This window comes from Scleropages formosus, chromosome 2, assembly GCF_900964775.1.
Source record: "Scleropages formosus chromosome 2, fSclFor1.1, whole genome shotgun sequence".
Classification (NCBI taxonomy): domain Eukaryota; kingdom Metazoa; phylum Chordata; class Actinopteri; order Osteoglossiformes; family Osteoglossidae; genus Scleropages; species Scleropages formosus.
The window spans coordinates 32,865,316-33,071,094 of NC_041807.1; the positions used below are offsets into that span (position 1 = coordinate 32,865,316).

At 44.9% G+C, this 205,779-nt stretch overlaps 7 protein-coding genes and 1 long non-coding RNA gene across 12 annotated transcripts; 5 read left to right on the top strand and 3 right to left on the bottom strand.

Moving 5' to 3' along the window:
• The first annotated feature begins 6,461 nt into the window (after positions 1–6,461).
• ccm2l (CCM2 like scaffold protein) lies at positions 6,462–14,377 on the top strand. Its single transcript, XM_018737627.2, has 10 exons — positions 6,462–6,588; positions 8,186–8,353; positions 8,786–8,869; positions 9,206–9,389; positions 9,555–10,165; positions 10,484–10,613; positions 11,287–11,350; positions 11,778–11,937; positions 12,527–12,665; positions 13,811–14,377. The coding sequence occupies exons 1-10, from the start codon at positions 6,559–6,561 to the stop codon at positions 14,089–14,091; spliced, it is 1,851 nt and encodes a 616-aa protein (XP_018593143.1). The 5' UTR covers positions 6,462–6,558; the 3' UTR covers positions 14,092–14,377.
• A 2,678-nt stretch (positions 14,378–17,055) lies between these two features.
• On the top strand, positions 17,056–37,760 carry cables2b (Cdk5 and Abl enzyme substrate 2b). Its single transcript, XM_029249646.1, has 9 exons — positions 17,056–17,588; positions 23,584–23,676; positions 27,295–27,372; positions 30,157–30,256; positions 30,675–30,828; positions 31,638–31,735; positions 34,052–34,158; positions 34,365–34,569; positions 34,802–37,760. The coding sequence occupies exons 1-9, from the start codon at positions 17,056–17,058 to the stop codon at positions 34,940–34,942; spliced, it is 1,509 nt and encodes a 502-aa protein (XP_029105479.1). The 3' UTR covers positions 34,943–37,760.
• Positions 37,761–38,399: 639 nt separating this feature from the next.
• rps21 (ribosomal protein S21) lies at positions 38,400–40,418 on the top strand. The gene is made up of 5 exons (XM_018737659.1): positions 38,400–38,437; positions 38,903–38,965; positions 39,438–39,501; positions 39,772–39,843; positions 40,359–40,418. The coding sequence occupies exons 2-5, from the start codon at positions 38,916–38,918 to the stop codon at positions 40,416–40,418; spliced, it is 246 nt and encodes an 81-aa protein (XP_018593175.1). The 5' UTR covers positions 38,400–38,437; positions 38,903–38,915.
• Positions 40,419–52,270: 11,852 nt separating this feature from the next.
• Positions 52,271–128,896, top strand: lama5 (laminin, alpha 5). Of its 2 annotated transcripts, none has more exons than XM_018737711.2 (80): positions 52,271–52,914; positions 56,839–56,991; positions 75,028–75,145; positions 78,443–78,561; positions 79,390–79,560; positions 80,479–80,576; positions 83,503–83,618; positions 85,563–85,681; positions 86,491–86,581; positions 86,774–86,908; positions 87,006–87,062; positions 87,579–87,719; positions 87,908–88,045; positions 88,213–88,347; positions 89,170–89,304; positions 89,525–89,662; positions 89,910–89,962; positions 90,238–90,337; positions 90,920–90,972; positions 91,511–91,616; positions 91,747–91,846; positions 92,498–92,654; positions 93,159–93,297; positions 94,247–94,389; positions 95,768–95,871; positions 96,097–96,250; positions 96,542–96,705; positions 97,055–97,163; positions 97,562–97,659; positions 97,988–98,192; positions 98,409–98,535; positions 98,635–98,774; positions 99,062–99,177; positions 99,261–99,472; positions 99,565–99,766; positions 101,775–101,919; positions 102,508–102,648; positions 103,421–103,582; positions 104,236–104,349; positions 104,638–104,721; positions 105,343–105,573; positions 105,833–105,946; positions 106,775–106,905; positions 107,150–107,230; positions 107,429–107,643; positions 107,885–107,985; positions 108,134–108,317; positions 108,471–108,614; positions 108,874–109,025; positions 109,461–109,571; positions 109,925–110,036; positions 110,722–110,892; positions 111,195–111,391; positions 111,573–111,689; positions 112,532–112,686; positions 113,061–113,202; positions 113,475–113,577; positions 113,775–113,888; positions 114,053–114,238; positions 114,845–114,987; positions 115,416–115,595; positions 116,488–116,627; positions 116,800–116,953; positions 117,377–117,510; positions 118,057–118,213; positions 118,565–118,699; positions 118,972–119,129; positions 119,233–119,365; positions 120,079–120,222; positions 120,782–120,912; positions 121,406–121,570; positions 121,847–121,979; positions 122,153–122,310; positions 124,520–124,706; positions 124,792–124,953; positions 125,057–125,216; positions 125,562–125,692; positions 126,818–126,911; positions 127,051–127,170; positions 127,813–128,896. In XM_018737711.2, the coding sequence occupies exons 1-80, from the start codon at positions 52,579–52,581 to the stop codon at positions 127,959–127,961; spliced, it is 11,157 nt and encodes a 3,718-aa protein (XP_018593227.2). In that variant the 5' UTR covers positions 52,271–52,578; the 3' UTR covers positions 127,962–128,896. The 2 variants fall into 2 exon arrangements, with proteins under 2 accessions (XP_018593227.2, XP_018593228.2); XM_018737712.2 differs by lacking the exon at positions 93,159–93,297 and adding an exon at positions 93,631–93,760.
• Positions 128,897–129,088: 192 nt separating this feature from the next.
• Positions 129,089–134,166, bottom strand: adrm1 (ADRM1 26S proteasome ubiquitin receptor). Its single transcript, XM_018737713.1, has 10 exons — positions 134,099–134,166; positions 133,182–133,403; positions 132,120–132,236; positions 131,736–131,859; positions 131,124–131,210; positions 130,897–130,978; positions 130,329–130,591; positions 129,740–129,897; positions 129,522–129,624; positions 129,089–129,335 (listed from the first exon to the last, which is right to left on the bottom strand). Exons 2-10 carry the CDS (start codon positions 133,389–133,391, stop codon positions 129,226–129,228), a joined length of 1,254 nt encoding a protein of 417 aa, XP_018593229.1. The 5' UTR covers positions 133,392–133,403; positions 134,099–134,166; the 3' UTR covers positions 129,089–129,225.
• Positions 134,167–137,699: 3,533 nt separating this feature from the next.
• Positions 137,700–153,263, bottom strand: osbpl2b (oxysterol binding protein-like 2b). Its single transcript, XM_018737775.2, has 14 exons — positions 153,165–153,263; positions 147,013–147,098; positions 145,413–145,536; positions 145,154–145,229; positions 144,515–144,649; positions 143,951–144,048; positions 143,495–143,677; positions 142,840–142,947; positions 142,304–142,393; positions 141,738–141,864; positions 140,893–141,018; positions 139,108–139,231; positions 138,419–138,509; positions 137,700–138,288 (listed from the first exon to the last, which is right to left on the bottom strand). The coding sequence occupies exons 2-14, from the start codon at positions 147,047–147,049 to the stop codon at positions 138,186–138,188; spliced, it is 1,422 nt and encodes a 473-aa protein (XP_018593291.1). The 5' UTR covers positions 147,050–147,098; positions 153,165–153,263; the 3' UTR covers positions 137,700–138,185.
• A 4,655-nt stretch (positions 153,264–157,918) lies between these two features.
• On the top strand, positions 157,919–195,822 carry mtcl2 (microtubule crosslinking factor 2). 4 transcript variants are annotated; one of them, XM_018737741.2, is made up of 13 exons: positions 157,919–159,306; positions 161,988–162,212; positions 167,277–167,435; positions 180,041–180,103; positions 181,108–182,406; positions 183,694–183,837; positions 185,248–185,385; positions 185,679–185,909; positions 186,204–186,347; positions 187,042–187,209; positions 189,113–189,370; positions 190,844–192,325; positions 192,472–195,822. In XM_018737741.2, exons 1-13 carry the CDS (start codon positions 158,371–158,373, stop codon positions 192,616–192,618), a joined length of 5,394 nt encoding a protein of 1,797 aa, XP_018593257.2. In that variant the 5' UTR covers positions 157,919–158,370; the 3' UTR covers positions 192,619–195,822. The 4 variants fall into 4 exon arrangements, with proteins under 4 accessions (XP_018593257.2, XP_018593258.2, XP_018593261.2 ...); XM_018737742.2 differs by having other exon boundaries at positions 192,475–195,822; XM_018737745.2 differs by having other exon boundaries at positions 185,251–185,385.
• On the bottom strand, positions 185,004–202,322 carry LOC108925632 (uncharacterized). The gene is made up of 3 exons (XR_001965419.2): positions 202,255–202,322; positions 185,599–185,879; positions 185,004–185,449 (listed from the first exon to the last, which is right to left on the bottom strand). It is a non-coding gene; the product is annotated as an uncharacterized LOC108925632 (long non-coding RNA).
• Positions 202,323–205,779: the final 3,457 nt, after the last annotated feature.

A 205,779-nucleotide genomic window follows, 5' to 3' on the forward strand; every position in this document is an offset into this window, starting at 1 on the left:
AAAGACGGAAGGTCTGAGAAACAACGAACGAATCATGTCATCGGAAAGAGTGTTCGTCCGACAGCCGGACAGTTTGCGGAACTCACACGAAGATCTGTACAAAAGTTATAAAGAGCTCCCTGTGTAATGATGGATAACAGCGGTTAACACAGGCGGTCGGTAAAGCGAGCTTTTCAAGACTCTAAAATTTAGATCGAGATAGTTCCGGACTCTTCACGCCTTGGATGTGGTGGCGTTTCGCCGTACGAACGACAAACAGCGTAGAAAATCATGTGTCCAAAAAAAAAAAAAGAAATTGCGGCGCCCTCATATTTTGACTTCGCTGTCAGTGGACAAATTCCGCTCCGTTCCTTTCTTATTAAAATGTAATGAATGTTCATAAATGAAAAAGTAGTAAATGAGTAACGTAACAGAAATATACGGGGATGAACATTTCTTTAAAAACGTGACATAAAACGTCACACATTTCTGATATAGCAGTTACTGCTACTTCGTGTAAATGTGTAGTACTGATAATATATGTCCAACCTGTCATGGATGTTTTACACACAGGAATATTTATTATTTACCAGTTTTTTTAATTTATTTTATTTCTAATCCTGGCACCCACGTTGCTAATAAATAAATATGTGTTCTCGTTGCAGCTTTCTTCTCGCAGTGTTCAAGATAGATCCAGTTCTCAAAATGTGAGCAAGTCCATGTCAGTATGTAGCGCACAGTGAATTATTTTCACACGCGGTAAATTCGTTTCCGTTGAAATTTACAGGATTAGCCATAGGAGTCTTTTTAGAGTTAAATCTAGCTCTCTCTTCAGCAGGAAACACACTTTTCTACACACTAACACCTACAACGAGATGATTGTACTCTTATTTTCTACCTTTGTAGTGTAAAACCAGTGACCGTGGCCGTGTCTTTACTCCTGAACAACAGGGATAAATAAATACTTAGCGAAGGTAACGATTGTAGTAACAATGTTCCTAGTCGTCATCATCATCATCATCATCATCATCAATGATCGTGATCATCGTCGTCAAATCCTCGAATTCGAATAATAGGGTGCGGAGATAAATTTAAGTTAGAGCTCACAAGAGATGAGATACCGCGGTATGTGACGGATGAGCCGACTACGGTGCTGTCTGTGTCTCTCAGATCACTCGCATCTGATCTAAGCAGGATCAATAAGCCTTACTTCTCTTACCCTCTGTGGGATTCCCCCCCTCAGCCATGTGACAACACCCCGTCCTCCCTTCTTCCTGCACGTGTACTGTGGTACAAACGTCGTATTCCGTACCGGTGCTCCGCCCCCGATTGGGCCAAAACATCTCACGCGCTGAGTCTCGCTCGTCTTCTTTGGTTTCTAAGCGTTCGGCGTCGACCGCAGTAAAATGTAGTGAGGGGGGGGTAACAGCAAACAAAATGCTTAAATGTCTTTCAAGTACAAAGGAGAAAAATATGGACGCAGTGCTGTGAAAATGTATCGGCGCCCTTTGTAATTATCCTTCGTGTTCTTGCAGTTTTTGACCTTAAATTCGATCGGGCCTTTTCGTCAGTTCCGGAGGCATGATGTGAACAAAGGCCGAGCGAGGAACGAGAACGAAACACGCAGCCGTAGGTGTAAAAAACGAATTGCCCGTTCGCCATCATCACCACCGACCGATGGCGTCACCTTTAGCTGCAACGACTGCAACTCATCATCTTCTATAGCTGTTGACATGGGATGGGTCTCCCATCGCTGTACATAGCATCACGCATATCGCCGTTTTTATACCCAAAGGGCCAGTTGAGTGCGACTAACGCCGGCAGTGAGTTTCCCGCAGTGCTTTGCCACCGTGTTGTGTTGCAGACCCCCTACATGCGTGTGTCTTTACTGGCCGGCTTTTCCAGGATCGAGGGGGTTCAGGTTTTTCGCTTTTGTTAAGAAGAGATCGGATCGAAGATGTCCGCGTTTTTAATCCAAAGCAGCTTTTTAGTTTCTCGCTCAGTCCGTCAACATATTAAACACAGTTTCCAGCAGTCTGGTTAGCTACGAGTCTCCACCCGTCCGTTTAAGGACAGAGACCCATGTGAGAAATTTCCTGTGGTTTATTCCCGAGGTCCTTTAAGGACTTCTTTTTGATATTTGAGAGGCTGGCTGTAGAAAAGAGGGAAAAAAAAGACATGGGGGGGGGGGGGGGGGTAATTGTCACTGACATGTTTCTTGTTGTTTTGGGAATGTATGGTGTACCGCCAGGGCCCTGTGCTCTGCGCGTCGGTCGCCGAGCTGCAAAAATCCACGTTTCCTCCATGCCTGTGAGCTCACCTGGCACATTCGGGGTCTCCCTTTGCAACCGCTAGCAACGACAGGACAGGACGTGATTTAGGGAAAGCCGCCCTCCGGGGTCCCACGGAAGGAAAGCGGCCCCGTCGCAGGTGGAATTGTGGGTTTGTGAACATTTCGATGCACCTCGAGTCCATCGGGCCGGTTTGGAGCGCTGGCACGGCTACCTGTGCTTAGTGGGATGTTAGTAGAGTAGAAGTGCACGCTTACTGTTATGCTATGAGCTATTATTTATTTATTTATTCATCATTATGATGAGGACTCTGGTAGGGTCAAGATGTTCATCAATATATGGTTTTCTGATAAGCGTTTTTTTTTTTTTTTTTCCCCCCTCGCTGTCTCTGTTTCTGTTGTATGACTGATTAAATGAAGGCCTAATAATTTTCTGGACCTCTTTGTGTGACTGTTTGGTCTTTGATGTATCATATTTAATTTTCCGCATCCAATAAACTTGGTTCTTCAGGAATTGATTTATTTTATTAAAGAAAAAAAAAAAAAAAAAAACTGGCATGATTTTCGTTCTTTGGACGGACCGACTTGTCTTACTATGCAAGGAAACAAAAAACAAATGTTGCGCAAAATAAATATTTGTCAAAGACACCCAAACAGCCTGGCACTCTACTACAAGACATGAACAACATTCACAGAAAGGTCTGGTAAGGAAGTATCAAAGACATGTCATTTAATGATGTATAACAGCGAACAATAGGTGGAGAACAGCTGCAGATCCCACTTAGAAATGCTCACCTTTGTTGTATGTATATGTGTGCGTTCACGTACATATAAATTCACATTTACATTTATTCATTTAGCAGACGCTATTCTCCAAAGCGACTTCCAGTGAACGCCACGTGGTAATATCACACCACGCCTTATTCACCCAAGGTGAACTCTCGCACCACCCAGGCACTGCGAGACAGAGAACAACGTTGCTCGGATTACTCCAATTTTACTTTTAAAGAAGACAGCAGGCGACTGAAGAAGGACATCAGCACTTGAAAAAACTTCATATTTTAATTCCAGTATTGCGACATCACTGGTCGCCATGGTAAACATATTAGCCGTAATACAATAACCGCTCTCATATGGTTCCTGTGGAGGAGCGCAACCCTCTTGGGCCACCATTGTGATTCATTGAACTTGTTTGGCCCAGAGTACCGCAGTAAAGCCAACAGCGGTACAATAGCCTGGCATTACCGGGCACCGGCTCTACATGTACTCAGATTTTGTTTCCACGACACGCTGAGGTCGCTGACACTAAGCAGACTCATGGCACATGGGGACAATTACTCGTGACCAAACTGCATGTGAAATGACTGTTTCAAGTTGCCGATGGCGACTTAGACATATTAACGTATGGTGAACATGCACCGCCTTGACCAGCGCTGAAGTGTAACATGTAGTACAGCTGTGTTTTTGCTGCTGTCACCTTTTGTTTGCATAAATGGCATGTTTCTCTTTCTTTGTGTCAGTGCGCGGTTCTTCGAGAAGAAATTACCTCTGTTCTATTCACATAACAAGCTCATTCATTCATTTGGCACTTCTCTCCGAAGCAGCTTTTTTGTACTGAGTCACTTGCAGTGATTTACCCATTCGTATGTATCAATTCAGAGTCGGTGCCTTGATCAAGGGCCCGAGAGCCGGAGGTGAGGTACAAGGAGGTGCTTAAAATCCAAGGTAACCGCTGCACCACTTGCCTTCTTGACATCTGCAACCCACCACACTGCCAGAGAGACACTCACACTGACAGAAACTGCTTGTCTTAAGTGGGGTCGGAGCAAACCGGAGCCTAACCCAGCAACACAGGGGGCGGGGCTGGAGGGGACACACCCAGGACGGGACTCCAGTCCAACACAAGGCACTCCAAGCGGGACTCGAACCGCAGACCCACCAGAAAGCAAGCACAGGCCAAGCCCGTCATGCCACCGTGCTCCCCGGGGAGACGCTTGCAAAAAATTATTTCGAATCAGAAAAGGTGTTCTGACGTATATACCTTCCTTTTCACCCTTGCGTACGTCTTCTGATTGTGCACTTTCTCCACCACGTTTACACATCAGTACAGTGCAGGTTAAGGCTGATGAAATGTAAGCACAGGAATATCTAAGGACATGAAGTGTGATGAAGATCGGCGCGCAAAGGCAGCGAAAGACAAAACGCCGCTGTAATATTCGGGTTGCGGTGTTAGGGTGCAGCCCAGACATGCGGCCACACCTACGTCAGACCGAAGGCCCGGTCACACATCCCCACCATGAGGACAAGGTGGAGAACTGCACGCCCTCCCTCCGGCTGCGGCCTGCCGATTCCGAACGCCCACGCGGCGAACTGCGAGTAAGCGTCCGAACGTGGGGGAGACGGGTGTAATCTTACCTGCGCCGCTACGCTAATTTGTTACGCTACACAAATTAGCGCTGAGCCGACGATCGAGACAAACAGTGTCGCTGCTGTTTTTCAGGAGCTCAGACTTTGCTCTGACCTTCACGGTCACGCTGTCCCCCGGTTTGGAGCCACTTCGGAGCTCGCAAGGTGTGACGCATGATATTATCGAACAGAGAGCTACGACACATTCAAATTTGCCTCTTTTCCATGTCTGCAAACCTCAGCTATATATATATGATACACAGTACTGTGCAAAAGTTTTAGGCACTTGGTGAAAAAAGCTGTAAAGTGAGAAAGCTTCTAAAAATAATGCTCTTAATTAAAAAAGTTGCTACAAAGCTTAGTAACCATCCATCGTCAACAACCGCTTGTCCCGAGCGGGGTTACGGCGAGCTTGGCCGGGTCCTGCTCGCTGGCGGGTCTGGGGGTCGAGTCCCGTTTGGGGTGCCGTCCTGGGTGTGTCCCCTCCCCCTTCAACCCTGCGCCCTGCGCACTGTGTTGCCGGGTTAGGCTCCCGTTCACCGCGACCCCGCTTTGGATAAGTGGTTTCAGACTCTGTGTGTGTGTGTGTGTGTGTGTGTGTGTGTGTGTGTGTTCTTTCTTTCTTTAATGACATACAAAATCTTTACTGTAATACTGTAACTTTTTGCAAAAGGAATGCTTGGAAATCTAAATAGGCTCTTTCCCATTGACCCTAATGCAGAAGACTTTAAATAACCATCTAAAACTAATATTTTCGTGAATCATCTAAGTGCCTAAGACTTTTGCACAGTACTGTATATATATATATATATACACATACATACACACACATGCGAACACACACCTGGAAATGCTGGAAGAACCATAGTCCCAGTCCAGCAGGGTTCCAGGGCGTATTGTAGGCTTATGGGTATAGCAGCCTGGGGCTCATAATGACTCAAGATCTGCCCAAAACACAGGCTGTCATGAGCAATGGCAGATAGATAGATAGATAGATAGATAGATAGATAGATTCATTTCTGTAGGCCTCCCATGTGTGTATATGTTCAGCCAGCTCTTCTCCAAGCCTAATTTGGTTTGTTATAAAGGACACACGTGTGGTTGAGTCAGTCAGTCGTTCGTTCATCCTGCATCGTGACTTTTCGAACCGCCTGTCACTCGAAGTTTTGTCACACTGCTGTACCTCACCCGACTTTGAAAAGTGGGATTCAAACCTACGTCCACCCCGTATTCCTGTGGGATAAATATTTAGAAAGGGAAGCACAACACTGCCCTCCCTGGGCTCTTCTGATAGCTCTAGCCATGCCGATGACGGTAAATAGACAGAGAGCGGAGATGATGAAGGATTTGTCCAACAGCCACAACATATGGGAGAGAGAGTGTAAGAACCGTGTTTCCTCCGCTCCCGTCTGGCGCGCCGCGGAGATGCGGTGCCACGTTCTGCCTGTTGAAACTCCGGCCTGCGCTCAGAAACAGAAGTATTTATCCTGCTCAAACATGATTACATAAATTCCTCCAGCTGAAGTGTCCTTTAACCTGCGCGCTATGGTTCGCCTCGATCGTCTAACGCTCTGTTTAGTTTGGGAGGAAATTGCATAGGAAACACAACTCTGTGTGTGTGTGTGCGTGCGTGTGTGTGCGCGAGAGGCTGCGTACACCTCGCTGCAAGGCCGTTATCAGTGCCGGGAGCGAAGGCTGCTGGGAGTTTATGTCAGGATTTCTGGTGGAGTTTCCTTTGAGACAGGAAAAGTTGGCCTTCCTTTGTTCATCGGGGCCCGACGCCCTGCGGCACTCGGGACGCAGCCGCAGTCTGCAGCCCGGAGCCAGACTGGAACTCCTCGACCGTGGCGTTGACCGGCGGCCTGCGACCGCAGACCGGAGGGATGGAGTACGAGCCCAAGAAAGCGAAGAAGGTACGCGTCGCCCGTACCCCCCGGGTCGGCCTAAGGTCCCCTGCGCGGTGAGAGAACTTTGCGTGGAGCGCAGGGTGATGAGAGCCATGGCTTGGCTGCTCGCCGAGGGCCTCGCTGGAGCACCGTGACTCTCGCTGAGCACCTTGCCCTTCTTCTTTATGGTTGCCATAAAGAGAGCTCTTGTGTTAAATATTGAGAAAACATATTTTCAGAAATTATGCTCTTCTTTAAAAAAAACCAATGACATTGCCTGCTTTCAGTTCTTGTACTTGTTGATATTATTTAATAATAAGTGCGAAGATATTGCTACGAAAAGCCTTGCTTTATCTTTTATTTGATGGATGCCTGTAACGTGGTTTATGTTGGAATTTGCTTAATAGCTTGAGTGAAAACAGAAAGAACAATGAAAGTGCTGTCAGAAATGTGACATTTTCCCCGAGAGAAACCGCAATGACCAAATATTTGTCAATAATTTATCAAAATCTGGATAAAATTTCAAATCAAGGTAAAATACTGAAGCTTAGGCTTTCTGCTACTCAGTAGTCTATAATGCATTAATATATGTATCATATTGTTTTATCCTGCCACATTCTAACATATTAATTTAAATGAGTTTTTTTAGCCTGAAGTCTAATACATAATTTCTTAAAAGCCATATGACTTTAAAAGGAAAATTATTTCTACATTTTTCTGCTGCTTTTCTAATTAACTGTATTTTACATTTTGCATTTCATAACTATAAGCGATGATTATAATAAAAGTGAAATAATATGAGCATTAAATAACAGTAATTGTTTGATGTGGCCGTAACCTGTAAGGAAAAGTAGATCATCTCATAAAATAATAACAATTGCAAAGTTTGAGACAGACTTTGTACACCTTAATTTTCCAGGTGGACATCAGATTTATTTGATGTATTTATGGAATTTAGGTGTGTAGCATGTTACATAGCCGTTAATATCGCAGTGATGCGGCCTGAAGGTTGCTGGTTCAAGTCAAGCTCTCAGTTACTGCTGTTTGATAGGGGCACTAACCCCGAACTGCTTCAGTAAAATACGCCGCTGTATAAATTGGTCGACACTTTGCATAATTGAAAGGAATTAATTTGCTTATCAGATACATCTGAATAGTTAAAAAATAAAGGAACACAATAAGCCTAACTGAATAACCTGGGGAATAAGTGAGTCATTTCTGATGGGAACTTTCTACTCTCTTCCATGAGGACAGAATATCACATCACATCCTTAATATTTCACACACACACACACACACACACACATCATCTGAAACTGCTTATCCTTTGCGGGGTCACGGGGAGCTGGAGCCTAACCTAGCAACACAGGGCATAAGGCTGGAGGGCGTAAGGCTGGAGGGGGAGGGGACACACCCAGGACGGGGCAGCAGTCTGTCGCAAGGCACCCCAAGCGGGACTCGAACCCCAGACCCACCGGAAAGCAGGACCCGGTCCAACCCACTGCACCACCGTGCCCCCCTTAATATTTCCAGAAAGTTTAAATATTGCTCTGAATTTCGTATGACTTCTAAAACTGAGCATGCCAGAATGCTATGGTCTGACAGCCCCTCCCCTTCCCTCCAGGGCTTCGTGTCCCCTATCAAACGCCTGGTCTTCCCGAAATCGGGACGTAGGCAGGTCGATAAGGGCAGCTTATACAGAAGACCCCTCCACACTGTCCCGCTGTACCCACCAGATTACCTCATTCACCCTGAGAGGCTCATCTTCGATTACGTGGAGAAAGAGGTGAAGGTAAGGAATCCTAAGGTTGAGGACTCATCTCACAAGTTCACGCAGGACTGTTTGTGTCTGAGAATCCAAACTCCGCACTATAGGCATCGGCATCACTGTGCTCAACCATCATCAGTCATCATAGGGCCATAGCACACATTCATTCACACACTAGGGGCATTTCAGCGTCTCCAGTCTTATTGAAACACATGTTGTCGGACTGTGGGGAGAAACCAGAGCACTTGGAGGAAACACATAAGACAAAGTGCAAACTCCACACAGAGGGAGCCAGATTTGAACCCATAGCTCAAGAGCTGGGAGGCACCAGCTGCCACCCCTGTACCGAAGCACACCTGAATTTCTTGACGGCACTTTATCTTTTCGACCGTGGTGTTGGCACTGTGATGCGTTGACCTTGCCTTACTGGTATGTTCACTTCAGTCACGTCTCCAGTTTCTAGGTCATCTGACTTGGGTGTCATGTTCCTTGAACCCATCCAGCCGTGACGAGCTGCTGCAGCTATTGGACACGGCCAGGGTAAGCGGAGCTGCACGCGTGCTGCGTGCCCAAGGAGCTCCCCAAACACCACTGCCTTACTACGGTATGCGCAACATCCAACTTAGATACATTTAACAGGCTAGCCGGAGCACCGTGTAGCCACGGTCAGCAGGGGGCATCGTGGTTAGAGCTGCCGCCTTGCACCTGAAAGGCTCTGGTTTGAATCCCCCCTCCTTTTGTAGTACCCTTGAGCAAATTCATTAACCTGAACAGTAAAATTTAGCCTACTGTATAAATAAGTAAATCATCGCAAGTGGCTTCATAGATGAGCATGAATGCAGATTGCATGCATTCAGAGATCTCCCTCCTCTGTAGACTTTAAAGGTGCTCTCCTTTAAGCTGAGCCCCGAGCAGGACTGCATCCTAAGCCTGTCGGCTCGCTGCCTGCTGCTCACCTGGCGGGACAACGAGAAGCTGCTGCTGCGCATTCCCACACATGAGATCGCCGCTGCCTCGTACCTGCGAGACGACGCGCTGCACCTCCTAGTGCTCAAGACGGGTAATGCACAGCCAAGGAGGCCGAGACACAATTACGACACCGGCGAAACTTTCTTTCCCGGCCGTTTCGAGTCGTTCAGAAGCATCATCGATGACGGCTGTGTGCGACTGCTTATTATGGCACAATGAGGCTTGTAGGTTGTGCATGACTGTCGTCCCCATATAGGGCTGAACGTGGACACGGTCGTCGCGGACTGCTGTTTGGACAATAAGCCTGGAGGTATTGAGGGGCGACGGCAGACTATGAGCAACAGTGACCCGCGACCAGCAGGGGGAACCATGGAGCGCCGGCACACCATCTGCGGCCTGGACTGGAAGCCTTCCTCGCGACACGAGCCCAAACAGACAGGAGGTGTTGGGGTCCAGGCTGGGGTGCAAGGAGCAGGCGGTGGTGGGGCTGGAGATGAGGGAAGCCTAGAGCACAAGCGGGTGGGAGGGAGCTGGGAGCGCCGGCAGACCCGCAAAGCAGGAGGGAGCTGGGAGAAGAGGCCCATGAGCGGGAGCTGGGACCGGAGGCCCGTTGGGGGAAGCTGGGAGAGACGCAACACCGGCGGCATGGGCGGCAGCTGGGAGAAGAGGCATGCGGGCAAGCCAGGGGGCAGCTGGGAGAGAAAGCAGACCCAGGGGGGTAGCTGGGAGCGGCGGCAGGCCTGCACGGGCAGCTGGGAGAGGGGCAAGTCGTACGGGAGCTGGGAGAGACGCAACCACAATCCCCTGGAGCCGACGCCCTGTCCGGATGCGTACTGCAACCTGGTGATCCTGGCGGTGGAGAACAGGGTAAGATACCCCTGTGTTTACCATTAGACAGCAGTGGGGACTAGGTGTGAAGAGCTAAATGCCGTTCTCTCGATGTAGACGAGCGTCGCCGGCGCGCAGTGAGACATACTGCGTCTGTTGGAATCAGAAGGGCTGACACCCTAGTGGGGAATCACTGTGACATAATGCAGCTGCTTATGTAATATGTGCACGAGCCGCCCCAAATGAGGCCACCTGCTGCCGGGGTCCGACCCTGGCGTTTGCCACTTGCCCCGGGGCTGTGGGACGAGGAGCGGAAGGAGGTGTCTTTCCGCAAACCGCTGCGATTCGCCCTGGCAGGACGCCGCCGAGGAGTACTGCGCTTTGATTTGCCAGATGTTCCAGATCATATACGGTCACGAGAGCATCGAGTGCGTGGACCGGGCCGGCTATCACTACGCCACCCCCGGGCGCTACTGGCTGCAGCGCAGTGAGTCAGAGCTGCAGTCGAGCGACACCTGGCACACAGCTTACAATTGCAGACGAGTCTTTACACACACACGCACACACACAGGTTCGCAGTGAGACTCACACTGACACACGTGAACGGGCGTTCCCACATTCATCAACAAACAGGAAAACACACTCAAGGCACAAACAAGTATACTAGCACACATACACACAAATGAAACACTTTAGGAGATATTCATGTGCAGTCAAGCAGTCCCAGTGCTCGCTTTATTATTCATTTAGTTGACGCATTTGTCCAAGGCGCCTTAAAATGTTCGTACGCTAAGCTTCTTGCAATGATTTTACCCATGTAGACAGCAGGGTAATTTTTACCGCATCAGTTCGGGGTAAGTACCTTGCTCAAAGGCACCGTAGCCAGAAGATTTATTCTAACCTGGCTCCTTCCATTCCGAGGCAATGGCTCTAACCACTGCGCCATCTGCTGCCCCTGCAAATGCACAGAGACATTTACTAACACAAACAAATGCATATTCCTATAGTACGTACAAACTTATGTCAGTTACGTGTTTAATCCAGGCAGTCCAGCAAAACACACACACACACACACACACACACAGATATGCTGACGGGTACCTGCATGTCCCATTTGCGGCTTTTATCACAGTTACGCAGTGTTAGCTTTGTTTTCTCAGGTGACAGCTGTCTCACAGATATGACATATGGCTACGATGCGGATTTCAGCTGCTGCAGCTCTTTGTGAGTCTTTTTTTTTTTTTATACGATCAAAAGACAACTGCTGACCAAAGGCACTCTGCCCTGGCAGCAGCGTCCTCCGGCATGCCAGCGCATTTCATTTCGCATCATCCATCATCTGCCACTTGCTTCCCATTCAGATGTGTAAACATCGAGAAATAGACGGAAATATGGAAATGGATGGAAATATTTTGAGAACACATCAAGCGGAAGGTTGTACCGTAGTAAAGACCGTGATCTTATAACCTAGAGATTGCAAGTTTAAGTCCAAGTGCCTGCTGTTGTACTGTAGAATGAGGTACCTAATCTGAACTACTCCATAAGCAGCAAACTAAGAAAAACATTTGCAAAGAAGAGTGAAGGTATGCGATTTACCTTTCGCTGGACCTCTCTTGGCATCCTGATGCCATTGTGCGCTCCTTCTCTGCAGTGACGGCTCACAAGAGGTCTTCGACCCCTACTATGGCGAGAATTACAGCGAGGGATCGTCCCTCTCCCTGCAGGACTCCTGCCGCAGCCAGGCCTCTCTGCACAGCGACCACGAGCCCAGCAGCGAAGGCTTGCAGCTCATGCAGGAGTACATGATCACGGTGAGACCGGGGTATTCTGCATACTGGATACATGCTTCGCAATTATTAATAGGACCTAACTGCTTCGCTAGAACATCCCTGGAGTGGGGAAGGTAAGGGACATTGGGTCAAATAGCAAACACTCACATGGTTTTCTTGGTAAGGGAGGGTTCGCAAGTGGTTTGGCTTTGCCGTATTCCACACATGACTTTGTGTTGGGAACATGAGGAAAATACGCCAGCTTCTTGGACCTGGAGCAGGAGTTGATCTTAAGCACAGCGGAGCGGCTGTGAAGTCGCGAGACCCCGGATATTAACCCCTTGCCACCACGTTGCTTAAATGATCACAAAAAGGTACGTTTGTCGGGGTCCAGTCCGCTGTGTACATGGTCCTTCATGCTGTTCTTACTGGGACTGGCTCCAGATCACCACAGCCTGAGCTGGAACAGCATCTCAGAACAGAAGGATGGGTGAATCAGTAAACTGAAAGTCTGGGATCTACAGCATGAACATATCGTAATGCCAGTGTGAGCAAGAGGCAACCCTCTAAGAGTAGGACAGCACGCAGTCTTTGGGTTTCAGGCCTGAAGAGTTTCCCCCATCCTCCGCAGCTGAGAAGCAAGCTGAATCCCCTAGAGATCCAGCAGTTTGCCCTTCTCCTGCGAGAGTACCGGGTGGGCGCCCCCATCGAGGAGTTCTGCTCGGGCCTCCTGCAGCTGTACGGGGACACCAGGAAGTTCCTGCTGTTGGGTGAGGCTCCATCTGCCACGGGGAAGCATCTCGTCAGCTCAAAAGAAGTGGCGGGAAACCCATAAATATGCACAAGTCGTCCATCGTGGAACATATTTTAAACTTCAAGCGAGAGGCTGCTCTTGTTGGTTTGAATTGCAAACCGCACGAGCTCACTGGTCTCGTCGCTAATCAATATTCATTAGCACCTGGCCTTCCCCGAGCTCTCCTGACAGGGACAGGAGTGATGTAAAAACAAGATCGCTGTATCTTGACACCAAGCTGAGTGTTCTTGTTTACGCTCTTAGTACCCGCCGCCTGTTCATGCATTAACCAGGACCTGCGGCGCTCTGCAGCCCAGTGGGCCTCGTTTTCGGCTCAGGGACTTACAACTCGCACATTTAACTGCCCTCAGCAGCACTGGGAAGAGGCATTCTGTCATGTTCCCAGGGGCTGGAAAGGCTGCATACGAGAAGAGAATGCATATGTTTGCGTTCATGATTCACTAACAAATGGTTCGTTTTTCCAGCTCTGTGAGTTGATGCAAACTGATGGGCCTTTGTTAAATTTGCATTAAGTTTTCTCACACTGAAAAAAGGTCTGAGATTAAAAAAAGAAAAAAAACACTGAGAGGCAGGTTGGGTGGCAATGCAGTGGCTGTGCTTTAGGGTTCTGGGTATGGATCTGACCCCCAATCTGTCTGGTAACCCTAAAGTGCTCTGTGTGACTTTTTGAGTGAATAAATCTGATACGGAACTTGGGGAAGGCCAGGAAAGGAAAGGCCCTGCATCTTTATTCACGTAATTCCATAAGTGGTTATGAAAACAAAGAGTGGTGGGTTGTTCTTCAGTGTTGTCATTTATTGTAGTAGTTGTAGGTTAGAGCTAGGTGTCTCAGCCCTAACTCATGTCTTTCCTCTGAAGAGACTGACAGGTAGTGAACCTAACCCTAAACCCTAACCCTAACCCAAACCCTTAACCTAACCCTAGCCCCTAACCCTAACTCTCATCTCCCAACACATGCCTTTCTTTTGGGAAGGCTGGCAGGTAGTGAACCTAACCCTTAACCCTAACCCTTAACCGTAACCCCTTACAATAACCTGAAAGCATCCACCTGACCTAAGTCTCAGTCTTCTGAATCCTAAATTTTACTATCGTTGATCCAAGGCATGAGGCCCTTCATTCCAGACAAGGACGTGGGTATCTTTGAGAGCTTCCTGGAAGGCATCGGCATCCGAGAGGGAGGGATTCTGACGGACAGCTTCGGCCGCATCAAGCGCAGCATGAGCAGCACCTCCGCTACAGCCGTGCGGGGCTACGACAGCTGGTCCCTGCCATCCGGCTCTCAGGACTTCAACAGGAAGATCACCGATATCACACACGACATCGAGGCTCTGGGCTTCGAGGAGGGGCACGGTGACATCGAGGAAGAAGATTACTACCTTTGAAAAAAGATTCAATTTCTAAGGCCTCGTACAAACATTTCCTATATTTCAAGTATGTCCTTTTTCACTATATAATATAGCTGGAAGAGGCATCGTAGCACTAAAAATTTCAGCTCTGTTGCGGAGCTTTGTGACAGTGAAACTGATTAAAAATCTTATGAATTTAAAGTGTATGCAAATGCTAGTGAATACTATCATCAAGGCCAAAATATTTAACAGAAACTAATTACCATGAATACAATATTGTATTTTTTTCTGTTCTCTGCAAAAACTGTAGAAACTTGGCAGAGAGCCAAAATAGCTCAGTTACATCACACGTCTGAGGTCTTTTACTGTCTATTTTTAGCCTGTGATGTTAGTAAGGGGGGGGTATGGTGGCGTGGTGGCGTGGTGGGTTCAGCCAGTGTCTGCTGTGTGGTGGGTCTGGGGTTTGAGCCCTGCTTGGGGTGCCTTGTGACAGAATGGCGTCTCATCCTGGGTGTGTCCTCTCTGTGCTTGACACTGCCCCTGGGCTCCGGGTTGCCACAACCCCACTTGGGACAAGCACTTATTGATGGTGAATGGATGGTTTTCAGGGAGGTTCGCCTTAATAAAACAGATGAGATCCAAAGAAGGTAATGATTCATACATGGCTTCATAAAGACCAAGACTTAAACAGGAGAGATAACAAAGTTGCATTTATACAACCCATTTTGCATTGAATGTAAATATTTATTCAATGATTCAAGCCCCCGGTTACATCGTCACATGATTTGCTTATATATGCCATGTTCAGCATGAGGAAGCAGGCTAATAAGAAACACAGTGAGAGAGAGAAAGAGAGAGACTGGATGAGTAGCTGGACATGCAGTGTACTGCACACGGCGAGAGCACATCTGGAACAGGCTGCATGGTGGGCTCAGACAGGCACAAATCCCTCCCCAGGGGGGCAGATGATTATGAAATTATTGCACCACCAGTCGACGTCCAGTGGAACCGTGATCTTCCAGTCCTGATCTGAACCACCGGACCTTATGTGTGTTCTGCAGCCGGCCTTGTTCTTCCGTTATGCAATTAGACATTGTGTTACTGTAAACCCAGTCAATACTGCTGCAAAGGATTAGAAAAAAAGAATCATTTGTTTTACCACTCTTTTGTTTACAAGGGATTTGTTTGAAACCAAGAATATTCAGAGTTAATTAAGAGTCATATGATCAGGTATCGTGGCGGTGCTGTGGGGAGCAGTAGTGCCTCGCACCTCTCGGGCTTCTGGGTTTGGACGTGGGTTCAAATTGGGCTCGGTCTGTGAGGAGTTTGCATGCTCTCCCCATGTTTGAATGGGTTTCCACCAGGCGCTCTGGTTACCTCCCACAGTCCAAAATCCACATTTAGGTCAGCTGGGGACTCTGCATTACCCTCATTGCGTGAATGTTTGTATGATTGCCCTGTGACTGACTGGCATCCTGTACAGGGTATACCCTACCTGGCCATGCACCTATGCTTCTGGGATAGGTTCTGGACCACCATGATCTCAAATTGGACAAGCATTTATGGATAATGGATGATATGATTGCTCTAAGGATGATGTAGCTGGTCTCGGCAGCAGCACAGAATCATTTCTGACTGCACTGCATGCACAACACATGCCCTAAAAGAGCCAGTGACTGATCTCATGGAATCGCCCCCTCCCCCGTCGCACTCGCATCTGCATACTGGCCCTCGGCACTCCTCTCAGCGTTCTAGTCATGGAGATAAAGAGAGGCTCATTCTCTCTCACTCCTGCCAGCTATAAGCCCTTTCCTTTGCATCCCTCCTGTCTGTTCTTGTTTCTGTTTTACACTCTCCCTGTTGCCTCCCATTTAAAGTGCACTCCATACCATGCGGGCCAACACCACAAATTCTTAGATGAGTCCGACATCCGCCTCCTATCCTTCGCAGAAGGCTGTGACGGCCGCTCGGCACTCTGTTTCAGCTTCTCGCCAACTCACCCGCGCAACCCAGGCTCCTGCCCACCCCTGCACTTTTTTAACTCCTCCATCTCACCTTCCTGTCTGACGAGCTTGGCAAGGAGACAAAATGCTCACGCCAAGATCTCACCGTCTCGCCAGAATGATCAGTCGACACAGTCAACCCGTGAGAAGATTTCTGTCCCTCACCCTGCTGTCCACAGAATAACGCTCTCAATTCAGACAATGGACAGGTGCCAAACGGGCCTTGCATGTCTTATATCCGTACACATCTGTGTCTGGTACCCTGGCCCACGAGTACCAGCTACATCAGATGTGTCCAGGTGAACAAGAATTCTCCTTAACCTGTTTTGTTTCCTACAATATGTCACGGATCACAAATTATTTCCGACAACAGCTCTAAACCTAGTCGGGTGTGAAGGAACTACTGGTTATTGAGCTCCTTTAGTTTGACGGACAGCTGTCACCATAACGCAAGGCACGTGACACAGTTGAGTTACATCGCCATTGATTTTACAATGATATCGCCATTTATATAGCTGGATGATTTTTTTTTCTCTTTTTTTCCTTTTTTTTATAAAGCTGGTTGATGGACGTGTTTACAGTAAGTACCTCGATCAAGGCAACTACAGTAAGAGGGGGATTTGAACCAGGAAGCTTTGGTTCCGTGTGCTGACTGATAAGGATACTGGTTAAGGACTGATAACAGTGACTGAAACAATCACGTGGTTTCGGTAACGTTGATCCGCCTAAGCGCTCGACCGCACGAGCTCCCCGATACCCGTTCATGAAGCCGACAGTGCTGTATCACAGAGTAAAAACAAAGATCAGCCAATCATTTCCCCCTGAACGCCTGCGCGTTTTAATCCTAACAGCCAATCGTGTCGCTTCGATACGCGGCTGTTTTACATAATCATCAGAGCGCAGCCCAATCAGCGCTAAGCGGGGCGGGGCGCTCCCTCCCGCCACCGCGGTGCGGAGGGGAAATGCCTTCACTTGGGTTTATTTTCGTCAGTAGAGAATGGCTGCCGCCGCGTGCAGGGCGCACGGAGCGCTCGGGAGCGAACCGGCGAAGCCGCACAAAGAGCCCACGCGGAGGGGCAGGGACTCGCGCCGCAGGCAGGCGGCTCTCCTCTTCCTCAGCAACATCTCCCTGGATGGGCGGCCCACCCTGCAGCTCTCCGACGGACACGGTGGCGCCAGCCGGAGGGACGCGGCGGCAGCGGCGGCGGGCTTCCAGTCTAGCCTGGAGGTCCCTGCGGCGGGAAGCGGACTGTCCGCTGCCGGCAGCTACGGCACCTTCGGCGGCGGCGTGTGCAGTAGCAGCAGCGGCGGCAGCAGCGTGCCCCGGATCGGGCTCGTGAGCGCGCCGCCCATCCTGGTGCTGCCCACGGACTCCGGCTCCGCGGCGCTGCAGGAGCGCGCGAGGGGCTCCTTCTCATCCCAGGGGAACCTGCTGTCCCCCGGCGGACAGACGCCGTGCGGACCGCGGAAGTCGCCCACGCTGCTGTCGGTGCAGAGCTGCAACTCCGTGAGCATCGACTGCCAGCAAAGGTGAGCGGCGGCGTTTCGGTTTACTCTCGTCTATTTGCACCACGCGCGCCGCGCGGGCCACGTGCGAGCTGTCATCGCGCCGGCCGTGCGCTGTTTGTAAACGCCAGCACGTGTCCTCCGCGCCGCACCGACCGCCTTTTTGTGGTCCACGAGGCTCGAACACGGTGCTGAATGAGGGACAGCAGGTGGCGCAGACCGATAGCGCTCACAGCTGTAGCCTCTGCACCAGGCGGGTCCCGGGTTCGAATCCCACCTCTCTTGCAGTGACCCTGCTGTGCGAGGTACTCACTGCCCCTGGACTGAAAAATGTTTAATCAAAAATTACCCAGCTGTGTGAAAAATAATTGCAGGTGGCTTTGGAGGAAAGGCCTCTTTTAAAGGAATAGATCAGATGCACAAGAGTCGACACACAGGTGTGTCGACTCTTGTGCATCTGATCTATTCCTTTACAAGATTGTGAGGTGTGGCGGAGGCCGGAGGGCCCTTCAGCTCAACGATGGGCCGTCGATCTTATTTTCATATGCTGTTCTTTACTGTGGCCAACGGAAGGAAACTGTCACCACTGAAGCACTAACTCTACATACCATGACCATGTGTGCCACTGTGTATCTTTATTAAAATTAGTACTACCACCAGGTACTGTTTTAACCCATCTTCCGTTTTCTGTGGCTATCTGTCTGAAAAATCTCACGCGTGTCCTTAAATGTAAATTTAATCCAAGCACGAAGGGTTTGGTTACTTGTCACCCCTTTGGAAAAACAGTTAATTCTGTATCGTTTGTAGAGTCCATTGATTCTGGATGCATTTACCATGGTTGTTGAACAGTATATCTTTTACACTGCTAGTGGTACCTAACCATGATTGCACTCATATGTGTGGTATGGTTTGCTCTGGGTTGTCAGTATCTTTATCCAAATTTACATTTATTCCTTTAGGTGACACTTTTCTTCAGTGCAACTTACCACGTTAAGGTTGCAATCATATACCCATTCATACAGGTGGGTACTTTTACTGGAACAAATTACAGTAAGTACTTTGCTCAGGGGTTCTACAGCTGGAGGTTGGATCAAACCTGCGACTTTTGGATCCGAAGGCAATAGCTCTAACCACTACGCTACCAGCTGTCCTCATGGCTTATTATGTGACCCATTTGTAGGGTATTTTACCTGGAGTAATTAGGGTAAATATGTTGATCAGCAGCACTGCAGTAACAGGGAGAGTGGGAATCGAACCGACAACACTCGAGTCAGGTTCCGTACCTGCTCCACTAACCCATTGGGTGTTGATGTTCTTCCCGAAGGTGTATGAGGTCCAGAATGAAAGCTCCCTAATCTCATTGAGAGCATGTCATTGTTTCGCTACTATTTACATAAGAGGTGTGTATACACACACACACACACACACACACACACACACACACACACACACACGTAAAAACAACACAAAGGCGTGTGCTAAATGTCACGTTAAGCACCGTATTAGTGTGAGAGAACCAGCACTGGAGTACAGTATCATGCTTGACAGCAGCGATGATATACATGAGACCCATATAAAGTACATTATAATACAGGCAGTGATCAGTGGAAATTATTAATACTACAAACTTGCTTTATTGTCCGATTGTGGGGGGGGGGGTTCAGGGAAAAAGCAACTTTTTTCTTTTTTTTTCTTCTTTTCAACCTGTCATTTTTAAAGCTTTGCAAACTTTTCCCCCCAACAAGGAAGGAAGGAAGGAAGATTAAATGAGTGTCGCTTATGAATTTAGCCACAATCCAATTATACTCTGTGTGTGTGTGTTGACGTATTGGGTTCGTTTCGCCATAAACCGTGTCCAGTTGTGCAGTCGCGAAAGGCCCTGTGTTGAATACGCACTTGGAAGAAGCGGCGAGGAGCGAGCAATGGAAGCGGGTGACGGGCCGACGTCGGGTCGAACGCTGCGTTTTTTGTTTGCAGAAACGCCTCTGGAGTCCGCGTGACATCGGGGTGCGATCCCACCCGTGTCGAAACAAGGGCCATCTGGCGAACGTTTGCAGGTTAATGGTTGGAAACACTTTCACGCTCAGAGGCGACACGCCTCATCGCTTGAGTTCGCTTTCTGAAGCAGCCGCCCCCCCCTTCCCACCCTGGCACTGGTACTGGTACACACTTTAAGCCTGATTAATGTTGTTTTTCTTGGAATTCCCAAGCAGATCTTTTCTTCTGCGTGTTTTCAGGCGTGTCTCGACGGCGCCGCACACCGCACGTCACGCACACCTTTAGTACATTTACCGGCTGTGCGCTTCAGCCCCGTTCACACACACACCTGGGCTCATGTACACAGGTAGCGGCAAGGCCGCGCGCAGCCGCTCTTCTGCGGACTCCTCGCTGCCGGAAACGTGTCCCTCGCCGATCTCTTCCTGACCTCCTGTGTTCCTCGGTTGTAGTCGGATGCCGAACCCTCGGACCGGAGACGCGTGTCGCTTTGGAGAAAAGTGTCTGCTAAATGGATGAATGTAGATGTAACGCATCCCTGCCGAAAGGGCGTGTGTTTTTTGCGCTGGAAGGACGCGGACCCTCCCCGTGGCGCCGCGGTAGTAAATTTTACCCAAAGTTTCAGTTTTCAAGAGCTTTAGGAACCGAGCCGAAACGCACGTCTCGTTTCCTGCTCGTGGACACGGCTGTTACGAGAGAGAAACGCGTGTGAAGCCAGCGATACATCATGTACACACCTGCCTCGGGAAGAGGGATGAGGGGTGACTGCGCGCGCACACACACGCACACAAGCAAGCACATGCTGTTCTTGTTAATAGTTGATGTATTAGTTTGCTTGCTTTCTATTATCTGTTCATTGAGTAAAACTTCAGTTTTTTTTTTTTTTTTTGCTACAAAATATATAAAATATTGTATAACATTTAGCACACTTTAAAAGTACTATATTTCAGCAGCAGGCTTCTCTTAAATAATACGCAACATGACAAAAACTAAATCGGGGTTCCACATTTTTCTGCTTTCAGTGAAGGTAACTGTATCGTGCACATCTTGCCCAGAGTGCTTTGCGTCTTATTACCATGGCAACGGACCATATGCTGGGATGGAGTCACTGCCCTTATGCGTTGCAGTCAGTGTAACACTGATTCACCATAGTGTAGAGGTCAGGATTAAGAGGCCGTATTTAAAAGCCAGTGACGTATTTCTGCGCTGTTTACAGATTTATTATCAAGATTAAGAATTGACTCAGAATTGGGCAACATGACGTATGGATGCTGACTTCTTAAAAAAAAAAAAAAAGCTGCTTCAAGGTCATGTTCATGCTTGTCTTATTTTGTCAATGTTTTTTATGCATTTACTTTGAGCCCTCCCAAAAAAACTCTAAATGGCTTTTTAAACTTGAACTAATTTAATAATTTTTTTTTTGTACATAAAACACCTGCCGCCATGTTTTGTTTGCTTAAAAATAATCCTTATTTGTGACAGGTCTCAGAAACGTCAGAGGAAAGCCGAGCCGTACCGACGGCGCCCTTTTGACTCTGCGTTCGGGAGATGGAGAAATCTGGACCGAATTATGTTAATCTGTCCACGTCCGAGCTGCAAAACGCAGCACCGCTCGTCTGCGTGCTCACCCAAAAATCCGGAGCAGATGGAGAGAGCTTGGGGGACCTGCTGGGGAGCGGGGAGCGGCGGATGAGGGCTCGAGGGCAAGGACGGTTACGTAACGCCGCTGAGCCCGATCGTGTTGACGCGCGAGGCTACGGCCCCTCCCGGGCGGGGACGCGGCCTCTTACGCAACGCTGGCAATGGCGACGTCTCCCTGCCACGGCAATGAGCGATGCTGCTGCTGCGCCGAGGGCACCTTGGAGAGGCCGTCCCCGTGCCGTCTTTGCGCGCAGCGTCGAATCGGCTCCAATTTCCCACGGCTTATATCTCTGCTGGACACGTCAGGTTGTCGCCAAAAGTGTGCGACCCCCCCCCCCCCCCCCCCCACGAATGATGCTTCACCGGGGTCTGGTGTTCAGCTACTGGTAGAGCAGAGAAGTACAGTCCAAGTGTGTGTGTGTGTGTGTGTGTGTGTGTGTGTGTGTGTGGGGCCTGTTTTGCTTGTCTCAAAGACACCCCCTGTCCATGCGGTGCGGGAGCTCGAACCCTGCTCTCCTGTGCGTCCTGCCTCCAGTCAGTATCCCCTAGAAGTGTGTGTGCTGAAACCGTCCTCATGCAATCGTGTTACCGGCATAATTGCACTGTTTGGTGGGGGAGGGGGGCGGGGCTAAATATGTTTATCCTTGATTTTGTTTAAATTTGCCTGGCGAGGATAGAGTTAGGGTTAGGGTTTGCTAGTTTACAGTTCATAACCTTGAGATTTCCTCTTTGCTTCTTTTGTTGAGCGAAGATTAAGTGAAAGTAGCTGTGCTGTGTTTACCCTCTGGCTCCAAATTTGATTGGAAAAGTCAAAAACAATGATTTGTAATCAGTTGCAATAAACGTGGCTTAGCAGCGAGAGGGGCCCCGCTGGGTCGACGCCGGTACGGATCGCGGGCAGGTTTTCGTCCGAGTCCAGATGTTTCCCTTGAGCTGGGATCTCTGTTCCTCATGTGGCCTCGTGCGTGGAGCGGGTGGACCTTCGCTGTGCACGCTAATGTGGAAACAGCAGCTTGTGGCTCCGTCAAGAGCTGTAAATGCAAATGGCATTTAAATTCACCTGTCCTTTTACTTCATCCATCCATCCATCCATTGCAAGAACCACTTGTCCCGGGCAGGGTCGCGGTGAGCCGGAGCCTAACCCGGCAACACAGGGCGCAAGGCTGGAGGGGGAGGGGACACAACCAGGGCGGGACGCCAGTCTATTGCAAAGCAGAACTCGAACCCCAGACCCACCATACAGCGGGCACCAGCTTATAGTTAATTTTGTTAATGCAATCCATCGTTAGTCCAAGTCTCATAGAGCACCGGTCCAGTTTCCAGATATGAAATATAATTTCTACCTTACTTTTTCATGCTCATGTTCATCTTTCTCTGCCTTTGCTCTTCTTCAGCCGTCCAGAAGACTTTTTGATGCGGCTCATGGACGTGTACGGTGTAAAGTCAGCAAGATCGCTGTCTACATCTTTCACTTTGTAACGTTGATAACAAACGTCTAACTTATATAATACCAAGGGGACAGCTGGTAGGTTAGAGCTACTGGCTTTGGATGCGAAGGTCACAGGTTCGGTTCTCACGTCCGTCTGCAGTACCCTTGAGCGAAGTTCTTATCTTAAATTGCTCCAGTAAAATTACCCAGCTGTATGAATGGGAAAATCATTGTAAAACAGCTTAACATTGTAAGTCGCTTTGGAGAAAAGCATCAGATGATTGAATAAATGTAACTTCCATGGAGAGATTAAGGCTTTATTTGCAGTTATTGTTTCCGGGGTGATGTAACGTAAAGGTTGATGTGCTACATTTTGCCAGAAAATAGCCAGATTGACACCGCTGAGGGATCGAAACCACAGACGTGTGTCTTTGTCCTGAAGCATGTGATGCGAGCGGCGGTTCCGCCGCACAGAATAAAATGATCACGTATGTCGTGTTCTGCGTCGTACCAGTACGGTAACACTCTTCCTGCACCTTTGGCACAGGAGGGTAGAAGGGGGTTGAAGGAGAGGAAAAATGCAGAGTCACGGTGCTTAGCGTCAAGTGTGGACTATAAGGACCCACTTTTTTTCCTTTGGACTGTAGGCACAACAGCGTAACGGGCGGAAATGCTGTTGTACAGAATAATAAGGCCTTAGTATGAAAAAGGTTCTTTTTTTTTGTTCGACGGGACTGATTATACGAGGGCCGAGCGTCATCTGTGGCACGGATTGAGTTCGACTTGCGCCGTTCACCGTCCGCACCAAGATTCTGTCCTTCCGTGAAGTCCTGAAGGATCGCTTGGCCTGCTTGTCGATGCGCCGTTTCCCTTCCCGCGGGTCGGGCCGGGTCCGGGTTCCGCCGCTTTCCGAGTGCCATTTAAGTCACGCTTCTCTCTCCTCTGTTGACCCAGGTCGCGCACGCCCTCAGGATCCCCGCGGTCGAGGGCGGTCAAGAAGGTGCACTTCATCAAGAACATGAGGCAGTACGACACGCGCGGGAGCAGGTAAGAGCCCTGGGACACCGTCGCGCACGTTCTGGCTCGTGTCGCAGGCCCCCCGCTGAGCTGCCATCCTTTGCTCTCTTCTCCTGTCCTCCCTCAAGCCCATCTGTGCCGTGCTTTAAGCGCGTTCTCCGGCTCTTACGAATTCGGTTCCCCAGACCCGTTGACAGCGTCCGCATACCTGCCAGAGCGGAGCGCGTGTCTCGCCGGCCGGCGAAATGTGATGTGACTCGTGTGGAGTGCGCGGCATCGCTCAGGCCTGTTGCAGCGCGTCAGACGGGCCCCGGCGCCGCTCTCGCTCGAACCTTTGCTGTCAGGAGTGCGCCACGTACTGCTCGGAAACCACCGACCGGTGCCACGTGCGCAGGTAGTGGAGCGGTTAGAGCTACTGCCGTTGGACGCAAAAGGTTGCTGGTTCAATTCCCACCTCTGGCTGTGGTGCCCTTGAGCAGTGCACTTACCCTAAATTGTTCCGGTAAAATTACCCTGCTGTATTAAGGGATAAATAAGTGTAAGTACCTTAGCATTGTAAGATGCTTTGGAAAAAGCATCGGCTAAATGAATCAGTGTAAATGTAACTGCAAAAGTGGACATTTGTCTACATTAGGAATAATTCGAGTTAACAGTCAAAGCTAATATTTCATTTGGAATTGCAGACAATGCATCACTATGGGTGTGTTTTATTTACTTATTTATTTATTTTTTTAATACTGCTCCTTTGGGGTCACTTTCATGCTGGTCACATGTTCTGTTAGTATATAAAAATCCATATGCTTTGAGTTTTCTTTTAAAATTGTATGTGGTATTTTAAATTTATCACATAAATTGAAATTGCCACGTACAGTATAAATTTAATTTTTTAATTATATTAAATAAATTCCTCATTTTCACATGTGTACAAAGGAAGCACCTGCTGGCTTTATTTACTTTTTTATTTATAATGGACACTTTTGTGTGCTGCGCTGACCATCTCCGTCGCACACAGTGCCACTTTTAGAGGCACCCACATGTTGAAGCGGCCGTCCGCCATCGTGACTCACTTTGAGAACCCGAGCTCATTCCATTTTGTCTTTATCATGAGGCAAGTTAATTTAGTTCTATAAGAACGTACTCAGGTGCTATATTTGATGTAGAGGACTAAGTGACTTTTAATGGTTTTGGGTATGTTTCTTTGCATAGACTCCAGATCATATTGTATATTGTCTAGTGCAGGGCACACGCACACACACGGGTCAATTCAGAGTCACCAGTATGCCCAAAACACTCATCTATGGAATGAGGTTAGGAAACCAGAGCACCTGGAGGAAACGCAGGTGAACGTGGGGAGAACGTGCGAACTCCACGCAGACCGAGCTGGGGTCGAACCCGCGTCCGAACCCACGGCCCAGGTGCGAGGCGCCGGTACTACTTCCTGTGCTACCTGGAAGGGGGAACGGAGGTTAAGAGTGTCAGGTATACAGTTGCGGTCAAAAGTTTGGACACACCTGCCGACAGAAGGGTTTTTCTAATAAGACGTACGGAATTGTGCAGCGGCTGAAACGGGGTTCAATCTCGTAAGTGAAATGTTATGATTTAGATTCTTCAAAGTAGCCACCCTTCCCTGTCAGCTTTGGATGCTCTCGCCATTCTCTCCACCACCTTCACGAGGAGCTGCTCCGGGTGCTTTTCCAGCAGCCCTGAAGGAGTTGCCACATATGCCGAGCACTTGCTGGCTGTTTTTCCCTCTCGCCCTGGACCAACTCAACGCAAACCGTTTCTGCTCCGTTCAGGTCAGGGGACGTCTTTCCCATCTAAATTTCCCCTAAATTTGTTAATGAAAATCCTTTTGCTTGGAGTGGTCACTGAAATATTTTTCAATATTTTGTAAAGAAATTCCTAAATAGGCGTCAACTCCACTCGTCTCCAAAACAGAAGCCTTTAGATCGCCGTGCCTGTAGGGCTGTGAACGACACATTCGGTCGGTGAAGCGTGTCCAAACTTTTGACTCGTACCGTACGGCCAGGGCTCGCAACTTCTTCGTTTGGTTTTCCTCTGCGTGCCCGAGCTCTTCGTTAAAACCGTTTACCGTTACGGTCTGGGCTCTGGATGACTGGACCTTCACGCTCTGTAATTTAGCAGCCTTGCGACACCAGTTTCTCGATCATTATCTTCTTCAGCCTGTAATTTGTTCCGTGGGGGTTTTCATCCTGTTTACTCCATCCCTTCAGCCTCAACCCCCCACTCCCACGTGCGCTTAACGAAGGAGCCCTCCGAGCTCGAACCCCGGCTCCCGAGCAGGTCGAGCGTCTTCGCATCCGAGGACGACGTGACCGACGGCTCTTCCCGGAGAAGGACCGGTGACACGCGGCGGCGGACGTGCACCGCTGCGGGGTTGCGTCACGCGGCCACGATGGCGTTAAACCCGTGGTTCTCTTTTTCGGTCACGTTTCTCACGAACGGCCTTCGGCGAGAAGTCGAGCGGAAAACGGGCCAGGAAGGTCGCGTGACCGCCGGGGAAAAGCGCAACGACTTGGACGACGTCGTCAAATGTTTTCGTTAGGCCTCTTTTTAAAAAGTCACCGTGAAGAAGCGTGGGGGGGGGGGGGTATCTCCTTTCTCGGTGCCGTACCAACGTGTGGGGTCCTGCCACCCGGCACACCGTGCACTCGCCAATATACCGAGCTACCGTTTGTAATTCTCCTCCGGTAAAGAGGATATTTTCACCACTCTGGTCAGTTGCTCTCAGCCGGGTCTACGCTTTATAAATAATCTCATAATATATAGCACGTCTCCTTAAAAACGCGAACGGGACCGATTTAGTTCCCGAGAGCTGTTTGGGCTCAGTGGAAAAACTTGAGTCATGGGTTCGCGGGGGCAGTCGTAAACACGCAACCATTTTCTCACTGTTATTGTTTTTATTTCCCATTCAGCGTTTCCCAGGCTTTTTTATTTTTTTTTAAATTTATTTTAATATATATATATTTCCTTTTTCCTCTGTTTCCTTAGCTGTGGTTTTTTTTTGGCTGGAGCCAGCTGGGCTGAAAGATTTTCTTCCTGTTTGCATATTCACTAGTAATATTTTTGAAAAGAAAATTGACAGTGGGGGAGAAATGAATAAACGTTCCAATTTATGATGGAGAAGCTGTTGGAAGGCAATAATTTCCGCCATTAGGTGGCGCGGCGTTTAGAGCCGTCACCTTGTATTCAGAACATCCTGGGTTTAAATCCCTTCTATTGCAGTACCTAGAGGAAGACGCTTACCCTGAGTTGCTAGAGTAAACAAATAAAATTTACCCCGCTCTAGAAACGGGTAAATTATTAGAAGTATCTTGACGTACAGCCTTTCCTTTGCAATCCGCTTTTCGCAAAAGTGCCGTAAATGAATAAATGTTTCCAGGGCTCGCCCATGATCATGCATGACAGTAAGGAAGAGAACACTAGTCTTCATCCCATAGTCTTACTGTGCCTTTTATTATGAGCCTTTTCCGCCGTTTCCCTTTGTTACCGGAGCCTCGAGCTGCAGGGCGAAGGGTTCGATGGCTCTGCGTTCTCTTTAATCTCATGCTCGTTTGCATGTTTCCGCGTGTGCGTTCTGCGGCTCGTGGACTCACGTCCGTCCCGTGTTCTCTGTTTGTGTTGCAGGATTGTGCTCATATGTGCCAAACGGTCTCTGTGTGCCGCCTTCTCGGTGCTGCCATATGGAGAGAGCTTCCACATCAGGTACGTGGTCCAGACCTCCTCCTGCACGACACCGCGCGGCGTACGCTGCAGAGTCTGCTCCGCAACGGTAAAACGGACCGCAAACGGGGTTTAAGAGCATTAAACGGGGACCCTCCGCTGCTTTCACGCTTTAGGTGTACATCTGTCCGTCATTAGCGGTCGTTTGTCCCGTGTTGGGTCACGGTGCTCCGGAGGCTATCCCGGAAACACGGGGCGAGGTATTGTACGCCCTGGTTGGCACGCTCGTTGGCACAGGGTGATCGCACGCATCACATACGCACGGCACGCGCACTTTAGACCCGAAACGACTGTCTTTGGGCGAGAGAGGAAAGTTCAGCAGCTGAAGGAAACCGACACGAACCCCTCAGACTGAGCCGGATTCAAGCCCGCATCCGAACCTGCAGCCCGGGGTACGGCGTGGGCGTATTGTTAAATTTGAGTGTTTCCGGGCCCCTGAGGGTTGAAAAACGGACAAGAAGTAGTTTTCTTTTTTCCCCGTTCTCACGACAGACTCGTTTGGAGTCGATGCCTGGTTGTTTCTCCAAAACACGTTGACAAGTGAGCAAAACATTATTTTTAAAAAAATTTTCAGAAACGAGCCAATAGGAAGTGGCGCGATGGCGCTCCGGGCTTGGCCGAGTCCTGCTGTCCGGCTGGTCTAGGGTTCGAGTTCCGCTTGGGGTGCCTTGCGACGGACCGGCATCCTGTCCTGGGTGTGCCCCCCTCCCCCTCCGGCCTTGCGCCCTGTGTTGCCGGGTTAGGGACCCCCGCTTGGGACGAGCGGTTTCAGAGTGTGTGTGTGTGTGTGTGTGTGTGTGTGTGTGTGTGTGTAAACAAGCCAAAACCCGAGAGGCTCAGGGCCGAAATGGCAATCCTTGTTTTGCCCCCCTCCCCGAGGTGTAACTGGAAGTGGACGATCAGTGATGAGACATTCTAACGAAATGCGTCATCTCTCACGATCGCTCCCGTTTGCCCGTTGCTGTGCGCCGTAGCGCCAACGTCCCGCGTGTGCCCCCTCTTCCTCGTCATTTTTCCGTTTCACGCCGGGGTCACATTCCTCCCATCCCTTGGGTGCTAGCGATTCCCAGACGCTGGCTGTCCCAGAAGCCCCCGTAAGCTCCTTCTCTGCACTGCTAATTAGTTTTTCCTGCGACAAAAATAACCTCCCGACTCGGAGCCTAAAAATGCACCGCGTACGTGCTCCGATAGCATCGCCGCGCTCGGCCTGGTCGGCCGGGGCCGAGGCGGCGGGAGACTTTCCCACGCGTGTCGCGCGGCGCCCCTCGATGGACGGACGGATGGACGGAGCTTCTCTCCCCCATCCTTTGTGCCTTTGCGCCCCCGCTCTGAGCCAAGCGAAGGAATTAGTTCCCCCTTCCCCCCCGATCTGAACAGGAAATTGGCAGACATGCAGATAAGAGGGACATTTGTCTTGCTCTGCATTCACCACCCAGGGAGCAGGGGACTGTAGGGAGGAATGGGGAGGGGATGGTGGGCCCAACGCAGCCAGAACCTCAAACCGGGTCATTTTCACATCCATCCGGCCACATTACAAACATCTTCCACCCTACAAAAGTAATGTGTCCCTGAAAAACCCTCTGTAAGGTTAATGCTCATAACTCAATGACATAACTGAGTTTCAATAGTAAAAATTTGTGTTCATGAGCCCCAAAACTGACACCCATTTATGCTTAATATATCATCATTTCCTATTAAAATGGACACAATGGCTTCAGTACTTAACACTAGTTATCATAATATAAAAAGGTACCTTCCCTTCATGAATTACTCCATTATACTGTATGTCTATCTAGCTGGACTTATTCAGCTCTTTTGTAAATATTACAATCTGTACATTAAAACAATGGGTTTCTTCCAGGGGCCCTGACATCCTCTCACAGTCCAAAGATATGATTTTTAGTTTCATTGGTGATCCTAAATTGTCAGATGTGTATAAATGTGTGTGTGTTACACTGCTCTAATGCTGATACCACATGCAAAATTGTGTTTATCCCTGTCAGCACATAACCATTACGGGATCTGGTACAATAAACACGAGCTCGTGCAGCTGAGCGAATGATTTTAGGGAGTATATCTAACTCTCTAACTCACCGTGGGTGAAGTCGTTGGTTGAAAACTAGTTAATAATCACTGTAAGTCGCTTTGTACAGTGAGTGTAAATGTATTGTGCTGTGCAGGAGTTGGGAGGTGAATAAAATCCAAAGTCAGTCTTCGTAAAGGCAAAGAGATTCCTCTTAAGTTGATGGGGGCTATTAAATGGGGCGGCTGGTAACGTAGCGGTTAGAGCCACTGCCCTTAGTCCTAAAGGTTGCAGGTTCGAGTCTCACCTCGAGCAAGGTACTTATCCTAGATTGCTCTGGCAAAATTACCCAGCTGCATAAATGGGAAAAATAATTGCGAGTAGATTCACGTTGGAAGTCGCTTTTGGAGAAAAGGATCGGCCGGATGAATTAATGTGAACGAAACTCCTCGAACGAACCTGTCGAGTTCTCGTCGCTCGGATGGGTGTATCTCGGGTTTGTAAAAGGATTTCGCCACACCTGGGCTTCGAGATGGGAGCGATTTCTTCTTTCGCTCCCAGAATTGAAGCTGGATTGAGCTGTGGAATTTGAAACCGAGTGACGAGGTGATCCCGGTAACGATGAGCGGAGCGGAACGAATCGCGGTAATCGCGTCCGCGTGCTGCTACGCTTTCGGTCGGGGCGGGCCGCGCGCGTGACGAGGGCGTCGCGTGACCCTTTCCCGCTCTGTCTGCCCGCATAGTGACCCGCGGCTGGACGTGCCCAGACACAGACACTCCTCGACCACCACGCTGGAGATGCTCCCGGGGCTGGAGGGCGTGGAGGTCGGGGCCTACGGCAAGGTGAGCCACAGGGAGGGGGCTCCTGTCCTCCAGCTTCACGACGCTGCTCTCGTCTTTGAGGAGACCTTCCATAGAGTTGTGAGCAGCGGGGGGCGTAGCGGTTAGAGCTGCCACCTCTGGACTCGGTCGTCTCCTGTCGAATCATCTCCCGCCTTCGCTTTTTTTGGATTAGTTTCTTTGTCGAAACAGTGGTTGGAGCTGCTGCTTGGGAATCGCAGGTAGCAGCTTTGAATCCTGCCTCCAACTGTAGTACCCTTGAGCAAGGTACTTACCCTCAGTTGCTCTAGTAAAATCCCTCAGCTGTATAAATGGGTGCAACATTGGAAGTAGCTATGGAGAAAATCATCAACTACATGAAAAAATGTAAATATGACCGTGGTGGTTCACTGTTCGCCGTCGGTGGTGTTGTTTCCTCCAGACTGTGTCCTACGCCAGGTTCCTCTACCCAACCAACGCCTTGGTTAGACAGAGATCTGCGCCAGTTGACATCACCATACAGATGCCCCTCTCCAGAACCAGCCAGAAGAGCTACCCTCCGTCTAGGATCAACAGTACAGTCGGCTTGGATTTAGGTACGTCTCACCCCCCCCCAGTGGAACGTGGGAGTGGATTTCTGCTTTGTGTCCGTTCTGCTTCGCAGTTGGGTTTTGTACTTGTTGCTCATGACTAAATTGATGAAGGGTGCTGGTGCCTCACTCTCCTGGGCTGCGAGTTCGGACATGGGTTCCTGTCCATCTCAGTCTATGTGGAGTTTGCATGTTCTCCCCAAGTTCACTCGGGTTTCCTCCCACACTCCAAAGACATGTGTCTGAGGTGAACTGGGAACTCTTAAGTTATCCGTTACGTGTGTGTGTGTGTGTGTGTGTGTGTGTGTGTGTGTGTGTGTGATGGACTGGCTTCTCGTCCACAGTCTACCCTACCTCACACCCTGTGCTCCCAGGACAGGCTTCAGACCACTTGGACCATGCAGACGGCTATAATGGATGGATGGCTGGGTGCAGTATTTCACCATGTGATCTTTCTGAGAGCTGCTCCTTATTCATTTCTCCATCTCGCCACCTGAAGGGAATAACTTGTGGTTCTCGCGCGTCGTTGGCTTTCTGCTGTACGAAGAGAAGCACGTTGTAATATTGTATTACAATGTTTTAGAAGGTACATGTCCTGCTGTGCTTCAGCATCTCGACCCTCGAGCCTCTCGGTGAATGAGCGCTTGAGCCCGTTGCTTCAGCCACTTGCTCACTCGCACTGCTGAGGGTTCAAGTAGGGATGCGTCAACAGCACCGGCGGCGATACTCCTGTTGGCCGAGCGCTGAAAGAGGGACGCGCGTTCACGCCACTGTGTCGTCGGTGGGGGGTGACGGAGCTGTGCGTTTACCCCCAGGTGTGGACGACGCGGCCGACTACGACCCCAACCTGCTGAGTGACCCCCAGTGGCCCTGCGGGAAGCACAAGAGGGTCCTTATCTTCGCCTCTTACATGGTGAGAGAGACACACCGCCCTTTTACATGGGTTTATAAATCTCATCAGTCAATTCCAGAACACATTTACTCGCTGTATTTGTGTTCATCCTCTGCGATTCTTCTAGCATTTGACTCATAATGTTAATTTTGAGCTATTTACTGCAGCGGGGAATCCTTACTGTATCAGCTCTGGGTTACCTCCTCGATCAGCATCAATAGGTGGGATTTGAACCCAGGCTCTTTGATCGCAACATGACCGCTTTAACTGCTACGCCACCTGCTGCCCTGCTGAAAAATACGACTGTCTAGAATACTGCACTGATCTGCTGCGGCGATGAGGCTAACTCTTGATACGCTTCTGTTTCTTAAATATATTTCTACATGAGTATTTAATATGGAGGGGGTACGATGGTGCAGCGGGTTTGGCCGGGTCCTGCTCTCTGGCAGGTCTGGGGTTCGAGTCCCGCTTGGGGTGCCTTGTGACGGACTGGCATCCTGTCCCGGATGTGTCGCCTCGCACTCCAGCCTTACGCCCTGTGTTGCCGGGTTGGGCTCCGGTTTGCCGCGACCCTGCTTGGGACAAGCGGCTTCTGTGTGTGTGTGTGTGTGTGTGTGTGTGTGTGTGTGTGTGTGTGTGTGTGTGTGTGTGTGTGTGTGTGTGTGTGTATTTAATATGGTGACACTGCTGTGGGAACACCAAGGTCCTAAAAAATACCCAACAATTGTTTAGTTTGAAAATGGAGCAGTACGTTCCCTTGTCTGGCTGGTCAAGTGCTGCCTCCGTGTCGGCCCCGCACCCCTGGAGATGCGTTAAGACGATTGCCCCATTTCGTTAGCGCATCGTTCTCCCGGCGTCCTGCCGACGGGACCGAAACAGAAGCCCTTTTACATTCGCCTGCTTTCGAGAGCCTCGGCTGCTTTGTCATTGAGATGCTGCCAACCTGGCAAAGAGGCTCAGTCACAAAGCACCTCTAATTCCGCATCGCACTAAATATACACCCGGGGCCCGGTGACCTTCTAGCCCCACCCCGCCCCGCCCACTACCCACGCCGGGCTTAGGGAGCTGATTATAGAAGCGCGCGCTTCGTACCGAGCTGTTTAATCACACTGCTTACTCTTCTTTTTGACTGTTGGCTCCTCGGTATAATTAACATGTTCTATTTCTGAGTGTTGAGATAACATTTTAATCGCACCCTGTGGACCGGATTGCCTGCACAATAACGCTGTGTGTGAGTGCAACTGGCAGGTGACCTAGAAACAGCTTCGCAGGCCCTATTTAAATTTGTTTATTCTCGTCTTAAAGGCTTCACCTACACTGTCACAAGTAGGAGACCAAAAAAAAAATCTTTGTTCCTGTTATAAAAGCTCTTCGGTGGACTGATGCACCTTAAAAATGCCATGCCGACTGTAAGGAGTCCTGATTTGCTCTCTTGAAGATTGACAAGGCTGTAATAACTTTGAGGCTTATAAAAAATATTCTCTATTTATAATTTACAAAACCCGGATTAAAATTCCCACTGTCCAAACATTGGTTTATTTTTATTTGATACTTTTCTCCAAAGAAACTTACACTGTTAATCTACATACAATTACTTACCATTTATACAGCTGGGTCTTTTTTTTTTTTTTTTTTTTTTTTTTTTTAAACTGGAGTGGGACAAAGGGTTAGTACCTTACTCAAGGGTACTACAGCCATAGGTGAGATTCAAACCTGCAACCTTTGGGTCCAAAGGTAGCTGTTCTAACCACCACGCAACAAGTTGAATAAACTGCAGTTATGTAAAAAATAAATAAATAAATAAATAACTAAAATCATCAAAGGATGGAAAGTATTTTTGCTTATAAATGCTATAAAACAGTGATCTTTTATAATGTTACTATACTAGCTCCTCGTGATACGAGTGTCAAATTTTTAAAGGCTTAAATATTTTCCAGTTTGTTTATTTTTCAAAGAGGTGCGGTGGTGTGGTGGGTTTGACTAGGTTTGACTGGGTCCTGCTCTCTGGTGGGTCTGGGGTTCGAGTCTTACTTGGGGTGCCTTGTGATGGACTGGTGTCCCATCCTGGGTGTGTCCCCTCCCCTTCCAGCCTTATGCCCTGTGTTGCTGGGTTAGGCTCTGGCTCACTGCAACCCACTCAGGACAAGTAGCTTCAGACAGTGTGTGTTTCCTTTAACATTCTTATTTTTTTAAAAAAAAAAACTCCGTCTGCTGCAGAGCAAAAGCGACATGCGTGTGTGTCCAGCAGCAGCCGGCAGTAAAGTGTACTCAGGCAGAGCAGGAAAACATCGAGAGTTCAAAGAAGAGATTATATTTACATGAGTCATTTTCCCCCAGACAACCGTTATCGAGTACGTGAAGCCGTCGGATCTGAAGAAGGACATGAACGAGACCTTCAAGGAGAAGTTCCCGCACATCAAGCTGACCTTGAGCAAGATAAGAAGGTAAGAGTTTGGTTGCAAACTCAAGCAACTAAAAGCAACTCGTGGCGAAAAGTGCTCGTGTGGGGTCGAGCAACACACATCCGAACACATGAAGGTACTAGAAGGTGGGGCACCTGTCTTGGCCATACGCTGCACCTTTGACTTGTTTGGGTGTGTGTGTGCATGTGCATTAGTGCTGATTGCCTGCGTTACTTCCTGCCGTTCAGCCTGAAGCGAGAGATGCGCTCAGTCAGCGAGGAGTGCGGTCTGCAGCCGGTTACCGTGGCGATGGCCTTTGTCTACTTTGAGAAGCTGGTGCTCCAGGGGCGACTCAACAAACAAAACCGCAAGCTGGTGTCGGCCGCTTGCGTGCTGCTGGCCGCCAAGATCAGCAGCGACCTCAAGAAGCAGGAGGTGAAGCAGCTCATTGATGTACGTATCACCATTAGCACAGTCGTTCACATTTATTTCTTTAACTGACACTTTTCTCCAAAGTAATGTGAAAAAAAGCATCTGCCAGATTCATGGGTAAATTCAAGGTAAATCTGTGTGACTGATGTCGGATTCGCTACGGGTTTCTTCTAGGAGAACAAGAATGTTCCATTTCTGTTGAGCACCTCTAAGGATGCTTTGTTGTTGTTTTTGCCCCCCCCCCCCGGATCAGAAACTAGAGGAGCGTTTTCGCATCAACCGGCGGGAGCTCATCACCTTGGAGTTCACCGTGCTGGTGGCCCTGGAGATGGCGCTCTACCTGCCCGAGAGCAAGGTCATGCCACACTACCGACGGCTGGTGCAGCAGCCCTGAGCGAACGGGGACACGGGCGCGGTACATCATGGTACAGCACGGTACAGCGCGGCTGGAGGACAGCAGGCCCCCGAGTGGGTCACGCGTCCATGTGTACCCTGCACTTTGAACCCTGAGCATCCGAACATGCCAGCAGCTTGTGTACAATCAGTGGGAATCTTCCTCCTCCTCCTCCTCTTCCTCCTCATTCTCAATGTTATATTATTTTAAAATATTTTATTTCATTTTTGTACTGTTAACTGTTTTCTCTCTTTGGAAGTCACCTTTGTCGATCGTGGGGGGTGTGATACGCCGTGTGGAAACTGGCAGTCCATCACACGTGAGCCTCGAGTCAGCGTACCATCTCCCGCAGACCTTATAAGCTCTCTTTGTGGAAATGTTTACTTGTTTTTTTTCTTATAAAAAATATATTTCTGACAAGGGAAGATTTTTTTTTTTTTTTTTTCCCCCCCCCTTCCGTTCACGAGATTTTTAAAAAATATTATTTCTTCCTAAAATTCATAAAGGGATATAACAAACACGTTTTGCGTAATAGAAGTGTTTCATTGCACTGCCTTTTTGTTTTACTGTACTTTTTTTTTTCTTGTTCGTATCACCGTGAAAGAACAACCCGATCTCGTCACGCACTCGTGTTTTTCCTCGTCGCGTTGTTATTTATTGCATTATTGCTTGTCGCTGTTGTTTTGAGCGGAGAACACCCCTGTGTTACTACTTCCGTGGTAGCTTTACCGTGTCCCGTTACCATGTTTCGCGTGTGTTATTTATATATGCTATCTGTTCTTCCAGTCCTTGCTCTGAGGGGGGAAAAGCACCAAGGCGCGAAGGGCACCAAGCAAAGAACTCTATGTTAGAGGCTGCCTTCTCCATTTATAAGCACATTTGTGTTGCTGGTGTGTTACGGTGTCCACTTGTCCTCTCCTCCCTTTCTCTGTCAATGTGCCGCTCTGCTCCCCCTTTACTTGAAACCGTAACGGCTTCTCTTCTCCTTCCGGGTAACACTGTATATGAGCACAACTTAATGTGAATATCTTACTGTGATCATCTGATGATGTATTTTCTTAATTATTGAGGGGAAAAAGGGATTTGTGTTAAATCTGTGTACGGGGTGACGTGCATCAGCTTGTTGGCAGCGGAGGAAAACGGGACGGAGGTCGGCCCGCCAACTGCAGCCTGGTTTTTCCTCTGTCTGGGGTTGCGACCCTGCGACGGATGCGGCTCTTCCGTCGCGCGCTGCCCGTAAAGCCAGCTGCGGTGCGTTTCCGCCGTGCGTCTCGTCTCGTGTCGTGTCGTGGCATCACAAGCGTCGCCGTCTGTCGTCGTGTTTGCACACGCTCTGTAGAGCTGTGAAAGATGGGGTCGTGTTGTGTTTTTTTTTTTTTTTTTTCCTTCCTAAACGGACACGATTCCATGAGAAAAACCCTTTCGCTGTCACTTAGCTGTGTTTTGAAAGCATGTCGATAATAACAACGTTGCACTATTGGCGGGCACAGCCAGCGCCGCCTTATGGCGACAACCTGCAATAATCAGTGTGAGTACTTGTAGTTGGGCAGTAAGAGGAAAGTTGAGTGTGTCTGAGGCCCATCCTCTTTGCGTTCCCTCAGGAAGCGTTTGCAGCCAGTGCAGTCTGCTTTCTCACACTTTATCACAGTATACCGGCTCTTTCTTCTTCTTCTCCCCCCTCCCCCCCACTTTATTATCATTCCAGAGCTGGTGTCTCATTATGAAGCTCAGTAGGTTCTGGCACATGCGAGAGCTGGTTGGAGTTGGATCGCTGTGGGAGATGTGACTAAACAGCATCATGAGCAAGAGCACAACCTGATATGTGAGGATACCGAGGATGCTCGGTATCAGGCGGCTTTTACTTTACATGATGCGTGTTGTTGGCTCGCCATTGGTCATTTAGCAGTGTTTACCCAGCGCTCTTTCTTTCCTTAACCTTTTTTTTTTTTTTTTATTTAATGAAAAGGTTTCCTGTTAAAACACTAAGTTGTGAAAATGTAAATGAGAGCTTCTCGGTGGTTTAGATGAAAGCTGCATTGCATCTTGGGAAGGATCCTGAAAGAGTCCCAAGGACTCCGGCTGTGGGATTTTCTTATGGTTTTTTTTTTTTTTCCCCCAAAACACAGTTTGCAAAAGTTCTCCATTTAGTCTTTTTTTTAATTAAATAAGTATTAATGGCATGCTGCCGTTAAACACAGAGTGCATTACGCTACAAAGTGCCTGAAACCTTACCTTTTCAGTAAGACCTCTGTCTTGATTTACCTTTTCAAGCAGATATCTGTCTTTATAGAACTCCAGTTTTGTTTTGTTTGTTGGCGCTGAACTGGTGGGATGTGGTTTGATTCGATTCGTTTGCCACACTGTGACTTCCTACGACCAAAGCTTTTGACATCCCGGTACCCGACGTGCTTCCGCTGGACCTGTCAGGGGGAAATTGGGCAGAGGTCCGACCGGTCTGCGATGTAGCATCGATTCCGTTATGGGTTGCAAACAACACATTGTGATAAATCCTCCCTTTTGAGGTTAAGCAAGCAATCATGTCTCAGTTATGCAAATGTTGTGTGAAAAGAGTCTGAGTTTCTGAGGAGAAATCCTGAATACATCCTGAAATGGTGTAGCTAATTAATTGGCTCTTGCCACTTTTTCGTGTTTATATCGTTGTTTCTGTCTGCTGTGCTTTAGTAGAAAAATTACCTCATGCATTTTATGATCCACCACAACGTCTGCATTTCTGTAAATAAAAACATACAGTTTTCATCATTGTATAATTCCGAATGAAGTTTAGAAGGGAAAAAATAAATATATTTTCTGACTGTTAGCAACTTGTCCCATTGTCTTTTTTTAATCTTGGGTACATTCTTTTTATATTTCATATTACAGGAAATATCAGGGTCACTAAGATTTTTTTCACATTTTAGGTGCATCATAAACTTTCAAAATAAATGATTTCCTGGATATGCAAGCACAAAATCTGTATTGTTTAATATAGAAAGGGAAATATCCTCTCATCTATAAATTTTCTGCCAAAATGTTTTTTAAAAAAAAACGCTTGCCATGAATAAAGTCTAATGATTTTCCTTAACTATGCAAAGTTGAGGAAGTTAGTTAAGATAAAAATGTTAGTAGAATGTAAAATTGTATTAAAATAAACTAAGCACCTGACGTTACAGGTTATAATCGCACTTTTTTAATAATGCTGCCTTCATACTATTCTGTACACACTTTTGATATATTTCATCTGACTTAATGTAGCTTTTTCTTATTTCAAAGACACACTGCATGGGAGCGAAAATATACGCTGCAGAAACCAAAACATAGATGCACGAACTCCCTTTGAGACCAACGCACTGTGACACTACAGCAGCGGCATCGGCAAAAGGTCTAGTCACGTGGAAATAATTGACACCGGAAGCGTTTTCTCCACATGACCCTCATTATATGAACGCTTCCTGGATGGTTACACTTCCTTTTCCGGTCAGCCATTACTGAACTAAGGTAGGTGGCGAATTAGCTTGTGAATGTAGTTTGAAATAAGTTGGATTTGTGCTGTGTTACGGGTCTCGAACGCTGCGCTGCGGTTTGTTACAGTGTTACTGATGCCCCCTGTGCTGCGAAATGGCAAACATAAAGCTAAACGTTGTTTCGGGAAGCGAAACTCGGTTCTTCTTGGCACTTTTACCGACTCTGTGACCGCGTGCCGCCGCTGCTGCTGCTGCCTCTCAGCCTCGTAGGAAGAAGCGCGTGAACCGACGATCCGCCTTACGCTTTTAACTTTTCTTTTGATGTACAACCTGTTGCTTCCGCTTTGTGATCTGAGATGAATTATAATATTGTTTTTTGTTTTGTGTTGTTCGGGTCAGACTGAGTCTCATCATTGATTGAGAATTAAGCTATTCCTATTTTTGGCTTCGTATTGTCCTAATAAGGATAATTAAATTAAGCCAATTTCTCCTACTGCAGTGAACAGGTCAAGATGCAGAACGATGCGGGTGAATTCGTGGACTTGTACGTCCCTCGCAAGTGGTGAGTAAACTCGGTGAATCAGTCATTCAATCAATGTTTGATTCACTATTTGCCGAAGTGTCAGCATACACACAGTACATTTACATGTATGCATATTTTCTGACTGTTAGCAACTTGTCCCATTTTTTTTTTTTTTTTTTAAATCTTGGGTACATTTTTTTTTTTAATATTTCATATTACGTATCCTGAATCCAAATTGTACTTTCGTACTGGCTGAGATGTATCATGTTGCTTTGGACAAAAGAAAAGCGTTTTGCTAAATGAATAAATTTAAATGTACATATCAATATGTGCAATATTACCGGAATGCGAGTGTATGTACTATTTGGAAAATAAAGTAATGCAAATGTGTATAAAGTAAGATGTATTCTTTTGCTCTAACTTATTACCCGGTTCTCCACGTAGATTTCTTTTTATATATGATTGTTGAAAACAAAACATTATGTAAACATAATGTAATCTTTTCTACAAGCTCTGCAAGCAATAGGATAATCGGTGCTAAGGACCATGCCTCTATTCAGATCAACATTGCTGAGGTAGGTGAATGTTGACTTTTCCTTTTTTGTACAGTTTGAGGGCTCTATCATTTTTCTCTCTGTTGTCTTTAATACACTCTGGAGAGAAGTGTTAGCTAAGTTTAATGTAAAATATTTTAATGTTAAATTCCTACTGATGTAAAATATTTCTCATTTGAGATGTGAAAATAACTTTACGGTGTGTCCGGTAACTGTTTTGAAAGCGACCATCTGCAAGTGTAAAATTATGAAAGGTCTTGTGTATTGATTTCAAACTATTTGCTTCATCAGGTCGACAAGACAACAGGCAGGTTTAGCGGGCAGTACAAGACTTATGCAATTTGCGGAGCCATTCGTAGAATGGTATGTACTTTATTGTCTCTGCATAGACATAGGTTTCAATTATTACTACTTCATAGGTACTATACAATATAATGGCTCAAAGTTTTTAAAAAAAAAAAAAAAATGTTTATATGTGAACAGACTGTTAGTTTACAGTGTTGGTTTTGTTTTGAAGTTTCTCCAGTTTGGTTGTACAAGGTGTACTAATCAAAATTTAAATGAACTTCCGGAAAGGTTTCTTCTACAGGTCAAACATCTGCTAGTACACACAGTTGACCAGTTTGCACAGATTGAGTCACTGAAGACTTCTGTAGTTCTTTATCCTTTGTGTACTAGCAGTTGTTTAGCCATTTGATTGTGAAGTTATGCAGTTGGCCAAATATGAATTAGAAACATTGTTTTAAGGCACTTACGAAGGACATTTTCTTTAAGTTTTTATTTTTTCTTTGTTCTCTAAGCAGATTTAAATGTGTTATTTGGCCATGGGAAAACGACAGTACTGAGGCTGGTAATGATTGTTATAACAATCTCTACAGGGTGAAGCAGATGATTCTCTTCTAAGGCTGGCCAAGCATGACAACATAGTGGCAAAGTAAGCACTTTAAAAAATATTGGGGGTGGAGTAGCTCACTTAGTTTTGATCTAACTTGATGTTCACTTGACCTTTTTTCTTTTTTTTCAGGAATGTTTAAACCCAGCTGATAAATTCATAAAATAAAATTTCAAAACCACAAACTTTCTTGTTACTGGTCTTGTTTGCCTTTTGAGCATCATTGTTACTGTATTCCCACAGTAGTTAACTGCATTTTTGTTGTCTCATAATTGGCCTTTGTGTAACATTTTAGCCCAAAGTTACTTTCTTTTCTAAAGCTTTCCTTTGCTCTTCATATGGCTGTTTGGACATTAGAACTGGGTTTGTTTCAGTTAACTCTTGATTTTGCAAGCTTGTTTCTGATTTCAGAGGTTTGAAATGCGACCATTTGTGTTTAGTCGTTTAAAACGTTTAGCAAAGTGCATGATATTGTCACACATTGCTTTGAAAATGAACACCAGAGGCAAAGTTTTGACAGAATCCTGTCTGCTTTAAATTGCCTTCAAAACTGAAGTTACTTTTGACTGGTATCTTGCCAACTTTTTTCAAATCTAATTTTCTCACGGCAGACTTGCTGTAGGCAGGATCTGAAAAAGTAGAGTCTAGCTGAAGTGTTTTCTGTTTGCCTGAATTGGAATGCTGTCCATACTTGGGCAGATTATGCAGAGATGGAAAATTCTTGTGCAATAGTGTCAGTCTCTCACATCTTCAGCATTTTTTTATTTTTTAAATAAATCCCTCTGCCAGTCTGTGGAATGGGACCCTTGTGTGTACGTTTTAGGTTATTGCTCACCCACGCTCACATTTGGGCACAAAAGGACATTGCAGTGGAGTAACCTGTGCTGTGACTGATCTTAATTTTTCGTAATAACGACAACCTGTGTGTCTTCAGAAAGTCAGAGCACTGTTTCAGTATTTGCAAAATTTGGATCAGTGCTGGAAATAATAAACCTTTTTATGTTTTATGCTATTAATTTGTTCACTTGAAAACTGGTTACATAGGATTTGTATGTCATGGAAACTGATCTTTTTTTAAAAAAAAAAAAAATTTTTTTTTTTTGGTAGCTATAGCCATATTCCATTTTTGGATGGTATGTTTTAAAGTTTAATGACCATTGACTTCTCACGTAATTTTAATTAATACTCTAGCTGCTACATGTAGGATAACATACTGTTGAATATTCATGCCTTGCATAACATCCTGTATACGTTCTGAGAAATGGGACATACGAAATACGATTTGGACATTCAAACCCCACTTTTTGTATGGGAAAACTCAGGTCAGTCAATGCTTGTACAACTTTATATTGCTGTACTGTACAGTACTTGTGCTGCCGGGTTGGGCTCCGGTTCCCCGTGTCCCGTATGGGGCGAGTGGTTCAAACGGACTTGTGTTGCTGTCACCAGGGCTGGTTGAGCTGTGTTTTGGACCCGTTATGACCTTCAGGGTGGATGATTTATAAAAACTTGAATACGGAGACAAGATAATTAGAACAAGATGCATGGGGTAAACTTGAATGAATGAGATGCTGGTCTGCTGCGGTGATGTGATCACACACAGTAAACTTATTTTGTTAGGGTAATTAAAAGTACAATAAGCTTAAAATGCAAACCAGTAACATAAGTGTTTATTATGACTTAAAACATTGTATACTGTATTATAGGTAACTTAACATCACAGTACAGTCACCTCTCTGGGCAATCACATTTTTGTATGGCTGCTTGTGTCTGCTGCATCCTGCTGTCTGAAATTTTAATTTTCTTATGGGACCACAGACGTAATTCGATAGGACGTTATGTGGGGTATGACCGTATAAGAATAAATTTTACATGTTACTTGCATGACATGTTCATCTTTGATTAATTACAACTAAGTTGTGGTTTAGTTTCCCAAAACCTAGACTCTTATATACATTCATTTAGTTAAATCTCAGTAGTTCAAGAAGCACATTCTGTATGTCCTGACACCAGAGTCATAAATAAAATGAAACATGAGTTGCTCTGCTGTAACCTGTAGGATGAATGTGAGCCAATTTCTGAAAGCGCCAATACCCCTGTGATGTGTTTATAGAAAGTTAGTAATTCTAAGTTTACTTTTATTCATTTACCTGATGTTTTTCTCCAAAGCAACTGACAATGCTAATTTACCTACAGTTACGTACCCATTTGTACAGCTGATATTTTCTTTCCCCACTGGAGCAGTTTAAGGTAGGTACCATGTTCAAGAGTATTACAGCCAGAGGTGAGATTCAAAAGTGCAACCACTATGCTATCAGCTGTCCCTGATAAATCTCAAGGGCTACTGTTGGGGGGGTAAATATATGACCTGATGTGAATGCATCCTGTGATCCATCAAGTTGTGGACAGTAGTTTTGAATTGGAAAGCTCTGGGGCTGGAGTCTCAGCTTGCATTGACAGCTCTTCAAGTCAGCTCTACTCCTAAATTAATTCAAAACAGACTGAAGGAGTAAGATGTGAATGATGGGATAAATCTCAAACACTGGCTGATTAAGAGCAGTAGCTGGAGCACTGACAGCTCCACATTGAGATCAGAGGACAAAGGCGGGAGAGATTCTCACTCCGTTAAGGGAGTCATTGTGGTGCCAATAGGTGGCAGTAAAGAGCCACATCACATTCTTATCACGATATGTCGTGTGAGTCTCTGCAAGCATTCCTCTAGGTCTCTTCCAATTCCTTAACTTAAAACTGGTTATTGTATCTCATGTTCTGTTTGAGAAGATAATATAAATGTCTGTGGCAGCCAGTGTATACAGATGTAGTTGAAGAATTTTCTTTATTTGGTGATGTTTACCAGATGTTGTGAAGTGTTCAAGAAAAATGTCCAAAACAACTGTGCAGAGCCTCTGGCCCAGGTGGGAAGGGAGGCCAGGAGGAGCGCGTCAGTGACGCGGTGTGACATTTGCTGAGCAGCATGTGAGCCTGAGTGCTGACATTAACATTTATTCATTTAGCAGATGCTTTTCTCCAAATTGACGTACATCTCGTGGAAAATACGATGTGTGCTTGGTGGGGTCGCGTGTGTTTGCTGCGAAGCCGCAATGCGTACGTGTGTTATGGAAAACTGCGGTCTCCAGATAGGCTCCTTTCTGTTTATTGCGTGCAGAGAAAACGAGAACCTTGTGGAGTGTTTGGCTGTACTTTTGCACAGCTTTCTGTCTGAACAGCTTTGCTGAAGCTGCTTGTGTGGCTCTTGAAAATGGCACACAAAGTAGATCTTTTTTTACTTGTGGTGTTTCCCAAACAGTTCTAAACATCCACACAGGTCTTCTGTCACCATGATAGAATGTGAGGAGGGGTGGGTGGCCAGTCACTGGCACTTGGAGCTCCTCTTCTGTGCAGTGGGTGTTTTGCTTTCCTCACCTCCCCTGCCAGCCTCCTCATCCTAATTATTAACTATTATATAGCTGACTACACACACACACTGAAACTGCTTGTGCCGAGTCGGGTCACGGTGAGCCGGTTCCTAAACTGGCAACACGAGGTGTAAGGCTGGAGGGGGAGGGGACACACCCTGGACAGGATGCCAGTCCGTCACAAGGCACCCCAAGTGGGACTTGAACCCCAGACCCACCAGAGAACAGGCACAGGCCAAACCCGCTCCGGCACTGCACCCCCTTAGTTGACTATAATGGTTTTATACCTTTGTGTGCCTATATACTGTTTACACCTATATAACCATTGCCTTTACCTTCTGAGGAGGATTAGGTCCTTTGGAGTATACAGGACTCTTGGAGATGCTCTACCGGTTAGTTGTTGCTAGTGTAATGCTTTTTGCTGTGGAATGCTGGATGGTAGTGTTACCACACAGGATGCCCAAGAGGATCAACAAGTTAATCAGGAAGGCTGGTTCCATCATGGGAGTGAGGCTGGACTTTCTAGTGGAAGTCTCATAAGAAATGAACACAATTCCCATATCCCCCATGCTAACTTGGTCAAAAAACAGGAGCAACAGGCTGCTCCAGCTGTGAAATTCCAAAGAGCTGCTGGAAGTTGTTTGTACCAGCAACCATCAGGCTCTACAATGAGTTCTCGCCCTTCCGGGGGGGGGGGGGGGGTGAATGACCTCTTAATGCCCAAGGGGCACCAAGCTGATCTGTGCCATCTGAGTACACCTTGCACCACCTTACTTTGCTCTCTCCTCTCTTGTGTAAATACGCTGTTCTTTCTCTACCCAAGTTATTTACATACCATCCTTATTTATCCCTGTGTCTTCAACACCTATCTTTGTGTATGTTCTATCTGTAATGTATACTGCTGCAATCAAACAATTTCCCTCTGTGATTAATAAACGTTCATTCATTCATAACCAGTTATTCTATACTGTGTTTTTCCCTGGAACTTTGTTCAGTGCTCTGTGTCAACTCGGTGAGAAGCACACTCAATAAATGTAAATTAAATTGAATGGGATTAAGTTATGGTACTAACAGTGACTAGCTTTGAAGGCTGTCCTTGGCTCCGGGTGATCACTCTGTGGATCTTCAGAGTGCTGGAAGGTGGTTGAGCCAGCGGAGTAAAGTTGCAGACAGGGGAAATGCACCTGTTGTTCATGACAGCTCTAGGAAATGATCTCACCTGACCCAGACTCTCACCTCCGCCTGGACCTCTCTGACCTCATTGTGACCCCCGTCGCACCCTCCATCATTCCACCATGACCTTGGCTGTCAAATCGCTAATCTCCTGCGAATGCGAAGAATGACGATGGGGTCATCTGAGCTCCGCTTTCCTGTGTCTTTTGTCAGCAAAAGATGACTGTTGTCCTCATGCTCAAAAGAAGGTAAAAACGGAGAAGTCACTCTGCAGACTGGATAAAAGAGGTTAATTTATTTCTCTGCGTAGGGTAAATAGATCAATGTTGCTTTTAGAACATACCTTTCTGCTGAACAAATGCAAATTGGTCATTCCGAAGTATTGCTGACCACTTCTATAGAAACGATGGACTCGCTGTCATAATGGTGACATGCAGCTTGTTCCGTGGTTCATTGCGTCCAGCTGCAGAGCAGAGCGAGACCTCACCGCGACCCCACACACCTTCATCTCCTTACCCTGAAGCACCTGCAGAGCTGTGGAGTGCATGGCTTGCATCAAGGAGTGGGGGGGGGAAAAAGCAGTCCTGCTGACACACACCAAAAGAGCCCCCATGACCCCGAAAGTGGGCGAAGGAGTGAAAGAAAGCAAATGCTGCTCTGCGTTTTCTTGTGTTCAGGCAGCGATCAGCCATTCGCTACAAACTCGCACCGCAAATCAGGGCCACGTGGCCAGCTGGTCCGCGGCGTCCCCTTTTGTTTCGTTTGTTAGGGCACGGAGAATTACATTACATGGCTTGCGCTTGTTTCCAGGCCTGCTGGCGCTGCAGCGCAGGCCACGGTGGGTGGAGGAGGCGGCGGCACGGGGGGTGGTCATGTCTCCAGTTTTCTTCCTTGGCACCGGTGTGCAGTCATGAGCAGGAAGAAAGGTCTCGAGTCTGAGTGAGAGGTCACCTGGGCTCCTTTGTGCAGCACTGACTACTTCTCCCGCTGGACAAAAGGCCCCTTTCAGGCCAGCAGGAACTAAAAGTGCTCGAACCAAGGGCCACTCTCCTAAAGCACTTCTTATGTTTTCAATGCACGGTTAACGCACCGCATCTGAAGTTGCGTTCTAATCTCCTTCCATCCTGTAATTTGCAGAATCGTTGCTTACGCCGTGTTTATGGCTAGGAGGCTTTGGAGACGGGCGGTACAGAGCACTCTTGTCCTAGGCGAGGTCCCTAAATGGCGCACGTGAAATAATCAACGGGCGATTGTTGTTTCGCAGCCGTTCGGTTTGTTGTAGGTGGAGGATTTGGTTTTTCAGCCTCGTAGCCGCACAGCGCTACAACATGCATTCTTTCTTTCTCGGCGCTCCTGGGCTTCGCCCACCATTGCGCCGTCCGCCCCTTCTCTTGGATGAGTGTTTGTGTCTTTCCCTTTGTCTTGTCTTCATGGCTGAGCTTCAAAGCAACCCAAGTCGACAAATGAAAAGGAGCGGCAGGGGGGTCTGGAAAGGGGGCCCGATTGGTGAAAGCGTCACACAGAGACTAAACACAACATGTAGGTACCTGTCAGCCCAGACAGACATCAGAGCATCTCTATGCAGATTACCCAGACTTCAAATGAAGTGTCCCAGAATGCACTGTGTGCCACATGCTTGGTCTGATATGTGGAAAAAGCAGGCGCTTTGGAAGTGCCACGCAGAGCGCCGATTAATATTTCAGTGTAAAAGGACAGATTTGTGGTAATGATGTGTGATAAATTATTTCCTTTCATTGTAATAGGAGTTTAGGAGGTGTCGGGGGGGGTTCCATGACAACAGAGCGCATGCGGGGTGGAAACTGCCGTTCCTATCATTCAGGTAAACCCGACATGCAGGTGGGATTTCGAGATAAGCTTCTTGATCCGAGTGTGTCATACTTAAACTTGTTTATGTTTCCCGAGGACGACTTGCGCGCCAGCTTTCCGCAGACAGTGGCTACCGTGTCAAGTTTAAAGAAAAAATACAGCGTTATGTAATTGTGGCCTAAAGAGAGAGACACCGTGTGGAAGCTCCTTTAGACGCGGGCGCCCTGCGCACACACAATACACGTCAGAGAGAAACCTCCCACCGAGATCAGGAATCGTATTGCTTCCAGCTAGAGATTTCCCGTCGGAAAGTCCGCCGCCGAGCAGCCTGTCATTAAGGTAAAGCTGGTAAATGAGAGGTGCTGAAGTGCAGGTCGAGGTGACATCACTGCCTCTTTATTTATGGGTGAAGAAAGGCTGACAGATCCGGCGGGAGTTGACAGCATGCTCACCGTGCCCCCCTCCTCTCTTTATGATAATTACACTTGTGCTATTCCGGTGCGTTCCTTCGTGTGGGGACTGTGCCTCTGGTCTCTTGTCCTTTCATGTTTCCTCACTAGAGATAGTATTTCGAGTGCGAAGCCATGACCAGCTGAGCTTCGTTGCAGACAAAACAGGAGACAGTTTTGACCTTCCTACCTTATCGGGCCATCTCTCCAACTGGATGTGGGCCCATCTGCCTGTCTAAGTCGCCACGTGACCGTGGAGTATATTTACATGTATACCGTGCCTCTCGCCTGCTTAACTGGAAACACAGTAATACATGTTTTTTAGTTATTTGTTTGTTTAGCCAAGTCTTCTCTCCAAATCAGCTTACAGCATTAACCTGCTAACAGTGATTTACCCATTCTTGCATCTGGGCAGTTCACGGTAAGTTCCTTGCTCAGGGGTATTGCAGCAGGAGCAGGGGATGCAAACACAGGCCTTTAAAGGGCAAGGGGGCACCTCCAGCACTAGAGCACCTTTTCACCAAATATGTAATTAATAATACTTTAAATTTAAGACCCTGGTTATAGCCTACAAATGCATCGATGGAACTGCTCCCAGCTATTTACTTGATGAACCGCTGCACCCCAACCAGACCGCTTCGCTCTTCTACATCTGCCTGCTTGGTGGTCCCACACGTGGAGGTTCTCGGTTCTGGCTTCGTTGTGGTGGAACGACCTCCCCCCTCACTCAGAACTACTGAATCTCTGTCCACATTTAAAAAGAAAAACTTGCCTCTTCCAGACTCACTTCACCCATGATCATGCTCGGATAAACCTTTATGCAGCTACTCCTATATTGTACGTAAATGTTTGTGTATCTCACAGAAAAAAAATTAGTAAGAAGGTGATCAAGAATCATTGATATTCTGAGTTTTATGCAGCTACTCTTACGATGAACATCGGTGCATAAAGCGGAAACAAACTGTACTTAATCACACGTCTGCAACTATGTCTCTTTCTCCTGATGTAATGAACACATTGTATTCTCTGAGATGTGCATCGCTTTGGAGAAAAGCATCTGCGAAATGAATAAATGTAAATACATTAGAAATATTGCACACTTACATGCAGCAGATGGGTGAGTGGTTAGCGCTTCCACCTGCTGTAAGTATCCTTGGTCAAAGCAGTAACAGCTGGTAGCGTAGCAGTTAGAGCTGCTCCCTTTGAATCCAAAGGTTACAGGGTCAGTCTGCACCTTTGGCTATAGTACCCTTGAGCAAGGTCCTTACCCTGAATTGCTCCAGTGAAATTACCCAGCTGTATAAATGGTAAATAATTGTAACCTTAACATTGTAAGTTGCTTTGGAGGATGAATTTAAGGTCCCCTAAGTTGCTCATAAAAGTGGGTAAATGGTTAAGTAAGACATTATAAGTACTTTATGTTAAAACATTTGGGTGGAAGAAATTGGCTAAGTAAAGAAATAGTAATAAGATGCAGCAATGTATGTCTGTGTATATAAATGTGTATGCATACATGATATATGTTTTGTGCTGCATGGTTTGTGCAATTGCATTGTACACTTACTTCACAGTGCTTAAGTGTCCATACACTTGTACAGTACTTCAACTTGTGTGGGAGTGTGTCTGTGACACTCATCTTGAGAGCAGGGACAAAGAGGCCTTGGTCACACCGTGCGTGGACAGAATGAGTGGGACGCATTCAGTTGGGCTGTTACCATGGTACCACCGTGTTTGTTCTTCACCTCCAAAAGAATTTGGCAACCAGGAAGTCATTTTGGCCGGAAACCCGAGAAAGTAAATTAATTAAGTGATTGGGTCGCTCTTAAAAAGCCCTTTTTCTTTTTTCTTCCGCAGTCAGTTTGCTCTGTGGAACTGTAGGTAAATTGTGACAAGCCAGCAGCATTCTTGCAGCCCGCGTGTGGTAAATGAGGTCTTCTGACCAAGGTGTGCCCAGACCTCCTGCCTCCTCGGTGAGCTTGCTGAATTTTTCTTGTTGATCAGTTAGTTATAGCTGTGCAGAATTAGCAGACTGATTCCAGACTTCTGAAATGAAACAACAGACTGACCTTTAGCAGTTTGCTGCGAAAGAGCTGGGGGGGCAAAGGTCAACACGTGTAGGATAAGCCTGGCTTTCCACGGCGGGGCGAGACCCGTATCTGGTGGCTGCCGCTTGGGGCCGAGGGTGACTGTGACGAAGGACTTTCCCCACAGCTGAGTCCTTCTGCTCTGGTTTATCTCTTTTTTGCTCCTGGAAGCCACCACTGCTGCACTTGTGGACGCCCACCTTGACGCTCAGCAGGTCTTACACAGCGTATGGGAAACAAGACAACACTTTGTACAATCAAACCTCTTTCTTCTAAACAAAACTAGAAGTCACTCTGCACCTGTGTCTCTCAATGTGTAATTTACACGCGAGAAGTGCCTTTGCTAAGACCTGAAATGAGACCAGACTATGCTGGTTGGTTTAAGTCTCCTATCCTGTTTTATATTTACTTCTTTAGCTGGAGATTATCTCCAAAATGACTTGTGGCGATTTAACCATTTACACAGCTGGGTCATTTCTTTACTGTATCAATTCAGGGTAAGTACCTTGAGGTACTACAGCAGGAGGTAGGATTCAAACCTCTCTTCAAGGTAGCAGCTCTAACCGCTATGCCACCTGCTGCCCCATGTTTTATGTTCTGCCTAGTATCTGAATATTAAATTATGCCGTTTTGTATTGCACCCTCTCACCTAATCTCTTTTTCTCCCCATTTTGTAGCCCACCAGGGTGTTTGCTGCGAATGCGAGGCGCGTGGAGAGCAGCGTTGCACTCGACGGAAGGTGTCCATGTGGGGAGGAACGCCGTGAAAAACACCTGTCCCCGGCCTTTGTGCTTTAGAAGGCTGCCACTTCATTAAAGCACAGGTGGTCATTGGCTTTCGTTTAGCGGCAGCTCTTCTTAAGCAGCTTGCGTTGCCTTCAGCTGGAAGGACCGTAATGATGGGCTGGTTCAAGAATGCTGTGAACGCGGTGAAGGAAAAGAGCAGAAATATGTTGTGATGTGCAGGGTAAATGAAAAGAAAGAAAAACATGGGGCTGATGCTATAATGGACCTTTTTTGGGAGGCTAAAGGGAACATTTCAGTGTGCTGTGATGCCCATCCCCCCCCCCCAAGGAGCTGTTTGTGGGGGAGGGGCAGGTACTTGCAAAGATAAATGTTTGCATGTCTAGATGAATAAAGCAAGTAGTTCCTCAGGTACTGTGTTTTTACTGTGTTTATGGCTTCCAGAGGAACACTATTCACTGTGTCCTTTGTTAAACATTTTTGCCCTTGTTACACTGACTCCTGATATCAAGAGGGACGTGCAGGAAAAGCTATAATAACCTAAGTGATAATGTTCAAATATTTGCATAAAGATTGTCTTGCTCAACTCTAAGAAAGTGGTGGTCTGCTGCCGCTGTAAGGTGTGTCACAAGAACTCTTCCCTAAATGTAAATGTATTTTGAAAAATAAATCAGAAAATCACATACCCACATCATGTGAAACCACTTGTCCCATGCGGGGTTTGCAGGGAGCTGGAGCCTAACCCAGCAGCAGGGGGTGTAAGGCTGGAGGGGGAGGGGACACACCCAGGACGGGGCAGCAGTCTGTCGCAAGGCACCCCAAGCGGGACTCGAACCCCAGACCTACTAGAGATCAGGACCCAGTCAAACCCACTGTGCCACCGTACCACCCCCAGAAAATTGGAACAGTACATATATTTTTTCTTCACTGAAATTCAAACAGCATTAAGTTTATTGTGTTGTGGAATACTAATGTGACACAGGGGTGTAAACAAACTAAAGTCAAGTATTTTGGCCTCTCTCCCTAAGGCATGTTATGTAACATTTTGAAGTTGTCTAATAATAATTTTGAGGATGTACCCCAAGCATCTGTATTCGGTTGTCTCTCCTGTGAAAAATAATTGTGTAAAGTAGGGGTAAAATGGGATTTAGGAGGTAAAAACCCCTATTATTCTCTAAACAACATCAACATATTTATATTTTCATGATCTTCTTCAGTAACAATGATTTTGGCAGAAGATTATGTTTTAGTGTGATCTGTCAGTTTTATATTTTTACTCAGTGAGACAGTGAATAGATCTTGGCCACTGCGCGATTGTCTAGAAGAGCACGACTATGTAGATTCTGGGCACATCTGACACAAAAGGGTTAGACGGGAATTAATTTAACGTAATTTAATTTCCAGTTAATATTTCATTTTACGCAAAGTACAGCGATTCATGCTTTAACCGTGCTTATACTTTTCTTCCAGCTTTCCTACAAAGCTCTTAATAAACATGTTTATTTACATGTTTGGTTATGAGCAGCCATTAAACATGTTATGAACAAACAAACACAAGAGAGTGTGCTGTAGAAACTTCTGGAAATGGCTCAGTAGCCCTGACTCTCAGCTCAACGGAGGACTCTGGGCCCAAGGACTGAAAAGAGGCTGAACTACTTTTCATCCCCTGTAAAGAACGAATTACTTCACTATGTTTGTCCTTTGGTGGCCTGTACCGTATCAGGGTTTTATTTCCGGACAGAGACGGCTGTGGTCCTGGGGTGGGAGGGAAGATGGAGAGTGCGCGCGCCCGTGCACGCACACGCGCGCACACACACACACACACACACACACAACCTGGGTGTGTGTGTTTCCGTGTGTGATAACTAGTAGTAGGGGAAAACGAGGTGATGAAGGGCAGAAAGACCAGCCTGTGTCCCAATGAGCCCTCATTACTCAAATCACCTCGCAGTAAAGAGAGTAAAAACGCATCCATCCTTGTCTCCTCAGCTCAGTCTCAGCTGCCTGTAGGAAACGTCGCGGTCGAAAGCAGTAAAGTTTTATAAAAAGCTGGTATGGAAATTGCACAAAAGCGTAACTGGAGGGGAGGGGGGTGATAATGACGTGTTTCGAAAATGAAGTACTGACAGTATATTGAAATTATGTTGTATCACTTATTTTGACAATAGAGTCTAGGAGAAGGAATGAGAACTCTGTTCGCGGCTCCGCAGGAGTAGCTACTGACTGTTTTTCTGTCAGACACACACAGACACACAGACAGACAGAGCCCAGTCACGCTCCTCCGATCGGCCCCCCGTTACCGCGGTGGGCGGAGGAAGGACGATGGACTCTCCGCTCCGCAGCGCCTGACGAGACTCCAGAAGTGCTGCACGCGGCGCGCTCGGACTCCTGCTGCACCTGCGCGCGCCCTTTTTTCTCCCCGTTTCCCGCCTCGTTCCACACTTGCTCGAATTGCCGCTTTCTTCATTACCTCTTATTACCGCTTTCCATTTACCGCGCGGCGCGCAGGTGGGGATGTCGCGGGGACGCGGCGCCGAGGACTCTTGCTCCGCTCGGGGACGCGCGGTTCCGCGCTGTTCTGCTGCGTGGACGTGGATGTGGAGCTCCTGTGTGTGGAGCTCCTGCGCGTGGCTGTGGACGTGGAGCGCGTGTGCGGTGCGCGCTCAGGAGCTGCCCACGAACGGCGTGAACGGCTTCAGCCTGCACCCGCCCTACTTCAACCTGGCCGAGGGCACCAAGATCACGGCCACGGCGACGTGCGGGGAGGACAGCGGGGGACGCCCAGTGCGGGACCTCTACTGCAAACTGGTGGGGGGGCCCGTGTCCGGAGACCCCGGGCAGACGATCCAGGTAGGGTCCTCAGTGCCACCTCCGCTCATCTCATGGCATTCTTATTCTAACTCATCTAAGCTCATCCATTCTCACCTCAGCTCATTCCAGTGTCACTTCATCACATATTACCTCATTTCATCCCAACTCATTTCAAGTCATTCCAACACATTTAAAGTCATCCATCCCATCCAGTTTCACCTCTTCCTGTTTTGCCTCATTTTACTCCATCTCATCATCTAAACTCATTCACTCACCTCATACCATCTTACCTCATCTCATCTCATCCCATTCAAGCATATCTCAAGTCATCTCAACTCATCCCAACTTGTTTCAACTCATCCCAACTCATTTCAAGTCATCCCAACACATTTGAAGTCATCCATCCCATCCAATTTCACCTCTTCCCATTTTACCTCATCTTACCCCATCTCATCTCAACTCATACCATCTTACCTCATCTCATCCTATTCAACATATCTCAGCTCAACTCATCCCAACTCATTTCAAGTCATCTCATCTCACTTTCCCCCATCTAGTTTCAGCTCTTCCTATTTTACCTCATTTCATCCACCTCATTCATCCACCTCATACCATCTTACCTCATCACATCCCAACTCATTTAAAGTAATGCCATCTCACCCACCACCCATTCAAACTTGTCTCAGCACATTTCAGCACTCCTCGGATCATCCCGTTTTACCTCATTTGATCTCGTTTTACCTTACTCCATCTTTCCCCATCTCATCTGATGTAAACTCATTTGAACTTGTCCCATGTTAGCACATCAACTCAACTCAGATCAGCATCTCAGACTTCAACTTATCCCTCAGCTAATCTCTTCTGATCATATCTTTGCCCTTCTCACCTTGTCTCGCCGCTGCAGGATTCAGTGCAGAAGCCCACTTGAACACCTAAAATAATGTTTAACTTTTTTTGCATTGTCATAATCACTCACCTGTGATCCACGAACTCATGTTCTCACCTAAAGTGCCGCCAACTGTATTGCATGTTAATGGAAATAAAGGTCAGTTACAGTAAATGGCATGTTTTTCATAGACAGGTGTTTTACTGCAGCTTTTGGAGGTTACAGCTGTTCCCTTTCCAGCTGAACATCAAGGCTTTCTATCACATTCCAACCGTAGTACCTTTGATTAAGGTATTTACCCTTTATCGATACAGTAAGGGTACCCTGCCATGTAACCATGCTAAATTAAATTATAGTACCTTGGAAAAAGGTACAGGTAATAAAAGTTAATAAAAGTTTGTACAAGTTAAGATCACTACTACTGCTACTACTACTACTAATAATAATAATAATAAAAGACACAATAATGCATAATATTCATAGTAGTAATCATAACAGCATGCAGAGAGTGGTGGTAACCTGTCTTCAGGGCAACTACCTGGTGCAGAAAGTTTGTTTTTGCAGTCTGGATTATTATCGCTTTTGCTCTTATCACTATACATAAAAATGCATTTTTGAATTTTTTTCCTCTTCGTGAAGGTTTTGCTTAGTCCCTACAGTGTTAGGATCGGCTCTGGCTGCCCCTTAAATGAAGGTTAAGACGGGGTTAAAGAAAACGTTGCCATGGGCCACCAGGAACAAGTGTATTGAAAATAAACCTTTTAAACTGTAAATGCAAGCCACCAACGCGGCTCCTGAGGAATTTCAGGAATTTTCTGAGAAGGCCAGGAGGCAGGGAGGCAGAGAGCGCCTTGAGGAGGGCTTCGCTCTCGGAGCCTCTTCGAGATCCACGGTCCGCATGCCCATCAGATCGCATCCGGGAATCCTGGCACACGGCACTGGAGTCCCTGAAGTTGTGCTTTCCAGTCACAGTAAAACACACTTAAAACAGCATCTCTCCTTGTCAGTCAATATGATTTTTATTCTGATTAATACAAATTACACTTTTATCCTTACTACATGAACATTAAATTAACTGGTCACCATACACTTCTTCAAATATGGTAATTTTTTCACAGTTAAAAAGTTTATTTCAAATGCTTCATTTATATGTCTTTAGATCGCTATTAATAATCTATAATAATGCATAGGCCACAGATCTGGAGACCAGTACTATTTTATTACTGGAATTCATGGCTTGGCAGTACAGTATTGCAGTCGAACATGTTATTTAATGTAATCACGCAGGAATTTAGTTGTCGCGGTACATCGTGTGTTTTCGCTCTTCGAAAAAGATGCAGCGACTAATTGGAAATATGCTTGAACCGCATATTTGGTTGTCTGTGTTGTTTTTCTCACTTTAGGCCATTTGATGGATTATTTAATTATCTCTCAGTCTCCACCCCATGCTCTTCCAATAACCAGTGCAACTAATCCCATTTTCTGGCTCGGGCATGTGTTTGTATTAATTAAAAACAGTAGGGGAGGTAGGACCAAAGGGGCGGGAGTGTTCAATCAGCTCTTTTTCCACTTTATAGCGCAACGTCTTGTTTTCTAATTATAATCCACTGTAGGCTCCGTAGGCCTCTAGGGAAACTTGTCCAGCCTTGAGTTTAAAAAATAATACAAGCAAACTGCTGGACTTCTGCCATTCGGAGATATGTACAATACAATGTTTTTTCAGCAGGTGCCTTTCATTACAGTGATGTTTGCTTATACCAAAACTGCAACTCCTTTAATGAGCGGATATTTTTAGTCTGGCTCAAGAGAACTGAAGTGCCTGGCCTAGTGTAAAAGTACGGTATGAGCATTCCCCTTGGGATCCACATGGTTCGCCCCGAAGGCGCTAAACCCCAAGCCCCACTGTTAGTCCAAAGTGCCAGTTTTAAACACTGCCTCTCTTCTTTTTCCCAACTCTCTCAAGTTGGCAGTTAATAAACCACCAGAGTTCAGTTCTCAGTTCACTGGCTAAACTGGCTGGAGAGGAATTTAAAGCAAAGGTTATATGCCCCCCCCTCCGCCCAACGTTCTGCTCAAGAGCCATGAATGGGAAGTTTTCAATCTGTCTCAAGTCTCCTGTGACAGAGCCGGAGTATGTAGGAAGAGCATATCGGCAAACCCTGTGAACCCTGCGCCTTGAAAAGGGGATTAGGTTTCCCTTTCAACCTTTTCAGTTTGTTTGAGCTGAGCTTTGATTACAACAATAGTGAGGGAGAAACGTCCCGAGACAGCAGGGAAACAACGTCATTGTGCAGAATAAATTGTCCTTCCTGCTCATTTACTTTAGCCGGTGTCTTGAGTTTAGTGCACCGTAGTGAGGGTAAAGGAGGGGTATTAGTATTACCTTACTGAAATCGCTGGTGTGAAGTGTATGGTCATGTCAGTGCAATATGTTCAGTCTTGGGGTAAAATGTACAGTAATTACCGCTTACTGACACTGTGTGGTTTCGCGCGTTCTCTCCATCTCCTTGAAGCTTTTCTCTGGATGCTCAGATTTCCTCCCACAACCCACAGATGTGTTTCAGGTGAATTGTAACGACTTCTGCTTCAAATCTTGCTCCTGCCACTGCTGTTTTTCCTTTAAGCAATGCATTTAGCATGAATTACCATGGTATGATTGCCCTTTTCCATTTTTATCGACTTCCTATGTAGCGCTCATTCCTAGCAGTACCTGAGCTGTGTGTTTGGAGATCAGCTCAAATATGGCTGTTTTTATGTGAACTTTGTATGTTCTCACCATGTTCGCATGGGTTTCCTTTAGGTGCTCTGGTTTCCTCCTACTGTCCAAGGATACAGTATGTGTTTGAGGTGAATGGTGACTAAATTGCCTACGGTTGGTGTGTGTATGTTTGTGTCTGTGTGTGAGCGAATGTGTTTGATTGCTCAGTGATGGCCTGCAGTCCCATCCATTGTGTACCCTGTCTCACACCCTATACTTCCAAGATAGGGTCTGGACCACCACGATCCTGCATTGGACAAGGGTTTATTGGTAATTCGTTGACTTTCTGACATTGGATTGCTCCTTGTTGTTTCTGCAGGGTCAGTACTGCGACATCTGCACCATGAGCGACAGCAACAGGGCGCACCCCATCACGAACGCCATTGACGGGACAGAGCGATGGTGGCAGAGCCCACCTCTGTCTCGCAGCGCAGAGTTCAACGAGGTCAACGTCACTCTGGACCTTGGGCAGGTCAGCTGTTTCTCACGTGGTCATGGTTTTGACACAAGCGCTGCAGTTCGAAGCCATGGCTCATGTTCACGCTGCTTATTTCCCAGTCAATGAAAGCACTTAGACTTTGTTCCTTAGGGTTAGGGTCAGGGTTAAGTTAACCCTGAGCCGAAAAACAAAGCGCCGCTCAGCAGTGCTCCTGTAAGTCAGTACCAATGAACGGTGCTCTTGTCATCTCCAGTTCTTCACATCTCTTTTACCTATTAACTGTGGCCCTTTGATGACCCAGCCCGGCCGTTGCTTTGGCGACCTGTTTAAACAGTGGAAACAGTGACACTGAATGTAGACATAGGTTCTCACTGGGCATAAAGGAAAAGTAAACGCAGCCTTTGTCAAGGTGGAACCATGAGAGAAAGACGGAGGGAAGAAAATGGGACAAGGGTTCAAATAGAGGGGAATGAGATTTCTGCAACATTTTGTGTCCAGCAGAGAAAAAACCCTTTACCTTTTCTCTTACCTGTTTACCTTTTCCCTGTACTCTATATATTTTTTGCATTATTCATAGGTAGCAAAGCAGTAGAAGTGCCAAATGTTTGGAACCCCCATAGATGACTGAACTGGACATTATGGGAGATGTGCTCTATGTGGACACTGTGTACATTCAGGTACCACACAAAGAACGTGGAGCGATTAACCGTGAAGTATGAATTCCGGCCAATTCCGGGTTTTTCTGGTCTCTCTCCACTTTTTTCCTCTCCCTGTAAGGATTTGAAACAGCCCCTTTCATTCTCTCGAGCGCGGCTGCTGAGCTGTGACTCTCTCCGTGCTGCTTTCGTAGGGTTCCCGAGACGGGGCTGCTGAGAGCTGGCACTGGAGGGCTCATCGGGGGGGGAACCGTGGCTCCAGTCAGCCGTGAGCAGGTCGCCGTGACGCCATCGTTCTCCTTTTATAACCCAGGAGGCTAATTCTGAATATCCCGAGTTCCCCTGTGAGTCGCTGTCACAGTGGGAAGTGTTTCTCGTCACTGTATCAGGAATGTAGGTGGGCTGGGAAGGGGTGGGGGGACAGGGGAGCCGGGAGGGAGAGTGGCATCCGAGTGAGAGAAAGAGATCGGAATGTTAGTTAACCCGATCGGTGTCTCGGCTTGCTGGGAGCGGCCCACCGCAGTCGTCCCCTTTCCATCGGACGTGCTCCTTTTTCCGTCCTTCGGGGTGGGTGGCTCAAGGCACCGCTCTGAGATGGTCACCACCAGAGGTCAGGTGAAAGGACCAGCCGCTTGCATTCCTCACACCGGCCTTCAGCTGTAGCACCGCAACTCCTGAACGGCTTTTTCCTTTTTTCGGAATGCAAACCTGTTGCCTCGGAATCCAGATTCTCCATCGGTATTGTTTAGTCGATGCTTTCCTCCAAAGCAGCTTAGACTGTCGGGTTTGTACAGTAAGCTGCTTACGATAACTTACCCATTTATACGGCGGGGTAATTTTCACTGAATTAATTCAGGGTAAGTGCCTTGCTCAAGAGTGCTGGAGTGGGAGCCAGGGATTTGAACCCAGATCCTTTGACTGTAAGGCAACCGCTCCCTCTGCCGCGCTGCTGGCTGCCGCTATGTTGCATATTTCCAAGCAAACGTTATAAAGCCGTTACATGTTTATGACGCTATCTGCAGGGCTTATCTGGAGTTCATCAGTCAAGTGATGACTTTACTGTAAGTATACTTGCACCTGTAAAGGAATGTACCTTTATTTCATCGCTCCAGCACCCACCCCTCCAGCGCTCTTGTTTCACTTGTGCACAACGCAGGAGGAACGGCAGTTCTGTCCTTTTTTTTTCAATTTTTTTTTTCATTTTCCCCAATCTGACATTTCCCTCCAGCTGGAGAAGGAGGATGACAAAGAGATAATAAAATCCTTTCTCCTTGGAGGTCTTCAAAAGTCCCTTCACAGCGCAGTAGGAGTTGCAGCAAAGATGAGCGGTGACTGCGTGTAACACTAACACACCACTGAATATGAATTAAATACTGCAGTGTGGGAGTTGGGCTCAATGACTTTTAAACTATTTTGGTTCATGTTTTTTGAAGTTCTTCATTTCCATCAATATTACATTATATCATTTAGCAGACACTTCTCTCCAAAGCAACTTCCACTGAACTCTGTGTGTTATGAGCCCACACACCTTATTCACTAAGGTGACTTACACTGCTTAGATACACTACTTACACTGGGTCACTCATCCATAGATCAGTGGAACATGCTCTCTCTGTCACACACACGCTATGGGAGAACCTGAACAGCTTGTCTTTGGACTGTGGGAGGAAACCAGAGCAACCGGAGAACATGCAAACTCCACACAGACTGAGCAGGGATCAAACCCACATCCTTTCGCACCACCCAGGTGCTATGACACAGCAGTGCTACTCAGGGCACCACCGTCAGTATGTTTTGGTTGCTGGACTGTGGGACCTGAAGGAGTCTGTTTGGACCTGTTCCCACATTTACTGAACAGTGTGACCCGTGTGTGTGTTTTTTTTTTTTTTTGTCCACTGCTTGTTGATGACGACTCTGCGGAAATAGGTGTGTTTGTGCACTCGAGGAGCTGCGCTTGTCTTGGTTGTACAGATCATATTGTATGTGCAAAAGTCTCTACGAGTCTCTATTAGCAGGGCGCCGTCTGAGCGTGGGGTCTCCCAGCCCCGTGGGGGGGCTTCTTCTGGCCACTGTGAGCGTACGCTATTGTTCACCATGACGATGAGCAGGCGTGATGCCAGGAACATTGCCAATGGCAAGAAGTGCTCCTTCGTTTCGGAGGCGTGTTTATTTGTTTCATTGTTTTTTGCTGAATGTGACTGCTTGGGGAACAGTTTCCTCTTTCTTGGTTTTTTAAATTCAGTATACAGTAACAGGTCAAAAGTTTGAGTACACTTACTGGGAACGACTCCATTTCCTATGAGGTTTCTAGCACTCAAAAGAGGGCGCGGTGGTGCGGTGGGTTGGACCGGGTCCTGCTCTCCAGTGGGTCTGGGGTTCAAGTCCTGCTTGGGGTGCCTTGTGACGGACTAGCGTCCCGTCCTGGGTGTGTCCCCTCCCCCTCCGGCCTTATGTCCTGAGTTGCCGGGTAGGCTCTGGTTCCCCGTGACCCCGTATGGGACAAGCGGCTCAGAAAGTGTGTGTGTGTGTGTGTGTGTGTGTGTGTTTTTAGCATTCATATACCAATATTACATTTATTCATTTAGTTGATGCTTTTCACCAAACTGACTTGCACTTATTTGCCCATTCATACAGCTGTGTAATTTTTTGTTGGAACAATTGAGGGTGTATACTTTACTCAAGGTTATTACAGCAGGAGGTAAGACTCAAACCTGCAACCTTTGAATCCAAAAGGAACAGCTCTAACCACTAGGCTACCAGCTGTCCCCGCTTTGGTAGGTAAGTCTAATGCAGGACACACACGCAGAAGCCGAAACCGAGCGGGGTTACGGCAAACTGGAGCCTAACCCGGCAACACAGGGCACAGGGCTGAAGGGGGAGGGGACACACCCAGGACAGGACACCAGTCCATCGCAAAGCACCCCAAACAGGACTTGAGCCCCAGACCTACCAGAGAGCAGGACCCAGCCAAGCCCTCTGTGCCACCGTGCTCCGCTAATGCAGGATACTTGTGTGTCAGTTTGCTTTCACTTTCCTATCTAGTTTGTCCTATACTAGAGTTTGCCAGGATACCCAGGTGTACTCAGACTTTCCCAAGGCCATAGTTTGACCCAAATTGCAAGCTAAAAGGTCCTGGTAGCTGTCATGGTGTGTGGGCAGTCATCTCCCAGCTGCTTACCTGCCTGTCGGATGGCTTGGTCTGAGTGTTGACAGTGGCATGGCAACGTTCAGACCCTTTCCATATACTTTCAATACCCTTTTTTATAACTGGGAATGGAAGGCACACAAACATCCAGCCTCTGATGCCCAGAGTCCACAGTCTTTTTTTCCCAAAATGGCCCAACATAACTGCTAAGATTAGTACTTGGCACTGCCTGCATTCACACACTGCCCAGCTTTGGAAAGGGGCACGACCTTCTCGGCTCTGAGGAATCCCTGCGGCCTGTACATCTCCACTGACCCATTCCCCATGATCGCATCACGAACGCTGGTAGGCTGTCGCTCCACACCTGGAGACGTTACTCATTTTCAACTGCTCCTTTGCCTGAGCTGGGGGTGGGAGATGGGCCTTCAGCTCTCTGAGACTGCATCTCCTTGTTGTAGCAGAACATAATTGCTCCATGAGTGTATGTATGACAAATAATGTAGATAAGGAATAGATAAGGAGTATCTATACTGTATAGAGGGTGTGTGTGTGTATATATATATATATTTTATATACATATATATAAAAAATACTGCCTATATTTTACCCACATACCACACCTTGCCTTGCGTTCCCATTGTCCTCCATGTGACATGTTCCTTGCCGTCTTCCGTTCCATGCAGATAAAGTAGATGAGAAAGCATGCAGCTCTCGGATTCCCTGACTCCCTCCACTCCCCCCGCTCCCCTTGTCAGTGCAGACTCGATCCACAAAGCTTCCACTGTGCTGGGATACAGGCGGGGGACAGATTACCTCACTCATCTTCCTGCTCATCTCGTTCTGTCTATCGCTTCCCGCCACCCTCCCACCCCACTCCCTCCCAAATGTCCTTTTTTACCCCGACTGACACACCAGCCTCTCTATACCCAGACTCCACACTCCCACTGACTTGACCATGTTACTCATCTCTCCCATGTCTTCTGCTTACTGTGGTTGTCTTGTCATCCCCCCCACCGCACCCCCGTTGCTGTTCTCTGACTCTTTCATCATGTTTACTGAGCAGGAAAATGGGGCCAGCCTGACAGCAGGGTGGAGCAGCTCATACATGCTGACCTTAATAGGAGAGAGGCTTGGTGATGCAGCGGGTAGAGGGGGGCAGATGATGGGGAAGGTGGGGGAGATCCTGCTAAACAAGATGAGATGCATCACTGGGCAAGCTGGAAGAGGAGGAGGGTATGGGGAGAATATGGGGAGTTACTGCGAGCTAGAGCTGGACACCGCTACGTATATCTATCTTAACAGTGCCCAGACTGTTTTCCTAGGGAATATCCCTAGAAACACGGGAAATACAGTTAAACCTGGTAATATCTGTGTAATTGTGTGCAGTTTACAAATACTAATATAGTACAGAGTAATGTACCACACACCAGTAATTCAGTTCAGACATTTGGATGATGCAAAGAGATAAAGAGGAATACACTGGAGGCCATAGCTTTGTACAGTTTCTCTGTGAATTTGTATGCGTGTACAAATGTAAACGTCCACAAAGTAGTCCCAGACTCTCCAGGTCAAACATTATCCCAATGGCTCATTATTACAGGAAATCTAGTGGAGAAAAAACTGATAGTTTCCTGAAAATCACAATCAGTGCTTCTTGTGACCAAATCAGTGTTTTTGCACAGATCTGGGGTCTACTCCTGATTTGTAAGGTAATTAAATTGTATTATGACTGTTCTGTTTTGCAGTTGGGGTGCGGTGGCGCAGTGGGTTGGACCGCAGTCCTGCTGTCCGGTGGGTCTGGGGTTCGAGTCCCGCTTGGGGTACCTTGCGACGGACTGGCGTCCCGTCCTGGGTGTGTCCCCTTCCCCCTCAGGCCTTACGCCCTGTGTTGCCGGGTAGGCTCCGGTTCCCCGTGACCCCGTATGGGACAAGCGGTTCTGAAAATGTGTGTGTGTGTGTGTGTGTGTGTGTGTGTGTGTGTGTGTGTGTGTGTGTGTGTGTGTGTGTGTGTGTGTGTGTGTGTGTGTGTGTGTGTGTGTGTGTGTGTGTGTGTGTGTGTGTGTGTGTGTGTGTGTGTGTGTGTGTGTGTGTGTGTGTGTGTTTTGCAGTTCGATGAGCTGCTCTGTAATGTGATGCTGCTGTCTGTCACATCCATTGATGATACCGTATTAAGCAAGAAACCTTTACAAAGTCTGGTGTTCGTCTGCAGTGGTTCAGTGCTCGTGCTTTAACCCTCCTCCTCCCTGGACATGTCAATCACCAATTGTCAACATACGGATGATGTAAAAACAGCAGGGAACTGTGACCCCCGCCCTCTGACGAGCTAGAGGTCAGGGAGATGTTGTACATGTGCAGACTGCTCCACTGCAGAGGTCTCCCACTCATCCCCCCTGTCCCTTCATTCCTCCTTTCTTCCCTCTCCATCGGCTTCGACCGTGTCTCCATTCCAGAGCTGCTGTTAAGATGAAACGCAGGGCAGGCAACTCAGTGCTCTTTAAGGTTAACCCTTAACAGCATCATTCTAAACCAGGCTTTCTAGATCCAGCTACATGTGCAGAGTCTCAATGGATGTGATTTACTGCGCCACTTGGGTACTGAGATAGTTTCAAGTTACTCTCTGTGCGAGATGCGCTGAGCTGATGTGATGGGCAAGTTCATCAAAGCAACATTTTCTTTAAGATCTAAGAGGGTTTTAAAATCAGAGGCATCAAAGCCTTATTAAGAGGAATTTTTATCCGTTATAATGGTCTAAATTAATCAGGGGGGTGCGGTGGCGCAGTGGGTTGGACCACGGTCCTGCTGTCCGGTGGGTCTGGGGTTCGAGTCCCACTTGGGGTGCCTTGCGACGGACTGGCGTCCCGTCCTGGGTGTGTCCCCTCCCCCTCCGGCCTTACGCCCTGTGTTACCGGGTAGGCTCCGGTTCCCCCGTGACCCCGTATGGGACAAGCGGTTCTGAAAATGTGTGTGTGTGTGTGTGTGTGTGGTCTAAATTATAGTCTAAATCATATAAAGAATTTATATTGTAACACAGTGTTTTTTTTTTTTTTGTTGGGCAGCACAGTGGTGCAGTAGGTAGTGCTGCTGCTTCACACCACTTGGGCTGTTCAAGTGTGGGCTCAATATAGCTCATTGTGTGTAAAGTTTGCATGTTCTCCCTGTGTTTTCACGGGGTTCCTCCCGATGCTCTGGTTTCCTCGCACAGTCCAAAGACATGCAGTTCAGGTGGATTCATGATGCTGAATTTTTGTTAGTGTGTCAACAGGTGAGTGTGTATGTCTGTAGCCTGCAATGGTTTGCCATCGCATTCAGGGTGTACTCTCCCTGGGTTTTGTATGTCGACTGGCTCTTCTGGACACGTCTTTGACTCCCATTTCCCACTGAAACACAGTACTGTGCTATTAGGCTGTGAAATGTGTGAAGAGTATAAAGAAACACTCTAAACTTCCCCTGATAAAAGTGTTGACCGCTCTGCTATACAGTAAATAATAATAGAAAGTTTACTAACTACAGTAATAATGATAATAAACAGACTAACGAAATGCAATAAACAAATTAAATGGCCATGGTAGTGTTTGTTTGCTCTCTTGACAAAACCAAATCCTTTGGGAAATTTTACAGGGGGAGGGGGGTGCTACTGACTCTGTGTTTGAAATGTTGCCTGCATTTATTCAGATAGGTGACACTTCTTTTCCAAGTAACTTTGGAATGTTAAGCTACTTACAGTTATTTACCTGTTTGTACAGCTGGGTAATTGTACTGGAGCAATTTAGGGTAAGTACCTTGCTTAAGGGTATTATAGTTGGAGGTGGGATTCAAACCTGTGACCTTTGGGTCCACAGAAAGTACTTCTAACCACTGCAGTACCAGGTAGCCTGTACTGTACTATGGTATGCTTCATTACTACCCTTACTGTACTATATGAACACTGTCAAAATGTATCTCAGATTTTTTACATATTTCTAGTGCAAAACTTCTAGTGATTACAGTCCAAATGCATATTTACTGCTGGTAAAGTCGCAGAAGACAGTGCCGAGTGCCAAGGAGTGTAATTACCGGGGTAATGCTATGTGGGGGCTTGTATTCTAGAACTTTCCAACTCCTCAGAGTCACCTGCGTTACTGTAGCGTTTTTATTCCGTAATGTACGATTAAATCAAAATGAGACGGGGAATTACAGCGACCCCTGAGCTCCTCCAGCTTTCTGTCCACCTGCTGCTTCGGGTTCGTCCCCGTTGCTTGGGTTTCCGGTGAACCTTGTAACGGAATCTGGGTTCGAAGTCATTGACAGGTACAGGGTGCTTATTTCTTTTCAGCCCATGTAACGGAAAGGACAGAAGGGCTGTTAGAGCTGCACCCCCACCCACTCACCCACCCACGTGAGTTGCTCCTTTCCTTCTCACAGAAGCTTCTTATCTGGATTAGTGCAGCTCTTTCCCTCGGGCATTTGGAGTTTCCTCCACTCCGGTGCAAACGTTGGAGCAGGACATCAGTTGCACTGCCCTCCCACCAAAAAAAAAAAAAAAGAAAAAGAAAAGAAAAGTCTAAGGAAGGTGTAGAATAGTTTTGAAGTAGACCGTGGAGGAGGAGAGAGCTGCGATGGGGGACCAGATCCACTCCTGTCAAGACACGCTTTGCTGCTTCTTCTCTTCACAGCACGTCCTTTATATCCCTCCTTCTGCTCCGTGCGCCTCCTTAACGCCGCTCTTTATGTAAAGCTACGATTTGACCTAACAAGCAAGAAAAGTTGCCGGAGTCACGTTTCTCTTGGTATTGTGTTCACCGCGACATTTTGCAGGAGGTCACAAGCACTTTCAACGTGGGCTAATTCAACATCTAAAGATGGACTGAAAATGGGTCCTTTTTTACTTTCCTACAACAGAAATCCCTGTTTGTTTAAGTTTATCTGTAAAATTTAAAAAAAAAAAACATGCGGCTCTGCCCTGTTTCCGTGAAAAGTGGTCATGGAAACGGCTCACTTTGTGCCAGCAGGAGATGTTTTAGATGGAAACTTCCCTCATTTGTTGGCTTTCAGAAGACGGCTGAGAGGCCCGAGTTTCGCTGTGAAATCGAGGAGATTGTGTTCTTATTTCTGTTGTAACTACACCGGAGCTACAGGTCATTACATCTGTTGTTTTTGAGGCAGCGGGTGGTATAGTGTTTAGCACTCCTGCCTTTGGACCTGCTTGCAGGTTTGAATCTCACCTCCAGACCTTGAGCAACATAATTACCTTAATTTGCTCCACTAAAAATACCCAGATGAAGAAATTGGTAAATAATTGAAAGTAGGTGGAATGAGCTGGATGAAGGCACATGGGACATGTTCACTGGTAAGAGATTTTTACAGGGTGCTTGCAGACAACTTGGGACCAATCAGACAAAATTTAAGTTATTTATCATATTTACTTGACTGTTTTAATTGCTGTACCGCAGCAGTTTAATCCCTGAGAAGATTTTCTCGTTGCAGATCAGTTGCTTAAAGAGCTGATTTCGCGGTGCTCTAAGGGTAAATGTCGTGTAAGAGGCGCTGGTTCTTCATGACCCCTGGTCGTGATGCTATCTGTCTCTGCTTACATCTAGACCTTTTCATGCTCTGAGCTTTGTGGGTGACCTGGCTGCAAAACCTCTGCATTCCTCTCCACCTCCTCCTGTTGTGTGTCATAAAAGTGTCCCCCCAAGGGCCGCTGTGGATAGAGCCCAGTACCCCGGAGACGAACCGCGGTCATCGGGAGTTTTGACTGGGTGCTGAACTGTTACAGCAAAGGCCGTTTCCTCATTTAGCTGATGGACCAGGCGCACCGTTCGTGTTCGTGGTGTAAGAGGAGCACGAGGCAGTATTTTTGATCATACCTTGTTTTCCCTTGGGGCGATAGCTGCCATTATATTTATATTTACTCAATCAGCTGACACTTCTCTTCAAAGCAGCACACACTGTGCTATGTACAATGATTTACCCATTTAAACAGCTGGGTATTTTTACTGTGTCAATTAAAGTAAGTACTGCATCATGCTCAGAAATGCAGTTTTTTGAGGTCTTTGCTTTGCAAAGCAAGTGCTTTAACCACTTCGCCATCTGCTGCCTGTCAAGGATGTTGCTAAGATGAAGTCCACGCTTGCTGAGAAGGAAACGTGACCCTTCTGGGGCAGTTTTAAACCAAAGTGCCTCCTTGTGTTGTGCCTCTCGCAAGAAGGCCACAGGACACATCTTGTCTTTGAGGTCCAAATACACGTTGGTGTCATTGTACTGACACAGCATCTCTATTTTAAACTGTACCACCAGTTCATATTATTCATATGACTTTATTAAATATTATTGGTCTTTAACCATTGAAGGTAAACCAGCCTATATTAATAGATCTAAATAAAACAAGTTATTACAACACTAACAATTTCACCAAAATTGACATATAAAAAAAATGACCTGTTATGACTGGCACTGTACGGACTGTACTCTAATTGCACATTCTGCTTATAAAGTCAGTAATAATAGCTATCTTTTTGCACACAGAGAAAGAGATGGGGCAGAGAGTGCTACTAAACTGCATCTGCTGTGCAAAACTTAAATTAAATACAGAAGAAAGCTGTCGTGTTGAAGGGTGCAATGATGCCAGAATATTTTCTTGATTAATTTCTATGTTACTGATCTAACGAAAGCTTCCTGTACACTTGAATTGTGATGAATGTTTTCCACATGAAAGGGCCAGGGTGTTTTCAAACCAATTTCTTTGAGAACATACTGCTTTAGATGAAAATCAACTGAAAGAACAAGAAAAAACATCACATGTGCACTACGACATATCTATAAAGGGTAGCTGAGCTTTTCCAGTTGGGATGTTCAGCGCTTTTTAGGGGAAGCAGAGTCAAGCTGGTGCCAAGATCGTATTATTATAGCTGGTAGCAGGGGCTGTTGTGGATTTCCTTTTAAAAAAGAAAGGGTTACATAACCAGAGAGGCCTTTTTCAGTCAACTTTGTAAGAGGTCTGGACCGAACCTAACAGGGAGTATTAATTTCTGCTTCTTCCATTGCCCATTATTTATCTTTGCATAAGTGGGTTTGGGGATCTTGAAAGAGTGGAGTCAGTGTCCGATGTTGGCGTTTACTCTGCTCCGCACGTGATTTGAGATGATGGTCTGTGTATCGCGTAAGTGCAGGACGACTGACGCAGACCAGCACTGCGAGTTGCCGCTGACTTTATCACCCCTCCAGCGAAGCTTGTGATGACCGCTGCCCTTCCACAGATGTCCTTTTCTAAAGAGCCAGAGCAGATAAACCAGCGGGTATTTATAGCATTCCTCAGCTCATGACACGTGAGCTTTATTGTTGCTCGTTTGTCAGTGAAGAACCATCACAATGTAGAGAAGCGCACTTGGAGTTGCGCGATAGTTGGAATCACGTTTTTAGATATTTTGATATTTCCGTCAGGGCGGTGCAGTGAAACCACAGGCTGCACTGGTATCTTACCTCTCCTGGGCTGTGGGTTTGAATCTGGCTCAGTCTGTCCCCGACAAAATCCAGCGTGATGGATTGGTGTCCCGTCCAGGGTGTATCCCGCCTCATGCCCTGTTGGACAAACAGTCGACGAAGGTCTAAAAGTGGTGCTTTGTTCGTAATGTGTAATTATGGCACCATGCGATGTACTAGTTCTTTTTTAAAGCTGCCAAAGGGAAGTCTGCAGACTGCAGGCCCGGAGTGCGGCGGTGTGCTTTGTGCGGCTCTGCCGAGTGTAATTGTGTCCCGTTTCCTCAGGAAGCTTAAGCCACCCACATGATATTGGCAGCTGATGCATGTGTGTCCGGGGAGGGGGGGTGCTATGTTGTGTGTTTACCCCGGGGCTGGGTGATCTGGGGTATTCTGTTCACACCTGCTCAGGATGACGGCACCGTCCAACCCTGCTGGCAACCTCCCCCGTCAGCCCCCCTCCCCGCCCCCCAGCAGCCTCCTAAAACAGCATGCGGCGACAAGGCTCCCAGTGTTCCTGCGTGATTACAGAGTCCGCTAAGTGCAGATTATAACGGGCCGCTGCAAACAGATGTTCTTCTCTGTGGCGGGGGTTCGGGATTTAGTAAATTCCAGCAGGAATTACCACGTCTGAGAAGGTTAACATCACCTGGGAGAATGCTCTCCTCGTTCAGGTCTGCCTGAAACTCCCTGGCCTTTCCGTGCTCCATCTCTGGGTAACATGGGCTGGCTACTGCTGTCTTGTTCATTGCGGCTATTAATTACCGTACTGATAACGTTTTATTTTTTACAGTGCTATCAACAATATTCTACGATGGGAATATTATGAAGGCCAACCTCGCACATTTCTCATTTGTTCTGCCAAAAAATGGCCGAGTGTTATTCTCCAGATGCTCTCCAGAGTCTAATTAGAGCTTTCCGACTGAACATCTTATCTCGCTGGTTTCCCGTCTCTTAGAGTGGCCTCCCCCAGCAAGACCGCTCTCCTCCACTGGGGTCCTGGTGGACCTAGTTGGGAGCGGGAGCGGGAGTGGGAGTGGGAGGTTGGGAGTGGGGAGTGCTCTCCAGAGACCTTGAGATGGAAATGCAAATACCAAGATGGTTAAAGACCACTTTCTTCAGTAGCTTTTCTTAGAATACCGTAGAAGCAACAGGATCCTAACATACAATCCCAAACACACCATGCTGTCTGCCCTCATAGAATATACAGTGATATACTGTATGTTTTTGTCATGCGCACAGCGTGTGCGACATTTGAGGTGATAAATGAGCATTTCAGCAGAAGAAGGTTCAGCCCCTTTAGGCGCATCTGTCTCGAGGTGGAATCCGGCTTGGATCGCGTTCCAACTTGCAGAATGAGACAGACGGCCTCAACGGCAAGAGGGGGGTCTTTGATTGGAGTAAGAAGATACTGCGATCCCGCAGGCCTAGAAGACGGTGCTCTTTTTTCTTGATACTTTGTTTTGTGTCTTCCGCGTGCCTTTGGCTTCCTCTTCAACATCAAGCACACTGGGCTGATAGCGTAGGCGTAGTCTTGAAGGGTGCTGTAGTTTGGGGTCTTTCAGGCTGTGGGGATCTTGAAAAACCCTTTGAAAATTTAATTGTTTCTAAGTAACTTTTGCATTTTTTCCCACCAAAATGATACGCTCACTGAGCTCCCTGGTGGGCTGCTGAGGGATGCCAAGGTGGCCAAGGGCAGGGCTCTACAGGTCCATGGTGAACGTAGAGCCAGCGGGAGCTGCTGTGGAATCTCAGGCATCTCCTCTTTGTGACCTTTTCCAGCAGCACATAAAACCCCCATTGCATGTCGGCGATGAGAGTTCATTCATTCCTTGGTGGAATTACTCCCAGGGGGTGGCAGAAAGTGCTTCTCTGGGCTTGCATCTGCAAAGGAGCGGCAAGGGGCACATGTCACGGACGGACGGACGGACGGGCAGCATGTGCTGCTGTTCCACGCTCTGGATGGCCAGCCTCTATTGATAGACGCAGCTGTGGCGGTTCTCGTTTCAGCTGGCAGGCCCCGGTCCCCACAAGCGATCCTTTATGCATTAGACGCCTCTGCTCAAGCTTCCACCCTGGATCTCTGCCCCAAATACTTCCCAACACAGAAGACTGTCCCAGGGGGTCTCTCAACCTCCTCAGGATTATGAGACCTGCAGACGGACAGAACTGATGTGGGAACGGGGACACAGATTTGGTGCAGGACTGGGTGGCTGTCCCTCAACGACTCGGGCAGCATGGTGTTTGACCGTGCTTTTAATTATTAAAATCCCGGCCCTTGGATCCAATACAGCTAACTCTTGCTTTACAGCTGCTCAGTTTGGGATTTCTTCACACTTCCCCAGGCCCATACCTCGAAAAAATTTGAAATAAAAAAAGCAAATATAGCAAAATTTAAAAGAATAAAAAAAATACAGTGACCATGCAGGCAAGGATCTTGAAACGTACAGCCGTCACATGTTGGAGCCATTAGCTTGCCACAAGGGAGAGGCGCCATCGATGCCCACGCTGGTGCTGTGAGTTCACCTACCGTGATCGCTGAGGTGTAAGTGACAGGTACAAGCAGACTCACACATCTTCATGGTGCACCGTTTACCAGTACTATGGTGCACCAGTACTGCGAGATTCTACTGGAGACACAATGGCATTGGATGCCTTTCCTTTGCGGCTGCAGCAAACTTCGTAAATATCTTATAGGTAGTGTTGAACTGGTAACGCTAAACTTCCTGTAGTGTGTGTACACCTGCGTGAATCTGTGTGTGCCTGCCCTGTGATGGACCGGCGTCCGATCCAGGGTGTATCCTGATCACACCCTGGACTTACCTTTCAGGATAGACTCTGAAGGTCCATAACCCAGCATTAGGATCAACGGTTATTGATAGTGGCAGGATGAATGGCTACCTATGAACATATACAGTATGTGCTCTGTTCACTTTATGACCATTCCCCTTGCAGCTGTTCTTCAGCGGAACATTTCCCCGTCGTAAAAGGAGAGGTTACTGAACCGTAGTAGTAAAGGTCCACGTGTCAACCAGTGTCATGGTGTATCTCACGAGAAGTGAACATTTGTGCTGTTCCATGGATTGTTGTGAAACCCCAGCAAGTCCCACCAGCATCTGCTCCACAGGTTGTAGGCGTAGACACTATCAGATGTATTATGTCAGTGTGTTTTGTACGCCGTCCAGGTGTGGAATGGGAACGAGGCTGATGTGTGTAATTTTTGCTGTCAGGTAGTGTCACACGTTGGGCCTGAGTTTATAGGGCGATCCCACGTCCCGGGGCTGTGTTATTCTTATCTTGGCTGTGAGTGCAAAGAATGCGGAGCGAGTCAAAGTGTTTGATTAATTATTAAAGAAATTAAGGAGCTCAGCGATTCGTGGCATGGCTTTGTAGGCTGTTGTTCTGCAGTAAAACATCTTTTATGAAAGTCTCACAGAGAGAGTCCCGCTGCGAGAAAAACAAGCGGAGAGAACAAAGGCGAGACTCAAGACCGTGAAAGAGTGAGGATGGTATTGTGTGTGTTTCGTAACATTGGCGCGTTCAAAACTGGACTGTAATGTCGTGGGACACAGGTGCACACCAGATATTCTAAACTCATAAGTCACAGTTAAATCAAAGCTTCTTCGCCCTCTAAAATGTGTCATCGAGGAGCTGCGTATACTCACCACGCTATAGTGGAGATTTACATTTACATACTAGAGCTCTCACATTGGGAGGTACAGTGGCGTAGTGGGCTTGGCTGGGTTTTGCTCTGTCAGTTTTAGTTTGGTACTTTACAGTCACTGGAAGAGTGTAGACAGCACCAGAACATTCTAGAAAGAACCAAAACATTCTAGAAAGTATCAGATCCAAAAAAGTACTGGAATATTCAATGTTTGCAACCTGGTGCCAAAATTTGCGAATTTGTGGAATATTTTTCTAAAAGCTGACGTATCTTACAAAAGTATGATTAATCTGGCAAAACTCAAAGGAAAACTCAAAAAATTCAACATTAAAAACTTTGGTTTCATTGTCGAATGCATTTGTTTATGAGTACTGATGTAACTTAACTTGAATCCAGTACATGGGAGGGCAGTTTGTTATCCAAGAGGGTCAAAATAATGCAGAAAGGAAGTGTTTTTTGGGATTTGCACTGAAGGAAACTGAAGGAAGCCTCTCGAAATTTCACTCGTGCTTGTGCATGTACGCTGAACGCAGTGCAGATGGGAGTCCTGTAGGCGTCGTAGTGACGGGGTCCGAATTATGCCTTCGGTGCTGAGAAGCTTTCGCTCACGACACCTTTGTGATCTCTACCAGATGTGCTTCTGTCGCGCAGATGCTCAGGGCAGTGGTCACACAGCGCTTGCAAAGCACAGTTGCACCGTAGCGACGCCTTCGGACGGTGCTCCTTCCTCAAGGGGGGCGACGGACTCATCATCCCGTACGTTAGCCCAGAGATGTCTCCAAGTGCACGTGCTGGGATCGCCTTGTGGTGATCTCTCGTGCACAGCTGTTTTTGAGCCCTACGTTTATCAGGGTCACCGTCAATATTGTCAAGACAATGAAAGTGTAAATTGCCATGGTGCACCTCTCTCTCTCTCTCTCTCTCTCTCTCTCTCTCTCTCTCTCTCTCTCTCTCTCTCTCTCTCTCTCTCCCCCCCTCCCTCTGTTGTGTTTTGTCCACATAACTCAATAGTTACATTTATTCATTTGGCAGATGCTTTTCTCCATAGCAATGTACATCTCATGGAAAACACAATGTGTACATTAGCAGAAAGAGAGACTTAGATGCAATGTTCATCACACGAGTAGCTGCTTAAAGTTTCATCCAAATCGACAATCCCTAATCACAATTTTTTTTTTATTTACATTCCACGAATAGCTGCATGAAAGTTTATGAGCTACTCAACAGTTATGATCTTAAAATTATAGAGCATGAACATTTATACTTTAACATGAACTTAAGAAATCATGGGAGAAGTGAGTCTGGAAGAGGTGAGTTTTAAGACCCTTCTTAAATATAAGGAGAGATTCAGCAGTTCTGAGTGAGAGGGGGGAGGTCATTCCACCACATCGGAGCCAGAACCGAAAAGTTGTGCTTTCTGGAGATGAGACACGCACTGTTCTGCAGCAGTTTTTAAATCTCCATTAGACATGTGCAAATGGAGAGAGGTGGGAGGCGGAATGTGCGGTGTGTCCGTCAGGAGGCTGGCGATAGGATGGTGTCCACCCCTCCGCAGCAGTCATTAATGAGCTGGACGGGAACTCTTATTTTGGGAATGAGGTCCTTGAATCCAGACCGATGACCTGGCTCTGGATGCTGATAACATGTGAGGCTGTAAGAGCCAAAGAGCAGCAGAGGCAGACCTAATTTTCAGAGCCGCCGACAGGCGTAGCGCTGCTAGAGAGGTGTCTGAAATCTGTGCACGATTCCTTCCTCTTTTTTTATTTAATAGAAACGTCAGGGAATCAAGCGATAACGTAAGTGCAAGTGATACCAGAAGCGCTGGACCGCCTGGAATCGCACCAAATGAAAGCAGTGTGTCACCCGGGGCAGCAGCCCTTGTGAACTTTCTGCCCCCGGCGGATTAGCGACACACCACACCGTGTGTGCGCATGGGGCCGCGTGAAGGATGATGCTGTCAGATAAAACGAGAGAAAAAGAAACCAGGTGCATTCTTGGTTGTATGGAAGCTGATGTGGAGAAACATCTGGAATGTAAATGGACAAAATAAATCTATGCAATCACTGACACACCTACACACTCATTGTCTGAACTGCTTGTCCCATACAGGGTTGCGGGGAGCCAGAGCCTAACCTGGCAACACAGGGCGTAAGGCTGGAAGGGGAGGGGACGCCAGTCCATCGCAAGGCACCCCGAGCAGGCCTCGATCCCCAGACCCACTGGAGAGCAGGACCCGGTCCAACCCACTGCGCCACTGCACCCCCCCCCCATTTCAATCATTTTTTTAAAAATAAGGAGTCTCATGCAGCCAGAATTAGTCAACCTTGCAGCTCAGCGTTGGCTGCATATCAGACACACTAGAAACCAAGATCATAACAAATTATCTCAGCTTGTACAGCTTGTACTTTGACTGATTGCATACTGTAAAAAAAAATATATATTATTTTATTGCTCATTGGACTCACTCAGTATCAACAGCAACATTTTATATTCCATTTCGCGTTTCACTTCCTACGTTTGCAAGGACAGATTTGAACTTTGGCTGGCATGGTGGTGCAGCAGGTAGCACTAGTCAGTGAGTTCGGACATGGGTTTGAATCCAGATAAGTCTGTGTGGAGTTTGCAAATTTTCTCTTGTTCGTGTGGGTTTCCTCCAAAATTTCAAACATTGCATTGCATTGCAAATTGCTGTGTGTGTCTGTGTGTGTGTCTGTGTGTGTGTGTGTGGCAGGTTTGCCCTGTGCTCACTGTGTGGTGGGTCTGGGGATCGAGTTCTGCTTGGGAGGCCTTACAGCGGACTGGCGTCCCTTCCTGGGTGTGTCCCCTCCCCCTTCGGCCTTGCGCCCTGTGTTGCCGGGTTAGGTTCCGGCTCGCTGCGACCCTGCTTGGGACAAGCGGTTATTGACATTGGTTGGTGTGTGTGAGACTTTCTCTGTAATCAGTGTGTGATTCCCTTACATGAACTGGTCTCCTGCCCAGGGTGTCTCTACCTTAAATTGTAGTCCTCTGGGATAGCCCTGCCTTGGACAAGTGCTTATTAATAATTAATAATAGCTGCATGAATGGAGAAAAAACTTATACATGTAAACTTTGAGCTGTGTATTTCTGTCCATGTTTTCTTACTTCTGTTTGCTTGTTATCCTTAACAGCTATTCCATGTGGCCTACGTCCTCATCAAGTTTGCCAATTCCCCTCGGCCTGACCTTTGGGTGCTGGAGCGATCCGTTGACTTTGGGAAGAACTATCAACCGTGGCAGTTTTTTGCATGTGAGTATTGGTTCTGTAGCAGCTTTACTGTCCTCGTTAGTCCAGCGTTGATCCAGATTTCACTCATTGAGTTTTCAGCTCTAAGCGGATTAGTCAAACTCTCCTTTGACCCTAGGAACACACTGAGCGCACATCGGCAGGTTGAAGACAGATTCATAAATGCAGCACAGTAATAGAGAATGAAACCCTCCCAGACCTTGAAAGCAAGGTAAAAATAAGCATCCACTGCAGAACCAGAGTTTTCCATCATAGTGGCACTATCTCTCAGCGACACATCATATGTCCATCATTCAGGATTTGGCAAATCTTCAGATCACCTTCCCCACATTACAATGAATGATTTTTCTGTGCCTTGATGAGTTAAAAAAAAAAAAGAATTTTTTTCATCTATCTCACTGGGTTTAGGTTGGAACTTTGGTGCACGCTGATGGAAATATTGTGGGGTCTTTTTTTTAAACATTTATTTATTTTGTTGATACTTTTTCCCCCAAAGTGACTTACAGTGTTACAATTGTTTACCCATTTATACAGCTGGCTATTTTAGGGTAAGTACCTTGCTCAAGGGTACTACAGCCAGAGGTGAGGATCAGACCTTGTAACCTTCAGATGCAAAGGCAGTAGCTCTAACCACTATACTACTCACTGTCCCCTTTCCTTTCTTTTATATGAGCTGGTTTGCAAGTCCGTTGTAGAGCAGCTTACCCGCACTAAAGGAGCTTGTGTGTTTTTTTGCTGAAATGTGTTGAGGCATTAGTTAAATCGGAACATAAGGAGAGCTTTGTATGCTCCAAGTCGTAGGATTGATCCTCCTGGGGGAAATGTTAATAAACTCAATGGCTCCAGTACAATACCTCAACATATTCATGAGTAAATGTTTTTTTGAATTACTGGGTGAAAGTATCTTAAAGACAATGAAATAATAAAGCATGTCAGCATACCCACAACAATAACCTGTCCCTGACCTTTCGTACCACAGTACAATTCTCTTTGCTCCTTTGCTCATTCCAGGCTTTCTTAATTAAGTCACATTTAATTGCATTGCTCTGTTGTTTGTTTGCTAAATAAAGAGTTCTCTGTTCTGTTTAATTCCGTGAATTTAATTGTTGGAGTAATTTTTTCTGTTATTTTGTGGTCTGGAGGGAAGTGCTGAGTTGGGAGAACATGTCTCCATGGGGCAGATTTTGGGAATCCTTCAGCGTCCCCAACCCCCCCCTCACAAGATCCTCTCTGGGTTTCTTAAGAACGATAGTGACACTGTGGGATATAGAGATGGTGAACTGCCAGCACTCTTGCTCTTGTTTCCGCTTTGAGCGCAAGCACAGTGATTCTTTTGTCCTGTGCAGTCAGTAACAGTATTATTGCGGGAGGCTGCTCTCCAGTCCTGGACTCACCAGGTTTCCCAAAGAGACTCCAAATATCTTATGACTCATTTCAATACTCAGAATTGTCACTTTTGTTCAAAAATCTCAGTAATGCTTTTGTGACGTACTGGCATCGGGTAGTCTAGTGGTTACAGCCATTGCTTTGCCCTCAAAGGACCCTGGTTTGGATCGCAGCTCCTGCTGTTGTAGCCTTGATCAAGGTACTTACCCTGCACTGATACAGTAAAAATTACCCTGTTGTATAAATGGGCAAATAACTGTAAATAACTTTTGGTAGTTTAACACTGTAAGTGACCTTTGAAGAAAAGTGTCAGCTCAATAAATAAAATGTGAACGTCAGTTTCTGCCGCACTCTTTATTTAGCGAACAAACAATGGAGTGATGCAGTTAAATGCGACTTAGTTAAGAAAACCTGGAATGAACAAGGTGCAGTTTGCCAAAAACTAGCTGGTAAGAGAAATGTGGTGTCTCCACGGCAAAAACTGTGGCACAAGGAATGTAAAATCTTTCCTGAGCCCTGAGCCCTGAGGCCTGAGGTCACAAACCCATCACAGCCTATCTGTGTGTGTGTGTGTGTGTGTGTGTGTGTGAGAATCTTAAACAACCTGTGTTCAACCGGAAGCCACAGCTGTCAATCCAGGTGGGAGAGGGTGACATTCCTGAAATATTTAGAGTTTGCGGACTGTGGCCCTTGCCCACCATCCCCTACGCTCCTCATCTCAACATGGGGGGCACAGAAAGCACTTGTGAGGCAGCCTTCCGTGTTTTTAACACAAACTGAGGTAAAGCATTCCTGCATTAAATCAGTTGTTATTTGATACACAGAGAGAGGGCACAGCCCAGACAATGCGTCTTTTCAAGGGTGCCCTAGCGCTTGCATGGGGATCGCCTCGATCCACACCCACATTGGCGTTTGCAGGGAAAGGAGCCAAGGAGAAGGCGAGCCGCTGCCCCCCCCGGGGGTCGCATTACTGTTAACTGCCTCCATGTGGATATTTGATTCACTCCAGGACAAGTGCAGGTTATGAGGGTATGGAGACGGAGACGCTTTGCAGGCCGTGTTAGGTGGCACACGTTACGGTCGGCTTGGGTACGAGAAATCATACTTTACAGGTTGCAGACAGTGAAGCTGTGCTCATGTAAACTTTCCGGCCCAGCTGTGGACTTAGGGCAGTGCAGAAAGGTGGCCGTCTCCCTTTTTCAAGGAAACCTCAAAGCATCTAAGGAATGTGTGCAGTGCCTGTGGGACGTAATAGGTCCCTTGGAAGCCTGCCTCTGTTTGCAACAGCTTTTACCCTGTTCCAGGGGCACTATTTGTGGGTATTGCAGTACCATGTCCTTGTGGGGACCCATGTGGAGTTACTTTCTTGCTGATCATATTCAGCTTTATGCCTCTGAAACAACAACAGTAAATCATGTATAACAATATTTTTTATGCTGAGTCATACCCATTTATCTGATGCTTTTCTCCAAAGAGACTTACAATTATTTACCTATTTATACAACTGGGTAAATTTCACTGAAGCTATTTAGGGTAAGTACCTCATTAAAGGATACTACAGCCAGAATCAAACCAGTAACCTTCAGATCCAAAAGCAATAGCTCTCACCAATACACTGCACATATGGGGGGTTCAAACCCAGGGCTGGGTGTTTTCCCGAACCCCCATGGTGTCTGCAGTTCATAAAACACCTTATGTATAGTGATAGTTTTTCATGTCAAGAGCTGGATATTTAGCTGGGACATTTTCAGGTAAATGCCAACCTCAAGGATGTTACTGTAGGACTTCTCCTGGGATTTGTAACAACAACCTTAATCTTCAGGTCATAGCTCAATTAATCACTCTATTACCTGCTACCCTACATAGTGTCCTACATGTTATAGGCATTGTTTTATGTGTTCATGTCTGTTTCAGCTTCTAAAAGGGACTGCATCGAACGATTTGGCTGGATAAGCGTTGAGCGCATCAACAAAGATGACGATGTCATCTGCACCACCGAATATTCCCGGATCGTCCCTCTAGAAAATGGAGAGGTTGGTGTGCTAAAATTTTTGATGTTAATAGCATTGTACAAATGTACTTTTTCTCCAACTTTTTACTGGTAGATACATGATGATAGGTAAGCGTATGGTAGATACGGAAGTCTTTTTTCTAACTAAATCATGTGGAATTCATAAGAACCTTGGTATACAGCTATGAGAAAAGTCTGTAAACCCCTTGGAATTATCCAGATTTCTGCATTACATACATACATACATACATTTTCAGAACCGCTTGTCCCATAAGGGGTCGCGGGGAGCCGGAGCCTACCCGGTAACGCAGGGTGTAAGGCCGGAGGGGGAGGGGACACACCCAGGATGGGACGCCAATCCGTCGCAAGGCACCCCAAGTGGGACTCGAACCCCAGACCCACTGGAGAGCAGGACTGTGGTCCAACCCACTGCTCCACTGCACCCCCCATTTCTGCATTAATGGCTCCTAAAATATGATCTGAACTTCAGATCATATTTTAATATATCTGAACTTAAGATCATATTTTAATAATAATTAAATGTGGTCTTAATAAAGAACTCATACAACACCTTATAGTGCCATTGCAGCTTTGAACAAATGTTTCAACAGTCAAGGTCATTGATAGAAAGGCGATGTGAACCAATAATGATAATAATATCTTGAAAAGTGGAGTCAGGTGTTCCAGTCATTGAATCAAGCTTAGTGTTGATAACTATGGAATACTATGGTAAATGTGTTTTTTTTCGGCAAATTTTAAATGTCTTGTGTGCAAAGCCTTTGTATTGTATCCAGCTTATGTAGATGGACTGTTCTCAACTGGGCTCTTCTTTCTGCCTTTGTGAGCACAGATCGTTGTGTCCTTGGTGAACGGGCGTCCAGGGGCGATGAACTTCTCCTACTCCCCTGCGCTGAGGGACTTCACCAAGGCCACCAACATCCGTTTGCGCTTCTTGCGAACCAACACTCTGCTGGGGCACCTGATGGGCAAGGCCCTGAGAGACCCCACGGTCACGCGCAGGGTGGGTATCTGTGCCTAGCCACAGGGAAAACAGGGTGATCCCTTGAAGGGCAACATATGTGTCTCATTTGTGTTCGTGCAGCCGTGATACTCCAGCATATCAATAGACATGCATGCATTACAGGTACAGTACAGAGACCCTATAGGTACTGGGTCTCTGTGAAGTCCTTGTGCACTTTGAATTTTTAACAGCTGCACTCCTATATAACACAATCTGTAAAATGCAGCAGAGAGGGAATTTATTCACCTTTTAGCATATGCAGTGAAGGGAATGTTAACTTTCAGCATATCCACCATCATTTTGGATACATGGCGTATCACCATTTTGAAGTTCCCAAAAACACATTCTCTCGTTGTGTTTGAGTTATGGCACTGATCACATTTGTTACATTAGCACATCTCTCCAGGAAAAAAATCTAATGGGGACAAATCTGAGGATCTGATCAATTGCTTCTGCTGAAGCCATTTGGTGTAGTGTAGAGTTCACAGTGTGTAAAATCTATGAAATGAATTAGAGCTAATAAATGATCAACAATCGTATTAAAATCTTAAAGAAATTCCCTCTCTGTTGTGCAGTTTGTTTGTAAAAGTGAATTTACTGAAAATTCCAGCTGCACAAGAATTTTGTAGACACCCTTCACTCCCAACTTTGTCATGGTTTCAGCATGCGTTTATGCGTTCATCACACACCCACTACAGCTGCCTGTCACTCCTTGGAGTCCATGTCACATACCAAGGTAAAAGACAGCATCAATGAGGTGCATCAGCTCACCGGTTGCCGAATAAACCCCCCGGATCATAAACACTGCTCAAAGCCCATGTTTGACATGCTCGATCATAGTCTTCATTGCTTTGGTGGCCTGCAATGGTTTGTATATTTTTAGTCCAAAAATATTACTGTCCCCCTTTTCACCTTCAGTATTACTACAGCATCAAAGACATTAGCATCGGTGGGAGGTGTGTGTGCAACGGACACGCTGAGGCCTGCAATGCCAAGGACCCCAATGACCCCTACAGGTGAGATGCACTTCTCTGAGAACAAGAGATCAAAAATAAATACAAGTCGTTTTTACCCTTACCTTTTCATCAGATTCAAAACATTGCAAAAGTGAAAACGGAGCACCAAGGTTGTTTGAATCTGAAACTCAATCCTTCTGGTCACAGTTTCTTTAACCGCTACGCTCACAAGAGCTTTTGAGGCTCAATTCCTGCAGCTCATGTATGGGTGTCTGTTCACATATGTGCGTGGGTGTCGTCAGCACACAGATATGCAAACGTTTGTTGGAACAGATCTTTGGTTAGCACTCGAGGGCAAGAGACCCCATCGCTCCAGCAGACTCACACCAACAAGCATATGTGTACATGTCCCAACAGGGCTCACGACAGGGGGCTGAGGGTCATCCCCAAGGGGTGCTGAATGAACGCCTTTCCGATGATCCTGCACAGGCGTCCTGCCTTTTATGCGCAGGATATGTGATGTGTGCTTGCACCGCATCTGTTCTCCTTCAAAATTGTTACCTCATTGTACCGTGTTATAAGAATTGGCAAAATTCGCCAACGTTGAGAGATATTCCCAGGAATAATTTATTTGAACATCCCCTGGCCAAAACATTGGTGGAAAAGTGCAAAATGTCTGCTGTGTACTAAGGCCAATGGGAGGACGTTGGAGAAACATTGAAGGAAAGATGTTTTCATACTTTTCATACTTGTTTTGCTTCTGGAAGCAACTTGGGGGGCCTTCAGTTTACACACATAGAAATGAGCAGACAAGCGAAATACTTGTTTTGCGTTCAAAACTGGATCACTAAGAGATAATACCCTGATCTGGTTGAATGTCACTGGTATGTTTTGGTTGTAACTGTAAGTAGAGAGACCGAAACATCAGGTGCTTCTCGAGTAGCACGATGGACCTGTCTGGGGTACAACTGCGTTCTTCGACGTTGGTTCTCCTTGCTGCATGTTCTTACCACGTAACATTGTCACAGCTGAAGAACGTGATTTCAGAAATAACACGCAAAGAGAGAGTTCTTCAGTGCGAGAAAACAGAAGTTTGCAAAGTATGCATGCTATCAGCCCACACACCTTATTCACCAAGACGACTTACGCTGCTAAATACACTACTTACACTGGGTCACTCATCTTGAGTCACTTTGAACTGTGGGAGGAAACCAGAGCACACGGAGGAAACCCACACAGACATGGGGAGAACATTCAAACTCTACACAGATCGAACCCACATCTTCTCACGCCATCCAGACCCTGTGCGATAGCAGCGCTACTTTGCCACTGTGCCGCCCCATGGCTTGATGTGATTTGTCGAATATTCTTGGCTGGTTGCAGCTCTCTGAATGCAACGTTGACGTTGACATGGTTTAAGAGGGAGCAGGAGGCTACTGCGTTCTTCGCTTTGATGAGGGACGTTTTCCAGATAAGATGGTGAGTGATGGAGGCTGGGAAGGACATTCATCCAGGAAGGGAACTCCTCATGCTGTCTGCATTTGGGAGACAGAGATGACACAGCCCAGCACTCTGCCCTGTCAGGGTCTTGTTTCTCTACGTTAAATTAGCGAATTAGCTGACATGAACCAGGCAGACCGGAGACAGGCAGTTTGTATAAGATTTGGGAGAATTTGTTTAGATTTGGCACTTTGCTGTTGATGTTAGTGGTGAATTATGGGCATCACTTAGTGCATTTCCTTCACTTTGTGCATGTGTTCATTGCGTGGTTTTAGGGTGTCGCAAAAAGCCTGTTTCGCTTATGTCGCTGTGTAAGATTTTGATGAGTTTTTTCCTGCGTCAACGTGTGTCTTTCCTTAGAGCACAGCATTGGAGTGTGTGTGTGTGTGTGTGTGTGTGTGTGTGTGTGTGTGTGTGTGTGCCATGCATGAACGTGTTTGAAGACTCTTCAGTAAATGTTCGGAATGGGTAGAGGTGCAGTGTGGGCGGGTATACCGTGGGATGACTCTTCTCTCACATGCATAGTTCATTCCTGACAATCACCTTGTAAAACTGCACCTATAGAGAGAGTACTAAACCCCCAATTACCATAAATTCAAATGGGAAAACGGTGAGCCACCTCTCCTCCCCCATGAAACACAATGTACAGTTCCTCCCTCGTCTTTTTAATACAAACAAAATATCATTCAAAACCAGGAATTATATGATAAAAACTCACAAGGTTTCTGCTCACTGCTCACTTCTGCTGTCTGCTTCTGGTACCTGCTCACCTTGTGTGGTGTTCCATATTTCCAAGGTGCAGGATTTAGATTTAAATTTAAATGTCTGATCTCGTATGGCATTTCTCGGGATTGTGAGCTGACAGCTTGTTAAGGAACTTTAGGGTACAAATTACATTGGTTTGTAAAGTCTTGATTCATGTAGAAGGAGCCTTCGGTATATGAGGGACATCTGTATTTGCAATGTTCATCCTTATTAGTGCTGAACAGCAGAAGTTCTAAGAGTGTATGGCCTGAAGTTCAAACGCTTTCCGACAAAAAGTGGAAGAATATCTTTGCAGAGTATTATGTCTCCATGAGTCTCTAATGGATTATGAATAAAGGAAGGCTTCAGTTTGTAAAGTCAGATCACTGAATCTGACCAGGTGGGTGACGGCTGGGGTACGAGGGTCTGCAGGTGAACAGATCCCTCCTAGTGGTGTGGGCTCACCTTTGCACGGAGGGCAGAGCTGCTCATACCCAAGTCCAAATGGGGTAAGTTCATATGTTCAGAAATAAACGAGATTACAGAAGAGCCTGAGTGTGTGAGTGCACTGCCATGAGTAGCAGTAGTCTTTAGTAGCTGCTCAAATTTGAAGGGATTGTTCTTTTTGCCCTTCAGTCTATATAGATGGTTGCCAACAAGGGCCCTTGTGTCATGTTGCCGTTTTGCTGTTCTGTTCCGTGTTCAAAAACACACTTTATGTCCATCTTCCTTTTCACTGCAGACTCCAGTGCGACTGCCAGCATAACACTTGCGGGGCCTCATGTGACCAGTGTTGCCCTGGATTCAACCAGATGCCATGGAAACCAGCGACTACAGACAGTGCCAACGAATGTGAACGTGAGTCCTGACCAGAACCCTTCTTCTGCACGGCAGCATTTCACAAGATCTGTGCTTTTCCCCTTCTTCTTTTTTAATCCTCCAAGTTGCAGAGAGTGCACATGATCATGAATGTAATACCTCCTGTAAAGACTGAACAGCAGTGTGACCACGCTGGACAGAACTGTTATCACAAGTGGAGGCAATAAAGTGCTGCTGCAGCAATGAAACATGTCTTTCACAGAGGGCTTTGGAGTATCCAAGACTTTGATAGCAGGTTACAAATAGCCAGACGGTGACAACACCGGCCCAACAGCACAATTGTAGCTTGGGTTCACAAAGGAATGATTAGACCTCTTCCCTGCTCGCAAATCCCTCCGTGCACATTCGTCCTGTTTGGCTTAAGAAATTTGTCAGACAGAACAGCTGCCAGATGTGAGTTCAGGCTGTTCAAGTGCTGCGGCTGCACGTTTTGCCTGTAATTATTGATTTCCAGCAGCTGCCAAAGGGAAATGTGTAATGACATTGACAAATTAAACACAAATCATCTGCCGCCTGCACTGGAGTCAATATATCCCCGATGTTTTTATTCCAAGTCACCTTTTATTCCATCCCATTGTTATGATGGAAACATTTTTCTCATCTTACTACTTGTTCCTGTTACACTCATGCCAGGAGCTCTTACATTGTTGCATTTCTTCTTTCTCTCCCTCCTCGAGGACCACGTTCTGTCCACTGTTTCTCGTCCTCATGTACGTCCCCGTCTTTGTGTCCCTCCCCTCTGTGAGCCTGTCACACCTGCCGTTTGTGCACTCCAGGTTGGAGTCGTGTCACGTTTCGCCACTTGTTTATTCAGAGTGCTGTTCTGTGTGTGTGTGTGTACGTGTTTGTTGATGCACATGGCCTCGTCTCTCCCACCAAGTGACCCTGGTGCCCCTTCTCGCAATTGACAAAGGAGTGAGTGGACAGCAGATTCCACATGCTAAAATGTCACTCCTTCCCCAGGAATGCTGTTCATTTTGTGAAATCTGTTAATTCAATAGTAGCTGAAACGCTTCACTTTGTACTGCGGTGTTAATGAGAGTGAGTGTGAGTCAGTGGCCCGTTCCACCATCATTAAACAAAAACACATTTAACAAAAGCATGTTTAAAAAACTGGAAACTAGAAGATCTAGATTACAGGTGTACAGGGTAGTTCAAGCCGTCAAGTAAAATGAGATTGTCATGGTTGGTTCTGGAAGGAAGCGGCGGACCCAAGTGCAGTGCGGGATTCGTGGTTTATTTAGGGAAATCCAAGAGTGGAGGTCAAGGGACAGCCAATCGGTCTTCGAGGTGCGAACGTCATTACAAGGAGAATCGAAAAGGCAAGGTCAGTACACTGGCAAAAGTTCGATGATCATAGGAAGGTACAGAAACGTAGGAGCAAGGGACGGAATCGGGGAGGGCGTCAGGGAACAGGAGGGAGTGGAGCAAGAGGCTAGGAGATCGCTAACAAGGCTGAACAAGGTTCCGTATCAACTGGTGGTCTGACGCAGCCTTTTATGCCCCAGTCTGTGCCGCGCCCCAGGCGTTCCGCATCGGCTCGAGGGTGTGGGCGTGACAGAGATGAACGTTAGACACTTCACTGCAATTCCAATAAAATCAAAAGCAAATAAAATAAAAGCATCATCTAAGCAAAAAAATGAGTAATTAATTACTTGAACTGTGAATTCATTTATTTTAGCTCATGCTTTTCTTCAAAGTGACAGATAACTATTCACTCTTTCGCACAGCTAGATGATTTTCACTCAGTCAGTCCAGGGCAAGTACCTTAGTCGCAGGAGGTGTGATTTTACAGTGGGTTCTATGAGTGCCAGGCAGCAGCTCTAACTATTATGCCCCCTGCTGCCCATTCCTTTCTTAATCCTTCATCATGTCCTGCCCAGCTATGTATGCTGCACACTTGGTCTTGTGATGTCTCCTCAGCATGCAACTGCAACAAGCATGCGCTCGACTGCTACTATGACCCCGAGGTGGAGCAGAGACGGGCCAGCGTAGACCTGCAGGGACAGCCGCGAGGCGGAGGGGTGTGTCTGGACTGTCAGGTGGGTGTGCAGACAAACAGACACCTGCATGCACACTGCTCACAGGGTACCGACCCATCGCATGAGCATCATGAGTTCCTTCCCAAAGTCCAAAGACGTATTTCAAGTGGACCGGTGACTCCTAAATTGCTCTAGTGTGGAGCTGCTAGTGTTGGTAGTGGTGGTGTTGTGGTTATAGCTGCTGCCTTTGGGTCTGAAGGTTGTGGGTTCAAATGAGCAAGATATTTTACCTGAATTGCTCTAGCAAAGGGGGTGTGGTAGCACAGTGGGTTTGGCTGGGTCCTGCTCTCTGGTGGGTCTGGGGTTCAAGCCCTGCTTGGGGTGCCTTGCAATGGACTGGTGTCCCATCCAGGGTGTGTCCCCTCCCACTCCAGCCTTCCGCCCTGTGTTGCCAGGTTAGGCTCCGACTTGCCATGACCCTGCTTGGGACCAGCGGTCTCAGTGCATATGTGTGTGCTCTGGTAAAATTACCTAGGTGGATAAATAACTGTAGGCAGATTAACACTATAAGTTGCATCTGGAGGGAGTTTATTGTAGTGTATTTAACACTAAGTCACCTTGGGTAAAGGTGTGTGCTAAATACTTAATAGCCTTTTGTTTCTCTTTGGAGAAAAACATGTGCTACATGAATAAGTGTAAGTAAAAGATTTGAACTCCTGTTGCAGTGCATGCAGTGTTTTACACTAAATGTAGTCATTATTATTACTGCTGCGATAGATGAAGTTTTATGTTTGTCCCAGTTTTTGTGTTAAGTGCAGTCAACATGTTCTGTTTTGTCCTGAAAAATCTGAACAAATGACTCTCCACAGCACCACACTGCAGGTGTCAACTGCGAGCGCTGCGTCCCCGGCTACTACAGGTCGCCTGACCACCCCCTGGACTCCCTGTTCGCCTGCTCCCGTGAGTCACGTCACCTGCTGGTATCTTTCACATCTGGGTGTGACGCTCTGCCCTGGAGAAAGGCCTGGGACACCTTGATTTCACTGTGTGGCCATTCACCTGTCCACCCCCCCACCACAATGCCTTGTGGGTCACTGTGTTTTAAAGTGGGGAGTCGTTAAACGCCACCGACACTTCACGTTGTCCCCACAGCTTGTGCCTGCGAGTCCGAGTTCACGGACGGGACCTGCGAGGACCTGACGGGCCGCTGCTACTGCAAGCCCAGCTACACTGGGGAGAAGTGCGACGCGTGTGCAGAGGGCTACGCCCACTTCCCGCTCTGCTACCGTAAGTCCATCGCGTCCCACACTTCCTCCTCGGTACTGTGCAAAGCCACCCCAGTGGGTCTCAGCCAACTCACTGTGTCTGGTGTGTTTCCTCACAGCGGCCCACACGCACCCCGACAGCAATGGTGAAGCACTCCCAGCTGGCGAAATCATAAGTAAGGCCACGGGCACACACACTTTCCCCTCTACACACACACTATGATGTCACTGCCTCTGCAAGCTGGCATGGAGTGTACAGCCAATATCTTCCCGATGTACCGTAGTACTGCCGATCGCAGGCTGGCGTGTGCAATGTGTCGGTTTTGAACAAAATTTGGATGAGAGTTGCCTTGAATTTCATCCTGTCATTTTTCATAAATGTTGGTAGAAACATTCCAAAAATCTAAAGTTTTTTTTTTTTATTTCCAGTTTAGCAAATATAAACTGACGAGTTATTAAGAAGGAAGGACTGACGGATGGTGCTTTGCCACCATCCGCCAGGCAAGGGTATTGACTGTGAGGGGCAGGGGAGTGCAGTGGCACGGAATGAAGTTCACGCCAGTGAAAATGGAATGCGAGGCCCGTGTGACTGGGTGGATCGTGAGACTTACCGTGTTTGTTCCCCCCCACGCACTTCCTGTGATTTATGGCTGCGTGCCTGCATCGGCACCCTCCCTCCCTCCCTTGTCCAGACTGCGAGTGCAATGCGGCGGGTACCGAGGGCAACTCCTGCCGCCCAGACCCCCGCTCTCGCACCTGTGTCTGCAAGCCTGGCTTCGTGGGAGCCCATTGTGACAGCTGTGCCCCCGGATTCTTCGGCCTCAACTGCCAGGGTGAGACGCTTGCATCTGTCTCCTTAGTTGGACCACTGTTATCACCCCCCCCTCCGCAGACCCTGTTTTTACAAAGAGAAGCGACAGTCCAAAAAAAAACACTTCATAGACCTGAAGCAGGAAATGAACAGGGTTCATCTGTGGTGAGGCCAGTGAAACAAGTCTAGACTTCGTCTCCCTCCGTGCAGAGTGCCAGTGCCACGGGCCCGGCTGCCTCGACGGAACATGTGACACCGTGACGGGCCAGTGCCACTGCCGCGGTGGCTTCCAGGGCTACTTGTGTGATCAGTGCTCCCTGGGATATTTCAACTACCCCCTGTGCCAGCGTGAGTGTCCCGGGGGTCCTGGGGCCGCCTTAGAGATACAGGGACATCCGTCACTGTTCTTCGGACACTAGAGTGGTTTAGTACTGTCTCTAGAGGTGCTATTTACCGTGCTGACTAGAGTATGACGCCTCCTTCACCAGCCTTCTCTCTCTCTCTCTTTCTCTCAGTGTGTGGCTGCAGCTCAGCAGGGTCCCTGCCTGCCATCTGTGATGCCTCCGGCCGCTGTCTATGCCGCCCTGAGTTCCAAGGCCCACGATGTGAGCAGTGTCAGTCCGGCTTCCACTCGTACCCCAGCTGCCAGGGTATCTACCACCTGGCGCACCTTCAAACAGCACCTGAGTCACTGTTTTCAACCACTGAAAACATAGTAAAAGCCAGAGCTATCGCTTTGAATGGCTTCTAAAGTGAGCTTATGGTTGGTCAAAAGTTTGAGCAAACTTGTTACCCAAAAGCCTTGTGTTTGTGGAGCTGTTTTTAAGGCTCAAGGGTCGCTGTTTCGAGGAATCCAAAATTTATCAACAATGTCCATGTTTTTCATTTTCAAGTATTTATAGATGCCTTAAAAGGCATGGTGGTGCAGTGGGTAGCACTGCTGTCTTGTGGTACCTGGCCTCTTTGGACATGGGTTTGAATCTAGCTCTGCCTGTAGTGGCTTTGTTTTCCCCGTATTTGCATGGGTTGCCTCTTGTGGCCCTGAGACATGTGTTTCAGGTGAATTGCAGAATACAAATTGCCCGCTGTAGGTGTGTGTGTGTACGTTTGTGGCTACCCTGCAATGGACCACCACCCTCCCTAGGGTGTACCCTGACCAGTCTTGCACCCAGTGCTTCTGGGATAAACTGTGAATCACCCTGCCTTGGACAAGTGGTTAGCAGTAGGGAGTGAGTATTTGGCAATGTTGCTGACAATTACAGAAAGAAAAGGTTTGCAACGAATGTACTCAAACTTTTGACTGGTAGTACACTTGTAGAGTTTCCCTCTTTTGTTAGCAGCCCAGTATGATAATATGTGATATTCAAGGCTCAGTTCACATGGTCAGATGTGAATGTGAAGAAGCATGTTGATCTCAAGTTCAGTCCTATGTACTAACGGTATGTTTTTGGTTCGCATCCCCTCCTCGGCAGAGTGCTCCTGCGACCCCCGCGGTTCCCTGGGCTCCAGCTGCAGTGCAACCGGTCACTGTCACTGCCGGCCCAACTTCAGCGGTGCATCATGTGACCAGTGTGCCTCTGGTTACTATGGCTTCCCCAGCTGTACTCGTGAGTCCTGCAGTCACACAGACCAAACCTTACATTCAAGTCGTTTGTATGTTCTATGTCGTTCTCAATAACAATAATTGTACTTAACAGTACTTGTAGAAAAGTACTCCTTAAGTAAATTATTCATCTGGATCATAGAATGAAGAGTTAATATTTTAGATTAAGTGGGAATACCGTGTGTGAGAAGTGATTTCTGGGTTTTCCTGTTCTCCTTCTCCAGCCTGTCAGTGCTCTGCGGAGGGCTCTCACTCCAGCGCCTGCGATCAGGTCACTGGCCAGTGCACCTGCTTGCCCAATGTGGTGGGACAGCGCTGCGATTCATGCCGACCGGGGTCATACGGCTTCCCCCTGTGTCAGGGTATAGTCACGTGTCACTACGGAGTCCCTGTGAAGAGATCGGTTCTGTGACGTGTCACCTGTCTGTGTGTCACGCTCTCCGCTCCACAATATGTTTTTACACAATACCATCTGAGAGATATACGCTATATAAATAATACGTTTGAAGCCAGGTCATGGGGACGGCCACTGCTTCGCCAGCAATACTGAAGTTTGATGTCTGATTTGGAGGTAATTAAGATGAACTGTTATTTTTGTGTCTCTTGCAGACGGGACCTGTAACCCATCTGGTTCTGTGCAGAATGAGGTCTTACCAACAACTGTAAGTGTGGCTGTTGCTTTGGTGAAATAACGCACGACCATTCCACCCTAAAGGGACTACCCTGATGCTAAATGTGGTTAATGCACCCATCCTCATGACGCTGGTGAATTAGTCATCTTTATAGCTGAATGCCTTTACAGTGGAATTGTAGCTCTGCACATTCATTTCTCATTTGATCCCTCATAAATCTTGATTACGTTAATTTCACTGGGTGGTTGGGAATGTTTGTCCGCCTTGATTAGCCGCATCTCGTTGTGTCTTTGTTTTCGTGTCAGGGCTCCTGCGAGTGCCGTCCCTACGTGGAAGGTGCAGCTTGTGACAAGTGCAAACCTCTGTACTGGAACCTCTCTCCAGACACTCCTTACGGCTGCTCCAGTAAGCTCCCCGCTCTGTGTGTGTATGTGTTATGTTTATGTTGTACTCATTTAGCAGATGCTTTTCTCCAAAGTGACTTCCAATAAACACTACATGATCAGCCCACACCATATTCACCACGGTGACTTACACTGCAGGGGTGCAGTGGCACGGCAGGTTTGATCAGGTCCTGCTCTCTGGTGGGTCTGGGGTTGAAGTCCTGCTTGGGCTGCCTTGTGACGGACTGGCATCCCGTCCTGGGTGTGTCCCCTTCCCCTTTAACCCCACGCCCTGTGTTGCCAGGTTAGGCTCCAGTTCGATGCAACCTCAATTGGGACAAGCAGTTTTAGTCGACGTGTATATGTGTGTGTGACTTACACTGCTACATACACTGCTTACAATGAGTCAATCGTCCATACACCAGTGAAACACACTTTCCCTCTGTCACTCACATACACACACTACGGGTCATTTTAAAGTCACTAATCCACCTGAACAGCATGTTTTTGTGTGTGTGTGAAATTACAGTACATATGAAAACTGTGTTTGAATTTTGCATGATGAATAGCACCCAGAGCAGTGACTGTCATGCATGTCTCCCAGGTTGTGAGTGCAACACGGATGGGACTCTGAGTGGCGTCGCTGAGTGTGTTCAGGTAAAGAGGGGAGTCAGTCACGTGTGTCAGAGAGGTACCGTATAAACTGTTCAGGAGCTGAACGCTCAGGTGCTTCCTGCTGGCAAACACACTGAGGAGGGGCCAGTGCGACTACACACATTTTCTGCCTTCTCAAGCTAGTGGTTAAGACACTGTGACGCTGCACACCACTGAATGCAAGACACACTGTAAGAGAACAGTCAACATGTTTAAACAGATTTAAAGATCATTATCATTTTGTAAACTTCCTTTGGTGTGTAATTCACTTCATAAATTTATGCGTCTAGTATCACGGTGTCAATCAGCTGTTCCCCGTCAGCGTTCACCTTTTATGCAGTGTGGTCTCTCGTGTTTCATGTTGTTGAGACATTTCATAGGGTCTAGTCCTGAAAGCCGTCTGAATGCACTCAGCGCAGCTGACAGCGTTACTGTTCTAGAGGAATTACACTTGGAATAATATCAGCTGTCACACAGAGAATATTCCGGGTTCCAGCACAGGGCTGGTGTTAACAGCAAAGATTGGGTGTCTCTCCCACAGACTACGGGGCAGTGTCACTGCAAGGCCAACGTGTGCAGCGGCACGTGCGCCGTGTGCAAGGACGGATACTTCAACCTGCACGGCGACAACTACTTTGGCTGTCAGGGTGAGGAAGGTGCCGGAGTCACAGAACCGTGCTCAGGAAGCCATTCTCAAGCTGCTTTGCGCTAACATGTGACTTTGCGTGTGTTTGCATGCCTTGATGTGTGTCTGGGCGCATGTGTGTGCGTCTGTAGGCTGCCAGTGTGACATCGGGGGGTCTGCTGGACTGTCCTGCGGAGAGAGGAACGGGAGGTGTCGCTGTCGGCCCAACGTGGAGGGACAGAAGTGCAACCAGTGGGTGTCTTCTCAGGAGCCCAATCGTTTATATATTAATACATACATACATACAGGGACAGCTGGTAGCGTAGTGATTAGCGCTACTACCTATAGCTCTAAAGGTCATCGGTTTGATACCTGCCTCTGGCTGTGGTACCCTTAAGCAAGGTACTTACCCTAAATGACTCCAGTAAAATTTCCTAGCTGTATGAACAGATAAATAATTATAACCTTAACATTGTAGGTCACTTTAGAGAAAAGTGAGCTAAATGAATAAATATGTATACACAAAATATACTTTTTAGATTGTTTATCAGTGTTTCTACAGGTTTGAACAGTCACCTCTCAGCTTTGGATTTTTCCTGGTATTTACCAGTGTACCCCCATATGATGAATGGCTTAACCACAGTGTGCAAAACAATGAGTGTGTGTCATTGCCCTGTGATGGAGTAGTGTCCCATCCGGGGCACTGTGTCCTGCCTCACACCCTGTGCGTCCAGCTCTGCACCACTGCGTTAGAACAGGCAGTTTGTGGAAATGGACACAAAAGTGGATTCAAGCCACACGGAAGCAGTGGCAGGAAGTGCAGCTGAACAATCCATGTGCAATAAAACCGTTTCCTTCACGGCTCTGTTTCTTGGACTGGTTCTAATCTCAGCTCCTCCGTAGGCCACGTACCGACCACTACTTCCCTGACCTGCACCATCTCAAATTCGAGATCGAGGATGGGACCACGGTGGATGGCCGACCTGTTCGATTCGGCTACAACCACCTTGAGTTTGGGGATTTCAGCTGGAGGGGTTATGCCCAGATGTCTTCTGTTCAGGTAAGATCTTTCCTGCCATTGTTCTGGATCAGAAACACCATAACACACCGCAGTGAAGCTACTTACTGTGAATGTCATGATTTTTATAGGTTATAGCATTCATTTGTTGAGGTGTGTTCTGGAATGATATGAAGCACGCTAGAAGGACTCACTTTAGTACGTAAAAGTATGTAGATAGAAATGTTTTGTGTGTGAAAATGTTAATTCTGCCCAGTTTCTTTGCAGCTTATCTTCATGTCTCATAGCATTTTCCTCTCGAAAGCATTGTCGTTTCCGTTTACTCTGCTTGCTGTTCCTCCTACACGTTGCTCGGCTCAGCTGCCTGCTTGCTTTGCGACGGCAGGTAGAAGTTACAGTGATTAGCTCTTCTGAGGGCCACAGGTGGGGGGTGCTCCTCAGCTCTGTTGCAGTGGTGGTGGCATTAAGGAGTGGCTTTGCCTCGTCTTCTTTCCTCTGTGTCCCTCAATCCCTCCCTGCCCACCATGCCTTCCCACGGCTTCCCAGCCCAAGGTGGTGGTCTCAGTGTCCATCAGCACTCCAGACCTGTTCCACATGGTGCTTCGATTCGTCAACCGTGGCTCTACCGACGTCCACGGGCGGATCTCTGTCCTGGAGGATGGGAAGAACTTTTTGTGTGGCAACTGTAAGTGAAGGTGCCCCCCCTCCAACCCCAGTTCCTCGTAGCCCTGCCGGTCCACTTCTCCTGCTCCTTTGCTGTCTTCATGGTTGCACCCCTTGTCTTTTTCCCTCCTCTTCTGGGCCTTCCTTCCCCTGTGGCCTGTGCAAGCTGCCTTATCCTAAGCTTCAGCGGATCCTGCGGGTCCGTGGTACGAAGGGTCCGAGTGCAACGGGGCCTCGCTGCAGCACTTGCCTCTATGGTCCAACTCAAGGGGCCCAGCCCCAACACTCACCTGTACTGGCACAAGGTCTTTAACCCAGACCCTGTGTTTGCTATACCCTTTCCTCCCCTCTCCAGAACAAAGTCAAAATTTCGGTGCACGTGAACAAAACGGACCTCTATCTCACCCGCTTCATCCTCAGATATATAAACACAGGAGATGCCGTCTCCTATGGTAAAATTACTGCCTATCAATCGAGCAGAAGAGGTATGTCTGCCAAGGATTTTGTTACTGTCCATGATTATAAACTGCCTTTGATGATCATTAGTCACAGCTGCCTTTATTGCTAAGTGTTTATATTGATCTTCAGTCTAGCACCGGCAATGGCATCAGACAAACTAAGGGTTAAAATAGTGTTAAATTAAACAGCTGGTAGCTTAATGATTGGAGCTGCTATCTTTAGAGTCAGAGGTTGCGGGTTTGAATCCCACATCCAGCTGTAGTACCCTTGTGTAAGGTACTTAACTTAAAATTGCTCCAGTAAAATTACCCAGCTGTAAAAGTAATTATAAGATGCTTTGGAGAAAGCATCAGCTAAGTGTAAATAATACTGTTAATTCGGTATACCCATCGTGAAAAAGAGGGAAAACATTAGGTTATATGTTCTTGTTGAATGTTTATTTATGTTGCTGACTATATTTCACTGCACACAGTGCGACTGGTACAGAAACATCTCTGGCACTTCGTCCCTAGGCTCGGACCAGTCCAAACAGATCATCTTCGCTCCCACTTCTGACCCCACCTTCGTCAACGTACCGCAGAACAGTTTTGTGCAGCCTTTTGTTCTGAATCCTGGCACATGGACAGTTGTCATTGAGGCAGAGGGTGTCCTCCTGGTGAGTCTGGGACACACGTGTGGCGAGAACCCCATGGAGGTCCACTCATCATATATGCTGGGCGTCAATGAAATGAATGAATCAATTTCCTCACATATAAAGCTTATATGTTGTGTCCTGAAAAGACAGAAGATGCGCTCAACTTAGTATCAGAATCCAGTGTAGGGCTTTTGTGTGCAGAACACCCTGGTACATATGACAACAACTGAAGCAAAGAGAGAGCACACAGGAGCTAACCAAAACAGTTATGTTTGTGATAATGTCATGGACTCATTTCGGCAGGATGTCTTCATAAACGTACCCATACGTTGTTCAAACGGTGACGCATATACAGGTGGTCCCCAACTTACGATGGTTCGACTTATGATTTTTTCGGCTTTACGATGTTGCGCTGGCAATAGACATTCAGTAGAAATCGTACTTTGAATGTTGAATTTTTCCCAGGCAAGCGATATGCGGAGTGACACTTTCTTGCAATGCTGGGCAGCAGCAGCGATTCGCATCTCCCAGTCCGTCATGCAGAGGTGTGTCCAGGTGTATTAAATGCATTTTCGACTTATGATATTTTCGATTACGATGGGTTTCGCGGAACGTAACCCCATCGGAATTCGGGGAGCCCCTGTACAGTTTGGAGATCATATTACAGGAAATGATGTCATCCTTAATAGACCAACAGCACCAAATGGTAACACAAAATGGTGGAGGCAGCTCAAATATGCTGTGCGGTATGTCAAAAATTTCACTTTGAACACTGGGCAAACATCAGAACGAAAACATGCATCCTCTGTTATGGCATGCTGTTTAAAGTGACATCCAGCACACCACCTTTGGGCTGTTTTCACCATTTTGGATTACCATTTTGTGCTGCTCATCTGTTAAGGATAACATCATTTTCTATAATATGATCCCAGAGTTATATACTGTATGTCATTGTTAGCACAGTGAACAGTATGAAGCATTGATGAAGGCATCCTGCTTAAATGCATCCATCTCAAGAAATAAAACACTTTCGCTAAGCTTGTTTCTGCTCTCCCATTTTTTGTTTAATTTTATAAGTTAAGCATACATTTTACTTTATACATATTTATATATATATATCAGATATATAATTTATATATTTTTTTCTATTTTATGTTTTTTATTTAAATACAAAGTGCATGTGCTGAAAATATTTCGTCCCAATGGAAATAACATCAAGGCTGCTATCCTGGATGAGCTATGGTAGACACTCAGGGTGAAGGAAACTTTAGTCGCTTGTAGTTCTTTGCTGAAATGAACTTTCTGTTCATTTGCATTATTTCTATTTCTGGAAAATTGCATTGTATTGGGATGTTCCCATGATAAATCAGGCACGTTAAAATGTACCGTTCCCCTGCAGGACTACCTGGTTTTATTGCCGAGTGCCTACTATGAAGCCCCCATCCTTCAGATCAGAGTGACGGAGCCTTGCATGTACAGCCCCCCGGAGGATGCTAGCCAGAAGTGAGTGAGGTCAAAGGTCAAGGGCTTTTTTTTCTTTTAAATGAAAGTGACAAGTCACAGCAGGAATGTGCTACGGCAGTGTTGTTGAAAGATGCTGGGAGGGTAGATGAGCATCCACACAGATGCTCTTTGTACATAGAGCTGCACAGAACTCCAATCTCAAACAGGCCTTTGCGCTTGGTGGCTCCTTGTTTAAACAGACTCCTCTCTGTCCTGTTTTGGCAGCTGTCTGCTTTACAAGTATCTATCCCTGGATGGCTTCCCCACCATTTCGGGCAACGATGCCAGCTGCAGGTCCAACAACCACCTGCCGCGGCCCTGCCACACCGAGAAGGTCACCCCCCGGCACCCCACCATGGCTGTGTGCAGGGGCAGCGATGTGAGCATAAATCATTGTTGAGTCTGCAGCCGTGTGTGTGTCCACATGCCTGCATCTACATGTGCATGTATGCGTACATTGATGGATGGATGGATGGATTGATTAATTGATTGATTGATTTGTATATATTATGCATACATTTGTGACTTGCATCTCTTTATTAATTGTCCATTATCCTTTAATGCATAAATCTTTATAGTCTGTGCTGCTTAAGGGTAATTTCAGGCCATTTTAGGAAGAGGTACAGTCTGTCCCTGTGACTGATGAGGGTCTGTCCATGGGTGTATCCAGATCAGTATTCAACTGCGCACCCCACCAGTGCCCCCTGCAGACTATGCCATCGTGATGGAGTACTTGAGCGAGGAGGAGAGCCCCCAGAGGCTCACAGTGTCTGTGAACATGCCAGGCAGGCGCACACACCAGGCATTTTTTACACTGCTCTACTGCAAGTACAGGTGTGTGAGCGTATATGTGTGCGTATGTGAACATGTTCCACTTGTACTAGTTGAGACCTTCTCACCATCCAGTGAATCATGAAGTCCTCGATCTGGCTTGTACCTTTACAGGTACAGTTTTGCAGGATTCGGAATTGTTTCATCTACAAGTTTTGAAGTGTAGTACAGTAGTACATGGGTACCTTTTGCAGACCACATCCCATGGCGCGTTCTTTTGGGGGTGAAACCAAAACAAAAACCGAACAAATTCTCGGAACATGCTTTATATACGACCATCTGACAATTCTGTTTATTTGTCTGTTTGTTGGTTCTTCCATTTGTCTGCTCATCTGCTCACCTGCTTTCTCAGCTTCCTATGTAGAGTGGTCAGTGTGGACGACAACAGCCGCGTGGCCTTCTTCTCCCTGTCCTCTGCTGCCGAAGTGCAGCTCCTTGCTGAACGGACCAGTTTCTTCTTGGTGAGGCTTCAGCACTGATGGCACCAAAGCTTAATTCCTTTTGTTTATTATTTTGAACGTTTATCATTCATACACCTTTAGAATAAGTCCTTTGAAACTGGATAAATTAAATATTCAACAACTTTTGTCAAGAGTGAGAAATATCCTAGATTACTTGGTATATTTTTAACAGCTTTTATTGAGGTTAATAAGTGATAAAGTTATTAGGTTAATAGACGCGTGGAAGAATAGAGGTCTAGCCAGATTTATTTGAATAACATTTACATTTATTCATTTAGCAGACGCTTTTGTCCAAAGTGACGTACATCTCAGCAAAAGTACAATTATAAATAAATAAAGAAGGAAGGAATAAGTACCCTGGTTTGTGACAAGCCTGCCTGTGTGATTGACTGCTGCAGCACAAGGTGTTCCTCATCCCTCGAGAGCAATTCACCATGGAGTACCTGGAGCCTGGAGTTCACTGCATCAGCACACATGGCTCCTTCTCCTCTGACAGGTACATCCATGAGACAGTCAAGGCCATAGTGGAAGGCTGAGTTTTAGAATAGAAGTTAAATTGCAGATCTGTGAGTTATTAGACTGATCAGTGCTTCTCTGTCTTAAATTCCACTTTGCTTAATACACTTTTGAGCAGATGCACCTTTTATATTCACTTTTTAATGGTGAGCATTTACAGGTCTATATTTTACTTGTATTATCTTAATTGCACTAATTAGCACAAGCCATGCTTTTCAGGCTCACTCTGTTAAGTGCTGTCTAGCCAGATTTATTCCCACGTTATATCCCATAAAGAGTCAGTGTGACATGAGCTTTCTGCTTCCCAGCACCGCGTGCATACCGTCCCGCTTCCAGACCCCGTCTCAGTCACTCCTGCTGAAGGAGGGTCAGGCGTCCTCAGTTCAAGATTCGGCACTGGGTGCTGCTCCACAGCCCAGTGTCACCACAGCGCACTCAGCCCAGCGGATGCCCCACGTAGGCCCACTGGCCGCAGCAGACAATGGAGAACACATTCGTCTGGATTCCTCTCAGGTACAGATGGACAGGTCACTCCCAGTACTCCCTCGCATGATCTGTCAGCAGATGGAAGGAATTTGGGTAAACAAAAGTGGTTTGGGTAATCCAACTGGTTCCCTTTCAGCAGCTACCAACACATATGTGCTGCATTGTTACATGTCTGCGCTGTTTTTGTATCTGTACACTCTTCGAACCTCTAACCCCAAACTGTTGGTTCACCCTCCTGTATAGAATGCAGTGGTTTTTTCTGCAAGGGTGCACACTCTTGGCCGCTATGTCTTCATCCTGCACTACCACCAGCCCTTGCACCCCACCTTTGTCCTGCAAGTCTTCCTCAACGGCGGCCGCGTCTGGCAGGGTGAGCAGAGATGGCCTGAGGGTGGCGCTCTTATGGTGTTTTGTTGGTGTACCTGCAGCTATAGTGAGATCTGAGGGTTTGTTTCTTCTCTGGTACCAGGCTATGCCAACGCCACGTTCTGCCCCCATGGCTATGGCTGCCGCAGCCTGATCATCTCCGAGAATCAGATCATCCTAGATGTGACGGACCACGAGATCCTGCTAACCATTCAAGCGCACGGCGGCAGAATGCTGTGGCTGGTAAGTGATGCCAGGAAATACCATAAACATTATTTTTATTGCTTGGTCTTTTAATCCTTATCCCTGTTCATTATCCCTATTATCATCCCCATTATTCATTAGTTATTATCCCTATTCTGGGTGGATATGTAGAACATTGGAAATTTAATTCAAAGCCTGAATCCACATGAGGAATAAATTTCTTACAACCAGCTGACAGAAAGTTTGAATGTTGCCACACCTATTGTTGTTTACTGTAGTGTAATCAGTATTGTGGAAAATGAGCTGTATGTGTGTTTGCTTGCCAGGATTATGTCCTGGTTGTTCCAGAAGATAGATACAGCTCAAACTACCTGGCAGAGGAGCCTCTGGACAAATCTTATGACTTCATCAGTAACTGTGGCCAAAACAGCTTTTACATTCAGTGAGTTTTCAACCATAAATTTGCCATTTCACATCATAAAGTCTGTCTCTATTAACTTTTTGTTTCATCTTCTTCTTTGGCAGCCCGACATCGTCTTCACAGTTCTGCAGAACGTCTGCAGCGTCGCTTTCGGCCTTCTTCAACAACGGAGCGCTGCCATGTGCCTGCCATGAGGTGGGCGCCTACAGCGATGCCTGTGAGGCCTTTGGGGGACAGTGCCGCTGCCTGCCCCATGTCATCGGAAGGGACTGCTCCCAGTGTGCCACGGGCTACTGGGGCTTCCCCAACTGCAGGCGTGAGTGTGGGGAAGCGGGGCTCATTTGGGTGAGCGTGTGTGTGTCTGTGTGTTGTCTGTAACACGGTTCATGTGTCCTGTCATCCCCCCAGCCTGCGAGTGCGGCATACGGCTGTGCGAGCCAGTGACTGGGGAATGTATCTGCCCTCCCCGCACGGTGCGCCCCGACTGCGTGCAGTGTGAGCCGCAGACCTTCGGCTGCCACCCACTGGTGGGATGCGAGGTGTGCAACTGCTCACGGCCTGGAGTCACAGCGCAGGACATCAGTTGCGACACCGACAGCGGACAGTGCAGGTGGGGCCATTGAATCCATCACTCTAAAAATAATGTAAAGGTGCTATGCACTCTGTGTACTTCTGTCTGTGCTGTTTTTTTAGTCCTTCTGACTATAATTGTGGAACATAATATATCTCCTCCTAGAGCCTGGTATCATTTTCATGTTCTGCAGTAAACACTTAACTGAACGCTCGCATCACAGGTACATCACTATTAGGATTCAACCACAGCACATCTGCCTAAATACTTGGTGTGTGTATGTTTGTATATATTTTATCCTTTTTTTTTTCTGAAAAACCCTGGTGATCCTTATAAAATGCCAGTGAAAAATAACTTTCAGAGCCCTTTCAGAAAACACTGATATCACTTGTTCTGCTCTAATATCCATCACATTTTCCAGCATCTTTGCCAAGTTTAATCGGTCTCTGTGGGAATGATCTGAGTCAGCTCCCTGCTCTGGGTCTAAAACAGGCACCAAGTGACGTAGATCCAGTATTCCATGGAACAGCTCTGTTTTTAGCTCACATTCAAGGCATGCTGGGGAAAAAAAGGCATCTTATCAGAAAATGGCCTATTTGTCATTCTCAGAATGATACAGGAGACTTGGTAATTCAGGGGTTAGAAGAATATAGTGATGGGAGCTAATTTAGGAAGGGGGGGACTGTGGGGTGTTGGGGGGGGGAAATGTAGTGTCTGCATGCAGGACATTGCTGTTCGTCGACTCAACGTTCTGAAATTCTACAGGCAGCTTCAACGTTACTGGGGTGCATTCTGCTCCAAAAATGGACCAAACTCGTGTCCTTTTACACCACCCAGGCGCAGTGAGACAGTAGTGCTACTCACTGTGCCACCATGACACCCTATTTAACATGGATTTTCCTTCCTTCCCACAAAGATGTTGTAAAATTTTAAGTATTAATGTCATGTGTCCACAGTGACAGAGTAGAGTGGTTCATATAAACAGGCTGGCAGTAGGGGAGGGGAGGGGAGGCCAGGCCCGGCCAGGCCACACCCACATCTCTCAGATTGACAGCTGCACTTTGGAGGCCTTGTTACGAAGAAGCAAGCACCAGGTGTGGCCACTTAAACCAGTTAGTCTGATAAACATTTATTGATTTAGCTGATGCTTTTCTCCAAAGAGACTTACAATGTTAGGCTACCTATAATTATTTATCCATTTATACAGCTGGGCAGGTCTACTGGAGCGATTAGGGTAAGTACCTTGCTCAAGGGTACTATAGCTGGACATGGGATTCAAACCTGCAACCTTTGGGTCCACAGTCAGCAGCTATGCTACCAGCTGTTGTAACATTCAATGTGGGTTGTAGAGTTAGTTTAAGAGTTGGTTTTGTGAATGATTTCTAATTTCCTAAGATTGTCTTACCTTTCAGTTTTTTTGGTAGCTGGAGAAATTTTCCCTGTTCAGCATTTTCTTTTGTTGGCAACAGGGTTAGTTTTGTTTTTGCACTTATGTATGGAAGAAACCTGTAAGTCCACCTGTTTTTGCAACTGGCATTGGAGACAGGAAAAATGGCAACAGAAATCGGCCAGACTCAAACTTTTGTGTTAAGCTCATCTTTTCCCGCCTTTTTTCTGTCCTCCCCCAGAGTCTCTCCAGCTCATATTAGGTCTTCATCAAGTGAAAACTGGTATGGAGCATTAATGTGGGTTGCTTGAGTTCTGAAGAGTTTCCTATCAATGCAGCCCCACCCCCTGCCATACATACCCCATCAGCTCACTGATACAGATTCTTAACCAGAGCTAGATGGTAGTGTAATGAGATTGGACACTGGTTGCGAGAAGTGCCCTGCCATTACTACAGTAAACCAAAGTAATTTAAATAAATTTTCCCTATGAAACTGAAATCATACATACAATAAAGCAATAACACATATGATCATATCTGGTTGCAAAGTACTAAGTCGTATACATAGTCCAAGAACCTTGGCTTTTAAGTACATCCATAATCTTAACATTAGTCTAATGGAACACGATGTAAAAGTACTGTGGATGATCTATTGCACAGGTGCAAGAACAACATCGTTGGTCGTCGGTGCGATCGGTGTGCTCCAGGGTTCTATGGCTACCCCAACTGCAGACTGTGTGACTGCAATGAGGCCGGCACCGAGAGTGACATATGTGACGCTCGGACAGGACGGTGCCTTTGTAAGGTGAGACAGCACGATACTGTCCTCTCCCCAGCATCCAAGCTGTCTTACATCTTTTTGGCTCCGGTCATTTTTCTTCCTCAACCTTCACCCCACCTGTTTCTATAGTAGCTTTGATTTTGGTGGATTTTAAATAGTTTTCATGTGGTTAAGTTCAGTGATGGATGCTTGCTTTTATCCAAAGATTTCCCCCCCCCCCGCTCTGGGCTTACAGACTTTGTTTTTTATTTGCATAAACATTTATTCATTTAGCTGAGGCTTTTCTTCAAAGCCACTTGCGGTGTTAACTTACCTACAACTATTTACCCATTTATACAGCTGGGTGATGTTGCTGGAGCAATTTAGTGGGTAAGTACCTTGCTCAAGGGTACTACAGCGGTAGGCAAGATTCACACCTCAAAACAGCTCGATCCACTACACTGTCCGCTTTTTTTTTTTTTAACTGTAAGAAATCAACTGAAGTCAAATGTAAATGTAACTATCCATAACTGGAATATTGTACCTTTCCAGTGCAGGACCAGAACACTGTCGAGTTGAGCCACATGTCTATGTTAGGCCCTGATGATTTTGTGTTCCCAACCCCATTATTAGGAGAACGTGGAGGGTGCGCAGTGCGACCAGTGTCGAGTGGGAACTTTCCACCTGGACCCCACCAATCCCAAGGGCTGCACCAGCTGCTTTTGCTTCGGGGCCACGGACCGATGCCGCAGCTCAGAGAAGCGCTGGACAGAGGTATCGCCGGTCACAAAACCCGACAATATTTGTCTCCACAGTGAGAACAGGACTGTCTGATCATATTTCTACTCTGATTCATATGTTCTACTGCTCTAGCTTTGAGACAAACGCAACTTCTGCAGGTTCAGAAAATCACATTTCTAGCCGCTTTGCAGTGTATAGAGTGGGACTTCCCTGCTGATGGTGGCTGAGAGCCCCTCATGTTCCCTGTTTTGGCACGTTGTCCTGTGCTGTGGAGGTTAACGTTCAGGATCAATTAATTTTATTTCTGCTAATGGCTCGTACTGTGTGTGTCATGTTATGATCTCTCCATGTGTCCAAGTGAAACTGAATTTTCCCACAGTGTGTTATTGTATTAGTGTATTACATTGCTCTGCAATATAAATGTGTGAATGACTGTATGGAGTTTGCTGTGGTGCATCAAATAACTCATATTGGGTAAAGGTATCTAAATACCAGGGGGTGCGGTGGCGCAGTGGGTTGGACCTCAGTCCTGCTCTCCGGTGGGTCTGGGGTTCGAGTCCCGCTTGGGGTGCCTTGCGACGGACTGGCGTCCCGTCCTGGGTGTGTCCCCTCCCCCTCCGGCCTTACGCCCTGTGTTACTGGGTAGGCTCCGGTTCCCCGTGACCCCGTATGGGACAAGCAGTTCTGAAAATGTGTGTGTGTGTATCTAAATACCAGTTAATAATGGTTGCATGTCACTTTGGAGAAAAGCATCTGCTGGATAAATAACTGTAAATGTAAATTTCTACTTTCCCCTGTTCTCTAGTTTATGGACATGAGAGGTTGGACCCTCCTCGGTGGAGACCGGCAGGAAGTTCCAGTCTCCACAGATGTGGATAAGAGTCTGGTGGAGGCTGACCTCAGAGATGTTCCAGATGTTTATCAGGACCTCCACTGGCATGCACCCCACAGCTATCTGGGAGACAAGGTACAGACTGCCTGCCTTATCACTTCATTACACCTCGCTCCCTACTGATCTCCTCTCTCCCTTACCTTCCATGGTCATTTTGACTGTAATTATTCTCTCTGTAAACCTATTTCTTACAAAGCAATGCTTGTACTGTTTACAATGCAAACGTAGTGTGTTTTGGCCTTGCACACAATGAGGTGTCAGTGAGTCAATGCCTAAGATTACATCAGTGGCTATATGAGCTACTGTAAAACAGGGTTATAAAACTCCTGGTGGGCTGCATGCGTGCAGATTTCCCTTCGAACCCATTATTAAGTCTGTTTGTGACAGAAAGACCACACGTTAGTGCTAGAAAGGACTGCTTTAGGAAGAATGATAGGATTTATGTTCTGCAGGCAATTAAAGCCTAATTTATGACATTAAGTTAAAAGAAGGGGCAGTTACCGTGAAAACCAGGGTATGGCCCTCCAGCGAAAGAGTTTGAGACACCTGCTTTTGGGGAGGAGGAGGAGCAGAGAGGCACACTGTTGAGATATATCCTATCAGGGCTTGAGGTAAAACGGGACAGGCTTGATTTTTCTTGAGACACCCTTGAGGGCATCATTTTGATGGTACTTTTAGAAATAGTTGTTGAATAATTGTCTTATGTAACATGTCTTTCATCCCTTGAGGTCTCATCATATGGAGGGTATTTAAGATATTACCAGCATTCCCAGACTCAGCCAACACGAGGCGACATGCTGGAGTTGCCTCCAGAAGCTTCCCGTCCTGATGTCATCCTCAAGGTACACCAGGCGTTTTGATGGGAATATCAACAGTTCATCTCCTGTGAATTGACCTTCCAGTCCAGAACTATAACAGCATTCTCAAGATGGCTATGTTTGTGCAACACTGAGTCAGTAGTTGCGTGTGAAATCAAGCACAGCAGTCAGTTTACCATGAGTGGCTGCAATTTATGAAAGACGTGACACTGATTTTGTGTATCCTGTGGTGGAATAGTGTGAAACAGAACTGTGGTGTTTTGTGTGTGTGTGTGTGTGTGTGTGTGTGTGTGTCTCTCTCTGTGTGTTCAGGGCAACCAGATGACCCTGGTGTACATGGAGAGGGAATACTCCTCTCCCGGAATGCCTCATGAGGGGATAGTTCACTTGGTGGAGGTATGAAACACTTAGAAATAGCCAGGTGCTGTTCCATACATCATTAATATTTCAGATATTGTATGGGTTTAAAGGATTTCAGTTCTCTGCACAAAGTGGTTGTTTACATCTGATATGCAAGGGCAAGTCAAAAAGTATCTGCAAATAATTTTTACAAAAAAAGTTTATTTTTGTTATTTCAGATACTTCTTTACTTACCCTTGTAAAATGACACTTTAAAAAAATGTAGCATTTTGAATAGAAATTGAAACTGAGCACATTGATAAAGTTCTAGTTGGTAAGAGCGTTCATTTACAGTGGAGTATATCTGTTTTCTTGTAATCAAGAGCCCCAAGTTTGAATCACCGCTTCTATCATTGTACTGCTGAAGCAAGGTATTTATAGAGCACTGATAGAGTAAAAATACTCTACTGTGTAAATAAGGTTGGTTTGGAGAAAATTTGCGGTCTTATTTCGATATGGTTTCCATTTCTTTGATTGCACCAGTTCATCTTCAACATTGCACTTCCTTTTTTTGGTTCTGTCCACATATTAAAATGTACTACTGATAGGACACATTCCTGGTTTTATATTCGTTGCTTCTTACTGTAAGTACCTCTTCCCGGTGCATCACATACGCAGGGTAGCTTCCGGCACTCTCAGACCGGTAACCCGGTGTCCAGGGAGGAGCTGATGATGGTGCTCGTGGCCCTGGAGGCGTTGCAGATCCGAGCCTTGCACTCGCAGTCATCGCTGGCTGTGACGCTGCGCAGGGTGGTGCTGGAGAGCGCCTCCCAGTCTTCAACGGGGAAGCCTGCCAGTAACGTCGAGATGTGCCTCTGTCCTGCCAACTACAAGGGCGACTCCTGCCAGGTGCGACCTGACATGGCTATTCCTCCCGAAATGCCCTTAGCCACACTTTTTAATGATTTCTTGCTTTGAATATCTGTGTCAAATTATTGTTTACTGTTGGTGTAACTCCGTTTCCACTGTCTTTAAGTAGAGGACACATAGTGCATAACTGAGGGTTTCACCGTACAGGTGCTAGGAGAAAAATGCTGCCCACTGAGCACCTGGGAAGGGCTGCTATATGGACAATGTGGCATTGCGCTCCTTTTGCCTGTCTCTACAGCAATGTGCCCCTGGATACTACAGGGACACCAAGGGTCTCTTCCTGGGCAAATGTGTGCCCTGCAACTGCAATGGTCACTCGGACCAGTGTCTGGACGGATCGGGAATCTGTGTCGTAAGTTTTGTTGCTTTGCAGACATAAATGTCATGAACAGGTTAGGTACGGAAGCATCGCCTTCTCCATAACCAGCTGTAGTGTTCCTGGCATTGTCAGCATTGTCACCATGTTTGGATCTTGAGATGAAACATCTTGAGGGTTTATGTTCGTAACAGTTTGAGGAGCATGTACCATGGTATTACTGAGAACTGAGCAAGCGAGTCACATCATGTTTAGAGTTGTTGCCTTGCAATCAAAGGAGTTAGGGTTGAATCTGTAGTACCCTTGAGCAAGGTACTCGCCTGAAATTATGTTGTAAATTTTCACGGCTGTAAAAATGGGCAAATGATTGTAAATAACTTAGTATAAGAACCTAAAGTTGTAAGGCACCTTGGAGAAAAGTGTCAATTAAATGAATAAAAAAAAGAAGTAAAACCCACCTGTACTGGCACTGGGGGGGCGCGGTGGTGCAGAGGGGTTGGCCGGCTCCCGCTCTCTGGTGGGTCTGGGGTTCAGGTCCTGCTTGTAATGCCTTGCAACGGACTGACGTCCTGTCCTGGGTGTGTCCCCTCCCCCCTCCAGCCTTTTACCCTGTGTTGCCAGATTAGGCTCCAGTTCACCGCAACCCCACTTGGGACAAGTGGTTTCAGACAGTGTGTGTGTGTGTGTGTGTGTGTGTGTGTGTGTGTGTGTGTGTGTGTGTGTGTGTGTGTGTGTATACTGACACTCACGCCTTCAGCAGTGCAAACAGAGAGGGTGTCATGCCAGTTAAATTTGTACTTTAAATTCTTGTGCATGCCATTGGGGTGCACTCAATAAATCAACACTGATGTGTCCAACCTGTAGAACTGTCAGCATAACACAGCAGGAGACCATTGTGAGAAGTGTCAGGGTGGTTTCCTTGACAACGGTTCATTGGACGGTCATGCAGTGTCCTGCTCCAGCTGTCCCTGTCCTCTGCAGGTCACCTCCAACAAGTGAGTGTCCTCAATCGTGTGCAAGTCTTGAAAACATATGTGTTACCTATGGGGGGCACAGCTAGACAACCCTGTTTGTGGTTGTGATTTGTTTGTCTGTAAATTAAGGTGGACATTCAGCAGATTGGTTCCTATCTAACATGACCGTAGGGAGCTGTTTTCCTGCCGCTTTTCATTGCCCGGTTCATGTACTGTGCTGTTTCTCCATGTCATTGAGTGCTATCGCTCCTCCTGTGCTTTGCAGCTTTGCAGTTCGCTGTGTGGAGAAGCCAAACCACATGCAGTGTCTGTGTATGCCAGGATACGCTGGACCCAAATGTGAACGGTCAGTCTTCCCCTCTGCTAAGTGGTATCAATCGGCATTTTTGGACTAGACCTGACTGTCGATACTGATGATGTGACATGAAACAGAGATATTAAACTCATCCTAGATGAGATCCTCATCTATGTCTGTGGTGATATGTGATACGTGCCGCACATGTCCATTTTTATAACAGTTTGTCACTGCATTTCACTCCTCCAGATGTGCCCCAGGTTTCTATGGCAACCCCATGGTGATCGGCAGCACGTGTCAGCCGTGTCAGTGCCACGACAACACGGACCCCAACATGCTGTTCAGTGACTGCCACCCGCTCACTGGCGTGTGTCAGGGCTGCATGCACAACACAACAGGGCCATACTGCGAGGTCTGTGCCCCAGGTTTCTACGGAGATGCCATTACTGCCAAAAATTGCACCAGTAAGGAAGCTCCACCACCATAACTAGGCCTCAGGGCCTCATTATTCCACATACTGGCACTAATTCTCAGTGTCCTGTGTGGCACCTCTGCTGCTTTGCTTATTTCTTGTTCTTCTTTTTCTTCTTTTGTACTTTAACAGTATATGTTGCCACCAGTAATATTCCTGTTCTGCGTTAATCGCAGGATGTTGTACTACATCACTCTATGTAAATATGATGATTGATCCTCTTGATTTCCAAGGATGCAACTGCTCTCCATGTGGCACTGCATCATGTGATCCCCGAAGTGGAGAGTGTCATTGCAAGCCAGGTGTTACTGGAGCCCGCTGTGACCATTGCGAGGTGTGTTTTCATTTACGTCACAATTGGTACAATAGGCACTAGTCCACAAAGACAAGTAATTCAATGGGAGTTCCCAGTGTGTGTTACAAAGAAAGCAGGAATATTTGAAAGGTGGTTTGAAAGAAACTCTTCTTATGGTGTTTTTCAGACAGGATCATTCGGATTCGAGACATGCGGTGGATGCCAGCGCTGCAACTGTGATGCAGCAGCTGCTCTCATTCATTCCTGTGACCCCAGGAACGGGACCTGTGCCTGTCAGCCGGGGGTCAACGGTCCGCACTGCCGTCAGTGTGCCCCGGGATACTGGGGCTACAGTCCCAATGGCTGTATGAGTGAGTGTTTTATACTACATTCGTAATACTTCTGAATGAATATTTTGTGTGTGTGTGTGTGTGTGTGTGTGTGTGTGTGTGAGATTTTGCATGTTACAGGTTGCTGTGTATATGTGCATATACATGATTATGATTTTTCCTCTCCCTATTTAGAGTGTGAGTGTAAAACTGGTCTGTGTGACCCACGCACTGGGGAATGCACCTGCAGCAAAGGTCTCACAGGGAAGCAATGTGATACATGTGTGGATCGTTACAGTGTGCTGGTGGAGATTGGAGAAGGATCCATCTACTGTCAGCGTGAGTGTGGCCCCATGTCCCCAGAAGCAGCCCATTTCAGCAACCTCTTCCATTGTAGTAGCTTGATTAATGTAATAAATGAGTTCAATGTTAATTTAATATGAAGAAATGTAGATAGCTTAAACAAGACACTACTTTGAAATATAGAATGTACTGTGTAAGAAGGGAGCTCTGCCTTATTATAGGACATGTGATACCTATTGGTACCCATGTGCAGCATATATTTGTGGTTCACCACTGCTGTGTGTGTCATTAACAGCTTGTGACAGCTGTGTGATTGTCCTCTTGAAAGACCTGGAGAATATGAACAACCGCTTCCTGGCAGATACTAGTCAGATTACCAATCTGAACGCCAGCTCCATTGCCTGGGCACAACTGCGTAACATCAGCCAGTCCATAAATGCCACAGCTGTAAGGGAAATCTAATTTCTCACACTGTAAAAATGTTGTCATTGTTATTACAATTTTATATTGCTGAACTGATGTTATCCAAGCCAACTTGTGGTTTTACCTGTGATTCACTGTAATAATAGAGGTGTTTAAATTTAAGTCTTTATGTAGGGTATAACAGCAGGGTCCCTCCAAGGGCTTGACCTGACAACCTTTGCATCACAGAATAGTAGTACAACTCTCAGAGCAAGTGCTTCGACACCCACAAACACACACACTTACATGCATACAGACAAATACCTGACACTGCAAATTTATTACAGCTGAAGAGTGGTTGGAGTTGACAACCAATGTCAAACAAGCATACTCTCATACCAAAGTCACACTATTGTGCTCTTTTCTAGTATCTCACTGAATCTCTTGACATTTTTCTATGTTTTTATGTTGTCATTTCAGGATGCACTGGAGGTCTTTAACCGCTCTTTGGAGCTAAGCAAGAACAGGGCAGACATGGTTGAGATTGAGGCCCAGAGCATCGGCTCAGACACTGATGAGTTGGAAGAGAAGGTCTTGTCTTGTGTTCCGTTCTTTGAATTAGGACATCAGACATGTTTTTCATCTATTACATTGTCATTCACTCTGTGTGTGTATGAGACATGGACTGGTATCCTCCACAGGGTGTGCCCTGCCTCAAGCCATGTCCTTCCATATTAGACTCTAACATGACCTTGACTAGATAAGATTATTGATGATAAATGGAATGCTCAATGTCCAAACCAGCCCTTTCTCCTTCATTATCAAAATAAAAATTGCTATGTACTGTGCTCTTTAAAGCCTGATTCCATATGTACTTACATTGAAGTATTGCAAGGGTTTTTCCCTCAGACAAAAGTGTCAACCTTTTTTTAAATCTTTCTCAGGCCACAGTCTCACGCAAGAAAGCAGAGGAGCTTAAAGACAGCACCAACAGAACTCACCAGCGTGCTGAGGACCTGCTCACAGACGTCAGGAGGATTGTGGGAGAAGTGGAAGGTTTACCCCAACCTCAGAAAATTGATGCTGTTGAATCAGATTAGGTGTAGCTGTGAAATGAGCAGCTTCAAATGGAAAAGAGTGATCTAGGGTCTACGATCTGTCCTCCTGCTCACAAATATGAACTTTTCAAAGCCAAGCTTTACAACAAAGAGTCTCTACTAGACAGCCTTTCCATCATTTCAAGAGAACCTTGATAGTATCCCAATAATCCAGATACTTGGAGTATTTATTTACATATTTAGCAGATGCTTATCTCCAAAGCAACTTCCAGTGAATTGTATGTAGTGTTATCAGCCCACACACCTTACTCACCAAGGTGACTTACACTGCTAGATACACTACTTACACTCATCCATCCATCATTGGAACACGCCCTCTCTGTCACTCACACACTACGGGTGAACCTGAACAGCTTGTCTTTGGGAGGAAACCAGAGCATCCAGAGCAAACCCACACAGACATGGAGAGAACATGCAAACTCCACACAGACTGAGCAGGGATTGAACCCATGTCCTCTTACACAACTCAGGTGCTGTGAGACTGCAGCGCTACTTGCTGTGCCACCATGCCACCCTTGTAGTTGGCAATATATTAGAAAAAAATCAAGTGTATTATATCAAAATTGGATACTTTGAATGTTGATGAGTGTGTCTCCAACTGACTGTACTGTTGCCATTTGTAGACATTGCCAAGCAGGCTAACAGGACATCTGTGAATGAGACGAACAAGGGCACAGTGGAGGACCTGTCTGAGAAACTGTCCCAGGTGGAGGAGATGCTGCGGGACATGAGGTTCAAGGGCTTCCAGCACCAGAAGGATGTGGCTGACACAGAGCTGGCCACAGCCCAGAAATGTGAGTGAGCCCTTCTATGCTTCCAGGGCTTCTCGTTCACTGTACATATGGGAGCCTTCAGCGACTCCTCCTGATCTTCCTGCATGTCTCATTTGGTTTCTGGGGTTCTACAGAATGTACACTGTGTACTGTTCTTCTCAGTTTGGACTAGAGCTCACCATTATTTTCTTTCCAAAGTAATTAGCGCTAAGTTTTTGACTCTGCACTTGCATTTCCTTTAGCATTCTATTGTGTTTTTCCCCTCCTTGTCTTTCATCTCATACTTGGTGCTCCCCTCCCCCGACTCTGCTTCTGACTCTCAGTGCTGGAGCGAGTGAAGGAGGAGCTGGTGAGTCGCCTTGCTGACAATCAGGCCCTGGTGCAGAAGATCAGGGACCGGCTGGGCAAATTCCATGCTGAACTGATGGACTTGAGGGATGCACTCAACCAAGCGGTGAACAACACAGCCCGAGCTGCGGAGACCAATAACATCAATGCAAAGCGACTGGAGGAGAACCTGGTGAGAGGTGCCGTCCACAAACCCAAAGCCTGTAAAATGCAAAGTCCAGAGTAAACATACACACCTGGTGCTGAAGAATGGTCTCTTATATCATATACATCATGTTTTTGGAGATGTTGTGCAACTGACACAGATGCCATATCCACCAGATATTGTTTACGATGATCTTTTTTTTTTAAAGCAAAATGCAGAGGGGGTGCAGAACAAGAAGAAAGAAGTGGATGACTTGCTGCAAATGGCAGTTGATATCGTGACTCAGGTCAACGACCTGCTTTCCATGCTGCAGGACTCCAAAGAGGTTTGTGTACCCCACGGCATCGACAAAAATCTGCTCCAGGCTAATGACAGATCTGCTGATCCCTTTTCAGATAATTTCTTGTGCCTGTTGGTCCCAACAGATATTTTTTGTTCATCTCTGGAGTTTTAAATTTAATTCTTTGTTGAATGCATTTGAAAAAAAGGTACAAGTTTTTACATACTATGTTGTTGCTGTTCTCAATTATGAGGAAATACCCCTCCCTGCTAGCAAGACAGTGGCAGTCGCAGTGTGTCTCATTAACATCATATCTTGTCTTGTCATCCCCAAGATACGGGCATTCGGATTATGAGAACTTGTGGTTACGGTGGTTTCATTTGATACACCTACTTCAGTTCACATTTCTTCATGCTTATGAACACCAAATTTGGATTTTGTGTATCTCCTCACAGTTGAGTAGCATGACACCAGAGCCACCATATGGTCTTCACCACAATTAGAGTTTGTCTCGTGCTGCGTTAAATTCCCAGCCTCCGTTGCGACTTGTTTGCTAGTTTTTCCTGTTATCATCTTGGTAATCATGATGTAATCATGTTTTGGTATAAATGGATGTCAATTTTCAGGCTCAGAAACCCATAAAAATTTTTACAACTGAAAGTAATGGTAATTACGAGTGTGAATTAATGAGAATTCATGTTACGGAGGGGTTTTTCGGAAGCACGTTACCTTGGTAGGGTAATGAAACAAAGTGAAAATTGAGGAAGCGAGGCGAAAGACTGTATATGTATTTTGTTTTAGTTTTGTTATATAACTGTAGTTTGATGTTTGCATCATCATTAAAAAAGGCTTGGTGAAATGATGAGTTGCATCTCAACTCCCCACAGGAGTGCGAGCACCTGGCTGCCCAGCTGGATGGAGCTCGGTTGCGCTTAGCAGAGAAGGTGCAGAGGTTTGCTTCTGCCACCTCCAAAATTGCCCTGGTGGAAAAAGCAGAGGAACATGCCGAGATGTTGAACCAGCTAGCCAAGAACCTCTCCAGGTGGGTCTTCCTAGGCAGAGCTGTGTGAGGAGGAGGGCAGAGATGGGATGATGTTTAAACACCTTCGCTGCAGAGCAGCCTCCTTTCTAGAAATGTAGTTAAGGGATTGTTGTGCTCTGTGAACATGGAACTAAAGCATAAGTAATAAATTTGTCTGTGCAGGTTGCTCTTTTATCCAACAGTAATCTTTTCTCCAAGCAGTTACTCAAATGTAAAGCATGGTTCAAATATGAGATTGCTTTATTTCATGATTCTTGTCATGTGTCAATACATGATGGTCATGGCTGATAAAATAAATGACATTTGTATATAATCATATGCAAGCACAGTGGATTCACTATGAGTAACTGGCTACCCCTTGCTACACATTGCAGTGTTATTAGTGACACAAATCAGGACGGGTTCATTCAGCGAGCCGTGAACGCATCCCGCGCCTACAGCAACATTATTGAAGCCATACAGAAGGCCGAAAATGCGGCACACGAAGCCTATGACGCCAGCATGGTTGCCCTGGAGGTCCGAGTCTAATCCGCTCTTCTTACAGGCTTTTTAGTAACAGGTGGATTATATTATTCAATTATGGTTATGGATTCAAGTACAGTACAAGCTGTATATTTCACTCTGTTGGTGTCTGTTGGTGAGCTGTTGAAAGATTTTACATAGTCATAATTTTATGTTGTACACAGACATTTAATCTTCTTACCATGAATGCAGAGGTGAAGTCCATTTGCTCTATAGTATGCATATGTGGTGAGTGTTTTTTGTTTTTATTTTACTGGTGTGTTCAGAATGTGCAGGGTCAAGATCTTGGCACACTCTCAAAAGGAATGAAGAACCGAAGCATTGAGCTGGAGAAGGAGGCTGTGAAGCTGCAAGATTCACTCACAAAGGGTAGGGTCTTCACATACCCCCCATAGCCATTCCTTTACTTAAGGATGAAACTTAATCAGTTTCTCTCAGCAAATTATGCTCTTGTTTCACTTTTTTTCAAATAGAAAGCTAATTTTACTAGCAAAAATATAATGCAGTAGTAAAATTTGTTAAACATGTCACTTTTAAAGACATAACTGAATTTTTTTGTGCGGTAGATTTGAAGCCACAACTGCAGAAGGCAAGGACTCGCCTAAAAGAGGCTAAAAATAAACAGGCATCTCTCCTCAAGGATCTTCAGATGATTAACATGAGTCTCAACTTCAGCAGAGGTACTTGAGATTTCCCGCACAGCAAGAGGTTCTGGGTTCGGAGTAGGCCATCTGTCCCATTGAAACACTGAGTTGTAGTCTGTGCTCCGCCAGCTTTTGTACATAATACAAGCTGATGTTTGCTCATGTTGCTGCTCACCCCTTGTCGACTGCGGTTTCATCAGAGGAGACAGCGAAAGACATTGCAGACGCCAAGCAGGCAGCAGAGAAGGCTAACGCCACCGCTACCCAAGTGGAGGACATGCTGAGTCCCATGAAGAAGCAGCTGGATGAGTGGCAGAAACAGTACGGCAACTCAAATGCCACCGGCGAGGACATCAGCAAGGCCTTCCTTGAGGCCAACAAGTCTGGTATATATCCTCAGTGCTCAAATACAGCACTTTTCAAAAGCATCTGCATTGCCCACATTCGCTGCATTCTTGTTAATTTAATTTTAGAAATAATTTCCTCCCTGCCTTTATTCAAGGCAAACTGTGAAGAATGTCTTGTCACAGTTAGGAAGTTATAACATTTGTTACAGTGAAATAAGTACCGCAAGTCTTGCAGTTTTTGAAAAAATGTGTTTTGGGGGGGAATGGTGGTGCAATGGACTTGTCTGGGGCCTGCTGTGTGGCAGGTTTGGGGTTCGAGTCCTGCTGGGGGTGCCTTGCAGCAGGCTTGCATCCCACCTTGGTTATGTCCCCAGCCCTGGACCCTGTGCTGCCGGGCTTGGCTCTGGCTCATTGGGACAAGCAGTTGTAGACTGTGTGTGTGTGTGTGTGTGTGTGTGTGTGTGTGTGTTTTCGGGAGGGAATTACATAATTACATTAGCATAATGTAAAACCCTGCATAGCCCTACTGCTGAGAAATTGTTTGGAAGTACAGATAGTCTCTGCATTATCAGAATACTGTTCTCCTTTTGGCGCTGAAGAAATTAAATGAAGCTACGTTCTTGTCCCTCTGAAATGTCTTTGCAGTGGGAATGCTGGGGGAAACCATCCCTCTGCTGATTAAAAAGCTGGACAAACTGCAGAACCACTCCATGCAGATGCCCAACATCTCTGAGAATATTGAGAGGATCCGCGAACTCATTGCACAGGCCCGTCGGGCCGCCAGCAAGGTACGCTTCGTGTCTTCAAAAGTTACTTCAACATGGACCAAAGGTAGCATTGCAGCACAGTTAAAACAATCGTCTGTTTTGATGCTGCATTTGAATAAAAGATTAAGTGAATTAGAAAGGTTTCAGGTGCATTGGTGGCTCTAGATTGCTCTTAGTGTGTGTATGTGTGACTGAAAGTATGTGTTTGACTGGCCTACAGTGGACTGGTAGTGTACTCTGTCTCACATCCTGTGCTTCCGGGATAGACTCTGGACCACCACGAACCGTGACTCTGGGCATTACTATGGTTACTGATAATGGATGGCTGATTGAAGAGTAAATTTTTTTTTTTTTTTTTTGTCTGTGTGTTTTCTAGCCTGCATTTTTATGCCTTTCTTTTTGTACCATTAACCTGTAAACACACTGATGGTCCTTACTGTCTCTCCCAGGTTAACGTGCCAGTGAAGTTCAATGGAACCGCAGGGGTTCAGGTGAGGAACCCACAGAACCTGGCAGATCTGGCAGCGTACACATCACTCAAGCTCTACATCACTCTGCCGGAGTCCAGCAGGAAAACTCACCAGGCCGACACCCCGAGCCAGTTCGTCTTCTACCTTGGCAACAAAAACGTAAGTATTCCTTAGGAAAGTCTTGGGTCTGTTGAGTAATATGCAGCTTTATGTGCTCTTTGTTATTCTCACTAAATTTATATTTCTGAAAAATATCCCCTGTACTTAAAATTGTTTGCGTAATATAGACCGATGCACATTTATTTTTGTGAAAAATACATTTAGCTGACCCTTTTCTCCAGAACATCTTATAATGTTAAGCTACTTACAACTATTTATCCGTTTATACAGTTGAGTAATTTTACTGGAGCTATTTAGGGTAAGTACCTTGCTCAAGGGTACTACAGCTGGAGGTGCGATTCACCCTGTGATCCTTGGGTCCGAAGCTCTAACCACTGGGCTCCCAGCTGTCCTGTATATACATATATTGTTCAAAGGAATCAGCTAAATAAGGGGGGTGCAGTGGTGCAGTGGCGCAGTGGGTTGGCCCACAGTCCTGCTTTCCGGTGGGTCTGGGGTTCGAGTCCCACTTGGGGTGCCTTGTGATGGACTGGCGTCCCGTCCTGGGTGTGTCCCCTCCCCCTCTGGCCTTACACCCTGTGTTACCGGGTAGGCTCCGGTTCCCCGCGACCCCATATGGGACAAGTTATTCTGAAAGTGTGTGTGTGTGTGTGTGTGTGTGTGTGTGTGTGTGTGTGTGTGTGTGTGAATCAGCTAAATAAAGAATTGCAGATTTGAGTATTTAATTGGCTAAAGTGGTGAAAGAGAATGAAATCATAACATCACTAAAGTTCAAAACAGAAATATAACCAGCTGTTGTATATCTGTGGGTGTAATAAGTTTGTGCATGAACCCCGTGCCTGAGATGAGCTCAACCTCATGTGAAACACTTGTAACATAATTTTACTGGTTAATAATGTATTCTTGTTGTTGCACTGATGGTGAACTGAAGGCCAATAAGGAGTTCCTGGGAATGATGCTGGAAGGGAAGAAGCTGCGTTGGGTGTACAACCTGGGCGCAGACACTGCTGAGGTGATGGTGGATCAGGACATCCTGTCAGATGGATCCTTCAACAGCGTTTCAGTGGAAAGGTGTGTTATACTGGAATGAGAGAAATGACAGTAATCATTTCATATGTGGACTCTAAATATATGTTTATAACTTGGGGTTATCAATTCAGTATGAATTAATTATGTAAGAATGCTAAGAGTGAGTAAGGAAACACATTGATTTCAAGGTTTCAATGCACCTTTTTGGTTACAGGACACTGCAATATGGGCAAATGGCAATAACTTCCGAGGGGTTAGTTAAGACTGTAACCAAGGCCGATGTGGAGGCAGGAGGAGACCTTGGGTTACTCAACCTTCCAACAGAAGAGACTGTCTTCTATGTGGGAGGATATCCTGACTCTTTTGATGTAAGTCATTGTGTTTGTGTGACAAAATGCTTTTCAGTTTCTGTTTAGAGTTGGGGGAGGGGGTGTGGTGGAGTGGTAGTATGGTGGGTTCCGCTGGTGCCCGTTGTGTGGCGGGTCTGGGGTTTGAGCCCTGCTTGGGTACCTTGCGACGGACTAGTGTCCCATCCTGGGTGTGTCCCCTCTCCCCTCAGCCTTGCGCCCTGTGTTGCCAGGTTAGGCTCCGGCTCTCCGCGACCCCACTTGGGACAAGCTGTTCTTGCTGATGAATGGATGTTTAGAGCTGTCTGTGATTTTCCTTCTGATTCACTGCTTCTTTCTGCATGATAGACAACAGTGCCTTTTACCCCAGAGGAAAGGGTTTCTGGGTATTTTCTCTATTATCTGAATCATGCTTGAAGCTGTACCTCCTGCTCTCCTTTCCAGCCCCCTCCACAGCTGAAGCTGCCTGGCTTCCAAGGCTGCATCGAGTTGGACACCCTCAATGAGGAAGTGCTGAGTCTCTATAACTTTGAGAGAACTTTCCAGCTCAACACTACAGAGGTCAAGCCTTGCGGAAGGTGAGCTTCATGTGGTCATGACAGGAGAACGTAGTTCTTCAAGTGCACTCAGGAACAGCACAGTCGCTTTTGCAAAGTGTGCAGAATGGTAACTTACCTGTTTTGTTATTCCAGTCATTTGACCTTAATGATGTTCTGGTATGAGAATCAACCTGCACGCTGAAACCCTCCACACCGGCTACCTGGTCTTGCTAGTTACAGACTTTACCTTCACAGACCCAATTTAAAAAAAGTTGAATGCCGATGAGGGAAGGGCCACCAGTGGTACTTGCAGCCCCAGAGTTTAATTTTTCTCCTTTTCTTAGTTGCTGGGGTTTCTTGTTTTCCTCTCCTCATCTGCCAGTTGGTTACTCTTTGTATACAATATCTCTGCTTAATTCTCGTCCAGTTATGCTAAATTGTGCAGTGCTGTGCACTTATTTTTTTGAGAAGTGTTGTATAAAATAAATTGAATTGAATAACTATATGAGTACTTTGTCTTCAACAACTGTTTTTTTTATTAAATGTTTTTTCATGTTCCATCCAATGTTGTTTCTTTAAATCTAGGACCAAGCCAGTCTTGACACAACCTTGGGTCAATGATGGTGCGTACTTTGATGGCACTGGCTATGCTGAAATTGCCTTCGGTGAAGGCCAAAGACGCTTTGAACAGGAAGCCAGAGTGCTTTCACACAATGGAATCCTCCTGCTTTTTCTGGACAAGGTCTGTGTCTGTTTCTCAAGAGTATCCTTACAGGAAATTTATTCTTTTTGTATGTGGTGGAGCACTAATCAATGAAGGCTTCAGGAACTTAGAAAAGAAATCGGCCTGAAACAGCTGAACTTTGAGACCCTTCTTGAATGTAGGAATGAAATCAAAATAGCAGCTTTGGCCCCATGTAAAAAAACAATGTAAAGTCAGCAATACTAAAAATATCAGTTTTTGTATGCTGGGATACACACACACTGTGTGTTGTGTATAATGTATGTTAGAGGGGCTTTGCGAGGGGTGACTGATAGCCCGTCTGTGGTTACGGGTATAGATCTTAACAGGCTTGTGTGTTTGTATCTCCAGGACAGGTTCTTGTGTCTGGCTGTGCGTCAGGGAATGCTCAAGCTCTACTGGAAATTCAACGGTGAAATGGTGGAGGAGCAACCTTCTGACCCCACATCAGAACACCTGAAGATCAGTGATGCAGAAGTTAGATCGGTACGCATCACAATCGTCATCAGCAATATTTGATCTGATACCTGTTGTGTACCTGGTAACCTTCTACATTGCCTCCTACTGAGGCTGCTGCTGTCTCTGTTTCATTCAGTCTGAATTCCTGTTCCTCAGTGTATGCACAGCAATGTGAGTGAGTTGCAGTGTTACCGCTGTGTAATTTGTTAGTGAATACTGAGTCAGATGAAAGATGATGGGGAAAATCTGGTTTTGACTTGGTATCTCCTGCACTAAGAGTACTTGTGCTCCATCTCAAGGTGGAGCTCATTATCCTCCAGCGATCTGGAGTCCCACAGCAGGTGCTGGTACGTAGCAACCGATTCATTTTGTTCCGCAAGAGCTATAATCAGACTATCCCCAGCTTTAGCGGCAGCTACTTCCTGGGAGGGGTACCAGCAGACCGCCTTCCAGACAGGTGAGTGCACACTATCCTATGCTTCACCTGGCTGAACATCACTGAACAGAACGGAACCTCTCTTTCCCCACATGAGTAACACTGTGTGTGTGTTTTGGGGCAGCCTGAAGCCACTATTTCCTGATAAAGGGTCCATCAAGGGCTGCTTCAGAAATATCAAGGCTCACAGCTCTCATATTGACCTGAAGGTGATGAACACCTCCGGCGTCAGCTACGGCTGTTCCCCCGACCTCCTGGTGAGCGTAGACCCGCTGTTTGAAACACCTAAAGTCTGTACAGCAGAGCTACTGACTGATTTCAAATACTACTGCATGATGAATTCACATTTATATGGTTTATTATACCTTGTAAGCTTAGGATATATCCAACCTGTTCAACACCTATGTATTTGTATTGTGGCACACAGCACTTTGGGTTTGGAGGGGGCAAGGAAGGACACACAGGCAGCATTCATTGTAAAAGTTTTATTAGAACACAGACACACAGGGAAATAATGTTCTCAGGCCAAGAATCCTGTTTCCCCAAGGACCTGTACTCCTTAAGCCAGCCTTCCCAGCCTGCTTAGCATCCCCAGGCTCTTTTTTCTCTCACTGGCAAACACAGTTACCTCTTTATTTTGCCCATAAGTCCCCCCAGTGGTTGCACACTTTATTCACATTTTTCCCATAATGCAGCTATTTACAAGAAACACATTCCCTCCTCAACCTTGCAGTAACGGGGGTTGTTACACTATTATTTGTACTGTAAATAGTTGTGGGCAGCATTCAGATTTCATTCCATTCATTCATACTTTGAGGCAGTGGAGGGTGTAAGGTTTAGGGTACTGTGGCTTTGCATTTGGTAAGTCTGGAGTTCAAATCTCCACTCCCACTGTAGTACCCTTGAGTAAGGTATTTGCCCTGAATTATACTCATAAGAACACTGAAGTACTGAACTGTAATTTGTTTAGGTGGCACGGGAAGCACATTTCACTGGCCAGAGCTACTTGAATCTACGTCTGGAAGACCTCCCTGACCTGCAGAGCAACTTCTACACGGGTTTCGGCTTCCATACGGAACAGAGGAATGGCCTCATGTTCCACCACCAGGCCCAGGTGCAGTGAGCTCTGCTTTCCTTAACCCTAACCGTGGCCAGTGTGTTAGAGGAGAGAAGGACCATGATGCAGCCTCATCCTGTGACCTCTTACACCATCATTCATCAGCTCCTAGCAGCACAGACCAGAGCACTTCAGTAACACATTTTCCTTTTTGTTCATTCACATTGACAATGATGATTACATTACATGGCATTACGACATTCCTTGACTGCAGCTGAATTATGCTTTTAGAATTCTCCTTATCACCAGGTTATATCAGTATAATTAACAAATAAATGCTGCAACACACTGACAAACTCCAGCACTGGAGGTGGACCGTTCATAGGAGTACATTAGTGTCATTTTCAGCTACTGAACTGATTTTGAAAACATGCTATTTTAAAATCACAGTTTAATTTCCCTGATCATTTAAGTTCATTCTACCTGTTTTTTCACTTGTTACATGCTGGGTCTAACGTTTTATATATCCATGCCCTGATGAACTGGTGTGTAAGAAGCTCTTCTGTCTGTTTGCTCACTGAGTAAAGTTTTCATTTTCCCTCTTTTCTTGTGTCAGGATGGGGTCTGCCAGGTTTATCTTGACAAGGGCCATATTGTGGCAAGATCTGGAAAAAATCAAGTGAAGACTCAGAAAACTTACAATGATGCCAACAGGCACTATGTGGCTCTCTACAGCAACAACAAAGGGTAAAGCCACTGTTGCTTAGCAACCAGGAAGGCCTTTGCTCAGAATATACATTTACATTTATTTATCTAGCAGGCGCTTTTCTCCAAAACAACTTCCAATGACCTCATCCCACACACCTTATTCTCCAAGGTGACTTACACTGCTAGATACACTACTTTATAAAGGGTCACTCATCCAGACATCAGTGGAACGAACACACACACACACACACACACACACACACACACACACACACACACACACACGCACACACACACACACACACACACACAATGGGTGAACCTGAACAGCATGTCTTTGGACTGTAGGAGGAAACCCACGCAGACATGGGGAGAACATGCAAACTCCGCACAGACTGAGCAGGGATCGAACCCACGTCCTCTCGCACCTGGACAGCAGCGCTACATGCTGTGCCATGTATTTCCCAATATGTAGGGAATAGTGTGTCGGAGACCAGTGCCATTGACCTGCTCTTTTATCGCCACTGCGCAGGGTTCGTCTCTACATCGACGACATGCTTGAGAAAGGCACCGACTCCAGTGCTGCCGATAGCAACAATGCAGGCCTGCAAGCTGGATCCGTGTACCTCGGTGGGACACCAGAGGCCTTGAACCTTTCCAACCTCACAGGCTGCATCAGCAACCTGTTCGTCAGACGGTGAGGCAGAGATCAGATGAGCCAGTTTGTTCAATAGTGTGAATAATAAGCAATCCTTACGGGATATTAGAATACATGAATGACATAAGCAGTAATTTAAATATGACTCTGCATATACAATATACTTTTAAAATATATTTAATAGTAAATTTAAAATATGTTAATATATTTATAATATGTTATATATATTTAAAAGTAAATGTCTGAATTGCAATTCCTCATTAGCAGCCATATTTATTTTGCACTGACCAAGATTTAAATTTTAAATTGTGTCAGTATAAACAAGCCGGAACAGATGGTGGTGAATCTGCTGAAGTCAAGTGAGAACATCAACGTGCCTTTGAGTTGTCCTGCAGCCAAAGGACCCCAGCAGATCCTAGCATTGCCCCGCACTCATAAGCCCCCTAAGGTAAACCAAAGAGAAGAAAAAGATCTGCTGTTCAGCAATACAAAGCGCACCCAGGATTAATCAAGAGTCTGATGTTGAAAGCTATCCTTTTGCCTGCAGCTTTGGTTGTTTGGGTGTATGGTGCATGTCGAAGGAAAGCTCTGGGTGCAGTGTCTGTCGCTGTGGCTCTGCAGGGCAGAAGAGGGAAGCCTCTGACCGATATGAAGAGCCGCACCGCACGGGAGTCCTGCCAGCCTCAAATGGCCTCGAAGGAAAGAGGAGCATTACAGTTCAGCGGATCCTCACATAGCTACCTGCGCTTCAATGTGCTGCCTGAGGTCTTCAGGAAGACGTAAGCCATGCCATTACACAAGCGCCCTACGTCAACTGCTCATGTCGTGCGGACCCTGTTCTTCCCCATCCCAGACACTGTCCAAAAATGTCAGTGAAACATTCACTCAAGGCTCTCCTCATGCTGTCCTTCTGAGAAAACATCTGAGCTGTTCTCTAAACACATTTCAGTAGTTTTACACATCTAGGAAGGAAAGCCTTCTTATTTTTATATTTTTATTTCTATTTTTATAGTGTGCCTTTCTTACCTGAGTAATGCAGAACATGGACCAATAGGTACAGTGGTAACATATGGCAGAGTTGGACAAGTAAGCCAGTTGGCAGCTGAGGAGAGGAAAACAAAGAACTCCCAGTCACAGCAGAGAGGAGAAAAGTATACCTCCTGGGCTACGTAAAGTAAACCTAACATAAATATTTATATGTATCTCAAAAAAAAAACTAGTAGGAAGGTGATTAGGAATCGGCGATATTCTGGTAAAGTTTTATGCAGCTACTTGTGTGATGAACGTCGGTACATATGGTGAAGGAAACAAACTAACTGTACTTAAGAATCACACATCTGCAACTATGTCTCTTTCTCCTAATGTAATGAACAAATTGTGTTTTCTATGAGATGTACATTCCTTTGGAGAAAAGCGTCTGCTAAACGAATAAATGTGAATGTAATACAAGTGCCAGTGGCAGCTCACCCATCCTTCGTATTCTAACAAAGGTATAGAGGACCTGTGTAGATTTGAGTATAGCTTAAAAACCAGTACAGGTTAGACAGAGCTATAGTCTATGGGAACAGAAGTCATAGTCTAGCCCCAGGTGGCTGATCCAGTGGAGGTTATGAGTGTTCATTAGATGTCACCATGAAGCTGGGAACCGATAACATCCGTTTCTCGTATGTCACTCTTCCACACAAATGAAATGACATAAAAAGTGTTTTTTTTATCCCCCCTCTGGCACCGTTCATGTACTAGTAGAGCAAAAAGATCTGCTCAAATTTTATGTCACAAGCTTCAGAAACTAAGAATTGGAATAGTTTTTTCCACATTCGGAACCGCTGGTCCCATACGGGGTTGCGGGGAACCGGAGCCTACCAGGAAACTCAGGGCGTATGGCTAGAAGGGGAGAGGACACACCCAGGACGGGACGCCAGTCCGTCACAAGGCACCCCAAGCGGGATTCGAACCCCAGACCCACTGGAGAGCAGGACCTGGTCCAACCCACTGCACCACCGCATCCCCTTTTTTCCATGTTACTATAGAACAATGTATGGGTTATAACTCTAAAGCAAGGAAATTTAAAACATCAGCATTTAAAAATTTCAATATAACAAGAGAATAACCCCACAAAATAAACCTGGACAGCATGCCAGTCCATTGCAGGACAATCGTAAACTATTTTATTCCCTCACACACAGAAAAGGATAATTTGAAGTCGCTAACTTCCCGAAAATTATCATGAGGAAACCAGTTCAAACACTGAGATGACAAACTGAGCAGGGTACCAAAGGGCAAAATAACACAAGAAAATAAAAATTTGAAGTAGTGCCACCATGCTGCTCCTCATCTTACTATCTCGCAGCGCTTACGGTGTTTGGGCATATGTTTGATTCTCACTCAGTCTGTGTGGAGTTTGCTCGCTTTCTATGTCTTTGTGTGGGTTTTCCTCTCACAGTCCAAAGATGTGTTTCAGGTGAACTGGTCATTAAAAATAGTGTGACTGCCCTATGATGAACAGATTCAGGGTGTGCCCTACTTAACCTATCGCCCTGTACTTCTGAGATAGGTTCCACACTGCCACAACTTGGGCTTGTTAAGGATTGTGGGCATGTGTTACATATAAGTAGTTTTGAACTTGTAGGTCTTAATCCTGGATTTAAAGGTGTTCAATGCAAATCTGTTATTCTAGACTGCAATTCTGAATAAACTTTGATTTTCTGTGTATTTAAGGGGTAAGGCAGGAATTTTGCATGTTTGGGGGAAAAAATTAGTCAACTTTTTGGAGTTGAGGAACACATTTATTTTTTCCCATTTTAGGAGATTTTCAGAACTATCATGTTCATTGTGCAAAGGAAGACTGTGTTACAATCCAGTATGTTTTTTTTTAACATGAAGAAAAGCAGTTTTGCACAGGCAATGTTAGCTGCAAGTTTAATATGTATATAAGTAGCCTTGAAAACCAAATAGTCTGTCTTAGTCCGTGTTGTTTATTTCAACTAGACCCCATTTTTCCATGGCGGTACGAGTGAAGTCCTCGGAGGGGCTGATCTTCTATGCATCTGGGGAGAAGGGGGCCGCCATAGTGTTATTAGTGTCCAATGGCCGCTTCCTCCTGCTCATCAACAGCGGCCACAGAAAGACCAGCATTCACAGTCACAAGAAGTACAATGATGGCCAGTGGCACACGGTAAAGGAGGGTTAATTACAGTGCATGTTGTACGCTGTGCATCATTTGCACAAGGAAACATTAATCTTTTTCTACATTGCTCCAGGTCTTTGTGAAGAGGGAAAGGGACAATGTCAGTTTGATTGTAGATGGAATCAACAGACAGAGCAGACGACTGTCCAAGAGAGAGAAGAGTCGCCTGAGTCGCCTGAGTCCCCCTCTGTATATTGGAGGTCTTCCTGTTGGACCCCCCAGTTCAGCAAATATGGTATAACATTGTACTTTAAGGTTCCAGGTATGATGTGGCAAAGAGGATGTCGATGTAACCATGAACAGACCGGCTTAACAGTGCCATTTCTATGGTGACACAGGTGCTGGGGCCGGGAGGGTTCGTCGGTTGTATCAGAGATGTGAAGCTCAACGAGGAGCCCCTGCAAACTCCGTCCCACTCCCTGGGTGTGGTCCCCTGCTTCCGGGAAGACCTGCAGCCAGGGGTCTACTTCTCAAACCTGGGGGGTCATCTGTCTATCGGTGAGGCCACCTTACCCACCTGTCCACCCTGCCTAGTGTGTCAAAGTGTAGAAACTGAATGTGTTTGTAAGCCTCTGCATTGGTTTCAAGCTAAATTGTGAACATATTTTACGTTTGTTCGTTCGTTCATTCATTCGTTCATTCGTGTTTTTTTTGGCAGGAACCTACTCCTAGTTACATATCAATTCCAAAAAAAATTAAATAATTTCCTTAAAACTCACTCTTTGTGTCTTATTGTGTCTCTTTTTGAACACCCAGAGGACACTCTAAAATCAAGAAATTCACACTAGTGGACCACATGGTAGGAATCTCTTAACATAAGGTCCAACATTCCTCCTTTTGCAGATGACACCTTGGTAGTGAGCCGGAACCTGGAGATCAAGCTGGAAATTCGTCCCATCTCAGATTCCGGCCTGCTGCTGCATGCCGGAGGAACAACAGAGTCACAGCTGACCCTGTATCTTAGCCAGGGAGAGGTGAGCGGATCGAGCACAGTGGCTCCGTCATCCCGAGTACCTACCCACAATGCACAGCACCCAGACAGCTTGTAGCGCAGTATGTCTGCTCTGTACTACAGTAATATAATGCATATGTGTACTGCTCTTTACTTCTATACTACTGTGTTCTAGTACTCTTCTTTTTTTTAACCACTGATGTACTTCCTGTGCATACCAATTCCTATACAACTAAGACTAAAAAAATTGCAGACGGGACAAGGGTAACATAGTTAATGTAATTTAATAAATAATCTTTCGATATTAATAAATGTGACACGACATATTCACATAGTCTTACATATTTATTTATTTTGCTGATGATTTTTTTCTCAAAAGGAACTTGTCATTATAACCTACTTACAATGATTTACCCGTTTATACTGTGGGGTAATTTTCAGGATAAGTATGTTGCGCAAGGCCACAAAAGCAGGAAGTGGAATACAACAATGGGTCCTTTGAGTGAGAAGCTGTAGATGTAACCGTTATGCCAGCTGTTGACCCTGTTTATATCCCTTTTTTTAAAGTGGAGACAGTGTACTTAAGGTTTTGCAAAGAGTAAATATTTTGCCTTGTCAATAGAGAGGGGGGAGCAGAAATGCCATCAAGCCAAATTCAACTCAGAGGGATCAGTTGTTTTGTTTTCATGCTAAGGGAGGCTGTGGAATATTTTATCACTGCCTTCTTTTGCGAACACATGGAAATCAGGCGAACTCCTCACAGCCTGAGCTGGATTCAAACCTTCCACCCAACAAGTAGCTTCTAGTGCAGTCGTTACAGTTTGGCCTCCAAGAAAACAGGGTCATTGGACCCAAAGGTTATAGATCTGAATCTCATTTCCAGCTGTAGTACCTTCAGCAAGGTACTTACCCTGAATTACTCCAGTAAAGTTACCCAGCTGTTTAAGTGGGTAAATAATTCTAGGTAGCACAACATTTGAACTCACTTTGGTGAAAAGTTTCAGCTAAATGAATAAATGTAAATGTGAGTAGCTCAGCAGCTGTGAAGTACCAGCTTTACCCGCTGCGCCACTGTGCCAAAATGAGTAGTACCTGTATTTGTCTTAATCGTGTATAGTACAAATGATCATTCTCATCTCATTTGCAGGTTACAGTCATGGTGAACAACGGAAATGGGGAATTCTCTGTCTCTGTGTCCCCAGAGGACTCGTTGTGCAATGGGCGCTGGCACAATATTACAAGTATGTGATCTTTATGGTGCCTATTAAAGCAGTCGTTTAGGTTGCACAATGTCAGCTGATGCTCCTGATGGGTGTCCCGGGTGTCCCCTCTCTCCCCTGGCTGTTGCTCCATGTGTTGCCCATGTGTTTGGCTCTGCAGTTGTGAAGAAAGGCAGTGAGGTGCAGCTCAACGTGGATGAGAGCAGTGAGCATGCTGCCGGACCCCCGCAGAGTCGCTCGTCAGGAGTCAGACAAGCACTCTACCTTGGCGGGGTGCCAGGTAAGAATAGGCAAACAAGGCCTGATTTAAGTTTTTGTTAATTTTTGAATTAGTAACTTTGTTCTTAAACGTTTACATTTATTTATCAGACACTTTTCTCCAAAGCAACTTCCAGTGAACTCTAGGTAGTGTTATCAGCCCACACACCTTATTCACCGTGGTGACTTACACTGCTGGATACACTACTTACACTGGGTCACTCATCCATACATGAGTGGAACACACTCTCTGTGTCACTCACGCACTGTGGGTGAACCTGAGCAGCATGTCTTTGGACTGTGGGAGGAAACCAGAGCACCCGGAAGAAACCCACGCAGACACAGGGAGAACATGCAAACTCCACACAGACCGGGTGGGGATTGAACCCACGTCCTCTTGCACCACCACTGTGCCACCGTGCTGCCCATAAATATTGTTGTATATCTGCATCAGATAATCCTATATGTCTGGTGCAAAAGAGGCCGCAGTAACATTTAAGTGAAATCAACTTATGACTCTCATTTTCTCTTCCTAGAAAAGAAAGTTTGTCTGTGTCTAAAGCTTTTTGTCGGTTGTGCAGTGAACTTTTTTTAATACCCTGAGTTATATGTACGTTTAGAATGATGGGAATAACTAACTCTCTCACCTACATGTGCTCTGCAGATACTGTCGATGTTCCCGGCTTGCCGTCTTCTCTGCCGCTCTTCCACGGCTGCATACGGAGAGCAGTGATCAATCAGCGACTCGTGATGCTGAGCAAACCCCTGTCTCTACAGGGCAGCGTGAGCACACACGGCTGCCCAGCTCTGTAGCGACAGCCCTGCTGGCTTTTTCATACGACCTGGTGTACAATGTTAGGTGGTGGGCACACATCAACTGTTTATTTAAAAATATTTATGAACTAATGTTTTTAAATTTGTTTATGAAATCAAGTTGGGGCATGGAAAAATTTGTTATTGGACCAAAAACAGAAAACATATATTCAGAAGTTCAAAGATGGACCAAGGCGTGAACAGCCGAACCAGAAAATGCTTTCAAAAGCGAAGAAACGCGGGTAGAACTGTACTAACATTTTCACTGTGGGTGTTTTTCTTGTACATTTTAAATTTTGATTATTAAGGCAAAGCACACCAAATTCACTCCTGGGTTTTTTTCTGAGCTGTAGTTTGTTTCTTTGGGGAAAAAAGGGGGTTTTTTTGTTTTTTTTTGAAAGAACACAGCCTTTTCTGCTCAGGTAGTATCACATAAAACCAAAACTTTCCATACTCAAGTTCATCAGAATGGGAGTATGTAGTACCATTGTAAACATGCTCTTTAAATTGTCCAGACTGACTGGCAAAGAATATGCAACGTTCACATTTTGCCTTTTGATGCAAACCACTGATATTTAATGCAATTACAATTTTTTATCATCTGTAGAGAATTAAGTTGTTTAAAAGGTCAGCCAGCTTTTGTACTGTATTTTTCTCTAAATTTAAATATGATGCCCCTAAAACTGAGTTAAAGCTAGATATTTTCTTGGTGTCAATAAAGTTCACTTTGGAATATATATTGTGCTTTGGGTGTGTCTCAGATCTACGTGTCTGATGTCAGACTGGCAAACTGTCATAAGCACTGGAACTATATGAATACAAATGAAAAGATCTCTAGCACTGATTGTGGGTGCATGTGTGAGAGTGTGTGTTAATATACACTGTAGTCATGGTCAATTCAGTAGACAGCATTCCAAACAAAGTAATTGTTTCTATTTAATAAGGAATAACCTGCCAGTAAGGCTTGAACAGTCACAGAAAACATTCCACTTTTAAATGTTTTATCTTCATAATGAAATAACCCAACACCTGTTTGCACACTGTGTAAAGGCATTGTGCTGAATAAGGTTTGAAACATTTCACAGTTAAACTAAGAGAACACAAAATCTGGCAAAATCACCCTATCCTCATGTTATTCCAATACCAGTTTATTTGCAGCAAGCATTTACCAGAATATATGTATAATGACACACTTTTACAGAGGTACATCTGTCCTAATGGTAATAGTTCTACATGTAAGAAAAAGGAAACAGCTGTAGATTCTCTAATCTAAACTCATATCTTCTTCGTCATCCTTTTTGTCTTTGGAATCGCCTCCCTCTTGGTCTGCCTTACTGTCACCTTCTTCCATGGCTTTTGCGAACGCTTCTACATCTGAAGAGAGAAATACAGTCAGCGTTAAAAGCACGCAACTGCTGGCCATGACATTTTGTATACTTACTTATTAGCAGCGCTTGGGAAGAAACCACACACAATTTGTATTGACTTCAGTGGAGAAATTGTGTGTGTGTGTGTTGTGCAGTTCCATACAACACACAAGGCAGGACAGCAGACTCGTACCTCCTTTGTTGGCTGCATCCACAGCCTCCGTAGGCAAACCAAACTGGTTCATGAGTGGTCCCAGCTGCCCAGAAGCCAGTGCACTACTGAACATGCTCATTGCCTGCAGGGGGACAGAAGGAAACAGGCCTCATTCCTACAGAATACACACTAATGATGCCAGTGCGACCGCTGGACCAGGGAACAGGTGTGAGTGAGAAGGCCGCTCGAGGGTTCACCTGCTGGAACTGCGGGGACGACAGAGTGTTCTGGATCTCGTCCGCGCTTTGCGGCAACGATTCGCCTGAAGGCAGGTAGGGCAACAGCCGCTGCTGCACCTCTGCATTGGCCAGGATGGGGGCCATGATCTCCGGGGTCAGCACACTGGCCAGGTCCACTAGGAGGGGCAGAAAGCGTGGTAAATCCGGTCAGTGTGGCCTAGCACATTAACGAGGCCCACAATCACCCTGTGCCGCAACACAACAAGGTAAACTAAAGGCAAGTGGTTTACTTCTTCTATGACTGGTTTTTTACGGTTTCAAAAAAATCCCATCACTTAGCTGACTCTTAGCTGTCCAAGGTGATGTACCATGTCACTTTTACAATCTCAGTGACTTACTTACATACAGCAGGACACAGCAGCCGGAGTGGCATTCGAACCGCGACGCCTGCGATCACAAGGCAACGGCCCTGATCGCCACATTACTTGCTGCCCCAGGTACCACTCATTTATGGACAATATATTCTGCAGCAGTACAGAGCAGCTTTCCTGTGTGTTCTGTAGGTGTCATAGTGAGAATGTGAACCCTTCCCAGGCGAGTCCCTCACCGCCCTGCCCTCCGCTGGCCACAGCAGGCACGTTCATGGTGGCCAGGATGCTCTGCAAGTCACTCAGCTGGATGGGCTGCGTGGGACTGGTGGTCGTGGGCACGACGGGGGTGGCGGGAGCCGCAGGAGTGGTCGGGGTGAGGGTGGGGGAGGGGGCGGTGGTAGCCGCCGGAGTGATGGGTGTAGTAGGGACCTGGGTGGAGCTGATCCGGGTTGCAGAGGAAGTCGAGGACGGGGTGACAGCTGCTGACTGGCTACGGGAACTACAGGCAGAAGGGACACTTGAAAAACTATATTTCACTTAAAATGAAAAAAAAAGAAAGGCAAAGATCGTGTAACAATACTACCATCGGTGCTGGTTCCTATTTATTTATTTGCTTAGGTGTTACTGGTCCAGCTAAGTGATTTTCTTTAAAATCCCACTGAAAACCTCCCATTTTACATATGAAGAGTGGGGGGGAAATGTGTTTTTCCACTGAACAGCACAGCTTGAGTAAAGATTTACTGGACTACTTTACAAACAGCTGTTCTTGAGCTGTATCAATGGCAGTGGAGATCCATTTTTTACCTGGATGATGAGCTGCTGGTAGCAGGACCTCCACTGCTGAGAAGATTGGCCAGACCTGGTCCTGCCAGGGCTCCCAAACCACCTGCACAGGACCACAACACCTCTGGTAAACCTTTATACTTGTTGGGTTCCTGCTCTGCAGTTGTGCATCGAACCCTGAGCCATTCGCTTTACACAAGTGCTGTGGAGCACTCTGAATCGTGACAGCTTGGTGTTTTAAAACTTACCCAGACCTCCCAGTCCAGTTGGTCCTATCAGTTGCATCAGCTGATTATGACTCATGTTACCCAGAAGGCTCTGCAAGCCACCCTCCCCTGTACATGAAATGTCAAAACACCATTATTATTATTAATAGTGTTTTTTAAAGGCAAACTATTCAAATGTTCTACATTCTGGTATGTTACAAATAAGCACACACACACACACACGCACACACATTTTCAGAACCGCTTGTCTCATACAGGGTCACGGGGAACCGGAGCCTACCCGGCAACACAGGGCATAAGGCCGGAGGGGGAGGGGACACACCCAGGACGGGACGCCAGTCAGTCGCAAGGCACCCCAAGCGGGACTCGAACCCCAGACCCACCGGAGAGCAGGACTGTAGCCCAACCCACTGCGCCACCGCACCCCTTCGCTACAAATAAGCATCTATAACCAATTCCTTCAACGACGCGGTCACGCTTGGTTCGGCGTCTTCTGTGTTGGGGTGGAGTACAGAGGACAACGCCGCTCTACGCGGAGGACTGTGTAGACTAAGCCTGATTTGAAAAGGTTCCGTTTTCAACACGCCACTGTGGATCCTTGTGCCGTTCCCTCCTGTCAAGATGCAAACTCACCTCCAAGAGCAGAGAGCTCATGGCCCCCGCTACCCCCGCTCCCCAGCGCCCCGGGCATGGGAGGGTTGTTGAGGTATTCGTTCACTTTGCGGCAGTGCTCCTCGTCCTTGTCCGTCTTCGGCTCCTGCAACAGTGAAGCCGAGATGAGTCACTTGTGTCAGTCGTCCTCTGCCAGTCTGTGGTTTTAACGCTGTAACTCGCACTTCGTCGCCACCTGCTGCGCTTTGAACACCTGAACCAAGCTACTAAAATCCAACACATAACACAGCCCTCGATTTAAAGGCATTACCTGGGAAACCAGATAAACGTTTCATTATTTAAACAGAGGACCGAGATTTCCTAGATGTCAGGTTTGGGTCATGTCAGAATGGAATTGTTGTTTACCTGCATCCAGAAAAAAAGTCTTTTGGATCCTGCTTTAAACTTCAACACATAGACACGTCCCGTAGTGCACTGGGTGACCCTCTTGAACTCGCAGTCATCGGGAAAAATGATGAGATCCTGCAAAGAAAGACAAGAACACCGAACGTGCCAAAAAATTTAAATACACGCAGTTAACTTATTCTCACGTGCAATTTCAAGGCACAGTAAGAACTTTGGGAGTTTCAGTCATGTCTAGATTGACATGCAACGTGATCACAGCTTCAGCAGGTGAGTTAATCTCATAAAACATTTCCCTCAAGACAGTAATATACAGAGTAGTGGGTAAAAAAAAAAAAAACATGTTCGGCTCAAGAAGAAATTGAGAAAAAGGCCTTTCTTTCCACTCTTCTGAAAGCAGGACTGCGTCACACTGTGTACAAGAAAACTGCTCTGCAAGCGCACCTTGTTAAAACATAAAAAGGCGTTTCTTTTGACTCCGTAAAGTTACTCCCGCTGGTTACTTCAAAAACGTATCTCCGAGGCCGAACGCAAGGTAAATAACAGAGTAAGAGATACAGTATAGCATCAAACTGCTGAAATATTCATTGCATTATTTTCAGAAACAAAAGGACACATGCCTTCGTTGATACAGGTAAACTATAATATTTAGCTGACTCTCCTTTTTGTCTTTCATTGTTTCGGTTGAAAATGAAGCTACTTACTTGCCCATTTATACATCTGAATAATTCTTTTTAGTATCAATTCAGGGCGAGTACCTTGTTCAAGGGTACTGCACCGAGAGCTGGGATTTGAACCACAAACTTTAGATTGCAAGGCAGGCCCCAATCACTACAGCACTCGGAGAGTCTGTTGCAGTATAACAGCGTAAAATCAGTTACAGATTGCGACACCACTCTAGACTTTAAATGGTCCTTCTGTCTTTATCTTCGTTTCGACATTAGCTTTGACGTGAACGCGCGGCTGCGGCCCAAAGGTCACAAAGCGACTCGATCGTCCTCTGTATCCGCATGTACCACCTCCTTGGAAGTTTTTCATCCCGCTGCAGCGGAGAAAGGCCCTTACATCGTCCACGTTTCCTGACGTGCGGTCCTTCCAGCAGAAATGGATGAGGGAGTCATCCGTCTGCTGGATGTAGACCAGGCCCTTGCGCTTGTCCGGGGTCACCGTGCTGCCTTTCAGGGTCATCTTCCCGGCTCGGAACTCCACCAGGTTCTTGCTGGAGGAGCCCCGCGACCCCGACACCAGACTTGGGAACAGTGCTCCCGATGACATTCTTCACCTCACCTGGACAGAGGAACAGGAAACAGAAAGGAGTAATGATGGATGAATGGATTGGGTAGGTCGGTTGGAGGGCTGATGGAGGGTTGATGGATGGGTGGGTGGGTGGATTGGGTAGGTGGGTTGGAGGGTGGATGGGTGAATAGATAAAGCTCCAGTGACAATCTACGGGTTCCCACCCTGAAGGCACCGGCTGTCACACGAATCGCTTCCAGAGCGCAACGCGTGAAAAGGACGAGTGAACGAAGCGCGCGGGGACGAAGCGCGCGGGGACGGCGAGCGCGCGACGCGATCGTTCGCTGACGGGCAACATTAACCCTCAACAGTCTCTTTCAGCGATAAACTCTCAACCTGTACACTACAGTCCTCTCGGACGCTGACATCGTTTTGCCAGAAAAAAGCGGCAGCTGGGATCGAACCGATCCTTAACGTTCACTATTCCGCCAATTTCGTCATCAACCATTTCATAATTCATTCACAGCAAAAACACGTCCGCATTTCAGTTCTAACCGTTTTGTCAGGAAAAAAAAAAAATCATATTTTTTCATCGCTGGCAAGACTCACTGGTCTGATTTTTTTTCCATAAAAACGCAGAGGGATGTGGAGTTAGTTCCTACGTAAAGTTCCGTCTGCGTTCGAGGCGCGTTTTAATAATAACATAATCATAATAAGACAACATTTTCGTCAAACCACCACATTACCTTCGTTGTTACAGTTGATCACCGAGATGCTCTGGCACCCCTCTACCTAACGCGTTACCACGAGCGGGTACTTCCGCGAGAAAATGCGTGCTCCTCATTGGTCAGAGTGCTTTCAATCGGCAAGCCTATTGGTCAAAAAAAAATCATCGTAGCTCTGCAGCATGACGGCGCTACACTTAAGTTAGGTGGAGAGGATTTGCTGTGTCATACGCCGGCTTTCGGATACTAAGTGTATTTAAAGCTCTCCAGCCATTGATCATAAGAAAAAAATATTTGTTTCATGACATGTTTAAACAGGCTAGTTCGTGAATTCATATTATTTGGATGTTTCCTATTCATTTTAGGTAATTTTCAAAACAAGTAAATGTCAGCATTGTGCAGCAACTGTGACCTTTACAGTGGTGTTTTTGTACGTAGGCACCAGGCAGCGCAGTTGTTACGCAATCTCCGCTAACTCCCCACAGCAGCGTGCCAAGAAGCTCTAGAATTAATGGGTCAGAAACTACAGGCTTTACTGTTTGTTTTATTTTTAAACAGAAGAAACGTGTGAAACTGGGTTAGAATTTTATTTACTAGATTGTTACACCAAGTCAGCAAGTACTTCAGCTAAGTACTGAACATTGTTTTTTTTTTTTTTACAGTGAGTTTATGACACAATCCACTCCACAGTCCCAATCCCAAATGTTTCCTTACTATAAAAGAATAAACAAGTAGCACAAAAAATAAGTGGCACAAAATAGTTTGTTATTACTTTGCATATTTCAAAATAAAATGTTTCTTTTTTTTTCTTTTTTTTTTTTTTTTACATTGAAGGTTTTCAGATATACTTAGAATGCTGCATGTTAAACATAAGACTTAATTTATTAAAAACACAAAAACACAGAGGAAAATAAAATCTATCATTTAATGGTGGTACATTAGTGAGGTTTTATATTGCTAGTTTACAAATTACCAAATGTACAGTTCATAAGACAGAAATTAAGTGTATAGATACAACCAGCAGCAGTGCATTTAAGGTTTTGGATAGTTTCTGTACAAACATGGACACCTGTACAGTTAGCTCACCTTTCTGATGTATTTAAAAAGTACATTACAATAAAGAAATACAACTTTTGTGCAATAGGTTACCAAAGCATAACGTTTTGTCAATCATATATCCCCAATGGGCTTTCAAAACAGGTTTAACACAAGAAAAACAGGAAAACTTGAATCTGTCAACAAATCAGATGTGTTAATGCTTTTACTAGTAGAATTTAAGACCAATATCAGAAAGTATGTGAAAATGAGTGGAAAATGTTTTCAACTACTTATACTTAAGTCTGCATTAATGCTAAAAATATCAATCCACATGGTAAACTGATGGACTAACTGAGATCTTCCTCTAACACACACACGCGATGGACCAATTTTTACAGTTGTTTCAAAAGTAGCATCTAATCATTGCAACACACTCATGAAATAAAGACGAAAAGTCATTGTTTGAATGCAATTTAAATCGTACTCCTTAGGCAAGACACCCAAGGATGTGGTTTGCATAGATTTAAAGTTTTACACTAGACAATATGATGCTAAATGGTGTACTCGTGAAGGGGAAACTTTACACGTAGAAGAAAGCTAATATTTAAAATGGAAGACTACAGTGTTTTCATTTTAGTAAAATGTGTTTATTTTGAATTAACTATTTATATGCTTATATACATGGAGCACAATAGGGCTGTGTGATTCTGTGTTTTCATACACTCAATGCACTTATCATTGCTGTGCAAAAATAACATCCAGTTAAATGGGCATCAAAATAGTTGTTTCTCCAACACAAAAATGTTCATATTAGCTACATCAGTTACACCGCGGGGGGGGGACAACTAAATCTCATCTATAACACTTCTATCCTTCGAGAGACTGGAGTTTTTAGATGCTTATGAGGGGTTAAAAATACAAAAATATTTCTGCAGTCATGTCTTTTTTTCTTTTTTCTTTTTTAAACGAGAGACCATCTCCAACAATCAAAATAGTGTTTTAACAAAAAGGGCACAACCGTGCTGTTGCAGGTCTTATGGCTTTAAAACATTTATGTGAAAAACATTTGGCAATCACTCTTGCATGTGCACACATGCGCTCACATACATTAATTAGCATAATTATTAATTGTTCAATCATATTACATTTAGAATTTAAACATTAAGAACTTTCTGTATTTTGCCACTTAAAAATTGATACCATTACTGAGCATGCATCACAAAAATATTAATAAATACTAATTTATGGGCCTAAGCATACAGGTAAAAAATGGCCAGGGGTAAATGGTTTTTTGTGATTCATGTAACACATTTGACATACAGTATTAGGACAATTTACTTCACCGCATTGATAAGGCAAAGGAAAAGATTAGAAGAAAATTGTAGTGAAAGTACAGGGGATATAGTTGACATTTTGAAATACAGCATAAACTGAAGGGTTTCCCTGTTACCAAGTGATTCTCTTCTCTACCTGCATACACCTGGTGTTTGAATGGGGTGAGCTATCTGCCTCTAATATCAGCCTCCTGTGTTGGACTAACCTTGAAATGTTCTTTTCACATAAATGAATTAAATATTGTAAATGTTTAACGGCAAATACACATTTATTTATACAGTTCTGTTCATCAATAGTAATAATTATGTTCAGTTCTCAAAGAAATACACCTCTTGCATGCATACGACCACCAAATGAACAGTTGGGAGTTGGGTCTACCCTGTTGCAAGACCTATTTCTGCAAGCCTTTCAGCAGTCTACACAACTTGGGCTTAATGAAGGCAGACGGCATAATGCTTTAGTCAATGCAGCACTGGCGAATTACGAGTTAAACAGACTATTGGTTTCAGCTTTAGGCTTGTCTTACGTTGAAAATGAAATGTGATGTATGTAGAAGTTGTACTTCTTATTTTGACCAATTTTCTCAGTTTCCCACCTGCAACTCTAAAGAAGCTATCCAGCAATAATAAATGTTTCACTTTTTCGTACCATTTAGTTAGTACACATTCTTTCATGCCTCAAAAAACCTGGTTATCTCAAGCCAATGTGCATCATAGGGCAGCCAACAAACTTAAGACAAGTGCTATCTTGCATTTAGAATTTCTTTAAAAAAAAAAATATTGTTGACAGTTCAGGTTGCACTAATCTTGAACCGTGTGTAATACGTATTTTGATGCCATGTTATCACTTACACTTTTCCCATGTTGGCAAACATATCTATTTAAAAGTATACTTGAAGTTTCCTCAACATTTATATTCTCTATATATTCAGTACTACCTTGTCAATCAAATTGAACTGGTTTATGCATCAGAGCATATACAAAACACAAATAGTACTTTCAATAACATGACAGCCAATAATACATTGTACTCTGTTGGGTGGCCTGATAATACATATCAATCTACCCAAATAAGTATATGTCACAGGTGCAGATGTGGCTGTGAACAGTGTGAACACTTGAACGTGTCTTGCTCCAGGTTAAATTTTAGAAGTTTGTATACTAACTTTTTTCAACAGGTGAGAAACAACATTTAAAACTTTCATTACATTTTTTTTATTTTGGCAGATGCCCCTATCTACATAGCTTACATTTACATATTAGCAGTTCATACAGCTATATATATTTGTGTATTTCACCTAAAGCACCTTTCTCAAAGGGAACACATCCCAGGTGCAAACCACCAACTTGCTAGTCACAAGGCAAGTTCCGTAACTACCGAAAATTGCCACCTTGGTTATTTCAGTGCACGTCCCAATTCATTCTTTTCAGTTATGACACTGAGATTAGCACAACATAATCCGCATTATGAAATAAAACCTCACATTTCACATCTGAGATGTATTAGACATTTGTCTCCAAAACCTTTCTACAGTCAAACAATCATTTTTATCCCTGATTTTTGCTTTTCTGTGGCTGGTTCAGGACAAGTCCTGCTAACATTTAGGGATGGGCGTTTGTGTAGACATTGTTAATTGTGCCAAATAGAAAAGGAACAAATAGCTTCTACAGTTTTAAGAGTTCCCATTGGAGACGATATGATATTGCAAAGCAGGGTGGGGGGGCACAGCCTCCCATCAGTAGATATCAGGACAGTCAGTATATTTCCTATCAAAGTACCCTCCTGTGTAGATCCAATCTTGTGAGCCGGTATACGGGTTAGTGCCTAGCTGGAACCACCTAGGAGGGGAAGGGAGGGAAAAAAAAAAAAAGTAATTTTATACAGGACTGTTCAGTACAACATGGTTATGCTGAAATTACACATGTAGTTTGTCTCATGTCAACCAAGAGGCGCACATGGTAGTCTCACCTTGTGGACCACTCCTGTTCTTCCTTAGCTCGCTCCTTACGAGCTGCTCTCTGCTTCTCCTCCAGCCTCTCCTTCTCTCTGCTAGCCACTTCTGTAGAAAACAAGCAGTTTGGCACCTAAGATTAAGTTCAAACATATCATGGACCAAAACTCATGAAGCTGGGGTTACTATATTTAGTGGCTAGTAAATCATTATCTCTGTGGTGTTCAGTTGTTTTAAAGTATGGAATGAGTACAACATGGGGGAACTTATAACTTATTACAGTAGGATATTTACAGGAAGAATTTTTGCCAGAATGCAAAATTTATTTTAAAGAATAATGAGAAAATTGTTACGAATGAAAGTGACGTTAATAAGAAAATGCTAACTAATAAATGTGATACTGGAAAGATGGACATGCTACATTAACATTCCTGTAGAAATGCACTTTCATTTACTTTTTCATTAAAGCAGCACTCAGTATTCAAATAAAAAAGATAAGGCAAGTAGCAGACAGTCATATGGAAAATTCACCCAGGAGCATCATCTCAAGAGTTGATGGTTCATGCTCAGCCTGAGTGTGTAAGTGACACAGCACTCATTTTTAGGAGGAATCCTTATATACAGGTTGATGCAATGACTAGTATGTGACACCTCAGGTGAAATCCCCTTGTTTAGTGGGTGTGGACACTGCATGAAAGAATGATACCCATGTTGCCATTCTCCATGGCCCTGATGTCAGGGCGAAAGCGGCAGTCAGTGGGTGCCAGGATCGCCTCCATCCCTGGCTCCAACTCATTCAAGGTGATGGCAAAGCTGGTGAAGTTGTACATCTTAGAAACAAAACAAAACAAGAACAAACAATTTCCTTCTTTGTTCCATGGATTAGTGTCTAAAATGGAGTGAAAAACCACTCACAGCATTTTCTGCAGTGTGAATGTTTAATAGGTATGTTACTTTTATTTTAAGATGTGAATACAATACAGACCGGTGTATATTTCAATTAAGTAACAATAATTATAATTCAGGGATCTAGAGTGCACACATATGTGCAACTACAAACACAGAGTGGAAAAAATGTGAAACAACATATGAATTACTAAAAAGTACATCTAAAAACTGTAAAGACAGCTACAGTGGTGAGTCATTAGCTGAATTCCAGTGTTTAATATGTGTCAGCTGTAAATAAGGTCTGGCCATCAGCACTTTCAAAAGTAACATGAGACCACTAGCAGCTTCAAAGAGGCCAAACAGTACCCAGACTGTAAGCACGATGGTCACAAAAACCTACTGAATGCCAAGGAAAATTATTCTAAACATCTTGACTGCATAATGCAAACAAAAAAAAAAAAAAACACTACAGTGGAAAAGAGGAATGGTGGTAAAAAGTCATAATTCATTGACAGTGATAGATGGGCACCGTACTGATCAGTACACCTCTTGCTCTAAATGGTAGGGGAAAAAAAACATGACAAGTTACCGGAATCAATGTTTTACAAATGAGACTTTGAGCTAAAATTATGTAAATATGCACATAACATCAAGGTCAGAAAGTATAAAGATAGATATTTCATGAAATACTTTAAGTTGCAACACAGCTAGAGCAGAATATCAAGACATCATTTGCAATTAAGCATCAACCATCCCCCTCAGTTTGCATATCCACTTACAGTAGGTATTTTTCATATAGTGATAAGAGTGCTGTTAAACAGGACACTATGTATTATGAACCATGTCATTTTCTATCTTAGCTTGAACTAGGACAGTAAGAATTACCCAGCTCTATAAACAGGTAAACTATTGTAAGCTTCTTAATATTTTAAGCAGCTTTAGAGATAAATGTCAGGTAAATGAATAAAAGTAATACTGTAGTTAGATTTACATTTATTTATTTAGCAGACACTTATCTCCAAAGCGACTTCCAACGAACTCTATGTAGTGTTATCAGCCCACATACCTTATTCACCAAGGTGACTACACTGCTAGATAACACTACTTACACTGGGTCACTCATCCATACATCCGTGGAACACACTCTCTCTCACTCACACACTATGGGAGAACCTGAACAGCATGTCTTTGGATTGTGGGAGGAAACCGGAGCACCCAGAGGAAACCCACACAGACATGGGGAGAACATGCAAACTCCTCGCAGACTGAGCAGGGATTGAACCCACGTCCTCTCATGCCACCCAGTTATTATATCTAACACTGAAATAGATTACATTCTGTCTGTAATTATCCCACGCGCCTTTCAAATGTGAGCCAGGACAACGCCATGTTTGCTAAGTACTTTGTTCAAGGGTACTATATCAAGAGAGGAGATTCGAACCTTGCAAAGCAAGCAACCACTGTGATACCTGCTATGTCATATTACCCAGTTACATTGAAAAGAAATATATTACAGTAGTGTATTACATTAAATATGCTAGCTAACATGAAATGTAATTACACCTTCCATATATGTGTGTGTGTGTGATGCGTGTGCATTCACCTGAGCAGAGTGTGCAGGTCGAGATGATACCCTCCAGAGCAGGGTGCTGCCAGGTATTACTGCCACAGTCTCCTGTACCTCCGGCATATCGTCAGCCTCGTCATTTTCTGCCCCAGCGCTCTCCTCCTGAGCACCAAAACCCAGAGCACATTGACTCACAGTGCTCTTATGACAGTTCACACAAAGGACAGCACACTCACACAAAGCCTATATCCTACTGCTGTAACAGCTGCTCACATACAGTAACAGGCCTGTTAAAACAACAATGTACTTCTTCCACTGTAATAAATTCAATTGTGCATAGAATAAAGCATTACCTGTAAAATATTAAGAGTAGTCAATCTAACATAAAATGCTCTATAGCTAGTAATGCTTTACTACAACATGCAGTCTAAAAAGCCAAAACTATTTCAGACTGCATGATTTTTACCTTACTGAATCATCACTGATTGTAACCCACACTGATAAAAAATGAAATTCCAGATTAATATGGTACATCAGTAATGTTGAACTTATTCAAAAAGAAAAATCCAATTTACCACTCATGTTTATAAAAATTAAATCAGATCAAATCTAATTAAATTAGAAAATTGTGTCAATTACTATTGTAAAATCACTGCCATTACAAGTACTTTATTGTAATTTCATAGTTTATCGTCATTTTCAGTTACAACACTAATGTAATTTTTTTTCAAACATCTATCAGTAAAAAGGCAACACTAACTGATAAAGTTTTTTCCCCCCCCCCCCTAGTATGCATGTGTGACATAACACATATACAAAATCTTGGGGAAAAAGGGGGGGGGGGGGTATAAAAAAAAAAAAAAAAAAAAAATCTCCCCCACCTGTTTTTGTTTCTTAGTGTCTGCTGCTCCCTTCTTCTCTGTCTTCCTGTTGACCTCGTACACCTGGGGATCTACGCTCCACATGCACTCCGTCCATTTCCCATAGATAACACATCGCTTCTTTTTACTGTCATAAAGAGGAAAATACTGTCTCAAGACAATACCACACCTTTATCCACTTAAGAGTTCAAGATGGTCTGCCCAGAGCCTCCGTGGCTACTGTTTTAGGAGCATCTCAGCTTTTGCAGTCTCTAGTTTAAGACCACACCAGACAGTGTGTGGCAAAATCATATGATAAACAGTAAGCAGACAAAACCAGAGGAGATTTAAAAATAATAATAAAATCCTCCTGCTCAACAGCTGAGCGAGGAATGTGATAAACAAAAATTATATTATTTAATCTTAAATGTCAATTTACAAGCTAATCTGTCAAAGTGAGCCTTCTGCAATGAAGCAGCTAGTTAAAAAATGAAAGCTGTGTGTTCTAGTGGTATTAACAGCATATTAAAAAAAAAAAAAAAAAAAAAAATTCTTTTAGCATGTGACTGTTCTCCCCACTTTCTCACCTCTTGTCCTGGATGTAGCCTTCTACTTTATGCAGCTCCTTGCCAAACATGCCACAAGGCTTGAAGTTCAGCACACACTTGTCACCAGTACTAGTGCAAAAAAAAGATAAAAATGTATGCTTTACTAATCTATTATCTCCTGGGGCATCCAGAAGTGTTGAAGATCATCATCTGATGCATGCCCCAGTGGGATGTGGCATTACACTGACATAGTGAAGTAAGGAATGAGTGCACCCTTGAGAAAAAGGTATTACTGAATATGACAGACCTCTAGGCTTCACATCTGTGTGAAATGGATAAGGCCCTCAGTTAACCAAGAAAAGCATGCAAACCAAATATTAGAACTATGACGCACAAACCTAATGTTTGTTTCTTCCAAGAGACACTTTACGATGCATTCATAACTCCAATGCTGATCACTGACTCAGGCTTGTGTGTGCAGAACAGGCCCTTCAGCATCAATCACAGTCTGAAAGCAACACGAGACACACCCTATGGGGGTACATTTGAGCCTAATGAAAAGTCTGTGTATTTACCTGTGATTGACTATTTCAACCGTTCCATACTGCTCTATCCACAGCTTCCCCAATATAACGTTGTGTACACAACAGAATGGGTTTGTCCACGTGTAGGCCTCTTTGTGCCTGGCAAGGGGTATGAAAGCAGAAATGACACTCACATACATACACACAGGCTTCACACAATGAACAAGTACTTCTCACAGTAACTCCATTGTCTTTGTCTTACTGAAGACTGCACAATAAAGTCAGATTATAAAATCAAATTATAAACATTATATGGAATTTTGAGATCATTAAGGCGCAGAACAAAGTTTAGCAAGCAGGCACGATTTTTACAGACACAAAAAAAAATGAACAAATTAAGGAAGGCTTCATGTTTATTTAATCCCTAACCACACAAATGTATTTTCTGCTTTTTCTTAATTCAAAAACTGGATTATCACAAATATATCCATACATTTAAATAATTATTTGCTGACACTTTTCTCTTAAGTGATGTACAATATTTTACCCATTCTGGGGTAAATTCCTTGATCATGTGTATTACAGCAGGAGTGGAGATTTGAGATTGGGCTCTTCAAGGCAGCAGCTCTTAACTTCTTCACTACTATTACACTTGTTATATAAATAGACACACCAACAAAAACACAGACAGACAGAGCTTACTTACTTGAGGAGCTCTAAAGTGATGGTCCCACGGGGCTCAGCCTCCACACTTTTTCCCCAAAACTTAAGCTTGGGGTAAATGGAGCCGTGAAACACAAAGTCTCCAGTAAGACACTCTGCGTAGAAGGCGCTAATTGGAGGGTGGTGACTGACCTGCTCCGAAATCAACCTGAAGCCCTGATCATCCCTGGGGATATTAGAGAACAAAATGCTTTCACTGATACCATTATGGACAATTAAGTCTTATTTCATGTTATAAACTCAAACTTTCACAGAGGTACACCTTTTGAAACTTAAAAAACATCTGAGATCAATGTACATTTTTGGCAACTTAAAAAAAAAAAAAAAAAAAGCACAAGGATTATTTTTATTTAACGTATTTATCACGGAAGAATTCAAGCAAATACCAAAAATTAAATGAAAAAGACTGTTGGGCATTACACAGACAGAGCATTCCCACCGTATGAGCTCAAAAGTCTCCCCCAGCAGCGGATTAAAAGGCTTTCCAGTTCTGTCCCATTGAGACGCTACAGCAGAGACAGTGAAAGCAGCTACAGCCTGTGGATGACCAGCAGATCAGGTTCATCACAAGTTATACAATAACAATATTAATTTACAAATGACATTAAGGCTACTCAGCTAAGGAGAATTCTGATACAGATGTACAACAAGCCTACAGAAAGTGACAGAAAATTTGAAAAACTGACTAAAACACACAGCAGAACCTCTCTCACATCTCTTGTGTTTCTCCGATACAACTACAAGGCACATGCAAATAAACAATGTGATCCCCTCATCGATTCCTTGTTTCAGCTAATCCTCGTTCCTCATTTTAACACGTCTTCTATTTTATCCAACAATATCCCACTTCTTTTGACCATGTTCAAAAAGAAAAAAAAAATTAATCACCATCTTTACATATAAATATAAATGCAGCAGAAACCACCTAAGAAACAAAGCTGTGCACAATCAATATTTTGTTGGCAGGAGAAAGGGAGGTGTGAGGTGTGAACCGTGTCTTCACCTGCATGCGGTCTATTGAGTCAGAGAGAGAGCAAGCCTTATGGATGAGGTATGTGTGTTCCATGTACTCCGTGATTCGCTGCAAGAAACTCAGAGGTTCATTGAACACTATAGGCATTGTGATCTTGGACAGCTCCTGCAGCACAGAACCAATTGGGGAAAAAAAATTAAAAAATTAATAGAAAAATTGTAATAATGTTCACAAGTTCAGCACAAGGGCACGTTACACATGTATGCTGCCATGTCACGATGTACTGTACTGATATCACCAAACAATTAGGAAGACAAGCATTATAAATTATGAACCTATGCTCTTCCTAAATTCAGCTCAGACATTTAAAATACCGTAAAAAGAAAATTACTTAACATTAACCAGAACTACACAACTTCAGTAAAATAGACTATTTTCATCTATATGGTAACAGAGGATCTAGTTCTTTCATTAGTACTGTTAACTACTTATTTTGTGGTAGTATTGTCAACTGTACTAAACTTGAATTTCATACTTTGTCTTAGCAAAATGCCTTAAATAGCCTCTGCCAACACCCTCAGTCACATATTTCTTGACAATACAACTTTTTAGCGATCAAACTAATTTTCACAATTTCTGCAACCAGAGTATAAAAATACCAGCCCTTACCAGTCCAATGCATTTCTTCAGTATTCCCCAAATACTGAAGTCATTACGGGAAAACATTGGTGCAGGTAAGGTCGTCCTGTAAGGATACCACATACAGAATGATAAAGGGATTATTCTATGATAGTGGAAATTACGCCACATTGAGGCCAAATATGAAAAAGAAGTGGACAGACGTGTGTAAAAGGAGAAGCTCCGCAGAGGAACAGCCAAAGCATAAAACACAAAGGATGGTCTAGCTGTCCCAGGATTGCAGACCTACCTGTGCTTCTTGATTCCATTCTCCTGCGGCGGCGTACCATTGTTTTTCTGATGGCAGTCAAACACAATCGCATCTTTAAAACTGGCCTCTGACGTGCCTTCACAGGACTCATCTGAGTCCAGGCCTGGGACAGACACCAAAAATGGAGACAATAAATATTAAAAGTTTCCTTAGCAAACTACTAAGGAGTTACATATGACATAAAACACTTAAGTGTCGTACATGTAATCACACATATTTCCCTTATATATGCAAATATGACTGAAGATCATTGCTGTGACAAGTAATGCACCTTTGTTTATAACACCTTTTCAGGAAGAAGTTTGGTTTGGATGATGCAACATTGGTTCTACCTATTTAAAGAAACATTCAGAAAACTGTCAAATAATAGACCGAGTACTAAAATGTCACAGGATGAATGACATTTCAGAGATGGAAGGGGTCCAACAATGAGTTACCTACTTACAAATAATTGCAGAGTAAATACAAAATGTTTTCTTTGTTGAAATGTGTATTCGACACATAACATCTAAAAAGCTAATTTCAAGTATTTTGTGTGCGCTGGCAATGTGCAGGCTTTAATAAAGTTCATTACTAGGAATTAATAGACTGCTGAATTATTAAAGCTTTCAGACAAAGATGTAAGGTGATACAGAAGAACAATACTCCTAGGAAATAAAATACCTAGACAAAACCTGATAAAGAAATTACACAATAGGTGCCCATTTAATCAACAAGTATTTTGTAACATTTTAGAAAAAAGACCCAGATAAGGTCAGTGGTCATCATCCTTCACTTTGCCATTCTTTCCTAATAAAGGTAGGATTTCTCATTCAAAAAAAAAAAAAAAAAAAAAAAAAGACAGTTTTTACTCAAAACCTTTCCCACTCTCCACATTACTGGATATTAAAAATAAAAAAATAAAAACACACAATTGATTCGACATATCTCAGAATTTCAAAGTTGACCCCAAACACGTTCACCGAGTGCCCCTGGAGAAACCTGAAGGAAATTGCTAGTGCTTTATCTGTACCATACTAAACCTTAGAGTATAATACATCACAAATTAAAAATTCATTATGTCAACAGAATTACACACACATCATCTGAACCGCTTGTCCCACACTTGGTCACGGGGGGAGCGGGTGCCTAACCCGGCAACACAGGACTCCAGGCCATCACAAGGCACCCCAAGCGGGACTCGAACCCCAGACCTACCAGAGAGCAGGACGAGGTCCAACCCACTGCGCTACCGCGCCCTCCCCCTCTACAGAATTAATGAAGTTTAAAATTCTGTAGAAATACACTTAAACTACAGTTTTACGTTAATATTTCTGTAAGAAAATAAATGGTAGGCCAACTTATTTGTATTATCAAATGTTACTGATAAACATTTTACTATACCTCTCTGAGGCTAACATTAAACCGACCTCCTTATCAGTCACGAGTCCAAGTATCCCTGTCATTATTAATCAGTTATTAAACCCTCACAGATGCCAGTACAACTAGAGTAAAGAAGTCAGAGTACACATTAGAAGAGGCAAAATGCAGAAAGGAACATTCTGACAATTATCTCATGACGACGATCTCTGCAGCTCACCTGTGACGGCATCGTAGAACTCATCCTCATTGTTCATTTTTCTCTACTGCCTTTTCTTTTCCAGGATTTCTAGTACATTGTCCTTCCTGTGATGCAGGGGGAGAGGTCACTTACACGTCAAGTTCCTCAGACACAGAAATGAGAAAAGTGAGCGGCCCTGACAGGACACATGTGCCCTCATCAGCATGTAAGATCAGAATGACAGATGCTCAGGTTTCCAGAGGCTGGGTCACTCGCTCACATGAATAATTTGTTTCAACTGACATTTAAAACATACTTGCAGAAGTGTGAACTCTGACCTTAATGGAAACTAAGGAATGACAGGAATACAACATTTGTATACCTAAATAAGACTGACATTTTATGCCTTAATTCTGTAATACGCTATATATGTGCTATAATGCTTTCAGAAAACTGGAACCTATGGGGTTTAAAGAGCATATAAGACAAATGATCTACAAAGAAGCGCATTATCAGTAAGGTCATTGGTATTCTGCAAAGTGCCATCCATACGCAACACTCATGACACATGATGATCTATGCTATACATGACAGAAAAATTAAAGAAATTTTTCTTTCTTTTGCCAGCATCTCCACCTCCTGCTGGACTAGATGTCTAAGGCAAGGGAACAAACAATTCTCTGAGGGTGTGTTCAACACTGTGCCGACTGCAGAGTACAATGGGGGTCTCAGAGGCCAATGCCTCCTGCTGTCAAGGTCATGCAGGGCTTCTGCAAGGTCAGACAGGAGGAGAGAGACTACTACCACCACCACAGCTTGCTCATCTGTCCCACATGGATCCAACTACATCCAACGATCTACCACATTACGTAGCTTCATGGGGTTGGCCTGCAGGCCCCACAATAAGACAATTCAGCATATGAATCTGTGCTTTTAATGAAGAAATCCTGTTTTTCTTAATCACCACAAAGCATATGGAGGAAAAAAAAAAGTCAAAGCACGCATTCCAAATTAGAACTCCAGGCTAAAAATTCAGGCAATGTTTCTGCCTCACAATGTACCCACAACATCCCATCTGCAGGAGACTGTGGAAGACAGAGGCTTCCATTTGCTGTTCTGGATAAAGTTTCTTTTATTTATAAGCTACACAGATAGCCTCATTCATTTCAGCTCCCGCCCCCCATGTTGACCTTCACCTTATGGATCGATTTTGCGTTGTCGCAGCGCGGGCGGGGACAGTGACCAGACTCCTTATCTACTCTGTACTTCCCTCCCTGCCCAGAGGCTGGGCATGGCACACACATGCACTTTGGACCCAACTGTAGCCTCTGACAGAAGGTGTTAGTCATCACAATGAGGGACACAGTCAGTTCACACCCAGGGAGAGGTGCAGGACACTACCATCAAATTACCAATTGTCTCTTACATCATAAGGTCCAAACACAAGACCCCAGTGGCAGAGAACCTGTAGTAAAATCAGTTACTGATAACTTTGCACTCACACAAAATACATGTGCAATAAAGTATTCCTGACAGCCTTCTGTAAAACAATGTGTTGGTGTTCAGTTTAACATATGCTGGGAGACCATTACAGGCAATATAGCTGGAATCTTTTTCAGCCCTCTGTACCATGCCAAATAGCCTATATTCATCAAAGGCAAAAGACAATGATATGACGACCACTTAGAAATCTAACAGAACTGACAATTCTACTGCAGTCTACAGTATCTATTGTAACAAGATTCAATCCATTTTTTTTATAAAAAAAAAAAAAAAAAAAAAAAACACAACAGATTAAGAGAAATGTTTGAGATATATACATACTTCCTTTTCTGATTTTTGTTAGCGATTGCATAAATTTTACTTTGTGGTGACTGGTAAGCTTATGTGGCAAGAGACTGAGCCTCAAGGTTAACACCCACAGCAATGCAGTCAGGAAGTACCAGAGTTGCTCCTTTTTTCTTCTGGTGGGGGTGAGTATTGAAGACCAGGCCTGGAAGTTGACAACACTCTTTGGAGGCCAACAAGCATCTTTAAATCCTTACATATATGCAGGATTAAGATTCATCCAGACCAAAATTCTAGTAACTATCCAATATTGGGTAAAGATGGGGTACTGGACAAAAATTATTTGAAGATCAAGGGTCTGTCACATAATACAGACAACAACGCTAGAGTTAATATGGGGAAACATCTTAAAGCAGAATACCTCTCGCCATTTCTTTCGGACACTTACATCTGCAATTAATTTTGTATGTGTGTCACTTCCTATTTTCCAGTGTTCTAAATACTAATTTTAAGAATTTTTTTCATAAATTACCATGCACAGAGTTTCAGGGGGTTTTGACTAAGTCTCACATATATAGCTGTGAACTCAAAAAAACCTATTGGCTATTATTGCACAAAACTGAAAAAGCACAGCAAACAGGACACGATACATAATATTCTCAAAACATTCAAATATGAAATATGTTTCAATGCAAATATAAAAACATACACAACTCCTAAAGTACACATATTGGAAGAAAGAATAGTGCTTCTTGTTACTAAGAGCTGCAGTCAGCAAATGAGTGTCACTGAAGTTCAGCTTTGTCAAAGATGTTTGAAACAGAAATTGAGTAGTCGAACCCTCCTTCAAGAAGAAAAACAAAGCAATTAAGTAAGAGCAGACAACACAAACCATATTCTACCAAACTCAGTCCCAACACCAGTTTCTTGGTAAGATTAATTCTTATGGATCCGTAACCTAAATCTAAAGTCAACACAAGACCACTGAGAAAGCTGTTGACTATGAGAGGTATGCACTTGCTGCCAGGCTCATGGACCTTCGTTTACTGTTCTCACCGATTCACACTCCGAGCAACATCCAGCCGGCTTCATGTCGAATGAATAGAAATCTCGTTTGGCGAGCTGAGTCACGATGAATGATAGACGAGTCAATGACAACAGGGAGAGTACCAAACACACCCAGTGGAGCCATTTATAAATAAGGCTGGGGCCCCATATTTGAGGGGTACAGACTCTGCAATAACCTTTACAACCTCACAAACAGTGAGCCTTTCATAGATTGCTCAGCAGATGACCATAACCAGGGCAACTAACATTTTGTGCTATTTTATAAAGTGCCCATTTAGAGTGAAGGATATTTATGGTATCAATTCAGACTTGCTAAACAGGCATATTTCACTTGGGATTACACATTGCAAATTTCCAGTGCAGCCCTACAAGTGGAATTCTACAGAGACTACAGGTTTCTAAATGAGATGAAACCATAGAATAAAAAACTTATACAGATTTTTAACTTGTCATGAATTCTTATGGTATTACCGTACAGAAATAATCTACATTCCTGAGAAAGGCCATCAAGAATTGGGCACACAAGCTGCAGTCTTTAGAGCTACTATAACTTTCTCATAGGAATATTTTTATTCTGCCTTGGATTTTTTTAAAATTAACTGTATTTCCAAGTTTGACTGAATCACTGGGCATGGTGAGACACGTGACTCTAAATTGCCCGTAGTGTGAAAAATTGTGTGTGGCTACCCTGGCATTCCATCCAGGGTGTATCCTGCCTAGCCTGAGTTTCTGGGTTCGACTCCAGATCACTGTGACAGTATGAGACTCTTACTTTTAAAAAAAGAATGTAAACAAAGACAATGATCAGAAACACCAGTCATGTTTTCAGTAAAGTATGTATGAACAATACAAATATCAATATCAGAATCATTGTACTAACAGTATTTACTGTAATTCTTATTATAGTCAGGGATTTGGGTGCCCATTACTGTACACTTGTCTTTGCCTGAAACACATTAATGTTGAAAAGACTGCACAGTTTTTCATATATATACCTGCTTAGCAAGTTTATGTGTTAGTTTTCAGTCAGTCTTAAACACTACCGGCTACTGTTAAATTAGTAACTGACAATGCCATGTTGTACTGTTATGAAAACAGATTTGCAATTTGCCACACTAAGATGGTCTGGACCACTTCACACACACACACTTTTACACAGAGGAATCCCATAAACGTCACCTTTGTTTTCACACAGAAGCAGGAGGCTGAAGCTGTGGGGTAAAAACTGTCCCGGGCAGAAACAAATGGACAAACAGCAGGGAATACATGATCGCACAGCAAGGCTATTTGACTTCAAACCTGACCATACACCTTGCCCGCGGTCAGGACACAAGTCTCACCGAGTCATCCAGCTCTCCACAATTAGCTTCTCTAGGAACAGAGCTTGATATGCTGTTTTCACATCACTTAGCCTGTCATTTCTCTTCTGAAACATAATATGATGACTGCAAAAATAATCTTTCATCACACCATTTAGAGAGGTCAAAGGGTACAGATTTAGAGAGGCCAAAGGTTGTACACAATTGTTAGCGTGTACTCTGACTTTCATTCTGTCCCTAATCTCAGACTCTTATTATTGTCACTGTTAATTAAACAAACACAGTGTTAAAGTCTACATGGTCCCTTGGACACAGCAGTGCTAAATATTAGTTAAAAATAAGGAATCACATTTTGCATGAATACATTTGTATTATGATGTTGTGTTTCTGGCAGAAACTAACAGGTAAATGACTGTGAAATTGTACAGCCAGGCAGGTAAACCAACCCGTGTGTTTACATTCATTAACGCATTTTTAGTGTGCGATAAAGGGACAGAAAAAGCATGTCCCTGCAGGACCACAGAAGGTCTGAGCTCAGAGCCACACAGGAATCAAACTGGAGAAGCGGTACAAAGGTCACACATACAGAAGTGGCCCACTGGATGGTACTGGCACCTCTATTCCTCAGCTGAGGGTTTGGATGCGGATTTGAGTTTTGTTCCAACTACGTTGTTCCATTTGGATGCTCTGCCCGTGTTCACACGGGTTTCACACACACACCCTAAAGATGCATTTCAGGTGAACTACTGAAACTACCAGAGGCGCAGGGGGTCTGGCCTGTGCCTGCTCTCTAGTGGGTCTGGGGTTCGAGTCCCGCTTGGGGTGCCCTGCGATGGACTGGCGTCCCGTCCTGGATGTGTCCCTTCCCCCTCCAGCCTTACGCCCTGTGTTGCCGGGTTAGGCTCCGGCTCACCGTGATCCTGCGTGGGATAAGCGGGGTCTGTCAATGTATATATGCATGTGCGTGTGTGTGCTGGGGGGGGGGGGGGGTCTTAAGAGCAATGTGACAAAAGTGATCATGGCACAAATGTTTATTACCCAAAAAAAAATTTCAGCTTGGTCTGAAAACAGTAACTAGTTGTTCTAAACGTGTAGAAAACTGGATAAAAAATCATGTATGACTTTTTGAAATGATGCAAGACGTGACAACCTGACTGTCTGATTATTATTATGATTGCGAACACAGAGTCGCTTTGTTTGGAGAAAGCGTCAGTAGGCTGAATAAGAAATATAAAAAGTAGTAACAATCTGACCTGTGACCTAACTAACTCCGTGTTCCACTCAGCGTCGCACCGGCGGACCGTAGAACCACCACAGATCACTGACAAACTGTATCTAGTACTTCTATTAGTTTAATGACGACTTATCTTCCTTACAGTTTTGTTCTAGAAGCGAACGTTACGAAGATGTCCACCGAGCGCCTCGGCCGCGGTCCGAATCACACACCACCAACCAGGCTTTCCTCCCGCATAGTCCACCGGCTTCTCGAGAGCGCAGGGAGGGACACACACCTGTCCTCATAAACACAGCGAAACGAACCGCTCGACGTGGCGAGCGGAGATGCAGATGGTTGAACCGGCATTATTAATCGCCCGGCGTGACCCTGGCCCAGCGGCACTGGCTGTGCAGGGAGAGAGGGAGGAGGAGCTCGTCCCTTCGCTTCGGAGCGCCGCCGCCTCCGCCAGCTCGTTCCGGCCGAGTCCGCCCGCCACCGACCGGGTTTTTCTACGCGCGCGCCGAACCCCTAACTAAGCCGCACACAGCGCGCGCTCGCCCGCTCGCGGTTACTGTTGCCGTTTCACACGCGACACACCGTCACGAGCACTCGGCGGACGCGGGCTCCTTCCTTCGTCAGCCCGTCCCTACATCTTTACCACAGTTGTGTTCAACTGCAAAAAAAGACACAGAGAGGAAACAAGCAACCCACTTCGCCCCAACCCGAAAGCTGCATCGTCACCGCTGCGTTCTCGGCGCTAAGAAAAGAGCGACCGAACCGACACGAACGCGTTTCTTTACCTGTGAGCTTCTGAAGTCCTGATCGCCTTTTTTTTTTTCTAATTCCTCCGACAGGACGACACCAGAGCTAGACGCCCGCGAGCTGACACAGAGGCGGAAGTGAGCAAAAAGGGGCGGGCTCACGAGCATCTCCGTGGACCAATTCCGTCCCGAATAGAACGACGCCTGACTCCCAGCCGAGGACGTCGCAGAGCTGGGCAGAAAAGAATGTGCGTTGATGGACATGACTCTTAACCAATCATAATACAGAATGGGTCACTGCGGTAATTTTATTGGTAAACGAATGAGCTGTGATGTCAATGTAGGCGGACTGCCTCGTTGTTGTTACAACAAGTGAAGGTACTTATAATTTATGTGGCCCTGGCACGCTTGCTAGGATTCTGGCAGACTTTGCTACTGTAAATTATTGTCAGACTAAGAAAAAAAAATCAGCATAACACGCGATGGTAGACGAAAGTTTTAATATTTCCTAAGCGTATGCATTGAAATCCGTCCGTGTATGTAAATTATAACTTATTAGAATTCAATGCTGTGTGACATGATGATGCGTGCTGATAATTTGAGATGATAAGTCAGTTGAACTTACTGAAAGTACATGGGGTCATTTACATTACCTACATTTACCTGCACATCACTGTGTGCTAATATGGTTTCTTTTGTATACCTTGCCTGCCTGGCTATCAGTCTTATTTGTAGTTTGTACTGCCAACAACACCCTTATGAGTCAAGGTCATCATGAAAGGTCAAAGTCCCACACTGACTGAAACACTCTGTGTGTGATGTGATTCTAGCTGCAGGTCATGAACCCCACACACTTTATCTGGCCTCCTGATCCACATGCCTTTACACACCCTGATTCCAGTAACTTGTCTTCAACATGTTATTTGTACCAGTTAATGCTCATATTAATAACAATAAGCTGTTAAACTGCATCGCAAAACAATGAGGTGGCATAAACCAGCAAAGAGTACAAATGTGATAAATGTTTTATTTTCATAAATTGCAGTTCAGGATTTGAAGCCTTACACAAAAATATTTTTGAGTTTATGCTAAATGGTGTTTCTAAAGAATAAATAGCAAGTGCTGCATTATTTATGGGAGTTGTGTTGGCCACCTGGTATTCTCTCCTTCATCAATAATTGAAGGTTTAATTGATTTAGTCACCGATATCCATATGAGTGTCCAACTGTTGACATGGAATTGTCACCTGATATGATATTGCCATAACTATGCCCTCTGTGCTAACCTGCAGTCTGCGGAAAGAAAGAAACATACTAGTGATACTGGACAAGTTAAAATGACCGTGTCTGTCCGTGTTTGGTGTGTGAGAGAGATACAAAAGAAAGAAAGAAACCATTGTTTAAATTTAAAAAAAAAAAAATTGTTACTAGAGGAGGTTGATGAGTTCTTGGCGTACTGTTTCTGCAGTGATTTGATGAGACAACGTTCTCCCCGATTCTCACCAATGAACTGAGCTTGAGCTCGGTCCAGTTTTGTCCTCATACATAGAATATAAACCTACTTGTGTGCCCACACTTTCGAGAAAGGAAAGGAAGGAGCTATATTAATAGAGTTGCCACAGAAAATAATTTACAACTATGTACAGAGAAAGTGTACACAATTATAGCCATTGTTACTGCAGCCTCATTTGAGCAGGTCATTGCAACCAAGAGCAACAGTGAACTTGCTCCAGAGAACAGTCTTCCATTGACAATTATGCACGGTAATTACACAGATTTCCAGTGCTTCTGAATGCTACGGAATTGCTTTGTTTCAGATCCAGTACATTAAAGTTTGTGCCTCTCCTTACATTATGAAAATGAACATTAAAAAAAAACTTTATAGCTCACCCCAATAGGCTCTGAGTGTCCAAATTCATTAATATTATCTCAGTAATATATTAAAATCCAGTTATCTAATAGGATTCGTTATGTATAATTTGCATAAATTGTTTAGTTAAAACGGGTTACCTTCAAAATATGAATGTATGGCAGTATTGCAGTTTAACTTCTACATCCTTCCTTGCGCTCTTTCATTTTATAACGTTGCACCCTAAATATCACCACTAGGTGGCATTAGATATCAATATTATTTGGATTCCAATTCAGGTTATAACAATGAAAATGGCAATAAGTCTGTATTATATTTTTTAAAAATCTAAATTTACATTTACATTTAAATTTAATCATTTAGCAGATGCTTTTCTCCAAAGCGACGCACATCTCATAAGGGTGTTGTTGTAAATAATAAGTTCATATTATAATGTCGTAATAATATTTAGCTTATATTTCCTTTAGAATGCAAAACCTCCAGAGTTTCTTCAAATGTCACTGTTTTCTGGCAACCTTGTCAGTTACCTTCTGACAGTACGAGAGTTCACATGTTTGCTCAGCTGACACCTGGGGATAAGCACATCCCCTAAAGAGCTGTCCCACCACGGGGACAGAAAGACACACTTGTCACCATGACTGTCACCATCTCTCAGAGATGCAGCTGCCTCTTGGATTGCATGACTGTGTATCTCAGAGAGTCTTCAGTTCAGAACTTTTCTCCAAAGCAACTTGCATTTACTTACCCATTTACATTGCTGCATAGTTTTTGCTGTATCCATTCAGAGTTACTACCTTGATCAAGAGCATCACATTAGAAGGTGGGATTTGAACCTGGGTCCTTTCACTGCAAGACACCTGCCCCAACCACTTCGCCACCTGCTGTCCCTTACAGTGTCCAAGCAGAGCAAAGTTAGAAGTGACCAAACTGAACCACACATCCTTAAAATGCTAATCTGATGCGCAAAACATACTCGGCCCCACACTTATGTGTCACTAACAAGCTGTGAGACCTTGCTGGCACCTGTCTTCTGTTCCAGCTGAGATGGTGCCAATGAGGTCCTCCTGGCATCGCTTGGAGTCAACTTTGTTTGCATTGCGCCGAGCCTTACAGATGGCACTTCCTGCAGGACCGCTGTTATGAAAGGAACAGTGTGAACTTACATGGTTACCAGCTCAGGAGGTGTTAATATGTAAAGAGGAGAAATAACTTCAGTGGTATTGCACTTAGGTTATACCATAACCAGGATCAGAAGAGATCTCTGCTGTGTGCAAAAGATATAGAAATCATTACTAGACATTTTCCATTCTTGGTCACTTAGGAAAAGATGCAGCAAAAAAAGATTTTTAAAATCTATTTCTAGCATTTCTAGGAAGCTGTCCAAGCCCCATTCAAAATATGAAGTATCTTTCAAAAGCGTCGAATGTCCATTTGAAGTTTAATTAAGGAATCTACATGTTGACATTCTAGCATGTAGTTTAGGAAATGAACTTAAAAACTGACATCCTCTGGAGTGGACAAAATTGTATGGTTGGGTCTGAGAAGGAAAAATATAGAGTTAAAAAACATGGATTAGTGGACTTCAGATAAACACTATTTACAAAGATATAATTTGTGTCCAGAAAGATGAAGCAAATAATTAATGGTGTGAAGGCTGAAGTTGTTTTTGACCCACCGTTTCACCCAGAGGGGCGGCAATTTAGTTGATGTGTGTGTGTTTGATGGCTAGATCCGCTATAGATTGATCTAAAGAACTGTGAAGGATAAAGAGGCACCGGCTGAGTGCTGGGCTGTACGAGATGCTTTTTAGATGTGATGGGTTATATGAGCCAGGAATATATAGCGTTACTAAAGATACTTTCGAAATGCTCTTGCACAGGTAATGAATCTCTTTTGCTTTTGAGAGACTCCAGTAGTTAAAAGCTGCTTCACAGCACTTGAGTGCCTAACAATAAACCCTCTCTGTGATTAACTTGGAATGTCATATAAGGTCCATAATAATGAGCAGGGCTAATGATAGTAATAAGGGGATAATTATGGGCCCTGTGCTCTGTGCTGTGATATGGCAGGTGAACTTGTCAATTATTTATGCCCTCCAGTCCATTGCAGCTCAGATGTTTGTTGGTTCATTCATTTCCCGAGCACTTGTTTAAGAGCAAAGGCACATTAAACATGAACACATTAGACACAAAGTCATTGTACAAACACGATTAACCTGTGAATTTACACTTACACTTGAATGGAAATGCCTCAGAGGTAATGCATGGTTGTATTGTAATAGTAATGACAGCCTGCTGGGGTTCACTCTGGGAAAAATTGACTTTGAAATACAAAAAAAAAAAAAGAGTATTGTGGGGAAAAGACACGGATTATAGCTGCGACTGAAATAAGAAAAAATAAACAAGAATTCCGGGTTTTGAACAACTACAGGGACGTGAGGAGGTGGGGTCGATGATAAGGAGGAAACCACTGAAAAACTGTGCGAAATTCTGAAATTCATTAATTTCATGAATAATTAATAACTATATTATGGATAATTAAGGTTATTTTAGGTGGCGTGCCTCAGTAGCGTGCCCAACTAAGCGGTCATTGAAATAGATCTACAAATTGACTACATCATCATGTTGTTGTAAAGAAATGAAAATGTGGGCGAAGGGTTTAGAAACAGATATTTTAAATGGATAAACAACTGGCTGCTATTGTTTATTCATTACAGGGCATCACTTTACCGTTTACCATTAATATATCAGACCTGCAGTGTCTTTACACCTTAAAGAGGCAAAAAAAGACAGATTTGCCTGTGGGGTTGGGGGCAGGCGCTGGCTCCCGGGGATAGTGTTTTGTTCACACACACACACACACACACACACACACACACACACACACACACACACACACACACGCACACGCCCACACACACCGGCCACAGACTGTGGTGGCAGTGGCGAGCCGTGGGAAGGCGCCTCGGACCACAGATCTTCCTCCACACGCACGATCGTCACAGAGCCGCTGCGGCGGGGCGTGGAGAGGACGCGCGCACGGGTGCCCCTCGCGCACTGCTTTCCGCGGACGGACCCGCGAGGCGGACGCGCGCGCGAAGCGGACCTGGCGGACGAGCGCTCGGGGGGGGGGGTCAGAGATTCGGGTGTTGATCGCAGCCAGCTCGAGGCTCCCAAGTGCCGTGACACACGAGGAGCGCAGATACTCTTTTCTTCTTTTCTTTTGTTGCGTGGTGAAAACGTGCTCTTCTTGCCGCGCCTTTGCTCCACCAGGCCAGCAAGAAAACTTGTGCCCCCGCGTGCTCCTTCCTTCTTCGCCGCGTTTCTTCGCTGTGTTTTCCCCCCGTTTCACTGTTGGCCTCAAAAAAGCGGAATGAATGACAAAGACAAAGGCTGATGCGAGTCCGCCCGCTCACCTCGCCTCGTCCAAGGAAAGGAGACCGAGCCGGCACAAGAAGAAGATGGAGCGGGACAGCGCCGAGCCGCAGCAGGAGCCGCAGGAGCCGCAGGAGCCCCAGGAGCCACAGGAGTCGCAGCCGGCGGCGCAGCCACTTCAGCCCGGCGAGAAGAAGAAGATCAACCGAGCCCCTTCCCCGGCACGACCCAAGGAGGTGCCCGGCTGGTCCCTCGCCAAGATCCGCGGCGGCATCGGCGCTCCGACGCTCAGCGTGAAGCCGGGGGCCATACACCTGGGCAGCAGGGCGTCCCGACGCAGCCCCGCGGGTGCCAAGGACGCGGCCAAGTCGGAGAAGGGGAAGCTGCCCGGGAAGAGCCTGCTCTCCGTGGTGGGCGCTTCGCCCAAGATCGGCGGCAAGTCGACGAAAAGTGGCCGCAGGAAGGTGTCCGACGCGAGCATCGGCTCCGACGACCTCAGCAAGGACTCGGGCTGCGCCGCCGGCAAGCTGTCGCCCACGGACAGCAGCTCGGAGCTCTCCGACTGTCCCTCGGAGGAGAACAAGCTGTCCACGGACGCGCTGAGCAGCGACACCGAGTCCAGCAGCCGGGGAGCGGGGACCGAAGGGGACGCCAGGGGCCCGGCGGAGCTCGGGAGCGGGCTCTCGGACCCGGCCGGCCGCGGGGATCGACAGGACAAGACCCCCGCGGACAAGGACAGGCTCTCCGTGGGGGTGGACACCGGCGGGGAAGGGAGCGCGTCTCCCGGGGACGAGCGCTCCCTGGCCTCCTGCGACAGCAGGATGCCCGTGAGCACCTCGCTGGCCTTCTCGGACCTCACCGAGGAGTTCGTGGACGGGATGCACGAGGAGTTCGTCAGGGAGATCGAGGAGCTCCGATCAGAAAACGACTACTTGAAAGTACGACGACTTGTTTGTACACATATACCTATTTATAGAATGTATAAAATCGCATGTCTGCGTGTAGGTTTTTAATCCATACGTGGCGGGAGCAGCAGGTGGCGTGCTGGTTAGCGCTGTTCCTATGCAATCTGAGCGTTGTTGGTTCGAATCCCCGCTCCTGCTCTGCTGCCCTTCATCAGCGTACTTACCTTGAATGGATACAGTACGATTACCGTGCTGTATAAGCGGGTAAATTGTTGTGAAGTTCTTTTAACCCTGTATGTCGCCTTGGACAGTCCAAGCGAAACATATCAGCTAAATAACGGTTAGAAGTGATGGTGGCGACACGAAAATGTAGTTTTAAAGATGCTCCAATGAGTCTTGTGTACTGATGCGTGTGAACGGGGCTCGTGCAGCACTGTTTCCTACTGTTTTTTTTTTTTTTTTTAACAATAGCCATTGAATGGATGTGTTTGCGCGCTTCAAATACGAAACATAATTGGACATTTCCTGCCTTTTCCTGCTAATCTGTCAAGTTTTGCGTGGGGCTGAAAAAAATTGCAAACCCATATTGCTTCATCGGGATATTAAAATATCTAAATAACCCAAAACACTGACGAGGGACCGTGCGCAGCCGAATCATTAAGGTTTACACCTTTTTTTTAAATTAGTAAAACGTGGAGTGTCTGTGTGTGTGTGTTTGTGTGTGGACCAGCAGGATGGTTCGGCCGAAAATGTTTTCGTGCGATGGTCTCCTTGGGCGAGACGTGGACATTTTGCCATCAATTCAATTTTATTAATTTATTTATTTATTTATTTTGGTGCCACGTAATGCAGAACACGGAATAACTCAATGGCTGATGAAATATTCCCTCTACTGGTGTTCGGGCATAAAAAGTTATGACACACCGGTACTTGGCAGCATGACACGTTTTGCGTGTTTTTTTTTTTTTTTTTTTTTTTACTAAATGGAAGCATCGTGGTTTTCCACACGCGTTCTTTTGAAAATTCCTTTGGCACGTCCAAGAAACGGAGCGTTTTGGCGCAATACTAATATAACACTTACCGTCCTAATTTCAAGTTTGGATGTGATTTAGAGGAACACTTTCAATGTGTGGCGATGAGAGTCATCACACTCGGACTATGTGTTGTAAACACAGTATGTCTCCCCAGTCAGAGCTGTTTTACCCTCACCTCGCACACACTGACTGAGCTAATTGACATCCATTTATTATCTTTTAATATTTTCGCAATCGAGTCATACTGCGGTGTCCATCTTCATTTACTGATTTCACTATCGACGGTCCAGTTTATTAAAAATGTAATTTTGAAGAAAAAAAATGGCAGTGTGAGAGTAGCTCCGCGAGCACAACGCGACGCCGCAGTGGAACGCGCCCACCACGCGCTACTCACTATTGTTTATAAGGAGGCGGGCAGACCACGTGACGCGCTCTGCGGCGGGTGACCTACATTCTGGCGCGCTGCGTGGCGGCGCGCGCGCGACCCCCTGCGCGAGCCGCGCGATGAAAGGGGTTATGTTTACCGCACGCGTTCCCAGTCCTTATAAATACTTTATCTGGCTTATTACTACGCTACGGCTCCGTGACAGGGATTGCGAGCTTTATACTAATGCTTTTCCACAGTGTTATTATGTAAGGCGCGCGACTCGAAGAACCCCGTCGAAATCTTTTCTTTTTCGCACGTCAGATTGTTAATCGCTGTCCTGCTCCTCTGTTTCGCCCCTTTGTTTGCAGTTTTTGAGCATTTACTCGCTTAATTACTCAAATGAATACGCGAAAGCCGTGTGTTGCCAGACTTTGGGCTTCGCACTCAGCGTGGGGATGTGGCAAAGCACAGGGGAGCTGGAATTTACACTGGTAACAGAGTAATTCTGGCAGAGAAATTTCAAATTTCACTTGGCCACAGCAGTGAACTTTAGTGTGTATATTTGTCACCCTGAAAAACTCGAGATTGAATGAGCCACTAACGGCATTCTACTGAACAAACATCTGTAATAGTACTTGCTGTATATATTATTACTAATATATATATTTTTTAACCACTTTGCCTAAGGTAACTTACATTGCTGTGCACAAATTCATCCATTTTACACATCAGAAAATTCTTACTCTTTCGATCTAGGATAAGTACCTTGAGCCAGTGTACTGCTGGAGAAGCAGATATATATTTTTAATATTTATTAATTTATGACACTTTTCTCCAAAGCGACTTACAATGTTAAGGTACTTAAATAATTTACCCATTTATACAGCTGGGTATTTCCCCTAGAGCAATTCATGGCAATTACCTTTGCTCAAGGGTACTACAGTAGGAGGTGAGATTTGACCTTGGGGTCAAAGGGCAGCAGCTGCAACCACTATGTTACCAGTTGTGTCCTATTATAATATAATATAATATAGAGTATGTAATTATTAAGATGAAGTAATTGGCAGCAAGGTACTTTTCCCTTAAACTCCAACTACATCACACAGCATATGAGGCCTCCTGGAGAAATGCGTATGACTGTTCGAACTTTTTCTACATTACTTGCATGATCAGCAATGTTTCTTAATAATGTTGCTGGAATAGAGGGAGTTCGCTCATGATGCAATAAAGCTGTTGACAGCGTTGAGCACTGTTGAAGAGCAGTTATGGTGAGGATGGAGGTGCCTTTGTCATGACTCTGATTGTCTCACCAGGATGAGATGGAGGAGCTGCGTTCTGAGATGCTGGAGATGCGCGACATGTACATGGAGGAGGACGTGTACCAGCTGCAGGAGCTGCGGCAGCAGCTAGACCAGGCCAACAAGACGTGCCGCATTCTGCAGTACCGCCTGCGCAAGGCCGAGCGCCGCAGCCTCCGCGTGGCCCAGACCGGACAGGTGGACGGGGAACTCATCCGCACGCTGGAGCAAGATGTCAAGGTGCGACCCGTGCTTTTGTGCATGCGTCTGCATGCGCTTGTGCTCACGCCTGTACTGTCCGCAGGTGGACGTACTCCTGAATAGCGGTTATTTTCCTACAGCACTAAATGGATCATTTGCATGTTTTGGCTAAAGTGTTACTGTAAATCTTGTAGACCTACTAGGTTTTGCAAATTTGGAAACTGCCTATTCAAATTCTGGTATAGTCAGCAGCATGTTAGTTCCTTAAAGCAATACAAAGGCAGGTTTCTTATAGCAGCGGAATTATTATGTCTCCAGGCTATATTGTACGTGATGGTTAACGTGCGTTAGCTAAAAGTAAATTGCTGAACGGCTGATACGCAGACGTCGCTTTTACAGTATAGTTTATTATGGTGTGAATGCCTAATGTAACGGGTCATGGTTGTGAAGCTCGGTCATTTTTTAATGCAGCTGTTCATACAAAGCGGCCATTCTCAAACAAGAGGGATGGGGGAGGGGATGATGTCATCTCCCCCAGGCCTGGCCTGCTGTCGCCGTCCCTCACGTAAAATGGAGTATTTGTGATAAAAAAAAGAGGAGAGGAGAAGAAAAGCGGCCTTCATCTGCAAAGCTAACATTGTGCCTCTTTGTGTGGCTCCACTGGCTCGGAGGAAGCCTGTTGCGCTGCCGAGTTTCCAACTTCATCCCGACGCACGGGCACAGCGGCACGGAGGCCCGCAGGGCCATTTAAAGGGCCATTAACACAGGAAACACGCCGTGTCAGTGACTCCGGGTGCACGGATCCTGAAACGGCCTCCAACACTTGTGCAATTGTTTCCGTACACTATGGGCAGAGAGGGCTTAGATTTTGCTGTCACTTTGCTTGCTGTTTCAGTTTGGCCATGAGCCACCCCAACAAATCCTGTCTTTAACCCAACACAGGTTAAGTGGGCTGTGCATCCAGCTTTCCTGCTGTCTTAACACAGCAGTGAGCTTAAATGAAAAGGGTAATTGTAACCTAATGCCAGTGTGTGTTCTCTCACTTTTGGACTTCAACCCCTTTCGTCACAACATCCCAAGTCAACTCAGTGGCACTTTATTCACTGTGAGGCAGACAGGAAGTTGAAACATTTGTGTCATATTTTTGCTTTCAAGTTTTGTCAGTTTGGAATACTTTGTTAGGGATTCAGAAGTAGTATTTCCGGTTAGTGGAGTTTTGATTACCCATATGTATTCCTGTGAATCCTTATATGGAACATTTCCTGCTGCTATTATCGTGTATGTGGGGAGCAGGGATGGGAACTATCAGCTCTGGGTGTGCTCTCTGGGCATCTCCGATCCGTCTGTAACGCAGCGGATCTTTTGGGTTGAGAGGAATGCATTTCCTGCTTTTCGCTGTTCAAACCGCACATCCTCCTACACCCTGTAGTAACTGCTGACTAATGGGGTGATGTGACGTGGTGGGAAAGGCCTCCAGCACGCTCCACTCAGTAGCAGATGAGCAGCACACCATGCAACGTGGAGAATGTCTCCCGCCTACTGGACTCTGCTGCAGTACCTCTTGGACACAAGGAAATAGCAGACCTGGAGAAGGGTAGAGCTGATATGGATTACTGAGCCTAAAATTACTGCATCAGTCATCATCTCCTAAATACACACACACACACACACATTTTCAGAACCGCTTGTCCCATACGGGGTCACGGGGAACCGGAGCCTACCCGGCAACACAGGGTGTAAGGCCAGAGGGGGAAGGGGACATACCCAGGACGGGACACCAGTCCGCCGCAAGGCACCCCAAGCGGGACTCGAACCCCAGACCCACTGGAGAGCAGGACTGCGGTCCAACCCACTGCGCCACCGCACCCCCAAAAATCTCCTAAATACACTTTACCATTATTTATTCATTTAGTTGAAGCTTTTTTCCAGTGCAGCCTGCAATGTTAAAACTGCTTAATATGATTTATCAATTTACTATAATTACTATACTGTACTTTTTACTATAATTCAGAGTAAGTACCTTGCTGAGTGAGAGGTACTACAACAAGAGGTGGGATTGAAACCTGGATCCTTGGAGTGCAAGTCAGCAGCACTAACCACTATGCTACCTGCTGCCCCTTAGGAAGGTGATTAAGATAGACACATAACTGGCAACTATTTATTCAGCAGACACTTTTCTCCAAAGCAACTTCCAATGAACTCTATGTAATTTTATCAGCCCACACACCTTATTCACCAAGGTGACTTACACTGCTAGATACACTACTTACAATGGGTCACTCATCCATACATCAGTGGAACACACTCTCTCTGTCACTTGCACACTGTGGATGGACCTGAACAGCATGTCTTTGGACTCTGGGAAGAAACCAGAGCACCCAAAGGAAACCCACACAGACAAGGGGTAAACATGCAAACTCCACACAGACTGAGTGGGGATCAAACCCTCATCCTCTCACATCACCCAGGTGCTGTGAGACAGCAGTGCTACTCGCTGTACCACCATGCCACACACAAAAAAAAAGCTGAAAATGTGATCATGTGATGCGTAGGCTGAGAATTAATACCTAAATTGTTGGTGCCACGTCCAAGTGTCAGGTGGCTTAAAAATGGCCAGGAGAGAACCGATGGCCATTGACTGAGAGCTGCAGCGTACATCCTGAGATCTCAGTGGACTGTTCAGGTGGGCATCCATTGTGCCCTGAGAGGCCCACATACCGCTGGTGGATGTAGAGACCTCAGCTGACTTCAGTCCTCAGCTTCTGTTCGGAAAGAGGCGAGCCACGTTGCCAGACTCAGGATAAGCACTTCTACCAGCTGAGCCTCTTCGGAGCCCCTGTCATCTGTTTAACATTTTTCAAAGCCATCTATGCGTTGGCTGACCACATTTTACTAGCTTATAATTAGCAGGCATTACCAAAGTGCTCCTTTTGAACTCGGCAAGAAAATATGCAGCATGATCATTACAGCTTCTTCTAGGACGGTGCAGCTGCAACACTGCTGACAAGTAGGGAAAAAAGAATTGTTCCACACACACACACACACACACACACACACACACACACACACACACACACACACCCGAAGCTCTGATGGTCATGTGGAATACACAATACCCTACCGAGAACAATGGGTTTGAAGGCCATGACAATGTCATGTTTACTGTACCAGCCATGTCCTCCTTTCAAGCTCCTATCAAACACGCCCTGGTCAAGCACTCTGCCTCCCACCGTTCCCCAGTTGAACAAGTCCTGCGAGCTCCGAGAAACAACACACACTTGGGGCCCGTCTTTGCATATCAAAGCAACACCTCTGGATGCAATAAACCCCAGCAAACGTGGTGTGGAAGTATCAGTAGTCGTGAAATCCCCTATAAATCAGTCTTGTGTTAACAGGCCCAACTGTTCATTAATAATGGTGCTAGATTGGTGACTGCTGAAAGGCAGCACGATCACTATAAAACACGATGTTGCAGCATAAGGGTACACTTCGGGAAGCCTCCCAAGCTGTTAATGAAAAGGGGTATTGATTTTACAATGCAGGCTTCCTCATTGCATACAGCAGGGAGAGAATAGCTCTGTGGGCAGGACTTGGGCCTCTAGGGATCGGTGCCGGAGAACAGGGCTCTCCCTGTCGCTCTCTGCCAGGACAGTGGCATATAGATGAGCCTTGTGGGTCACAGCTGCACCCTGGCATCCCTTCAAGGGGAGAATCCCAGCTCGTGGGATGCACAGAGCAGGGCCTCTGTCCTGTCACTCTCAGGCGCGCTGAATAGAACTGGTGTCTCTGCACTACTGTTCACGAAACGCCGCCCCTCCTCAGCTTTGTTCAGTTTGAAAGTTGCAACTAACTGCCTAAAAAAGAGCAGGGAGATCCTACTAAAGAATAAACCATGTCTAAGGTTTACTCTATGATGCTGTGAGCTATGCCACTGGTAGTTCCATTACCAGAAGGGTCACCCATGATGGACAGGTTTCAGTGGAGCTTCCAGACAAAGAACAGATTAGGTAGAAAGGCATGGCCATCTACTCCTGAAAAGAACGCCAATGAAAACCCTATAAATCATAACAGAACGTTTTGCGATCAACATTTCAATGCCACACATAGGGTCGCCACAAGTCGTAAGTGACTTGACAGCAACTAAGGTTTGCTCAGCTGGTAGTGTACTGGCTAGAGCTACTGCCTTTGGACTTAAAAGTTGTAAGTTCAATGCCCACCTCCAGCTGTAGTATCCTTGAGCAATGTACTCACCCTAAATTGCTCTAGTAAAAAATTACCCTGCTGTATAAAGGGGTAAATAGCTATAAGTACTGTAAGTGTCTCAATGAATAAATTTATAGGATTACATTTTACTAATATCGCTTCGAATGAGTTCATATGATTAGAAGTCACAGATGTTGTCTGCTTGGGGAAAAGTGGTCCTAATACCTGTGGGCTTGTGAAGGTCCACAGCTGGTGTTGTACACCTTTCAAAATTAATGTTGTGGGGGACTGAGGTGCCATGTCTGGTTTCATCGTGTACGCTGATACTTTTAAGTACCGTGTCATGTTTGATTTGTGCTTGCACCTACATGCCCCTTTTAAGTCCCACAGTTGAATATGCTTTAACTAAATGGGTGTGTTGAGATTTAGTTTTATGTGACTGTGCAGATACGGGCATAAATTATTTCCCCACAGCGTCATTAAATGAAGTCGGTTCGCTACAGCAACGTGACAAAAGTTTTTGCTCAGTGCATGACAATATGAATACAATATCTGATCATTTCAAAGAGTTTCATTCACATAATGCAGATCTTATCAAAAGTAATGTTAACAGAGCATGCGACTGCCACCTGGTTTCAGCATTTCACAGGTGAACGTGAACCTAGTCAACACTGGTTCATGACATTTAAAATAAATTTAATTTAGGTGTATATCTGGGTCTTATTTAATTTTTTCCTGGGTCCCTTGGACTGAGCTGTATGATGAAATATTGAAGTTGTACTGCTACCCATGTACATTAATCTTACTGTGCAGAAATAGGAATGTACAAAGTAATTTAGAGAGGAAATTACCATGAGCCTCCAAAATGACCTTGTTCTGGCCTTCTACCTGTTGGGCCAGGTGGCGAAGGATGTGTCCATACGCCTTCACAACGAGCTGGAGACCGTGGAAAAGAAGAGGTCCCGGCTGGAACAGGAGAACGAGGACCTGCACCAGAAGCTCCAGGAACTGGAGGTGGCCAAGCAGGTGCTACAGACCGAGATGGAGAAGGCCAGAGAGGTATGTCCGAGGGGGACTGGGGTTCCGTGCAAGGCTGGACTACAACCCAGTGGTCTGCTGGGAAGCCACAGCTACTTCCCAGGTTCGCTTTAGGTGAAACCATTCTGATTAATGCTGGGAGATGAAAACTGGCCTTCATCTGTTTGGTTTGGGTGAAACAGACCAGGGAGTGGCATGGTGTACTTTTTTGGTACTTTCGGAGGTTACAATTAAAAGCTATTTAAATAAGGCTTTTGCTAGGTACATGTTTAGATTTTACATGTTGCTTTTAATATGATTTTAAAGTCTTTGTTCCCTTATTGGACAAATATAGCTTGTCGTGTTGTTGCAGTAGTGATGTGACTACACTTGAGGTGACAGCAGAGATTTGTACAAGACAGCGTTCCTTTGTGAGAAGAGCGCTGTGTTTTCAGTTAAGGGTTTGCATCGGTGCACTGAACACTAGCAGGAGCCAGTCTGTGGACTTCTTGGCATAGCTGGCATTCTCATGGACCAGCTTTTTCACCCTGGTGCCAATACATTCCTCCTGTCCAGTATCTGCAGTTGGAAAGAATATTACAGGAAAACTTTCAGGAAAGATGGAGACAAGTGTGAGAACTGAATGTGCCTGAATGATATCCAGTGTGCGTGGATGGCAGATGTGTATCTTGTTTATTGGTTTGTCCCAGCCACATTGACAAGCGGAGGTTTCAGGACAAGGTGACCTTGTGGTCACACTCATTTACTGGGAGCGGAGGTGTGCCCAGGCTATACAGTGTGTGTCTGTCTTCGCTTTTTCATTGATTCTGACTGTCACTGAATTGCTTTTACTCTGGCTTTGTGGGTACACAAGAGAAATGATGGCAGATAAAGGTCTGTTCATCATTTATCATATACCCGTGAAGCTCTCTGCGGGAGTACATTGCATTAATAACTGGAGTAAACACAATTGGATGGCTGGATCGAAAATTATACATTTTAAATGTATACATTAGAACAGTTTTGCCCCAGCCACAGTTCATTAATTTATACTAACAATATCTCATGTTATCCTACAATTCTCTCTAGCTCACTTTCACCATTTGTTCTGTATGCTTTTCCCACTGTACCCATCTCACGACAGTCAGTTTTTCATCTCCTAAATGAACTGATCTATTCAGTACCTGAAATACTCCAGTTTGTGACTGTAAGGAAGGATTCAGGGCATAAAGGCAAAGGGGAAGGTGAAGGCTTGAAGCTACAGCCTGGCACGGCACTGAAATGGGAACAAAGGAGCTGATGATGAAACCTCACCCCAGGAAACTCGTCATTCCCACATCCTTGTTCCTCACTGCAAATACACTGATCAGTCCTCCAGCTGTTCTGAAGCTCCAAAGGTAATTAGGCAGATGGGGGGTCTGCAGCAACAGCACAGGCAGAGATGAATGAGACTGGGGTAGATATCTCAGTGGGGTGTCTGAGGATGGGGGCTGAGGGGCCACTTCAATGATAAGAGAGGACAAGAAGGACAGGAGGTGTCAGGTTGTCTGATAGTCTCTCCCCTAGGTAGGATGCCATGGTGCTGGTTTAATCGTGTTTATCCATGGATCTTTGCAAGGATTGTGGTCTGGAAGCCGTGTCGGGTTGCGCTTTTAGGCACTTCCCCTTTGGGTGGAACCTAACATCAGACATTCAGGAAGGGTGACTTCATTGTCTACAGAAGAAGCCCTGAGAGTCAAAGAGGAAGATAGAGCTTGTGCAAAATATCAGGGACAGCTCTCTTGTGACTTGTTTCTCATAATTTTTGTTCCTGTCTCATCAACTGATCTGCGCAGAGTTAATCTCTCATAGTCGATGGACTGGTACTTTTGCACAATAAAAATACACACATCTTTGTTTCTGTTTCAGCTGCTTGTTAAAAGTGAACTGCAATAACATTAATCCTATATGTTGTATGTATGTTGCATATTGGTTTGTTTGTTCTCCAAACAATCCATCGGCTTTTCAAAGCGTGAGAAAGCAGTTTACAGCTCTCTGCATGGTGGGATTTAACAGCTAGTCCATTGCTTTATTGTTTCCACGTTCCTGAAATGGGTGCTGCAGCAAGGGAATTAACATGTCCAATTAACAGTCATCAACCTTCCTGCTGACTTAAACAGCTGTTGAATCCCTTTCAAAATCTTTCCTCTGGATTATCCGGCCTGTGGTGCGCCTTCCAAAGGTTTTTTCAGTGCATAATTTTAAAGATACTGCTTTAATAAGGCCTTTCATGAATCTCATTGATGAAGGTTTATGTTGAAACCCACTCATGCTTACCATGAGACTTCTTCAGAGTAGAGAGACAGCAAGAACTCACGGAAGGCTTTTTTGGATGTGGTGCAGAGGCAAAAAGAAGCACAGACAAAGGAACCTTAACCGGTTAATTTTGGAGTCAACTCATGTCGCACAAAGAGGAGTTCCTGTTGGAAACCCAGTGTCCTTTGCAGCATTTCCATGACCTGGAAGGCCAGCGACCTGCAGAAAGGGACAGGAAAAGCACAGAGCTCACACACGTGGGCGGGACATGAAGCTTTTCCTCACAGCAGGGACGCTGAACAGCGCTTCAGCCACTTTGTTGAGCTATGGCACCAGCGTAGCAATAATACATAGAACAGATTTCCCACAGCGCGAGGAAGCAGTCAGTTCAGACAGCAGACAGCATATATAAAAGTGATGAAGGATGGGTCCCTTTGACAGCGTGCTCACTGACAGAAAGAATCTGTGTATTGGAACCCCGTCAAGATAAATGAGAAGTAAATTCAACTACATCATGCTATTCTTTGGAAATCCCGGTGTTTCTTTTGGTACCAGAGGAGAGAACAAAGAAGACAGACATCTTAAGTATTTTTTTAAGCTGTCCTTGTAATGTATTCCTGATTTTGCCCATCTTGTAAGTGCTAGATTGTGCTGTAAGCATTTGCAAGGGTTAGAATCAATTTAAGTGCTCTTCTGTTAGGGGCCATTGTTGTCTGGAAAACATTGAAATGCAGAGATGGGGGGAAAACACAAAGCCGAGACGGCCTGGTCGGTCGACCATCCCGCTTTCCACGCTGCAGCTACGAGGTGTCACTGATCATTTCGACTACAACCGTTGCTCTCCTCCTCTAGGATATACATCCATGTATGTCAGGTGTCGTGAAGATTGTTTCCAGAAAATCCCCTGTGAATGCTGTCAGTTTAACGTATTGATGCACAAGTGGAGAGAACCACCCGCATACATTTGATGTATGAGCTTTGAATAAGGGCTCCACTATCTGACCAAAGAGTGGCCATTCAGCCAAAAGGCAAAGGCTGACCTCGACCCAAAACCTGCCAGAAACCTTTGGAATTCCATGCTTCATTCATTCCCTAGCGGCAGTGTATGTGATTCATGTCAATCCAGCTCTTGTCAGTCATCTGGGGCACCCCTTCAGCTGATGTAAGAGCTGTATTATATTTATAGTTACTCAGGAGCCCCCTGAGGATCAAATGCAGACCTAGATCCCTTTCCGAGAGCAGGTGACAAAGACAATGAAAGCTATTCTGTAGCCAGCAGAATAGGCCTCCTGTCCTGATGACGTCTTTGACTTCTGGCCAAAAGTTTGCTCTGCAGAGAAGTTTCTTCTAGTAACAGTGGATTGTACGGTATCTCATTTAATTGCTGTGTCTTCTGGATGTAACTTTTACACCTCATTGAAAACACAACAGACTTCCACTTCCCAACTTTCCCCATTTTTCTTGGAGTGTTCTTTTTGTTCTTGGTATCCCGTCCAAGGATTGTACCGTCTTGCATCCCAAGTGCCTGTGATGGGCTCTGTACCATCACAGCGCTACACTAGCAAAGTTCTTATGCAACAGATAAGTCTTTGTCCAGGCAAATAAAACCTTTCTTGGAAGATGTGTGCTCATTTTAGTTAGCTGAAAGAAAGTTTTGTCTTTGTAAACTGATTTCTTCAGCTACATTAGACCGTTTGGCTGAAAGTGGACAGGCTGAAGGCAAAGTTTCTTTGTGAGGGAAAGCCTTTGTAAACTTGAGTGCGGTAGAAAATGATGAGCACAAATGCACATTTCTGCATGTGAACAAGTCTGAATGTCAACATCACTGTCTTTGTAGTTGGCCTGTCATTAGTGCTTTACTGCATTGCTACTGTGCCCTGTAACCTTGGTAATGTGATCTTCCTACCTGAAAAGGTTACATAAAACCTAATTGCTCAGGTAGTGGCCCATCTTGCTCAGTCTGATTTGACCTGATGTGAATGGTCCTTTAGGCACAAAATTTTAAAAATAGATACCAAAAAGTAGTACTAGTGTGTGGATAATGAAGGCATACAATTGACATTTGAAAGATAATGAGATAATTTTTGTTCATGTTTGATAGGTGCTTCATGACAGTGTAGAATCCCATAGAATTTTCTAGAATTCTGTATAAATGGTTGTTTTTAAAGCTCTTTGTTGTGGCACTTTCAAGTATTTGAATTTTACATCACTTTGGAGAAATGCATCTCAAGTGCAAATAGCAAATGTGAATGTAGAATGTAAATGTAAAACTCATGGAAGTAGACTGCACACTTTTACTGATGGGTGACACGTCACCTGTGAAATCACACAAAGTAAACTCCTGTGGGCTGTAACAAAAGTCACTTACTGCCCAGGTCCAAACTTGAGAGATTTTTGCCTTGTTGTGAAGAAAGGCACAGAAGTACTGACTCATTTAGCAGAATTAAAAAGCTTGAATAAAACTGTAGCATGCTAAGTTTTTTATATATATATCTAATATACATAATATATGTATATATGGGGTGGCGCAGCGGGTTTGGCCAGATCCTGTTATGTGGTGGGTCTGAGGTTCGAGTCCTGCTTGGAGTGCTTGCAGCGGACTGGTGTCCCGTCCTTGGTGTGCACCCTCTAGTCTTACACCCTGTGTTGCCAGTTTAGGCTCCGATTTGCCACGGCCCCGCTTAGTACAAGTGGTTTCAGACAGCGTGTGTATATATAAAATATACTGTACACTATATATAGGAAATTAAAGGAAAAGGCTACAGCAAAAGCAGTATATTTCTTGAGAAAACATCCACTATTGGTGGGACATTTCACATATAAGACTACAGTCACTTAAACCCAAGACTGTGCTCTAGCCATAAGACATGCAGAAGGTGTCCAGTGATGCAATTAAAGTCATCTGGTTATTTTATTCCAAAAAAAGCTCTGTAGCAAATTTTTTAAGCTGTCATTTTGTTCTGAAAACAAAACCAACCTCACCTCTCTGTATATCTTGAATGCTTGGGAGCTGTAAGCAGTTGCTGTGAAGCACTAATGAAGAGATAGTGTGAGCAATGCCAAGAATGGGACACTGATCCTTTAGCTGAGCATCTGTCTATATTAACAAGATGCCATCCCAAGACTTAATAAGCATCAAGCGTTTGGGATTCTCTAATGAGCCCAGTGCCACTGGTGTGTGATTGATTTCAGCCTGGTGAAGGTGCTTTGTTTTTTGTTGGCTTCTTATGGGCTTGCTATGCATTTGCTCACAGGTCTGGTCAAACTGAAATAGGGCATATTAAAGACATAAAACCCAGACTGAAGAGCTGTTCACATCATAGATCCATACCTGGCGTTGTCACAGTGTCCATTTGCCTGTCTTTTTTTTTAATGTGTCAGCATGACCTTATTGTTTACAGATGGAACGGGTTCAGCTGGTATGTCAGTCCTCAGAGTATTTGGTCTGCTGACTTCTTAAGTAAAGGAAGAGAGAACATGGTTAATGTAGGCACTCTGAACACTTATTCTTCTTAAGTTGCACAGTGGGCCAGTTTAATATCCATTGCATTTTGTGTACTCGTGGAAACAAAACAGCTGACTGAGTATATACAATTACCTGTATCTCATTTGACATGTCTGTCAGTCTCACTTGAGACATACATCAACAGGTACCATAAAGATAAAATTTAGCCCAAAAGCATGGAAAATATATTCACACTATGATCCATAAATGTCTAAAAGCAATGATTGTGACTGTCATTATTACAGGCTTTGAACTAATGTGTGTGTTTATTTGCAATAGGTATATGAGCAGGAACTTATACATACTGGCAGTCCTTGATTTACAACAACCAGGACACATGATTGCCGTCCCATCAAACGTATTATGTTATTATTATTGAGGTGTGAAATTAGGTCGTAACATCTAGTGATGACCACTCCATCTGCTGCACCAATAACTGTATATTCTTATTGACTTACTGGGTCTATAAACTATTGTATTTTGTTTTAAAAAAATATCTTGCCATACAGAACATTTCATTTGTGATTCCATCTAAGTTACTTTTTCTTTGAAATTGGTAGTAAGCGAAAATATCAGTGATCTGGTGATGCAGAAAAGAAAGAGTGAAAGATAATATTTCGAAATGAAAGTGAAAACAATAATCACTCACACAGGCTGAAACTGCTTGTCCCAAGCAAGAGCGCGGCGAGCCGGAGCCTAACCCAGCAACACAGGGCTCAAGGTTGGAAGGGGAGGGGACACACTCCGGATGGGGCGCCAGTCTGCTGCAAGGCATTTCAAGCAGGACTCGAACCTCAGACCCGCCAGAGAGCAGGCCCTGGCCAAATCCGCTGCGCCACCCCAACCCTCATTGAAAACAATAATGCACTATGAAAATACTGTATAATGTACTATAATATTCTTAACTATATTAGAATTATTTTAACATGAATAATGTGTGAAATTTGCTAAAAATATAAATTATTCAATACAGCGTGCGTGCTGTTTATCATTAAGGGTTGAAGCATAAAGGTGTTTGTAATTTACGATGAAGCTGTAGGAAAAGAAGCCCATCATAAGTAGAGGACTACCTGTATATGTGAGTGAAATGACATTTCTCCATAAAACAAAGCATTTTGAGCAGTATATCGCTCTTCAATGATCACAGCACATTGCTGTTCCCCCATTCAGCCTATCCCAAGTCAAGTACTTTGAGAGGCAAGTCACCTTTTTTCTTCTACTAAAACAAATATGAAACAATGGGGGTGAAAAGAACCTTATGATGACCAAACAAAATTTGTGCACATCAGAGGGGATGTGGAACAAAAACGCATGACTGGGTCACCTTTCATCCATGTCCCAGTGCACCATGTAAACAGTGACTTCATCGCAGTGCTTCTGTGGAATTAGCATCTTTCTCAAGGCCACCACATGACAGCACCACAGAATACATTGTTAGAGATAAGAGGAGGGCGGTAAGCAAGACTGCCCTGTCGGATTATAATTTCCAAGGATAATGTCTTCATTAATGCCCATCTAAGCAAGGCTAAGCGAGTTCCAGTGAAGATGAAAAGATCAGTGAAGAGTGCAAAAAAGCACAACGCATGGCCCAGTCAAACTCCTTAATGACCTACCTCACTACTGCGTTTCATAATAAGATGTCTTATCCAAGGGCTCTGCTACCATCTGCCACAGATTTACCATTTGAAGTCAAAACGGCTACATTAATTTCCCACACAGGTACTGTAAATATGCCATCTTTGACCGAATGAAGATCAGTAAAAATAAACGCACACACGCGCGCACGTGCGCACACAAACCGCTTGTCCTGAGCAGGGTCGCGGCGAGCCGGAACCTAACCCGGCAACACAGGGTGCAAGGCTGGAGGGGGAGGGGACACATCCAGGACGGGACGCCAGTCCGTTGCAGGGCACCGCAAGCGGGACTCCGCTGCCTCAGACAGCTCCTTCACCGCCGCCTTTAACGAGCGGGCTCTAATATCAAACTCCCCCAGCAATAATACTGTAGCTGATTTAGCCACAAACCCTCTAACACCAACCTCTACTGGCCTCACATGAGCCCGCCAACTACGGTCCCAAGCCTCTGCCACCAGATCAGCATACTTTAACAGTTTCCGCTCGTATGCCTCCCCAATAGCATCCTCGAACGGCACTGTTAACTCTACAAAATACACAGTATGCTCACCCTCCGAATAGAACACCATGTCCTGCCGCAGTGAAGTAACAGCGGGACCTGGATCTGCTTGCCCACATCAGCCAACAGCTTCCAGTCCCGTGCGTTACCTCACCTACCAGGGCACATCTGCCCTTACATAGTGCTACTCTCTCCTGCCCGCACAAAACCAATTGCTCTAGCTGAGCTGCCAATAGGCAGAGAATTAACAACTTGCCGCTTACTCTCAAACACACCTGCTAAACATCTAAGAACTTGATTATGGCACCAAGTATAGTGCCACTGCCCCAAACTAACCTTACACCCTGACAAAATGTGCCTCAGCGTTGCCACACCACCACACAACTTACAAGAACCATCGCCACCTGCCCACTGCTTAACATTCTGTGGCGCTGGTAACACATCATCCTCACTGGCGGCACCACCTTTCTTACAAACTCGTCTTTTGACTCCACTAGAGTCAGCTCCAAACCCACCTTTGCACTCTTATACTCCTCCACCAAACTTGATACTGGCAGCTTCAACATGCCCTTACCATATAATGCTACCCTACTCAAACAGCGTGGCACTCCCAGCCATCTCCTTATCGCTGCACTAATAATCCGCTCGAGCTTCTTCACCTGCCGAACAGAAAACTCGTACACTGTAAGTGGCTACCTAACACGTGGCAAGAGCCCGAACTGCAGACACCACAACTTTAACTTCCCAGGGAGGAGGGACGCATCAATGCTCTTTATGCCTTCCACAATTACCTCCCTGAGTGCAACAACCTGCTCCTTATCGCTTGACACAGAACTATACCATCTACCCAAACTCTTAACTGGCTTCTCCAAAATAGAAGGAATCACTTCCTCGTCGATACAAAAGTTCTCCTTTACCACCTTCCCACCAACAATTGAGAGACTCCTTGATTTACTTGGCTTAACCTTCAACTTAGCCCACTTCAAGTTCTCATTGAGCTTAGACAACAAACGACGCTTACAAGGAGCCGTAGCCGTAACGGTCTTCACGTCATCCATAAATGCTGTAATGGGGGGTAGACGCGTCCCATCCCACAGCCTCTCACCACCAACAACCCATTTGGAAGCCCTTATTATAACTTCCATTGCCATTGTGAAAGCCAATGGCGAAACTGTACAACCAGCAATAAATACTCATTCTCCCTTAAAAAAACTATTGTTTGGTATTTCACCACAAAACAGCAAAACTTGTCCCAGATGAGACCGATAGACCCAGATCTCACTCTGCATGCCCACTTTAAAGTCTGAACAATTGTTTGATTTTAACGTTTTAGACAAGTTTATGCACACAAACACGCAAGCCTATTTTTGGTGCCCAACAATGGGTTGAGCATTGAACAGAGCTCACGGGCAGCACAGAGCCAGGTGGTCGGTGCCCAAGGCCAGAGCCAGAGCAAAGGGCTGTAAAGGCTGGTTCAAATGGCGCTCGAGTGCTTGTTTGTGTGTGCTCCACTGAACACATGGAGAGCACATGGAGACTCCCTTAGCAACAGTTGCCATCAGCTCAGGTGTCCGCAAGTGGGGGGAGGGAAATTTAGCGAATCAGCAGTCCTGTGTGGAGACAATGCAGTGTAAGTTGTCTTCGAAAAAAAGGGGGATGTCGGAGGGGACCTGAAAGGACAGGTTCATTCCGGTGTGAATAGCTGCGTACTCATAAGTGTGGGACCTTTTTTACGAACAATTTTAAGCTAAATTAAAATTTGCATCTAGCAGGAAACATGTATAGTTATTAAAAATGATACTTAGTCTTATAAGTTGACTTAAACACCTTTGTTCTTCCATTTCACCTTTGCTGTACTTTGTTGTTTTTGGAAGGTGTAAATATCCTTTTGCACATCTTCTGTTCAAAAGCAGCTGAGAAACAAAAAAGGAACAATTTTCTCATGTCATCATGTCTTGTGCTTGTTATGAAGCAGGACCATTTTGCTAGGAGAGGATTTCAAGTATTTCAGTTTCCTGTTCTCCTGCTTTTCCTATTGACCAGTTTCTGTCTCTTTGCCAGCACCATTACCAGCCCAGTGTAAGAGGACAGAAGCAGTTGTCATGGAACCCTATTATGGTCTATGGTAGTGGCTGTCAAATGTGCAACAGAGGCCCTGCCCAAATCAAAGCCTGCTGTTTAATGGGAAAAAAATTTGCCTAAGTCATCACTGCCATTTCTATTTACTTGCCAAGGAAAACACCATGTTTTCCTCCTTCAAGAACCATTTTGCTAATTCTGCATTTTAAAGTTATGCACATTAAGTTTAGGTTACTGTGAAGAAAGGGCCTAATGTAAGCGTGATGTTGTGAATAAGAAATGACAAAAGGATCTGTTGGGAAGCCATTTGTACTGTGTGCCTCTTGGGGTGGCTGTAGCAATAGGGTGGGTGTTGAAGTGGAAAACAGTGGGGGTGTAGCTCACCCCCTTGCCTTTAAATCCCATAGCGTTTTGTGCAGCTCCAAGCCCAGCCCTTTCCTGCCCCTGCTTCACTTAGCTGGATCCTCCCCTCTTCCAGTGCCTCTGTCAGATGAAAAGGAGAAGTCGTCCAGGGTTAAGCAGCATGTCACTGCAGATTAGCACTTGACGAATTCACACAATGGTTGCACTGCAAAATAAATGAACATCCTCCATTTCAATTCCCATTACAGAAAGAATGCAGTATTTTACATTTCTGTCCTATCACATGTCACTGGAGTAAATAGTGCTCATGCAGACAAAATAGGTACTAATACAGGGGATAAGACACTCTCATCATTTGTTGGCTTGAATTTTTTCTGACAGAACCATAGTTCAAGGGAAAATAAAAATCTGGACTGAGTGGTGTTTGACCGCAGATGGATTCCCAACCTTTGTTTAGCCCCATTTGGGCATGAAAAATTCCCCTCGCCATTTATCCCGTTACTGCCTGACAGATTCATTAAGGCGAACGTGAAACTATTTTTTCCTGCACTTCTCTGCGTTGTGACCCTATCTATCTGGATCACCTGCGATCCACCACCCCATTAATTCCTCAACCTGCAGAGTCAGCAAATCCCATCCTTTCCTCCCTTCTCTACCATCCTTCTTTTCATCTTCTGTTTACTCTGTATCCCTCTTCTTTATCCTCTCTTCTTATTTACCATGATATCATGTAATATGTCTCACCTGGTTTTCAGAACCTTTAGATTTACAGAAATGTTTATTATTTGACTGAACAACTTTCATGAAGAAAAGTGTTCTCCATCCCCCCATCCTTCCATAAAATACCTGTAACCCACCTCATGTGGCTTAACTAAACAATTATCAAATACTGTACAGTAATTGGCTTTGGTTCTTTCAGGAGCAAAAGTGTAAGCGCTTTTGTGTGATACATCTGGCTTTGAGAGATGCTATGAAAAACGGTGTTTTCTTTCTCTTTCTGAACCTGTCTGCAAAGTCTCCACTTCCTATACAGGACCACAGTTTGCAACTGAAGTCAAGCATCAACTGGACAGTAGGCTCAGCCATCAAACCTCATCCAGTAACATTCCAACCTCTGAAAACATACAACTACCGTGCATAATGTGTGTGACAAAATATATATATACATGGCAGCAGTTTCACTTGACACACTGTCGAAATGCAAGTGATTTCCAAACTCAGAAGTACCCAAAGGCTTTGAAGCAGAGATATGTTTTTATGAACATTTTAATTTATTAGTCTGTTCATTCATTCTTTTATTTATTCATATATCTATGAGAAGCCTTTTAATTTGATTCTGCATGAGTGCAGTGAACAGAGTATTACCATATTAGGCCAGTATACATATGTGTAGGTGCCCAAATCTGGTGGAGCTCTTTTGCAAGGCATCCTGCCAGATTGCATCAGCTCGTCCATGACATGAATTCCTGGGAGACTGCGAGGCTTGTGGGTGAGAAGTTATAGACTGAGTGTGACAGGGAGAAAATGTGCGTGTATGCAAGTGTCTGCACGTGAAATTGAGTTAGAAAAGGATTCAATATTCTCCTTTCTGAGAATAGCAAGGTTCTATTTGATTTCAGCTCTCTTCACTAAACAACACAAAAAGTATTAGAAAGTGTGCCAATGCAAAGTCAATGTTGTCATCATGACACAATTCCAATTTAATCGATTTAACAATGAAGTTTTAGAGCCATTAAAGGTTTTTAGCCACCAAACTGTGAAGTGCTGTCAGCAGATAGATATGTGCTGGTAATTGCATTTGATGCAGTGCATTTTAGTGTCGAGGCATGGATTGAAACTCTGCGTTGTGGTTTTATTGCTGAGTCTGCTTGCTTCCGAACAATGACCATGTTTTTTGCTCGAAAGCAAAGCCGACTGTTTCTATGGAGGACAGTCCTATTTTTTCTGGTTTTCTCAATTTAATATATTCATCATTTTGCTCAGTTGCCATGGAGATGGCTCCCAGCGATAGCTTACATTGCAGACTGCTGCAGCATGCTGTGTGTGTTTCCTCTAATGTACAATTTGACAGACTAGAGGGAAAAATTTATCCCCTCACCATTAATGTACAGTGGATTCAATTCTTGTTTACACGTTACAGATGTACTACTTGGCACCTTTGTACTTGCCTACACTTGGTTGACTGTAAATGATGCCTTTGTGTTTGGACAGTCCCAGGAACTGGGCTTATTTCTGTGTTTATCACCAATGTTTGTTTCTTTATTTTTGACAGAATTCCCTGAAGAAGAGAGGACCTCGGCAGTCTAACAAACCAGACAAGAAACTATCTCCTCAGGTAATCTGTCCTTGTGGAGCTGAGTCACACTCAAGAACAATGGCTCAGGTTGTCACTGCATAAAGGAGATGTATGCACAGTGATATCCTTTGAATCTCAGCTGTGACTCTGACAGTGATTCGCTGTTGGTGCTGGAACTCAGAAGGGATTTTATTACCTCAGTGAACATCACAGGTCCTACAAGCTAAAAACAAAAAATATATATTCAGTCACCTCCCCACTATTCCGTCTCCTATTATCTGCCTTTCTATTTATCTGGTTTGTGATTATTAATATAATTACCATTAGTTCCTGCTAACTGGCATTTCTAATGAGAAATTTATATACCTACTAAAATGTTTTCATTCTGCATTCATACTACAGGCTAAACAGTGAAGTCATACGATCGTTGGGTGTCATTATTCTCTTTGCCAATGCATTCAAGATATACAGGACAAGATGTTATACCCCATGCGTATATTACAACAGCTGTACACAAGGATCCAGTCCAACCAACATCACCATGAAGATAGTGATACTCACCACAGAGAACATCATCCAGAATCTCATAAAGATGCATAACTGTTAACCTTGCCATATTAAGCAGCTGTTTAAGCAGAAAATGTTCATATTTCAAGAAAGACCATTTCCCATCACTGTGGTACAGAAATCAGTAACTGTCATTTAAAAAAAAAAAAAAATTCTTCTATCAAACCTCTCATTACTGTTTTACAGTTCTGGGAAAAGGTATTGTTAAGAAAATAAAAATCAACAATTCAAGCTTCATATTAGTTCATCCAGGATTAGTATGTAAAGCGATATTTCTCAAAGTCCTCCCATCCTTCCTAAGTTCATTAGCTATGGTTCTGCTTAAGATTTTAAGTTTATGCAGAATTGTCACAAGACAATCAACCAAAAAGGCCACACTGCAAAATGAAATCCAGCACTGAGGCTCTTGCTGTACAGAATATTATTCTGTTGGCATGGCGATACTTCATGGTTTCTTCTTTATATTCTCCATGCAGGAAGACAGCTCGGACCTGAAGTGCCAGCTTCATTTTGCTAAGGAGGAGTCAGCACTCATGTGCAAGAAGCTGACCAAGATGGCCAAGGACAATGAAAGCATGCGCGAAGAGCTAGCCAAGTACCGCTCCTTGTATGGCGACCTGGACGCATCCCTCTCTGTAGAGGAAGTGGCTGACTCTCCCCATACCCGTGAGGCTGAGGTCAAGGTTCACCTGAAGCTGGTGGAGGAGGAGGCCAACCTGCTAAGCCGGCGTATTGTGGAACTGGAGGTGGAGAATCGGGGGCTACGGGCGGAGATGGATGAAATGAAGTGCCAGGAGCTACCTGGAGGGGCAGGGCATCTGGTGCTGGCTGGGGGTGGTGTGGTCAGTGAAAACATGGTTGAGCTCCAGAGACACCTGCAGTTTGTTGAGGAGGAAGCAGACCTGCTACGGCGTTCCTTGCTGGAAATGGAGGAGCAGAACAAGCTACTGATGAATGAGCTAAACCGCTACAAGTCAGAGCAGGATCCAGAAGTGGACTCCATGGCCCTGTCAGAAGACTCCTGCTCCGCGGTGAATGAGGCCTCCCAGGAGGAATTGCTAAAGGCCCGGCTTCAAATTGGGGAGCTTAGTGGGAAGGTCAAGAAGCTCCAGTATGAGAACCGAGTTCTGCTCTCCAACCTACAGCGCTGCGACCTCGCCTCTTACCACCACTCTCGTCTGGCCATGGAGACAGATGCTGAGGCTGGAGACTCCGCTGAATGCGTGCCCTGCCATCTTCGCCGTGAGGGGCCAGTTGGTGGTGAAAATGATGTCCCAGAGGAGCAAGAGAACAAGACAGCAGAAAGCGACAGGAGTGCAGGCAACACCCACATAGAGACTGCCTTACAGTGCCTCAGGCTGAAGGACTATGAAGCCCTCCTAGCTGTAAGGGACCAGGCCCATCTAGTCAATGCAGCCATCCAGCTCCTGACCACATCCAACTCCAACTGGCTGTCTTCTTCGCCCTACCGCAAGATATCTCCTATTTCCTCTTGCCCCAATGATGCTGCAGAACAAGGGGGTTCAGAAAAGAGCCAGTCCTTGCCCTTGGATCTGCCCCTGATGGAGGCTCTCAACAGCCGCCTGGACACCCTGCAGACCCAGCTGCTCTCCTTTGTGGAGAGAGTGGAGACCCTGGGGAGCACAGACAGGCAGCAGGTGGAGGGCGCCTTGCCCCTACCTCAGATGTCAGACATTGGGAGTTGTGTGGCCACCGAGCTCTCCCAGCTCTGCACTCCAGAAGACCAGCCCAGGGAAATCACAGATGAACATGAGGTAAAAATATTCTTCTCCCTCCTCTATTTGGTATATTTCCCCTTGCAGCTGTTTTTGTTTGTTCTTTTGCTTTATATACCATCCTAAGCTTACTAATACTGCATTTCCCCAACATAAAAGGTCAAAAATTTACAAAAATGCATGTTAATGAAGCACCTAAAAATATAAACTGAAGCCTCTAATGGAGTTTACATGTCAAAGCAGAATGTTCCGCAAACATTCTTCATTCAAACGCAATGTTCCATACAACAAATTTTTCATGGAAGCTAATTCAGGTGACAAACCCACCAACAATACAATATATAGGATATCCTGTATGACAGAGGTGCACATTTGCTGTATCAAAAAAACAGAATCTTAATTGCCTGCAACATCAACGCAAAAATATATCTATTGGATAAATTCTCTCATAGTTCATTTATCTCCTCCATGTTTTACCTAAACAGCTGATTATCAGCATAAATACCCACTTAATTACATGGTTAAGGAAACTGCATAAATAAAAGTAATCTATACAGCGTATCAGATATATATAGCATATTCAGTGTAATTATACAATTGTTATGGTTTGGCCTTAGTTGTTATGGTTAGAATAACAAAATGTTTACTCCGCTTGCTTGGTACACTGATTTTTAGAGGAACAGACCTATTGTCATCTACTGTATCAGTATACTGGCAAGTGAAGTTCATGAAAATAAAATTACAAATTGTATTTCTACAGAAAGGAAAAATACTCCATTAGAGGTGAACTTTTCCGAGCCCCGACCCGTACAGCTCTCTCCCCCTCCCGCTCTCCCTCACTGCATGGGCGCCATGACCAATGGTTTCTGCACACTTTTCCTCTTTTCCTACTTCCTCTTCTTCTTTTCCACCTTCTTCTGTGCTCCTCTATCCCTTTTCTTTCTTTGATTTTATTTTTGTTCCTCTCCCCTATGGCCCCGCCTCTGCCCCCCTTCCAGTCGTCGCTCTTGGTCCTCATTGTTGTTTTGGTTCTGTTCTCCACGCTGTCGTATGCCACTGTCGCAAAGCTGTTTTTCCTTTACATACTTTTCTTTGTCTTGTGAGTTTTCAGTGTTTTTATGAAAACCATTTTTCGTCTCATTCTGTTTTTGAACCCTTCCCTCCTTCCTCCCCACCCCCCCCACGCTCCCCTCTTCAACGAACCTGTCCCATCAATACCCCATGAACTCCCTCCCTCCCTCTCTCCCTCCTGCTTTTCCTCTGTCTTTCCTCCCTTCTCTTTATCCTTTGTTTTGTTTTCATTAACTTGCCCATGCATGCATGCAGCAGCCCGACTTTAGGGACCAATCAGAGCATCGGGTCAAAGGTCAGGAGGCATACCTGACCAAAGCAGAGGAGAGCGACAACAAGGACAGTCATGAGGACCGTGGGACAAATGAGAATGAAGGGAAGGAGACAGACACAGCAGAGGTAAGTCAAAGCACATCTACTCATCTTTTGTGGTTCTCAGCTTTACATTCTGCATAATATCCAGGGCTGTCATTTCCTATCAGTCGGGAAGGCCCTTCCTCACATCACACGGACGAAAAGTGTTGGCATCACTACGTAAAATACAGGAAGTTTCCACCTCTTGGTTTGTTTAACCTCTAAATAATGTGTCTCTATGGGAACACAAATTCTAATAGGAAGTGTGCTGAAGTAATAAGGATCAGATGCAAGAAGAACAATAGCACAATCTCCTGCCGCAGGATATTGTTCTGTTTTTAAAAACAGAAAATCAAACAAGAATTACTTCTAGTCACAAGAGCTTTTATAAGCACTTTTGATTTAATGCGTATGGAGTCCAGATCGTCTCCTGTACGGATACCATGTCTGTGGAGGACTGGTCCTTAAATGAACACATTTGCATTTTTCAGAGCTGAGCTTTTTCCTTTTTGGGTTATTCCTTTTCAGCTAGAGCATTTCAGAAAATTCATAAGTTTAATTTAGACTGCACAATTCTTTAAAGAATTAATAGAAACTTCAGCATGTCAAACCAAGTCACAAGGTTGCTAGGTTAGCAGTTAAGACCGCAACAAATGTAAGGTGGGATTTGCCTTTCAGAACCGTGGTTATCTTTGAGGTTGAATAATGAAGATTATCCTAAAATAGCTTTATCCTGGTGTCATTAATCCAATGTGTGGCAGTAATGCATGTTGCCCTTTGGACAACAGTAGTCCTCATGACTCTAATTTAGTGTGTTATCAAACATGCTGCTCAACCCAGGAAGACACACACACAAGCTGGATGTGTGCCAGGAGACGGTGTCCCATGCTGATTGAGAAGCTTTTCAACAAGCCAGCATCGACAAAAACCTTGATGAACTGACACATGAATGTTTTCAAAACATCAAGCCCATTTCTTACTTGCCAAAATATAATTACTCTGCAGGGATCATTTATCCTAACTGGGACTCTTCATGTGTAGACCATCCTTTTAGTATCTGCTCAAATTATGAAATGCTGCACAGCAAAAGTCACCTGGCAAACAGCATCTAAACTAGAAAATATACAGTCTGAAGCAGAGTCGAAATGTAAAGAGTTTCATTAGGGTGTGTCGTTATAATTACATCGGTTACATTTCACATTTTTAGAAATGTGTACATCACTGAGCACACACATGAATGTGACTTTTTCCAGTTAAGGTCTTGCAGGCACTCCCTGGTTGTGCTGCACCTGAATTTAAGCTGGGATTTAAGCTCAGCATGAGGGCAAACTCTCAGTCTGATACATCTCCAAAGCCCAGTAAAGGCGAAGAATAACAACTGGGGCAGTCCAGACGAAACGGGTTTAAAAGGGGTATTTGTTTTATGCCTGACACCCTCACGCTCCTTGTGTGCAGCAGCAGGAGCAGGTTGACAAGCTGCAAGCCCTGCTGTCTGAGGCCAGGGAGACAGCTCGGGGAGTCCAGGAGCAGCTGTCCCAGGAGAGACAGGCACGCAGGGAGGACACCCAGAACCACTCCCAAAAACTCGCACAGGTGCGCTCTTAGTATGTTTGTACAGCTGCGACCTTCGGCCCCAACAGCCTGTGATAAATTGGTCCTGCAGCACAAAAAAAGGGACTATAGACCTCATCATCACCACTAACATTATAATCATCATGCCCCTAAGAGGAACTCTCTACCCCTTTGTCTTATTGCATTATTATTGCACTGACTCGTCAAACCCCTGTATTGAAATCTAGCACTTACTTCACTCCTTCGTTCACTATCATCTTCTGCTTTCCTGACTGGATCACTCCCACGAACCTTCTCTCTCTCTTCACCCCCAGCTGCAGGAGGAGCACCAGAAGGCCTTATTGCGGCGAGACTTCCAGCTGCAGAGCCTGAGCCTGCAGACGCGATTACAACAGAAGTTTTGGAGCCAAGAGAAAAACTTGATGGTGCAGGAGTCCCAACAGCTGAAGCAGAGCCTGCTGTTGATCAGCCTCAAGCTGCGCTGGTTCCTCAAGCAGTGGCGTCTGGGCAAGAAGCTGGAGGGAGAAGGGAAGGATATCCTTGAGGTGAATACAGAGCAACATATGACCAATGGAATTCATCACCCTTGGAAATTTACCACCAAGTGTGCTGCACCACACCAAGCTTCTTGATTGGATAATCACAGTTGAAAAGACATAGAAATTCTTGTAGGTCAAAGTTAATGCCTTGTGAAAACACAAAAAGAACTTAGAGCTTGCGGCTGAAATCCGCTGTTATGTGGTAACCCATCTAAAAGGCTCGTTCGTGTTTTTGCTGGATTTTGTTTTTTTTTTTTGTTTAAAAAAACCCATGTACTGACTATTAACTGTGTCCTTCAGGTGAACAATGTAAAGGACCTGTACCTGCTGCTGGAGGAGGAGGGTTTGGCTTCCCACCAAGGAGATAACAAGACTACCACGGCTGAGGAGCAGTCTAGCCCGGGGCCAAAGGACTTGTGCCAGCTGGAGAAGTCCATTAAGCAGGTATGTAGGCATCCAGGGAACACCAGTGATTCACTTAGTGATGTCAATCAGAAGCTTTCTGGAATCACGATCCAGTGTAAATAAACTGTTTATAAAGCATGAATGAGTTTTGCAGCAGCATTAAGGAAGTTGGTGGATCATATGTTTATGAAAATTTTCAAGGTCATATGTGATGTAGATAAACTATCTATCTGTGTAGTGTAAATTTTAATGGGGACATAGCAGTGCCCAACGTCTGTGTAGTTTATCACTCCTTATAGGGGATACCTGGGCCACGAGTAATTGCTAAAGCAAATTACTTCTTGCCTTTAGATGCATTCGGCATTTTGCTTTGTGCTAGTCCAGTGACTTCTTTGCAATAGGAGGTACTATTAATGATTTTGATTGGGTCTTCACCTAACAGATGAACTTGCAAGTGTACAACTAGGTAAGCTGGTGACTCTAAATTACCCTTTGTGTGTTTATGTATGAGTGAATGAGTGTGTGTGATTGTCCTGCAGAAGACTGGCATCCAATCCAGGGTATACTCTGCCACACAACCCATGCTTCAGGACAGGCCCCAAACCACGTCAACACTGCCCTGGATACTGAATAATTTTAAAAGTCTCATGGCATAAAATATTCAGACCTGTCAATTAACCTTCTGAAAATCACTTTGTTGAGTGATAAATAATAAAGCTATGGTTTTTTACAGTCTAGTGGTCTGAGCACCACCCTTGCGGATCTGAAGGGTGCTTTGCAGGACCTGAGCACAGAACTGCGTGAAGAGCGCCAGGGGTCTCAGGAGCTCACCCAGCAATTTGCCAGGGCAAAGGCCTCCTGGGAGGTGGAGAGGACGGAGCTCAAGAGTCTCATCACACAGGTTAGCTGTCCCATTCTTTGTACGTATGCCATGAGGCGCTTGCCTGAAATTTGTGCGAAATGCAAAATGTGCCTTTGTGAAGAAAACAAATTCCTGTGCATCATTATTATTATAACACATCTACCCAAAGATCCCACTGTCCAGTTTTCAGAAAGAAGCAATCTACGTACATGTTCATGTATTTCAGTTCATTGGATTTTGTCTGATCAAGTAAGGTCACTGGGGTTTTCTTGAAAAGAAACAGAGTCAGGCATTCCAAAACCAGATACTTGTTAGGTGGGAGATTCCTTGCAGGGCTACAGGTCACTTGGAAATATTCACAGCCTTCAATACTGAAGTCACAGTGTTTCCACTAAGAAACATATGGCAGTAGGGCTTAATCATCTTTAACTTGAATGACAATCCCTGAGTAATTCCACACTAATTCATGACACACTGTGGAAGTTTTAAATATTCAAACTAAGTATCAGTTTCAGTATCATCTATATATCATAATACGTTTTGTGTCATTAAGCTTTCTATAGATTTTCCTCCAATGTATCATTTTCTAAAATGGCCTGACATTGAACGATTGGCATAATATCTCCCACACTAAGGCACTTATTTAACTGCAACAGTAATGACTTTAATTAGGGCTTAGGTGACAGGCTGAACAGCCAGACCCTGCTTAAAGGAGAGTAGCCAAGCCCTGCCTGAGCAAGTGAAGGGTTGTGTTTTATGGAAGCTGGCAGACAGCTCTAGGAGCGAGCTGAGCTAAACCACCGGGGAACGCTGCACCACCCGGAGCCTGCTGCAATCGGCAGCCAGATTTATGGCACTACACTTGACTGCATTTCGGGCTCTTTACTTTTTTTTTTTCTTCTTCCATCTTGGCTCCCACCTCAGTCTTTGTTTTTGTCTCTGAGGCTGGCTACTAATGTGTGCCAAGTAAATGGAAAGGGGGATGGAAGAAAGGATATGAAGAGGCGGCTGCAGTCAGATGCTCTCTTGCCATTGTTTTGATACAGTGAAACAAGCTAAGGGCAGGTCACAAATGCTACAGCAGTTCTGAGAAAACCTATGAGATCTGTTGTGTGCTTCCCCCCGCGACAGGGCTACAAATGCTGAATAAGGTATTATTCATGAATCTGAAAATAATCCACATATGAATGCTTCATCACTCATATGGACTGCTAAAAATGAAAAACTTAATTGACCAGTTCAACACTGCATTTTTCCATTAAAGAACACAGGACCAATGCCACTCACTGTGTTCACACATGACTGATGGTCTTCTAAGAAGCAGTGCATTTAATGAGACAGTTGACTCATGACTATCACCATATTTGAACCCTTGCTTTGCATATATTAATGATGATCTCATACTACAGTGGAGATGGGAAATGTACTCTATTATTTGTGTTTATTAAAGGTGGATGGAAATTTTACAAGTTGTATTTAATATCCTATGGTCCAAAAACGAAAGATCATTACTCAACTGGTTGTTGATTTCCATTTGGTGCCTCTCTCAATGAGTTTCTGAGAAAAGCTCAGATCAGAATGTATATTCTGTAATGAGGATACTTTTGTTCATCTGCTGGGAAGTTTTGTAATGTACCACTTTTAGTATATCAAGATGAAAAACATGAATATCCTGAAAAACATCACAAAAACTAAATAGCAAATAACATCCTATACCAAAACAAAGTTTTTTTGCAGAATTTTCACTTAATATTCATCAGAAAATATGAATTCTTTTAATAGCATCACATTTCATTATTTCTTCTTGTCTAGAAATAATCGGTTCTACAATGTTATATTCCCGCTGGTCTCCACACCCTTAAATATGTGTAACATCTGATCGTTGATTTCAAGACAGATACTGGTGATTTCACATACATTTTCATAATGGCTCCTTCTCTAGTTGGAATGCAAGGGAGGAAAAGCAAGCTTAGCATCAGAAAAGGAGGTGCCGGACTTGAAAGCCGCACTGAAGAGGGAGAGAGAGGAGCATCAGCACCTCCTGGCCGACTCCTATGCTGCCGTCATGGACCTCACAAAGCAGCTGCAGATCAGCGAGCGCAACTGGAGCCGTGAGAAACTGGAGCTGCTAGAGCGGTTCAACCAGGAGCACACTCAGTGGGAACAACGTCTGCGTGATGCCCAGAGCAAGAGCAACCAGGTCAGCTGTCATCTCAGACCCCCTTTCTCACTCCATGCAAGTCCTGTATTGCTGTTAAATGCTGTTGACTCTTTGACAACTGCATTGATAGATTGCCCCCACAGTGATGGGCTTCCACTTGTGGCCATGATGTTTAAGTTGAAAGGTTTGTGTCCATTGTTACTATGGGCCGGCCATTTTGAGTCAGGTCTTTTTTCTGCTTCCTCATTTTCTACTTCTTCCTTCTTTTCCATTCCTTTGCTGACTCTTCCTTATTTCGGGTTGAGATTCTTATTTTAGACTAAAAAGGCAGCTATTACTGGCAAGATATTGTGGTCTGGCACAGCGTATTATTATAAGCTGTAAATAGTGATTTGCTTTCACCAGCAGTTGCCGTTATAAAGCAACAGGCATTGGTGACTCCTACTATAGGAATTTTAGAGAAGCCACTATGGTAATGACGAGTATTTTCAAGCTTAATCTCAATGGAAGTTGTTGCACAACAGTCTTAAGGCCAGCAGACAGGATATATATTTGGATGACGTGTAACTAACAAACCACTAAACCATTCTGCTTTAAGGAAGACTGAACATGAGTCAGTTGAAAAGTACTGAGTCTTCTTTGTCAGGGGGGATGAAGGTTGTTATGTTCTGTGTCTAAGAGTAATTCAAGTTGTTCCTCTTGGTCAGTTTTACATTTTCTCCCCTAAATTAACAAATACCAGAACTGTTTTTAATTTTTTGAAAAATCACATGTAATTTAAAAGGTCAGCCAAAGGACTGTCTTAAAATATTCTTTTTCATGCGTACCTGCACACGTACAGCCATAAGCAATTTACATCAGCTCTGAAACCTCTGAGTGGATGTCTATTCATATGTGGGAGTTAAAAGAGGTCAGTGAGGTCTTAGTCTGATTTCAGACCGTAGACTCCTCTCTTCCTGTTCTTTTCTTTTTAATCAAGTGCAATCAGCTCTCAGTACTCGCAAATAGCCTTGTCTGACTTGGCTGGCCTTACTGCTTCTCTGGCTTCTGTTGAACCTTTTCCAAACAGAGGCCCATTCCTGAAAAACAGGAAAGCTGGGTTCTTGTGGCACTTCCCACATCCCCCCCCACCACTTTTTCCTACACTTTTCAGAAACCACTGTAGAACACCATGACAAAAACCAAGGGAGACAACACGAAGCGAAGAGCATTTTGCAGACTTGAGTAAATGTGACATTACTCTGTCTGAATGCCACCATTGTGTTGAGTCAAGCTCTAGCTGAGTGTGCACTTGAACCAAGCCACGAAAATACATATATATTTTTGCTTCATTGTGGTTTTAACTTACATGGAGGCAAGAAGATGGAATGATGTCTATTATAATGTGTTATAATAGAAAGAAAATTATCTCTATATTGTTAAATTTTAAATATATTAAGCTTTATATCATGGAAATATTATGCCTCATTCCAAATTTATAGTAAAGTCTTACCATTTAATCTATTTTTGCAGTTACCGCAAGACAGAATATCAGAAACAGAAAATTTGTCAGACTCTGATGCAAACAGAACAAGCATACAGAGGGACAGTCTTCTAGGTACCTTCCCATTTGTCCCAAGAAGGGAAGTAGATGGGACCAATGGCAAGGGCAGAAAGGGACAACCAGGTGGCTTCCCCAATTTCCTCATGCAAACTGACATGAGTGACCTCAACAAGAAGAACTGGAAGTACTTAACTAATGAGACAGCACTTCTGGAAAAAGGTGATCCTTTCAAGACCTGGGATTGCCCAACCATGGCCAGCAGTTTCCCTGGCTTGGACTTAAACCATGAGTGTATCCAGAGGAGCTACACAGCCCCCGACAAGACTGGGATCCGTATTTATTACAGCCCACCTGTGGTGCGCCGCATGGAGAGGCAGATGGCCAAGGAATCCCAACAGGCTGAACCAACGATCTCATTCAACGGCAATGGGCCTCAAGAATCTGAGGATATAGAGGAACCCTCTTCTAGCACCTATGATAGGTGGCTGTGCAAGATCTCCAAACAGCAGAGGGAGCTGCTGGAGAATGGATCTGCTGCTGTCCCCTCAGCAGGTATTCCGTCACCTTTCCATGATCTCGAGATCTCAGGCAACCTGAGTGATGACATGAAGGAGATGACCAACTGCGTGCGCCAGGCCATTCGGTCAAGCTCCCTAGAGAGGAAGTTCAAGGACACAGCTAGCCAGACAGTGGGCATGGCCAGTGCAGGGACCCAAACAGCACAGTTTGTCAGCATAGGACTCCAAACCGAGGGTCCTCGGGGGAGCAGTCTTCAGTCCAAGAGCTGGTCACCCCGCGTGTCTTCACTGGCATCATCTCGTTCCCGACAGATCTCCACCTCCCTGGAGAAAGTGCATAGTCGTATTGAGAGGCCTTGCTGCTCACCAAAGTATGGCTCTCCAAAACTCCAGCGCAGGGTGTCTGCCTCTTCGTCTAAACTGGATAGCTCCAAGGAACGAAGCCTTTGGAACCTCCACCATCGTGGACAAAATGGCTCTGCTTGGGCTCGCTCCACCACCACCCGTGACAGCCCAGTGCTTAGTGGCCTTAATGATGGCCTCTCAAGCCTCTTCAGTGTAGTGGAGCACTCAAACAGTGTGGAGTCTCTGTGGAAAGTCGATGTTGGCAACACTCCTGGCATCAAGGCTGCTGGTAAACCCAGTGGCGAGGCAGGAATCCATAGATATGGCATTGTCCAAGAGTTCTTTCGTAATGTGTGTGGCCGGGCACAAACCCCCATGCCTCCCAGCGTAGATCGGCAACATAAGGACAGCAGCACAACTGATGAAGCAAAACCCGAGTGTCCTGCCACTGCTGCTTTGGCTGGAAATGACAGTGTGACCAAGATTGTCAACAAGAGATTCATGAAGCAAAGCCAGAGAGACGAACAGGGCCAAAGCAGCAAGGAGCTCAGCGCAAAAGAAATGAGCATGAGTTCCAGTGCACTGGAGGTGAGTCACCATATGTCATCCTTTGTACCCTCCCTAAAACCTCAGTTTGCTAAAATTTTGTCATATGTAAGTTTACTTCAAACTAAAAATCTTAAACTTTTGTAAAACATGTTCAAGGATGTTTAAAATGTTGTGTTTGTCCCCAGCAGGACGGAGCCTGTGACTGCACCTCCCAGTCTCTAACCTCCTGCTTTGCACGACCCTCTCGCTCTGCAATACGCCACTCACACATCCACTGCAAGCTGAGGTCAATGGATTCCACAGATGAGAAAGGAGACCCCACGCAGGAGTGAAAAGTGGAAATGCAGCCAATCACACTGCCATATACACAAATGGAACTGCAAAGCTCTGTTGGATTACCGAGTTAGTCTTCAGAACCCCTTTTGAGGGTAACGTGGTGTGGAACAGAGTCAAAGAGCAGATTTTAATGCCAAGGAAGAGGAGCACATCCTCTCAAACTTCACCAGGACCACCATGGACTACCAGCAGAGAGTAACAAAACCTGATCAAAAATTACAGGGAACAGGAGTTACAGTATTTAGTCCATTGTAACATTAAACTCATTTGCACGGGACGGGGGGGTGATCAGTGGCCATCCTGTTCTATAGCACTCCATTACCCCAAACCAGTCCATCAGAAACAGAAATATGTGTCAACGCAACAGAAGGTGGCTCTTCCTCTTTTTAGATGTTAGCAAATTCTGGATAAATCTACCATTGCGTGATTATCTCTGTTTGCAAGTAAGAAGGAACTTCTCGAGAGCCCCTCACATGTGCCTGTTAGGGAGGGCTTATTCCAGTCCTATTCAGCCCCATTCAACTCTAAGGTGATAGACAGGAGTGAAAAATTCCAAGGACCACACATCCACCACCTGGCTCAGACTGCCCCTGGCCTCTCTAACACCCACTGCCATATAAACCATTTGTTAAGATAGAATTCTTACAAAAAAACATACTTCTATGAAGTATTTAGCATACTGTCCATGACCAGATATTAGCAGAATGGCTGGACTCAGATACGAGGTTACACTGTAGACATTGTACTTGAAAGAGGGGTCTTGAGTTTTCGCATGCAAAAAGAAATATGTGTTGCTGTAGTGGTTAGGACACTGTACACAGGATTTCAGTTACTTTCCTAGAAATGTAGGTGTCAGGCTATGCACAGCTGCAGTAGTAAAATCCAGGTGTAAACATTACTCCTGGCAAGGATATATGAATCACTTTCAATGAAAGAGCCAACCAAATAACACAATAACACAATAACACAAGTTTCATGACCACTGTTTCGTTACTTTTGGACTGATCCAAATCACTAGCCACATTTTAGATACCACAGCATTTAAAATTTTAACACTATCCCACGTTTTCGTAATACATCATATGTATTCCATATCTTAATAATAGGCTAGGAAGCAAAATCATATGGACATATAACATCCTGAGCAAAGACGGAAACTGAAAGGGTGTCCAGTTACTTTGTAGATCAGTCTAAAATAAAGGCTCAATGAAAAGGGTAACACTATTAAGCATTATGATTTTATAATATTCTTTATCATAACATACTCTGTCTGCAATTTCTTTTTCATTTTGAGAGTACTTAAAATTTAAATGCAAATATTTATGTTCTTTTGATAACAAGGGATTTATTTTTTATTTAAATTATTTTTCAAAGACATTTGTATCTGTATCTTCAGTCTCAATGGTGCTGGACAAAACATTACAGGTTTTCATTACAAATTAAGTGCATTTATAAAATGTAATTACTTTTTTAAAGTCTTTAAGCTGTCAATGTTTGGCATGCAGCTCTACATAAATGCTATGGATTTCAACATGTCGTGGCCGATGCCTTAAACAAAATAATTTTGTCTCTGCCACAGCATCAGGTTTCACTGCTGCCTGTGAATTTCCCTCTTCTGCAGCATTGTACTCTTCAAATCACATATTGTTCACTGAATGTCCTTTTACAGTTTTTCCAACATCTGAAATGCATATGTTGTTTTGGGTTTAATAGGAGAAAATGACTCATATCTTTAAGTAGGGCATTAGATAGACTGATTCCCTTTTGGTAAGGCTGTGGTCAGATTTAAAGATTACACTGAGAGCAGACATATATTTAAACATAGTCTAATTGTACTTCTTTCCTGCCTTTAAAGCTGCTGTCTCCCTAATGGCTACCTCTTTACTCCTATACCTTGCTAAATACAGGCAACCACGGGGATTGCCACATCTGTCTCCATTAGTTAGAGAAAACAAAAGGTAAAACCTGGGGGTGATGCCAGTGCCTTTTATAGAGACTTGTTTTGGTAGTAAAGTTGTTTTTAATTACTGTCCGAACCAGAAGCCCGAACCTGACCACAGATAAAACAATCTGAGCCGAGACAGAATTGAGCCTAACTACAGATGGACCTGAATCTGACCAGATTAAAGACGACAGACACTCTAGTGTATTACAGTTGATTCGTAGACTTCCTCCTCCTCTCTGAATTCAGGGGCACCATGAAAGCAACAAAGTAAAAGCAACACAAAATGCTAATTTCAAATCCAAATACTTTCCAAAACTAATACCTTCTGAATGAATATTCCCTTCATACAATATTTTCTTTGATTTGGGGAAATGAATAATGAATAAAGTCTTACTGTAAATACTTTAGTTTTAATATTAGTATTATTATACAACAGCTTTAATGAGCTGTCAGTACATTTGAGGATTATATATGTCTTTTTTCATAGCTAGACATTGATTTGTACAAAGGCCATTCCATCAGAGGAGTTGCCTTTTAGCCAGATTTAGGATTTCTCTGCTTTGTTAAGGTAACAGCTCCAACACCACTCTACAGCATTCCCCACTTAGCTCACATTCAGGAAACCAATGCTCCGTACAACCTGGCCAAAACAAAGCTTACTGGAATTGGGCAGCATAAAATGTTTACACAGAAAGAAACAATGTGACCATGGCAAGGTATTAGCCAGTCTCCACAAGACCTTACAAATTCCACATTGCTCCCATGTTGATTTAAGTGCTCTCTGTGGCCCTAAATAGTTTAGATGTCCACAAAAACATCAGTGTGTAGCAATATGGAAATGCATTATTCTTAGATAAAACTTTGTACTATTTGCTAAATTACCGCACAACTGCCTGTACATTTGTTTCCCATTTTTAATACACTGATGCTACAAAAGAAAAATGTACCCTTCATTACATTGTAATTTGAAACGTAAAAAACACATTATTTATACTCTTTCTATCCTTGCATAGTAAAAAGATGAATGTCTAATGAGTTTGAGCCTTGTTCACTGTTGAGGAAGTAAATGACTCTTTCCCTTTATCGTTAGATGCAACCATTTCTGTAAATATCGATTTGAAAAAGAACAAGAAAAAATGTACTAGAATTTCTTTTTGGATTATGTGTTAGGGAAAAGGTCTTTCTGAACGTGAAAGTTCAAATATCATTGCTTATTGTTTGTCATGGTTCACAAATAAATGTTTGTTGAAAACAGGTGGTGTGGTTTTTTTCTGTGTAAAATGGAATCTGAAAAATTTAAGATTTAATACAGCTAATTCAATGGCATGGTGGCCCAGTGGGTAACACTGCCTGGGCTGGGCCACCATGGGCTCTGGGCTCTTTGGGTTTAGGTTCGAACTGAGTTCAGTCTGTGTGGGCAGACTTGCAGTTCAGATGAACTGGCCACTCCAAATTCCCCCTGAAGTGTGAATGGGTGAGTGAGCTGGCGCATGTGTATATGACTACCCTGTGATGGACTGGTGTCCTGTCCGGGTTGGACCACTGAAGCTTGTGCTGTTGGAATCCAGGATTGGCTCCAGACCACTGTGATCTTGATCAAGTTATGCAGAACACCTTTGGGCATCTGTATTCTGAATCAGTTAGAAAATACATAACCATATTTTCCCTTTTAGCTTGAGAAAACAGGTGAAAACAGTATTTTTTTTTCTTCAGATCAACAGCCTAAGTGAAACGTCATTGTACATTCAGCTGTAATTCTTTAAAAATGTTGAAAGGACTTTTTTTAAAGACATAACAATTTAACTTTGCTGACATCATTGTGGGGGGGTGCAGTGGCGCAGTGAGTTGGACCGGATCGTGCTCTCTGGTGGGTCTGGGGTTTGAGTCCTGCTTGGGGTGCCTTGCAATGGACTGGCATCCTGTCCTGGGTGTGTCCCCTCCCCCTCCGGCCTTACGCCCTGTGTTGCTGGGTTAGGCTCCGGCTCCCCGCGACCCCGTATAGGACAAGCGGTTCAGACTCTGTGTGTGTGTGTGTGTGTGTGTGTGTGTGTGTGTGTGTGTGTGTGTGTGTGTGTGTGTGAGAGAGACATCACTGTGCTATTTCATGTACAGGAAAGAACTTCAATGCATTTAAAATGTTGCAATGTACAGTACTTATGCACTGACCGTGGGATTTTTTAAATAGAGAATTGATGCTTCCCCTTCTCCTTCTCCTTCCTTTAGCCTCCTTCCTCTCTCATTGACTTAGCTGTCACTTTTTATGAACTCTATCCCCAGTTGCAAGGTGACATGATGAAACACTGGGCAATGTATTGGGATAGGGGACATGGAAAAGTTATCAGTGATTTGTATCTTTTCATCTTATTCAAAATCTCCTATGTCTTTTTGTTCTATGATGGATCTCTTTGTGTATTACGATTTCTGTTCGGGGGAAACCGGGAAGTTTAGCCTGTTTTCAAAACCAGGTCACACTGCCTGGTTATGTCAACGGAATGTAACTGAAGTTTACTGGGCTGGGATGGGGGAAGGGGATTCACATTTCTCAAACATCTGGGACTCTCACTTGACTTTTTTTTTTTTTTTTTTTTAAACAACACAACTGCATTTTGGTTGAGTATCAGCCAGACAGGAAATTACATCATCACTGCAACTTTCAAAAAGTTTGGCAAAGTTAAAAAATGCTGTGCTCGGGGAAAAAAAGAGACTAAACGTTATTCTCAACGGAACAGACCAACATGTCTGAGCTGGTTAGTGCATTACTGTGCACCAAAATACTGCTACTACTGGACTGAGAGAATTTTACAAAACAGCTCACGACATGAAGCATAGTATGTACTTGGTTTTACTTACTAAATAAAAAGTACAGATAATCTAAAATGACCTCATACATTTTATAGCACAGTAATGAATGGTATAAAAATCTGTTTTAATATACAGATTTAGTATTTTAACAGTAGTTTTGGGTTCCATTGAAATACATAATGGCCTTTATTATTATCCTTAAGAAGGCGACGTGTTGATCACAATAATTACCATGAATATACACTATGTACCTATTATTATACTGATACAGTATATATAAATTGTATAAAAGACAGTTGGTCATATGCTGGTTAAAGAAATGAACATACAGAATGAATGTTACCAGTTGAGGTCCTGCTCTGCTTCAGCAAAACACACCAAAGCACACAGCATACCATTCATTGCAAAGTCTGTTCATCATTTTGAAGCTGTATGCCAGCAAATTAAAGAACATCCATTCAGCACCTGAAGCTCACAGACTCCAGGTAAAGCTAATCTTATATGTAAGGCTGCTGTGGATGCACAGATCCCCCAGAGGGGCATTCCTGGAAGATGCAACAGCTTCTGCTCTGAACACAAGGGAAACTGCTTTCTCCTGCTTTGTGATGGTAAGATAATGTGATTCCTTTCACGAACCAGTGCCTTGGAAGCACACAGCTTTGCACTTCACATACCACCTCAACACATCACAAGCAAAACAATATACATTAACAACTCTGGGATTCACTAACAAAATATGTTCTTTTCATTTCTATTCACTGCTCATAAAACCTGTTTCTATGGTCTGCACTTCATGAAACTGCAATTTTGATTCCATATTTTCAGGTGATAAAGTGTCTTGGGCAAAAGTTTGTTTCATGCTTTTAATCATCAAGCCACTGCATCCAGGAACAACAGCAAAGTAGGTTACATCCTGCAGTCTGCTAGCACTATTATCAAATTAGATACTGCAGTAAATAACTAATATATATGTATATCCCCATCAAAAGAACACACATAAGCTTGAAATATGTGTGACTGTTTTACGTTATAAACGACAAAAAAAAAAAAAAAACAACTTTACCATGTAGTATAGTAAATGAGTTTAGTAAATACACAACCATAATTGACAGTGTTTTAACCATCACCACCTGTGTTGCATTGTTATTGCTTCATTTTTTGGAACATAGCAGCAACAAAACAAGATATTTGTACAGTTAATGTAAGAACTCGTCTTGTCCACTTTTGTGAATTCTAGCTGACCTACATAAAACACTTTACACTCAGTCCGTGAATGTTTAACTCAAGCATCATGTCTCACGTGCTGGAAGTGTGTTCAGCCTAGCAAAGGCTGATGAAAGGAGACAGCACTGTCTAAGTGAGCTGGGAGGACATCCTCCCAAATTCGGTGTATTTCAGCCATCTAGGGGGAAAAAAAAACAGAGAGGCCAGTTTTTCCTCGCTTTAACACACACTTTCTGCAACACAGAGAAATCAGTTACACAGATGCTGAGGGTGGTGTTACAATGCCGTGAGGCAAAGTTCCATCAAGTTCACAAGCTTCGCACCAAAATACACAGAGTATTATCAAATGTATATACAAAAGTGCTACACGCTACAGTGTGTCCTGCTATAACTTGAGAGAAACTAAACAGCCCTTTAAAGAAAAGTTTTTTTCCCCCCTTACTGGTGCAGATTTTCGGGAGCCATGTTCAGACACTTGTTTTTGCCACAGTTGAGCCAACTCAACCCAATTACCAAGAGACTGAATCAGCCAGACATCTGAAGGGCAGGAGCCGGATTTCACACAAACACAGGATGTTGGCAATGGGACTCTGAATGAAAGTGAAACTGAGCTCATTGCTATAATCAAGCTCCACTCTATAATCCAGGGGAGACTGCTTGATATCATCTTTTCAACTCCAGCAATCAAAACAAGAAAGGTTAGGTCTTTCCCATGGATATCAAATCACACAACAGGGCTGTGTCAACATGAGCTCTTAACATTTACAAAAGAATTTTTTAAAAATCTAAAATTAAATCGTGGTATTAATATTTCCCCAGAGTTCATTTCTCTGCATGCATTATCGACAGGTTTGGCAATGGGAAACCATTTAAAATCTAATTGTTAAGTAAAAAAATATCTTGGTGGTCTGCAGGCTGACATGGAGAGAGGGAGACTGCTTCAAACCTGCTTCAAAAAATCAGAATACAAAACATAGGTTCACCACTGTAAGAATAAGTCTGCCCTACTATTACTTCCATGAAATTATGAAATTGCTTCCCTATTGCTGAACATATGCTTGAAACATTTAACTACCATTAGCTACTGTGAAGTAGACTTGTTCTAACTTAACATATAATACAATTTTATTTTTTACACACACTTACACACACACACACAGTCTGAAACCGCTTGTACCAATCGGGGTTGCGGCGAGCTGGAGCCTAACCCGGCAACACAGGGCACAAGGCTGGAGGGGACACAACCAGGACGGGACGCCAGTCCGTCACAAGGCACCCCAAGCAGGACTCGAACCCCAAACCCGCCAGAGAGCAGGCACAGGCCAAACCCGCTGCACCACCACACCCCCCGTATTTTATTTTTTTTAAAAAATGAGAAAAAAAATAAAAATAAAAGCACCTGTCAGAGCACTGAAGCTTGTAAACAAATAGGAAACAACTGTCCCAGCATTTTTGCACCCCAAAGCACAATTTTTCTAAATACATTATTCAATAATAGCTTTATGTAAACCATATTAAGGAGCCGAGAGTTCTGGGAAAATGTTAAGCTAACCATGTGGAAGACGTTAACAAGGCCAAGATTTAACTAAACAAACACTGAAAGGAGCCTGCTAGCTACACGTATACTTTTAATATAAAAGCCACTGACTTTCAGTGTTTATTCTAAGCACATTAAACCATTTTCAGAACAAATGTTTGGTGAGTACACAAAGTCAGCAAAAAAACTGAGAAAATTAGGTGTGTTTACTTTGCTACAGAGGACAATAAACTGAGGTTTCTTTATCCATGTCATACTTGAAATACATCAAAACTGCAATGCAAATTGGAACCGAAACTGTAAAAGAGAAATGTCCTTCCCTTAGCAGAACTGCACAGTTGGACGAATTTCTTCATGTAGAGAAAGAGAATTTTAACCTGGTTCTGTTGGCATGCTGGAACGGGACTTATGCATGTACCCACGAAAGTATCTTATGACTTTGATCTTGTACAGACACCACTTTACCTGAACTGCATGTTTCGGACAGCGGGAGGAAACTGGACCATCTGGAGACAATCCACAAAGAGACGGGGAGAACACGCAAACGCTACAAAGACTGAACTGGGGTCAAACCCACATTATCTTGCACCACCCAGGAGCCGCCACGACATTCAAAAAATGATTAATGAAAATGAGATCTGAACATTCAGTTTTACCAAACTGTTTGCTATTCCAAGACAGATACACTAGCAAAAGAAGGTCAGTTACGCATTCATTGTGAAAATCAGCAGAGAACTGAACCCCTTCAAACATTTTTTGACAAGTGACATCACTGTCCCTTCTCCTGCAATTCTGCACCTACCACATCAGTATTGCTTTAAACAAAAATGTAGCACCGCTTAACTTGTAAAGAAATTATTTCAGTGAAACAAACGGGTAGCTATCTAAGTTCACATTAATAATGACTATTTTATTTACACTTTTAGCCACACAAGGCCAGAAGTGAAATGGGGTTGAACGACCTTAACTGATACACAGGATTATGGAATGCTTTTGGTTTCCTATTTCATATACATGTCAATTAAAATGAATAGACACATTTTACACACACACACACATTTTCAGAACCGCTTGTCCCATACGATACGGGGTCACGGGGAACCACATTTTACATTGTTTTAAATTTCAATAGTCTTACATGTCATTTTACTGTACTTTCTTTGAAGGTTGCACGTAAGGTTATGCAGCTATCACAAGTATCACAGCACCATACAACTCAGAGTAAACAAAAGTGCCTTTCAAAATAAATGAGAAGCATTAGATACAGACACACAACTGTCAAAGCAAAGTTTAACTGTCTGGTTAACAGCATTTTAAGCAGAACTGAGTCTGACAGGAAATAGCAAGATGATCACGACAAGTTGGGTGACGTCACCTCTGCGATTTAAAAAGTGTTTATAGAACTGCAGTTAGACCAGCTATTCATAAGGCTTTTCAGAAGTCTAAAAATGTCATGTCATATCATATGTGCCTTTGAAAATCTTGCAGATGTTTATAAACTTTATAAATATATATATAAATAAATATAAACTTTATAACTAAACTATAAAGCCAGTCCTACATTAGCTTAATATAAATATCGATTTTTCTACCGAATTATATCAATTTAAAAAGCAACCAATCTTGTAGTGTCAACGTAACAGCATAATAATAATGTTTTAAAATTACAGAAACATTTAATTTGTCGCCCACACATCTCAAATTCAGTTTCAGTACAGAGTAGCTGGGAGCACGTCTAGTAGTGCCAAGTGAGGTTAACATGTCTGTACATGATGATTCAGTCAGCTTCACTGCGCAGTAAATGCAGTGACCATAATAGGTTGGGGAGAAAAAAATCGCTAGTCTTTCCATCAACATCATAATGCAAGCGAGGAAGCATAAATATTCACATTCACTGCCCGTAGCGTAAGATCCAGTCACAGAACACCAAACTCAACTGCCGGCGTCACCACCTCACAACACAGAACACGGACCAAACAGCATTCAACGCGTGTTCACACTGCTTGTGACACAAAGAAAGAAAGGCCAAGGCCTTATTAGCACAGCGCAGTGTGATTTTTTTTTTTTTTTTTTTTTTTTTTTTTTTCGAAGGTCTACTAGTACTCTCCTAGATTTTAACCCTACCTTCGTCGATTTTTCCATTCGTTCGTTGGACGCTAAACGATAACCGACGAGTGGCGAACAACTTTGCGCCTTCCAAACCATAGCCAATCAGCAAACGCGAGTATCAATAGTTTTCTCGCGCCAAAAAACAAGACCCAATAACATTCAGCGGGGAAAAGGGCACCACTCTTTGTCGTCTTGAGAAATAGAACCAATGAGAGACTTTACTGCCGGAAAAACAGCCAATAGTTTTGTCGCAGGTTATGTGATTTATGCAACAGAATATATAATTCTTAGCATTACAGTGTGTGCAGACATGTCAAGAATCGTATGATGAAGCAATGTTTAAAGTTCAACCGACGAGGGTAATTTATCGAGTTATACGGTTATTCTAATTTTTTGCCTGCCTACAACCGTTATCAGAGTGGCTCGTTAAGGGAGCTGAGATTTGATTGGTTTGTCGGTCCCAGTGGCGGGAAAAGTAGAACATCGCTACGTGTTTCCGCCGTGGCGACGCAAAGCGCGGGCGATGACTGCAGAGGCGAACCGTAGGGCTAACAAGTATTTCCCATACACCATGGTAGTCAAGTTATCAACTTAAGTGCGAACGTTAATTCCACTCACGTGAAAGAAGGGTTACTCCTGCAAATAGCCTACTTTCTCACAGCATCACGCAGCACTGAGCACCAGGACAGCCAGGCATAGGAAAAGTTTCTTTCCTCAGGCCATCTACCTCATGAACACCTAAATCTCTCCCCTAGAGAGTAAACCGTGCAATACATAATGCTATTTATATTTATATTTGTAACTATTTATCACATATCTCTTACTCACACTTCCTTGCATTTGTATCTAGTGACTATTTTTGTATATTGGGTACTTTATATTTTTAAATATTTTTTATCCCTTGCTCACATACTCTATCTTCTCACCTGTCTTGTCACTGTCATTCTGTCTGTGCTGTGGTAGTTCCTGTCACCAAGACAAATTCCTTGTATGTGCAAACATACTTGGCAATAAAGCTTGTTCTGATTCTGATTCTGATTCTGACTGTGAGCAAAATCGGCCCCGCAGTGCCCAGAATTATAATATTTCCCCACAGGTCCACGTGCAGCAGATGTCTTGTCCCACCTCAAAGTCTGCGTAGAAAAAATGTCATCTGGCTCCAGCGTAATTCGATTGCCAGGGAATCTAGGTCATTGTTAAAAGTGGCACACTCAAGAACACGTCCTAATGAGTCTCTTTTCATCATATGCAGATAAATCTACCTTTACAGTCTCCTTTGCATACGTGTTTACTTTAAAGGAAAACAACGGGGTAAATTCTCTTTTGTCTTACAAAAGAAAACCAATTCTGACTCAACACACAAATATAGAATATATAGTATGGCAAAATACAAAGAAGAAAAACAGATCGTAGACTAAAATACATGAAAATGGAGTTTAATGCCAAAGTTTACATGGTGCATATCTAGATCTAGATAGTGCGAAGCTGCAAAGAGTTGAGTTAAAAACAAAGGCAATACAATACAAAAACACTGCGATGGAAGCAAAAAGTAGAACCATTAGCGAAAAACAGTGGAATAAGCAGTGGTTAGAAATACTACACGCTTGTATATCAATTACCAGCAAGGTCCATCCAGGCTCAAGAACTCGTAGACCTTATCCATGAATAAGAACAAAAGTCCACCTCACACATTAAGATCATAATCACTTTAGAATCATGTGTCTGCATCCAAGTCTCTCCTTCTGTTGATGTAATGCACTAATTGTATTTTTCTCTGAGATGTACGTGGCTCTGGAGAAAAGCGTCTGCTAAATGAATAAAAGTAAATGTAATCAAAAATGATATGAAGACCCATTTCTTATGCACACAAACAGAGCTGCTCTGAGATATTTATCTAAATGGATCAGAAGCTTGGTGACAATTTAATTAATGACCTCATATATAAATGCCAGGCAATTTGACTCTGTGTGTATTGCGCACAAGGCCGGGCTCGAGTTTCATTGTTTTCCCCCTCCGCCTAACAAAGAGCAGCACAGCTGAATTTTTACTCTTACATTTTTCCTCCTTCTCTTGAAGATTTACTGGGACTCAGGATTGCAGAAAATGCTGGTGTAGTCAGAACAGAACCCTGAGCAATCAGAACTGGACACACGCACTGGACACGCTCACATTCAAGGGGAAAAAAAAAACAGCATAAGCATTTTTTTTTACTATAGATACACTCAAATATAATTCAGAGGGAAACTGCCAGGAAAAATTTCTGACAACCTTTAATTTTTCTGGTTCTGCAACAGCAGTGGCAACCCTCCAAGTGAAAATCACGTGTCCTTTTCACAGAGACATAAACACACCTACAAGAAATATAAACATGGACACAGAGAAGAATAAATGTACAAGCACATACACATAAACAGATGTTTGTATTATTTTTTCCTTTGACGACAGTTATATTTAAGCCAATTCTATATTCACAGAAACATTTATATATTTAAATAGCTGTTTTTTACTGGTCAAATTTAACTTTATGTCCTTAACCACTAAGCTACCACATTCATACACATTTAGAAATATACAAGAGTTGCATGGTTTTGTATACACTTTTCCGCACATAGCCTTCATTTTCATGAAAGTTTTGCACTGCCTCGTTTCATATCAAACAAATATGAATTGGTATTTTAAAAAAAAACATTTGTGAATATAGCACAAAGTAGCACAAACCAGACAGTGGATTAAATTTACACTACATTTAGAAGATGCTTTTCTCCAAAACAACTTTAAATGAACACCGTGTAGTGTTATCAGCCCGCACATTTTATTCACCAAGGTGACTTGCACTGCTAAATACACTGCTTACACTGGGTCACCATCCTGCCAATAATCTCTAAATAAAAACTGGACCAGGAAAACATAACCCACTGTATAAATGGGTAAAAAAATCTCAGTAGCTTGTCAGCTGCTTTAGAGAAAAACATCAGATAGAGAAATAAATGTGGCAAAACATTTTATGAAATTTTAAAATTCTCCACCTTTGAATCAGTCCTGTGCTCAAATAAGGTAAGGTAAACCGGTGTGTGCTGTAAATAAGAACTGATGAGTAATGTGACAGTGTTAATTCTGAATAAACAAAAGGGAGGGTACAAATTTAAACAACACCTGCTGCCAAAAGGAAATAGATCAGAAGAGGTCCTTTGTCAAACGTCAGCACTGGGAAATGTAAACACACACTCTGTTTAGGCATTCCCTGCACAGTAACACACAGACAGGGCATCCAAGAGTTTTAGCGCACAGAGAAGCCTTTCAGCAAATACTGGACGAGACATGTAGTGCTGTGTTCTTCGGAATGTCTGCTCTGAAACAAATATATTCACACACAGCGTATCCACATCTCATTAAATACAAAAGAGATTTGCTGGAATAGCATCACCTGAGTTGCAGCTGACACACAGCCCCCAAAGCCCTGGAAACAGGACTAAGCGCAGTGTGCTCACGAAATTCATGTAGGAAGCAATAATTCATGTTTGCGCAATGGCACATTGTGTT

Excerpts from the sequence above, each read along its gene's own strand:
- mtcl2 (XM_018737741.2), top strand. The coding sequence starts at position 158,371 with ATGACAAAGACAAAGGCTGATGCGAGTCCGCCCGCTCACCTCGCCTCG. Across the intron at positions 180,104-181,107 it reads ACAAGAAACTATCTCCTCAG|GAAGACAGCTCGGACCTGAA; the intron begins GTAATCTGTCCT and ends TTCTCCATGCAG. Across the intron at positions 192,326-192,471 it reads TGAGTTCCAGTGCACTGGAG|CAGGACGGAGCCTGTGACTG; the intron begins GTGAGTCACCAT and ends GTTTGTCCCCAG.
- adrm1 (XM_018737713.1), bottom strand. The coding sequence starts at position 133,391 with ATGTCATCGGGAGCACTGTTCCCAAGTCTGGTGTCGGGGTCGCGGGGC. Across the intron at positions 131,211-131,735 it reads TGAGCTCTCTGCTCTTGGAG|GGGAGGGTGGCTTGCAGAGC; the intron begins GTGAGTTTGCAT and ends TTTCATGTACAG. Across the intron at positions 129,336-129,521 it reads GGATGCAGCCAACAAAGGAG|ATGTAGAAGCGTTCGCAAAA; the intron begins GTACGAGTCTGC and ends TTCTCTCTTCAG.
- ccm2l (XM_018737627.2), top strand. The coding sequence starts at position 6,559 with ATGGAGTACGAGCCCAAGAAAGCGAAGAAG. Across the intron at positions 10,166-10,483 it reads TCCTGGCGGTGGAGAACAGG|GACGCCGCCGAGGAGTACTG; the intron begins GTAAGATACCCC and ends TCGCCCTGGCAG. Across the intron at positions 12,666-13,810 it reads CAGGAAGTTCCTGCTGTTGG|GCATGAGGCCCTTCATTCCA; the intron begins GTGAGGCTCCAT and ends CGTTGATCCAAG.
- lama5 (XM_018737711.2), top strand. The coding sequence starts at position 52,579 with ATGTCGCGGGGACGCGGCGCCGAGGACTCTTGCTCCGCTCGGGGACGC. Across the intron at positions 107,231-107,428 it reads GCTGGACCCAAATGTGAACG|ATGTGCCCCAGGTTTCTATG; the intron begins GTCAGTCTTCCC and ends TCACTCCTCCAG. Across the intron at positions 126,912-127,050 it reads GCGCTGGCACAATATTACAA|TTGTGAAGAAAGGCAGTGAG; the intron begins GTATGTGATCTT and ends TTGGCTCTGCAG.
- rps21 (XM_018737659.1), top strand. The coding sequence starts at position 38,916 with ATGCAGAACGATGCGGGTGAATTCGTGGACTTGTACGTCCCTCGCAAG. Across the intron at positions 38,966-39,437 it reads TTGTACGTCCCTCGCAAGTG|CTCTGCAAGCAATAGGATAA; the intron begins GTGAGTAAACTC and ends CTTTTCTACAAG. Across the intron at positions 39,844-40,358 it reads GCGGAGCCATTCGTAGAATG|GGTGAAGCAGATGATTCTCT; the intron begins GTATGTACTTTA and ends CAATCTCTACAG.
- osbpl2b (XM_018737775.2), bottom strand. The coding sequence starts at position 147,049 with ATGAACAATGAGGATGAGTTCTACGATGCCGTCACAG. Across the intron at positions 141,019-141,737 it reads ACACTAAGAAACAAAAACAG|GAGGAGAGCGCTGGGGCAGA; the intron begins GTGGGGGAGATT and ends TTTGGTGCTCAG. Across the intron at positions 138,510-139,107 it reads CATGGAGAATGGCAACATGG|AAGTGGCTAGCAGAGAGAAG; the intron begins GTATCATTCTTT and ends TGTTTTCTACAG.
- cables2b (XM_029249646.1), top strand. The coding sequence starts at position 17,056 with ATGGCTGCCGCCGCGTGCAGGGCGCACGGAGCGCTCGGGAGCGAACCG. Across the intron at positions 23,677-27,294 it reads TACGACACGCGCGGGAGCAG|GATTGTGCTCATATGTGCCA; the intron begins GTAAGAGCCCTG and ends TTTGTGTTGCAG. Across the intron at positions 30,257-30,674 it reads AGGTCGGGGCCTACGGCAAG|ACTGTGTCCTACGCCAGGTT; the intron begins GTGAGCCACAGG and ends TGTTTCCTCCAG.